Source organism: Pavona decussata, unplaced genomic scaffold, assembly GCF_977016875.1.
Source record: "Pavona decussata unplaced genomic scaffold, jaPavDecu1.1 SCAFFOLD_134, whole genome shotgun sequence".
In the NCBI taxonomy this organism is placed as follows: domain Eukaryota; kingdom Metazoa; phylum Cnidaria; class Anthozoa; order Scleractinia; family Agariciidae; genus Pavona; species Pavona decussata.
This window is the reverse complement of record NW_028145547.1, coordinates 2205664-2416624: the sequence shown is the minus strand read 5'-3', so window position 1 is coordinate 2416624 and position 210961 is coordinate 2205664. Positions and strand designations below refer to the sequence as shown.

General features: G+C 38.1%; 12 protein-coding genes, 4 long non-coding RNA genes and 2 other non-coding genes across 27 annotated transcripts; 7 read left to right on the top strand and 11 right to left on the bottom strand.

Annotated features, from left to right (window-relative positions):
- Positions 1–2061: 2061 nt before the first annotated feature.
- On the bottom strand, positions 2062–9602 carry LOC146467694 (growth arrest-specific protein 2-like). The gene is made up of 4 exons (XM_085125526.1): positions 8697–9602; positions 6304–6396; positions 4503–4605; positions 2062–3321 (listed from the first exon to the last, which is right to left on the bottom strand). The coding sequence occupies exons 1-4, from the start codon at positions 9279–9281 to the stop codon at positions 3251–3253; spliced, it is 852 nt and encodes a 283-aa protein (XP_084981652.1). The 5' UTR covers positions 9282–9602; the 3' UTR covers positions 2062–3250.
- A 4289-nt stretch (positions 9603–13891) lies between these two features.
- LOC146467693 (uncharacterized) lies at positions 13892–28394 on the top strand. 3 transcript variants are annotated; one of them, XM_085125580.1, is made up of 10 exons: positions 13892–13994; positions 15354–15409; positions 16193–16390; positions 17390–17440; positions 17553–17597; positions 18403–19533; positions 20775–20893; positions 21943–22001; positions 25571–25716; positions 26055–28394. In XM_085125580.1, exons 1-10 carry the CDS (start codon positions 13990–13992, stop codon positions 26495–26497), a joined length of 2253 nt encoding a protein of 750 aa, XP_084981706.1. In that variant the 5' UTR covers positions 13892–13989; the 3' UTR covers positions 26498–28394. The 3 variants fall into 3 exon arrangements, with proteins under 3 accessions (XP_084981706.1, XP_084981703.1, XP_084981705.1); XM_085125577.1 differs by having other exon boundaries at positions 16193–16396; XM_085125579.1 differs by having other exon boundaries at positions 15354–15413; positions 16197–16396.
- A 1124-nt stretch (positions 28395–29518) lies between these two features.
- On the top strand, positions 29519–47933 carry LOC146467692 (uncharacterized). Its single transcript, XR_014867683.1, has 3 exons — positions 29519–29584; positions 34731–34797; positions 47883–47933. It is a non-coding gene; the product is annotated as an uncharacterized LOC146467692 (long non-coding RNA).
- LOC146467691 (uncharacterized) lies at positions 29648–57117 on the bottom strand. 2 transcript variants are annotated; one of them, XM_085125581.1, is made up of 18 exons: positions 56658–57114; positions 54916–54973; positions 53846–53892; positions 53177–53327; positions 51140–51409; positions 49043–49239; positions 47885–48416; positions 46913–47074; positions 46346–46446; positions 44854–44908; positions 38552–38601; positions 37296–37342; positions 36810–36870; positions 35491–35545; positions 34644–34763; positions 33899–33927; positions 33616–33793; positions 29648–32375 (listed from the first exon to the last, which is right to left on the bottom strand). In XM_085125581.1, exons 2-18 carry the CDS (start codon positions 54968–54970, stop codon positions 32314–32316), a joined length of 2172 nt encoding a protein of 723 aa, XP_084981707.1. In that variant the 5' UTR covers positions 54971–54973; positions 56658–57114; the 3' UTR covers positions 29648–32313. The 2 variants fall into 2 exon arrangements, with proteins under 2 accessions (XP_084981707.1, XP_084981708.1); XM_085125582.1 differs by lacking the exon at positions 46913–47074 and having other exon boundaries at positions 56658–57117.
- A 178-nt stretch (positions 57118–57295) lies between these two features.
- On the bottom strand, positions 57296–60149 carry LOC146467690 (zinc finger CCCH domain-containing protein 10-like). Its single transcript, XM_085125585.1, has 2 exons — positions 59998–60149; positions 57296–59295 (listed from the first exon to the last, which is right to left on the bottom strand). Exon 2 carries the CDS (start codon positions 59090–59092, stop codon positions 58226–58228), a length of 867 nt encoding a protein of 288 aa, XP_084981711.1. The 5' UTR covers positions 59093–59295; positions 59998–60149; the 3' UTR covers positions 57296–58225.
- A 313-nt stretch (positions 60150–60462) lies between these two features.
- On the top strand, positions 60463–66322 carry LOC146467689 (zinc finger protein AEBP2-like). Its single transcript, XM_085125584.1, has 5 exons — positions 60463–60883; positions 61041–61486; positions 63017–63138; positions 63850–63920; positions 65287–66322. Exons 1-5 carry the CDS (start codon positions 60597–60599, stop codon positions 65432–65434), a joined length of 1074 nt encoding a protein of 357 aa, XP_084981710.1. The 5' UTR covers positions 60463–60596; the 3' UTR covers positions 65435–66322.
- Positions 66323–67930: 1608 nt separating this feature from the next.
- LOC146467688 (uncharacterized) lies at positions 67931–82454 on the bottom strand. Its single transcript, XM_085125539.1, has 14 exons — positions 81633–82454; positions 80505–80639; positions 77840–77941; positions 76960–77148; positions 76278–76391; positions 75085–75327; positions 73920–74177; positions 73304–73597; positions 72435–72695; positions 71913–72068; positions 71565–71773; positions 70421–70576; positions 69371–69768; positions 67931–68809 (listed from the first exon to the last, which is right to left on the bottom strand). Exons 3-14 carry the CDS (start codon positions 77904–77906, stop codon positions 68395–68397), a joined length of 2760 nt encoding a protein of 919 aa, XP_084981665.1. The 5' UTR covers positions 77907–77941; positions 80505–80639; positions 81633–82454; the 3' UTR covers positions 67931–68394.
- A 2245-nt stretch (positions 82455–84699) lies between these two features.
- On the top strand, positions 84700–96601 carry LOC146467687 (RYamide receptor-like). Of its 3 annotated transcripts, none has more exons than XM_085125205.1 (2): positions 84700–84893; positions 92755–96601. In XM_085125205.1, exon 2 carries the CDS (start codon positions 92762–92764, stop codon positions 93887–93889), a length of 1128 nt encoding a protein of 375 aa, XP_084981331.1. In that variant the 5' UTR covers positions 84700–84893; positions 92755–92761; the 3' UTR covers positions 93890–96601. The 3 variants fall into 3 exon arrangements, with proteins under 3 accessions (XP_084981331.1, XP_084981332.1, XP_084981333.1); XM_085125206.1 differs by lacking the exon at positions 84700–84893 and adding an exon at positions 90110–90380; XM_085125207.1 differs by lacking the exon at positions 84700–84893 and adding an exon at positions 90110–90380 and having other exon boundaries at positions 92732–96601.
- Positions 93726–109807, bottom strand: LOC146467684 (uncharacterized). Its single transcript, XR_014867620.1, has 3 exons — positions 108469–109807; positions 107719–107785; positions 93726–93860 (listed from the first exon to the last, which is right to left on the bottom strand). It is a non-coding gene; the product is annotated as an uncharacterized LOC146467684 (long non-coding RNA).
- LOC146467686 (uncharacterized) lies at positions 96732–105357 on the top strand. 4 transcript variants are annotated; one of them, XM_085125211.1, is made up of 6 exons: positions 96732–96828; positions 97260–97304; positions 99740–99847; positions 100074–100475; positions 101119–101364; positions 104484–105352. In XM_085125211.1, the coding sequence occupies exons 2-6, from the start codon at positions 97265–97267 to the stop codon at positions 104639–104641; spliced, it is 954 nt and encodes a 317-aa protein (XP_084981337.1). In that variant the 5' UTR covers positions 96732–96828; positions 97260–97264; the 3' UTR covers positions 104642–105352. The 4 variants fall into 4 exon arrangements, with proteins under 4 accessions (XP_084981337.1, XP_084981335.1, XP_084981338.1 ...); XM_085125209.1 differs by lacking the exon at positions 104484–105352 and adding an exon at positions 102336–103190 and having other exon boundaries at positions 96737–96828; XM_085125212.1 differs by lacking the exon at positions 96732–96828 and adding an exon at positions 97008–97121 and having other exon boundaries at positions 104484–105357.
- On the top strand, positions 109438–109509 carry Trnaq-cug (transfer RNA glutamine (anticodon CUG)). The gene has a single exon. It is a non-coding gene; the product is annotated as a tRNA-Gln (tRNA).
- Positions 109808–112927: 3120 nt separating the features above from the next.
- Trnaq-uug (transfer RNA glutamine (anticodon UUG)) lies at positions 112928–112999 on the top strand. The gene has a single exon. It is a non-coding gene; the product is annotated as a tRNA-Gln (tRNA).
- Positions 113000–117865: 4866 nt separating this feature from the next.
- On the bottom strand, positions 117866–120783 carry LOC146467682 (uncharacterized). The gene is made up of 3 exons (XR_014867705.1): positions 119993–120783; positions 119389–119545; positions 117866–118003 (listed from the first exon to the last, which is right to left on the bottom strand). It is a non-coding gene; the product is annotated as an uncharacterized LOC146467682 (long non-coding RNA).
- Positions 120784–121713: 930 nt separating this feature from the next.
- LOC146467681 (uncharacterized) lies at positions 121714–124493 on the bottom strand. The gene is made up of 3 exons (XR_014867685.1): positions 124379–124493; positions 123090–123231; positions 121714–122735 (listed from the first exon to the last, which is right to left on the bottom strand). It is a non-coding gene; the product is annotated as an uncharacterized LOC146467681 (long non-coding RNA).
- Positions 124494–127661: 3168 nt separating this feature from the next.
- Positions 127662–137726, bottom strand: LOC146467680 (uncharacterized). 2 transcript variants are annotated; one of them, XM_085125471.1, is made up of 14 exons: positions 137620–137726; positions 136643–136683; positions 135912–135993; positions 135241–135285; positions 134666–134854; positions 133469–133897; positions 133271–133294; positions 132459–132848; positions 131703–131815; positions 131395–131459; positions 130968–131150; positions 130320–130486; positions 129270–129883; positions 127662–128933 (listed from the first exon to the last, which is right to left on the bottom strand). In XM_085125471.1, the coding sequence occupies exons 3-14, from the start codon at positions 135967–135969 to the stop codon at positions 128268–128270; spliced, it is 2943 nt and encodes a 980-aa protein (XP_084981597.1). In that variant the 5' UTR covers positions 135970–135993; positions 136643–136683; positions 137620–137726; the 3' UTR covers positions 127662–128267. The 2 variants fall into 2 exon arrangements, with proteins under 2 accessions (XP_084981597.1, XP_084981596.1); XM_085125470.1 differs by having other exon boundaries at positions 128097–128933; positions 129255–129883.
- Positions 137727–141844: 4118 nt separating this feature from the next.
- On the bottom strand, positions 141845–158733 carry LOC146467678 (uncharacterized). The gene is made up of 15 exons (XM_085125289.1): positions 158663–158733; positions 157824–158399; positions 156094–156557; positions 154836–155013; positions 153198–153317; positions 152712–152807; positions 152435–152536; positions 151347–151781; positions 150971–150994; positions 149533–149919; positions 148895–149007; positions 146532–146590; positions 146150–146293; positions 145543–145706; positions 141845–144927 (listed from the first exon to the last, which is right to left on the bottom strand). The coding sequence occupies exons 1-15, from the start codon at positions 158730–158732 to the stop codon at positions 141845–141847; spliced, it is 6015 nt and encodes a 2004-aa protein (XP_084981415.1). The 5' UTR covers position 158733.
- LOC146467679 (uncharacterized) lies at positions 147344–148053 on the bottom strand. The gene has a single exon (XM_085125662.1). It carries the CDS (start codon positions 147878–147880, stop codon positions 147620–147622), a length of 261 nt encoding a protein of 86 aa, XP_084981788.1. The 5' UTR covers positions 147881–148053; the 3' UTR covers positions 147344–147619.
- Positions 158734–169046: 10313 nt separating the features above from the next.
- LOC146467677 (uncharacterized) lies at positions 169047–206214 on the bottom strand. Its single transcript, XM_085125645.1, has 18 exons — positions 206145–206214; positions 201824–202399; positions 200114–200577; positions 198860–199037; positions 198010–198129; positions 197621–197692; positions 196659–197234; positions 194973–195436; positions 194220–194397; positions 175710–175829; positions 175329–175355; positions 174231–174665; positions 173835–173858; positions 172365–172751; positions 171746–171858; positions 170877–170935; positions 170225–170388; positions 169047–169720 (listed from the first exon to the last, which is right to left on the bottom strand). The coding sequence occupies exons 1-18, from the start codon at positions 206212–206214 to the stop codon at positions 169593–169595; spliced, it is 4155 nt and encodes a 1384-aa protein (XP_084981771.1). The 3' UTR covers positions 169047–169592.
- Between the last annotated feature and the right edge of the window lie 4747 nt (positions 206215–210961).

Here is a 210961-nt window from a genome sequence, read left to right as displayed (position 1 = left end):
ATTGTTTTTGTATTTAAGAGAGTTGTGAGTTTAGTAGCAGTAAAAGTTATGCCTGAATCAGTTACATTGTGTAGCAAATTTTTGACCAACTTAAGGTATCTGTTTAGGGAGGTGTAATAAAAAGTGAGTCGAGTGTGTTGTATATTTATTACCAAGATGCAGCTGCAACTTATTCAGTGAGTAAGCTGTGACATTGTTAAAAACAGCATAATTAAATACAAAATAGACAAAACTAGTGTCACTTCAGTAATTATTTATTATATTCATCCTAGTTAGTGCCTCTTGAGAAGAAATTAAAGTGTTATTTCAGTGCCATCCATCTGAAAAAATTTTTGGATCAATATTTAAATGGTACTCAAAGATAATTTTATTTTACATGCAATTAGTAATTCAAACAAAAGAAAGCGTACAATGCGAGCAGGGACGCTACACAGGATAGAGATAGCCTTGATTATGCATTCCTTTTCCTCTTGTGTGCAAGGTTCAAACCTGGCCCCGTTGTTTCAAAGAGCAGATAACTTGCTAAATAGCGGATAAAATATACTGGTTGGAGTACATTTTATCTGCTGGATAATGATTTATCCGCCGGATAGAGTTATCCACTCTTTGAACAACCAGGGCCACAAGGGTATCCTTTTTGAAACAATTTGGTGAAATTTCCCGTAATCTTGAAAAAAAAATTACCAGACAAATGCAGCTGTAGTGATAGACCTTTGTCACTCGGCGGCCACGTTGAGTCTTGGGAGAATAAAAAGCTTTGTTTTTGAACGGGCAAGCCTTGTACTGAATTCGAGTCTGGGCGAGGCTTGCCATGCAAAAACAAAGCTTTTTATTCCTGTGAGACTCAACATGGTCCCGCATGACAAAGGTCTATGCCCACAGGTTTTCAACCCCTGCCTAGAAGCCTGCTTGTGTGACTTTCTTGAACTCATTTTCCTTGCCCCTGTATATAATTATTTCTTGGGAAAAGAGAATGTTATTATAGTGTTAGAGCAGATATAAAATATTAACAGCTGGGGAACACTGCTCATGGATAGCACAGCTGTGGTGTGAGTACTCCCACCAGTGTGTCCTTGGCTCAAATTCCAGACTCAAGTAGGTTGACAGGGTTCAAAATTTACTTATATGTATAGTTGCCCCTAGGGCAACCACAAGTCTTGGTTTGGTTGCCCACAGAATATTTTTGTTGTCCAACCTCTCACCCCCCAGTCTGAGGCAAGAAACTCATGGGTAGCTAAAATAGTGAGTTTTATTTTTAACAGAAAATGAAATAATACAGTAAAGAGTTTTGCTGTTGGTTCGCTACTCATGTCCATTGGACAGTTATTTGTCATTTTCATCTGGCTTGTATTTAACAGAGGTACTTGCGTTTATGGGAAGATTAGGGCTTCTAGACTCTTGGTGATGTCTGTCATTAAGAAGCGTGCATTCCATCCGTATCACTTGCTATCACTCTGCTCCAGGGCCCAGTTGTTCAAAACCCGGTTAAGGTAATCCTGGGTTAACGTGAACTTGGCTTTGAGTTTAATTACTAATCAATAAAGATTCTTCAAAACGATTTTTGTTCCTCGGTTTTGACTTGGAGATTTTTCTTCACCACTAGCTTAAAATACGTTTTTAAAACATTTTAATGAGCGAGGTGAAAACCTCTTTACATTTAATTGGGGATTAGCATTAATCAACTTTCAAAGAACCGGGCCCAGGGGTTTATTTTGGATTGTGTTGTTCCAGAAAATACCCATCCCCCACCCAAATGGAAGGTTTTCTGGTTTGACCCCCCCCCCCCCCCCTCCAGAAGTTCCAGTTTAGCTCTTTACTTAAAAGGTTTGGCTTTTGATACCTCCCACCCTTAGAATTTCCAATGATTTTCCATGGGGTGGATATGGATATTCTCCCTCCTCATAAACCATCACTTGACAATTTCACAATTTCAGTCAAAATTATACATAGGAGCTATGTGGTAACTGACGCACAGGTGCAAATATGGATTGAAATATATTGTGACCTGTTGTTCTATGCGACTGTATCAAAACAAAGGCTATCTAAGAAGCAAACTAAAGATAACTGCAAACTCATTTATTTCTCAATTTTCTTAAAATATTACAGGTCATTTAAGTAAATCCTCTTTTTTGCAAATGTTTTATAATTATTATAAAACATTTGCATCAAAATTGACCACCAGTCCAACACCTTTTCTGTAATGAAGACTTTAAAGGTGCCTCTCAATTATTTTACAGTAATGGTTTTTGGCAACCGTCTTACTGCAATTATACATCTGTGATGCATTTACAATAAACACTTAACTTAACCCAGTGTAAATTAATTATTTATAATATTTTTTCTTTTAATATGTGTTACTCTGCATAATTTGTACAAAGATTCCCTTGAAATACATTAACACTTCGGTTGTTAAATTATAAAATGTATTAAAATATGCAAAATACAACATTTTTTAGAAAGATGATGGCCTCTCTCTCTCAATCCAATTATGAATGTTTTTGATTAAGAATAAATTAATGTTTGAAACCTGATACACATTCAATCAGTTCAGGTCCACAACATGTTAGAAAGTTACACTTTGTTTCCACCTTTTAAAGTGTGCTATAAATTAGATTAGTGAACAAATAATAAATTTCTTTTTCAATTCACATCATGTACCCCAGTTTAAATATAAAACTCACTGAGTTTCAAAATATATTCATTATAAAGCTGTAAATTATACCCCAACAGCACTGGTAGAGCACTTTGACCAAACAAAAATTAAGAATGTTTCAGAGGTCTTTCATTGTCGTTATATATCTTTCAACCACCTGATCCACAACATTTCATTAAGGCCACAGATGCTCTTTGAGAATTGCAAACAGGTCTACACTTATTCTGAAGTAAATTTGGAAGCTAGCCCTCAAGTCAATTTTACTAAACCATGTCTGGAAGACAAAAACAGATGGTATTCAAGATGCAAATATCAACTCAAAGGCCTTGTCAACATTGACAAATTAAAATTAACAAATTGTATACTCTTCAAAGCCCAGCTACCAATGAACTATTCAATACAATAAATTGACTTTATGAGCCATGATTTTGAAAATACATTGTTTTGTGTATACTAGATAACAGTTCATATAAAAAATACTCTTAGTCTAGAAAACAATAAAATGGCAAACATTTTCACCAGAACCTGAAAATCGACACTTCATTACATTGCTGTAAGACTTATCTTGGAGTTCACAAGATAATTTTTTCAAAGCCTTTATGTTGACGCAGAGCACGCCATTCCTGCCTGTTGATGATGATGGTGGTGGGCACATGGCTGAGGTGTTGCTATGGAAATGAAATAACATTGTTAAAGGGGTGATTCCATGAGCTTGGCTGGCTATCATCATATCATCATGTCTTTATTTACCCTTGGATTTTAGAGTAGTGTATACAGCTAGTATTTTCATGATCTTGGTATGTTGGTTAACCCTATAAACATCATTGGTGACCAGTATCCAATTTCTCCTAACAACATAATTACTTGTTCAAACATACAGATCATAAGAATGAAAGGAATGATCAGCAAAAAGGGATGTAGCTAGGAAAAACATCAGCTAGGCTCTATTACCAGCCATTGTTTGGGAAATGAGCACGTGCTCAACCCCGAAGAGAGGAAAACATTCGTTCTTCTCAGGGAGTAAAACTGGCAGATATCAAGCCTAAATATCAGCAGGCTCATTTATAAACCCAGCCACCTCTTTTGGAATGTGCACCTATAAAATTAGCTTCAAGTATTAATTTTGCGCTCTGTTGAAATTTCAGTCGGTGATAAGATCTCTTTCGGACTGTGAAAATTCATCAGTAGCCAGCTCTGAGCAACATCCCTGACCAAAGATGAAATAAGTTCAAATTCTACCAACTAGTACGATACAAACTATGATTATGAAGAACAAACAGAAATAAGTAACAGAGTGATGGCAGACCATGAAGCTACTTGAATCTGATTACAGAAAACTAATGCATCAAAATGACAAATGAAAATAAAATGAAAAATTAATAAAATCATTGATGGAACCTTCTTGTTGGAGCAATTTTTCACATGATTTGTCATGGAAAACTGCACTGAAGATTGTTTCAGTGCAGTTCAAGTACATGTAACTGGCCCATAAGTAATTCCTTCATCTCGACTTTCACCACTAAAAAAAATTATCATAGCAAGTAATTTTTTACTGCAAATTAAATTAAACACACTTTTTGGGCACCTGGCTGAAGAACACAATGTACAGATCCAAAAAAAAAAACCATACCCACCCCATGGAAGGTCTTTGGAAATTCCAAGGGGGAGGGGGGTCCTTAAAAGCCTAAAGTTTAGAAGCAAAGTATGAAGCTAAACTAAAATCTCTTGGGGGAAGGGGGGTTACAAAACAAAAACCTTCTGTGGGGGGAGTACGGATATGGAAGTGCACAATACATGACAATTTATTCTTAAAATAGTTTGATAAAGAAATACACAGAGTTTCACTTACAAGTCATGATTCTTCCAATCTTGTTTGGGTCATGACGACTGATAAAGTGTTCCAAAGTATCCCATCCGCCACCAACTCTCACCATCACATGGTTCCTTAAAATCTACAAGAAGAAATTTATAATTATAATGGAAAACCAAAAATGCCTCCCTCACAACAGAGGGGTAGAAAGATTTAAAATCATGTTCATGGCAAAAACGGCAGAAATGACCGTGTGACCACGTTCATCCTTCATTGCCGCTTGCGGTTTTCAGTTTCTCAGTAAAATTGAGTAGTTTTGCATTAGGATAAAAGAACGGAATTGTTTTGCACTTTTCCCATCTATATGTACTATTTTTTCAAGAAAACATAGACTTGAATCTGATTCTAAATCTCTCTAATGTCATAAATGGGATACAGCATTTGCTCCAATATTGGGATCTTGTGTCTTATAGGGGCCTTGATCGATGGTAACGGTCGATATGTCGGTCGACTCACAGTCGACTGACGGTCAATATCTCGGTTGAGCCTCGGTCGCTACTCCGTCAATAATTGGGGATGACTCGGTCGATGTTGTACCGCTATGGCGGTCGTCGTTTCGACCGAGGTGGCTGTCGGCTGATATAGATAGCAATACACCGACACTTCACCGACACATCACCGATACTTCATCGAAATTTCACCGCTTACCGGCCGATACTATTGGCCGATATATCGGTCAATATTCTATCAATATGTTTTTCGACACTTCGTCCTTATCTCGATCGACATTTGTGTACATAGCGCACCGCTATATCGGCCGTCATATCAGTTGATGGCCAATATAATAACGACCGATAGTCCAGTCGATAGTCTGTCCTTATCTCATTTTATTCTTGCACTATTGCATCATTTTACCATATTAGGTCAAGAGAACGCGCAAAAATAAGCCAGCGTATTACACTGTAGTGTCCTGGTTTAGAACAAAGCAAAATCCTCGTTCCTTTTTCATGTCGACCGAGTATCGGCTGATGCATCGACCGATACTTTACCGATGGTTCACCGATACATTGCAGACACACTGCCGATGCTATCGCGACCGACTGTCAGTCGATCTCTCAACCGAAAAGTGATCCAATGATCGGTCGATACATCACCTATATAGCGGCCGATGCTCGATCGATACTCGCCCGCTACTCGACCGACAATCGACCGATACTCGGTGGATACATCAACCGAGATATGGACCGTCAGTCGACCGACATACCGACCATTACCATCGATCAAGGCCCCCTATAAGACACAAGATCCCAATATTGTATACTACATTAATATTTTATACTGCCAGGGTGTTGAGATGATGCTGTTATCGTTCTCTTTGATTTCATTCCAACTGTGAAGATCACTAATTTTTTTCTCATCTGGTAAAACACCCAAGCCAGTGAGTATGTAGGCTCAGTGACTTAAGCTTCCAGCTGTGGGTGTCTCAATGTGGCTAGCTTTCTTCCCACATGGGCACTCTGAGGTAGCCATGGAGACTGAGCTTACGCAGTATGACTGTTTCACATCAAAAATAGCTTTGCAGCTGCACACAAAGGGAACCTATCAGGATTGCCTGAAAAAAATAAAACTGACTCCTTGTCTTCCTACTCTAGGCCTGAGCTGCTTAATAAGCAAAATTCCTTGAATGCCTTCACCAGTGTTGCAAAAGTATCTGTGTACAATAATACAACTCTGTTGTCAGAGGTTTAGGGTTTTCTCTAAAACTGCTTTGTCTGCTAAAATTCAATCGTACAGAGCAGTGCCTTAATTTACCATTATTTGTCTTAATACAGTTGCTTACCCTCACAAAAATGTTGATTTTTCCATCCACAATGTACCTCCCCTCTTTGATTCTCTCAATTCTCACATTGTACTTGGCAGCAAGTTTTGCAACCTGTAAAAAATGTAGTTTGTCAACACACGCAAATTATATGGAATGCCCCAGGAGCAGGCTAGTTAGGAAGGAAAGAGAAAAGTGAAACTTCTGCTGATCATTTACGGCTTGTTTAATATTGTTTTCCTGCTCCATAAAATTTAATAGATCAAAGATTATGTGACAAATGCTGTGGTTGGATGAGGAGCTAGGTTTTGTTGTTAAGTCCATTCATCGGTCATCCAAATTCTTATGATCATCAGGTTCCTTCTTTTTAGTTCTTGGTCATCAGTATAATTTGCATTGTGCAGTTCCAGAAAATGTCCATACTCTCCCTGCCCCCATGGAAGTTTTTTTGTTTTACATCCCCCCCTTCCCCAGGAATTTCCAGTTTAGCTTCAAACTTTGCTTCTAAAATTTGGCTTCTAAGATCCCCCTCCCCTTAGGAATCTCCAATGACCTTCCATGGGGTTGATAGGGATCTTTTCTGTAACTGCACATTACTTTCAGTGGCAACAAATTTGCATATTTTCCAAGGACCTGATGTGCTTTTTTTTCAGTAGCCAGTTTGCCAGTCCTTTCTCTTGTTATCCCAAATTAAACTTCTACTTATAGATTATGTTACTATATCTTCATGAGAACACAGGAAGCATTTGGTGTTGTTAACTACTTCACTCAATCCATGCAATTCATTAGTCATTTACACAGCAACATAATACAGTTGAACCTCTCCACAACGGCCACCTTGGGGACAGAAGAAGGTGGCCATTGTGGAGAGGTGGCCGTTATGGGGAGGTAGGGGTGTAATATGACACCTTTTTTTTCGGGAAGTACAACATGTTTCTTGTGCCAATTAAGTTCATGCTTACTGTAGCCTATAACGGCAATCCAATCTTAAATAACATATACAGATAAAATACACAATAAAACGTAAATGAATCAAAATGTTAACAAGACGAAACGAGCAAGGTTCGCAACATTCGCTGACTGCCTGTATTATTGTAGACAATTTAGGCTTACTGCAGCATATAAATGGAACACAATCAAAATACGTATATCATTAAAATGGATACAGAAACGTAATGTTCCGAAGACAAATGTCGATTACTGCATCAACTTATAAAAAAAGGTTTTGTTTTTACAAAAAAGAGCTGTACAGTGGCCGTTGTTGAGAGGTTATTTATGCAGTTGGGGACGCACTTTAGTGGCCGTTGCCGTTGTAGAGAGGTTTAAACAAGAGGTAATGTATGGACTGTCCGCCGGGACAAAAAAAAGTGGCCGTTGTAGAGAGGTGGCCGTTGTGGAGAGGTGGCCGTTAGTGGAGGTTCGACTGTATTCAATAAAACATGCAAATACATCACATTTTAAGTAAATATTTATTTTCCCCTGCCTCATAAAATTTTTTAAAGCAAATTTTTTTCCCAATTTCCCAATATAGCAGTTGGTCTGATAGACATATGCATCAGTCATTTCCAGCGTGCCCCCAACTGGGAGCCTACCCTGGCGTTAGGTTTTCTAAAACAAACTGGCAATTATGCCCTATGGCTGGGGCAAATAAGGCTTTCAAATGTCCTTACTGACAGTAACCCTAGTCCAAAGATAAACATTGTACTGTTTTTGTCAAAAATTATGCAAAATAATGCAGAATTTGACAATTAATTCTATGATATGTTTACTAGCAACTCATTTACACTTCATCTTGGAACACATCATCACCATATTTGTTAACATTGTACTTGATGATCTTTATTGATCTTGAAAGGCTCAACACACAATAAACTAGCCTCCTACGCAGACGTTCTTAGGGGTTCGTCACGCGTTCCTGCCCCACGAACGTCTGCAGACGTTCGTGGGGCAGGAACGCGTGACGAACCCCTAAGAACGTCTGCGTGGGAGGCTAACATTAAACTAGCTTGTGACAGCTTTATCGCCTAAGAAATTAAATATACTGTAAATACACCACAAAAACGTTGTTAGAAACCCATATCCTGTTTATAATATTTTGACAGCTAATACTGGCACTGTGAACCCATTAAATTTTACGTGGTTTTAACATTCCTGCAATAATTTGAACAATGACACTCTTATCAGCAGTAATTTTCTCGCTTTACAATGACAAAGTGTCATTTAAAAACAGAGAAAACAACAAGAAGACAGCTATAACCCCGTATAACCACAGGACACCTTCAAATAAATTATTAATCTTTTCAAAACGTTTTCAACTGTCCAGTTACTGCGAGCAACAACCTTCGTACGCTACATAAGCTTAAGTAATATTGTGATATTAAAAATACTGAGCAGAATATTGACCTCTTTCTTACCTCAGCGTCAATACTCGTTGCTTTTGATACTTTCTTGTCTTTCTTGGCTGGCTTTAAATCTGGTTTCTTTTCCTCCTCAGCAGCAATTTCGTCATCAATTTCTTTTTCCAGTTTGATTAGTTTCGGAGGCTCGATGCCATAATCAGCTGCCACTCTTGCTACATCGAGTAAACAGAGAATCACTTCTCTGGGCTGCTTTTGTAGAACTAACCCGTCCGATTCGAACAGGACAGAGTCTTGAACTTCGATCTGCCGACACCATTGTAAAAAATGAGCCGCGTTGTCCCGAGCGAAAAACGTGCCAGCTTTAGCATTTTGGTGAAACTTAACAGCGAAAGGAGCCAAAGGCTTCACCGATTTTCCCGCTTTGAGGCAATCTGCTGCTGCTGTTTGCACAATTTGAGCAAGTTTACAAACCAGCACACCGTTTTCCAAACAGTCCATAAGGTTATGTGCCGTAATTTTTTCTTGTAGGACCCTCGAAAGCCATTCGGCTAAATCTTCCTTCAACGGGAGCAAGTCCTGCTCCGAACGCTCGGCAATTTTCATTGTGAAATCCATATTTTCTTCTCCTTCTTGTCCCATGTTTACTCCAAGCAATGAACTGTGTAAATACCTTTGTTGTGAAAGAGGTGAGCAAGTTAAACTTCTTAATTATTCGTAATTTACACGGCCAGGTAATCACAGCGAGTTACATTCCGTTCACGACGTAAACATCACTTGATCGAACTGTTTATGGCACGTCAAGACACGCTAAATATGCATCACGATTCCTTAATGGGCTCTCAAAACTGAAAACTGTACCAAGAACTGACCGGAAAAAAGATTTCATTTGCATTTCCAAAACAGGATTCTTACACGATGAACGAGCAAAAATGTTAATTTTCTCAAGGGGCAAATTTTTTTGTTTCTCTCTTTTGGCGGGAAATCGCAGGCTCTGGCATGAATTGACCAATCAAGAACTTGCTGTCATGTCGAGGTCAAGGAGTCGCCATCTTGGGAAAAAGAAAGACACCTGCCAAGAGCTTTGTTATTCACGAAGCGAAAAGCCCTTCCTGTAAAAAACAGACCTTGTCTGGTTAAATCTTGCTGTCAATAAAATAGCCTGCGTAGCAAGCGGTTTTCGTGGAGTTTTGTGCGTGTTTCGCTGTTTAGAGCGAAGACGTTCTCTTCCCAATTTCGAGCGCTCAAAAAGCGAAAAACGAAAAAATCCTACGCTGGCTAATAATATTATGACTTAGCAGATCCAATGTCCCCCTTCCCCCTCGAGCCTCCCCCCCCCCTCCCCTAAAAAAAAGCCTTACGGGTCCATAGGGGATCAGGGGCCCGTTTCTCGAAAGTCCCGGTAAATTACCGGGCCCGATAAGTATATTTTTAAATGTTTTTTCGCCGATTACACAGTGATTACAGACATTGTACTTGGCCAATGTTTTCACACAATTATAAAGTTTTAAAATTTAGTACTAGTATTCAAAGCTAACAAAAATTGACTTTCGAGAAACGGGCCCCGGGGCCCGGTTGTTCGAAAGCCGATTAATTCTAACCCAGGATTAAAAGTTAAACGAGGGTTTCATCTCGCTCGTTAAAAATGGTTTTAAAGGCTAATTTCAAGCTAAAGGTAAAGGAAGGTCTAAGTCAAAACTGAGGGCCAAAAGTCTTTTGGAAGAGTCTTTATTGATCAGTAAGTAAACTCGATTCAAAGTACACGTTAATCCAGGATTAGCTTAATCGGGCTTTGAACAAGTGGGCCCTGGTATATGGCAATACTGCGGATACCCAACCGGCAAAATAACAGCAAGAACATCATCTCTTAAGTAAAAAAAATCCGGGCAAAAATCCCGAAAAAGGTATAGTAAAAAAATGTTCAATATATATTTAGCAGTTCGAGTATCTCGCGTGATAGGTGACAAGGGCGGCATTATAACCCGGGCTATATAAATTCCAAATTAACTATCATGCACAGAAACCGAGAGCGAATATCGAATAGTACAGTTGTTTTAGTACAAATCAGTCGATTCGATTAATATTCAACTAAAGTGAAACCTTTACTTTATTGCCTTGAGGTTAAAACCTCGTGATTCCAGCACCTTTTCAATTCACCATCACAGTACGTGATGGTATTAAGACCTTCGCGCTATCGTCGTACCTGATTCAATTCATCCTAATTAGCATAAATTAAGTTTGACGTCTAAATCAACTATTGTGCCAAGTATAGCACGACAAGCTCTGTCGCGCGACGTTGCTTCAAACATCGTGCTTAACTCGTGCCCAACCTTGTGCATACATTGTAATAATGAATTCATTATCACATGTCGCAATGAAGTACTTTTGGCCTAGCACAACTGCCAGTACTGGGGCGGATCTCTTGTGGTTCGGGTGGTTCGGTCAAACCCCCTGAACTGAACGTAAAAACGTATAAAAAACGCGTGGTTAAAAAAAAAAGTGAACCAACTCAGCTAATAAATATATCTTTTGAAAATGACATTTCTTTGTGTCGTTGTACTCGACAACAGCGATAAAAACAGGACAAATTTGTGCCTAGTTGAAAATGGCCTCTAGTACGTCCGCTTGAGCTATAAAATGACTGCTTATTAACGCTTACACGTCCCGCCAAAACTGACGAATATTACCGTCGCAATCTTTTTGTTCCTTTTCTTGACCATATTACACAAGAGATGACTTCAAGGTAATATCAGATGTTTTAATCAGGTCCTCCTGTGATGCAGACATTTTCCCCTGCATCCACTATTTGCTGCGCATTGCATGCACTATTCCAGTGACTTCAGCTGACAACGAGCGGGCAAACAGTATCTTAAAGCTGGTTAAAGGCTACCTGCAGCAGAACAGCAACCCCGGAGAATGTTGCTGGCTGATTCCATTTTTGAGGAACCATGTATTTTTAATTTGAATGAATTTAAAATGTTTATCCGTCTCGATTATTGTCAGTGTGAGGAAAATCCATCCTTTAAACTACTGTAGTTAGCACACAAATGGAGGTGACTTTAGAGCAATTCACACCACTTCAAATTGCCCCTGAAAACGCTGGAAATCGCATTTCAGAGGCCCAAAAATTAAAAATTGTCCGGGGGGAGCATGCTCCCGGACCCCCCTAAGGGCTACCGCCTTCGGCGGGCGTTTATCCGCACCCCGCTTCGTCAAATCCTGGATCTGCCCCAGCAGTACATGTAATTGTAAGCTGGACGTTTGAATCAACGCTATGACGAAGGGCTAACACTCGAAACGTCAGCACTCGAATCTATACTTACGCTGGCCAATTTACTTTTAGTTATCAACTCTACTGAAAAACCAAACATTCGTTTCTACTCCCACCGACGCAGCACCGCAATTTCTTTAGAAACTAACCCCTTATCCATTTGAATCATTTGTAGAGCTACAGTATGAGTAACACGTCGCATTTTAACCGAGCCTAAGTAGCGTACAATCGGCCAGCCAGATTACAGCACTCGTGAAGAAAGGTCACTATAAGAAACGTTCCTCCACGAGTCTATGTTTATACTAGAGAGTTTCTTGGGAAACAATTTTAAAACTGTTTTGAAAACGCGTTCCACTGCTTATTCCACCAATAGTTTTTATTGGCAAGTCAAAGAAAATTTTACCGTGCCACCATCACAAGCACATTACTTAGGTGATGTGCCTCTGTACCATATATCAGTAATTTAGAAACAGGACCTTATTAACCAATCAGAGCTAATCTCTCGCGGGGAAGAGGTCCTGCTTATATAAATTATTTGCAGTTGGTGTGACATTTTTAACAGAGTTCACGAATAGACTTGCCATGAATTAATTTTATAGCAAAAATGTGAAGTTTCTTAGCGATCATCGCGTTATATCTGCTTCAAACTAGTGGGAATTTTATAATGTTTACAAAGGAATGAATAAACGGAAGGCTACAGCTGCCCGCCCACCAAATATTAAATATTTCTTTGTAAAAGTTAGACTACGAGCGGACACTTTTATTTCTTAGGGGCAAGCGAACCATTTTTCGCTTCCTTCCACGCGTCGCGCCTCCTTGCGGTATTTAATTCGCGCACGCACCCTCGTGGTTTGCTCGTTTAAAATAAGGGATTGCTCGTGGTCCGTGTAAAAAGTTGTAGTTTGTTAACTTGTCTTATATCTCCTCGAGCTCTCCACGAAACGTAACATTTTTGCTAAGTTCATTATCGCGAATTAACTGTTTCTGAATTCGTTTCATGACTTAGCTAAATGTCCCACCAAGCATGAATTACACTTTTCTTATGTATACGATCGCCAGATGAGGCATAAACGTTTTAGACTGAGAGTGACCCGACTACCTTGTATATCAAGAAATCTGTTTCTTAACGGACTTTCTACTGATTTGTAGTTCATGAGTCTGGCAAGATTGACGACTTTTGGTCTTATGCTAGAGAGGCAAATTTCGGTTACATTTTTCCGGGGGGAGGGGGGAGAGTGGGGATTACAAATACCCGTATTCGTACGACGAACGTGCATTAAAGGAACTGTATTGAATATAAGGAAAGATAAAAATTGTTGAACTCGGGTCTATACTAGGAATGGCATTATTTTTACTATTGTCTCGACATTTTCATTAACTGAGAGAATCGTCAGGGATAGACGAAAAAGATTTACAGGCTATTTTTATAAAGTCATGACTCGGAGTGGTCTCACCAGAAAGGACGTACGTCAACGAGTTCTTGCTTGTTTCCGTTTTTATTTTTCCTTATCAATTTTTCTGTTTCATTTAAGTATACTAACTATCCACTGCGAGTTTTACCGCGTCTAGAGTCTTGCATCAGACAAGCTACGCTTAAATATGTACATTCAAAACTCTAAATTTGGCAAGACCACAGCAAGAAGACGTTGAGAGATACCGGATCTTTTGCAACCGGACCACAGACGGCAAGACTGGCCCTTTACGGCAGTGAAAAAAGAAAACAAAAAGACGATAAGAGAAAGTTGCCATAGAAACCGAAAGACCCATAGGTATAAAAATTGCGGGTATTTTGCACTGGGAAAAAGGAACAGTGAAATGGGTAAATACGTTACATTGGACCGTTTTCAAATCTGCCGCTCATCTATAGCTAGACTGGTCTAAATTGCATATTGTTGTTTTTCTTGCCACAAGTAGTTGCTTTTGTTTAGGATTCTTTGGCCATTACTTCTCGTGAAAACAGGAAAATACCAAACAAGTTGCAGTTCCCGTTTGCCGCAGGCCATAAAGTTACGTGTGAATCCTTACCAAATTTGAACGATGTTCACTGGGGATATGTGACAGTTTTCACGAATCTGGAAAATGAGGTAAGAAGCGGCAGTTATTTAACCGGTGATGTACGAGATCATGTTAGACTTCTGCGCGTGTAATGAGTTCAAAAACACCACTAACCCTTAGCTGAAATAAACTTAGGAAGGAACTGGTCAGTGAGGGGTTATCAAAATATTTCTTCAACCTGCTAACAGTTTAGAGCGTGTATTTTAGTTAAGTTCGTTTCAAAACCTGATTTAAACGTATCAAAACCGCGTCAGAAACGCGTCTAAGACGTGGAAAAAAAACGCGTTTTGAGTAAGAATCTAGCAGGAAAGTAATCATTTGTTTTTTAAACGGAAGTGTGTTACTGAGCCATACCGTGAAATCCACCCTCTTCAACGTCCTTGTTTGTCTTGCCTGTGGTAACTGGTGTCTTCGACTTTTCCTTGCATAGTAAAACTCGTCTCTATTTTTTTTCCAACCAACTCATTCTGCGGTAAATTATAACTCTTTCCCTTATAATGAACAAAGTCTACGAGGTGGTGGCTCGAATAAGGTTAACGTTATCACGAACTCATCACTGGAATGTGAATAACCTGTCGTACAATCGACTGAGGAAGTCTCATTCAGTTTGCGATCACTGTTAAGCAGTATAAACTGGTGTAAACGATTGAGTGTTAAAACAAAAAAATCTACAAAGTCTTTGCTAATGGACTCCTTTCATAGCCTGCCACGGCTCTGTCGTGGTCCGAGGCAAACCTTTTTCGTTTTTAGCTTCTCATTTGTGGAGTTGCCAACATCGGAGAAACATGATAGAGGGTTTTTTTTCAGTCAGTGACAAAGGCATACTCGGAAAACGAAATCCGAGTTCCCCTAACAGGAGTCGGACCTATGACCTTCCGATTAGTAGTTCGAATGCACTACCACTGAGCTACAGGAGACTCGTGGGAGCTAGTCTACTTGGCTCACGTGACAAGCGTCCTGAATACGCCTAGGATTTGAATGTCGATGAGTGGTATATGTGAATAAATGTCATGTTATCTTAACATCTATCCTAAGCCCAAACTGTGAGGCTGTCCGATTACAGAGTGCTCGTTGAAGGAAACAGCAGCCAGACCACTGATTACTTTAGGGAACCTCACATTACGAGACACTGAGATATGTTCCAGACAATAAACGCATAACCTGTACATTTATGAAGGGAAATCTGAGTATAAGGGAGCCGAGGACATCACGCATCTCCCATTGGTGGAAGTGCATACAGTAAGTGTGCTCTGTAACATCGCACAGGAGAACTGAACTGAATGTGGACTATCCTTTCAATGAAAACCAGGGCTAAACTAAAATGAAAATAATGAAATCTTGTACGTATGCCGGAAGAAAATTATCCCGTAATCTTATTTTCTTTTCAGGTTGCTTTTCGTTTCAAGTCTGCTTACGATCATTCATCTCTCCTGGGGAGAGCAAGGTAGGTTTCTTCCAGCTTTTTCACCGGCTACTTTGAATCTTAAAGGCGTGTTCGAACGACTGTATTCCGGTATCAAAATAAATGGAATAGCCTCTTGATTTCTTGTTTTTAGGTAAATTTGGGAATACCCGCAAACATTTGCTTGCACATGATATCAGGACCCATTGTCAGCGTATAAAATAAAATAAAAAATCACTTTATTTAAGTGTCAATATCTTTAGCGCAGAGCACTAATTGGGACACTTTCCAAACCGAATTGGAATTTCAAGAGAAGTGTTGGTGTTGAGGAGAGGGGAAAACCGGAATACCCGGAGAAAAGCCTCTCGGAGCAAAGACTCAACCCACATAACGCCGAGTCCGGGGGAATCGAACCCGGGCCACAATGGTGGGAGGCGACTGCTCTCACCATGCACTGCGCCATCCCTGCTCCCCTAAGTAAACCATAATTCCGAAACGTCTAATGAGAGATTTAATTTTTAGTAACCATTGTATGTATTCTTATTCTGGAATGCGGCCACTGAAGTCACTTTTGTGAGTTTGGACAGTCACACTATATAATCTGAACCCTTCGAAGCAGGATAGTTTAATCCCAAGAACTACACGAACTTCTTGCCTTCATTGGGAGCACTGAATCAACGCCGTTCTTCGCTTGCAACTTGATCCCAGTCCCGGCTTTACTTGCTGCTCTCACCATTTAAAAATTAAGACAAGAAAGAGCCTGCTTTTACAATCTAACTGCGTTTGTTTATTAATCAGCATTTTCATTTGAAATTTTGAAAACAGAGAGGAACCATGTCAAGCGGCCAGTTCTCCAAAGACTGGAAAACGCAATAAAACTTCACAAGGATGACCAAGGAAGAGCTGTGATTAATCCAGCCTCGTTAGCTCTCTTAAGAGGAAGCAGTAACAAGAGAAGCAACGTGCTAAGTCCTGGAAAGATTCGAACAGTTCGCTACACCAGTTCACGCGTTAGTAAACATGGTAAAGGTAGGGCCTTTTTCAAGCATCAGTAGTGTTATTGCCGTGCCAAGCTGGCTCGACGTCAGCATGACTGAAGGCACGACTTTGTTAATTTAGAACAGTTGTTCTAAGTCATTGTTCCAAAACAACACACTTAGCGGCTATTGCAGGTCCCACCAAGGCAATCGGCAAGTGTACTGCTCCGTAAAGGATGGAATGTAAGCCCTCGACTTTACTGCCTTCCAAGGACTTTTTAGCGGCTTATTTTCGGAGAGGGATTATTGTTAGAGGGGATTTTGCATTTCAAAGTTGGTTTGGTTTGACATATAAAACAGTTGAAAACACTAAGCGCACAGCTTTAAACAGATAACCCTAACAATCCGAGCTTATATTCGGGAGGGCTTTTATCAGAAGGATTTATAATTATTTTTATAATAAGGATTTATTGCAGGTAACCACGCTTTTTTGCAGAAATAATTTAGCTTCAATCTGGAAAAAATTAACATTATAACATTATATATTCTAAAGCTTTTTTTTTTATCTCTGACCTCCAATTTTCTTTTTCGATCCCAGTAGCCCTCATATATGGGCCCATGACATAAGTTGATGATACCTTCAAAATCTTAACGGCGTTTTTCCTTCCAGAGGGCAACTTTCCTAATATCTTTTTGCTCTGATCCAGGAGCTGGATATTATTGCTCTTTTTTATGTCAGTTGTGAGATTTGACTGACTAGGCCCATGCAGCCAGACACAAAACAAGAAACTCTATTTTAGTATAACAGAAAGACAATTTATGCCGCATGTCAATTGTAAACACATCATGAGTGACGGAACTAGGGGAGAGGCCCAAGGGCACCCCCCTACCCCCATTATATTTTCGACCAAAACCATGCCGAGATATTTCGCTTCACTAAGAGAAACAAGTCTAACGTTCGAGAGCGCCCCCACCGGCTCTCCCCCACCCCCCAAATTACTTACTCGAAGGTCTGGATCATGTATACCTAATTTAATCTACACAGTACCATGTCCGCAGCGGAGAAGTACGATCCAGGAAAGAGGCGCAAGGCGAGGTAAACTATTTACTTTGATTTCTCAACCAACATATCAGTAAAAATGTCACGACACGGTATTGTCTCTAAGGAATATGCTGATTTATTGATGTTTTACTTTTCATTATTGCAGTTTTTAACGCTTCGTACGGTCTGGATGTTCCATTTACTTTTCCAAGTAAGTCGCACACTATTGTCTTGCACACCAACAGCAGCAACAGCAAAGAGACTTTATTAAGTAAATAACGAAATGGATTACACTAACCCGCTGGGAGCTGTTGTATTCGCATTCTCCGGTGAATACAACAGCTCCCAGTGAATATATTCCCTGCTTTTTTTCCCGTCCGTTTCGAGTTTTTCCCCGTCCCCGGCTATCTACTCCTGGATCTCCGAGCATATTGTATTCGCAACGAGTTAGTTAAATCATTTTGTTTCACACGTCAGATTGAAAGACGAGAAACATAAACAAGAAAAACAAATAAACAAAAAAAAAAAAAAAAAAAAAAAAACATAAGTGTTCACTAAGCCCATCTTTTGAGGAAATAGACAGAAATAACTGAAAAGGAGAGATGATAAAGAGACATAATAAGATAACCAAGGAAGAGGTTTAGAGTACTGGGATTCTGTGGATTATCGTGGTGAAGTCAGTGTAGTCATCCACATTTTTCAACATATTGTAGTCACGAATTTTGACTGGGGGAATCAGTCGAGAGAATAGTTACCTATGTACGTGGTGAGGCCATTTTGCCGACTTTCTTAACTCATCCTCTTTCATTCTTAGCTGCATACGCCAAAAACAAAACGAAAAAAAAAAACAAAACAAAACAAACAAACAAACAAACAAATCGAAACCAAAAATCATTCAGTATAATGATAATCCACTGGCATCAGTTGCCAATGGAGCTTATCACTAAACAGTACCCTCTCACCCTTGCAACTTACTTGAGTTGATATCCTGATACGTGCTTGATTCCAATCCACAGCCACATCAAGTCCACTCAACGACATCCTTTGTCCTAATGTAGTTGCGGTTCCGGCACCAGTTGCAATTGCAGTCACACCAGCGGTAACAAAGCCTACTGTAGCAACTCCAACACCAACCGCAGCAACCTCAAAACCAACTGCAGCAACTTCAAAGGCGACCTCAGCTACCGTGCAACCAGCAGTGGCCGCAGCTAACGCGGCAGCAGCGGCCAAAGCTGCGGCAAAATCCAAAGCGGTGCAAGCAGCTCAAAAAGCTGTCACCGCAGCAAAGACAGCGGCGGCAAACGCAGCAGCAAAGGCACAAGCAGCAGTGAATGCAAAGAAGGCGGCTGCAGCCAAGGCAGCTGCTGCTAAACAAGCAGCCGCAAAAGCTATGGCTGCAGCAGCCGCTCAAGCCCAAGCTGCTGCCAAAGCGGTAGCAGTGGCTAAAGCAGCGGCTGCAAAGAAGAAGGCTGCAGCAGCTCAAGCGCAGGCTACGAAGAAAGCAGCCGCTGCAGCTCAGGCAACGACAGCAGCAAATAAAGCCGCCGTGGCCAAGGCGGCGTCAACGGCTAAGGCTGCTGCAGCAGCAGCCAAAGCAAAGGCAGCGAAGCAAGCAGCACAAGCTGCAAAAGCAACGTCTGCAGCAAAGACGGCTGCCAAATTACAAGCACAAGCAGCTGCAGCTAAGGCAGTTAGTGCCGCCAACGCCGCTAAAACAAAAGCAGCCAACGTAGCTAAGGCTTCCGCAGCCGCCAAAGCCGCGGTAACAGCTAAAGCGACAGCGGCGGCAAAGGCAGGATCAGCAGCAAATGCAGCAAAAGCGGCCCAAGCTCAGGCAGCCGCCAAGGCAGCTGCAGCAAACGCCAAAGCAGCAGCAGCAAAGCAAGCTGCGTCCGCTGCCAAGGCTGCTGCTCAAGCTCAGGCAGCCAAAGCAGCACAAGCAGCGTCTGCCGCCAAAAACGCTGGCAAGCCCACACAGCCTCCAACAACGCCGCTAGTGGTGACATCATCAGCAACTTCATCTCCGACAACAAGTCTCTCTTCCAAGCCCACCATAAGCACACCTATAGCGACACCTGTTGCCACACCTCCAACGGTCGCTACCACCGCAAAACCAGCTACTACAGCTGCAGTCACCAACAAGCCAGGTAAGTGCTGAGAGTCCCACTATCGTCACTTTCAGAAAGTGTCAAGTATCTTAGTAATGACTTAAAAGGATGAAGGAAAACGGTCATTAAGAAGCTTGAATCACCAGGATGGCGGTAGGTGGTTACCACTGTGAAACAGTACCGATGAAAGACTACTATAGTGACAGAAGAGTAATTGGGAAAGACGTAAGACGTGCGTATAGTAAAACCCCTTCACATAAGATTTTCCTAAAAGGCAGGCTGAACTGGTTTTTTTTAACATTAAACTCTAGTGAGAGGACAGGCTGTTAAGGTCGTTATATAGGTTCTTATTTTCATGTATTCAGGGTTAAATACTGCTAAGTGGCTGCTAACCATAAAAATACTGTTGATTTAATGATTTAATGATTCTTTAACCATCAATACAATGAAAGAAACAATGAAACAAAAAAAGCTAAAAGATGGCGGGACAATAGCAGGGAGAAACTTAATTCCCATTCTAGGGCTACTCTCCAATCATGAATAGAAAACTTACGCACTAAAAAAATCTTAGAATGTATTGCCGTATAATAACCTGAGACTATTCATATGAAACTACTTAAAAAAGGGGATATTGATTCAATTAATGCTGGTTCGAGTGCAAATAACTTAAGAGGGTGATTTTGAAAGAATTAAAGCTGAATTTATCCCGTTATTTCTATTTTATAAAGTACATAATGTGTAAGTGTACATAATGTATTTAATCAGTAGAGAGGCATTCAGATTTATCCTGCACATTGTGGACACATTCGGGTCCAAGCCTGTGTTTTCTGAGTTCTACATATTTTTTTTAAAATAAGAACCTACTTCATTAATCAGATTGAAGTGGTCCTTATATATTGAGGGTTTAATTCCGCCAAACTTCAGCATGTAGGTTCTTAATCCATGCAGAGTTTCTTATACACGGATTTTTTCTGTGCTGTATCGTCGGGTTGCATGATGAACGATTTGTTATCGGTTAAATCATTCACCGACGAGACCATTCATTAACATTTATCCTTTCATTTCGTTAAGCTAATGGCAATGGTACTTAAAATTACAAACTCTATTTCAACATCGCTAATAATTTTAAAAAGCTATAAATAAATTACTGCTGCATCTCAGATTATAGTACAAGAACCTTTTCACGTTCTCATAGATAACGCTTTATGAAATTTCGTCCAATTGGTCACACAGTTTAGAAGCATTTCTGATTATTACTCTTGTCTCGTTATACTTTAAAGGTTCTCCTGTAAAATCGTTTAATACAGTGGTCAGATTGCCCAGCGCTGCACACAAGCCTGTGCTCAACAACAAGCAATCTCCTCAGTTCAAGTCCCTAGCTAATAAACTCTGCAACGCGGTAAGCATAATAATGACCGTTTATTTATCGCCATTTCAGTTACAAACTGAATTACGGGAATAAAATACAAGCTTCAAAAATTAACACTACCATAATGATACTATAGTTATATACACTGTTAGTATAAATCTACTAGTGTTCTATCACGAATGCCGTTCTCTGATTGGCTACGCTACTCGCTATCTATTCTGTGATAGATAGTGAGTAGCGATTTTCAACAAAATGGCGCTCGCTTCTTCGCGTTTTCGAAGTGTCTGTGATGAGGAAATAGATAATTTACTTGTTTAGTTTTGAACGACTAGTAGATTTATACTAAAACAATTAGATTATTCGCTCTCGATTTCTATGCGTGATAGTTGGTTCGGGCTTCGCCCTCATCAACTATCACGCGATAGAAATCTCGAGCTCATAATCTAATTGTTAATTATAATATGAAATAAGTACATTTACACACTGTGCCCTTGATAAAAAGGTAATAAATGAGCCGGAACGCATTTTGCGGCACATGTTCCAGTGTTGTTACATGCTTTGGTATTACAGGTCATCTCTGACCTAAGGTTGCAGCCGTGGGTGTGTCCTCTGCTATTGGGTAGTAAAAAGTGATTTGGGCGGTTACTATCAGTATGCAATGTTTGGATGTTTTTAGTGCATAACTGATTCCTCGTCGAGGCTTGTGAGCTGGGCAAAACTTACCATACTCGTGGGGCATGGTATAATGCTCATATACCATGGCCGCTAAACCAATCAAAACTCTGGAACTGCATTATCCGATAAGTCAGTTTTTTTTTAAATAACACCCATTAGTTCAGTCTGGTTCAGTGTATAAACAAAAGTATTGCTTAACGAACTTTTCAATAAACAACTGATTTTACCGAAAAATCGGTACACTTGGTACAATATTTTCTTTGTACACTGTTCTAATGAGTGGCTGTGCAATCATGTTTGTCGCTGAGTGGGGGAAGTTTAATTTCCGTAGTGCAGTTGGAACGGTATCTGTTATATCAGCAGTATGCATCATATTTTCACCGATACTTTAAATTTTACACCAGGTCAAGTCAGCTGTAAAAGCAGGAAAAGCAATAACACAATGCCGGGTCCAGAGTTTCCGGTAAGTGGAGGGAAAATTACTCTTATTATGACAGATAACACTTATTAATATCCCTTGCTTTGAAAACTGGAACGGTTTAGTGAGGGAACTACAAAGGATTGGCGGAAAGATTTTTAGATCGGGATACGGGATGAAAATGCCATGGTGGGTGTTGAGACCTCAAATGTAATAAATGTCCCTAAATGTAATAAAGGTCCTAAGTGTAATAACTTTCGGCCCTAAATGTAATAAAGGTCCTAAGTGTAATAACTTTCGGCCTTAAATGTAATAAAGGTCCTAAGTGTAATAACTTTCGCCCCTAAATGTAATAAAGGTCTCGAATTTAATATATGTTCTGCTCCACATGAAATCACAGTGATAAATATGTAAGATTTAACTGCATTTATTATACAAAAGTAAGAAGGCCAAAATGTGTCTAGGGGATCCCGATTACATTTAACCTTGAATACTCAGAACCCACTGAAATAAAAGCCTTACAATAAGTGTCACATATGCCATTTTAATCTGCACATTCTATTCTACAGGGGCCAACAGTCTGCAGGGCAAAAAACTTTCACTCGTCCGCTCGTCCGAGACGAGTAGTTTTTGATTCGGACAACTAAAACTCATGAAGCACTTGTCCGACAGGACGAGTAAAACAATTTTTTACCATGGTAATATTTTTTCATTCAGCTTTCTAATGAATAAAATGCTGAGAAGTGACATCTTGTTAAAGTGTTTGTTTCTCTGTGAAATACTTGCTGTGTACGTGCACGCTTGTTTCGGCTCAAAAGAGCGTGAAATCTGTGTCAGTCTTTAAGTAGATCACAATGACTCTGCTCGACCTTTGGAAAATTGAGCGCAAGGAAAACAATAAGAGACCATCTCCATCAAATGAGGAAAACATCTCCACAACAATGAAGAAAAAGAAGTACAAAGAATCTCATGTTCGTAAATTCAAGCAAGCCTGGAAGAAAGAATTTCCATGGGTTGAATTTGACGAAGCCAAAAATGAAATGTTTTGTAAAGTTTGCCGTAAATATTCCTCCGTTTGTTACAAAAGTAGCCGCCTTTTTCTGGGTATTGACGGTTCATCGTGGACTGGTTTTCGTCGTGAAAGCCAGATTAGACACAATATCCCGATACCACTACTTTTGTTTTGAAAGAGCGAAAAACGAGACTAGACCAGAGCAGGCACCATTGGTAAGAATGAACAGGAAGATCAACAAAGAATCTCAGGAGAGACTTGAAAAACTGTTTAACACAGTGCATTTCATAGCGAAGGAAAAACTCGCCATAACAAAATTTTCAAATTTGTGCATTCTTCAGGAGAAAAATGGCTTAAACATTGGCCAACACTACAGAAATCCTACGGCATGCAAGGCTTTCATTTCCGCGATTGCAGATCATGAGAGAAACAAATTTCTAAACGACTTGCGTGATTCCAGCTACTCTTTGTAAGAAGTAGGAAACTGATCACAAGTTGTTAGGTCTATTTCGTTGTTACGTTTATAGCTTTGATTAGTTTGATATTTCTTCTTGGTCCGTAAAACCACATACAAACGTTTACCGGTTAGGCAAGCTTAGTACATATCCTAAATTCCCAACCCATGATGTACGGAGTTATTTATCACGGTAAACTAAACACATGTCTAAGGGATAGCAATCTTAATCAGTAATCATAGTACTAACACTTTTATTGAACTTGTAAATAAAGTGACAGAATTCTAAGTACGTGTAACTATACTGGTTATTGTTTTGGTAGTAAATTTACTAATAAAACATTAGGATCATTTTTTGGACAAGTGGATTTTGTGTTTGGACAACCAAAATCTGGAAAGCAGTTGTCCGATGGACGAGTGAAATGAAAGAAAAGTTTTTTGCCCTGTCAACAGCAACACTAGTTAGGCAGTAACAACAGAAATAGTAAATTTTAACTAAAGCCTTTTTAATTTAGAGGTTTCAACTTGTGATCTCTTTGAGTACACAACGAATGGTTGCGACAAATGTCACACGGGAGCTCGAGTGTAAACTGTACCACGCTTCAATGGCCTGTTAGCTTGAGGTCAAGTCTGTTTTATGTCTTTAATCGTTTCTGTCGAGTCTTTCCGTTTGTGGCTAAAATTTTTACAGCAAAAAAGTGTCTTTGACTTCATTTCTCTAGTTTTTTTCAAAGCAGGGTTCGTAAGGTCATAGAAAAATCGCTTGTGGAACTTGAGAATGTAATTTTATAGGCCTGGAAAATCGTGGAATTGAGCGGATCATGAGAAGTCATTGAAAGTAATATCCCTGCTACAAAATCAATGTAAGAAAGTTAGTAAAACAGTTTATTAGTGATTTTCCATATAAGCTTCAGTCACTATTTTTGATAAATGAGTCACAGAATAGTCTGCAGAAATAAGCTTCCAAACTACAATCTCATCCAACTTAAAAGTCTGACTGTTTAAACACAAACACTATTTGCAAAAGGTATTAATTTGAAAAAGAAAAATGAAGTGATAAGAAGCGTTCGCGAATGGTCTGATAACCATTAACTTCTCGTGCTCTTGTCAGCATAGTGTAACAAGGTCGCTATTACTTTAGGGAAAAAAATACATAATAATAAAGGAAATTAACGTGAAAGAAGGACTTGAATTTCAAAATGAAGGAAATTAACACGAACGTACACAAAGAAACAGGTTTTATTAAGACAAAAGAAACAAATTTATTCTAAAATTAAGTGTAAAAATCCAGATATGTTTGTGGAATTGTCGCTAAACAAAGGAATCTGGCCACTTCGAGCATTCTTTGACAGAATCCATAATACCAGCAGATCTCAACCCTGCTAAATCAATGCTTTTTCCTTTCTGTAGTGTATCGAGAATTTGGGGCAAAAATAATGAATTCAAAATTAAGGTCGAGGAAATTAACACTGACACTACCTAATAAATGATGCGGAAATTAACGCAAATTTTTCGAAAATTGGCGTTAATTTCCCATTATTTGAGGAGTACGATGAAGCATGATCGTTTTAACAGTTTTATGCTGCTACCATAAGATATTGACAAAATAAATTCAAGCGAAAATTAGCAAAGGAAGGGGAATTTTGGCCATTTGCCTGACTGATGATGCCATCACTATTCAATCATTAAACACATGAGGTCAAACCGTGATGGGACTCAGTCAATGACCTTTACTACATTTAAGGCCAAAAGTTATTACACTTAGGACCTTGATTACATTTAGGGCCGAACGTTATTACACTTAGGACCTTTATTACATTTAGGGACATTTATTACATTTGAGGCCTCAACAGTGGGAAGCGGGAAGCAGTGTATTTTGAAAGACGGTATGCTGGATAATAATGCGCGAAGTACGGTACAAAAATACCACAGCGGAAAGCGCAGTTGCACTTGCTTTAGAAGGCAGCATGCGGAAGAGTATTGAATATCAGGAAACAGGATACTCAAGGAGCACACCTCACGAACACGATCCCGTGCCAATACGGGATCGTGACTGGCGCGGGATGACGGAATGAAAAACATTAACAGCAGGATGCGGTAATCAAAAGGTTTGTTTATATTGACAAATTCCTTTGATTTTTCTTGCAGTCCTGGTAGCCTTTTGGTAGATTTCTATCTGAAGTTCTTGAACACCATACCCAACCCCGTGCAACTACTTATGAATGTTTTGAAGACTGGGTTTATCGGAGGGATTCCAGTCGACAAGCTTCCAAAGAGACTATACAATGGAACAGGCAAGTAAAGAAAAATGCTGACTCTGTAAATGGCCTTGAGAATCAGAAATTTTAAAAGCGGGGTAATGTAACGAAATGTCTGAAACCTGATATCTGGGTTTCAGAATTAGGAAAGTGGGTTCCCGGTTTTCCGCCAAATTAAATCAGCGCCAGTTCCAGCTATATGCCCTCATGAATATTCCCACCCAGTGCTTATGATTCTATACTGAAGTTCTCGCGTTTATTCTTTTTGACCAGGTACTCTCTCACTAGAGAAGGACCTCTGTTTTCTCAAATGACTTTTGAGTCCACGTACATATTGTAGATCGCAGTCTAAAATTTCTTGTCTTCTTTTGTAGGAGTTACATTCCCACCTGGCTTCTCAGGCTGCAAGCCCGTGGGCTGTCCAAATCCCTGCCTTCCTCCGACATGCAGCCCAGCATGTACTGCTGGAGTCCAGTGTGGCACGCCTCTCACTAACAAACCTAACAAACCCGCTGTTCCAAACAAAGTCGTCTCTCCAACAATGATACCCTACACTTATCCTCCAATTTATATACCGGCGCCTCCTCCCGCTTTTTACCCAGTTGCTCAGCCGATGCCTGGTCCTGCTCCTTGCCCAGTGCAGTGCCTGCAGCACACGCCGCAGTATTGCCCCTCCTACTGTGCTAAGAGATGTTGTACAGGAGGCTTGCCGCCGTCAAACGCGGGCAAGAAAAGCAAAGTCAAGAGACCGGTCAGAGTTAACATATCATCTCACAGACTGGTTTTAAAGAATAAACGCTTTCATCATCGAGAGTAAACATAACAACGAGTCCAGAAAACTGCTAGTTAACAACTGAGTTGACTGTTAAGTGCCAGTAGGAATGAAACTTTTAAGACTCAGAGTTGACCTCTCGTCGGTCATCAATCAGGGGTATCCAATGCGAACATTTAAGCAAAATACTTGTTTTGTCCTGTGTTCCCAGATCGAGTTGTGATCTTTAAAAACATTTTTGTTTAAACTAATACAGTTTTTTCATCTGTTCGGATGCCTTAGCCGAAAATTTAAATTGCAGAAAGTTTTTGGAAATGGAATTTTACTCCCTGAATTCACTAGCTGATGTTGGTTCACTAGAAAAATTCTAGCTGACCTTTTTTCGTATTTTCAACTTCATATTTGCTCCTTCGAAAAAGACAGGAGTTAATTCTCCATGTTACGAAATTTTGAGCTGACATTTTGTACAAGAAAACTGTAGATATTCTTTACGACTTAATCCGAATTTGTTAGGCGATAACGGATTAAGGAGTGCATCCGACTGACAAATATTTACATAAATGAACCGTTGGATGCCCCTGATCAATGGACGATACTTCCGGCGTTGCAGTTAGTGGTTGGCTCAAGTGCGTGCGGTCAAGACAGAAAAGATCCTAGTCAATTTTAAAAACAGTGTGTATTGTAGAGACATATATAATTATCACTTGCAGTTTTCTTTCAGGCTCCAATCTCGTCACTTTGCGCTCTCGGTGTTGTTTTCTATTAAGAATTGTTATAAACAACAATACAATTATTGAGGCAAGTGGATCGCGGGAATCAGAGAGTACAAGGATGAATAAAAGGTGTCTTGTATTATAGCTTGAAATTCAGTTAACTATTCTCCTCTTGTACCGAGCGAGTAAAATTATCGTTCGCCGGCGAACGATAAATCGAATAAAAAATGTTAAAGGGTTAAAGATGAAGAAATTTGTATCGCTGGAAACTGGTATCCAAGGCACGTTGTCCGTACTAGTACAGGAAAAAGCCGGCACATATTTTCGTTTTGAAAACGCTAACCTCGTCTGACGGGAAGATTAGGTGAGGAGGCAACTGATGTAAGTGTAAAATGAAGAACTTAGGACAAGCAAGGATAAAGGTTGCTAGAGTCAATCATCAACCATGTCCTATTCCAATAAGATTTCCAAGTATTTCCAAGTTATTTACAGAACATTACAGTACCAGTCCTTCGCGGATAAGCTTTCCTCGTGCGTTAAGGAGCCTAACCGCTGGGGAGCTTCAAATTAGCCCAAATTTTCAGTGTGAAAATCCGTAAATTTTCCTCGTCAAATAAAATGTCTTTTTCCATCTTTGCAAGGACCTTCCTACTTGCAATCTTACGTAATAGCACAATAAAGAAGCTAGTCAACTGAAAATGGAAATGAAATTTTTTTGCAAATGGAGTACCTCTAAAGGTCCTTCGTTTGAATTTAAACCGGTTAAACCGGGAATTGTGGCTGAATGGAAAGCGTCCCTAATCTCCGGCTTCGAGGACTGAGTGGAAAAACGACATCACGTGACTAATATAACAGCTTATTACACCCATTTTGAAATCACTGGTGATCCGTTGCAATCTGATTGGCTCTCGACAGAGCGATTTATTCACGAATCGCACTACTTTTTTGCTCTAAATCGAATCAGGCTTTTTTTGAGCCATCACTTGAAAATAAATATGAAATAATAATAACCAATCAAATTTCATGGCTTGCCTACTCTAGCCAATCAGATTGCAGAAACATATAGCGCAAAAAAAGTCATTTTGAGGGGAATTTTGTAATTTCTGACATTGACATTTCTATTTTTCTGTTCTTTGTTGTATTTTTGGCGTGTTAGCCGCGTGGGCACTTTGCGAAGTGGATAAATAAATAGTAATATTGGCAACAAAACTGTGTGATTTCATAATGGGTGTCAATAAAGTGGTAATTGAACTTCGTGTCGTGCGATTTTGGTCTGAAATTATACTTTCAAATTTTGAAATCATGCGTATGACTGCAGACATTGCACTCCACCACTCAGTTCAATTACCATTATTTATAACGTGTGCATTTTGACTTGATTTTGACTATTCGAATAATATCACTTTCCTCCGGTTATCTATGACATGTAAAAGGGAGGAAGACAATTTAAATGTATACTTAAGCTGATCACACAAGGTCATTTGCCGTGTTCGGAATCGGTCAGCCGTCCCACTGGTCTTTTGCCGGGAAGGTCACTGTTTTTGGTTGCAAGACACCGCGGGCGTGAAAGGTGAAACGAGAAAACGTAGGGATTATCCATCCTCTACTCGGTTAATGCCAAAGAACCATTGCATAGCACATGAACAGTCATACGCGGGATGTATAAGAACTAACCACAATCCTTTAATTACACGTCTCAAGACACCAAAAGGGAAACGGAAAATTAGGCGTCAAGTGTCCAAGCGTGCGTCTAATCTCAAACGAAGAATAGTAATAAGACTAATAATAAATGTGGGATCGCAAAGTTAGATGGTGTTCACAATTTAGTATCCGTTAACTAAAAGAATATTGAAAATTCGAATCAAATTCTCCGGATACCGATACCAAATACTCGATATCATCGATACTTGTGAGAAATATCGGCTGTTTTGATCCCTTTCGATACTGATCACGTGACCGCTCACTTTAAGATTTTTAATTGCCGAAAACCAATACTTTTCCATTTGAGCATGTGCTGTTGCACTGAGCGTGAAGGGAGTATCACAAAATTGAAGTTGAAACACTGTTACTAGAGCTGTTTAATGTTAAAGAGTGTTTTTAGAGTGTAGGTGATAAGATCACAGTAAAGTCTTGGATAATGACGTGACAGTATCGGTATAGATATAAAAAAAAATGCCAAATATCGTACTCGTATCGGATTGATTTGAAAAAAAACTGGTATCGGTCCACCCTCGAGAGTTTTGGGAACGCCGTCACCTGGAAAGCGCGCGAAGAAAATGGCGGCAAAATAAAGAAGGGAAGCCCGCGCACCCTACCTGCGTAGACTACGTATGAAAGGGCGGGAAACATTTATAAAAAACATGGCCGTCAAGCACAGGGGTACAATACACTGGAAGAAAGGGGGATAAAACAAGCATAGGTAGGTCTCCTACGTGCTACAGTCTTTCATAAAGATTAGGTTTTCGAAGGCAAGAGGCTGCAATGAAGACAAATCGTTTATTGTGACACTTCTTCGTAAGCTTGCTTATATTTACAGTTCTTTACAGTACAAATTAAGAGCTATGCTTTCGTGATGTCAATCTCGTAAAAAAAAAAAAAAAAAACAAGTAAGCTTAAGTGAAGTCTTACTTTTTGGGTAAAACTTCCATATTTGAATAATGGTTTCTAACTGAACTTTTAAAGTCAATTAACTCGTGGTGTGAAACCATATTGTAACTCTATAAATCATCAATTAATAAACTTATACCCCTAGAAACGTAAGACATTAACGACAAGGGGATGCAGATAGAAAGAAACGATAAACTTTATCTACGTACGTCAATTAAAAATAAGCTTAAGCTTAACGTAATTAAACCAATCTAATACTATAAAACTATAAGCTAACATACTTGTAATAAATGCCAATATAAAAATTGTATAAACTCTAAGCTAAGCTTGCCACTGTGAAGACCTTCGATCATTTTTCTAGCTTGTGCATGAGTTTCGTATCTAATCAACGTAAAATACAAAAAATATATTATAGCAAAAATAGTCCAAGACATCTATATAAAATTAAAGTGTACACATGGAACACCGGTAATCTCTGTTAACAACTTTCAAGTAAACTGCTACTGTAATTTCTTTTCCGAATGATTAAGCTCAACTATTGAACCTTCATTGTGGAAGGTGCAAATGTATAAACGAAAAGGCAGAATTCGTATTCAAACAATTGATTTTTTCAGCCTCCTCACACAACGGTTTTTTGGTGACACCTTGCTGAATTTGCTGATCCTAGCATGATTAATTCTACGTATTTGGCTGCAAGGCTTGTTGTAAAACTAAAAAAAGTGTTTTCACCAATACAGATACTCACAACTTCTATAAATTTCATTTTAAAAGTGCTTAATTCATTCACCCGATGAATGGTATTTGGAAAAGCTCGCTTAACGTTGTATATATAAGATAAAAATATATTTATTTCGCTTCGCCAAACTAAATGTGAAACTATGTAGATGTATAAAGGAAAAATATTTATACTTAGAACAACAACAACAACAACAAAACAGAAACAAACAAACAAACAAACAAAAAAGACTGAAAACAAAAAAGAATAAAAAGAGGTGGGGAACCACAACAGTTACCTATGGGCCCATTAAACTAAAAAAATATCTTAAAAACTACTAATGAACAGGGGTCCATCAAATGACAACTTAAAAACATTTCATGGTTACCAAGGCGATGGAGTGGCTAACGTATAACAAAATATACTATACGTTGTTTCATGAGATGCTTTTGTAAACTTGGCTGCAAAGTTTATTGCAGAGGTAATACGTAAGTTATAAACAACTAGCTGCTTCTCTTAACTAGGTTTCATTTGGTTTGTATGTAACTCACATGCATTAAACTTTCTGCAAAATATAGGTATGAAGTAGCATAACTAATTAGCCTTCATGGCGGAGCATTATAGAGGCAAACAACAAAGCCTTGCCATGTGGCCATAATGAGAGGTGGGAATTTGTAGATTTTCCAGCTAACCAGGCTGATTAATAATAGTATTATCACACCATCATATGATTAGTATCATTCCATCTCAGGGAACATTCTGAAACCACCAGTTTAAAAAATCCTGATGGCCTTAATTAAACCAATTTATAACACATTAACTGATCTAAACCAGGCTCACTATGAAATATTTTTGTATATATATATACATATTTATAACTAAATCTTCTGTAATGAATACATTTAATCAAATCTATTTTTTTTTTTGTAATTAAAGCTACTTTGGCAGATGGCTTCTGACAGGGTCAGTCATGTTTTAATCAAATTGTCATTAAAAATATTTAATTTAACTTGTATAAATTTCCAAAGCATACCTCTATAGCGACAAATTACTTTTACCTACAGGATAACTACAATGATGACACAAACAATTAAGAACAATGTGAACTACAAGAAATAAAAAAAGCAACAAAAACCTGAAAATATTAAAAATTAATTTCAATTTTCTAAGTGAATCTGTCTTTCTTTTCTCAATAACAACCGAAAGATAAAGAACAATTTTGTATAAGACAAAAACTAATAAACTATTCCCACAAAAACCAGATCAAATGTCTTGTCCTTTTTCAACACCGAAACCCTATCTACTTTAATTTTAAGGCCTGCCTTAATCCCAATTTAGTTTGTAAGAACATACATCTTACTTGGTAAACCATTCTCGTGGGATATACAAAATATATAAAAGTACTGCTAAAGCAGAAGGGAGGTATAGAATGCCAATGAAAATATCCCTATGTGTAAAGCCCACGTTATATTATTTTCACCTAAAGATGTATGTCTTACAAATCCAAACTCAACAAAAGTTTTATGCTTGCACTTAGAGCTGCAAATTAGTGGTCAGAAATCAGGCAATGTTGGTAAAAAAAATTTTCCTCTGTCCAATGAAATCCTGTCCGTGGTTGCATGGACATAACATCTAGACAATTTTCCTTACACTTTTTAATCACTATAATTTTTACTCTGAAGATATACCCTTTCAAGGGAAAAACTATTTGCAGCCTGGGCTAGCACATGGATTATTAAGTCCTTGAACCTGCATTTTAAAGTATGTACCTAAAATATTACTAGTCTTCATCGTTTCTTGGTATGTAATTATGTCACCATGTGCTTTTATCTGGGGGTACGTGGTTGAGGCATGGGCATTCTTCTTGCTGGTTGAGGGGGTGCAGAATCTGTTAAGAAAATACAATAACCCAATTATAAAATTGAGAAAAATAACATTGGTTATAGATGGTATACAAAGGTGAGGCAACAATAACACAAGTTTGCAAAGACTAAACTGTGGGCAGCATTGAGGTGTCATGTTTTTATGGCTGTGCTTTAATTTACAGAAATTGATCAGCTTGTTCGCTGTATAGGCACAGCTAGAAATGTCTGTTGATTTTGTGTCCAAGAATGAAGTTTTGGACCAACTTTTTCCATGTGGCAGTCTCAATTAAAGTTATTTTTTGTTCTTCAATATTTTGAAAATTCAAACACAATAACTCTAAAATACAGTTATACTCATCACTGAAACCTCCCTTACTCACCAAGGAAACAAACACTCTATGAAGTATCTTCCCAACACCACTTTATATGCCTAGAAACTTTTACCCATGACCACCTTGCCTGCCTTGCTGGGTTCAACTAAGATTTCATCTGACTATACAGTCTATATATACTTGTACAAACATATAACATCAAACTCCTTGTTTAAGCGGAGGCTCCTAGGATGCCTCCTCAGGGTTTGGCCTCAAGCCAAACCTCTGGAAGGGCAAAAAGGTACCGGTGCTGTGAGATTGAAGTAAGACATTTGCCAAGCAAGTTTTGATTTTGAAAGCTAAGATTTTGAAGGTCAGTAGCAGTGAAATTGATGGTTAAGCCCTCAGTTTGGAGGTCAGCTTTTTCATAAGCCACACACTCTCTCTTCCTTCCCTTGTTAGAAGAGACAAAAGATATATTTCAAAACTCAGGTTCACTATAATGTTTAGAGCATCAGCCAGTTTGTCTACTGGAACATTTGGTCTTTAATATACAGCAAGAAGTATAACAATATTTATTGCACTATGGTAAAACTGACACAGTCCATAGAGCTGATGGTTTTCATTTAGTTATGCGGCTAAAGTTTTGAAAAGCCAATAACAGTTACATGTACTGTAGTAAAAGTTATGACTTGAAATAAGCCCCACTCTCTATTAACACCCCCCGCCCCCCTTCTTGAGGCCTGAAAAGAAAAAAAAAGCCCCATTAAGAGCTTTAAATTTATGGTTAATTACCAGAGCAGAGGGAAGACATTTGCCTCAAAATTAACATACAAGTATGTTAACTGTACATTAATGCACATAAACATGAAAACATTTCATGGAATATGGCTAAGAGCAAGTAATTTTATTCAGACCAGCTTACAAGAATAATGAGAGGTCTCAAGCAAACCTTTAACTGGAGGAGGTGGGAGGACTTGAATACCAGACTGTCGTATTGCTGCTGATACCCTTTCCAAAGGAGGAGCAGGGGGAGTAGGTCTTGAGCTGTCAGAGGGAGGTGCTGGGATGGGCCTTCTTGCAGCAGGGCGAGGTGCTCTTCTTGTAGTTTGTCCCATTTCTGAAGATTCCTAATGGTTGAATGAAAGAAACATGTCCATTTGTTTACCAAGTTTGTACAAGAAGGAGATGAAAAAAATGTGAAGTATGATATATATAATTTATAGGAACTTTACCTTAGATTGGGAAGCTGAAGATGCGCCCACTGAAAGACAATAGGGAATCACATTATTTTGAAAGTATTTAGTTGATGCAATTTAAACATACATTGAGGACTGCAGAGCATTTTACTGTACCGAAACAATGATCATTACTATGAAACAGTTTGACACCAGATCGTCCAAAATGAGATAAGGCATTGCAAATGTGAGTCTTACCATCACCCATGCAGAAGAAAGTAAAATCCAGGATATATGCCCTGGTTGGTAGTGTTCAATAGCTAGGTTTTTGGGCGGGAGTGTACATGTGTCACTGGGATTCTGAAGCCACCCAACAGGTGGTTTGCATTGCCGCCATGTTGGTGTACAAAACAAAACAAAAAATTGTTTACATAGTTTGCATAAAAATGGAAGTTAAGTCCCAGAGGAGATGAATCATTATGATATTGTTCCTCTACACAAACATGGCCACCACGACGTCAAATGCAAACCAGCAATACCAGACCACATTTAGCTACAATATTTTGCTGCCCTCTCTATTCTAGACTATACACCAAAAATCCCTATCCTACCCCAGACTTAGCTCTTAATTTTTATTCCTTGGGACCTGTTCCAGACCATAAAAACATGACTGAACTTTTGTCTGCGCCATTAACAAGTGGTTGTACGGTATTTAACAAGGTGGCTGTATTAATAGGTTGGTTGTTGGATGGGGTTTTTCGAATCAAAAGCACATGATGACGAAATGTTTATCTGATCATACTTAAAGGTGAGCTCTGTCTGCGTTGAACACGTGGAGCAGGTCCTGTATTAAGCAACCCTAAGGCTTGTATATCTTTGCAATCCACAGGTGTTGTTTTAGGTCTTTGACGATGTGGTCTTCCTATAAATGACAAGCAAGAAAGGTGAGAAAACAAGTAAGTTACCAAGGACTTCTCATATAGCCTACATACACAATGTTAGAAGCATCTTTATTCATTGTGGTATGGCGTGCTCAAAATATTCATCTTTCTCTATAGCCTTTCAGGGGTTCCCTACAAATTATTCCAAATCAAAGACTCCAGCATCTCCTTTCAGAATTTGCTGGCGTAAACCAAGAACCATTTACAAAATAATGTTAAGCAAAATTCAGTTCAAAAATTAAATTCGCAAATTTATCAGCTTTGTAGGAACAGTAAACTAACAAGTATTTATGTTGAGATAGTTAAGCACTTAATAGCAAAACTAACAATAGACTTGTTCTCCTACAGGAAAATTCACAAAATATTAATACAAACAAAAAAAATTATACAAATTATAATATTTTCTGACAAATGACACATGATACAAAAATGAGTCAATCCTCCTGCTGCCTAAACAACGACTGAGGTCTCAAAGATTTACTTTGCTTGCCTTCAATGATTTATACTAATAAAAACCATTTAAAGTCTCAGATACTTTAACCATCTCTCCTTCTAACAGACTGAAGGTTAAAACTGGTTTTCAGTAGGAACTTTTCTGCTGAATCCAAAAGTCAAACATCTTTAATTTGGAATGCAATGTTGAATTTAAATTGCCCTTAGAAATAAATTATTATAATCTTTCAAAATATTATGCACTACCGTACAAACCTGTCGCTGTCCTCTCTGACTCATAGTCTGGTGCAGGGAGAGGAGGAGGGGCATCCTGAAATGTTGAATCACATTGGCAAATACTGTTAGTACTTTGAGATCCTGGAATGCTGAACCATTAATAATTAAAATCATTAACTATAAACCCAAGCAAACTGGACATTTGGATATTCTAGATGAGCTATACTCTGTTTTCCATTTCCAAGTATGTGCTAGTTGATAAACATAATTTAAAATATTGTGAATATAATTTACTAGCTGAGTTCATTGTATTTGTTGTATATATAGCATTAGTCAGGCACATTAAGATAACCATGCTTTCTGTACCTTTATCCAGTTCCCACCTATTAGATTTTAATTTTCATAACCCTATAGCCCACCTCAAAATTTTACACCTTTCCTCGGCTCTCTTTTTTATTTGCTGTAATAGGTGCTGCTAATCTTTTGTATTATTTACTTCAACAATGAGAAGCGCTTCATTTTTAATAAATCATTTATCATAATTTTGTAACTTGTGCGTGGCAAATAAACTAAATAAAAAATTCAATGCTGCTGTACCATGCAGCAGTGTTTAACTCAGTGCTATCTGCATGCAGTACTAGTTGCACAAATCAATAATAATTACATGTAAAATAAATGATCTGTTTGCACTTATCTAAGACCTGCTAATTAACTTGTACGTTAATAAGTAAATGATATGGCCCAGCTTGTCACAAATCTCAGTAGTGAGAGCATCCAACTGGTGAGCTGTCAGAAGGTCATGGATTTGATCCACATCAGGGACTAAGGTTTCTCCAATAAGAGTGTCCCAGACTTGTGATGTGCTGAACATAAATGGATCTTTCTTTATCTTAATATTATGCTACAGTATGTTGCAAAATTTGCCAAGCTCGATCAGACAGTTGAGATGTTTCCACCAACAGACCATACTGGTCACTTGAGAGATGTTCAATCATATTACACGTATTTAGTGATAAACAAAGATGTACTGTTAGTAGGAAAATGACCTTTAAAATATATTAGACAATTTAAAGCTACTAAAAATAGTGTCTTGAAAACTTTCAAGCCTTTATTAAAGGTTAACAAGAGTTTGTTGTTAGTAGGTCTGTATATTGTTAAGTCATACTTAAATCCTAGTAATCTAATGATGGTGATCCATTAGTTGTTCTCTCAGACATTTTATTACATACTTGGGTGGTGTATGTTAATGTACATAAGATTGTAAATTAGGAAATATGGATTCATGATCAGTTTTAAAATTGTTTCTAAAGTCTGTCTTGTCTATATGTCCATTCAACAAAACAATTCATTGATCTTACTTCCTCAATGTTTCTTGAATTCCTCAGCTGACTGAAGATAACATTTCGGCTAACATGAATACTAAAGAGAGGATAGAAAAATGGAACATAAAGAGCCACATTTTTGTGACAGAGGGCTTTATAAAGTTAAAACAACATTTAAGCTGGCTGGTTGTTGGGGTTTTTTTTGGGAGGGGGAGGGGGGTGAATGGTTGAAATTAGGACATATTATATTACAATGAGGAAAGGAAGAAAATAACATCTAAAAACCAAAATTTCCGGGGATGAGCAGCTGTCTTCTTTACTTAATATATTTCTTGATATTCATAAATAAATGAATAATTAATAAACAAATAAATAAATATTTACAATAATATGCATCTAAATGGAGCTGGCATGAATAATTGCTCAAAGCATATCAACTTCAAAGGGATGATCACTCTTGTTACGTAGGGAAATATGAGGCAAAATTTAATATGCATATTTTACAAGCTAATGAGTACTAACTCGTCATCATCGCCTGCAACATTAGTGGATTCTTGATATGACATCACCTAAATGGAAAACAAAATGATGCAGTTTCAACCCCTATTTAGCAATCACCTTCCCTATTAAGATGACTTGTTATCAGTCCCGAAACTGTAGTCAGTACACAACACTGGAACTAGGACTCCTTTTAAGTGGCCACCTCTATGAAACACCTGCTGCTACCCTTTGCTGTCCACTTAATGGCGATTCTTTTATTTTGTTTACTTTTTTAAGCAGCCAACAAAAATATGGCACACATTTAATAAGAGCTCTTTGTTTTGAAAAAAGGTATGTTAGGTGTTAAGAATCCAAAAAATAGAACAAAAAACAAACAAACATGCATTTACAACATTCTATCATTGTCTACAAATGACTGAGTCATCTTCCAGCTAAATGACTATGCTATTATTTCTCTCACTAATCCTAACTAGTAACAATTTATTATTCAATTATTAATATAATATGTCAATATAATTCTATTAATCAATTTTCCAACAACTGGAATAGAAATTCTACTAAGTGTCTCTGATGAAGAGCAATTATTAGAGCTAGGTGTTAATGGCTCTAACTAATAATAATTATTAGTTAGAGCCATGAACATTATTAAAGTAATCAGGGGAATAGAAAAAACAGCAAGTCATAATAAGTAGAAACTCCTTGCTAATGGCTATAAAAGTAGCCATGGCACAGATTGGTGATTTTCCACCCCCACTTCACTCACGGTAACTGTGAGAGGTTTAGCTAGCTGTATGTATATGTAGCTTAAAGAATTATTATAGAATTTTTTTCTTATTTGCTGGATCAAATCTTCATGTTGTTCTTACTCGGGTTTGAGCCATATTAAATGTAAAATTTCTCTTTCATTTGGGATACAATACTGCGCAACACAGGAGGCTGGGGATAGTAGGACTATGATGTCAATACAGGATCTGTGGAGGAAATTATGACTGGGGATAATGTTGAATGTTCACAACAAAACAACAGAGAAATAAAGAAACTGTGAAACTAGTGATCCTGTATTGACGTCATAGCTATTCAATCCACGGTCTCCCATCTTGTGCAGTACTGTAATCCACTGAAAATGAAATCCCAAATTTTCATGTGCTCCAAATCAGGGAAGAAAACTTGATAGGGAATTTTTCTTTAATTTTTATATGAGAGCAACATGAAGATTTTATATAATTATCAAGCAAAATTTTATAAAAAATAACCTGCCATATATACTTAATTAATACCTCAGATTCTGAGCTCAGTGATATTCCACTGCTACCAGAACTGCTTGTAGCTACATGTAGAAGGACAAAACTTTTATCAGATACACTGTATTGAATATATAAAAGGCATGGCTTCTCAGTGATAATAATAATAATAATAATAATAATAATAATAATAATAATAATAATAATAATAATAATAATAATATTAATAATAATAATAATAATAATAATTATAATAATAATACTTTTAAAACAAATTTACCACTTAACTTAACAAATTCACAACTTTACTTAACAAATTCACCACTAAAATAACCTTTAAAAAGGAAACTTTCACAGACGGCAGGGTTTAGAATGATTTTTTAATACATCCGTGGCAAAAATTGGAACGTACTGTAAGTGACTACTAGATTTGAACTTCCACTGGAATGATTTGGGTTTCCGCTGTATTTAACTCCAAACCTCAGCCACATAACTGCTATTATTATGTTTTGTTATCCTTACAACATAATTACCATTTGATAATGAAACAGTTCTAAGCACTAATTCTATTTTGAAAGGTCAGCTGAAGAAAGCACTATATCAGAAACCATGTGCTTATTAGGGATAGAACAATAACTAATGTTCAGTTGGTAATTACTTTCTACTTTCTGGTTGCATAGACTTTTTTCCTCTCTCCTCTCTCTTTTTCTCTTTTCTCCTTCAAAAACTCATTAATAATTCCTAAGCCCATTGACCTAAATCAAATGGTAGATAAAACATCACAAGGAGTGGTTTTAAAACCCGATAAAACCTCCATTTTATTAGTATGTGGTGTTTAATGTTTTTCTCGTAAGCTAATTTCCAACGTTTACAAAAGCATCATATGAACTCTCTTGACACACGCTTTTCCAGGAATGTTTTTGAAGCCGTTCAAAAAACTTGCAGCATGAGTCTTATTGGGTCTAAAACCTCCCTTAAGAAATAGACTTCTATTTAAAGTATATTTAAATTCTATTTATTAATTTCTATTTGAATTCTATTTGAAATAAAAGCAATTTTTCTATTTAAAGAATAATTAAATGCTATTTAAACTCTATTTAATCTCTACTTAAACTCTATTTAATATCTATTTAAACTCTATTTAATCTCTACTTAAACTCTATTTAATTTCTATTTAAACCCTATTTATTCTCTATTTAATCTCTATTTAAAGACTATTTATTTACTATTTTTAAATTTTGAATACTACTGTTGCTTGATATTTAAAATCTATTTACAATCTATTTAATTTCTACTTAAACTCTATTTAATCTCTATTTAATTTCTATTTAAACTCTATTTAATCTCTATTTAAATTCTATTTAATCTCTATTTAAACTCTATTTAATCTCTACTTAAACTCTATTTAATTTCTATTTAAACTCTATTTATTCTCTATTTAATCTCTATTTTAATGACTATTTATTTTCTATTTTTAAATTTTGAATACTACTTTTGGTTGATATTTAAAATCTATTTACAATCTATTTATTTCCTACTTAAACTCTATTTAATTTCTACTTAAACTCTATTTAATCTCTATTTAATTTCTATTTAAACTCTATTTAATCTCTATTTAAATTCTATTTAATCTCTATTTAAACTCTATTTAATCTCTACTTAAACTCTATTTAATTTCTATTTAAACTCTATTTATTCTCTATTTAATCTCTATTTTAATGACTATTTATTTTCTATTTTTAAATTTTGAATACTAGTTTTGCTTGATATTTAAATTCTATTTAATCTCTACTTAAACTCTATTTAGTCTCCACTTAAACTATAATTATGTATTTTCTATTTAACTTTTTTTTTCTATTTTTAATAGTTTTACTGCCCTGCAGCTAGCTTGCTTGAAATTTAAAATCTATTTAAAACCTGTTAATTTTTTTTCTCGATTAGCTTGGGGAAGGGGGAGTACAAACTCCTTCTCGTATGTTTATCTGTCTCAGTCTTTTGACCAATTTAATTAAGCTTATTCCTCGCGAAGCGAGGTTAATAAATTTGTCGGGCCGAGCCGGCCCGAGCGGAGCTAAGCCGCGCGAATTCGAGCGAAAAATATATTTATATATATATATATGTTTTTTTGAAGGTGTCCGCACTTGAATGACGTCAGACTGTCTGGCGTCGTCTGAAAAAAATTTGCATACATCGGAAAAAATATGCGTGCATGATCAAATTTCAACTGCAATGTTCATCAATATTCACTGGATACAGAACTATCTCTCCAGAATCTTTTCCCTTTCTTTTAGAAATCTTTTTTTGTGAAAGATTGCATTGAAGAAATTACACGTTTTGTGGCCGCGGTAAAATAATTTTCCGTGGGAAATAAATTCATCGAACACGACAGCGCTGCACGCCCGTTGTACATTTCATCGCGTCAGAAATAGATTTTTATCCGCAAACTAGCCTGTGGAACTACGAAAAGACCATGCTCATCAAAATAGTTGCTATGTTCAGAAACCTTTTAATCTCCTCATTTGATGCTACAACACGAAAGAGGGCTTTCCACCCAGCCCCAGCTTCGCGAGGTTTTGCGAGTCACGTATTTCTAGTAGATTTAGCTTGTTTCAGTGCGTCCGGTGACAGTATAGCCTCCTGAATACAGCTAAAGATAGGATTTAAACCGCGCGCGGTGCAACAATCTTTATCTTCTTTATCTTTCAGTTTTTGTATTGCCCGGCCCGGCTATTTGTTTTTGCATGTTGCAAGATGTTGAGTTTCTTATTAAGATTATTTGCCTTTTGATCCTTTCTTTAGCATTGTAGCGAGTACCCTGCCAGCAGCCTGGTTTTTCTAGTGAGAGATATCAGGAGATATGCAATGCGTGAAATTGACTACGGCTGTGTTTTTGTCATCGCTTCGCTCCGCTCACTGTGAGGTTTGAAATTTGTCTCCGGACGCACTGAAACGAGCCAAACCAAACTAAAACAAATGCCTCGAAGGGCAAAACTAGAATGTACAGTCGCTAAACAGAAATCACAACAAAAGGTTATAAACACACGCAATAAACGCACAACGCATTAAACCCAAAAACGACCTTTGAGATCAATAAAACATGCGACCGACATGCACGTGTGTTGCGCTTTGTTCAGTGACTATCACGCAAATCCTCGAAATCATCGTATTAACCCGCTGCAAAAATACAAGAAGGTAAATGGTCAAAAGACCAAGATAGAAGCGGCAGACGTGCAAGTAGGCCAAGTTGTGTAGACCTAAAAAAAGATGTTCCACCCCAATTTTACGTGAATGGCCGTGATCATTCCCTAAATCACAGTGGCGTGATCCGTTCTTTTTTAATACAATGCTGCCTCGAGAATAAGCTCTATTAAAGTCGACAAGCCTAACAATTTAAATATTAGTGTGCGATAGCGGTTCAGTTCTAGTAGTAAAACGATTAACACATTTTCAAAACATAAGCGTTGCAGTAAGCTTTAAGTTTATTTTCCTACGTAAACAACACACAGCGCAGTCTTTCAGTATGCAGTGGAATAAAAGTATACATTTTAGTCAAGTTGAGAGCTACAACATTTAATCTACGTCAAGTTTAACGTGAACTAATATTTTTATGGTACAGAAGATAACGATGATCACTTTCGAAGAGTAAATCGTCGTGATTACGCTTAAATATAGGGAATATTTGATGGCGCTGCTCACCTCAATAATTGGGACGTTCTTCGATGTTCTTCCCCCTGTGCAAAAATGGTCTAAAATACAACTTGCAAGTCGAGTTATTTCATTTTCCGGTATTTTACAGCAAACCTAAGAAGTCGTCAGACTCTCAGAGTATTGTAGTGATGAAATGAAGGAACAGTCTGCTGGTGTTGTTTCCAAAACGTACGGGTGCGGATCTTCGCTCCAGAAAAGCAAAACATTGAACTCATGCCGGCGAACTGTTTCCCAAACTGATGAGAGAAGATACTTCGCATTGAAAATGTTCCCGCTTTTCTAAGTCAAATAACCAACGGTCAAGTTTATTTTCAGGTCAATTTGTGTAACTCGATCGGGTTGAAATATTTTGAAACAGTTCCATGACAGCTGGCCAATTAGATTAAACCCTCGGTGTCTCAAGAGACCTTTCAGATAAAATTCCGGCACGCACATGTCACGGAATTTGGAGAAATGGCGCTTAATTTCCCGAAGCTGTGCATGTTCTGGTTGGAAATGTTTTTTTCAGCGCATCGTTGTATACACGCAAAAAAAGATCCTGGGTTTTTCGCTTTGGATCGAGTTAAATAACTGAATCGAGCATTAAGCGACATATGCTACAACTTACAATCCTGCACGTATGACTGATACGGTATCACTCGTTTTAGTCGTTTAGAAGGCTGCTGTAAATTAGTTTTCTGGAAGATGAGCGAAGAAAAAGACGCGTATACCGGTATATTACACGATATGGAGACCTTTCAGATAAAATTCCGACACGCACATGTCACGGAATGGAGAAATGGCGCTTAATTTCCCGAGGTTGTGCATTTTCTGGTTGGAAATGTTTTTTCAAAGCATCCTTGTGTACACGCAAAAAAGGAGCCTGGGTTTTTCGCTTTGGATCGAGTTAAAGAACTGAATCGAACATTAGGCGACATATGCTACAACCTACAATCCTGCATGTATGACTGATACGGTATCACTCGTATATTTAGTCGTTAAGAAGGCTGCTGTAAATTAGTTTGCTGGAAAGATGAGCGAAGAAAAAGACGCGTATACCGGTATATTACACAATATGGAGACCTTTCAGATAAAATTCCGACACGCACATGTCACGGAATGGAGAAATGGCGCTTAATTTCCCGAGGTTGTGCATTTTCTGGTTGGAAATGTTTTTTCAAAGCATCCTTGTGTACACGCAAAAAAGGAGCCTGGGTTTTTCGCTTTGGATCGAGTTAAAGAACTGAATCGAACATTAGGCGACATATGCTACAACCTACAATCCTGCATGTATGACTGATACGGTATCACTCGTATATTTAGTCGTTAAGAAGGCTGCTGTAAATTAGTTTGCTGGAAAGATGAGCGAAGAAAAAGACTCGTATACCGGTCTATTACACAATGTGTAGCATTCCTGAATGGTTCTAATTTGTACGTATTTATGTATTTGATCGGCACCATCGACAACTCGCAACTTTCAGAGGGTAACTGTTGTTAAACACAATGAGAGGGTGAATAAATTAGAGCCAACAGGTATGTGATGAAAATTAAATAGAGTTTTATTTAAATAGGGCTATTTCAATTGTATTTCCATGTTTTTTAAAACTGCATGATTTTAAATGGTTCTATTTTTTATGTAGATATTTTTTAAATAGAATACAAATAGTTAAGGTTGAAAACAGACTTTAAATAGAGCTATTTAAATTCTATTTTCATGTTTGTTAAATTTGTATAATTTTAAATAGTTCTAGTTTTGATGTAGGTGTTTTTAAATAGAATACAAATAGTTTTTAATATTGAAAATAGACTTTAAATAGAGCTATTTAAAATCTATTTCCATGTTTTCTTAAAACTGTATGATTTTAAATAGTTCTATTTTGATGTAGATATTTTTAAATAGAATACAAATAGTTGTTAAGGTTCAAAATAGACTTTAAATAGAGCTATTTAAATTCTATTTACATTAACATTTGGTTCCTTACCATTCAAATAGATTTTAATTAGGTCTATTTGAGATTTAAAATAGAGGTCAAATAGATATAGTTTTTCAATTAGATTTTAATTAGCCTTTAAATAAATTTTAAATAGAACTTAAATTTTAAAAATAATCAGTAAATAGTGTTTAAATAGAAAATACTTATTTTAAATAGGTTAAATAGAATTTAAATAGTTAATAAATAGATTATAAATAGACTTGGTTTCCTAAGGGCTGATAAAACACTGCTGCTCTGTTTTAAACATGACATAAAACTTGTGATTTGATATCAGTTCACGAAATCACTCACAAGCAAGTTTTTGTCGGTCACCGTTTCAAAATATTTGGGTAGATATAAACTATATTATATTAAAATATATCTCCTGATTATTTAAATAACCCAGGCAGGCATTCTATGAGTGTATTTTAAATTCCCTGGAGGAACTTATAGAATGTCTAAACTTGTCTAAAAATGTAATAGCAAGTGGTTTGATCATGGTAACATAAAAATAAAATAAATTCTAGCTATTGATGGCAAGTTTACAACAGAAATCAAACTGTGCAGCATTTTCTAATTATTTTTCGGATGATCAAATCACTGCACTGTTTTCATATTATTGTCCCCTGCAATCAAACACTCATTAAATAATCTCTATAAATCAGGGCTGTAGCTTACTTGAAGTGGAAGATTTTGAAGTGGTTGATCCTCTTCTTGGGAAACTTTTTGCTTCCTAATAAATATGTAAAGATGTTGCTATTAATTATTATTTTAAAATACGAATTCATGAACCTGAAACAACCATGAGAACAAAGATTTCTACTACAGTAACTACAAGTTCATGAAAACAGAGGAATTAGCTTGAGTTGATAAGTAAATAGCCACTTCTTGGAAAATTGCCAAAGAGACAAAACTGACATTTTCTTGCAACACCTCAATAGTCAGCAGCCAACAATCCACTTCACTATGGAAACTGAGACTAACAACACATTTATCCCCTTTCTTGACTAGAAATAGGTAACTAGAAATTCAGACGGCTACCTCTCTACCAGTGTTAACAGAAAGCCTACACACACTGACCAGTACCTAGTGTAATCTGTAAAACGCGGTATTGTCAAGTGCCTGTACGATAGATCGAAACACCTCATAACTATAAACCATCAGTTATCTCTCAAGAAAAGAAATACCTCTCATCAGTTCTTGTTTCTAACGGTTTTCCATTTTTGTTTGTGAAAAACATTACGGAAACAAAGCCATACATCAAAGGGTTATCAGAGGCTCTTCGCCATTGCCTACAACAGCAGGACATACGGACAGTTTTCAGATCTGACACAATACTTAGATCACACCTAGTGTGACCTAAGGACACTGTCGATCCGGCAAAACAAGACAGAGTAGGCTACAAGATTCCCTGCGAGTGTGGCAAGGTCTAATTGGAGAGACGGGAGGATCTATGCATAAGTGGATTAAAGAACACGATAGAGACATGGCTTGCTCAAACCCAATCCTCCGCCATTTCAGAACACAGTGACGGGCCACTATACACTCTGGGACATCTGAGGTTAAGTTTATTGACTGAGACCCACATTGATACATTGGGTCAAAGAAGCTATTCACATAAGACTTCACCCTGACAACATCAACAGGGATAATGGAATTGAAATTCCAGATTCAATTCCAGAAGCGTGGATGCCCACGATCAAACAACACAGCAGCCAATCTGTACCAAGGCGGACCACCAAGGGAACAATTTCTAGTCTGAATGACTAGGATTGAAATCCTCCAATCAACAACAGCCTAAGAGGATCGAAATGCACCAATCAACACAAACCAAGGTGCTACTTATACTATTATGCAATCAGTTGACACCATCGCCTGATGAAGACCAGCAGTAATATGTATAGCGGTTGAAATGTTGCGATCCACATCTTTGTGACTCAATCATGAGACGAACGATTAAACTCAGCTATCATTTCAAACCACAATGATGAACACCTTTCACAATATATCGATATTATTATTATTATTATTTATTTATAGTTATTATCATTACATTTATTATTATTATTATTATTATTATTGTTATTATCATTATCATTATTATTATTATTATTATTATTATTTACAATAATTCTTATTTTATAGATGTAGTTTAAGTTGCAAACCGTACCTTATGTGGCGAGAGCCCCAATTTCTCCATCATTTCGTATGCCTCCCTTTCTGTAATACCCCCAGATATCAATCTTTGCTCAATGATGCTTTTTGTGGCATCTAGTCAAAACAAAAGTTACATTCATTTGTAAATTTATCACTATGCCTAGCTGAGAATGGATTTTGATCTGCTGAGTGAATGAATGCTTCCATTGTGAGTACGTTAACTATGATACTGTAAAATGACCAAAACAAAAAACCGTGTCACCAAAAAATAATTATAAAGCCCTATGTAATCAAACTCTTTGATCTGCTCAGTGAATGAAAGCTTCCATTGTCAGTAAGTTAACTATGATACTGAAAGACGGCTAAAACAAAAAACCCTGCACAACCAAATAATTATAAACTTAAGCCATATCTAATCAAACTCTGAAGGTTACTTGTTATGCAATTTCACAGAATTAGAATAAGAATTAGCTTTATGTGCCATTTCAAGATTGCAAAATTAATAATTATTATTAGATCAAAAATGAGCAAAATAAAGATTATTAATATATTATTAGATATCATTATTATTATTACAAACCTGCTGCAGCAGGTAAGGACTTGGTTTTTCTTTCATAATCTTTCATCTGTTTGGCTCTTATCGCAGCAGCATTGCTGGCTGAGCGGTTAAATAGGATTGTATCACGGTTAACTGGTTGATTTGATGTTGGTCGTACATAACCAAAACTGTCGGGTGTTTGCTCTGTTCACAAATAAAGAGACTTGAGTGAATCTCGTGCATGGATTAACTCAGGATGATAAAAAATGAACATAATGCATGAATGCAATAAAAATAATTAATTAATAATAATTATAATTAATAAATGAATGAATGAATGAACAACCAACAGAATAGATTAAAATTTCATTGATTGAATAAATGAGTGAGTTACAGCCGTAGTAACAGTAACTAACTTAACAGTTTATGCTAGACAAACTGTGGGACACAAACCGCAGTTCCAGAAAAAAAATCCATATCCACCTCATGGAAGGTCATCAGAAATTCCTAGTGGGAGGGGTGTCTTAAAAGTCAAAATTTTAGAATCAAAGTATGAAGGTAAACTGTCATTTCCTGGGGGAGAGGGGGTGCAAAACAAAAAACCTTCTGTGGGGGGAGTATGGATATTTTTTAAACTGTACTGCACAATCCATAACCAGATCAGACATGCCAGATGTTTTCCCAAGTTCATATTCTACATGGATTGGCATCAGAATGCCAGCATATTTTCTAATAATTTCGGAATTTCCACTTTGATGAAACAAAAACAAAAAAATAAATAAATAATATTCCATAAGGGAGTACTGTAAAAGTAAACTGAATTTTGTTTGAACAGTTACACAACAGAATCAATTACTAAGTGACTGAGATGAGGATAATTTTTAAGAACAATGTATATTTTACATAAATGGAACAGACTCTGTTTGGGGGCTGTAAGTTAGAAAACTGTAGCAGGTTATTACGCCTCCCTCTTTAAATAAGTTATTGTATTACTACTTTTCTTTTTCAACAGACCTCCCGCCATCTGTATATAGAGCTCTGGAGCATCTTCAGTATCTTCAGGTAGCATTTCCATATAGAGTTCCTCAGAAGCTGGCTGATCTTTATCTTCTGGATTCATATCCTCATAAAACGGTTCATGATGACTGGTCTCGTCATGTGCCATGTCTACATACAATTCTTGTCCATCTTGATCAATATTACCAGAAGACACATCATCTTGACCTAAGTTTGCATAAACATTCTCCTCATCATGAGAATCGCTTTGTTCTGCAATGTTAACATATCCTTGCTTTGTTGTACCTGTAAATTTTGGCTTACAAACTCCTTCCTTCATTGGCAGATAGTAGTCGCCACCACCTTCCTTTCGCATTTTCACATAATATTCCCCATCTTCATTGTCATTGTTTCCATCAACATCTGTATATATTTCTTGTTCTTCCTTTAACACATAACAGTACGAACCATCATCCCTCTGCACTTTCACATAAACACCCTCCTCATTTCTTCTCTCCATCGCAATGTAACCAGATGAATCCCCTTGGTCCTTAAATGGCATATAACCAAATTAAAACAAGTAGGTATATTTAACACAAACAGTATGTACTAACCATTTGAAAAGTATTGTATTTTTTCCTGTCACGTAAAAAGCAAAAAAAAAAAAAAACTTTTAAAATTAACTTAATCTATATTAATATATAATTTGAAGGGATTGATAGACAGGGTGAAATGGGTCCCTCCCAGAAAGGTTGGAGACTGCAAGTATTGCTTTAATTTTGTGTAATTGTAGCTTTTATAATGAAATGGGTTCTTGGTACACCAATGTGAAACACTGTACTGTTTACATACATCTAGATGGCGAGATTCTTTGAAATCTGAGGAAAGCATGAAAGAGATCTTATGTATAAGCTTCATATTTATATTTATTTTCACATATAATTTTTTTCAGTGTGGTCATTTGCTTTTGTCATAAATTTTTCTTAATTCTTATGTGTAATACATATAGATCATTTAACCTTTGATTGTATTTACATGTAATTAGTACATATTCTTATCTAATTATCTTATCTTATTATTAGTAATTGTTAATTATTATCAATTGAAAGCATTGTGTTACTCAAAACTTTATGGCAAATACTGTACACACAATTCATTTACTTAGCTATTACTTACATGAAAAGCACGTAGTTCATTTGCTAATTCATGAAATCCACGATTCTCTGCAATGTTGTATGGCCAGCGGTTGTCGCAGTTCTTCAATGAGCAGGCTTCATAAGCCCCAGGATAACGCAGTAGGACTCTAATTAGCTCGGTCAATCCATACTCACATGCAAAGTGAAGCAAAGTTGGATGCTCTGCTTCAGATATTCCTGGTAGTGAAAAAGCAGTAAATTAAACAACCTTGTTAAACCACATAGTTTTAGTCCCAAGATAAGAACATCATAGCTTGAAAATGGAATTAGACAGTATTATATTTCCTAATTGCCAAGGATCTACATGTAGCAAAATATGTACCTGCTAATAAACAGTTACCAAACAAAACTTCTCATTTCATTTAAAATTCAAGCTTAAGTGCTTTTAATATTTTGATTCCTTATTTTTTGCCAAAAAGTGAAAATTAAAATGTGTTTATTGTTTCCCCCAAGGACTTCAATTTCTCCCCTTCCTCATCCCCTCTGTAAATTAGTTTCAATACTTCCCTCTATGATCTTCTGTGGGGTGGCTATGATTTGGTATTCTCTGGAACCACAACAAGTGAAGTTCTTATCATTAACCACCTAACAATACATCATAACTTGTTGTAAAATATTAAATCAAATTTTAGCTAGTATTTGTGACCAACAATAATTAAGGTGGCCGAATACAGTTTTTTAGTGTACAGGTGTTAGAAGACGTTATTTGGAAACTATGTACTTCTGGGCGCCCAAAATTGGTATGGTGTAAGACTAACGAAGAAAGAATGGATTTTTGTACGTCTTGTCGAGCTAAGTACCGTTTCCATGGCAACGCAGCGAACTATTAAACGTCCATATATTGTAGGTTTCCTTTATTTTTAGAAAATGTACTCATTAGATTTTTTCCATTTTTTGTATCCAGATAAACTCACAACACACTGACACAGTTGCATTATTTTCATGTAATTTTAACAGACAGATCGCCTGTAAACATTGATTTTGCATTTTAATGTTTTGTGAAGATACCCTCTGTTAGATTTAAGTTTCTCTTTGTAGGCGAGTTACGCTTTTAGGGAACTATTTTCATGCCAAATTTTACGAAATTCTAATGAGCGGTTCCTTAGAAAACAGTTCATTTCCACGAAAACAACCAGTCGCAATTTTTTGGTCAAATGCGCATGCGTGGCTTTAATTGGGTTTCATGGCAAAGTTGAAAAGCATGCAAAAGGTCTCGGTGAATGACTTTTTTGCTCGGAAAGAAAAGAAAAAGAGTCCAGAAACAAGAAACTTAGTTATTTAGGATCAAAACTTACCTTTATTATCCATTTCATCTGAAATTGAGGGATCACTTTTATCGACCGCCGTATTTACGTACCACAACCCTAGCGCGCGCTTAATAGCATCACTAACAGAATCTGTAAGGCGCGCGCAAACTGTGTTCGGCCACCTTAAAGGGTTTTGTGCATGACTTAATTATATAATTGTATGTGATACTATTATTTTGCCTTGAAAGAGAAATTACTTCAAATTAGTTCCATTTTAGTAAAGAGACTGGATATCACGAAGGAAACTTAGTTCTGTTTAATAATTTTTTAGCAAAATGCTTTTAATGCAAAGTCAATAATTATTGGCCTATTACTAAAACTGAATCAACTTAAGCAACGCATTGCTGGAGGTAAACAAAAGATATCCCAGCCGAACATCAATTTCGCATTAAATTTTGTGCAGGTCAGTAATATTGCATTCCAAATAAAAGTGAGAAGCTAATTCCTTGTGTTTTTTTTTTTTTTTTTTTTTTGTCTTTGGCTCAAAACCTGAATACAGATTGAACCGTGTATCTTCCATGATTATTAACCAGTCTCCAGCTCTGTGCCAAAATTAAAAGAGGTTATTTGGAGCAATTTCTATTTCTAGGCATTGTCTTGCATAAACGCCTTCAATAATTATTGTAGTTATAAAATTATGCAGGTCATGGATAATCAAACTTTGCAACTGCATATGGTTACTTATTGTTGCAGTGCACTGCTACCACTGCAAATATTATATATTAAATCCTTTAATTGGTATGCTGTGCCAAAACAGAAACTTTTTTAACCTGCTCCTTCTTTTTGTTGAGTACTCAGGAACTCAAATCCTTCAGGAGCCTTTGTCTCAAAGGTTTCTGCCAGAACAGCATCAAGGTCATGCACATCTGCTGGTGAGATCCCCAGAGCTTCACACATGAAAAGAATAGGGTCAAGTGCTTTATAAAGCAGTCTGTAAAATGTGTCATTCCTTGAGAGAAACTCAAATTTGTGTTGGCCCAACAAACGACGTTGAATTCCATGATACACTTTAGCTGTCACAACACTTGGTTCTCTATATTCTAAAGAAACAAACAGCATATTGAATCAGTCATTAATTGAAAGTTTGACAATAATCAGAGTAGACCACTCTGGAAAGTTTGTCTAAATTAATTTTTTATTTGATTAAATAGGAAAATAACAAACAAGATTATACAATGCAAGTTGGATTATCGGTCAGTATAAAATGCAGACTGCAGACTGCAGATTGCAGACTGCAGACTGGGTATAAAATGCAGACTGCAGACTGCAGACTGGGTATAAAATGCAGACTGATATGAAAACCGTCTCTTCGTCAAATACAGGATACATTTTCAATTTTCAACTTACCCTAGTGCTAGTGTCACAATTACATTTCCAAGATCATCTCCCACGAAATTGACCTTATTTTTGACCCATTTCTCAACAGTTTGTTTTCTTTATCTCGATTTGGTAGCTTTCATTTCCTGAGGCCCTTTCTTGACAAAGAAGACTCGAGCTTAATCGCTTTGCATTAGTTCATGACGGTTTTCATAATTGTTATGTTGATTTCCGAGGGGGCAAACGATTTGACATCGACAGATTTTAACTAGTTTCTTTGAATATTAACGAAGTTTGTCAAAGGCACATTGTGTACCTTCAGTATTCTAGCAATACATGAATGCATATTTTATTCAAAATACATTATTTTACTGCCACTTACGGATGTCGCCGATGTCATGTTGATGCAAAGCGGCGAAAAGGTCAATCACGTGCGAAGTAAAGGTCATGTGTCCGCGTTATTGCTTACGTCATGCTTTGGGTTGTTTATTTCAAGGTTGACGCTTTTCGAAAAGAATATTATAATGTCAATTTCAATGGAAATGATCTTGAAAGACGATTGTATCACACTAGCATAAGTTAAGTTGAAAAATTCAAAAATGTATCCTGTATTTGACAAAGAGGCGGTTTTGGTCTCAGTCTGCATTTTATACCCAGTCTGCAGTCTGCAGTCTGCATTTTATACCTAGTCTGCATTTTATACCCAGTCTGCAGTTTGCAATCTGCAGTCTGCAGTCTGCATTTTATACTGACCGGTTGGATTATATACACCTGTATAATGCTCATTATTTAGTGCATGACTTGTTACAACCAGTAGGAAAGAATGTAGCCAGCTAACGGTTAGGGTAATTTGCACTTATTGTAATCCAATTGAAGGACCTGGGTTTCATTTTACCTACAACCAGCTGCTACAGCTATAAAATTAGGAATAAAGTCTTTCAATTCATTTGGAAATACTAAGCTTAGTTCCTCTGTACTCCTATTCCACTGGCCACTGTCCTGTCAGTTGGAATTATATAATTATTTTATGGCATATCTATGTAAAACTCACACTGGTTCGACACAAGCAAGTCCTAGCCATTTTTTTAAAGTTCTGCTTGCTAATTAATGCATGTGAAGGCTGAACAAGTTTTCCATGATGATTCTAATCCTTGACAAGTTTAGCCACTCAACAAGCATTTTCCTTGACAAGTTTCCTTGACAAACTTAACTGTTTTGCCATTTATTGAACAAGGATCAAGACTTGCCAAGGAATTTGAAATTTTGACAAGTTTTGTCATGGTGTCCCAAAATAATAACATTAATAACAATTAGCTTTTGAAATGCAAAATTAATTGCCAACAAAGCTTTGATTGTGTGCAACCAACCATTCTAAGCTCCTACAGATACTAGCTAGCTGATTAACTGTAAATAAAGTATCTTTATCTTTTTGTTGATTGTAATTTAATGCATCTACATTAATCCTCAGGATTTACTCTCCCAACGCTTACCTGGTGTCTCCAAAATTAAAGTTGAACTGTTTGCTAGTGTGGCAGGAACTTGCACTGAACCAGCTGTGCCCACAAACTCGACAAAAAATGGTTCTTTTGACTTCTGTACATTCAATCGATGGTTAAAAACAATAGCTATTTTTTCCCTTCCCTAAGAAAATACAAAGAGATTTTGACATTCTTTTAGATTACTGAGGGTTTAGAAAGCAGAAAAATATTTAAAACAGCTACTTTACAAACAACTAACTAACCAGATACTTATTTTATTTATAAACAAATGGATAAAGAGGTTAGTTTCTAAAGAAACTGTGGTGCTGCATTGGTGGGGAATAGAAACAAATGTTTGGTTTATCAATGGAGGCAACTTGATAACTAAAGGATATTGACCATTGTAAAGAGGTTAAATTGTTTGAGTGCTGACGTTTCGAGCATTTGCCCTTTGTCAGAGGAAAACAAGTCTGAAGCTATAAGTTACAGTTATCACTGTGAACCTGCAAGATTGTCATTATGCCATTCAAATGTATCAGCGGTTTACCTTCAAGCCTGGTATGGTGTGCAGTGCTGCACACAAAGGCTGTGTACATGTCATTATTGATAGTAATTGGCAGTCAGTGATTTAAATGGCCATCTAGACCTGTCAGTTTTACTGGTAAAATGGTTTATACTTACATCATGCTGAACTTTTTCTGGTACTATTGCTTTGACAGCCAAAGCATCTAGAAATATAGACAAATGACTATATTAATTTTAAAATACATATTTACTTCATAACTTGAGCTTAGCCAATGCCAGTAATTTAAATCTTACAGATAACCTTGCAATCTCATTGTAATTAATTAGCTGTGACAAAGACCCCCGAGTAATGTGTGACAAGTACATGCTTCCAACTTTTGAACCTGTGGCTGAAATCATGTGGTATGTGCAACCATTAAAATGACAGTTGAGCTGTCACTAACTTTTGAAGTAAGTATAGAGAATTTAAAATGAACAACAAAATAAAGTAGCCAGGAATCTTCTTCACATTGCTGCAAATACAAAGCTTTGCATTTCGGTCGAAATAGACAAGAATCAGTCAAACTCATTACCTGGGTGAAAAAATCCCTGGACCCTGCCCTCCTAGCTATTGACAATCCTCAAAGTTAAGTGCATACTTTCTCGAATGTTTACTATACTCTGTAAGGTTGTTCTAACTTCTGAGCAAATGTGGACGAAGTCCTGTGGCGTGATTATTCAAATGAAAGCTATTGAGCTGTCCCATACTACTCTTTATTATGATGAACAATGCAAGGTGGTTCTGATTCTCTGACTTCTCAAGCTCTGTAGATGAAATCCTGTGATGCGACCATTCAGATGAGTAGTCAGTATTTTCCTATTTAAATCGTGCTGTACAAAGTGTTTCAAATTTTTGAGTCCGCTGTTGAAGTATAACTATTGATGTGACCAATCAAATAAAAGCTCTTCATTAGTACTTTGATTCTGTTGCTGAGTGTTTTCCAAAATATTTTATAATTGACTTTGGTGTATTAACATTACAATAATTTGAAAATTGGGAGTGAAAGGGCTATTAAGAGACTGAGTTTTTGTTAGCGTCAGTCCCAATGGTCTTTGTGTCTAAAGTAAAATATAATAAAATTATTATAACATGAAACTCAGTCTAACTATAACTACTAATTTTAATGGAAAGGACCCGGCCTAAGCAACATTTCCGTTGTTTCAGTTACTTCTTCTGTTAGACTTACCACTATATTGGACTTCACCACTTGCACCTTTTTTCCCAGTTTCCTGATAATGCATTGCCTATTACGGAGAAAAGGTATGGCCAAAATGGAAAGAAAAAGAACAATACTTAATTATATATACGTATAACAAGATTTCAAGAAATTTTTATAATTCTACTTTGTTTGGCTTGGATTCTCAGGGGCAAGTATGTTTCATTTCTGCGAAATGGCAATTGTAGTGAAGCCATCTCATGAAATTCCTCCCTTTCCTCTCTATAATACAGCACTTTCATTGAACTTTCATGCTCAAATAGTCTGCCATCACGGCTCATTAACATGCATCCCATTCTGCCCAATGCTGGCATATCAATGAACATGGTGATAAACTGTTGTTGAAAAGTTATATAGCTCAAACGTATTCATTTAACTCACGATTGTGTTACATAGGCTAGGTGTGGAATGTGACATTTTGACCACTATACTGCTGGTCTTCAGACAGAGATGGTGTCGACATTGAAGGCGAAAATGTCGACGCAGATTCCCTGCTAGCAGAGGCCTCTTTTCCGTTGTATTCGCTGAACTGACGGTCGCGACGAAAAGAGACCTCTGCCCTGGGTCGAAACAGACTTTGATTCAACAACTGTCCGTAGTCGTGGACAACACTCACAAAACGCATGCTCTCTGTATTGTTTGCTGACCGTGATTTGAGCCCACTGCCTCTCGTTTACAATTGCTCCGCCGTCATTTAGTGAGCACGCATAGTAACATGGCATCACATGACGGTTAGGTCGCTAGGTAACCATGGCCCATGTTCAGTACAGTCCGTTTCAACCCAGGGCAGAGGTCTCTTTTCCTCGCACCCGTCAGTTCAGCAAATACAACAGAAAAGAGGCCTCCGCCAGCAGGGAATGACGCAGGCTGCGTGGACACCACTACCTAATTACCAGCAGTATATAGCATTTGAAACATTGCAATCCACACCTATGTGGCATAATCATGAGCATTTGGAGGATGGTGATGAGTTCAAGGCTTTCAATTGCATTTATGATGTCGTTACACATGTTCCAACTAAAAGTAAACTTTATCTTATCCATAATTCAATATTCCTATCTCCCACTACTCGTCTTTGGCCCTTAAAAAAACTGGCATAAGTGCGTTTTCGATCTAAAATCGCTTCACACAGTCACTACTAGCCATTTTTACATAAAGGTGCCATTTTCCTTGCTGTGAAATGGCACGCAGAAAACAATTTCATTGCTTACTTCCGGGTGACAAGTTGAACCAGGCACGCCATAATTCGCAACGCCTTCGGAGGTAAACACTCCAACGATGTCTAAAACGCGAACAAACCTGGCAGACAGTCGAGGTTTAGAAACATTTTCTACTGAACAATTGTTTTGAACTCCAGGCCAACAAAATTTGCTAATGTGAAAGACGTAGAATTGCCATTAGGTCATGCAATTAATTAGAAGCTATTAGTGTTAGAGTGTTCTACCTACGAAGATACTGCCTTGCTCGATTGAGTCCAAACCCAGTGTTACCGTACCTTCACCAAGAGCTAGGTGACATTCGAATTTATGATCTACAAGGTTATTATTATTGACAGGCTTCTTAGAAAGAACGGTGAGGAAGAAAATACAAAACAAGCTGAAAATGATCAATCAAACTGCTGAATAGTGCTTGGCATGACATCGACTCCGACGTTTGAATGGTTCGGTTCCCGCGCTCATTAAGCGGTTAAGATGTACGTATAGTACACTGACCTGTTGATCCAAAGTATTTCCTTTCCAGTTGGTCAAATTTCCTCGTACTTCCTGGGAAAATAAAAGCCTTTTTGCATTTGAACCAAAGTAAACCAAACTTTCGATACGCCTTGCAAATCTGAATTCCAAGACGTTCGACTTCACTCCCCCAAATCCTTATATGGAGTTTATCAGCTTAAACGGAAGTCGTAGTTGATCGGTCAAGCGCAGCATTTATCGTTTGTTGCTTCTGAAATGAACCTATTGGGAATTGCAAATAAACAGTACGGAAAGATGCTTCAGAAATATGGGGAACGTTTGAATACGTGCATTGCATGACACCCGAGCATGATTCACGCTACATCGGTGCTGAATCTACACTGAACCTTGGATCAAATTTCACGTTGGAAAACATTCCAGACATTTTCTGTTCCAAAGTGTAAATGGCGAATTGTTTCTTTTGTTTATACTTTCTCCCTGGACAGCTTATACCCTGGCTCCAGAGGCTCGTTGCCCGGTGGTTATAAAGAGGCGAGAGACATGAAAAAATATCCTCTGACACCCAGGGTTGACAGATTATTGACATTCAAAATAAAAGTTGTTTTTCAAAATACACAAAATACAGGTCTGATATTAAAAAAAAAAATGACAGTTTGAAATACACGACTAAGTTTGTTTTATTTCGAGGCAATTGGCATTAAATTGCATCGGGAAAAGTATTTCCCTTTCACCGAGGCTCCTTTGACCAAGGAGATAGAAACAACACAAATGCAAATTAGGCAAAAATTTAAAGAGGCTATAGCCATTAACAAAACGTGTTGGTAAGGGCCCATCCGCGGGATCTAGAGTAGAGCACTCTAATTATTGAGAAAAGTATATTCTTTGTCATCCAAAAACTTTCTAGGACCCACTGTCTTTGGTGTCAAATATACTTTTGCACCTGAAATTCGTTAGTGTAGTCTTTCTAGTCACGTGTTTGTTAGTTCAGAGTGAACATTACAAGTTACATTTCCATTGATTTCTATTGACAACTGGGATGTTAATTTGAAAATGTTTTAAATGTGCCTGATTTTTTAAATGAGGGGTTTTACCAACATACATTCTTTATTGGTCAGTAAAAGCAGAAAACAAGGCAATAACTACACAGCTTTCAAATAATATACACCAGCAAGTCGACATAAAACCAAAATCAAATAAAGATTTCAACCAAAAAAGTCTAAATCTAAAAAAGAAAAAAAAAAGTTAGTGATGACCCTCCTGGAAAAGTGCAGAGTCTGGTGCTTTTACAGCTTTTCTCCCCCCCCCCCCCCCCCCCCCGCTTCCCAACCCCAAACCAACAATCAACAATACACATCTCTGGGCATTGATCATGCTGCAGCATTACTAGAAACCTGTATAATTATGGTGAGCTAACTTAGAGGCTTAAAACATACACCACATTTCTTTCCTAAAGTTTGTTATGAACAATGTTAAGACTTGTCTCTGGCCTCTGTTCCACAGAACCATTTCATCTCATGTCAGAGGAGACAAGATCTACCTGGCACATCTGTTTTGCCTCATGTCACAACAAAATGTGCTGCAAAATTTGACTAATCAAACTTGGTATAGCCTGCACCATAAGCAGAGTTGGAGGTGTAAGTTCCTGAGGCAGTATATGAACTGCCAACAGTGGGTGATGAGTAGCTCCCATAGGAATCCTTTGCAGCATAGCTCTCTCGTGGCGGATAGGAAGTGCTGTAAGACTGACTGGAGCTTGCACCATAGCTGGAGGAATACCCACTGCTATTGGCACTACCACTTCCACTACCATTGTAGCTACCCCGTTCACCTACTTGATTACGGTACTTTGCATTTTGCTCGAGAAGAACTTCATTTGTGGCTTTTAAGTCAGCAACTTGTTTCTGGAGTTCAGTCACCTTGCGTCGTAGAGCATCATTCTCATCCATGAGGTAGTAGTAGCCTTGGCCTTCATAAGACTCACGGCGACGTTTGCTAGGATGACCATCAAAACTATAGCCTCCATAATCTCCTCCTTCTTCCTCGAAGACATGGCGATAACGGCAGCCTTGTCCTCGAGTGCACTTTCTGTTAAGAAAATCTTTGCAAACTGGATCGTTTGGTCCTCCACGGGTTGGCTCTCCACTGAAAGGTGAATAAGAATCACGCTTTGGTGGCATTTGACCAGTACGCAGAAATATCTTCTCTTCATTGTTAGACAAGTGCAGGTACTTGCAAGTTGAACGCTGGCATTTTCCATTCTGGTAGTCTCGGCATATCATTGGGCTGTTTGTGAGCTCAGTTCCCATGCCATCAGGATGCTTGAATTTGCACTTTGAACCACGAGTACACACACCACGTTGATAATCACGGCAAATCAAATCTTTAACACCTTCTGGGTTTTTATCAGTGGTGTTATTGTTGGTGTCATTGTCTTCCGAGTTCTGGGACATATCCATAGAAATAAAGTACTTTTAATATATTTGAGCTCTCAACAGAATAGGCGCTTTGCAAATCTTACAGTCAAGAGCGCTCACCAGATATAAAGAATCACAGGCTATTGCTGCTAAAGCTGCCAAGATGCCGTCTGCTAACCTGCCGCGAGGTTTCTGCGTACAACTCACTGCTGCGTTGCGCCACGCAAGTCAGGCGGACTGGAATGCTGCATAACGGAAGCGCAAATGCAAATAGTTAGGTAAACTCAATGTTTGCAGTGGTGAAAGCCAGCTAGGCACAAAATTATAGGTTCTCAAACTAAAACTGCTAAAAATACCCCTTTGAACTGTTTGAAGTGAACCAAGTGAGTTAAAGAAAAAACTTCACCATCACCTAGCAGTATCTACTAAGAAACCAATCAAACATTTTGGTGATCAAAAATGAAAACCAAAATCATGTTTATTCAACTTGAAATCTCAACTTCTACTAAACAACGTTATGTAATAAATTTGCCGTCTCGACCATCTAATGGTCTTGCAAACAAGGCCACGATAAAAATGTCACTAACTTTTCTGCTTTCTTGTAATGAAGTCTTCCTTAAACGCTGGACAATAGTCCACATGACAGGTAAAAAATTGAGTAAACCAAGCGGTCGCAGGAAATATTTTAAAACGTGCCTTAATTAACTTAACCAGCTCAGGCAGACCCAGCAAATCGTTTATAAGCAATCTGCTCTGAAATTCAACACGCCTAAACTGATATATGATGGGAATCTTCCAGAAACGTGAAGTGCAAAATGCGAAGTACGCGATACAAAAGAAGACCGCGTGCTCGCCAAAGTGCAAAATTTCGAAACGACGCTTCGGCATTCCTTATACCCTCGCCGGAAAATATGTAAAATGTAACCTGACAATGAAATAGCGCATACTTTGCCTGGTATCCTACGGCGCCTTTCGCTTAGTAATCCTTTCTTTGATTATCAAGACTTGATGTATTCGCTCAAAAGAATCTTCCGCGCTTCGCCCTGTCAAATCCAAAATGGCGGACAAGTCGAAATGACGACACGTGTTGAAGCGACGCGGGTTTGCCCTTATTTGGAAGAGGGCACTTCTGTGCATGTGGGGGTGAGGGTGGGGGAAGAATTTTTTTTTTTTTGTAGGAAGTTTATTTCGTTCTTCTACCCTTCTGACTTTTGTAGAAAAACCTAAAGCAATTGGCGATTTCAAATTTTCAAGCTTTAAATTTAAGAGGGCTTTTTTTAATGATTAAAATTTAAGGGTAAGGCACATTTATTTTTCCTACCCGAATTTGCATCAAATTTTTCTAACTTTAGATTTTAATTTTTGGGTTCAATCAGTACTAAACTAGATAAATTAATAAAACGCTAAGCTTTGAAAAATATTGTGAAAATCTGTCATTTTCCTTTCATTTTCCTCTCAAAGAGGTTTATTTGCTATAACGGCCTCTGATTGGTTGACTCAAAACAAACGCGTTTTAATTCCACGTGATTGTGGAGGCAAGCAAAACATGGCGGACGCCGAAGAGTTTGAGTCGTCCAGTTGTCACACCATGATCGACCTTGAATCAGTCGGAACTGGAACGCCAAATAGCTTATGTAGTACTCCAGAACTCGAAATAAGGGGAAGTGAGAACTGTTTGGGAAGGGATTCAAAATCACCTAAACGCGACGGATCCTTTGCGGTCAACTGCGAGTCTCGCAGCTTTACTAATGAGACTAGCGCTGCTATCCTAAATTCCAAAAAGACAGAATTAGAATATAACGAATCATCTTGTTCAGAAGCACATTGTAAAGAGTAAGTACAATATACTGAAGGTTTGCTTTGTGTTTAATCCTATTCAGCTTGCCTTAACAAATTAAGTTCGCACCGAACTGCAATGTATCCAACACTTTAGCTACTTGATTCCCTCGCATTTCCAACTACAACAGTTTAATTGTTTTATCTTCCACAGGAAAACAAGACACTCAAAAGATGTCACTAGTAAGGATGAACGAACCGTGGAATGCAAGTGGATCTCGTGTCATGTTGTAACTAAAAACGCCGCAGAATTATCCGAACATGTTAGGACTGCTCACGTTGAGCCGATGTCCAATCAAGACGTTTTTGTGTGCTTGTGGGAAGGATGCAAGGTGTTTGACAAACCGAGTCTTTCACACTCGTGGCTTTCAAAACACGTGAACGCTCACACAGGTGCTAAACCTTTTAAGTGTATGATAAGTGGATGTCCCATGACTTTTTCGTCCAGAGAGGGTTTAGCTAGGCATGTACCGTCACATTTTAACGACTCCAAGCCGACGAAAAGACAGAAATCGGAAAACGATTCCTCGCCCAAGAAAGTAATGAAAAAGAAGAAGAAGAAAATTAGGATTCTACGCCAGGCAAGACCTCCGGCACAAGGTTGGTAGGCTCTAAAACGTTGAGAAAGGGAAACACCTTTAATAAAGATTTATACCTTGTTAGCATCAATGTCACCTTACAGTCATGCAGACGCATTCAAAATCAATGGTCGGATGTTTAAGCCTTTTAGTTAATGACCCAAATAGCGAAAAGTCTCTTATAACTGACTGGTTAGAGCATCCAACTAATATCTCACAGAAGGTTGTAGGTTTAATTTCCTTTGGTGAGTTGTGCTTGGGAGGTGGTAGAGTTTTGCATTTGAACGTCAATTATCGAATTTACTTTTAAGCCATTTTTATGCATTTGGATGCCTTTTGCTACATAAAAAAAAAATTCTGGTCATGAAGTGCAGTGTCATTAATACCTTTTCTGCAAAATATTATAGTCTCTTGGTGCTGTACACTCTTAAATTAAAGAAATCCACCAATCTAATGAAAGAGTTTTCCAGTGCAAGTATTAAGAAAAAAAACAGAAACAATAACAATGACCGGCAAAGACAACAACAATGACGACAACATAAACAAGACAAAAAAAAAAAACAAACAAACAAAAAACAGCCCTTTCTGTGAAGGGATCAGAAATTTTATCGCCATGCATGAAGGGATAGGAAACTGGAGTTAGGTTCTCTATTGTGTGGTTCAAAATATAAGGGTTCAGTTTATAGATTGATTCTGTTTCAAGACAGTCTGTGATCGCTCAAAAAGTAAAAGCTTGTGTCATGTCCTTAACCAGGTAAAACTAAAATCAACACTCTTCATGTCTTTGTCAAACACATTTTGCATGCTTGATGGTTGGTTCATTTACATACATTGAATGCAGATAAGTTAATTACATTGCTTGCTTTTGTTGTGATTGGCCATATTGATTACTTGTAATTAGGTTTTATAACACTCAATTGAAAACCTTTCAGTACATTTTCATTAGTCAGTTTGATTGGTGGAAACTGGTTTTAGTTTGTGGTGTATTGTAAGGCCAAATTTTAGCAGAGAATCTTTTCAGACTTGTCGTAATCGTTCTTGCACCTATGTGATACATAAGGCTGAGATCTTTCTAGAGGCATGCCTCAAAATATCTTAGAAACTTAACAACATTTTTGTTCAATTTCTTTAAAAAGTGGCACTGCATAGACACCCATATAATGCTCTGGTTGTAGGCCGTGTTTGCAGTCTCCACAGCATCATAGTATTAATACATATATCACTGTGAAACAGGCACAGTTATTGGCGCAGTAAATACCGGCCAAATTTTATGAGCTTAATTAGGCAAACCAATTACATGTGATGAGTAAAAACTTGTCATGTGAAAATCAAATCACCTATACTGTGTTGAAAACAAACAGTGAAAGATTCCTTGAACCACACTACATTTACACTCAGACTTGAAAAACGCTGTGTTTTGGTTTTTTAGTGGCTTTTTATGGTTGGATGATTTTTTACATCCAAAAGATTTAATTAACCAATCATTAAATGTACAGGTTGGTATGTACAACAGTGTAGTGAAATAGCTTTATTTTGTTGTTGATTTACACAGTGAAGGAGGACTTCCTCGACCAAAATGCCGTGACTAAAATAAAAGAGAAGCTTCCTCATGTTATGCCTGTTTCATGCTATAGATTGGGTGTAGATGGGGCAAACATTGTCTTTCAGAGCAAGGTAAGTTTTATGACTCACTCTGTTCATTTCATGTGAAGATGTGGTGAACAAGTCCGGTTAGTAGGTCAAAATTTTGACATCTAGACCTGTGACTCAAAGCCTCGTATGTCTTTTTTGTTGTTTTTTGTGTCCTCAATCAATCAATCAATCAATCAATCAATCAATCAATCAATCAATCAATCAATCAATCAATCAATCAGTCTGTCAGTCAGTGAGTCAGTCAATCAATTTTATTACTTTTAGCATCTAAACTTCTACCTCGTAGAAGACCTCATAGTGTCCTAACACAACACATTACTTGGGTGTGTGAATGAGTATTGTTCAACATTTGTAACTTCACTTTATTTAGCTGAAAATAATTGCTATTGAAATGGATTTCTTGGTTTTCTTTCGGAATGTTGGAACCTATTTAAGAACCTTATAACAATCAGCAAGTTGGTGATTTGCAGAACAACAGATCTTTCAAACTGAATTGTTTTGAGTGTTAACGGGTTTGTCAGATTAATTGAGGAACCCCTTAATTATAAGCCTAACTCCCTCTTTCATATTTCCTCAGCAAATCAGAAAACCACTTTGTTTTTTTTTTTTTATTGTCAAATCAAATTACTTAGTATTATGTGTGGTTTAACTATACAGTGTTTGCCCAAGTAACATACAGAACATGCTAGGGATACTTTTGCAGGTTTTATCGTCTTTTGGTTTCTACTACAGGTTCTTGGACGAAGAACAGAAGAGAAGTCTGGAGATATAGATGTGCTTCTGAGATGGTTGCCTGAAGACATGTTAGTATGAAGTCAAATCTAAAATCTATTTTCCTCACATTCAAATCTTACAAACTCAGCTTATTAATGAACTCAGTGCACGTCTACATTCCCAAGTGCCTTCTCTCAGTTCAAACCATAATCCCTGTTAGATTTATCCGTGCGCACTGTTTTCTCATGATAACTGTCAAGCTCGCACATCAAGACAAACGTATTCTGGAGATGCAGTACTCCAGACTGCTGCAATTCAAAATGTGACAACGAGAGTAATAGTTTCAACTTTGCTTTTGTTCAAATTTCGTCAGAGCATTACTGATTTTAGTCGTTTGAAGGACGTACCTTATCGGCGGCACCTAACGAGAATATTTTGGAAAAACACTTCAAATGTCGTTTTTTGTTTCTCAAGGTCGTTTTCACGTCGTTGAAAGAGTCATTTGTTTGCGCTAACACAAGTTTATGCCATAGCTCAAAATCAATCGTTTGCCAGACAGTTGGGTAGCACAGGTGTTGATCGCCACGTTTCAACCGTCGTCATACAGCTAATTTTGAGCTATCATTTCAAACAACGTTGACTAACACCCTTTTTTTGACACAATTTGATTTTTTTTTCTTCTTCTTTAGCTGAAGCTGGTTTTAAGTCGCAAAAAATTGCAAGGAACAGATCCCTGTCCCCCGAATTTTCCAGCTTTTGCCAGCTTTGCGAAAAATCCTAGCTGGCCTTGTTTGGCTCTCGCAACGACATTCTTCTTCCCTTCCAAAACAAACAGAATGAAGTTTTCCATGTTTGCAAAATGATAAATAACCCGAGAAAACGCTAGTTTTTCTTTACGATTTAATCTGACTTTGTGGGGGATTTAGGCCTTCCGAACAGATAATCACCGAAATGAACTGTTAGGTAGGTGCCCTGGCTGAATTATGGACGGTTCGCCCCCACATTTCGAGTTCGTAGGGGTGGAACTTGAATTTTTTTTTGTTGGGGGGGGGGGGGGGGAAATGGAGCAGGTCAAACTTGACATGGGGCGAAACTTCCACTGCCCTCTGGCCTTATGCCTGGTGCCTGTTCAACCCATAGGTTTGAGCATCAAAACGGTTTGCAGAAGCTTCTGGTCTCAAAACTCCCGGTAATTTTGAAACTCAGATTTTCTTTGCAGTTCCTTTCTTATTGGAAGTATGATACATTGTGCTTATTATGACGTTTAATATAAACGGATTAAGACTATTTCACTCCGGGTTCTCAAGATCTCCTATTCTTATTCCCTGAGGAATGGTCTCAATGTGTGGGCACTTCATGGTGCCTTCCCTGTACCGAGTTGGTTATACTTGTATAGTGACATTAATTCTTTCGTAATGTTTCTGAAACATTTACTTTGTAACCCTTTCTTAACAGATTGCCAGATGAGTGGGTTCCTTTAAATGACGTACAGAAGCACAGGACAAGAACGGTACACATCTCTCAGCTCCCAAACGACGTGGCCGCCGATTTGGATCCTTCCTTTTACAGACGGCTCTCCCACAGAAAGCATCGTCGAAAATGACATAAGGAATTCTTTGTTCAGCAATGAACGAATGAACCTGTTTTTTAGCGTGCATTTTGTAAATTGAATAGATGATTGCATTTAACGTGGACGGGTTTTTAAGAGGAGAGCAAATTTTTAACATTTCCAGTTTTTCGTCTCATTGTTTAGTGCTTTGTCTTTGTGCGCGTAAAAACCGCAGCAGTCGGTTCACTTTCAGTTTCAGATTTTATTTACTTCAAGGAGGCTTCAACCTTTCTCATGGCCCTTTATCCAAACTAGTGTTTTGTTTTCTTTGTATTTGTTTTCTCTTAAAACTCACCAAGTCGACTGGATGATTAGAAAATGCAAAACTGACGACTGGCTTTAAGAGAACCGTCGTGTAAACCTAAATTTCTTTTTGCCTTAGCATCAAACATAAGTCGTTCCTTGCCGGTAATTTGGGTTTAGGGACGAGACAAAAAGATGGGAGTTATCTCCTCAGAGTTGATTGGGGTGCTGTCAATCCTTTTTTGGGCTTGCTTTTATTTTAGACAAAGCAATTCTTTCACTTGTAAGACTACATAATGCATAGTACAAACGAGTGTATAAAGGCTTAGAAACTGATGACAAGAAACGGTGGACTGGCGCCATTTTCTTTTCTTCATTTGTATATACGTTTGGCGTACGGCCACTGTACAGTTCGCATCTGTGAAAGCCGTTGTAACTTAACAGGCTTAGGTATTGTATCCGAAGCAAGTGACCTATTGTACAGACACTTCCTTTGTGGCTTTAACAGCTAGAGGAGTGTTTCTATTTATTTTTGCATTGTATTTTGCTTGAAAGAATGCTGAAACGCTGTACAAAGTGACCCTTAACTTGCTATGTAATAAAATAACGCCTGCTCAATCACAGGCTACTACCTCATGACCTGGTGTGCTTCTGTTGGTTCAAAGGGTCTATCGTATGAATAGATTACTATTACTTGGACAAAACTTGATCCGTTCAAAGACCTGTTTTCTCATCAGACCCGACTTCGAGCGCGCTGGTGACAACAGCTGACCCCCCTATGGCCCCCTCCCCCACTCTCCTTCCTCCACGCCGCTGGGGGCATTCGTTCTTTCCTCAGAGAGGTGGATGGGAGTCTTATAAATGAGCTCGAATGACAGGGAAAGAAAAAGCGCGTCGCCCTCAATTTGCTATTAAAAATTTAACGTTGAGCACTTTTGCCCATAGTTAAAATGCATCTAAAATACTAAAAGGAGTTATCAAATGAATCTTCGAAGGAAGGTAGCCTGTTCCAGGCACCTAGCGAAAGCGGAAACGAGGGAGGATTGGGTTCCTCTCGCCTCGCTCCTCCGCGCCTCCCGCGGTTCACTGAGAGCCTGGAACAGGCTAGAAGGAAACACAAACTATTATCAGTTTATCCTCATAGTTTGTGTATCTGCCGGGATTGTTGACACGAAGGCAAAGTCTTGGTGGAGTCGGAGAAAAATTTCTCATTCCCTTCCCGCCTCCGCGGCTCGTTCAGCCCGCCTCAACCACCAAACCTTTCAGTGCTTTCGCGCGAAAAATGCCACCAAGCGGCAGTTTAACTGCCTTCATTTTTTGGCATTACTCCCACTCTCTAAGGTCGTGTTTTTTTTATGGTTGTTTCCTTGTTTGTTATTTGCTCGCTCAAACTCTCCGTTCGGGAGTCATGGGTACTCATCACGCACGCGTGGAATTTTGAGATGTCCGAAGGGAAAATAAGGAGGGTACCCTGCGAGACTTCAGATGTCCCACAACCGCACTGCGACCGGCTAATTCACTAGTCCACTACGAATAAAAGTAGCGACACACCTAACTCGTCCCCAGTCATCTTCATCTTTATACAGGGGGCACGAAGCGGGGAGAGATGGGTACCCAACAAAGGGAGCGCAAGGTGCGATGGGAAGGGAGAACCCCTGCTGCCTCACGCTTCCCTTTGCCGCGCGCTGTATGAAGACGACTGGGGACGAGTCAGGTGACACACCATGTCGCCTACATTTTCTGCTAAATTTATTTCGGAAGTCGTTGTTTTAAAGATATTTAAAGTACATTATGTGTAGGGCAACAAATGAAAAAATAAATAAATAAAATAAACTAAGTTAAAACGTCTGAGAAGAGCGCTGATTCTTTCACCGCGGTAAGATATAATTTAAGGTTTCACTTCCGTACGCTCGACTAATACTGATAAGCAGCTTCCAAGAAATTCGGCGTGGACATGGAGCTTGATGCACTGAACGACACTGAACTGCTGCTGTTCTTCCGGCGTCTCTCCCCAGTCCCACTCTCTATATATTTACACTCGTTCCAGTCTTTTTCCTTGCGTATTAAATGAACAAGACTTTGTTGAAAGGCACTTCTGTTATTAGGACCATTACAAGCAGATATACCTAACCACGAGGAAGGAGTTCTGCATTACCAATAAATACGATGACGCGTTAGTGGATTGCGTGCGGAAAGAGCACGCTTTTTAGCTTTTCGTTATTCTGTTCAGAGGTATATTGCCTGCACAAATCCTCCAACCATACAACATGTAAAATATAGGCTAAATAAACCGACGCGTTTCATTCGATAACTGCAAATAAATGTAATAGTCGATATTTCGAGAGCGGATGTATTGAACAATGTCTGTCAGCATAGACTATAAAAAACCTGTTTGTTCTGCTGCGTTATTTTTGCTTTCTTTACATCCATTTGCTGTATACTATAATTTACACTATTTGCTCTCTTATAACATCTATGTTACGATTTCCTTTTGATCACTGTTTACAGGGAACGTACTGCATACATGAAAAGCGAGTACCCCAAACCTAATCGCCAAGTGGGTAAGACGTTTAAAGATTCGATGAAAATTAACTTTTAAGTTGTTATTGAAAATTATGAATATACAAAAAGCGAAAAATAGTTTCTTTTTCTCAGAAACTATCTTTTCTCAGTCTTTTCTTTAAATAAAAAATGTTGCCGTCGGTCTCCTTTCATTTTTTAGAGCATCTTCCTTGCGCTAAATACTTAATCTCCATTTCACTAAGAGCGTAGTTATAAATAATAAATTCATCGAGAAGTCCTGACAAGTAAGTGCCTTCATAAAAGTGTCTTCCAATGCCAGCAAAATGTCCCCAGTCCTGGGAAAGGTCCCCGCTTGCAGACTTCTGCTTGACAAGTCTTCCATTGACATAGACTTTAGCCAACATGGCGGCCGAGTCATACGTCACAGCCACATGAGTCCAATTGCGCGCGGGAATGACGGGAAGGGTAACGACATTGAAAACTTCTTTGTCGTTTTCTTGGTGGTGATACCAGATGACCTTCCCATCCTCCACAGCGAAGTCGTATTGGTCGTGCTTATGATCAGAATGGCTGCCGATTGTGTTGAACAGCTCGTGACGACCCCTGGAATAAAACACATTATCAAAAACTGGATCATTGTATAATCACTGTATAATGCAACTCCTGGGATTTGAATGGCTTAGCGGCCATGGTATAAGAGCCATTTCATTTAACATGACCGAGAAATAGCGACCATTAAATTGTCTTGATTGTTTTTAATGAAACAATTATTCCTTGGAAAAAAGAAACTTGGAAAAAGAAAATCCGGCTTCACCCAATAGAAGTCGAATAAATAAGTTTTTATAATAACATCACATTTCTTTTACATATGCCTTTCATCGACATTGAAATCTTATCATGCAGTATGCAGATCTATGCAGGATGCTTGTCACATGAACCTAGTCTATGGCCTTGCTCCCACAACTGTCATATGCCTGTATACCTCAATGATAGCGAGGCAGCCGAACTGGTAATCGGAAGGTCATATAGGTTCGATTCGCATTGGGAGAACTTGGATTTCCTATTGCTGAGTATGCCTGTGCTACTAAGTGAAAAATACATTTATCATTTATTCATAACATCGCATTTCTTTCACAACAGAAATAACGTTATGACACAGTAAACCTGTTTGTCTGGAGATTGATCCACACTGATATGGTAATTGCCTTTTGGGGTTTTTCTCTGAAAGTATCTCCCGGGATTTTAAGTTGTCCCATGGTCATATTCACCCCTTTGCCACAGGTTCCATCACTGGACGCAGTCGTTCCATTAATAGCCAAACCATTGTTGGCAAGACCCGATTGGTCATACACCGTTAGACCAGTGAACAGATCAAAGCCAAAATGAAGCACTGTTCTGTGGTAATTGCACGTCTGGGCCAGCAGGGTGATTTCGTTTTGTTTTAAGGCGCGTTCGAATAAGTAGAACTCATCGATGACGCCGTAAAGTTGATTCTCTTCAACCCATTGTCCATCACTCCCTCTGTCGTATGATTTTCCGATGCTTATCTTTCCAGCCCAGTCCTGAGAAAAACAAAACATGGCACTGCCGATGCACAGAGAAAAAGTCGAAGGATTGCTTTGAAAACGGAAGAAAAAAAGAAAAAAAGAAAAACTTTTGTCCTTTCCAAAGATTCTATCGTAACCACTAGAATTGAAGCGATTGGACAAAACATGTCATGTGACGCGACATGTCCAATTAACTCTCTATTTCAGGGAGGTGCTAGATGTTGTCCCTCAAATGACATCACCCAAGTTGTCAAAATTTTAAGTCTTTTCACAATCAATGTCATAAAACTTTGCTCTCAGAAAACTGTCCGCATATCGAAACTGAGTAATGTCCACGGACAAATTATGGTCAATCGTTAATCCATCCGCGATAATGGCTCCCCACAGCATCTAGATATATGTACGTCGTGTTTACTTCCAGTTTCTTCCAGGTTCAGCCGCTCATTTTCTCTGTTTTTGCCTTATTTAGACGCAATACATAAATAAATATTAAAAAAATTAAAAAAAAAAAAACTAGCTCAAAACTGGTGATGGGGTACCTCATAGTAAAAAGTCTTTCAGAAGTTACTTTTTTGAATTAAATAATTTAACAATTTTCGCTATTATATGGTATTGACGAAGACGTACTGTATTTATCCAGCGATGGATAATGTGAGATGTCAGTTACCTGTGAGAGGGTTCCTGAGCCAGTAAACTCCTCTTTCTTTAACACACCGTTTACATAGATCTCTGATTTCCCACCGGACGATGTGTAAGTGCAGCTGATGTGAGTCCAAGTTCCCGCGGGTACCACTGCTGTGCTTGTCTCCGCACTGAATACAGTCTAGAGATAAGAAAAATATCGATCTTGGCAAGGGAGCTCTAACAGTAGCGTATCTTTCTAGCTGTGTGATTATCCTTGTGGTTTCTTTACTGCTAAGGGTTTATAGGCGTTAATTTTCTTTCAGAATTTTACAGCATCATCTGAAGGGTATCTCAGTTACTTCCAGTGCTTCACTGAGATCTGTGCGGTAGAACGCTTTTTAATTTTAGGTTATTTTTCTTAGAGATTTCCTGATAAGCTTACATTACAGGAGCTATAAAACTGACTGAGTACAACAACAACAACAACAATGTTTAGTCGGTCAAAACGTTCGTTTTTAGTTATACACTCTTTTCTTTTATAAGAATTTACTTTTTAAGAATACCGAGGCTAAAGAATATTTTAAGAATAAACCCAAGGATGAGATTTTAAAACGAATTAATTTTGTGTGCTGAAAATTTGTAAATACAATACAATTAAATGTTTTTAATGAAGATATAAAATGCCTCCTTTCTATAAACGGCAAAACTAGCTGAATAAAACGATAAAAATCTCCACTAGCCAAACGTTCAATGCTAATGACAGTTCGATACAGATCTGGACACCAAAGACTTGTAATTGATACCCCAATACATTCTAAAACAAAAACGTCATACGCTATAATCTAAGAATATTTACAAAAATAATTTCAGCCTTACATCGGCAGAAAAATAAGAATATTAGCCTGGGCCGGAAAGGCAATCTTCTTATAAGAAAAAAGAGTGTAACTGCGCTACGATACCAGGTCAGACCTAATAAAAAAGTGAACACTTTCAAATGGTTGATAGGAAATTAGCTATGCGGTTTATCAAACATTTCTTTCAAAATGACTTGCTTTTATTTAAAGCATAGTTAGTAGAGGGGACTGGTTGTGAAAGTCGGCGAGCTTCAAAGTAAGGGGAGTAACATCAATATGCAAAGTTTAATGTATCTATGCATCGCGAGCCTAATGTTCTTTGTGATATCTTACCTGCGATTTTTCGTTGCGATGAAACCATTTCACTCGCCCGTCTATGATTTCAAACAAGTATTGCACGTGACTATTCCACGGGTTGTCTGGGTTACACGTGCTAAATATAGTCTGCTGACCGCGGTTGGTATCCAACTTGAGCCACAGCCCCATGGTTATACTGAACAGCGGTTTTCTTTTTAACAACTGACCGTCAATGAGAATATTACCTAGGAAATTAATTTCGTTAGAAGTATACCTGAGAAAAATAGAACGTTGCATTCATCAGTCGCGTTACTGCACGATATTCAGTCCGTAATGGCGCTCATCTGCTGAGTGCGTTTCTTGTTTTCTTTGCTTTTGACTCACCTCCGTGCAGCTGAAGACCATTCCCACAAGTCCCACTGGTCTTAGTCACGGTAGCGAGGCTAGTGAGCTCGCCGTTGTTTCCGCTTCCAGAGTCGTCGTACACTGCACTCCCTGACACACGGTCAAACCCAAAGTAGAACACTTGTCCTGTGCTTGCTGCAAACAAGAAACGTAAACTGAAAAGGAATTTTCAGTCAGCTCTATTTGGTGAGTCAAATTATGCTGTGCAACGACTGCGGACTCCTCCCATCACGTGATCTTTGCTTAATGAAACACCGATATTGCCGAAGTCACCTAGAATCTCTGACAGAATTAAACTGGCTACCCTGTAAATTTTCGCCTTGATCTTAATAATGTTGAATTTGTTCTAAAGTTAAGAAAAGTTGTAATTAGAACTATGCTGTCAAAAAATGCGGCCAATGAAAGAATTGATTACGTAGCGAAAAACAAACAAGCAAACGAACAAAACAAAAAAACTAAATGCAATTTTCGACTGAATGGCACTGGCTGGCTACCACTCACGTTTTGTGGCCGAGCCGAAGTTACAATTGTCGTAGAGTGTTTTTATTTCAAATGGCGACAGCTCTCTGCTGTACATGTACACCTCATCCAGTGTGTCGATATCAGCCACGGACCCAGCGTGTTTACCAAACGCCGCATAGCTGTCCCAGTCCTCTGAGAGCCGGCCCGCTCCAGGCCCCTGCTTGTTTACGTTACCGTTGATAAAGATCTTGGCCAGGCCACTTTGAACGCTGTAAGTTACCGCGATATGAATCCACTGATCTGAAAAGTACGATATGAACGTTATGTATACATTGTGGTCCCTTCTCTCTTTTTTATTGGCTGAAAGAGTTACAGCTGATGCTTAAAAATCAGCCGGCTATAAGATGGCAACAGGGGTCGATCCCTGATTATGGCTCCTGTTTTCTACATAAGTGCTGTCACAATTGAAGTCCTGCGCCATGCATTATATCCCAGCGAGGATAGTCATGCGAAAATTGCGGGCGCTGAACGACTTTTCCATCTTTTGAATTATAACTGGATTTCTAGCTTTGACTGGAGAAGATAATTAAAAATATATTAGAGTGCAAAAATCCCGAAGACGACGCAAATTTAAGACTTACAATCAGTAAAGTCCTGAAAGTAGTTTTCGATTAACAGCAACAGCAGAACAACTTTCTTCGGTAAAACTGTGTTCTCAGAACATCACTTTTCGTGATCAGCCTTCTTGAATCTAACAATATCGTTTATAGTCTCAAACATGATTTGGCAACAGTACCGTAATAGCGATGCCAGTGACGACCAAAAGTCTTCTACTCAGTCTACTCGCGATTCCAGGCGGCACTGATATATCATGCATAAACTACGCAAAGAATAACATGTGCACTTACTCTCAGTTACTATAGGATCAGTTGTCACTTTGAACAGCTGCTTGTCATTCTGATCATTATGACTCCAGCCGATGGCTCCGTTATTCATGGTCAGCAGGTACTGGTCATGTTTATGTGTCGAGTGCCCACCAATCGTGTCAAACAAGTAATGCACTCCCTTGACTGACGTGACATTTATCCACAGTGCTATTGTAACTCCGTCAATTGGTTTGTTTCGGAAGGTTTTGCCGTCAAGTTTAATGTCTGCCTGTCCGGCACTTAGCTGCACACCATTTCCACAGCTTCCCTTGACAGCTAAGAAGTTTAAAGACGTTGAAAAATGTTGAGAAACTATTCTGAAACCAGCAACGACAAGGCATTTTTTAGCTGCTTAACTCTATGTGCGCGTTCTTCAAGACCTTCTGAATTAACCTAACAATTCTTAACGATCTCTTGCGATGACACAAATTCAAAAGCGTCTCTCTCTCCCTTTCTAGGGAACATTGTCTGCTATCTCAGGCTGAAGTGTCTACACCCTTTCTTTTCATACGGACCTTTTCTAAAGTAACTTTAAAGCTTTGTTTGGCCAAATTTTTAAGAACAGGCCAAGAACATGGCCAGTAATGACAACACTTACGAGGTGGAGGAGCTGGGGTCGGCAGGCCTGGCTGCAACGGCGGTCCTCCCATGGTGGCGTGGTTCATAAGCCCCGAGTCATCCAAAAACTTTGTGCCACTTTTCTTGTCAAAGCTCAAGTGCAGTACCATGGTGCTCTGCGGACCCTGACACTTCTGAATGAGAGCATTCAGTTCCGGTTCAGTAAGAGTCTTGTTGTAAATGTACAGCTCGTCTATGTAGCCTTCTAAGCGACCTCTATCGCCAAACTCACCTATACCTGAACATGTGGACAAATAGAAATGGTTAAGGGCCTAGTTGTCCCAAGAGAGGATAATTTTTGGTGGTATTTCATCCACTACATTATATTAACTGAAGTTAGTCAGTCTGTGAACAACGGCGGCCACAAGGGTTCCATTTTGAACACGGGGTACTCACACGAACAGGTCTAGAGGTTAACACGATTTCGCAGTATGAAGCAGTTGGAGGTTTACTGCCTTTGGATCGATAGGATCCTAGTTCTTGACTTCATCTCAAAGTTTCATTTTTAAAGAAAAAACACAATGGCACAGCCCGAATTGCAGATCAAATAGGCCACGCGCAATCTTCTAATCACCTCCACGATTGCCTCGTTTGCAGAGATCCTATACAATAGGACACCAACTTGGGCCCCACACAGATCGTTACCTCGAACCTTTTACCTTGTTACCAAAAGGTGCAAAATAACGGGAATCAATCAATCAATCAATCAATCAATCAATCAATCAATCAATCAATCAATCAATCAATCAATCAATCAATCAATCAATCAATCAATCAATCAATCAATCAATTAATCAATCAAATTTCTTTTAGACACGTAACATTAGTGAACCTGAAGAGACTTGTTACAAAAATGTAAGTGTATCTTGTACCTTCTGTATCTTGCCTTTAAATGTGCCTTACTTAATCCCGGCACAAGCATGTCCACAGTATTTTTTATTTGTGGAAATGGCATTGTCTCAACGGAATGCATTAAAGCCGCTATCTTGCGAACGTGCATCAAATTAATACATTTAATATATAATTTTAATGTTTCTTACTGACAGGAGAGCAATTCACCAAAAGGGGTTCTGTCACCGACGTTCATTTTGGCACCAAATAGTATGTTCGGTATCCTGTTTGACTTGAGCTTTACATTCACCTACCAGTATATTTAGACCAATCTCGGGACAGGAATACACCAGGGTCAGCGGTCTCCTGTTTACTCAGTCTTCCGTTGATATAAATCCTAGCACTTCCTCGCAGTCCATCATACATCGCAGCCACGTGATACCATTTGCCACTCGCAAGCACGGGTACGTCTGTTATGATACTGAACACTGTAGAAGCGTTTTCATTCCGGTGAAACCAGCGAAGCCGAGCGTTTTCTACTTGCAGTTGGTATTGAGCTGAAATATGAAAGCAAATAAACAAAACATTGCCCTTGAGATCAAAACACTGCTTAAGCTTAAGCGCTGACAAGGAGGTTTACATGAGGACAAGCACAGGAAAACATACTCAGAACAGTGCTTTAAATGATCATTATGGTTACGGCATAATCCGGCAGACGCTGTTTAATGTGCGCGTAATTTCGTTTATATCTTGTATTGCCTCAGTTTACACGGACGTTAGCAGTAACGCAAGCATAAAAACAAAGGGAAGATTTCCTTTCGCGTCGCACCGGTTTATACGTAGGTTTCTTGTGCTTTTCTTGTCCATAGGTTTAGTCTTTCTGGTCATACCCGAAGCTGGAATTTATTGTTATCATATTTCTATTGGAGGTTTGGTGGATTAGGGGCAGATAGCATAATCATAATTATATATAACAAAATTCTTGGATCTGATTGGCTAGCAGCAGCCATGTTTGCGTATTAATGGGACATTGTAAGCGTCATGCCAAAGTAAGCGGACAGTGCGCATCACTACTCGCGCTGCAATAGGACAGTCAAATGGGTTCATTTTTTACGTAGGTCATGGATAAAACGGTTGTCTTCTCACTCTCCAAGTGTTTTCCATCTATTTGTACTCAACAAATCATACGACAGCTGTTGAGCAGTGCTTTGTATCAGGCTGTTTCTTTCTCTAAACTTGCAAATTCTTACTCTTCGCAAAGAGTATAGAGGGGCGTAGTCCCCGGTGTTTGGCCTTGTTTCAGTAAAGGTGGCATCTGTGACCTGTATCTTCATTGATTGTGAACAGCAGGGTAGCTATTTGTCTGGTAAAGTCCTCCATACATGTACAATGTCAGTTGTAAAACGTATTTGCTTATTCTGTCCTAGAAATGCGCTATATCAATACGCAATCACCAACAATAATTTTTACTGATTTTATATTGAGCTTTATAGAGAAAAGTACTCACGTTGCTCATGATTTGACATTGGTGGTCCACCGATAGTCTCAAACAGAACTATTGTCCCGGATACATCCTTCAGTTGTACCATCATCGCGATCATAATTTCTATGTAAGGGATGCCTACATAAATGTGTACAAGAGCAGTAATTTGGTCAGAATAGTATGGTATAACTGTTCAACGCACAAAGTGTAGCACTGCATGCAATATTCTAGGATAAAGAATAAAACAATTTCATCACATCAGTTTTGTAGAGTTTAAAACAAAACTGTTTAGTTATAGTAGGCTATCAGTCATTAAGACGACACTGGTTAGTCATTTATTCAGTCAAACCCTTCCAACCGTCAGTCAGTCAGTCAGTCAGTCAGTCAGTCAGTCAGTCAGTCAGTCAGTCAGTCAGTCAGTCAGTCAGTCAATCAGTCAGTCAGTCAGGGTCATTAAAACAATGGGTCGGTCGTTCAGTCAGGAAGTCAGTCGGTCGGTCAGTCAGTCAGGGTCAATTCAGCCAGCCAGCTAGTCATTGTGATGAGCCAGCCAGTAATCCAGCTAACTAGCCGGCCAACAGAAGTCTAACAGGCCAACCATTCCTTTCATCTGGTTCGTCCGGAAGTTAAGTCCTTTCATCTTTCGCAAACGAGATCTGTTCTGCGAAATCCCCTGAGTATTCTATGCACAGTCCAAACAACTCACCGACGAACTTAGCTCCATCTATGATGACACCTCCACCACAGCACACCTTAAGACACATGCCACAGCTCCCAGGTACCTTATCCAGCTGGGCGGACTTGTAGGTGGCGTTGTTATTGTGCTGGGAATCATCGTAAAGCCGCTCACCATTGTAGCGATCAAAACCAAGGTAGAACACTTGATTATAATCCTCTGCAATGTACAAGTATCTTAGTTAGCTTGTTAGCTTTCTTTATCCGTAAAATCCCAGTTATAAACCCTGGGCTTATACAATTTAGTAAAGGGTTTTTGGTGGACTTATATCAGGTGGGGCTTCTTAGCGGAATAATACCAAAAATGTTTCTAAACAAGTTGATAACAAAATGTACTTTATTTTACTATAAGACCAAATTCGAAACTCTAACTTTAACTGTAACCGGAGCATTTTCTTGTCTCCGAGAGGAAAAACTGGCTTCATTAACTCTTGATCTTTTGGCCGTCGTTGAAAGGGGAAATATTATCTTTCGCGACATTACTTCCAACTTTGACCGTACTCTTAAATTCTAAACTGTATCTTTAAGCTTCTGAAAATGAACTCGATGCTATTCTGCTATTCATTAGGATTGAAGAAGGAAGAAAATTCACCGTGCAGAAAAAGATTTGCGGATGTACATTTTACCACAATACCTTGCGAATCTAACACAGCCAATAGACACATAGAAAGCCAAACGTTTTGCAAAATTCGTCCCAGTACTGACACGACAAAATTGTATATGCTAGGTTTGAAGATTTTCCAGCTGTTCTGTACGTTTTCATAAGATAAGCGATTTTAGGGTTATCGTACGCTTAAGAATTATGGGCAAATGTACCAGTCGCCATATACGGTAGATTGAAGTGTACTCACGTGTTAGTCCAGCCCAGGTGACAATGACACCCACTAATAACAATAGACATACACATCGCAGGCGCATGGCTGGACACTCCCTTCGTCTTTAATGTCGTCCGTCTGGAAGGAAGCAAAACCTTTCGAAAGTTGACAATGGATGGATAATAACCTGTCTGGTCAGGAGTTTATGATGTAGGGGCAAGCGAAACCACGACTGAGAACGCAACGGCCGTAAGTATAATTTATTGCAACCTTCAAAACTGGGCCCGGTTTTTCGAAAGCCGATTAGCGCTAATCCACGATTAAAAGCTGGTTAATCAATGTTTTCATTTCACTCGTTAAAAATGGTTTAAAGGCTAATGTCAAGCTAAAGGTAAAGAAAAGGTCTAAGTCAATACTGAAGGACAAAAATCTTTGGAAGAATCTTTATAGATTAGCAATTAAACTCGGATCAAAGTTCACGTTAATCCAGGATTAGCTTAATCGGACTTTGAACAACTGGGCCCAGAGTATCTCACTATTTTAAGAAAATGACTTGACCCAGCTTAAAGTGGCTAAACTCACTGCAAGTGTTATCTGCATTACTTCCCTTTAATTAGCTTTACTCCTGAGGCCATCCAAAATCGAAACCAGAAAAAGTTTTGTAGTACTACAAAACACAGCGCGCACTCTGGGAAAGCACTCAGTTTAGTTTACTTCTGCGTAATTATCCGGTCGTTTTCATTGTTCTCAGCCACTGATAATAAACAGTTAGATTCAGACTAGATTCAGTGGTGGTGACACTTTATTACATCAACAACAGACTCAAAGATTAGGAACATCTTAAATAGCACAATAACAGCACCCCGGGATAGTACTCAGCCAATAGCGATCATTTGAATGTGCAATCAAGGCCGCATGAATACTTAGAACCATCTTAATTTGAACAGTTCAGCATGAAGCCTTCCTTGAGTACTCGCATAGGTTTAGAAACACCTTGAAAGATTACACTACTGATCAACAGCACAGGTAAGCATGTTCAAGGTCTTTTCAGACCGAAAAGGCTTATCTTGGTTTTCACGTGACGTCATAAAAAACTGAAATTCATAACTAAACACAATTTTCGGTTTTTATCTTCATCACATAAAAGAAAATATAAATTTCAATCGGCTTGCTTGTTTTCAGCAGGATAGCATTCTTTGTTTTGAAAATAGAGCAGTTTGAATTTTAAATTTTTGCGTAGTGTGTGACAGAAGCGATTGCTGCTCTTAATATGTCACGTACATGAAAACATCGATTTGCCTCGTGTTTTTTTTAGGTCTGATCAGCTAACATGTAATAGAAGCGTCTATGTCAATGTGTGAAAGTTCAGCAGAAAGAAGAAAGGCTTTGGAATAGCCAAGGTACTAGGTAGACTCCAGATGCTTTTGCTGGTTTCCGGCCGCCATGTTGGTGTCTATGTTGGTGACCACCAACATTGCGTCCCATACTAAACTCTGTAATTTTCTGTGGTACATTTTTTCGAATAACTCGATTATGAGATATCGCACAGCCCCGTGGCTTTCACACGTTGTTTATTTATCACTCTTCTACAACATATCAATTTCTTGACTTTATCTGTTGAATGTTTGAGGATTTCATTGTTTTACTTGCGTGACGAAGTGTGGGGTGAAAACCACCAATACTTTTAACAAAACAAAAGTACAGACTGGAACCTCGATTTAACGAAGTGCTAAAGGACTATAGGGAAATTGGTTTGTTATATTGAAGTTCTGTTTAGTACATTTTAAAAGGCTGGGCTGGAGAATATCGTTCGTTACACCGAGGACTTTGTTATATAGAGGTCCGTTAAATCGAGGTTAATTCCACTGTACTGTAACAGAAGACTGATACAGCTCAGGCAAAACTTCATACACATTCATTGGGATCTACCAATTTAAATCGTAGTAGCGAACATTGTAGGCTGCCAGTTCCTTCCGACAGTGCAAACTGTATCGAAGTCATATCTTTCGTGTAGTTACTTGGCTTTGGCGGTTGCGCCAAGGGTCGTTTTCACGTCAAGAGTTTCTTGGATCTTCATTTTAGTCCCAGCATCAGATTTTATTCGCAAAGAGTCAAAATGTTTCAGTTACATGAATGTTGCTGGCTAGGACACAACATAGCGCATACTGTATTTATGAGCAATATTATTTCATCTCTCCTGACTTGCAATATCAGATTTCAAACGCTAATTGAAAGTCTTCAAGTGGTAGCATAAACTCATCATATTTTGAAACGAAAGATTTGATATTTTCCTAAGTCCCAAAACAAGGCAGCAGCGTTTTAATCCTGAGTGACTGCTGAACATAGGAAATACAGGTTGAATACTAATGAAACAATGCAACCACAGGAAATCAATCTTAAAACACGTTTGGTACCTCAAGTTAATTAAGACAACTTAACTTAAATAAAAATCAAGGACAAAGAATACACATATAATATGTGCGATATAGTTGCCCTAAAAAAAGGGACACGCAGAGCGATTTTGAATCCGAAATGACAAATTATGGGAAAAGTGAAATGAAGTCGTGAATGAACCGGTGGTAACAAATTAATTTAACCTGTACGGGTTTGGCCCTCGCAGCGACGATAGATTCTGATACTTGAAACTATAAAGAAATGTTTGCCATATCGGTGAAAACAAGAAATATGAAGTCGATCTCACCTTTCAAGAATCCTTTAACATATTCATGATTTTTTAACCCGGTCATGTTGGCTCCAGTGTAAACGCCATCTTTGATCTTGAAACAGAAAAGCGGCGAGGTTGGTCAAAGCATGACGTCATAGTTTTGGAGCGCGCCTGTTGGTAGCACAAAGAGAAAGACTGGTGTTGCTGTTCAATAGTCAGCAACAAAACAATAAACCTAAACAGGTCCAGTGTATAAAACACATGCACCGTGGAAAAACGGGAGATTGAAACTGTATGTAGTCTACCGCGATTCGCAGTTATTAACAAGGAATCATTGATTGTGTTCGAGTTCTGAGCCCGGCAAGTGTGAGACATCAGTGACGCGCGCTGGATAGGCCACACAGGCATCAACATAGATTTAAAAATGTAGATTATTTTAAGGTGAAGACCGTTTATATTTTACCTTTGTTTTAATAATCAATCTATAATTTTACTCACTGATTTTACTTAAGCAGTTTATCTCGTGATTTTGTAGCTAGCAAATTTATGTGTTCTTTCACGTGTTAATTTCTTCTTGTTGTGAAATGCTCTTGAATGTTTTTTTAGAATTTATAGCACTTAATAATTTAACGCATATCATTGTTACTTAGACTGTATGAATTCGTGTTAATTTGTCGTTGAATTACGGTTTATATTAAGGTCGACTGAGGAACATTTTGGGTGTTAGGGGACGTCAGTTGAGTGAGAAGAAAACATTTGTTACGGCAGTGCGGAATTTAGCAGATTTAAATAAGCACGGAGAATTGACAATTTTCACAGAAACTGGAAAATTATATTGGTGTTTAGAGTAGTCTGTTCCTAACTAATGATGCTCGCCCGTCGGTGCAAGCATATTTTACGACATCGGGACAGCGAGTCCTTAACCTGCGGTCAAAATCAGAAATAACTGAAACGTCCGTTAAATATATGGCTTTTACTTTAAGAGCTAAAAACTGATAAGTTTTCCTGTGAGTCCGACAGCTTGTATACCAATACTAAAAAGTTCCAAGTAACTTTAAAAACTTGAAACGTTTTTCGCAAATCATAAATAGGCAAGTTTGCCAATTTAAGATAGCCGCCAATGCAAATACAAGCACGATAATCAAGCCCGAGTGTAAAACCTACTGTGTTGCAGACTATATCAGTAACCTGTGGACACAAAAATGAGTGCGCATGCTCCGGAGATTTGTGATTCAAGCGTGAATCGATTACGAATGCTCCACTTCAATCGCCAAATTCACACCTGTTACCACAATATTTTTTTTTGTTGAATAAGATATGTGATGGAGGAAGTTCGAAGGAACCTTTCCTGAAAGTGACAACCTTATCTATATTGATTTGGTCTTATCCACGCGAAATGAGGACAAGCAACGGGAATTTTAAAAATGCCGCCATTTTGCCGAGTAAGATTGCTCACGCGTGACGAGCATGCGCACTCATTTTGCCGCCGTGTCTAACCTGTGTAGTTGCCAGTAGCGCCTGCGCAACGAGAAAGCCGTTGAGCAAAGGAGATTCTTGTCTTCGCTGCTCCTTTTCGCCGCTACGTCCCTTGTCTTCACAGGTCTTCTTCGTACAACTAGGAGCATCTTTATGTCAGTATTTCCTTTGATTATTTCCAGTGAATATAATCTCACCGGAATATTACTAAGGTTAAAATAATACATTGAACCAGACGTTTTTCAATCGGTCTATATAACTGAGTTGGCGGAAGTGTAATTATGATTCGCTTATACAGTCCAGTCTTAATTGTATTTCACAAAGTGGTGCTAAGAACTCAAATTTCCTATTGAGTGTCGAAAGTAATTTCGCAAATACTTTATGGCGCTCTATGATTGGTTAGTAAAGTTTACGCCATTTTCTCAACCAAACCAAAACAAATCATGTCTTGGTCGCACGCGTTTTCCCGCGCTTGGCGCTGGTTACATGTATTCGCTTCGAATTCTGATTGGTTCATTGCACTGTTTACGTCTGTTGTGATTGGTCAGAGTAATTACTTTGATTTTGGCTTTGGTTTTACAACACTCAATTAAAAACCGCTGTAATGAGGTGGCCAGTTATTAAAACCAGAAATAAAAGGCTCATTTTCAAAAAGAAAATGAACCAAAAAGTAAAAAAGTAATCACTTCAGAAACGAAGGATAAAAAATGGGCGGGATTTTTTTTTTTTTATGCCAGTGTATGATGAACGCTTTCATTTTGAGACTTTTGTTCTTTGCTCAAGGCATGGCGGTTTTCAATTCATAATCAACACCATAGGGGAACAATTTGTTCTCAAGATGGTCGGTATGACTGTAAGGCGTTAGTCTCTTAGCAAACATTTGACAATGACCGCCCTTAAACATGGCTTAGTAAGTCGTTTATTCATCAGCTAAAATGACATGAATTTAAATAAAAAGAAAGCTCCTCGCGGGATAAATAAACATTTTCGCCGATTTCAGTGCACGAATTTCTTAGTTGCTGGAGGTAGGTACTCTTAATTTATGTCACTTTGTTTTAACATAACTGTGGGGTTTTGTACGTCTAGTGCAACATCACATAATTTTAGCCAACATCACTAAACTTGTGTAGGTTAAATTCGAATGTTCAGGTTCTTCGCTATTTGAGGCCTTAGCCGCCAGCTATCGATCATAACACATCGAGTTCGTTTGACTCAGAATATTTATCAGAGCTGACTACATCGATCGATGGGTATCAGAACTGAGACGGTATATTAGTGGGATCGGGATAGATTAAAGTCCGCGAGACTGTTCCTTTAACTTTGTTTGCGTCGTAAAACATCAGTCCCTTCTTAGTTAATTTATCGCAGGCCTGATTTCACCCCAAAAGGAAATAAATTCAGCTCATATTAAAATAGCCTGTTCTAGACGTTTGGGTGAACACCTGAAACAAGCTAAGCTTAGAATAGTGGCCAACTTTCCAGTGGAGATTTTGCTTGAAATTTGTGTTACATAGTATACTTGTCAAATTGTATAATGCATCACCATTAATGAATTCTACCTCCAAACAAACCAAGCCGGTTTTCGGTACAGTTGTTATTTTGCCGTATAAACATTTCTGACTTCTTAGTTACTTACAATTCCTCGATAGTTTGCATTCAAATGGAAAAGGCTTTTTTTTTTCCTTTATAGAGCCGCTGTGAGTTTTGTTGTAGCGGATTTGTTATGGTAATTTACTTGTCCGTATAACTGATTTCATCTCAATATCCAACAAATTACCTGTTTTTGTCTTTTGCGGCAACTCTGCCGGAATCAGTTATTGACACCAGCATGAACCGAGCCATAACCCTCGGCGAGCATTCTTACCCCCTCCCCCCTCCCTGCATCCCAGAAGCTTGAGTAAGGAGATATGACAATTGGGTCCTGTAAAATCCTGATCGACGGATTTTGATCTTGCCATCCATTTAAAACCAAAATGCCTCATAAGGGAGGCAGCATGACCGTAGGCCACTGAATTTGTGATCCCTTCTGGGTTTAAGTCCCGTTCTGTCCCTCTCCTTGGCTACGCTTGTAAACAGCCATCTGCTCTGTCTCCTTCCAGTTGGGATTTCCAAACTGTTTGTCTTTAATTTTTGCCACAAATTATTCAATACTGCGCGGTGAGCGTGAAATCATCGTAAAGTGAAGAAATTTGCGCCACGACCTTTAAAGCCGGGATTTTTTTTTTGCTGATTGGTTAAATTTTTTTGTCACGGAAATGCGTTAGCATTGAAACTTAGGGTGCTAATTTTCTTAAAAAATCACAAAGTTAGATTGGATTCGTTTCAAAATATTTGCCATGCTGTTTCCGCTTGATCTATAAAATAACGACTTTTCAACTTTCAAGGCCTTGTGAGGAGAAGCCCTGATTGCAAATCCAGAGTGAGGCAGTGTGGAAAAAACCTCGTTACATCCATGCAAAAACTAAATAAATAAAAACGAAAAATAAAATCCCTCTTTGAAGGTCTCAGTAAGGTAAGCTGGCCACGTGTCTAGTTTTGCGCAACTGTAAGCCTAAGAGAACATCACTCAAGAGGAACGTAGTGGAATGCATCCCGGCTTTTGGCCTGAGCAGGACTATCCAGTTGAATTGAGGGAATGGATAAGAACAAAAACCGAAAAGCGAACACATGGCAAACAAAGCAAACATTATTTGTGGAGTTGTTATCCGTCAAAAGTTGTCAAAGGCAGATTCTCGTTAATGTTAATCACCATCTTGATTCGCTCCGAGTTTTAATCAGTGGTTTATCGAAACAACCGCTGACACAGAATTTTTCTGGCGCTGCCAGAGGTTTGGTTTCACCAAAAGAGGGTTTTAGCAATAAAGTCAGTCAGACGATTGAGTGAGGATAATGAACATATCTACTAGGATGGACACTGGCTAAAACTATCTATATTTGTACTTGATTCAGGTAGGTTATTCCACTAATTTATCATGGATGGCGAACATTTAAGCGATGATTTTTTCCGTCCGTTTACTCACATGGAAATTGGATGTACGCAGATTTCCAGTTTGAACATAACAGGAAACAGATGCAAATGAATTATATATCTTCTTTTCATTTCTTGGATTGATCCTTGCAACAAGCCATTTTTTTTATAAAATTAAATGGGTAATTTTTTAAAGTTAAATGTTTCATTCTTAGTTCTTTGGATTAGCTTTTATTAGGGGAAGCCGACTGAGGAGAGTTTAATTCGTAAATCCGCAGATGTTACCGAGTTACGAATCCGAGTTCCTTCTCTCGACCTTTATTTTACCAAATATTTTAGAGGTCGTAACTAATTTGTGACACCATTCTGCACGCTGTTGTTAATGCAAGGGGATCAAAAACTCATTTCTTGGGACAATTTTAGTTTTTGAGGGCAGGCTAAACAACGGCCATCTTGTGTATACATGAAAACCACACTGAAAATTAAAACGTCTTCTCACATTCATTGAGGGAGGGATGTGGGATTGTTATCGTGTTGTAATTTAACATTTTTTAAAACTGCCCTTGTCTGTTTTGTTATCATCAATATGCTTTTAAATATACCAAAAAGTCTAAATAAACAAAACCGGACAAGCAAAAATTAAAGTTTTCTTGTATTAAAATTTCCATTAGTAGATAAAACAGGCTTATATAGAAGATTAGCGTCTCAAAGTTTTTTCATTAAGGCGTAAATCCTTGGCAAATACACCAAATAAAAGATATTACGCAGATCTTAGTGGAGTTATATTCTCCTCCATTGTCGGAAACTTTTTGATGTACATCGCTGCACGCAAATGCAGATGTTTCGCCAATTGCTCAAATCAACGATAAAAGCTCGTAAACAGTTGAGGCAAGGCTCTTTCATTTATTTAATGTTATTGTAATGAACTGAGAATGATGTGAATTTTAATTGTGGCGTAAAATTTTACAGTTTTTATTACGTTTTATCTTCAAGCGAGATCATTTTAAATTTTTGTTGGGCGTCCAAATGAAATTCGCTCGAAAGCATTCAATTGGTGCGCTGTAGAAATAACTACACGACTACAATAACAATATACAACAACAATTAAATTATCGAGAATAGGAAAGATAATAAGAATTGTTTTCCTTTTTAATGCCGAAATTCATGCATACACAACGATTCACGAAACGCTCACATTACCGATTTTCCGTATCATTTTAGAAACTTATCTCCATGCTATGGAACGGAAAGGATATATTCAATTCACTGGACTCAGACACTGAGTTTTTTATGCGGATCCGATTTCAATTATGAGTAGGTCGCATTCGAAGATGCGGCTTCATTGATCTATAAAATAATGGAGAGGAAAGAACGAAACTGGCGCGTTTTGAAAAGGTGCGCTTAATTTGGTTCAAAATTGTATATTTTTAAAACCACCCCAATGTTTCGCTTTTTTCATTAAGTAAAGTAAAGCGTCATCTCGCACGAAACGATATTTGTTCTCTATTTTTTTGTCTTCAGCTCTGGGTATTTTAATCTTTCTACCATAGATTCTGTAATATCTTTATCTGAAAATGTTTTTAAATTAAGAATACCGCCACCATTCGCTTTTTTCCGTCATCGAAAACAATTACTCCTTGTTGTGTGACTTGAAAAAGGCTTATTTGTTTTCGATATCAATGTGTTATATGTGTGGTTGGTAGTTTATGTTGCAGCGATCAGTATTATTTGTAGTACTAGTTATACAAGTGTTATTATTTCAAGCTTGTTCCGGATTTGCCACATTTTGAATAATTTTTAGATGTTCCCTATTTGGAGTTCTGACTCAGGGCGAACCCAAACGACTCGATCTGTCGTGAAGGTTGAATGCAAATACTAGTCATTTTCATTTTGGTGAATAAAATGTTTTTTTCTTTCCATACTTATGAGATCTTCCATGTTTATGACAAGGTGGAGGCCATTTAGAAAGGAGAGTATTTTCGATCGAAATCATCAATCATCACCAGACGACCATCATAATTAAACGCTTTGAAAGTTTGAAAATTCGTGATCTAACCGACTTCCAAGACCTTTCAAACTAGTTTCCTGGAGGTTTTTACCATTTGGTTGAGATAAAACCGTTGAACGTAAGGTTTTTCACAAAAGAGGTTTCCATTTGCAGTGACGCATGACTCTCCTGCAGTACTTGTGAACTGACAGCCGCCTCTCATCACTCTGGCGAAAGTCCCAAGCCGCGAGGTGAAGAAGGCTGCTGTATTTGCATGCTACTTTTAAATACCAAACTGGAAACGGAATTAAAGATAAACGGTAAAATTTTCTGACCTTCGTTGCGAACGGGACAAAAGCAGTCGCTCTGGAGCTACAATAGATGCCCCGAAAATTGCCAATAGAATTTCCGAAAACTTTTTGCTCCATCTAGTTTCCAACCGAAATTTCTGTGTTTCGACAAATGGGCCGCGGCTCCTAGTCTCCTGGAGAGTCTTGACTCTCGAAGCTCGCTCATGCAGCAAGTGGATTCATGACGAGATTCACTGGCATTAACAAAATTTGAAAGTTTTGTACCTCACTTTTTTTATCACTTGATTTGCGAGCTGATCTTCAATTCCACGGCTGCATATACATACGTATGAGCAAAACAAAAAAAAAAAAAAGAAAAAAAGGGAAACCTTACAATAGGATGGGAGGTCATAATGTTATAGTTGTTGGTTTATTATAATTAAAAAGAAAAAAACGTCCTTTTTATGAAAGAAAGTAGTAACCTTTTCGAAACAGCGTTGGAACTCAAAACACAAAGAAAATTCTGTGACAGGAGTCTAAAACCCAAGAATCTCCGGACAGTATCTTTCAAACTGTACTAGGTCGATAATATCTAAAGCGTTTGTACGCCTCTTCAGTTATTTTTAAAGCAATGCATTTTGTGGAAATGTATATGACTCAATTGTGTTCAGTTTTTACATATATCTGTAAGTGAGTTTTTGTGTTTCAATGTTTAGTAATTTACCACAACCGGTCATAAAAATTCAACTCTCAAATTTAATGGAATCTTGACATCTTTCTTTCGGCATCAAGTTCATTGAAAAAAAAAATTAATAAATAAAAGCACCAATTACGTCCCAGTCTCGTCCGTAGATTTTTTTGATATAAGTGCCATTTTGTCCCCAAATAAATTTTTACAGATTTACATGTAAACTTCGAAAAGGTCAAACTTTATAATTTACTGATTTTAAAATGGCCATATTCTTTTTACCTTGATCCTTTGATAAAAACAAATACCATGTAAATATAAAAAAGTAAGTGAGAAAAAAGATGCAAATTAGAAGAAAGTGCTTTGGTCCTTCATTGAAACTTTAGTATTTGCCGAGAAACAGATAAAGAAACCCTTAAACAGAATGCTTGTCAAGTCATTCTTTGGCAGTGCAACACGGCATTTTCCGACTTCTCAACAGACACTCACGCAAACGGACGACATATATAAACACGAAACAAGTATGTTATGCCATCATTTATTCAAACATAGTCGTAGATTGCGGAAAAAATCAAATAGAAACACATAAAATTAAAACTCTTAAGAAAAGGAGTTGTTTTCATTTCTCTATGTAGTAAATACAGACTATTATCTTTTTGACAAAGTAATAATATGGGTTATTGATGTTTGTCAAAGGAGGAGGAAATAAGGGAAAAAGTTGAAAATCGTAACTAACGAGGAATAGCATTAGCTTATGGAAAAATTGACATGGTCTGCTTTGAATAATTTTTGAAAGGAGGAACGAAAGCTTAGAAAATTTAGACTTAAATACTATGAAGAAAATCAAGTCGAGAAGACATTTTACGGTTACAGTGTAACATTGACAGAAGAATTGTTAAGTGTCCTAGTAACAGCTTAATGGTGGTGTCCGTGCTGTTTTGTAGCTCATAAAACTATGAAATGCTGCGTTTTCTCTGGTTTGTTTGTAAAATATATGTGAAAAATAAAAGAAGTATTTGTACAGTATGTTTTCAACATTTTGTCTTCAGATAAGATTGAAATAAAAACAAATTTTGTTGATTAACCGCGATCAATAATGGAGACAAGGCTTATTATTAAAAGTGATTGTTCTTCCAAATATGGATATAGAAGAGCAAAGGTACAATAAAATAGCTTTTTGTGTTTCGTAGCGCAGCTTGTTGTCCTAACTTTCCGGCAAACAAAACGGAAACCTTGAATACAGTAGAAACGAGACGACATGGAAATTTTAAACTGGAAGCGAATCTTGCAATAAAAAAAGGATTTGACGGAGTTTGTTCTTGAAAAACATCATTAATACAACAAATGAAGGCTACTTTAACCAATCACTTTTTCACAAAGAGGAGTGGGAGTAGGAATTCCACTGCTTTTTGGAGCATCGTTCTTGTTTAATTCCTAACCAAATATATCTGATAACAATAAGCCTTAAATAATACTTTTTCTTTAAGCTACCAGTATTTTTGATTGTGCATGTCCGGTCGCTTCTTTAGCGGAAATACGAGAGCAAATATTAATCATTTACGAAGATGAGGTTTCAATCTAGGAGTCTTTTTATTTGTTTTGTTTTGTTCCTTTTACATTAACATTCAATAAAGAATGGTGATTTTTCGTACTTCGTTTGGAAATTTGCATGATAAGTTGACATTGTGTTATTTCGCCCAAAATTGTTTTTATTGCTTTTATTGTTGTATTCACCACACATTTGAAAATTTGCTTGCCGAACACGATTGGAAAAATCCAAGCTGAAATAATAATAATGATGATGATAAAGAGCTCTGAGAAGTGTACTAAAACGTTTGAAATCTTTTCATTGCTATGTTGGCCAAGCTGTGATTTTAAAATCTCACATTTTATAGAGGAGAAACAGATGAATGAACTTGAAATTATAATTATCTCTGGAAGATGCCGCTCTGTGCTTGAATCTGAATATCAATCGCTCTTTAGATTCAAACGCAAGGACAATGTCATCAGTCTGGGGACAGATATCGACATTAAAAATCGGCAATTCGACAAATATTCTTTTCACATTAAAAAGCTGTGCAATAAAATGTCCGGCATGTATGATCGATTTGGTCGTCTCATTTCCGATGTCTTCTAAAACACGGAATTGGTTTGCAGCGTTTGTCATATTAGCAAGGTTATTCATTACAAATGGTTTTATACTGAGAAGAAAACACTTTTGATGACCTTAAATTTGACAGCGTAATAAATTAGCAACATATGTCAGAACACTTTTTCCGGTGGATTCCACAATATAAACATTACTCAAACCGAACCTGATTACTGCCATTACCTCTGAGAAAGGACATTCTTTGACCCTATTGGGGCAACGTTATTGACCTCTTCCTCCCCGACAGAAACAAACAAATTGCAACGCTAGCCGAAGAATCCATGAAATTTCGACAGCCGTGTTTGTAGATGCTTGTTCCAAATTCTGCCGCGTTGCTTTAGTTTGGTATACAAGGTGGGTTTGGCTTTGTGTTTTGAAATTCTCGTTTAATTTTCGTATGTTAGCAGAGAGGGTAAAAGAACCGTATCGGGTTTGATAGGCGTTAAGTCGGCCCGCTGTTCGCCCTTTAAGCTGGAAACCAAACACTGACAAACCGATAACACTGGTTTTTAGTTAAACAATGTTCTTCCCGTGTTAATAGAGAAACCTTATCACTTTCTGTGTGCTTTTCTTTGTTTGCCGTTGAGCCTAAACGAGTTATGTTTCAACTAAGGAGTTCAAAACATAGCATTTGTTAAGAGCCTTGCAAACATTTTGGATGAGGCAAAGACCTTTTTGACCAGGGCTCACAAAAGCGCGCTTATAACTGAGAGCACAGGCTCACATACAAGTGCAAAAGCAGACTAATGATCTGTAGCTGGCAAAGGAGTTGAAACTCAAGTATTAACAGTTAGAAACGTGTATCTTGTGTAAATCCCGCTGACCATTTTTAACAGTTAGAAACGTGTATCTTGTGTAAATCCCGCTGACCATTTTTTAGATTTTAAAATTTTGAGGCAGAATCAGCGCGAATGGGAAATATACGTTCAAATGCAAATTGCGCATTTTTCATCGTACTCATCACGCTCGCCCCCATTTTGGACAAAGAATCTAATATCTCTGACGTCGGATGAGGGAAATATCATTGTTTCATACCATTACGCAGTAATTGGTAAATCTGTCAAGTGCGTTTTGATGATTAGAAAAAGCAAAGACGCCTGCAGATATCGCTGTCAAGTTTTAGACATAATGAGTTATACCTACGGTTGCTACTAAGTGCTGCTGGCAAATATGATCAATGCAATTAAGGTGCAAAAATGGTTTCCGAAATTACCACAATAAAAGTTAAGTGTTATTAATTCTGACAAATGACAGCCTTAAATATGTATGGCAGATTTAGATTTTTTTGTAAAATGAACTTTCATTTAACGAAATCTGTTTTCCCTCTGAAGATTCCCACGTAAATGTTGTGCATTTGGTTGGCTATTATCTTTCGACAGAAACATTGTGCTTGTCAGAAGTTAGTTCAGTTCGCTATTTATGACAAACACACACTGCAAAAAATATGCCAAGAAAGTATAAAGAACCTTAGCCTTGGTAAAATAGGTGTGTATTGATCGTATTATTATTATTATTATTACGTATGTATCACCATATTATTATTAAAGGGGTAGTGTTACCTATTTTTAGTATCACTTTGAACAGCCGAAAAACATATTTGTATCGATGGAAACGCAAAAATAAAGGTTCAGTCTTGCTAACAATAACCCTACTAGTGCACAGAAACTAGTATCCTTCATCTTTGGCCGCGGATGGCTTGAATAGAAATTGTTGCACCTTGATAAAATTTCAAATTCTCCCTTTGTATCTTGAAAAAATTGCTAAAAATCGATTATAGTTTGTTCTTCCTCGGAGAAACCATTTGATATTTTCTTCCCGGTGCTGTAATAGCCATTTCATGTTCGATAAAAGGTTCTTTGTCAAATGTTTGGACAGTTTTGACCAAAATACAGCAGAATCTTATTGAGAGTGCCCCTTCAAGAGGGTTAGTTTATAACGAAACTGTGGTGTTGCGTCCGAAACGTCAGCACTCGAATCTCTTTACAGTGATCAAATTATGATCTTAGTAAGAGATAAATACCGAGAACGGAGGTATTAATCCATATACTAATATACTAATATTAATCCATATACATCCCGAGGGCCTACGGCCCTCGGGATGTATATGGATTAATACCGACGTTCGAGGTATTTATCTGACTTATTTCATGAAATTATTCCTTTGTTCAAGGGGACAAACGCCGGCTAATAAGTACCGTCACACTTAGGTGAGAAACGGAGAACAATAGAAGCAACCTGATGTGTGCGTTTCTCGCAGTACTGCTAATGTAAATGAGGGATTTTTCTGTATAAATCCCTCGTTTCAGTTAGTTTAATATTCATGAAGGATGTAAGTTAAATAAAGGATGTTGAATAACAAAAGAAAATGTGTCATTCATGAAATAATCACGGTTCCGTTGATAAAAAAAATTATGAAACATTAATTGGTGGCGAACCGACGATCAGCCACTGTATGCTTAGAATATTAATGCGAAAATCCTTTTATAAGCTTTAAGACCACAAGCATTTTAGAAATTTACTCGCATTACCTCTGTATTATCACTGAAATTTATATTTATATACTTGTGGGTCTGTTGAAAGAAAATTTCCGGGTGATATCATGGAAAACATTTCAAATTAAACAATGCTTCTCATTTCTAAAGAAGGACTGAAAGAAGGTATAATTTAATCATTCAAATATAATCGACTTTTTCTTACAAATAAAGGTTGTACCACTTTTATTTCATAGGAGACGGATGAATACCTCCACTTCACAGAGCATGCCCAACAGCACCTCGGAAATGATTCTACCAGCCACTTCGATTCTAGTCTGCAAGACGCTCGCGACTGCACTGCTAATGGTAGCGTCCTTAGTTGGCAACGCGCTGGTGATATGTGTCGTCCTGCAAAGTTTACGCATGCGCACTGTCACTAATTACCTGATCGTGAACATGGCATGCGCAGACATGCTCTATACCCTCATTGCCATGCCTCCCTTGTTTGTCATGATTTTTGAAGGATACAACTGGGCGATGGGCAATCGCGGGCGTGGAATCTTCTTCTGCCGGGTCGTCAATTTCGCTCAGTACATGCTCGTCCCCGTTTCGGTTCTAACCTTAGCGGCCATCGCATTTGATCGTTTCTTCGCTATTTTGATGCCTCTTAAACGCATCATCAACAAACGTGTCTTCTACTGGATCTTATTGGTCATTTGGCTGATATCCATTGCTGTGGCAACGCCAATGCTGTACGCTTTACGCGTGATCGAAGGCGACGCCGGGAGCTTGAGCTGCGACGAAAACTGGGCGCCAGCATTTGATAACGAGACGGCTCCAAAGATCTACACGCTGATGTTCTTCTCAGTAGTGTTTTGCCTGCCGTTGTGTGTGATAACCGTGTTGTACACAATTATTTGTCGACATCTTTGGTTCACGAAGATGCCCGGTGAAACAGAACGAGAAGAGTCTAAAAATCTAATCAGGCGCCGTAATTCACGTAAGAAAGTCGTAAAAATGCTCATCGCAGTAGTCGTAGTGTTTCTCATATCTTGGTTGCCATTACAGGTCGCTAGTTTCTTGTATTCCTATCAGAACATGATTATTTCTGAGCCGCTTTACTTCGCATGCGAGTTCCTCATGCGTTCCAGCTGTGCTCTCAACCCAGCGGTTTACGCTATCTTCAGCGAGAACTACCGGCAGGGTTTTAAGTGTGCGCTGGTTAGATGTTGCTGCTTGAAGTTCTCGGGTGTTCAGAGGGGGAGCTCTTTGTCCTTGCGTCAACCGACTGTTCCCACTGTTCTAAGGAGTGAGCATGGTTTCTCGAGACGGTACGGCAGCGGCAAAAGTTGGAGGGAGACTGGAGATGAAGAAGAGCATAAGTTTTAAGGCACAATCAGGCAGCAAGACCTGGAAACCTGGGTCTGTAACACCAGCGCCTCTATAACAAATCTCGATCAATCAATGTACGTTCGGTCAATAAATTTCGGACAAAAAAAGTTTCGGACTATCATTTTATCGGGACGTTTCAGACGATAATTTTTCTCAACAATTTTCTGACAGGTTAGGGCGCTTAAATTTATTGAATACAGCTTCGCGTAAACTGTCCAGTTTGAACACAACAATTTACCCGACCTATTTTGAACACAGCCCTAAACGCATTGAAGAGTGCATGAAAATTAACTCTAAGCGCCATTTAACCATCGATGTCGCTCCAGCAAATTTCAAAACAAAATAAATTTGTTCTCATAGCCTGGAGTTAAGCACTGTGGTAAGTCTTGTTTGATGTAAAATATTTTTAAATTGCAGTAATTTGAACATTTTCCTTAATATACAAAATCGAAAAAGTTTAGACGGACTGATACGATATTATACGATATCAGTTTTTTTCGTCCGAAATGTTGTGTCCGAAAATTTTTGACACTAAAGCACGTACGAGCATTATTCAGAATTTCTGTATGTATAACAAAGCATACCACCTGTATACAGCTGTACATGAAAACCAAAGATTAAGTAGCTAGGAATAACATTATGCCAACACTTTACAAAATAACATTATTAAACAGGTCTGAAGGTGGGATGTCGTATTCTAGAATTGCTCAATACTATAAGTGAAATAAAAAGTGAACTTCACACAAAAAAGAGAAAATGAATTTCAGTTTATCAACAATACCCCCACAAGGGAGGAGTCGTTAAATAAAACCGATCTGTCTACCGATTTGAAAAGTAGGGATACCGTACGGTTGCTGAGAAAGTATATGTATTACTATGCAACTTATAGGAAAATTTGGAGGTATGAACCACGCTTACCAGAGAGGAAAGGTGAACCCAACTGTGCTTGGTCATAACTTTAATGAAGCTGAAGTAAAAGTACGCTTTTCAGACGTTCCTAGTTGCAAAGTTTTCTCAGTTTGCATTGTTATAAATATGGCATATATATAATTTCAAAAAATTCCAGTACCTAAAATGTTGCTAAGTTACGTAACACACCGAACAATCCTTGTAAACCATATATAAGTGGCCTAAAACCTAATTGTTATCCACATGCTGTAAACTGATGAAGGTCTAAGACCAAAACGTTTTTAAATACATTTTTATTTTTTAGCTTCCAAAAGTTGTCCGTCCTTTGACTCTTTTAACTGTATATAATTTTTTTTATTTTATATGTTTGCATTATTCTGAATTTAGTTTGAACAAATGTTAGCCATTTGTCCGAATAAACGTTCCACGAGAGACGACTTTGGTAATAAATCTTACGGGGCGTAACGAACATGCGCAGTGCGTTTCATTCAACTCTATCGATGGGAAATGGCCTGGATACCAGGCGGCGGGTTTAACGGGCTACGCTCTCCTTTTCCCATCACACTCCACGCTTCCACCCCCAAGCAGTCTCTCCTGAAGACTGGTACGAGTATTACCCCCTCCATTTTGAAAAATAAAATTGATAGGAAGCAAAGATTTGATGATTTGAAATTTTGAACAACAAATTATTACACAACTTGTTGCATGTTGGTTTCTACGCATGCGCTTACCCCATTACTGGCCGCCACATGCATTGCAAAGGATTTACGTCTTAGGCTACTGACCTAAGGGGCGTGTAATCGTATTTTTTAAGGTTTCCACACAATTCATCTGTCAAGTCTTTCCTGAACTGCGCATGAACGGTTTTATTTACATCGGTATGAATCTACGGCTGAAAACGCGACGCCGAAAGAGAAAATCCACCAAGTTACAAAAATATCAATATTTTCTTGGTGTCTGAAGTTCACAATCTCTGTAAACTGTAAATAAATTTTTACAGAGGCAGTATTCTCGATCAAACTTCCTGAATAAAGACGATCTATTTTGCACCATGATGGCAAAGATGTAAAAATTCAGAACTGACACGGTAAAATAAATCCCCACAAGTTGGTCAATGGTAACGTGCACATAGAAGTGGAAACACTGTTTACTTTCCACTAAAACATATGAACCGTAAAAAAGCAATATGAATCTAAAACGCTTTGTAGTTGTTAACAGGGTGATGACCCACCTGCCCGCACTGTAAACTACCTGCTATGATCAACAAAAGACCACGGAATCTTATTTATTTCAAGCCGATGAGGGCAATCTAATTTTCCACTAGGCTAACAATGGAATTCCGAGTCCAAAACAGTTCATGTTCGGGGCTGACGTCTTTTACAGACAATCACATAGAACGTTCCGCAACGTTTGAAAAACTTCATAAGCGGAACTTGTTTTTCAGACGTAGTTAATAACAACGCAATATTCTCGAGACGTAAAAGGATGAATGCTGTTGCTAGACCACCTTTTCTTAACGGTCTTTTAAGTTGTTTGAACCGGCTTTTTTATCTTAAGTTTATTGTTATGGTGTGCGGTTTCTTATTTGTTTGAAAAGATTAAAAGGCGTTTTTGTCTAACTGGTAAAATGTCAAAAAATTTGTCACCCAGAGAGGATTTTAAACCTTCAGCTTGTTCTTCGAGAAAAAGGCATTACTTGGAAGGTCAATGAAAGACAACGAACAAAATGTGAGTCTATCGATTCCATCACTAAACAACAGTTGCAATAGATATCTCCTCCTATTTTTCGAGATATTTTTAGAGGCGATCTGTTCCTCGCAAACGACACCTTCCCTGACACTCTCTGTGAAATATTCATGCGAACCAAGTGAGCGAATGCACAGGGTCATGGCTTTGGAATGTGAAGTTGATTAAATAAGACTCCCAGATAAGACACGTCAAATAAAGATACCAGAAAATTGTCAACCATTTTGGTGAGCTCGACAAACCTCAACGGGGACTTCTTTGGGGTTTTGAAGTTTCACAAGGTAAGAATAACTTGAAATATCATCCTTGGTTTATCAATGTATATATTGCTATTAGCCATAATAACTAAAACGTTTTGATTCAACCTGCCTTCCACCTGTTTTGGGCAGTCATGTTGTTCTTTGTGCAAACCGCTGGAGTTTAAGAAATGAGTGTTTTCCATTGACGTAACGGCAAATCGTTCTTAACCTCTGCCACTCACAGCATCGTAAGAACACAGGTATCACTCCCTGCATTCGATATCTCTGAACAACGTGTTTAGTGACACTTTGGAGGACAGGGCAGTCGAACAATTGTTAGTCAATATTTATCGCAATATTCATAACATTTTGATTTTTGATCACGATTTTACCCAGTTGATAATTAGTTTTTGTTTAGCCTCAACAAGAAAGAACAGCTCGCTATAATTACAAATTTCCCTCTTGGTTTTTAGGAAGGATGGAAAGACTTGTCTTCGTTTTGGCTTTGACTATAAGTGGTAAGTACCCATGATATTTTCAGGAACGTACCGGCTTTTAGTGTAATAAATCTCGTTTTGCTCAATAGTAATTATGCTGTTTTCAATAACAACATAATCAGTTATATGTCTGTTGAGACGAAGTTGTAGACGATACAAATTTTACGCTGGGCACTCGTTCTCTGGGAGTTGGCCCGTCTCCGAGGTTAGCAAATCGAAACATTGACAAGAATGAGTAATCTGTTTGTGACATCTTTTCTAACGTCTTCGACTAACGGTATTATTTTCTATTTTAAATCCTGAACGATTAGCTTTTTATAAAGAAGCTCTGATATTTTACTGTCTTCTACACATCGGATGGAAATTACTTTTCTGCCAGTCTTAAAATAGACACAGTTAAATTTCTCAGGGTCATAATTACATGGAGCATGGCATTTTAAATGGTGTTGCTTGATTGTAATAACATTAATTTATGAAACCTTTCTCTTGCTAACGTGATTTTCGTCTTCGCAAACTCTTGATACCTGAAAGCGTCAAACGCCTTGACACTGAGATCTTAGTTTGACTGTTTTCTCGAAACGACACAACCGAACCTATTTATTTTTATCACAAAATGGCGTTGCAGTTCTTCAAGCTACCTAGCCTTACCGACTGGACTAGACGGACACAAAGTCTAAACGGATATGAAACTACCAGTGATAATAAAAAAAGTACCACAACTGAGGTAAAAGATAGGATTACTGAATTCTGGGCCACAAAGATCCAAGTAATCATACGGCTATGGTGGTAAATTTTTTTTTCAACATCTCTGTACATTGTTTGTCGTGATTTTGAGCGTGCGACGCAACGCCCCTCCCTCAAAATCATTGTTCTGTTGCAATTTTACAATGCTGTGTACGAGATTTAAACTTCTCCGTCTTAAGGACATCGTAAGACAACCTGACAACTGATATTTCACTCATGACCGTAGGGTCCAGTAGTTCAGTTTGTAGTTGATTCATTGTTTACTTTAATGCTGAGTTAAATAAAAACCTAAAATAAAACTTCCCTCTAAATAGGTTGTTTTTGTTAGAACAGTCTTTATTTTCCTGACAAGTTAAATATTAGTCAATAGAGACATGATATTTTTGCTTTACAACCAGAAGCATTGGCGAGTGATTTCATGTTTACTAAACAATATCTTACCCGCGCCCTCACATCACACCCAGTGACGTGATAACTAAGGCTGTTGACCTAAGCAGGTGAAAGTCGAAATTCTGGTGAACATGTTCTCACACGGCATAAGCTGTTGCTTTGCTGCCTCGTTTTCACTACTGAAACCATTTTCAAGATCACAGATTAAACAACGAGTTATCATTAATGATCTAAATAGGAGTTAACGTTTATGACATGAATAACAGTGCGTTTCATCAGTTCAGTGGGGCATGCTCTATATCCGGACCACCTCGAAATCTTGCACTTTCCCCCGCATCTAAAATGCTGAAAGAACTCGATACTTTATGTTGGCCGTTTGGATATTTTCCACACTTGGCAATGCAAACTTCTTGGAAAGTTTCCTCAATATTTCGCAAGTAATAGGTTCAAAAAGAAAAAAAATACATGTCTCCTTTAGATATACCGTAATTTCAGTGACTGATTTAATAACCTTATTTGGTATGGTCACATTTTTAAACAAGGATAGCGAATTAATACCAAAAAATTGAAATGTCTTTTCTATTTTTTGACACAATTTCCGGCTAATTGTGTAACTAAAAAGGTCTGAACAAGTGACCATCAAGAGATGGTTTGAAGTGTTCCGATTCTTAAGCTTTCCAAAACTTTTTGATTTCACTGAGTCGCAGGAAAATCTCTGGAAAGAGGATCTTAGTTCCTGAAGTTACAAGTCTCTATTGCCTTTCGGAAAATACTAGAGGATTGCTGTCCAAGATGAATGAATTTTTTAACGTTACAAATGTTTACTGTGGCATTTTAGTGAAGAACTCGAATATTTCCGTGAGGTGAAACAATCCACTGAGTGGCCTCTATTTCAAATACAAACACACACACAAAAAAAATGCCGAAACAGCAAAGAATTGGGAAACGAGACATAGTTTGCCTTGATCTTTTCCCTTTTCTCTCGTCACTTTGGTCCCATTCAGCCTCTTGAAGAAGAAGGGAGAGAGAGATGTCTTTATTTGGCATAGCACGCACAGGACAAAATTTCAAATTTCATAGAGCCAAAAAAGATGATATATTAAGTTTACCATTCAGAGCACAAACGCCTAGGCATGTCCCACTCAGTTTTTTTCCGCTGGACTTTGTTCATCTTGTTCTCTAAATGCACTTTTGGGTTTCGCCTAACTTGTCAATGGTAGGCAATACTTTTTGAAGGGCCATTGTTCTGTTGCGGAAATGCCTCAAAGCTCCTTCAAGCATGGTCTCGAAAGTTATTCTATTTTTTTTTACTCTCTTCCCAGGGGCACTTGCGTCATGCCGACACCCTAAACCTGGTCAGTTTTTAACCAAGAAACAGCAAATTCCCAGCGTTGTGAGCGGCGCCTCCTCACCTAACATGGGAATAGACAGTGAGTACATTTACCAATCAACCACGACTCTTCCACTTGCAGAGTAGAATTCTTTAAATCCGCGTTGCAGGTTTCACAGGAACAAGTTTGTACCATATTTTGGAAGCTTTGGTTCAGTTGACAAAGCATATTGGAATTAAGTTACCACGAATAGCACGACCACAGAGATAAATGTTCTTGAAAAAGTTATTGATATGATTCAAACAATTTTGTTTTCCAACAACAGAACGCCTTGTTGCCCACATACAATTCAATGGTACCAAAGGAGCCGTCGTGGAAGATTCCTCTGGCTATGCTAACAATGGCATCATGCAGGATGGTGCTATCGTTGTGAAATTTCCTGATCCTGCTTACAAATGTGAAAATGCTGCTTACACCTACTGTGGTGATATCCTCTTTCACGGTGACACCTTCCAGGCCAAACCCAGGGAAGGCGTGACTGTAGCTGCTTACATCAACTTGAAGGATATCGAAGGTAGCCGATCCGTGTTCGACACCATTGGCATCAGTCACCAGTGCGGACAATTCCACTTGGAGGTTAACTACGGCTCTGTACGTTGGTTCCACAGAAACGAGACTCAGCACATCATCTTCAGCTGTACGGCTGAGGGAAAACAGGTCCAAAAGGGTAAGATATTTGAGGGACGCACGATCAAATGGTTTTATCAAGTTAGCCTTTTGAAATTCGAAATGAGAAAACAAGCAAAAGCAAGTGAACAACAGACATAAATAATGTAAAACACACTTCGCACAATTGTAAAAGTCAAACAGAACCTTAGGAACAAGATATTGCCAAAGACCAAGAACTTTCGTTTGAATGATCCGATGCAAAGGTTTTTATCTATTGACAAGAAAGCAGAACCAGATAAAAAGACTCAAGGTGTTTGTGTTGGAATGAAACGATCTATATTTGAAAGCACTATCCACGCACTCTTTAGCCTATTCTTAACAAGCAATATAAACACACGAACTCCTACTATATAGTCCGTAAAAAAAGTATTAAGCATTGGTAAAGCAAAACAAAACCAGTCTTGATCTTCTCATGGAAACAGGTTTCTGCCTTATTCTAGTTAAATTTGCGACAAGAACCACACAAACAATGTTTTGAAATGTTTTGGTCGTTCATTTATGGACAAAGTTTACCTGCTGGAAAAATTAAAGTAATCGAAAGTAAGATAACAGATTCAGCTGTAACACGCCAATCGTGGGCTTTCAGGAGTCCCCAGGTTTGAGATATGCCCTTATCTTACCCATTCTCTTTGTTTTCGCAGATAAATGGACTCACATTGCAGGCACCTATGACTCAGCCACTGGCAAGGCCAAGATCTATGTCAACGGTGAGCTCCGTAACATGACTATTGGAGGAGGTCTTCTGTCCAGGGACTGGCTGTCACGTGCTGGAATCGGTGACCACAAGGCTGGACGTCCTCTTATGGGATTCATCGATGAGTTCAGAATCTACAACTATGAACTGCCCAGGGCTGAGATCGAGACTCTCGCCAAAGAGTGTGTCGCAGGTATTTTGTCTTTCATTTAGCTCGTTAAATGCGTAGTTTATTGGTTTACTTTAAACGTGAACTAAATACTAACAGCTGCCCAACAACAACAAATGAGACGTCACGCAATGAGTTATCGCTACTAACACTGTGCGACGGTCCGGTATTAGAAAGCCAGCAGTTTCGTTCATTCTGGTGGAGCAGGGTTCGGAAATTTTTTTCAACCAATCACAGAGACCGAAAACACCAAACCAAGTACAAATCAAGGAGAGAGTATGAATGGTTTCAAGTTGTCGTTGCAAGAAATACGGATTCGCCATTTAAATTGCAATACTGTCGTCTCCACTTTACATTGTGGAAAATAAACATTCAGCCACATCCATAAACATACCCACTTCATTCATCCACCTCTACTACTACTATAAAATAATAATGTTGATCATAACAACGACAGTGATAACGATAATAATGATAAATATAATACTAACACAATTGAGGAATAAAAATCTTTATTGGGAATTCTCAAATTCATTAATAATTCATCAAAAGAAAACAAAGAAAATCACTACCGTGACCGTGGTTTGGATATGTGATCCTAATTACCATAAAATTTTGCCAACTTTAACCTTGAATTTCTCCAAGAATTATTGATCATTTGAGAAGCCATATCAAACACTCGAAAGTGTGTTTCATCAGATATCCAAACACCTCGAAGTCGTTTAAAGAAACTCGGCTGCGCCTCGTTTTTTCAACCTACTTCTCAGTGTTTGGATATCTGATGAAACACTCTTCCTCATGTTTGATATATTACTTACCAACTTCACCCTAAGGACTACCAAAAATAAAATAACTTATAAATGACAGTAATGCTAAGTCTAATGAAAAACACCGTGTAACAGAAAATAAAACACTATATCCAGAAACAAATGCTCAGTCCATTAATATATTCACTAATTTACTTACGCTGACATTCATTCACCATTCATTCATAGGTGGTGCTGCCTCAACACCAGCGCCCACCTTAAATCCACAACCTGCCACGCAGACCCCTCCAGTCCAACCTGACATCGCTAGTGATGCCGAATTTGGTCCTAAAAACAAGAAACATCCTATTGGCTTCAGAAAGAGTCCTCAAGAAGCATCGGTTGAAGAAGCTGTATTAAAGAGATCGTCCGTCCAAGGATCACGCACTGTTAACGTGCTGTAAACTGAACAACCATGTGATTGTTTGACGTCACTCATGGTTATACCACGTGATACTAGGGTTACTATCTGAGAGCTGATAAAACTGACAACTCGAAAAACGTTTCCTGCAAACCGTTCAAAGTGTAAAATAGAAGTGCTTTATTCGCTGTAGTCTACGCTGCTGATTGTGTCGATTGCCGGCGAGTGGTTTTAAGACTAGTAATGTAGCATGGCAAATCCAGTATTTTCATACTGTCAGTCAAAAGAGGTTACATCGTTGGCCTTAAAGCAACTCGTTTGCCATGATGTTTTGAGTGGCATTTAAATTTGCAAGCGGGAAAGAATACTCTTCCTCTCGCAAATAGCCGTATTCGGCAGTACCTGTATCGGCGGACAGTTTTATTTCATACCTGTTTCTCACGATAGCTTTCTATAAAGCAAATCAGAATTTGTGATAATTACAATTCATGTACAGATCCCGTGTAAAGCAAGCTGTGATGTTTAATTTTCCTGCGATCTTTACTACTTGATTATAATGTTAATATTATTTTATTTTGGATATTCCAGGCTTTATGTAAGTATAAGAACGAACAAGTGAAAGCTTTGAAAGAAATGTTTGGATTAAAAGAGCTAGGAATAAACATGGGCAGTGATTATGTTAACATGTCTGCAATTCTGTTTTATACCTTTAATCTTCATTAACGGCTATCGATCGAGTGCAGTAACTGCGACGTATGGTTGTGTGCGCGAAATGAATTATGAGACATCTGGGGCATCCAATGAGAACATGGAACCTACCTTTGTAATGACATCTGCAAACGGCCAGACTTTCTACTCTTTTCGGATAAGGACGATAAACCGTAGATCACAACACTTGTTCCTAATAATCTGTGGGACGTTAAAGAACCCACACACCTGTTAAAAAAGAGTAGGGGAGATAGTCCCCGTTGTCGGGGTCTATCCCTATCTCTGATTTCATTTGTCTTTGACATTCATGCGTGAATAAAAAAATTGGACTGATAGCGGCTACCAGTGGCGCCATAACATGCAGACGACCGATCTCACCTAGGCTGTGAACAGGCTCCCAAGTGGGGTATAGAGCGAAGACAAAAATCGCACTTTCCGCTCGCCCGGCTCGCAGATTTTTCTTTTCTCCCGATACCCACTTGGGAGCCTGTTCACAGGCTAGATCTCACCCCACAGAAGAATTGTAAACTGCCATTAGACTATGTGATATTTGCGGGCGTATAAAGACATTACAAAAAAGGAACCAAAATCGTCAAAATTATGTTTTCTGTATTCCCACATCATTCGAACGCCTATTCAAATACGCGCTACATAAATAGGTAAATTATTATTATTAATTTATGTACGCTAACACAGTTTAATCTGTTCGGATTCTTCAGCTGAAATTTAAATTGTGAAAAAATTGGATGGAACGGAATCTCATTCCCCAAATTTACGAGCTGATGTCGACTTCGATCCGAAAATGTTCATTTACCCCTCAGAAAACAAAAGGGATTAGTTTTGCAGCGTCGCGAAAGTTTGAGCCGACCTTTCGCTGAAGAAATATAGCGTTTTCATTCACGTGACTACCGGCCATATTGGTTTACTGAAACAAAAGAAAGTATTTGCTTAACAAATAGATTCCAAGTTGCCGTGCGTCTGTTCAGTAATAGATCACAGATGTAATCAGTAATCGATCTACTCTATCAGAGATTTGTCCAAAAAAGTTGAGTTCTAGCCGTTTGCTATGCGACTGAGTTCGGCAGTTTCCTTACACGCCCTCCTTGCACGACCATGGCAGACTAAAATAGACAATACACGCTCACCAGGTTATATAAACACTAGTTAGCCTTATCTGGCAAACCAAATAATTGGTAAGTAACATTAAAAAGTAATGTAGGGCAAAAAAAAAAAAAAAATGCTTGTTCTAACAGAATTACATTTGACAGGTGGTGCCCCTCTCCTTCCGCTTTCGCCAACCAAACCGCAACAAATCGGTCTTGCTGACATCCCTAGCAACATGGGCCCGGCTGGAATGAAGAAACGACCAACCAAGAACAGGTTCGCTAGTCCTCAGGAAGAATCGGTTGAGGAAGCTGTGCTTTAAATGTAATCCGTGGAAGGATCACGTGCTGTAGAATAACTTAATGACGTCGCATATGGTCACATCACGTTATTCTTGGATTATTGGCTGAAAGCTAGTGAATTTGAAATCTGAAAACCCTTTTCTGACAAGTCATTCAAAGAGTATTTTGTTTTACCACTTTTCGTACGACCGTCGGAGTGGTTTTTAAAACAAACTGTGTTTTACGGCGATAGTATAGTAAGTCCAGCTTTCATTTGCTGCTGCCAGTGAAATACACTGAAAAATGTTTTCTTTTTTTGGTACTGTACATCTCTAGTCCTTCGATAACTCCTTTGGTACAACTGGTGGATAAACTGACGGGCGTCAAAAATAGTCGTATAATTGAATAGCGGAATTTCTCTCCAACGAAGAAAAGAGGTAAAGAATTTATTCATGTAACTGTATCAGACAGTTTTTATTCGCATTATTTTCTCGCGAAAGCAATGCATACAGTGAAAACAAGACTTGTGCTAATTTGAAAATCGATTTACAAATGTCCTGTAAATTAATGCACGATTTTCTACTTATGGTAAGTTTAACTGGATTAATACGAGATTGTTGGTACGATTTAAGCTTTATAGATCAGGCTTTGTTGAAGCCAACAAGAAGGAATACAAGTGAAAACTATGATTTCAACTTCCAAAGTACTGTCGAATTAAAATTAACTGGAAGCTAATAAAGATGGGTAGTATTATGTTATGTCTGTGGTCTTGTTGTATTTATTATCTTCGTTTACAACAATCAATCAATCAACAACTTTATCAATCAATCAATCAATCAATCAATCAATCAATCAATCAATCAATCAATCAATCAATCAATCAATCAATCAATCAATCAATCAATCAATCAACAACTTTAACAATCAATCAACAACTTTATCAATCAATCAACAACTTTATTTAAGTCTCAAATCTTAATAGCCGAGCGCAAGTGCCCTACTAATTGGGGAGACTAAAAAAATATAAAGTAAAATCTATTCAACTGAGATTAACTAAAGTTAAGAAAACCTAATAATTAATTATCATTAATTAACACCTAAAAAATTATTTAATTGACAATCAACTAGATAGTTGAGCAGCAAGAACAACGCATGCATCCGTCGTCCAACAGAGAGTTGACGTCAAACTTTCTTATAGCGATTTTAAAGCAGTAACAAGTAGCAAGAACAAAAGCAATTACTTTATTAGTTGATTTTAAATTAAGAAAATATTCAACCCTGCAAGTAGGAGAAACGTGCTTTTTGTTTCGGGTGGAAGAACCTAACGATAACAACAAGACGAGAAATCTAGGCTATCGGGCGGAGAGACGTTGCCACGCAATTTAAATTATTCCTACAGTTACAGGAGAAATGTATCCCATCATATCCAAAAAACTGACCAAACATTTATTTTCCTAAAAGAAAAGATAGACCCTTCAATATTTGAGGGGCCGCTTTACCTAGTCCCACCGGCTTTCTCCGGTTTTTTGTCGCATCATCCGTCGTTAGGAGTATTTTCGCAGAGAGTTGATGAACCTCCTTGATGTAAGCGTGATCAGATGATTTGGGCTGCTGGCCACTGTCACCCAAAACCCTAATAAAAGTGCAGTTAACGCGGATGATATTTGTTGGATTTCAGCAGCGACTTTAAACACGAAATTCATTTCGAATATCGCCTGTGCGCAGCTACCGACGATCTCACGGGGATATGATTTGATTAAGTTATGTAGCAGCAGGAACAGAGCGCATGCGGTGTAAAGGGTTTGGAAATGCGGTTGAAACTGTTGTGGATGCCTTACAACATGTAGCTCTTGCAGTGTGTGTGTTTGCTTGAAACCGCCAGAATCTTAATGTTACCGTATACCTTCAGAGTTGTCTCGTGTCCAAGCGATGTAGTACGTCCAGTTTAAACTGTAGATACCTAAACCCATATGTCAAATTAAAGCTTATAGAGCTGGCTATCAAACTATACCAAGAATTTTGAATTCTATCTACCAAGAATTTTATTTTTCGCTAATTTAATTTGCTCCTCAGTTTCCGGACCCAAAGCGCTAATAAACGTGTCTGTGTTTTGCCATTTTCAATCGCAGTGGAAAATTACAGAACATTTTCGAAATAAGATAAAAAAATGTGGAGCGATTGTACAAAAATCGCTCTCGGAGAAAAAATATTTCGAAAGAAAAAATTAAACTAGCTACTGTCCAAATTTGAAGGTAAACGAACAAATTCCCTTTGAGTTTTAGCTCTTTAAAGTGTCTCCTCCAAGTGAGAAAATTGTCATAGAGTTACACTAATATTATTATTTAATATTAAATCTAATAATAATAATAATAGTAATAATAATAATAATAACAATAATAATAATAATAATAATAATAATAATAATAATAATAATAATAATAATAATAACAATAATAATAATAATGATAATAATAATAAAAAGCAACTTTAGGAGTGGAATATTTCATTTGAGTAAGAGAACTGTCTGGTCCCACTAGATTGGCCAAAAGGGAAGGGTATAGAAGTAGGGCCTGAGACCTGCCATTGAACATCATTTGCTCTTTGCAAAGCGATCCGCTCACCTTGGCGTTATCACAAATGAATCTGAAATCTCTCACATGAGAAAAGTTTAAACATTTCAAAATATTTCCTGATAAATTTTCTGTTCAATTTTGTAGAGTTTGCACACGTGCACGAGATGAAGTAGGGTCTCACTAATGACTCTACAAGACTAGAGAATATTTGGGAGTTGCTTGCCTTGGCCTGCTCCCAAACTAGGTATACTGCTTTATGAGCTAAGTAGCCTTGCATGGTGTTTCAGTTGTGACGGAAGGCTTCTCCCACGGCTGTGGTAATTGGCAAAATCATTTCTGACATTTTAGTAATCACAATCACAGGCTTCCACTAGAATCAGGAGACCCAGTGCTTCTACATTTGTCATAAGTTGAGCATTGCAGTCAATCCTTTCTGGAGTAGATTTATTAAATTTTAGATGGGACTCAGGGGACCTTTGGAATGCACACAGTTCAAATACTCAATCAAAGAAGAGTAATTACCAATAAATCAATATATTTCATACCTCTTCAAGGGAAATTCTAAGACCTGACATTTTCAGGAAAGGGTTCTCAACACGACTTCCTTCCCATCTGAAATTAAAAAAAAAAAAATTGAAACAGCTTGAATGACTGAAAAGTGTCTCCGTCTTGGAAATGACTGCTAGTTGTAAAGATGCATAAAGGCAAATAATACTGGAGTTGGTATGGCTTAATGCATCAGTCAATTCCAGTAGTACAGATAGCCCTGGGCATTAGTTAAGCATTTGATCATGTTGTAATAGCAGCCGGGGGTGAAGCATTTGAATCTTTAATGCCGCCTCTGCGGCCTTAGGCCGGGCATTTGCCTACCCCAGGGTGACCCCAGGCAATTGACGACCCTTGTAGGTTTGGTCTCGCATGTGGCAAAGGATACAAACATGGCGAGCCCATTGAAGATTTCGTTTGGAAAAAAGAAGACTAAATGAAGAAAATATTGAACATAATAATAAACCAAGCCAACTCTCAAGCAGTGTTGTGTGGGCAGTTAAATTGCATGTTATAATAGGAAAAGTGACATTACATTGAAGCGAAAGGACGACACCTTTTTTTTAACAAGGATTATAAAATCTTGCAACGGAGCAGTGTCGATTTGTGGATGGGCCTTGGGGTGGGACATTCGCCTTTTTCTTTGGCAATTTTGGATTCGGCGTTCGTCGTTCTGCATTCTGTGCCGTATTTGAAAAAAAAGTGACTAAGATGGGATCTATTAAATTAAAATTATATCTGTAACTTACGCAAGGTCCTGATAAGGTAATCAGGTGACATGCTACAGTTTCTATGATTCCACAGTTCAACAATTCTCCTTTTCCGAATTTGAAAACCCGGCCCAGTAAACTTGGCGCAGCTAGGCATGAAGGCACGCAGTCAGCGATCTCGTCAGCTACGGAAGGGGTTCATGAGATGGTATCCCAGAAAAAACTATGACGGCCATATTTAAATACCTCAATTATTTGCAAAAAGGTTCCAGCCTCTGGGGATCCAGTTTTGAAGAAAAACTTCCAGATTTCTTCAACTATTCAATCCGCCATTTTGAATTGTTATTCATCCAGTCTCGCTCGGTTATTCAGACACGACAGATGGTGGGGTCTGGCGCCGGGTCGGTGTTAAAATACCTCGATTGCTTGTTGTTAACATTTTCTTTTGCTGGTAAACGTTGCAAGCGGTACAGCAGAACCAATAGAGTTCGAGTGGTGTCCTGCCGATCAACTGTTAAACTAAGTTGAAGAAGAAGACCGAAGAAGGATCATTGTAATATAATCATATGGGTGAACGGATCGCTAACTTTGATTTTCGAGCGCCGAGCGGTAAGGTCGGAAAATATATCTCAAGAACTTTATAGGCTCTATAGACTCAAAATCACAGTCTTAGCGATCTCTATACAGTAATCTGTGATTTCACTCATCGAAACTGATGAGCTGGCTTCAGGCATTGATTAACGACGACACATCGATGGTCCCGGAGCAAAGTGATCGAGTTTGTACAAATTCTGGGCTTGCGATCGAGTAGGCGTCCGATCGAACACCACAATCCAAACACTGTCAGTCGGGCGCTGTTGATGCAAAGAAAACGGCGATAGAATTATAAAATCAAATGGTTACTTTTCTGCGTCTATGCATAGCAAATGTCGTGTTGGCGACTTGGCCGGAAGGGTTAGGAAATCAAAATATTTATATATTTAAATTTAAACTCCTTGCATTAATACGGGTCCCATGGTGTAATGGTTAGCACTCTGGACTCTGAATCCAGCGATCCGAGTTCAAATCTCGGTGGGACCTGATTTTTTTTTTCTTTTCTTTCTTGCTTTTTCTGTTTTTGTTTTTGTGCATTTGTCTTTTTTGTCATTTTTTTTCTATTTTCCACTCATTAAGTACATAAATTCGTTATATTCCCGACTGCAATCAGTATGAATAAATAACTGAATAAATAAACAAATAAATATACGAATCAGTCAATATTCCTTTTTTTTTGTTAACACTTTTTTTTTATTTCAGAAGAAGAATTGCCTTTATTTATCATTTTGTTTTAAAATAAGCTGTTACATCAAAAGGTAGGAGATCCAGCAAGCTCTGTTGAGCTTTTTAAAAGATCCCCGCTTAAGTTTATTTAAATATAGATATGTAAATCAGTTAATAACAGAGGGCGGACTTCTTGTTTTTCATTACTAATGGAAAAAAGCTATTTCTTGACTAACATATTTAATACTTATTGTAAACAAAACGATTATGAAAGATGATCTTGAACATACTCTATAAGTTTGGTTTTGAATGTATTAAACGAACTTATGTTTCTAATTTCAATGGGAACGAGCTGTTCCATGTAATTGCTCCCCTAAACCTTATAGCAAATGTGCCATAATTTGCTCTATGTCACGTTCCTGACAAGAACAAGCACTTAAGAAACACTCAGGGACTATTTGTTCTTTTATGTTTGTAGCTTTGTTTTATTGATTGCATGATTACCGAATATCCGTTTTTTGGCTAGCCGCGCAAAGCTTTTTACATGATTATTTCCTTTACGTCAAAGACATGTATTAAGATCCTTTTTCTGTAAGCACGTTTCTCAGTTGCGAGGAGTTTTCAAACTGTAAGGAGTTCACGGAGCTATTTCTAACGGAGTCTCTAAGAGAACGTGGAGTAACTTGTTCTCAACCCCGGAGTCAAGATCAGACGTAAGTTTTCCATGTATTCTTTCCTTTCGTTTTTTACGGCGTTGAATTCGTAGTTTTTCCGTTTCTTTAGACTTAGACAATTGTATTCTTTTTAGTTTTCACCGCAAGTGTTGTAAATAGACGGCTCAGCCTGATCCTAATAAACGCATTAGTCTTGCTGCCCTTGCCGTATACTTCACTGTGGTTGACCTGGCGAACTCCAGTACACAACACCCCGTGTCTGCGGTACTGGGAAAGCGACACTCTTCTAAATTCGATATGTACCTTTAATGCTGATCGCGTATTATAGGAATGTATACTTTCATTAGCTTTAAAAATGTTATCAAAGAATGCCGGCAATTTGTCATGGTTATATGAATACATGAAAACTGCCGTCAGGTACGTATTTAATTTAAAGATATTCAGTATTTTAAATGACTTGAACAGTGATCCAGATATTTCTGTATAATTGGCGAAGGTTATAATCCTGATAAGTTTTTTCTGTGTCCTGAGGATAGGCTTTAGTCTAGTGGGATACGTGCTTGCCCAAATAATGTTGCAATATGTTAAATATGGGTAGATCATGGTGTTGTACAATGTGAGTAGTGTTTCAAGAGGTAAGAAATGTTTGCTTTGGCCGTTATGCCGATCCATCGCCCACAATGCCGCGACTTATCCAGGACCTTTGTTGCGCTCGCTGGCGCTAAATTTGAAATCTCATCACACAAATTAAAGCACACAAAACAATAAAGAAAGTTGGCAGAAAATACGAAGTAGCGCTTGTAAATTCTTCTTTTACGAGCGTTCTGTTCAGTTTACCAGTTACTATTCATATGGCTTTTGTAGAAGAGATGTTAATAAAGGAAATGTGACCTTCGATATATTTGTAGCTTTTTATAGAAGTATTATCATTTCGTGCCTCAAAAGTGACTATTTCGGCACTCCGTTTGTATGGGACTAACACTTTTGGACGAAATTTTTGAAGAAATAAGGGGTAAGCACGAAACTATTCATATGGTTACTTTTGTTTGACGTGTGAAGATTCCACAGCTGAGTTTTCTCAGGAATCCGACGGTTAGAAGTATTATCTTTTCCTGTTTTTCCGAGACCTACCCCCACAATTTTTGCCACTTTCATTGTGACATGGTTTTAAAATACGGTATTTCCAAGTGAGTTCTTCATCAATGTATAATCCTAGAAATTTTGTGTAGTTCACTTGATTAATTGTTTTTTCATTAATATTCACGTTTGCTTTATAACTCAACTTCCTCTTTTTAGTTTTGAAAACCATGAATTGTGTTTTATTGACATTAAGAGATAGCTTATTTGCATTTAACGATAATTTTAAGTTCTTGATTCATCGTTTTATAAAATGTTTCTAGATCGTTATGACTAAAGAATAAGTTCGTGTCGTCTGCAAATAATATAAAAGACTGAATTTAGTTATATCATTAAGAAACATAGATAAAAAACAAAAGAGGCCCTGAAACAGAGCCTTGTGGTACTCCACTTTTCATCGTCAAGCCGTTTGAGACGGTCAATTTATATTTAACAATTTGCTGTCGATTCGCCAAATAATTCTTGAACCATTCTAATACAACTCCTCTTATACCAAAGTGTTCAAGTTTATATAATAGGATATTGTGATTTACTGTGTCGAATGCTTTTGAGCGATCTAAAAACACACCCATATTATAGTATAAATTATTCCTCATCGTCAATGGCTTTTGATATCTTGTTACAAGCTCCACTAGCTTATCCAAAAAAAAGACAACTCTCTTATACATTAGTTTCTTTAAATTCTTTGAGAAGCATGGTAGAACTGAAATTGGTCAATAGTTAGAAAATGATTCTTTGTCGTTTGATTTAAATATTGGTGTAACAACTGCTTTTTTGAGTTCAGAAGGGACAATGCCCGTGACAAAAGACTGACTATATATGTGCGTCAAAGGTTTTACTATGTGTTTTGAAACTGCTCTCACAACTTTTGGAGATAGCTCATCATAACCACCTGATTTGTTCACTGACGTCTAATTGACTATTTCTGTCGCTAATTTCTTCACTCCCAGATTCAAATAATCCGTAAATAAATGTGTTTCTCGTGGTCTTCTGCACTGGAACCACTTCAAACCAAAGTTATGCCAAGGTTTTTGTGAGTCTGCCGATAAAATCCTAATTGCAATAATCTAGCGCAGCAATTGTTTATAATCCAGGGTCATCCAGCACAGCAGCCGGCTCTAAAGTTGGTGCTTTGTTATGTCACTGTTCAAGGCAGGGGTAATTTTGTGAAATCCGAAAATGTAAGGATCCTTAAAAATGGAAGCTACAGTACTTTTCTCTGCCAGGTGCTGAACAAGGTGTTTTTGAGTCTGTGATTCAGCTGTAATTGAATCCTTAAGTGTAAACAGATATGCACAGGACTCAAACCCATGATTTCGACGAGGGTGAAAAAAATTATGGAGGATACATTAATATTAATACTTCAAACACTTTCATAACTGGTAGTTTGTTATATGATTGGTTTGGAAGTCCAAGAAAACATCTGTGGTCCCATGGTGTAATGGTTAGCACTCTGGACTTTGAATCCAGCGATCCGAGTTCAAATCTCGGTGGGACCTAACGTAAGGTTTTTCTTTTCCTTGTTAGAACGTGCACCTATTGACTGCAAAGATTTGATGAAGCGAAGGCTTCTTTTTACTTCATTCGAACAGTGTCAGTCTAAAACAGAAAACGTTTTACGCTAGCTTGAAAGAAAAAAGTTGTGGAAGCCGTAGTAAAAGAAAAAAAAAATAAATAAAAAATATAAAGCGAAAACATTTTCGCGTATCTTTTTTTTAAAAGCCAGTGCCTTGTTGTTTTATATTGGAAACGTTGCCTATCCGCAGAAAATACTGAAAATAGAAAAGATAAACTCACCTAAAGGAAAATTGAAAGAAAATAAAAGACCTGGAGATTAAAAAAATTAAACTACAATTGTACATAAGCAGGTGTTTTAATTTGAACTTCTTTCAACGGCTAGTAATTTAATGAACTATTTGAATGAGACGCTAATCATATGTTTCTCTTCACCATTGAAAACAATGCAGCAAAATTTAATGAGTTGTGTCACTGTTGGATCTGATCGCAGGGAAATCAATATGAAGTTAGTAAAACGTTCTTTACGTTCTCGTTCGTGTATTCCTCTCCACTTTTTTGTTAAGGAATTAAGAGCCTAACTTCAATTGTCAGAATTGTAAGAGGATGAACTGGTTGAAAGGCGCCTTTAGTGTCTTGAATGTTCGGTAATAGAAATAAGATTCTTCACCCTTTGAGTCAACTATAGCTAATAATTAATGATTAATGACTAATTAATGACAAATCTCTATAGAGTGTTTCTACATAACGTCACAATGGCCATGTTGGTGTCCCAAACTAAATCTCTGGGAATTGAACTCTACTTTTATGCAAATACTTTGTTTTGTTTCAGTAAACCAATATGGCCAGTAGTCACGTGAATGAAAACGCTCTATTGAGCCAAGAACGGTGAGTGAAACGTTTGATTAATTTTGTGAAAGTGAGGGAGGAAGGGGGAGGGGGGGGGAGGGGTGACCATTTAAATGCGGAGAAGTTTCATGTGGTGCTCGGCAATTCTATTAAATTGAAATTTTTCACATTTTTGCGTCTTGAAAGTGAAAGAGTTAATAAGACTTTAGTCCTTTTGCTGTTCATTTACGTAAAATATACATTTATTTACGTCAACAGTTGAAACTATACGGAAAATATACGTTCATTAGCACTTCCATGAACTTCATTAACGCGAACGAACTTTCAACAACGCTTTTTGCATACAGCTGTTTCGACAAACGTTGTCCACAAAAGCATAAAAGATTAAAAGCGTACGCGACAATGCCGGAAGGTAGTCTGGGAACTACCCAATGAATAGGCCATTTCCGAGTTGCATTGAACCTCGTTATGAAAGCGAGGCTAAGTGCAAAGTTTTTATTATGATAATTAGTTTTCATTCACATGTAAACAAAACTAATTTTCATATGAAAAGCTTTGCACTTAGCCTCGCTTTCATAATGAGGCACACAGCAACTCGGAAATGGCCTATTTCACCAAAAGCTCAGAATCCATAATGCCTCGACCGTACACCGTAGACTTGAGATGGCGGGCAATATGGATTCTGAGCTTTTTAATAGTGAAATTTATTGGGTAATTCCCAGACTACCTTTCGGCATTGTCGCGTACGCTTTTACACTTTTTTTGGACAACCTTTGTCGAAACAGCTGTATGTATTAACATTCAATAGCATCAACGGATGAACAATTGCACCTTTGGACAATCAAAGATAACAAATACACTTTCAATCTCGCGCACTCTCTCCTCCGCAGAGGCTCCGCTGAGAAAAGGGAGTGCAGGCGTAAAATTCCGTGGAAGGCGACGGCGGGAGCCATCCCTATCAGCTTTTGCGCCTGCACTCACTTCGTTCAGCGGATACAAATAACGCCCCATCGAAACTCTGCGGAGGAGAGAGTCTCGCGCAATGGTTAATCATTAACACCAATAGAAAATCAATTGCATAGTTTGACAATCAGTGACATATTAGAGACATGCAATAATGCAATTTGCATAGAGGCGCACAATCAATTGCACCTTCATACAATGGGGTTGAGTATACCAGGTGTGTGGACTAAGGGGTTGAGTGTACCAAGCGCAGTTGCTATAGAAAGGCAAGTTTTCATGAGAAATCTGGCAATTAAATTCACGTTTTGTTTCTTCTATTTTGGAAGCCATTTTAAATCCTGATTTTTATAAAGTCCGCAAAAATCTTTTAGTGCCAGTCTCCCGCGCGACGTGAAACTGGGCAAATGATTTTTTAAAATATTTCCCGCTCTTTCCCGCTTTAAATTTAGCGCGCAACCGTTGTCTGATTGAAAAGACTGGTCACTAACACGAAAGGTTACCCAGTTTGGAAACAAACATGACCGATCCAATGAAGCCGTTCTTTTCAGAAAGCATAACAATTAAGGAGAGGCAAATCTTAAAAGCGCACTGCATTCAAATTCCCGAGAAATGGCATCAATTGAGTCTTAAAGTTTGGCTTTCACGGAAGGACACCCGCGATGAACGAGGTCCAGTGGGTTCAGCCCGGTGACAAAAAAAAAGTTCTTTGGTTTTCAGTGTACTACCCGGCAGGTTTTTTTTACAGGTCTGACAGGTCACAGGTCACAACTACAGGTTACCGTGATAATTGTCTATAAACAAGCTAAGCAGGGTCTCCTAGCCCTATACTCCATGTTACAAAGCTAATTCAGGCCTAATTTATATTGGCACGCTGACCCTTTGGTTATTTACCAGTACAACAGTGATCTGTATTTGTGACCAGTGGAATGTAACCTGTGAAAAAGACCTGTGGTGACCTACATGCCATGCTGCAGTAGCCTGTGAGCAGACCCTTGGTAGTGTGTGGCATTTGCAGACTGCAGACGGCAGACTACAGACCACACTGACCACATACTGCAGACAACAGACTGCAGACGGCAGACTACAAACCACACTGACCACATACTGCAGAAAACAGATTGCAGATGGCAGACTACAGACTGCAAACGACAGACTGCAGAATCTAAGAAATAAAAATTAATCAAACAGGGTTACCTGTTTATTCCAGTACTCTTCAACATCCAATAATTATTTTTAGTCTAACAATTTCTAAGACCCTGAGTGTTGGTCCAGCTAGGGGGTTTGAACCAGCGACCTCTCACTCAGAAGTCATCTACTCTACCTATTAAGCTAACTGGGCAGCAGTCAACCATTATTTTTTTATTTGACATTAGAAATTCTAACAATTCTACACCAAGTGAATGTTGTTTTCTCTAGTGAAATAAGTCATCTTTTGGTACTGCACATGGGGTTGTTTAATTTAATTTGTCAATAATTGACAAATTAAATTAAACAACCCCATGTGAACAACTTAAGAAATTATGCAGCGATTAATGGGTCAAAAGCAGCAACAGTGAGTGTTTGGAAATGTAACTTTAGTCTTGAAATTGACCAGCCTATAATGCAACTTACTTTCTGCATCAGGTTCCAGTCCACCATGTGATAAAGTACTCCTGTGATTTTTTTAAGACTTTCCTTTTAGATTTATAACTTACAATCAGTCCACAGTCTGTGTCCACAGTCTGTGGCCTGCAAATGTCCTACACCAGGCTCTTAGTGGTGAATAGGGGCAAAAGAAATTACCCTTGTCTGCTTGCCCCACGTCTTGCCAATTTTCTTTCCACCCTATTCTGCACGAAGGGCTTGTTTGTAGGCTATATTGTGGCTTTTAAATCACAATCCCACTTTTATCATTTAGCATTATACTTGAAAAACGTAGCCATTACAACTTGGAAATGTTACCCATTTTCGGTGGGTCTTCTTCATTGTAGGTTTCGTTGAATGCTAACAAATGTGTTGGATGTCACCTTGGACTAAGAGCAAGGTATGTTTGATTTTGAATGTTTCTCTTACATGTAAGTCTCTAAAATTTATTATTTTAGCTGTATTATTGCATTACTCTTGTTAGTAATTAAGCACAATATTGGCTCAATTAATGGCCGTGTCTGACAGCGCTTGAATGTCTGAGATTCTCTAGACTGCAAGCAGTTCCCTTCTTATTGGTTAAGGGCAAGCCAGTCTCTTTTGTTTGTTTTAATTTGCTCATTTCAGTATTGAAGACTAGTCAATCTTTTATCTCTCTCACTCAACTATGATCCAGAAAGAGACTGCTAGCAGAGAATTTAGACATGCCATTATAACCTGTAGTATACTGGAGTCTCGCTATTGTTCCATCAGAATATTCTGTACTGACTAATCAACTTCTACATCATTTAAGATGTCAAAAAAAAAAAAAAAAAAGACAGCAGAATAAGGAGGCTTGGTTTAAATAATTTGTTGCTCTGTTTGGAGTTCATTTGCCATTAGCATGTTCCAGCTTGGTTGGCAAATAGCTTAAAACAGAAGCAATGGAAAATTAAAATGCATGGGAACTTAAGGGAGTATCCTACATGTAGTTCTCTCTAGTTCCTGTGTGCCACTTTTTAATGTTTGCACTGGCCCCTGTCAGACCCTTGAACGCTGACAAAGTTGCCACCTGAACTCAATCGATCAAGCTTAATAGAGGGCAAGAGATGAAAATGAGTCAGGGTGAATCAAATGTGACAAGCACTACAGATTGACTCACATTAGAGGGGTTAGCATGTAGTTATGTTTGCAGTAAAGAGAACTGGTAATGAGATAGACGGATTGAAACTGACTTTTTTAAATGAGAGTGAGGCATGCAATTCAGTGAGTGAAAAACAAATTAAAGGCAAAACTAGTATTTGATTCTTGCAAAATATGGTGAAGGCAATACAAGTAAACTTGATTGACACCCTGTTACAGTTGTTATTGATAACACATGATGCCGTCAGTAATCTTCAATGATTAGTCAATACACGAATGTTTAGAGCCACCATTTTATTTGTTTTTTAAATATTATATCTAGCATTTTATTCTGATCAGGCTGTTGCCTAGTAAATGCCAGCTCGAATACACACACAGCCGCTTGTTGCTAACGACATTTGGAGCACTGCTTTGCATGTAGCCTGTAGTACCTACATAAGAAAAGAAAAGAAAAATAATTAAGGAAATCTAAATTCATTTGGAGTGTTTTTCGCTATTTCAATGTACTATGTAGAATGTTATTTATGTCGAAATTTAAAGGTATCGGACAATCTGGCTGAAAGCAGACACCTGTCCCCAAAGTGTCGAAATGAGGTTCCTATTCAGGGTTTTTAACCCCTTCTATCCGTTGTTTTGTGGCTATCCCTCCATCCCACTCAAGTAAGAAACTTCATCCTCATTCTTCTTTGGCTTTGTGCAAAGTGACCGAGGTCGTGTTCCTGCATTGTCTACAAAAGAACGTGTTCCGCTACCCACCATGGAATTCGCATGCCCAATTTCTTTTTTTTTTAAATGCTTACAACTGTAGTTCTAAAATATCGCAGGCTGATGTAGCCTGATTTCTCAATCAATTCCAGATGGCTCTCTTGCTTTTTTATTTTTTATTTATATTGATTTTTACTATTTACGTATTATCATAACAGTCCGACTATGAACATTACAATATATTACAAGCTAAAAAAAGATACGCAAATGATGAAAAGGTAAGATGTGCACAGTGACCAAAGTAGCTTACGCTTTAGAGTTGATCACTGTCACGTGCAATTAACTGGCGTAGACATTATACATAACTATTCGAAACTATACAAGAAACGGAAAATAATTGGTAAAGTGCAAAATTAATTTATAGATATTACTTATATAGTGGAGTGTGATCATGCAGGCTATCCCATGCCTTGCTTCAAAATGAAGCCTCAGTCCGTTTCCCACCTTAGGTTGGCCTCTGCATAGTCATGTTGAAAAGGGGATATGTTCTGGCTGTTCATGTATGGACCACTTAGGCTTCACATGTTAGTGCCACTTTACCTTTAAAGCGTCCCGCCCAACCTGTGTTATTGGTAACGTTTGTTATAACTGTTGACAGAAATAAGGACGGTGCCTACTATTGTTACTGCGCATACGTTCTGCGCATCTCGATATACTCGAGTTTGCCTACTAATACAGGAATATATTTGCGCGGTTTAAAACTATACGGAGAAAGCAGAACTTAGCAAGTGCTCTTGGTATCCCAAAGAATCCCAAAAGAAAATTGGAGGTAACCATGCATTTTTTCAGAGATAATTAAGCTTCAATTTAGGAAAAACTGCCATACATTGCTTTATATTTTGGCGCTTTTTAGATATATTGCTGCTTAATTATCACTGAAAAATGCGCGGTTACCCCCGGGTCCAATTTTCTTTTTGGATTCCAATAGCCCTTGATAAGATCTGCTTTTCCCGGATGATCAGAAACCGCATAAAAATACTTCGGTATTAGAAGGCACCGTCCTTAATTAATGAAATTTAATGCCTTCTTTGTATTTTCTTGTTGATCTTACATGCGAGACTTGTAGCATCCTCGGCAACTGAATTCAGTTTCCCTTCGGGTCTCAGTACCCTCGTGAAATCGTGACTCTTTGAAGCTGCTTCTGGAACCCCTGAAATCTCGACTCCCCAGAGAATTGCTTTCACCAATACGAAAATCGTCATAAAACCCTAAATAGCCGGTGATAAAATTTAAAAAATATAGAATGAACAAATAAATAAATAAATAAATGAATGAATGAATAAGTTCAACAAACAAACAATAAATAAATAAACAAACAATAAACAAAACTACAAATCTAGGTCGTCTGAGACCTCGTCACTTGGTCGCCATAAAAACAAATTTTTAAGGAGGCTGTGATTTTCTATATGTTTGGAACAAGACGCTGACACCCTTCGTTTTGGAAATAGTCATGACTGTGTATCTACTCGTTTCAAACGAACTATTGAAAGCATCAATAGTCCAAGTAAGCACTCTAAAATCGTTTCTCCTTTTTTTTTTCCTCAAAGCTCTTTCTACAACCAAGCAGTTCCGGTGCTACACACGCCTAAATCCTTCAAATACCTAATTGAAAACTGTTTTAACGTGAAACATTTATCGTAAATTGTAAAATTTACCGTTTTCGTCGGAATGAGGTAAGGAAGCACCAACATTGAGTACAATGGCTGCTACGCACAGCATAGCAACGAGCTTCACGCCTTTCATCGTTACGGATCCAAATTTTCTTAGAAGCTCAGAAGAGGCTGCTCTGACACAGTGCAGGGGGATTAAAGAGAGATTTAGAATCGCTTTTACGGTAAACGGCAAACGTGAGATTCGCGTTTATGTTTTCTTGAAAAAAATTAGCACACTGATGAGAATAGTGCAAAATAATTATGACCTTTGATGCTAACACAAAACTACTCAATTTTACTGAGAAACTGAAAACAGCGAGCGGCAAATTTAGGGTAAACATGGTCACGTGTTCATTTCTGCCGTTTGCCGTTTGCCGTTAACCTTATTCTAAATCTCTCTGATCTCTGCGGATTGGTGTGCAGATTCATCTTTCACTGGCCTTGAATCTTTTATGAGAACATGCTGACATCTTATCACCACGTGTACACGGACTGGCGAATGTTTTTAAATTCGCGTTGGTGCTGATGTTGAAACATGAACTGACACTGAAAATTGAAGTACATGAGTTGTAAGTCGTACTTCTATGCATTTTCCCAAAATATATTGGTAAGATCTACAGTTCTATGGCTTTGTTCACGAAGTATACCTTGGCTTTATTGATTATCTGGGGATTAACAGCTCAGCTAGGAAGGAGTAATAGGTCTCAGTATGTATTCATTATGGTTCCAGCAGCTGAATTGCGTGGACATTCTAATCAATTTTATGAATTTATTTACGTCTTCCGCCCAAACGAAAGTCATGATTTTGTAGTGGTAATTCTCAATTTTTCTTGGTCCCCTAGATATTTGCACGATTCACCTACACTCGGCTAGACACGAATCGCGCATGCATTTTCGCTATGTTTCCGAGTGTGTATACGCCAAGTTTGACATTCATATCAAAGATTTAGCGCATCTTCCCATGGCGCATTCTAATTTGAACTATGGGAAACAGAACGGAGAAAATAACTAAAACACAAGTATTTTTTGTCAGAAGCAAGGACGGTATTTATTAATAGGCATCATAAATGAGGTTCCACCTTTGGGGAACTTTCCAGCTATGTGTAAAAAAAAAAAACAACAAAAAAAAAATCTTGGATATCAACCGCAGGGTTCTGATGACACACTGTATAGAAGTAACGTAATTAGTGTAGCTTGAAGTCAACAAGTATTTTTAGGAGAAATATATGAAAAATCATACTAAATTAACATTGAACAAACAAACAAAACAAACGCATTCTTTGTCAAAATGAAGGCATTTCTAGGCCATTTGAGTTATTTATTTAGATGCAACTTAAATCCATCTTTGGTGAACTTTTAGGACAAGCGTAAGAATAAACAATTTTTATTGACATTTCAAATGGATAAGGGGGTTAGTTTCTAAAGAAGCTGTGGTGCTGCGTCGTGGGGAGTGGGATAAGAGTTGATAAGGTCATTTCGCCACCGTAAAGAGATTCGAGTGCTGACGTTTAGAGCGTTAGTCCTTCTCCCGAGCTCCTTCGCTCAGACGAAGCGCTAACGCTCGAAACCTCAAGTCTTCTTCTTAAGGCCTGTTTAAAAGGTTTCAACATTTGACCAACGTTCGTTCAACAAAAGTTGAACGGATGTTGGGCAAATGCTGGACACATGTTGAACGGAGTGTTCAAACGGCTTCAACGCCATTCAACTTTTCAAGAGCAAAGGGAATGTTGAATCGATTCATATTTGATTCAAACAGCTTTCAACATTTTTTACACTTTCCACAATGTTGAACGACCTGTTCAAACGCCCCCGACATTTGGTTCAACAAAGTGTTGAACGCATGTTGAAGCAAATGTTGAAACCGTTTAAACGGGCCTTTGTGAGCCGAAATAGTGACCGACGAGCTGCGTATACATAAATGCAATAATCTGCAGTTCAAAATGTACGACATCTCATATGTTCATTCAGATGTCTTTCAATATGAAAGAGCAAGCTTGGCCATTCTTAAGAAAACAAGATAAATTAGCTCTGGACATTCTGTCTTTATTAGTTTAGCGGAATTATAACCTTTGGTTTCAGTACAATACATTGTTAACACAGAATGTGATCCCGATATGAAAAACTCCGATAAAGTACCAATTAAGAATGCGGATACACTAAACAAATCACGAGATTTGCACGTACGATTCTTTTTTTTTTTCTCTTTCTTGTTTTGGCACAAAGCGTAATATCAAGATGAATCACACTCTAAGGAGCAGTGAATAATAAGCAGCTACTAATCACCCTGGATAACAATGACAAACACAGGCAATCTGCAAAGACACCAAAATAGCTATTATTACAGTTGCGCCTGCGCGCGGTTGAAGGTTCTTTTGTTTGAAAAGGTGTGCTATGAATCGAGGCAAATGCCGAATAACCAAGCTATGAAACCACTGGTAACTGCAGTAACATCGAGTGGCAGTTTTACTCACAATTGATTGGTCGAGTAGTGCGAATCTTTACATAGCCGATCATAAAGGCGAGTAACATTAAACTGAAGTAAATGTGAATCGCTTTTGACAATCCTATTGAAAACCGCTCCTTTGCAAATAAAAGATATAGAACAGTGGTAATAATTCCATTGACATGTAGATAGAAAAAAGCAGACGCAGATGTCACAATGAGTCTTAAAATCAAAGTTGCCAAGAATTATGGGCCGATGTTCCACGGAGGAGAGCAGCGGCATCGAGTATTGATGTATGTGCACCTGCGAAGAAACAACATTCAACAATTAGGCTCCGCACACAACAGCCTCTTTATTAGCCGTGTTATCGCTTATAGAATATAAAGGGGAGTGTTCTAATTTGATGATAAGGCAACGTTTTGATCAGTATATAGCCCCAAGGCTACACCCCTTAAGGGAGGGAGCATTTATTGTTCAAAATGATTTCCCGTTTGCGTGCGCACACTTTTGTCGAAACGTTACCAAAAGCAAACAAACTGACAAAAAAGCAAACAAAACAAAACAAAGAAAGGCAACACATTCTGGGAAAGGAAGGAAATTCATAAATGTTTCTACAGCAAGGTATTCTCTTAAGAAGCCAGGATAACCAAGACTCACCACATGTTTTGGCAGCAGATTGTACAATCTTCAGGCGGAGCTGGATTTCGCTTGAGGACCTGCGAGTGTAACGGTTCGTCAAGGCCTTTTGTTTCACCGATCTCCACTGGAAGAGGACTTTCGTAAAATGGATGTGGATTCCCTGGTAGAATAAAATACACCAAACCAAAGAATAAATATATAGTTTCGGAGTTTTTTTATCCGAGCAGTTTGAACACTTAATCTCGTTGCTGAGAGCAATAAATTTGTTTATTACACAAGAATGCTCGTTTTATGACGATATTATTTTATGAATATTCGACCGCGCCTCAAAGGTTTTCCAGGTGTTCTCAAGGTAATACGAACGCCGGTTTTCGATCAGTTTGCTAAAAGCTGTGGAGCTTTTTCTATCATTTCCGAAGTTTTCGTCGTTTCTGGGGACAAAATCGCTAACTTGAACGTCTCAGATTTATTGAAATACCTTCCTCTACAGGTTTTGTGTTTTTAACGTGGAATCGGAAGTTCAAATCGGAAGTTCAAATCGTGGTTGAAACTACAAATGAATGCTTTTCCAAATATTTCCGAGTGACGTTATATTGTGTGCTCGTCATCTCTGATCGATCACGGCTTTATCTCTCTAAAGTAAGAATCTGCCGGTGGACACTAATCGATTGTTGACGTTTCGATATGCAGGGCGCCTTGCTAATATAATGATAAAACAAGTAAAGTTGACTATCAATAATCTGAACGTCCGTATATGTAATTCTCAGTTGGCTTGGTGCTGGCTTTCGCCCAGGTGAGAAACCGGCGTAGCCTATTCGCTCAAAAGTACTCTTAGTAATGGCCAATAATGTTGATTCAGTTTGGATAGCACACGGATAGCCGCTACTCGAGAACAATTCCATTCATTGTGAAACGAAGAAAAGCTTATGTATCCATTCATTCGATTATTTTAGCATGAACTAGAAAACTTACAATAAAAAGTACCATTTTCGTTTAACATCGGTCTCGAAATTTATTTAATTGTACAAAAGAACTTTTGCTCAAAGAATCGATTTTAGAGTTAGTGACTATTTTTTAGAAGAAACGTTAAAAAGTCGACTTTTTTTTGCTCAAATTTCAAGTTTCTTTTCTTCCCTTTAGTGCCATGGCGAAAACTTGAAATAATGTCTCGTAGCCGTAAACTGTTCAAACACCTTGAATGATTCCGTTGAAAGCTGTCAGCTCTCCTGTGGCACAAAATAGATTTGAGAAATTTTCCTTATTTGTTGCGAGCTATGTCCTGTCGGACAGAGAAGTCGTAACTATACCTTCAGTTTGAGGAGGTGGTGCTGAATAAGCAAAGGTGATGATCGCACTGAGGATAAAACACAGGCACCAAAAACTCGTGGCCTTCATCTTCCGTTTCGTACGATTCCGACAGCGTTTCAGTAACATTAACTGGAACGATAATGTTCTTCGTTCTTATATAGCTAATTGACCAATGAACTCATAATACTTTCTCGTGAAAAAAACAATTTAGCGTGGTAATGACAAAAGAGACTACAATTGAATGAAGAAAACTGCGGAAACTGAGCGGAAATTGAAAGCTTTCATGGACCACGAGACATCAAGCGACAAACGTAGGTTTCGATAATCTTCCATTGTCAATTAACATGATTGCTTCCTAAGTGTGTAAAATAAAACTGTTCTCCACAAACAAGCGGAACAGTTACAATGGTGCCAGTTGCTTGAATGTTTGGATATTTATTAATTGGACGAGTCAGGGAAGGGGTGTTTCTGTGAGCGTTTTTGAATTCAAAATAGTAATAATAATAATAATAATAATAAAAACTCAACGGCTTTTCGGTACGACGCGAGCAACTGAAAAATATTTCAACAAGCTTTATTAATTCGCTGACACTTATTCCTGTATAAAGCACAATCATGTAGGGTTAGGGAAATGAAAAAAATAGAAAAGATTTAGCCGCCATGATAATCCAGCAACAGGTGGGTTGCATATTTAGTGTGTTCAGCACGGTGGACAATAAACGTTTATTCATTGAATCCAGAAAGCAATGCTTTTAAACTGAAGCTGGCATAAAAACATGTGTTGGTGATAACTAAAGCAGATTCGTCGAATTTGTTTTGGCAAAATAAAAGTTACTTGACGTGCTTATCTCTTGAAAAGCATGTAATATTCATGAACGCAACACATTTAATTAACCGCATGGAAAACAAGAGAAATTAAGTAATTATCACATCCCACATGGAACGCACTTTTTTTTCTATTTTCCACGATATGGTAATTCAGACGTAAAAACAGAGTTACTTAAGCAAATCAGACTTGTCTGTAGAGTAGTCCATTAGAAAAACCACAAGCGTTTAAATTTCCGTTTAGATAAATGGATTATTAGTCGAGAGCTGTGTAATAATCGAGGAGAGAAGTAAAATTTCCATATGAAAAGACCGACTTGTTGTGAACCACTTCCGAGGGAGAACAAAAGATAATTTAGTTGTAGTAAATCGCCTACCTGTCAACTTTATTGAACAATGAACAAACCGACGCCTACTTCTTTTCTAGCTTGATTGTAATGCAGGTGTTGCAGTTTCCACTCAGCCCATGAATCAAATCCGCAGTTTTGAAATGGGGTGACGCGACCCGAATCAAAGTGTTTGTGTGGGAAAAACCGAGTTCGGTGCGCAACGAGTTTCCTGAAAAAAATGTGAATTGGAATCATGGAAAGAGATTATACTGTTGAAATCTGATGAAATTGAGTTATAAAGCGTGTTATCACGTTTTTAATTATATTTTCCATACATTTGTGTCATGAAAATCCCTGTCAAAGTCGGCAGCAGAAATTTACAAAGTATGGAATATTCAAAAACGTGATGTGCTCAAGTTTTAGCCCACGCCGAACTACCTTCAGCAACGTTTGACAGATTAATTTTTCGTGAATAATTTTTTAAGTCACATTTTTACGGAAATTATTTGACGTCGTTGTTGTTTTCGTCTCTTACAAACTTTGCATCTGGTGCTAGATACATTGTCATAATCCCAAATGGCAGATTTTAAGCGAAACTAGAAAAACACCTAAACTTCGGAAACTGTTTTGAAAGGAAATCTGATTCATCGAAAAAGAAACAGCGTACACAATCGACCGGAAGTAGATGGAGACACTTGGGGATTTCATCCGCTCACTCAAAGTTAAAACAAGGTAAATATGCCCACCAAGTTGAAAAAAACAAAAAAAAAAAAAACGACAAAACAGAAACAACAACAACAACAGAACAAACAAAAAAGCATTTGTGATGGGGTTAGTTTGTAAAGAAACTCTGGTGCTACGTCGATGGGAGTGGAAACGAAGGTTTCATTTTATTAACAGAGTTGATAAGGTGATTTCTGCACTTTGGCCACCGTAAAGAGATTTTTTGACCCAAAAAAAAAAGTTTGTCACTCATGTGGAAGAGTATCTCGAACCCATGAACCTAACTTGGAAGGAGTAGCTGTAGCTGTGGCTCACTGCTTAGAATATGAAAACTGAGACCATAGGCTCGATTTTTCTTCGGGGACTCAAAATAATGCTTTCATTGCCATCTCCACGCTCGTAAAAAATGAATATAATTTACTTCCAACATATACCAAACAGGTTTCAATCCTTGGGTCAGAGGCAGACCTGACCAACCTTCGGTTTTATGAAATGAAGCGGATTGCTTGATCATGAACCAAATTTGCAGGCCAATCGTTTCTTCTTCTTCTTTTTTTTTTTCATTCCTGTTCAAAAATTTACTGCAACAGGGTAGGAAATTAAACGGGAGATCAACAGGGTACTATCTTTATTAAGTGAAAATTGATTTCCTTTTTAATTTTTGTGATAATGATCACTGAGGTGACGATGCGAAAAGCAACTACAGTCGACTCCCGATAACTCGAACCTTTAAGGGAAATTGAAAAAGGTTCGAGTTATCGAGGGTAAAATTATATAGAAAATGACCTGAAAGGAAAGGAAAATTGGTTCGAGTTAGCGCGAGGTTCGAGTTAGCCAGGGTTCGAGTTATCGGGAGTCGACTGTACCATGAAAGGGAGTTCTTGTTATTAGAACGTCTTGCATTGTGACAATACCACTTACGATCACTTACGAACAAGAGTTTGCTTGCATTTGAAAAGACACTTTTCATTGTTAAAAGTACAGTTGACAGATACCTTGCACATGATCAGTTTTGATTGGTGATAAGCGCAAGCGGATTGAACAATAACTAAACAAGGAAGAGATTAATATAAATGGGAGAGAAGTAGTTATACAGTCGACTCCCGATAACTCGAACCTTTAAGGGAAATTGAAAAAGGTTCGAGTTATCGGGAGTTCGAGTTATCGAGGGTTAAATTATATAGAAAATGACCTGAAAGGAAAGGAAAATTGGTTCGAGTTAGCGCGAGGTTCGAGTTAGCCAGGATTCGAGTTATCGGGAGTCGACTGTAGTTCAAAAATACAAAATGGTATAGAAAGAGGATCAAATAATTGCCTCCAATTTTCTCCGTAAATCCTTGAGTTAATCTCGGATAATAATTATTAATGTAATTAATAACTTAGAGGAGTCACAAAGTCAAACAACTTGTACTGGTTATTCCGTAGCTTTATTGCATATCTTATGTACTTTAAGGTCACGCAAAACGACCTCTTTGTCCTACGATCTAGAACCCTTGTAAATAAATTCTCAATGCAATCACTTAAGAACCAAGTATTTAATTTACAATATATTACGAGTCAAAATAAAATATACACTTACAGCAATCAGCCTAATTCTGTAGTAAATACGCTAAGTTATCGTCTTTCTAAGAAAGAAATGTGTTAAGGGAGTCCTATCACACGGCTGCCGGCAGGTGAAAAAAAAAATAAACGAATTACACCCAAGGCATGGACAACCTTGGACTGCCAGTTTTCACTAAGACGAGTATATAACCGCACAATGATAAATGAGCTCTAGTTTGGCAAAGAAATGATTTATCGTGGATCAATTTTACGATTTCAGCTCACCTAGTGCGACGTATTGTTTGACTTTGCGTTTAAACACGCAAACTCGAATTTTACGACCACTTTTTGGTTAAAAAGACAAATTGTTGCACTCCAAGCTATCTATCCACAGATTTTTAGTTGCCAACAGTCTATAATTCGCAGAGCATGTTAGCATTTAACTCGAAACAGGTCGTAAGAAAAGTACTTATTCCTTGTCGGAAGATTTCACGGATCGTCGTCCGACTCTGCAGCATGGCTTGGGACAGGTGGTGGGACATGCTGGAAGGTTTCCACACGCGGGTGGACATGGTGCGGGTGGAACTGGCGGCATCATTGGAGGCATCATTGGAGGCTGTTGAGGAACTTGGATTTGTATAGCTGGTAGCTTGATTGTCATTGGCTTGGGTGGTTGTGGCTTGAGTGGTGGTTTGGCACATGGATTGGCTGGCCCACATGACATCGGCATCGGCATCGGCATTGGCATCGGCATTGGCATTGGCATCGGCGGCATTGGCATTGGCATGGGCATGGGCATCGGCATTGGTGGTGCACACGGGTTTAAAGGAGTGGGACCGCATGGTTTAGGAGCTGTGCTCTTAGAGTTGGTTTTACCTGATTTTGGCGGGGATGGGGGTGGGCAGGGCGGCCTAAGTGGTCCACCACAGAATGGTGGAAATGGCATTGGAGGGGGTGGCATTGGAACAGGTGGCGGTGCTGGGAGCGTCATTATGCTGCATGGTGGATAGGTACAACCCTGGAGAGTAACCGTCTTAGGTTTTGCTACTTTGCCTGCAGCTTTCTTGGGTGGAGGTGAAGCTGGAGGCTTGGGGGCACATGGGTTGAAAGGAGAAGGAACACAGGGTGGCGGCATCTGTCAAAAAGATTCAGACAAAAACATGAAAAGAAATGTAGCAGAACAACTCCCAATGACAAAAACTAGATAATAGCTATTATTATAATCAACTGGCCTCCAAACATTCCAGCTAACTTGAAATAACTGACAGATAGATGCACACAGATAATCAATTTTGTTAATACATCTTAGGTTTTCACGTGCGCTTTAGTCCTAACTGTATGAAATAGAGATAGTCTTGTTATAAGTAGTAGGCTCTATCTGTTTTCCTTATATCCTTCGTCCTTCGCTCCTTTTTGTGTTTGAGGTGTGTAGTGGTAGAACCATAGTAGTGTAAACGGAGTGACTGCTTACCATAGGCATCATGGGCTGAGGCATCATAGGCTGAGGCATCATGGGCTGAGGCATCATGGGCTGAGGCATCATCGGTTGAGGGGGAGGAGGCATCATCATAGGGGGAGGGCATGGTGGCTGGGCACAAGGGTTAAATCCTCCGGCCTGTGGGGAAGGTAGCACGGCACGTGACACTGGCCTTGACGATACCAGCCTAGGCATGATGCGTCTGTATGGCTGAAGAGGATACCTGTAAGTAACTGGCCTTCGGATAAACCTGTTGACTGCAAGAGGCTTAGCGAGCACATTGGACCGACACCAATTGTTAGCCAAAGTGGGAACACATGGTGAAGGAGGTGGATATGCAGGATATGCTGGAGGAAGAGGATAAGGTGCTGCTGGAGCACATGTGCCACCTGGAGTTGGGGAACATTTTGGTGCTGGTCGTTTGGCTTGGACCTTTGTCTGTCGAGGAGCTTGGGTTGGTGCGGCTTGAGGAAGTGGACAGGGACTCATTGCTGTTGGCACACATGGTGCTGGTGCTGGGGGAGGTGAGTAACAGCAGCTGGGTGCACAACTAGACACGCATGAGGTGGAGCAGATGGGAGGGCAAGGCATGGTAGTGGTGAAAGTGCCTAAAACACGTTACAAACACTACTAGTTAGAAACATAATGTGATATTAGACAGTTTCATATTTCTAATGATTTCTTTTGTTTGCCATGAGAGTTTTAGTATCCTTTTTGTTTGATGTTAAAATTTTTCAAAAGTCAACGTGTTGGTTCCTGTATGCCTAATATTATTTAATTACCTCACGTGCGAAAGAAATGACAAAGCCTAAACGTTAGTTAGAATTTGCAATATTTCTCTGCGTTTGCCATGTGGCTGTTTCCTGAATTTACATGAATATTTACGTGAACATGTCTTCCGTACTGTTTTTACTCCATTCCATTTTGAGCATCGCCTTTATGTACAGTGCGCTGTTCTAGTTTTTCCTTAAAACGTTAACTAGTTATATGTTAATGTACCGTCTTTACACGTGAACTGACACGTTTATGTCAGTATTTTAATACCTGGTGGTGCAATGCTCATTGCTTTGAGTTTAACCACTTCGTTCATGGGCACTGGCAGCTTGTTGCCGTTGGCTCGGAGATAATTCTGAAGTGCTGCAGTTGGGTCAAGTGGGATGCCACTTGGTCCAAAGGTCAAAGCAAGTTTTACAGTAACCTTTGCCTTTGGCCTGGAAATGGAATAGTACAATCACGTGTGTTAGATTTTATAACAAAAAGGCACACGACCTTTTACTTTTTGCAAAGAACGAAAATGAAAATACTAAAGAAACTAAATCATTAATTAGGATAACTCACTTTCTGGTAGAATCGTTGTTAACGAAAAAAGGCCAAGTTAACATCATAAAATGTAGCTCAGTGATTAAAATTGTATTGTAAGCAGTTGACCTTATGTAAGTAGCGTTGTTGAGGGATAAATGAGCGATTACTATACGCAGAGGTGCAACAGAAGAGGGAAAAACGTGCCAGGATTATCAAAAAACGGGACCAGTGAAGAGAAGAGGTCACCCGTCCAGATCAATTACAAGTAGAGAACAGACGTCATTTTCAGGATGTTGTTTGTGGGAAGTGTAACAAGACCTCGAGTATACTTCGCAGTGGATGCGTACAGCGTAAATCATAATCGACGCCATAACCGGCATCAAATCTTACTTTGTCGTTGGAACTTTAGGAGGAGTGGGTTTGCCAGGAGTAGGTTTCGCAGTCGCGCCACCGGACGGTTTTGGTTTCGGGGGAGTTGTAGGCGCAGGAGTAACTCTGATGGCTGTAATTTGCCGCTTGCCAAGGTAGCTATAGACGGGTGCTGGTGCCACAGGCTGGGGTGGTAAGCCATTGCTGAAGAAAATAAAGATGTCCTGTAAGTGCAATAACAGCTGCTTTTCTTCGAAAAACAAATAAACAAACAAATCTATGTCGAAAAAATTAAGAATGCCCATTCAGCAGATGGAAGCTTCTGAGCAGTACGTTCCCGTGGTTCTGGTGGTTTTGTAAATATTTTGAAATAGCACGAGGTAAGCTGCATTAAAGATTATGTGTTTTAAATCACTTCCTGGCTCCTCATTGACTGTTTCTGACCAACCTGACGGACTGAAGGCTAACGCTTTTAAGAACTTTTACTCCTGCCTTCTTATAGACTTCTAGAATCTAAATAGCAAAAAAGAAAACAAAATCATGATGAGTCCCTTTGCAACTGTCTCTGAAATCCTTTGAAATGATTAGTGACGAAAAAAACCAGAAAGAATAGACAGTAGAGTATTCCGTCTTAGACATCTAAATTTCTTCTATCGAATATTCTAAACATCATTCGTAATACAAGTTGAGTCAACAGATAAAAGCTCGATATTCAATTAATAACAGAAGCGACACAAAAAGTATCAATCTACCTACCGCCTTTTGGAGCTTTGAGGATAGTTGTTGATAGGCCAGAGAGCCACTGTTGCTGAAGTCATTCAACCACACCATGGATTCTACTACTAGTTCGATGAGATAGGTGATGTCGCCTGGAGAGAATAGTTATTTACTCATTAGTTTATTTTAATCAATCGTAATTTAACCAGCTAAAACAGCAGCTATTTTTTGTGCTGACCAAGATGGTTGGTGCTCAGTAGGTCTCCCCGGCTCGCCAAAGCCACCATCTCGAAGTAGAAAACGATAAGAGGGTTGGAGTGGTGAAGGGATGGGATATCAGGATAAAAGAGCGCGATGCTTACTAAACACACCAACGAATAAGACAGCAGAGCTTGCTCGCCAGTAAAACGCCTTCGCTAGCGACTAGGTCTGCATTTAGTGATAACTGTGTTAAACGATGTGACTTTATGACTAACTTGAAGGCAGTCGTAACAGACATGCTAAGAGAAGTTGGAAAGAGTAGAGAAAGACTAAGAATAACACCTAAACCTGACTGGCGCGCAAAAGAATGTCCTTTACCTTGTGTGAACTAAAAATCAAAATAACGTATGATCAGTGAGCCAATTGTTGAATATGATGAGGACTAGTAAACTAGTATGATGAGGACTAGTAGTGACTTCGCATGATTGTATTGTTAGCATAAATGAATATCTTATAAGAATTCAGACCATTATGAACACTTTGGTTGCGAGATTTTTTCCAGCATTTAATACGCCATGATTAACTTAATCTTACCTTCTAAGGGCTTTTTGCACACGTATGTGCTAGCTGTTGTACAAGCATAGTCGGCCATGGTTCCGTATTTGGCCGTGTTATCGAAACCGACGCAATTCTGGTTTTTGCCTGTAGGCTGCCCGTTTACCCAGTCCATGAATCTAATTTGCGATCCGTCAACCGCCATGTACATACTCTCAGTCAGACGATCATTGAAGCCTAACCAAGTGAATCCCTTCTGGTCTTTCAAAAGTCCTTGTTTGAAAAAATCGTTTTCTCCTCTGCTCCCAATTGCAGGCAGAACTGCAAATTCCTTTACACATTGGGCGTTTGCAATTGACCACGTTTGTGCATCCTTGTGAAACTTGTAGCAGGTACCGCCATAATCAGTGAAGCCACTTTCGCATTTAGCTGCAGAAGTGGACAATCAATCAATCAATCAATCAATCAATCAATCAATCAATCAATCAATCAATCAATCAATCAATCAATCAATCAATCAATCAATCAATCAATCAATCAATCAATCAATCAATCAAACAATCAATCAATCAATCAATAGAACGATCGATCGATCGATCAATGAAACCCTATTGAGGGATGTTATTTGTTTCAGGCTATTGTTCAAATCATTTTCAATTGTACCTCACTGTACCATTTTCTAATAAGGATAATTTTATCCTGCAACTTCAAAATGTGTCTTTTTTGTGATCTCTCGATTATTTTATATCATTAATGGACAGGTCTGATGGGTGTCTGGTGGGAAGTGAATGTAAGCATCCCCAACGGCGGCAAAAATAAAAAAATAGATCGCAGCCTATAAAAAATATTACCTCCAGCCACGGATGTGAACAAATCTGAAAAAAAAAAAAGATTAAGATGAACAAATAAATAAAATGGTAAGACGAGGATTTAAGGCAATGAACAGATTTTAACAGGAAATCAAACTCATGCCGATATGCAGGGTAAAAACCGAAAACGCACCCTTCTTAGGTTGCCCTGGTATAGAAAGCAGCCTAGAATTTTCTTACCAGAATATCCTTTAACTTGCTTCTTCAATTTCGCCGCATCAGGGGCCGGATCTAACAATACAAATACAAAGTATCTTCCAGAAGGTCCCTTCTTGACTGCTACTCCGGCATGGGTAGATGCCTTGTAAACGGCAGTGACAAAGAATCTGTTGGTATCCTTTATGACAGGTTTTGACCAATCATAATCCTGCATTTGACTTAACCAGAAAGATACGCATTCGGTAGGTACTTGGCCTGAGCTTGTCAGCTTTATGCACTGCAGCTGTCCATGTTTCATGCTGGCATCCTTCTTGGTAACACCAGCTTTCTGCATTTTATCACAAGCGGCTTTAGCTCCAATATCGAGGGTTGCCAAACGGATAAGAGGCCCAGCCCCAAACAAACGACGTATTCCATTTAAGGCCTCCAACATTTTGCTCTCCAATTGTGCTACAGAAAAATATGGCAAATAATTAAACAGTTGGACCAGGCTAACTCGAACTCCCAAGGGAAACAAAAATAGTTTTAGTTAGCGAAGTTAGTGTTACTGTTAACAAATATTTTAGCTTTATCACTCTTTTACAATCACTTGGGTGTAATACGTCTGATGTTCTGACATTTTGAAGTTTACTGACCGACGTTTATGCAATAGAGTTCGAGTTATCGGGGTGAATTTGAGCCAAGGGAAAGTAAAACTAGTTCGAGTGAGCGGGGTTAATAATAATAAATATTTTGGTCGTTGGGCGATAGCTATTAACATCATTGTCCCTAAATAACACTGTAAAACGGAGACTTGAGTTGGCCATCATGTCATTTTAACACTTTTTTAAACATTGTTCCAGTTACTCTTATTCCTTTGTTGTTAGTTCGTTTTGCGTGGGTCTTCAGGTTGTTACTAATTCAAACAGTTTTTCAGACTTCGTTGTAAATAATGATGATGGTAGCTTCCTTGGAAACGTGTTTCCAAATTAAAACTGTCTTCGTTTTTTTCGAACAAATGGTCCATTTTAAAAGCATTTGTATGTTGGTATAGTACATGCACATATGTTTTCGTGCCCTTCGTTATGGAGATACTCCAAACTCCATAAATCTGACTGACTATAAACTCAACCAACGGCGTGTCATTCATAATGTTTCCTATTAAACAGGTATTCAGCCAATAGATGTCTGAAGTTCATTGAAGCTAATCTCTATTAGGCGTGTCTTTCACGAACTTACTCGTGGTTAGTGGAGCTGACGTTGGCTTTGGTGCTGATTTAGCTTTTGCCTGCACATTCAGAGGACCCATGTCCATGTTTTCATCGTCATCATCGTCATCATCATCAGTAAGCCAGTCGTTGTTATTCCGTGACGCGGAATCGGAAAACGATGATGGAGAAGCTGTTTCGTCACTGCTGTCAGTGAATGCTGCAATTAAATTTGAATACCATTAGAGCGGTTTTCAATTGAGTGTCGATACTATCTCCTTGCGTTTGCTCTGGTTTGATTAACTAACGTACGCTACTTTCCGTCAACCAATGACAAGAAAAACCAAACCCAAACGTGACTTGTTCGCACGCCTTTTCCTGCACTTTAGGCCGTTTACATGTGCTTGGTTAGGCATTAATCACTCAAGACATAAAGTAATAATAAAACGAATGAAGACATGGAGGTCAGCGAGATTTTTATGGTTTCTTAGAGTTGACAAAAGATGTAATGGTCAACTGGTCCAGGACCACAGCAATTCTGAGTTGCCCTCACGTATTGAATATAAACTTGTGTCTGAAGCCATAGCTAATAGTGTAAGTACAAACCGTCTGTAAGAGAGGATGATGCCGTCGGCGAGAGATGGTCGTAATCTGTTAACAAGTAAAGAGAGAATTACAGTTTATTATCCAGAATGGCGTGGAAAGGACATTGTCGTTGCGTCGAAGAATATTTGTAAATTCAATGACGTTCACAATCACCGTGTCTTTAGTGATCGAATCGGAGACGGCTAGGAAAGCAATGAATGTGATAGATGACGGAAAGCAATTTTATTGCTTGTCGCCCTGATGGTGTCACTGTAAAAAGGTAATTTGGCATTGCTAACAAGAACTTGCTTGGAATTGTTTTGGTCCTCTTGTCCGTTTTGAGGTCAATCACTCATATCGATATCCGTCTAACGGGATGTTTAAAACATGGAAACTTAAACTTTTTTTCCCATCCCATATGAACGGACTTTTAATTATTCAGCCATCAAAAGGCCACCAGTTTGTAAAACAAAACATTTTTGGTCGATACTCCGAGCATGTCACGAGTATTACTGAAGAGAAGCGAAAATTAGTTTGGTGTCAGTGTAGGATAGGTGCTGTAGAATACTTTTCGTAAGGTAGTTAAAGATTAGTTTTTTTAAAAAAAATTCAAAAGGAGAGTGATACGATAATAGACAATAGTAGCAGTAGAGCAAGTAGTTTGTACTAAATCGCAAAGTTGAATAACTTACCCCTAGCTTTTACAAGGAGACAAAATGCTAGAAGAGAAATTCCTAAGAGTCCCCTCATATCACTCAGCTAGGCTTTCCAAACCTGCAAGGGTTAAGCAAGCAAAAGCGAAACTGAGTTAAGGAGTGTTCTGTTATACTATATTATACTTTTTGATGAGTTATTTAAAAAGTGGTGTGATGATTGAATGCACTTACTTTATATACATGTTTACATAAAATGAGTAATAAATCTAATTCATGTAAGGAGAACTCACGGAACCCCCATCAGTCTTTGGAAGGTTGATTAAAATGTCTCAATTTGATCAAACTTTGTAGGGAATTAACTAGCACGTGTTTGTGTAATAAAAAAGTTTGAAGCTAAGTGTATGACAACCGCAATACACATTAACCAATAAGTAAAATTGACCGGACCCAGTCAGCGAAGGGCGGGTGTGAAAAGAAAGGCAGTCTGTCGATTGGTGTATTTAAGACGCCGTTTTTTTACCGCCCTCTACAGTTAACGACAACAACATAAACATTCTTTCGAGTAAGCATAAAATCTTGTAAGTTGCATTTTTTGGAATAGATGGCAAGACCGCCTAAGACGTGGCCTAAAAGGCCTTTGACATTTAGGCTGTCTTTGTTAAAGCTATCTACAGGTTATGGATCTGTGTAATTGATGAACCAAACCTTTCAGCAAAGAATTCGCCCTAAAACCAATATGTTGAAATCATTATAATATTATACTACACCTTAGTCTTGAGAATCCCTTGTTAATCAAAGAGCTCGGTCCCTACGTTGAAGAACACAGGTTAATTGGTATTACATATTGCACGGATCATTTCAGATATAATCATGAGATTTATAAACATGGCAGGTGGGACAAACATCAGGTATTTTCCTAGGTCATTAATCATACCAATTTATTACTGCTGCGTTAGTGAAAATCCTTTTTTCTTTTTTTTCCGAAACTGGCGGATTTGTAAAAGCTAAGGGCTGCAGTTATAAACTAAAAAACGCTGAGTTGAAACTACAATGGTTTTAATAACATAGCGAAGATCTATTATGTCATGTAGTTAAATGACCATATCATGACGGAATGCTTAATTCATAACAATATCGAGGGTGTTGTAACAGACGTTAAGACTTCCTGAAATAATTATTGATTCCTGTCGAAGATAAGACAGCTTTTCGGATAAGGTATACATGTAACCTTTATCGTATCGGTCATCTTTAACGAGCAAATGGAAAAAAAAGAGGAACCATCTTTTTGGAAAACTTTGCAATTAATATCAAAGCTATTTATCCAGCTGAAGGATGATCGTTTACAAATGAAACATTTTAGAAAGGTTAATTTACATTAATTGTAGTAAAGGGTTACTGAATATTGGTCAAAATACTTGCGTAATTATAAGCTGATAAAAAGCTTATGAAACCATTTAACTCATATCGATTGCAATGATAAAATACAGGTTAAAATCATTACTGGAAAGAAGACGATGAAAGAGAGACTCACTTAAACCCTTTCGTTGCAGTAATGTTCAAGTTTACAACTTTTCTTTGGAAAAATATTGCAAATCAAGGAGTGACATTGGAGGGCACAGCTGCAAGCCGGCCTTTCGAATTGTCAGTTTAGGATCATAACCACACAGGCAGAAATTAGGTGCAAAACAAAACATAAGACTTTGACTCTGCAGTGAAAGGGTTAAAGCGAATAATTTCCTCTTACCTGTATTTATAAGATGGTTTACGGAGCCAATCCTCACAACTCTTGGTCGTACCTAGAAACCTTCAGACATGGCTCCAAAACAAAACTACTTCTTTGTCTGGTTATGGTGATTCAATCCTTAACCCTTGAATATTTTTGATCATAAGTAACGTCATGTTTTCGTTTTGGTTATCCAACAGAAATGGTGGATTATCTGTTGTTTTGTTTTGCTTTTGTTAAAACAAGTTAAAATAAAACTGATTAGAGCAGGTCATTTGTAGAAGTTAATCAAACAAGATGCTTGCAGATGTTGAGAAGTTACAGCGTTCCAGGAAAGAAAGCTATCTTAAAAGAAGAAGACGCTCTTTCAGACAAGATTTAAATTTCTTTTTTGTCATTTGCTACAGGAAAACCTTTAAAGATTATTTCTGTTTCCTTTTAAATATCAAAACACTAACGTCACGATTTTATTTTTGGACACACAAGTGGACACACAAGTTTCTGAAATCTGGGCAAAATGTTCCTTGGAGTTCATTAAAATTCATGCTATTTTGTAGCGGTTTTTAGATTTTAAAGACAACTTTTCTTCCTTTCGGATATGTATCAGAATGCTTTACGCTGTGTTTTATATGGAGAGCAAAGAAATCTTTGAATTGATAATGAAAGTAGCGCAAGCTTTGGAATCATGGAATTGTTTTTCGTAACAAATTGTGACGACAAACGATCTACAGGTAGTTATAAATTGTGTTCATAACAATCTTGTGCTACGTTTTGTGCTCCAATTGTCACTTTTTTCGTTCTCTAGTTGCTTTAGGCAAATCGAGTGTCATTTTGATTTGCAGAAAAGCTGCCTCAAATTCGTGAGCACAGAGTCAGTACAAGATACTAGCATGGCATGGGTCTTGAGTTAAATACACGTTTCTATGAGATCACCGTCGCGAATTAAAAACATTTTTTAATTGGTATACGTTAACTAACATTGCGGGTGGTGCTTCAGCAATGCTCTGTTTCAATTTGAGGCTTGGCTTTGTTCAGTTTTCTATCCTGTAACCGCCTACATCGTTTGTAAAATTTAGGAAACTGGGAGAAAGTACAGCGCCCGCGCCCGGGAACCAGACCTGGGCACCTAGTCTGAACGGGGCCCTGTTCAGACTAGACCCGATTCTCTGGAACAGGCACTAGTCTGAACATAGTTTCATGTCGATGGCCGAGCAAAAGTTCTGGGCATCGTACCCAGACACGGGCAGTGCTTCAAATGCTACTTGTTACTCGGGCACCGTTCCTAGGCTCGAGCAATGGTCTGAAGAAGATTTTGTCAGTTCCCATACGTTTTTCTCATGCTTCGTGCAGTAAACGAAATGGCGCGCGCTAAATTGACGAACGAGAAAACGATAACTCCTTGGGTATTAAGGAGTCTGAACAACGTAGTTTTACAGTGCCCGGGAACAGGGCCCAAGCCTAATCGATCGTTAGGAAACCTCAACATAGTAGCTGTTGGAGGGGAATGGTTACACTCCTTCTCAGTGGTTTAAATGATACAGAAACAGGAGTTAACTTACTCTTGACGACATACACCTGCCAATGTGAAACACGACTATTAAATCAAAGAACTTTACTTCAACAGTTCATTTTTGCAGACACTCGCAAGCAAAATGTCTAAATTTTATTACAAGAAAAGTGCAAGCCTAAATTATGTTATACGTGTTTTCTCTTGCTCTCTATATACTACATATTAATTGCAGTTTTTATTAGTGAGCACATGACCCCACAAGCATTGTAATGCTTTAGTACTCAACGTGTTTAAATAAAGATTTCGGAGTCATAGAGGATACATAAGATTGCTGTAACTATGAGTTTCACGCCCTGAGGCAATCATCAGACATGCTTTAATGCGATAAATACACGTTTTGTTTTGATATGTACAAGATGTTTATGGTAATCATAGTAGAAGTCTGTAGGCTTATTGTCTTCATAATTAGCGTTCATGGCATTAAAGCCTGTGTAATGATCGCCTGAGGGCGCGAAACTCACAGTTAAAGCGAACTTATGTATCTCTTTGATTTCTCCGTATACAATATCAAGTACTGCTTTAAAGCATCGAGCACTTTTTGCCTGTAAGACTTTATCTTCATTTATTTATAAATAAAGATTTATCTATCATCTACTAGCCTAAACGCAATATGGGTAAGAGAACTTAGGTTGTCCCCTCTTTACTATAAAAACATGAAAATTGAGTATCGTTCATAACTTTTACCTTCATTAGTTATTTTTGTACTTTTTGATTTTTTTTTTTTTGTGGCAGATGTTTTATCTATCTTTGTGTTTCTGCATTTCTAATTGTATACGCCCACTAGTCCAGGGTACCTATTAAGTCCAGTCTTGTAGCTTAATGGGCTACCCTGGTAATACTGACTAACTTATCAGATTGGACAGCGACTCTTCCTTTGATGGTTTTTTTAATCCACGAAACCTACAGTAAACACGTTATCACCGAGAGAGCAGATCAAATAAAATTGCATGGTCTGTTCCAGGCGTTCAGCGGGAAAGAAAGAACGATGACACACGATGAGAAAAATATTTTGCGAGAAAAAGGAAAAGGAGGGAGCTATTAGTCCCCTCTCGTTTGCCCCGGCGATGGTATCTTTTTCTCATGACGAAGATTCTCTCCCAACCATCTGAAAGCCTGGAACGGCCTGAAGATCACGTCCTTGTACTTGAAAATATTTCTGCAGTTTATGCAATTTTGGAAATAACCTAAATCCCAAGAATGCATAATTAAATATTCTAGAGGATCTGGTAGGCTAACAAGGAACAGGCCCGGAAGAGTTGAAAAATGTTGATGAGAAGCAATAAGCATCAAGGTCATTTAATAAGTAATTGAATAGTAGGTCGTCATGTAGCACGATTCAGGGAGTAAATCTTCACGTTTAATTATAGACGCCTTTCACCTCTCACGAAACATGATCACGTTCTTAAATAGAGGAATTTCAAGCAAAAAGGCTGAAAAGGGTCTTAAAATATAATACAAAACAAACTTTAATGACACTACCTGAAAAGGGCTTTTGAGTGTAAAATATCATTTATCACGAAAAAGTCCAAAATATATTTGCTATAGGTAACGACGATAACGTTTCAAAATCATAAAAGGAAATAAGTTTAAATAATATATGACACGTGAAAATCGAAGTAACTATCCTTCGTTAAATCATATTATAATGTCAAACATATGTATTATCTATTCACATGATAAAAACTTACACAGGAGCTATCCTTTTTTAGGCTTCTTTACTTTGAGAATTGTCTTTTGCTTTTTAGTTTTTTCGTTTTTTTTCTCTGCTTTCTTCTTTGAAAGGGTCACGGTCACATTTTTCTTTTTGCAACAAAACGCTGCACAATACGGTGGGCAGAATGGACCTGGGTAGTGAATACAGGAAATTGGGCAGTTGTTGGCTTTGGGTGAAACGACAGGTAATGATGGTGGCGGTGCTGGTGCTGGAACAAGGGAAATCTCAGGAAGCTGAACAACTAATGAATGTGGAGCAGCTGGAACCTGCTGTGGTACATTTGGATTATTGGCGACTGGCGCAACATTCCTAATAGGTTGCTGAGGCACATATTTCGAGAAAGGATTTACGATGTTTGGTGCAACATAGCTTGGTGGAGTAAGAACTTGACGAGGAGGTATTAATGGGTTGCATGGTCTTCTTGTAGTTGGAATACATGGAGCATTGCCAAGATACGTAGTTCTTGGAGGGGCTGGACGAGAATTGATGTAAACGCTCCCTTGCAGCTGCAACGGTCTAGTTAACAATATGGGTTTCGATTGAACCGGCGTAGTAATCTTGGTTGTGGGTTTCGTTACTGGCTTCCCTGGGAATGGAAGACAGGGATTCGCTAGAGAAGGGATGCAGGGATAAACTGATGGATAGGGATTCGACACCGCTGGATAAGGTCGAAACGGCAAACAAGGATTTTTTGGATTTGAAATACACGGAGCGGGAACCTGAGGGGAAGGAGGAAGGGGTACAGCTGGAACTGGCCTGGGATAAAGCAATATAGAGCCTTGTATAGAAACCGGTCCTTTCGCAGGGATTGGCCTGGGTTGAGCCTGCTTTGGCTTGTCTTTTACGGGTGTGTTCTTGACGGGACCGTTAGTACGTTGAGCCATCGCAGGCCAAGGAACCATTCCAAAGGGTCTTTGCATATACTTTGGCCATACAAAAGGACGATAGCTATGAAATTGTGGTTAAAAGTTATAAGGCTGAGGTACGAATTGTGCTGGTTGTTGTACTGGTAAGGGGAGCATCGGACGTGGGGCAAAAGGTGCATAAGGTACAAATGGAGGTCGCATATATGGTTGTACGCCATAGGGAAATTGGTAGGAGCCTGGCGCCGGTTTTGGCATAAAAGCTCGAGACTTTCCCTTCTTGTGCGAGGGCTTAGAAAGCTTTCTAGTTCCCGGTGGACAAGGATAATAAGGTCGAGGAATACACATTACAGGCATAAATTGTGGCCTTGGAAAGAAAAGTGGTGGGGGTTGTGGTGGAGCCGGTGGTGCCGGAGGAAGGTGTATTACATGGACTGGTGAATCTACGACTGATGCTGGCTTAACTGTAGGTATTTTTGGTGGTGGACAAGGGTTGAATGCACTTGGGATACATGGTGACTGCATTAAACTTGAAGGCGGTGGTACTGGTGGAAGATGTATCACGTGAAGCGGCGAGTCTACTATTGACGTAGGTTTTAATGTAGGCATTTTTGGTGGTGGACAAGAGTTGGATGAACTAGGAATACATGGAGGCTGCATTATACCTGAAGGCTGTGGAGTTGGTGGGAGATGTATTACGTGAAGTGGTGAGTTAATTACTGACAAGGGTTTCGTTGGTGGCGTTTTGGGTGGTGGACATGAGTTGTACAAACTAGGAATACACGGTGGCCACATCATATTAGACGGCGGCTGTCCGGGTGGAAGACGAAATGGAACGCAGGGATTACGAAGAGATGGTATACACGGAGCTGGGACTTGAGGAGTATAAGGAGGAAGGAGTACAGGTGGGACTGGCTTGGGATAAAGCAATGTATGGCCTTTTAACGAAACTGGTCCTTTCAAATGGATGAGTTTAACTCGAGTCTGCTTTAGCTGCTTTAGCTTGTCATTTGCAGGTGCATCCGTGGTAGGAAGATTGGTACGTTGAGCCATCGCAGCCCAAGGAACCATTCCAAAGGGTCTTTGCATAAACTGTGGCCATACAGGAGGACGATAACTCTGAAACTGTGGTCGAAAGCTGTAAGGCTGAGGTAAGACTTGTGCTGGTTGTTGCACTGGTAAGGGGAGCATCGGACGTGGGGCAAAAGGTGCATAAGGTACAAATGAAGGTCGCATGTATGGTTGTACGCCATAGGGGAATTGATAGGAGCCTGGCGCCGGTTTTGGCATAAAAGCTCGAGACTTTCCCTTCTTGTGCGAGGGCTTAGAAAGCTTTCTAGTTCCCGGTGGACAAGGATAATAAGGTCGAGGAATACACATAACAGGCATAAATTGTGGCCGTGGAAAGAAAAGTGGTGGGGGTTGTGGTGGTGCCGGAGGAAGGTGTATTACATGGACTGGTGAATCTACGACTGATGCTGGCTTAACTGTAGGTATTTTTGGTGGTGGACAAGGGTTGAATGCACTTGGGATACATGGTGACTGCATTAAACTAGAAGGCGGTGGTGCTGGTGGAAGATGTATGACGTGAAGCGGCGAGTCTACTATTGACGTAGGTTTTAATGTAGGCATTTTTGATGGTGGACAAGAGTTGGATGAACTAGGAATACATGGAGGCAGCATTATACCTGAAGGCTGTGGAGCTGGTGGGAGATGTATTACGTGAAGTGGTGAGTTAATTACTGACAAGGGTTTCATTGGTGGCGTTTTGGGTGGTGGACATGAGTTGTACAAACTAGGAATGCACGGTAGCCGGATCATATTAGACGGCGGCTGTCCGGGTGGAAGACGAAATGGAACGCAGGGATTACGAAGAGATGGAATACACGGAGCTGGGACTTGGGGAGTATAAGGGGAAAGGAGTACAGGTGGAGCTGGCTTGGGATAAAGCAATGTAGAGCCTTGTAAAGAAACTGGTCCTTTCGCAGGGATGAGTTTAAGTTGGGTCTGCTTCGGCTGCTTTAGCTTGTCATTTCTAGGTGCATTCTTAATATTAAGATTGGTACGTTGAGCCATCGCAGGCAACGGAACCATTCCAAAGGGTCTTTGCATATACTGTCGCCATACAGGAGGACGGTAACTCTGAAACTGTGGTCGAAAGCTGTAAGGCTGAGGTACGAATTGTGCTGGTTGTTGCACTGGTAAAGGGAGCATCGGACGTGGGGCAAAAGGTGCATAAGGTACAAATGAAGGTCGCATATATGGTTGTACGCCATAGGGGAATTGATAGAAGCCTGGCGCCGGTTTTGGCATGAAAGCTCGAGACTTTCCCTTCTTGTGCGAGGGCTTAGAAAGCTTTCTAGTTCCCGGTGGACAAGGATAATAAGGTCGAGGAATACACATTACAGGCATAAATTGCGGCCGTGGAAAGTAAAGTGGTGGGGGTGGTGGTGGTGCCGGAGGAAGGTGTATTACATGGACTGGTGAATCTACGACTGATGCTGGCTTAACTGTAGGTATTTTTGGTGGTGGACAAGGGTTGAATGCACTTGGGATACATGGTGACTGCATTAAACTAGAAGGCGGTGGTGCTGGTGGGAGATGTATCACGTGTAGCGGTGAATCTACTACAGATTTAGGCTTTGAAGAAACTTTCTTCGCCGGTGGACAAGAATTATACTGACTGGGAATACACGGTAACTGGATCGGTCTGGCAAACGTCCTTGGAAGAAATACTTGCTGCTTTGGATAGTTCCAGCTAAAAGCAGGAGCTCTTGGCAACGTCAGTTGTGAAAGAGAGACGATTGGACGTGGTTGTGGCTGGAACTTTCCTCTTGGATTGCCAAGTCGAGGCATGTTGTAAGACCCCTGTGCCATTTGTGTAACTTGCATTCCGGGTGGACAGGGCCTTAAAAAGTTTGGACCACATCTCACGGACAGAGACACTGGGGATGGCATCTGAGGTGTTACCATTGGAACAGGAAACATGCTAACTTGTGAACGTAAATTGGGCATGATAAGTCCTTTAGGAGCTGCCTGTGCTATAACTCCTTGTTGCAAGCCTGAATACTGGACGCTACTGGTGGCCGGTATCTTGGAGTTACAGCAAAATGGATTGCAAGTAACTAAGCAGGTTGTGAGGCAGCTGGAGGTGCAGGTTCCTAAAACGGCCGGTGCAACCCCTGGAAAGAATTTAAGAGTTTTCTTTTATTATCCAACTTTACTTTGTGCTCTTCGGATTACGCGCGAAACGGGTACGAATATGCTACGAAATTTCCACCCCATAGGTTCAATTCCGGTTCATAAGATTTTTTAGTGTATAGGATCGCAGTGTATTTTGACTCGCCCCACGGTCTCGTCAAAATACAACTTAACTCGTAAAAAGATACAGCGATACGGCATATCAAAACACCTAATGAGTTATTTATACCCTGGCACGTTCATAGTTTAACCTAACTCTACTTGAATGGTTATTTTAAATCTAAAAATAATGAAGTCAGGATGGCGTCGAAACGTCTGCTTTCGCTAATGGTTATTGATAATTTGCAGGTCGTCTGAATTGCGTTCATTGCCCAGATAAATAGCTGGGTAAATGGATAGTTTAAAGAGCCTCTATGCAGACAGCTGTGAAAGACTGAAACCGAGTCAAACTTATCATTGAAAAACACTCTCGAGAATTAGAGGAAGGCGTCAATAGAATACAGTGGTAATGGGGATTGCTAATCAGTTGGTGAGTATATCTATTTCAATTACTATTGGTTAGCAGTAGCATGTATACAAAAGAGGAGAACACCTACCCGGAGGAACAATTCTGACAGATTGTATCAGGGACTTCTGGCTAACTGGTGCTGGGAGGCGTCCAAGGTTTTTCCTCAAATGGTCTTGAATTGGTTTTGTTGGATCCGGAGCAAGATTAGGACCGAACTTTAAAATCAGTGACACTGTTACCGACGGCTTTTCCCTAAAGGTGCAAAATAGACTTGTAAATTATGCAAGGGTGCGCCTTTGGGTATAGCTGGAGCAAACAGGCAACTTAATTTAATTTAAACTTCCAACCCTTAAGATCACGACATTGCGTTTTCGCCAAATTTTCTCAGATCAGATCGAAAAATATTATAGTCAGGGAATAGTGAAAGAAAGGGCGTGTTTATTTTTCTAAGTTTGATGCATGTGTGAAAAATTTGGAGAAACTAAAAGTTTATGTTCTCCCAAACTACACTGAAATGAGAGGAAACTCCCGCGTCCACGGGACGCGAACGAGTCTTATTCCAAACATACAAAATGTAAATAAAAGTCACAAGAATGTTCGTTTCTATAGCCGTATGTAAAACTTAGAATTTTATAATTTTAAATGTACAAAGCATAACGCCGAAATAATTTACTTACGATGTTTTAGTCACCCACCTTGAAGTTGGGGCTGTAGCAGGAGTCGCTTGCGTAGACGGTGTTGGTCTGCCTGATGGTCGTACAGTAGTCTGAGAACTAGGTGTCGGTATTCTGGGCTTTGGTGGTGCGGTTGTAGTCTGAGGTTGCGTTCTAGTATTTTTCCTGTAAGAAAATAATTCCGTGAAAATCGAAGAAATGGCTCTTTTTTGGAAGGGTTTGGCAACTTAGTGCAAGAGGCCAGGACTTGCAATCCCATACAATTCCCCTGGAAGTGAGGTTCAATATGTCAATCACTTTGGACGAAAGCTAAAATTCTTAGACTTCTTACAAATACGATACTTTTCGTTTACAACTAGTAGGGTTGTGTAAAAGTATGAGGGAAATAGTTTTGAAATATCACCTGAATTCTTCAACATATCCAGACACAAATGTCTTGTCATTTTTAAAAATATCCAGTAGCTTAAAAAAGAAAACAAAAAAATATAAGTCAAAGCATAATCACAGCACAATTGCAAAAAAAAATTAACAATTATTCATCGAATTGGAGGTGGATATTGGTGGATAATTGTTTTAGAATCTACCAACCAGTGGATACCCAACCCCCGTGTGGTGAATAGCAAATATTATCCGGAGTTTGATTTGCCAAATCAGAGTGTGCGAAACTATTCAAACTCGGTCAACTCGAGCTCCACACTGACTCGAACAATTTCCCTTGGATTTGACACCATTTTTTTCAGTCCTTTACTATCAGCTAACTCGAACTCCCCGCTGACTTTCATTAATTTTACTTTCCCTTTGCCTTTGGTCAGTAAACCTCCAAATGCCAGAACATAGCTCATTGACATGTCAAAATCGTTAATCTTTATTGATAACTGGTGTAATATATGGGAACGGCAATATCAACCTTTGTTTTATCCTTAATATGTTCTTTAAATTTTGGCTAAGATTCCCATACTAAATATTCTTATCAAACAGCTCTTATAAAACAAACTTATTGCACCGAAGTGACTCGTGCTTGTGAAAGAATGATAAAACCATGATGCGTTTATTAATTGAGAGTGATGTATTATTCAGTTAGTGACACAGTCATACTCGAAAAAAAAAATCCGATTGCTCCTATCAGGAGTCGAACCTAAGACCTTCCAATTACTAGTTCGGATGCTCTACCACTGAATTTCAGGAGATTCGTAGGAGCTAAGGCCATTAAACTACCGTGGTTATTCGGTTATAAGGCGCACGGTTTTTTCAAGAAAAATCTGTCTTTGGGTGGCAAGTTAGTGCTAGAATTGGGGTGCGTCTTATAGCCAAGTATTTTCACGTAACAAAATCTTAAGATCACAATTTGAGAAGAACTTACAGTTTAAAAAACACAAGAAAAAGACACTTGTTGTTGGTCATTGACTTTTATAGATTTGGTGGTTCTGAAAAGAACCGGGGTGGCTCTGAAAAGAGCCGTTGTGGTGGTAGTTGTTCTTCGTCTAGTCTCGGCTAGTCTTCCTGCTCGCTGTCCGTGTCGAACTCGTTCTCTAACTGGTCGTCTGCTTCATCAGCTCCAGCTCCTTCTTCTTCCCACACAGCTTCATCCTCGGTGCCGTCCATAGCGTTTGAAATTCCACAGGACTTGAAGGAGTTGGCGACTAAATCGGCCGGTATCTCTTGCCAAGCTTTGTGTATCCACTGTAAAACAAGTTCTTTACTCGGCGCTCGCTTTTTCCCCGACGGAGTGTAAGTAAACGGACCGTTCACCATCCCAGCCTGATATTGAGAGCGTACCTTGTTCTTAAACGGCTTGTTAATACATTTGTCAAGGGGCTGCAATACCGGTGTAAGTCCGCCAGGGATGACGGCGACGTCGACATTTCGCCTGGCCAGAAGATCTTTTACGGCCTCCGTCAAGTGACCACGAAACGAATCCCAGACGAGTAGAGTAGGTTAATTAACAGGCTACTTGAAATTTATTAACAGGCTACTTTAAATTCGACACCAACCATGCTAACTCGAATTTTTATTTGGTTTCCGTTCGGAGCTTGAGTTAGCGGGGCGCTACCGTATATCTACTTGTTGGTTGTATACCAACGCCAGCTATTTTCCTTGATCTTGTAAGTCCTAATTTATACGTCACATTGCATGACCAGTTGCGTCACATACAAGCCAGTAAATGAAAATGTAACCTTACCTTTAAACCATTCGCCTCGTAAAGTCCAAGTGTATTTGTACTTGTTTTTTGTGTAGTTAGTAGGTGTAATTCGTGTCAGATTTATTGGGGTTTAAGGGATGGTTCACACGAGCAACGTAAACGCAAGCAAACACACGTGTGAACTACCACAACGCAAATGCAAACGCAAGCGAAAGAGCCAACGTAAGAAAACGCAAGAAATGGAAAATTTCCTTGCGCTTGCGTTTGCATTTCACACGTGTGAACCGGGGCAACGTAAAGGCAAACTTAAACGCAAGATGAAAAATACTCGTTCCATGCCTCTACGGTTTACGTTCAAACCAAGATGGGGTCCTCCTCCGCCATCTTTAATCTCGTTCCCAGAGGCCTTGTTTCCTGACTGCTGGTCTATGGTAACGCGGACTATCGGAGCAAGATTGCCGCCATCTTGGGATACTGAAATGCGCTTGCGTATCTCATTCTGCTTGCGTTTGCGTTCGACGTGTGAACGTCGCTTGCGCTTGCTCTTGCGTTTACGCTGACGTTTGCGTCATAGTGTGAATCAGCCTTAAGATATTATTGAGTGTAAGAGACAACTTTATTCGTACCAGTGTTTCTATCTTTTGTTTGAGTTGCATGAACAACGGTGACGTTGACTGGCCATACTCGTCTATCCACGGTAGGGAAGGAAGTTGGAGCTTTGTGCGATATGTTATCAGACCTAAAAGGTTCAAGTCAAACAATATTTAGAAGACCTTCAGAGGCACTGCTGTTACTTAAATTAATGTCACCAGGGTTGATTTTCTGCTGTGCTTACGGTCTTTGCTAAGTGAAAAGCCGCGAGTAGACGAGATTGGGTGAACCAGCTAAACTTTCAAACATGAACAGCCATTATCACTGATCATCCAAAATGGTGAGCGATGGTGTATTAGACCCATTAAAGCGTTTGATCTTTCAGGACTAGAATAAAAGTACATAGACGTTGAACACCCAGCAAATCCTCTCTCTTGCCACTCCAGTTACGAAAGGGGCATTTACTTTTATTCACCTTGATTTATATCAGAACTCAAGCTTTTACCTGGCAGCTATTGTTTAAAAAATTATCTGCGCGGGTTCCTACCCAGACTGATATGCTTATATGTAACTATGTATTTGCACAGTAGCTTTCCCCTTCATTAAATCACTTAGCCTTACGGTGACGTTGGTAACCTAGAGAAAGATGGTAATAGTTCACTTAACCTCTCACCTTCAAGAGGTTGCCTAGAGACATAGTAATGAGGCTCAGTACATGGGACGTCGGACATAGTGCCATAGCTGATCACTTCCACTCCGACACAATCTTCCTTCTCTCCTGTTGGTTCGTTTGCTTTCCATGTTGAGTACTCAACGTTAGTGCCATCTGACCATGTATAGGTTCCCTCCGTGATCTGGTCGTTCAGACCTGTCCAGATTAAACCTGTATATCCTGGTGGCATCAGTGTCTGGACAAATGCTTCCTCCTGTGATTTGTGAAAGGAGACCAATGTGGCGTTTTCCTTCGCACTCAAAAACAATGCTGCTTCCCAGGTTTGCTTGTCGACGTGATATTTGTAACAGGTGCCTTCGAACTTCTTATAGCCCGGAATGCACGACACTGTTAGGTAAAAACCAAGGGATCGTGAGAAATAATTGAGTCAAGTCCTTTACAGATGAAAGCCAAATATTTCACCAATTCTTGATGAAGGCAAACGTGACAAATTTAGTAACGGTGATAAGTCGAGATCGGAAGTATTTCTTGATGGTGCCATCAAATGGTGAATACCTACGGTTTATAGTTCCCCAAAGCGCGGGATTTCTTATAGAACGAATCTCACCGCAGTAGCCAGTAGTAGTTTTAGATTGATAGGTAGTTTACCCACCGCCCAACCCCAAACCTGGAGGACTAGGTGGCTATCCTTTCCATGTTGCCAGCTTCCTACTAGATGAAGCCTGCGTAGTTGAGCATCAGTAGAAAAAAATCCCTCGCCCGTATAGGCCCCGGTGAACTCAGACACAAGGTCCACGACAAGATCATATGCTCACAGGATCAGCAAATGTTCCATACTCTTGTTATAAAACGTGCCATTATGTGCAGCAAGAGCGGTGAAATCAAAGTGAGAATAAAGTGAATGAATTCAATGACGGAGATCACTGTCTTCCCTCACGGTTTCTTTCCAGACTACAATAGTGGACGTTTTCATACTTTTCATACTACAGAAGTGTAATCATTCGAACTTGGTAAAACATCTGTAGGGCATCTGGTTACGCGTCTCGTAGTTCGTCTAGCATAAAGACTGAGATAAGCCTAATCTTCTTCAACAAAGCACTGTTCGAAATAGTTTGTCTAGACACAATCCGCCATTTTTCCTTCTTTATGCTAGATGAAGTACGATAAGCATAACCAGAAGCACCACAAATGTTTGCCTAATTACAAGTTCTTCATAGAAGGATCTTTAGTATAAAAACGGCTATTTACTCCCTCGTCTTATCCAGACAAGAGCCACTAGCTTAATATGTTTTAAGTCTTTCTTGGGAGGTAGGGTTAGGGGGGAGGGGGGGGAGTCATTTTTTACCGAGGACTGCAACTTTGAGAACTTAATGTTGCCACTGCTGTAGGGGGTGTTTGACGTAGGATTATTATTTAAAATGGTGAGACATGTACTTACCACCTTGCATTAAGATAAATACGTCTGAAAACAAAATTAAAGTATGACTCAGTAACAAGGTTTGTTCGTGCCACAGGCAGAAAGAATAAAATAATGCCAGTAAAATAAGAAAAAAAAAAAAAAAAAAACAAACGCGAGAAAGGTAAATCTGTAATATCAAATTCAAATTGAAACTAATTTTAGAGCAAAAATATTAAATGACAAATTAAATGTTCATAAGAACTTTTGAAAGCATGAGCGATGCACATAAAATTGCCTTATCCATTAGCGATATGTTTCATTATGTTGCGCCAGTGAGTATAAGGTAAAAACAGTTAACAGCTGTGATTATTTTAAATGTGTTAAAGATAATTTTGTAAATATCTCGGCTAAATACCTGTGTATGGTAGAACGTTGTCCTTAAGTAACGGTTCTTTATTTCCCGGCATGGGATCAAAGTACACCACAACATAAAACTTCGCAGTCGGTGACCTGGCCAGACCAACGCCTACAAAGTTACTTGAAAGCCAAATAAGGTGAACGAAAGGCAACGCAAGGACTTTTGGCTTGCGTTTTGCCCAATCATAATGCTTCACAGATGTATACCACGTCACCACAGCCGCTTGAGCCAATCCTGTTTGAAGACCAACTCTGGTGAAAACATTCGTCCCGTAGCTTGTGTTTGGATCAATGGAGGCCGTTCCTCGCGAGACCAGCGTGTGTGCCCAGTTCTGGGCGGCCAAAGAAATGCGACTGGACAAGATGAGAGGGCCTGCGCCATGAAGTCTTCGAAATCTGTTGATGTACTCCACAATCTCTACTCTGAATCCAGCTACATGCAACAGAAAAGCAGCGTTTTCTTTATGACCAAATGATCTGTGTTGCTCAATGAGCAGACTTAGGTGGCATTAAAGCTGGCTTTAAAACACGCATATTTATTTTTTCTTGCTCTAAGGTAGGTTTCAAAGCGTGAAACGACGAAACATAGAGAGGGCGATTGAAGCATACAGAACGGAAAACAAAGGGCTGAGTTGATTATCTCGTAACACTTGCAGTTGCAATTCATCAATTTTTTGAAATACTCTTGTATCCCTGAAAATAATCTAACATTCTTGGAAGTATATTAAGACTACCTTTTTTGGAAATAGCAAGCACTAGTATGTACAATTTGAAGTGATCAGACATTTTTGTAACATGTAAATACAGAAGAGAGACTGCTGTATTCGTAGGGTAGATATAGGGTATTATTTTTGGAGATGCCATTTCATCACAGCTGTAATTCCAGGGGATCGAAATGATCCGTCATTTCTACAAAAGGGAAAGCCAAGAATTTTCCGTAAGGAGGAGGCCATTCCTAAGGATTCGCGTGGCTGGGCATCTTCGTTCGGAGATAAGTCAGTACACAAATGCATTTATATTTGTCGTCACTGTGATCAGCTAACATAAGCCATATCATAGCTTGGTTAACTTGGTTAACACACTCACGTATGTTTGAAATAACTCCAGGTGTAGTGACTCCTGATGTTCCGGATGGAGTAGTAGTTTGCCCTGCACTTGGTGTTGAGCTAATTCTTCGGCCAGGTGTACCTGAAAAGGAGAATAGCAAATCAACTTTATTGTCAACAAGTAACCATCTCAAAGAGGACACCCACTTCAGGAATAACTAAATCAAATATTTAATTACCTGTCTACTATTCTTCGTTATCGCAAATGTCACCTTTTGTTTTAACGTGAGACAATCGAACTTGAAAAATAATTTTACCTGATGTTCCTCGAGTTGTGGGTTTTCCAGTTGGTCGTCCAGTTGGTCTACCTGTGGGCCTTCCTGTAGGTCTTGCTGTCGGCCGCGGAGGTTTGACTGTCAACACAACCAAACGGGAATTTTATAACAGTTTTAACTATCTTTAAGAAAGGATATGGATTAAAGGTGAGTTTTATACAGTCATTGACACGAGAGCGTTTTTCTCCCTGATAAAAGTTGGGTCTTATTATTTCTTTAAAGGCGACGCCTGTAAAGGTCGTTTAATGTTAAGCGTTTTAAAATTGGTAATCATAAAATGATTCAACTGTAGAATTAATGGAAATTAGTAGACAAGAATACTGTTAACATGCCTCCCTTGAACTATTGAATCTCAAGCAACCCACATAGATGATTTTTCTTTGTCAATATCTTTGGCCTGCAACGTTTTGAACAAAGGAATGAACATTCATTTTAAAAACAACAATTTATGATGGGGACATGCTTTACCTTCACATTTGTGCCCACTGTATCCTGGTCTACAGCGACAGCGGTAACCGGTTTGTTGGCGTTGATCGATAATGCAGCTTCCGCCATTTTGACATGGACTGGAAAGGCAAGGATCTTTCTCTGGATAAAGAAAAAGAAATGTACCAAGTACATATTAGTGGCAATTGTTGTGGTATTTTTGTTCTTGTTTTTGTTCTTTTCTGAGACATCAGGACGTTATTGTGTAACAGTAGTCTGAATTGAAATAAAGTGTGTGTATCTCTGGGAGGCAACCCGCTCCGACTGAAGAGTTAGGGTTCCTCTATTAAAATCCGGAGGTTAAAGGATCAGTTCCCGCTCAGATTAGTTTCTGGAGATTGTTTCAGGGTATGAAGACTACCGTGTAGCAAGAAACTTTTGCGGGAGTTTTATTTTGCGGATTGGTGAGTTTTTGTGGTGTGCGGGAACAAATATTTGCGGTTCGAGATAACTAAAATTTTTGCTGGGAACTAATTTTTGCGATGCTCTGTTCAAGAAGCAGAGCATTTAAGTGGAAGAAACGTTAATATTTTTAACTTTTATTGTACGGTATGTTAAGTCACAGTTCACTCTACTTACATATTGGAGACATACCACTGTAATACCTTACTGCGTAAAGAGACTGAACAACAACAAAACAAAACAAAAAGCCTAGCTGGCCTACTATGCACAACCAAACACTATATTATTTTACAAGAAAGCAGTATGAATGTTTGAATTACCGTAGCTGAAACCTTTCTAGGCATACAGAGGGGCTTTCGAATGAAAGATGTAGCAAGTATACAACTTTAAGACCTAACTGGGAGCGGCCTGCTAAAATGCAAAACTTTGCCCTACTGTAACGCAATGAGGCAGACTCAGCCGATGATAATAACACTCTTTTCAGTTGAAGTTTCAAGAGTTGAAATAACTTCTGTGCAGGCCGCCGCAGAAACGCCACTAGAGCATGGTTGGTCTGTTTAAGTCCAATGTATATCGCCCCAGTGGCGCAGATCTATTAAAGTGAAGTTTTTAATTTGATTTAGGGGAGTTAATATTTGCGGCGTTTTATTTTGCCGGTGTTTATTTTTACGGGAACTAATTTTTGCGGATCGGGGTCAATCCGCAAAATCCACAAAAATTAGAACCCGCAAAATTTTCATGCTACACGGTAAGTTCAACTCTCCAGCGACACTTATAAACAGCACACTTCCTACGTTAATTCGATTTCTGCCAGTTGTGATTTCTAAGCTACACTCACTATTTGGAATTTTCTTTCGCTCTTATTTAAATGGAGTGCCTAGAAACTAGCTTAGTACATATTCGCTATGAACAAAGTAATTGCAATTTATTTTTTTTACATTTATGGTTAATTTTTATAATACACCACAGACCCGGTTAGGTTCAAGGATTGGTGTAAACCTTTTTTGTAACTAGCAATGAGAGACTATCGTGAATGACAGCAACAAAACCTTCGTCGCCCAATTAACTGCATGGTAAATCGGTATGTTACAATGCGGTAGTACGTAGTTAACTTACACCGTCAAAGCAACTAGTCTACATGAAAAGGTTATTTAAATTTCAGGGGCGGAATGGATCACACAAACTATTCCATTCCGTGTATTCACTCTTGCTACTTACGATCCTTTGCAGCACATTTCTTCTTTATGCTGGCTATTTGATTGGCATTCAACACTATCCCATACAGTTGCAGACATGTGACACGGCCTCTAAAATACTGTCGCACGTTGTTTACGGCTCCCATTCGAATTGGATGCTGAGTGGCCAGGTAAATGCGGCTCATCCTTGTTCGAGAGACCTAAAATCACAGGTAATCAACAAGTTATACAACTGAAGCTATAGTGACTCAGCTCTGAAATGGTTTCGCAACTATTTGATACGTTTGTATCACGATTACATTTAAAATTTGTCTCGTTCCTTGCAATATTAAGCGATTCTCCACCCTTTGAATTCGATTGTTCTAATGTCGACGCTAACTGAACTTTGCCTCGTATCTTTGGCAAATCTTCTCGCTCGTCTTTGGAGGAGTAACGCATTGAACACGATTGAAGAAATACTGTGTTCTAAATAAAGCTGATGATATTGCTGCTGCTGGTGATAATGATGATGGTGATGTAAAGATCGGAGAAGACGTCTAATCACCACCCATTCAAGGGTTGTGCACCGCGGCTGAGATCATGAAATGAATGAACTGTTCAAGGTTTCCACAGACGTCTTTTCAAGCTGACTTCATATCTCACGAACCGTCACTGATGTAGAGCGCATCAGATCACTGTTACTCGAAATGACACTTGGAAATTGAGATGGTGAAATCCTGTGTCTGGCGCTGCATCGAAAAGTTCAATTGGACGGAGAAAATTCGCAATTCGGCTATAGAGCTTTGCTCCAAGAAACAGTTCAAACCCTTATAATGTTCTTGGTGTGCATTCGCATTCTTTAGTACTGTAGGTTACGTTGTTGTATCAGATAATCGCGTAAAATATAAATAATATAAATAATCTGGTGGAATATCTACGAAGCAGGTATATAGCACTATTAATAGTACAGGCAGTTCCTTTGGATCCAACAGATGAACACTTCCAAATACCAACAGACTTTATAAATAAATATATAAATTAAGTAAATAAATAAATAAATAAATAAATAAATAAATAAATAAATAAATAAATAAATAAATAAATAAATAAATAACAGCAGTGACTGAGAAGGGGAGGATAATAAATGATAAGCTCGGGTTATGTAAATAAGTAGCCCTTACTCATTTTGCACAAGAATGGTGGTTAAAGTAGAGATTCCAGGTCCTCGACTCGAGTCGAACCCACCGGCAAAGCTTTATGCCCAATAGTTTTATATTTAAAATAGAAATCTTGCTTCTTACCACTCGACCATTGACCCACAAGACAGCAGTGCCTCTGGTGTTATCGTACATTAGTCCCACAAAGTACCATTTCCTCGGGCGAAAGCGATAAAAATACATGGTTCTCCTGTAAAAGTAACGACGGCTGTAAATGTGTCCCTGAAGCAGGCGTGTTCCTGACAACCAAAGTCCAACACCGTGTCCCCTCCGTCGATAGTTAATTATCGGACCCGGTCTCCCTTCGGGGTAGACCCACAGAAAAATGGAAATGGAACTCCAGGTGTCAAGTCTGCCACCAACTCTGTTTGGGAAGTCGATGAAACTGTTGGATGTTCCTTGTAGATAAAACGATCCGCCGAGTCTACCGTAAGGTCCCGGTAAAGTAGTCACAGAGCTTAAAGTAGCCGTGGGAGCTCGACGTGCGCCAATGTCTTTTCCTTGGGTTTGTTTGTTCAGAGGAAAGATGGCAAAGGCCACAGGGAGAGCTGTCAGTGAAGTCAAGATAAGAGAAAATACAAAATAAAATAAAATATATGAATGTGCATGACCCGTCAAAGAAAAATACTTGCAGTAATTGGAATATAGTAGGGTAAGGGCTTGGTCACCAAAATGACTAAGATGAAGATAGATACTTTCAACGCAATTAAGAAAAATAGCGAACTTGCCCTTATTTTGTATTTTCCCTGCATTAATAAATTTAGAAAAAGATTAAAACACCAGAATACTAATAAAACCATGCTTTTTCCAAAGCGGTTTGGCATGCGTTATTGGGCATCCCCGTTTATCAAATTTAATTCACCTGGGGAGTGAGAGAAAGACTTTTTGTCCCTTAATGAGCAATTTTAATTTAGCATGTAATCGAACAGGTTTTGTTTGGAAGATCATTCGGTTAGTTGCTGGGCTGTTAATTTTGTGATCATCTGGAGATCATAGAATTACAGGCTTTACCGACTCGACATCGAGCCGAACCTGTGCCAAATCAGTTATGCCTTCTTGGATTGATATGTACGTTCACGAGCGGTCAATCGAAAGGAGAATTTCTTGGGATTACTCGACAGCTATAACAGTAGATATCCAAGATTTTAAGGCGAAAAACAGAAGAACGGATTTTAGTTTTGTTACAGCAAAGAGGAATCATCAGCGGAGTCGCGGACTTTCTCGAAATTGTTGAGCACCTCTGGGAATCCACCTTACCGAAGCCTACAGGTTTTTTTTGAATTTGTACTGATCTACTGTCTTAACTGACCGATTCTTCGTATTCCTAACACTTTAAAAAAATGTTTGAAAAACGTGCCCCGTTTCGGTGAATAAATTCGGCCAATTTTTCGCATCGCTTGGCGTGTTGCTGTCTGTACGCTTTCGATTTTGAAACGTAAGCAAAGACTTTAATATCTCAATAAAATTTTCATTAGGAAAGCTTTTTGTCTCTTTTTGCGTTTATTTTCATTCATGAAAAGGCGAATTTAATTTGATTTCTGGTTTTTGGAGAAATGGAGAATAGTAATTACCACGTCATTTGTCATTATCATCCCATTTATCAGCCTCGAAGGAAAACGTATTGTGAGTACTATATACCTTCAAAGTTTCATTGCATCGTCATAGCTAAGATGCGCGATGCTACATTGGAAGAGGGGGGGGGGGGGGGTAAAATCTGCATCCTTCTAGGCCTATTAACTGAGGTGCTTTGGGGTTAAATGATTATGATTAGAGTGCACGTTTTGTCTTGCTCGGTTTGCTCAGTACTTACTCACCTTCTGCACATGCCTTTGTTGTCAGTCGTCTTACTATGTTTATAATACCAGGGAAAGTGTTGACTCGAAAAATATTCTTTTTCTTCTCTACAATCAACCTCAATTCATAGTCTTTGATGTAGCGCCCTATTGCCAGGGCATACACTTGCACGCCTATAGCTCTCAAAGGAAGTATTGCCTTATCAAGCGCTACCGAATCTGCTGTGCGAGTTTGATATCCATCCGTCATCAATATCAGGATCTTTGGAACATTGCTCCTGGAGCCTCCATCCTCAACAAACACCTCTTCCGCTGCCGTCTTCAGTGCCAAATCTATCCTTGTTACTCCCCTGGTATAGGGAAGGCGTCCCACAGCATAGAAGAAACTTGGATAACTGAAGTGACGAGTTAATGGTATTTGAACACTCGCTTTTGTGCTGTATACAATGACTGCTACATGTGTCCCTGACCGCGAGATTCCGAACTGGCGTACGACATTGCGAACGAAATCCTTTTCTTTGGAGTACCCCCACTCACCAACACTACTTGACGCGTCTACTGCGAAGGTTATATCCACGGGGCGTCTGCACAAGGTACCTATAGTTTAAGATTGAGGATGAAATAAGTTTGCCAATCGTTAGTTTGGAACTTTTGTCTTGTTTCGGAATAAAATGTTAACTTAACAAGAAAGGTGAAATGTTTTTTTTTCCATGAGCATATGACAAAAAGCGGCAAAGACTCACAGGAATGGAATCGTACTCGTGATCTTTGGTATACTAGTCGGAGAGACTCGTGGCGAGCGGGGCCACTTACTTGCTTCACGTATTAATTTGAATAACCTTAGTGAATAAAAACCTTACCGTCGCTCCCTTGAAAATAAATAAACGTAATGAATAGCTGTATGATAAGCAGCCAGTGTAGTGACTTCATTGCATTCTGAAAGAAAATAAAAAAATATTTTTCTAACTTCCACCTCAACAGCATGCGCACTGTTGCATAGATTTTGCAAAATTTTTCAGTTAACCACAACCGCTATTTCAAATATACAAAGGCTTTTATATTTATAGAATCAGGTGGTCGAATAGTTGGTTGTACTGCCCTATCTTATGCGCAGCATCCGCAATTGTGCTAAGGGATAAGGTGACTACGGTGACGCAAGACCAACTTGGCTGGAGCTTAAAGTGCTTCTACTCCTCCCTGGGTGGGATGACTGTCAAAGGTTCTTCGCGGGCGGCACCCATTTATAAACCTTGGTAGCGAGAGGGAATGTGGAGTAAACCATGAGTAAAGGTCCGTGATGCGAGAGTGCAGATCTACTTGTGCTACTTATCTTCTTGTTTGCTGTGCTTCAAAAGGTCGATATTACTCTTTAAATGTTCTTGTCTTTTGTTTTGTGGTACTTAGTTAGTTGCACGTTATACGCCAGTTAGCTGGACGTGGCAGTGACCAACTCGAAAGACTAAGCTCCTTTGGTCACTGGGCACATTTTACCTTTGATGATTTATGTAATTTAATGTTGTCTTTATGTTACTTTTGTGATGTATCATAATTTCCTTTTGTAGTAAACTATTGAAACAGTGCATAAATGAAAGAATCTGAATCTAACCTGGTTTCTAACCGCTGACCTGCTGATCTTGCGATCGAAAGTGCGATCGATAATCCAACGCATACACCACTACGCATCGATAGTCCTTCACGTAGACCACTACGCGTTCTGGACTCATAGTACTTAACCCTTGTCGATTTGACTACGTTTAAGGACGGTGCCTACTAATACCAAAGTATTTTTGTGCGGTTTATGACTATGCGGGAAAAGCAGATCTTAGCAAGGCCTATTGGAATCCAAAAAGAAAATTGGGGGTAACCACGCATTTTTCAGAGATAATTAAGCAACAATATCTCTAAAAAGCGCCAAAATATAAAGCAATGTATGGGATTTTTTCCTAAATCGAAGCTTAATTTTCTCTGAAAAATGCATGGTTACCCCAGATTTTCTTTTGAGATACCAAAGGTATTTGGCAAGTTCTGCTCTCTCCGTATAGTTTTAAACCGCGCAAAAATATTCCTGTATTAGTAGGCACCACCCATAGGAAACCCGAGTATCTCGCGATGCGCAGAACGTATGCGCAGTAACAATAGTAGGCACCGTCCTTAAGCCAAGTGAAACCACCCAATAAGGTCTTTTCACTCTTGACTGTAAAAACAGTTCATGTAAAGTACGCCTAATTTGATCATATTTGAATTTTTGAAAAAAAGCGCGCCAAGACGACCGAAGAAAAGTTGCGAAGAAAAAGAATAAGGCTGTGGTAGCCTGTTGCGGATAACTTTTTCGCTCCTTCCCTAATATGGTTTGTGCAAATAAGCCAGTCTACATGTAGCGCAAGGTCAGAAAAATATAAGAATTTTATCTCTCTGTACAAATGGGAAAACAAATGAAAACATATTCTTGTTTTTATTTAAACTGAAGACCCGTATCAAATCCTCTTATTGCTGGTGTCATTGTCAAAAATTCTGTGTAAAATAACAAATCTGATCGAATAAAATTAAGTTGACCTAATAGTTTAGTGGATTTAGTAAATGATACCATTAAACGCCTAAGTTTTTAGTCATAGGCCCTTAAATTTAGTTATTGCAGTTTCTAAAGCGAGAGCGCTGTTCAATAATATGTTGAATGTTTTGAGATCGATGGCGGGAATAGCGAAATCTCAAAGGATTTCTGTATACGTAGGAAAATTCTAAAGTGGAAAAAGTATTCTTCTCACCCTAAGAACAGAGATTTGCTTGAGATAAAAATACATATATTCCAAATAAATGATTATAGCTGCCTTTCAACTGTAATGATTCGTACATAAATGGTACCTGAAAACTTTAAATATATATTTTTAAAACCCCTTTTATCATTTCTTTTCTATTATTTTCAACATTTTTGGATACGTCTAGATTCGACGTCCAGAAGATTATTTAAACTGTACTAAGCGTAACAGGGTTTCGTAATGGTGATATCATTTCTAAGTTATGAAGTAATTGAACAGAGATTTAAACAAAGCTTGTCAATACGCGGTAATAACGTTGAAACACACACACACTACTACATCCTGGCGAGTGATCACAATACCAATAGTACATCATTACAAAATACCGTGATTAAAAGTAGTCTGCCGGTGAAATTAGTACTCACCACTTTAAAATGTCAGTGTGCTACTACCATTTATCCACTCTTTTCTTTTAACTACTTTAATATATTTATGACGTCAAAAGATGTTTAGGTCTGGACACTTTGTTTTGCTGTATATAATCAGGTTTAATTTTAGAGACCTGTTGTCCCACAAGTTTATTTTTCATCTTAGATTTCAAAACGTTTCTACATTTCATATGAAGTTCATTTTTAACAATGACTCTTAAGTTTGTCTATCACCTACATTAAAAAAATAAAAATAAGCAACGCTGCTAAAAGTAAATTCTTTTTAATCAGCTATGAGTCTCTTTAAATTCATTGCAATTCTATTTGACAATACAATGAATCTTTAACTGATCTCCAGGAGTTCTGCTAAACAAACCTCGTGCTCTATATTGGTTTTTTAATTAACACTAAAAGTACCAGATAGACGTTTGTTTTCACCAGGCATAAAAATGTCTCTTTTTATACGCTATACACTGATATCATAAAAAAAAAGCTTATCGTTCGGCCCACACTAGATTCAAGTGCACTGTACAAGATCGAACTTGATGAAGATGTGGTCTAAAGCATGATTTAACCCCAGAGCTATGATTTTTTGTTGTTTTTTATTCTGTTCTTTCAGCGGGTGGTTCTAAAATTGTTATTTTCCCTTCTAAACCAATCGTATTCAGTCGAACCTCCCTTAGCGATCAGCTCTTGTAAGAAATTAAATCCTTAACCAACTTTTTAAAGGAGCTTAATTCTGCTTCACCTCCAGGAATGTATCAATATTTATCCTGCCTGCGAACGCGTTCTCTGTGTTCAACGAAGGAGAATGCACGTTTGCTCTCAACACGGAATAAATTAACCTTCCCCTCTCCCGTAGATCTTTTTCAGGGGCATTTTCGTGCGGGAACTGGTATCTACGTTCGCTCCGCCTGCATGAAGCTTGACTGCCTCACTTTCATGTAAGGTTTAAATTCCGACTCTAGCACTGCAAAACCTGACACACGTATACGTCAAAAGGAAGACGGCCTATGGAATGAGAGATCCGCGGTACTGAGTTGTAGAAACGATGAACCTTATCATTAAGTGCTAGATTGCCTAAGGCAACTGGTTGTTGCTTGGCACCCCATCAAAAACCAACTTTAACATCATTTGCTTTGAACATCCTAAATAATAACAATCACAATGAAATAACCAAACTGAAACGGACAGGAAGGGTGGAGGCAGTGTTCCCCATAGCTAAATTTGCACAAGCCATGACCCAGAGCTGCTATCTCTCAGTGAGCCTTGGGGTCAACCCTGTCCCGAGTAGATTTATTTTTAGAACGGGTCTCAGGGGACCTTTGGAATGCCCACATTCAAAATAGCCAATCAAAGAAAAACAATGGCAATTAAATTGTCATACATCATACCTTTTTGCAAGAAAAACAGTTCTAAAAATAAATCTTCTCAGGGAATGGCTGAGTCGTGGAATTAAAACAGATGGAGACACCTGGTCATGGGATCTGATACTAGTCAAGGCCTCAAATGCACATGCTCCAATAATCTTTGATTACTGCTAGTATTCAAGGATATTTTCAACACAAACTTTCAGAAACCTTTGATGACCCAAAATCGTTCAAGGGTTAGCCAAATACTTCTCAAATGCTAATTTTGTTCCTACAGTCGTAACAGTTGATAGTATATCCGCTTCACTTTTGACGACTTGCCACTGTGCCACTTGATCACTGTGCATTAGATGCGAATAACACCGACTATATAAGTTGATTTCGAAAAACGTGAACGTCTAAGTTGAGGACTCGAAGACTTGATTCAATCTCAAAATTAGACTAGAAGCTAAATTCGTGTACATACCCAACAAACTCCCTTTCGGAACTGGGAAACCACTTAACCACTTAATATTGATCGCTCACTATCACCTTCTCAAATTCAAGCGATCGCAATCTCCTCTCTCAAAACGTCGAAGCTAAGCTGATCTCGCAAAGCGAGAACATAAAAGCTGAGGACTTGAGGACTTGATTACATGTTTCTTCCCGAAACAATCCATGTTATTAATAGATGAGATCACGAAAGCGCAAGTGTTAATATGAACGGCATTTCTAAACGAGTGCAAGACGTGGAAGATTCCGGCCGAAATCTCGATTTGACTGCCTACGCCAAATTGCTTTGAATAGTGACTCTAGCGCCTGTGTATAATTTCAGTTGTCTGTGATGCTCCTAGAGTTTCCCTTATAGATCAGACAGTTCGTGAAACATGCATTCAAATCTAAAAGGAGTTTCTACAAAAGTCAGACATATTGGCCGTGGTCACACCACACACTTTTACCTCTCAAATTCAAGCGATCGCAATCTACTCCCTCAAATCGTTTAGACTAGGCTGATCTTGCAAAGCGAGAAGTAGAAGCTGAGGACTTGAGGACTTGATTACATGTTCCTTCCCGAAATTAGTTTCGCAACCTGATTATAATTCGGCTTCTGTCTTCAACGCATTTGTCGACGAGTACATATTGGTTTACTACCTTGGGATTTGTACTTTCCCTTTCTCTCATTTGGGGTAACTGTCAAGGGAAACTATTGTTATCCAAGCAGACGATAAAATTTCCCAGAATTAAAGTACCTAGGGCAAAATAGGTTACACTTACAAGTGTAACAAGTCAACAAGTCAAGTTCCCCAAATGTGACCACGGCTAATAATCCCTTGATGTCTTGCTTTGTACTTGACCAAGAAATTTCTCTCAAGGTGATATCGGTGATCGATTAGCAACTTTACCAAACTCAGCTGTGGATCACTGTAACAGAAAATAATCATAGAGGCAAATGTTTACGGTGTTTTCTCCCATCCTGTAGCCTTGACAACCTCTACATTACAGCCGAATTCCAAAAGATTTACACCTACCCATACTACCTTTCGGTTTTGTCACTCGAGGCTTTAAAATCTGTCAATGTTAACTGAAATAGCAGTATGCTTTAAAGTTCCACATTTTCACAAGTGACAATAAGCATTGAAAAAAATCCCTTGTCATCCCGGGTTTGTTTTTTCCTTGGTGTAGCGATTTTAAACTTTTCATATCTTTTTCAAAACACCTGCATTTCTGCTCATGTCAACGTTTCTGCTTATGTCAACTTATATTTGGTATAAAAAGGTTAAATGGTAATTACATTCAAATCTACAATTAAGACTAAGCCAGGAGTTCGTGCTGAAAATCTGTTCAAGAAGTCACTCAACAGTAACTATTTTTTTAGCAGATAAGGACCAGATGTCTACATTGTAGGTGTTTACAGCTTTTCCAGTTCTTGAATTTTTTTCTTTTGTTTATACTTTGTGTACATAATCTTTCCAAATGTCTCGTAACTACAATATTTTTAAGACGAGTTCTTTCTAAGAACCATGTTCCTTTTTTTCCCGTATTTACCAACGTCGACAATTCCTCTTTCATCCAATAGCTCGTCGGAGGGATCTTTTGTAGAATCTTCCAAATTGAAATCATCCTCAAGTGGTTCATTTTCGTCGTCCTTCTCGTCTTCATAGCCAGTTTCAGAAATGTCATCTTCAGGTTCAGAACTGGTATCTCCAGGCTCAGTTTTGCTATCTGCTGGTTCTTTAATGGAATGGCTTGCGTCACCCACAGGTTTGTCGCCCTTCTCGTCTTCATTGTCAGTTTCAGAAATGTCATTTTCAGGTTCCGAGCTGGTATCTCCAGGTTCAGTATTGCTATCCGTTGGTTCGTTAGTGGAATGACTAGCGTCACCCACAGCTTCTTCGTCGTCCTCCTGCATACTAATCTCTTGACTATGTGGAATATCGTCCTCGTCATTTCCTAAACTGTCATTCTCAAGTTGGCCCACTGAGTCTGTCCTATTGACTCGACTTTTTTTCCCGTGTTCTTCTAGATGATCTTCGCTGATAATCTCTGTAATGCTAGAATGGTTTTTCGGATTAATGGCGGACTCATCTAAGTTGCTGGGTTCTTGGTCACCGTCAATCATTTCATGAGTATATATTTTTTTTCTGGTCATATACACCGCCTTCCCTCTTTTTAAAAGGCGATAGTTTTGAGTTTTCAGCCTGATTTATGGTGACGCTGAAATGTTCATTTGTATTTTCAGTTGCTTCGTGCAACTTGTTGAAATGGTTGTGGCTTTTGGGCTGATTCTTTTTCTTGAAACCAACTCCAAGCTTGTTCAGATTTGTCTCGATGTTTTCGATAACGTTTTTGTTGTGAAATACTAGTTCCCATTCGTTATAAAGAGTACGTGTTTGCGCGGTTATGTATTGCCTCGCTTTAGCGAATTAACGTGAGTTGTAGTTTGTACAGCCATCTTGAATGTGTTTATTACAAAGAGCATAACATGGTGTTAGAAACCGGATAATAATGAATCAACTGCCACCACCGAAGCCGTTATCATTGGTAGGAAATGTTGCAGAGAATTGAAGACGTTGGATCCAGCAATTTAGGCTTTATCTCAACGCGACGGGCTTCGACAAGAAGCCAGCGCAAGTGCAATGTTCGACTTTGCTAACAGTTGCAGGAGAGGAGGCTTTGGAAATCTTTAATACATTCGGTCTCAGCGACGAAGACAAGGTGAAGATAGCTGTCGTGATCAAGAAGTTCGAAGAATATTGTACGCCGAAGAAGAATGTAACTTACGAGCGGCATGTGTTCAACACGAGGGCACAAGGAGCGACAGAAGGAATCAATGCTTACGTTACGGAAATGCGCAAGCTTGCAAGAAACTGTGAGTTTAAAGAGTTGTGTGATTCTATAATTCGTGATCGTATTGTGTGTGGTATCAGAAATAACGAAGTCAGGAAGCGTCTTCTTCGAGAAAAAGATTTAAATTTGGAGCGAGCAGTGTGCAAGTCATCTGAGAGAACTGAAAATCAGGCGAAGAATATTGTTGTGAATCAGGATGACCGAGAAGTGCACGATGTGAAAGACGTCTCAAAGAAGTCACCTGGAAAACCGAGAGGCAAACAAACAAACAAACAAACAAACAAAACAGTTCAATTGTAGAAGATGTGGACAAGTGCACCAGCCTCAGAAATGTCGAGCCTTTGGTCAGGTTTGCAACAAATGCAAACAAAGTAATCGTTACTCGAAAATGCGCCAGTCCAAACCAAGGGACAGCTCTAAACAAGTAAGTGAGTTCAGATGTGATTATTCAGATACAGATGAGTTCTTTATTGGGGTCTTGGGAACCAAACCACTCACTCAGAAAGATTGGATACAAAGTGTAGTGGTCAATAAACTCCAGGTCAATGTGAAACTAGACACTGGTGCTCAATGCAACATTTGGCCTTATACCTTGTACTGTAAATTGACACATGAATAAAATGAGGAAGTCAAAAACCCGATTTGTGTCTTTTACTGGCCACAAGATACCTGCGATGGGTAAAGCTACACTCCAGGTGAAACTTAGTGGAAACTCCCACCCTGTTGAATTTCAAATAATTGAGCATCCAGCCACTCCAGTTATTGGTCTTCAAACCTGTCATGATTTAAATCTGGTCCAGAGAGTCAGTTCAGTTCATACTCAAGAGGATGAAAACCTGTCTAGTGGTACTAAATGTAATCAAGAAGTCAATGAAATCCTTATGAAGTATGAAGATGTGTTTGATGGTATTGGATGTTTGGAGGGTACCTATCAGATTCAGATTGATCCTACCGTGAGTCCCGTTGTACACCCACCTCGCAAAATACCTTTCACGCAGAGAGAGAAAGTCAAGGAAGAACTTGAACGTATGGAAAAACTTTGTGTTATTCGTAAAGCCGAGGAGCCAACTGAATGGGTTAGTTCTTTAGTGGTTGTGGAGAAAGCAAATGGTAAAGTGTGACTGTGTTCAGGTCCTAGGGATTTAAATAAAGCTTTCCAGAGAGAACACTATCCTATGAAAAATGTGGACGAAGTTGCAGCTGAATAAAGTGATGCCAAAGTATTTAGTGTTTCAGATGCCACATCTTGGTTTTGGCACAGTAAGCTCGATGAGAAAAGTTCTGAGCTGTTAACATTTGAAACACCATTTAAAACGTAGCCCCTGAGATCTTTCCAAAGAGAATGACTCAAGCCTTTGAGGACCTGAGTGGAGTGAAGACAATCGCTGATGATATTCATGTCTGGGGCAGAAGCGAAGCAGAGCACAACCATCGCTTAGAGCATGTGTTAAAACAGTCAAGGATTAAAACCAGATCCTAGAAAGGTGCATGCAGTGGAAGGAATGCCATCACCAGCAGATAAGCCTGCACTCTTAAGATTCCTTAGAATGGTGAACTACATGAGTATATTCACACCTAACCTAGCAGACCTAACTCAGCCACCGTAAGGAAGCTACTGCACAAAGAAGTGGAAAAGCATTGGTCCGAAAGACAAGAGAAAGGATTCCAAGCCATTAAAGAAAAGCTGACAAGTGGTGCAACACTCTAGTATTATGATGTCGAAAAGCCCATTATCCTATGAACTTGGGCCGTGTCTATTACTGGGCCGACCAGTGTGTTCACAGCAGCCATTTGGGCATCGAAAAGTGCAAACGTAGAGCCAGAGATCTCTTGTATTGGCCAGGAATGAACCAACAGATAGCAGACATGGCATGCAAGTGCGATACCTGTAACATGTACAGAAATTCCCAAGCAAAAGAACCACTTAAGAGCCATGAATTACCTGAAAGGCCATGGCAAACAATTGCAGAGGATTTGCTTGAAGTTGACAAACAAGAATATGTGGTTATGGTTGACTACTACTCAAAGTTCTTTGAGGTGTCCAACTTGGCCAATAGTAAAAGCAAGACCACATTAAACCTCAGTTCGCAAGATATGGAATCCCTGAGATGATAGACAGTGACAATGGGCCCGAGTTCAGTAGCCATGAGTTTGCCGAGTTCGCAAAGCAATATGGGTTCAAGCATATTACATCATCGCCCAGATACCCGCATAGTAATGGTCTTGCAGAACGAGCAGTTCAAACAGCGAACATTCTGAAGAAAGCAAAAGTTGAAGGAAAGGTTTTTCAGCTTGGTTTGTTAGCCTACCGAAACACTCCCATCGAGGAAATTGGCCTATCGCCAGCACAGATGGTTATGGGGCGTCGAACCAGAACCCAACTACCTCCACGCCTGCATTACTAGAGCCACAGTATCCAACCGGAAATATTAAGAACGGTCTCAGTCGTCGTGCAGAAATACAGCAGCAGCACTACAACCGGAATGCAAAAGTTCTGAAACCCTGAACACAGGACACACTGTGCGAGTCAGAAAGCCAGGACAGAAGACATGGACACCTGCTGTGGTTACCAGGGTAACCGATGCGCCAAGATCGTATGTTGGTAACTCAGAAGGAACCAGTTACAGAAGAAACAGACGTGATCTGATTAAGACAACTGAAGCAACCAATCAGCAGCAGCGACTAGAAGATTCAGAACTGAACCAACACCACAAGTCCAGTCCATGATCCAGTAAGCTATGAGAGAGTCAGTTCTCAAGCCTGGTTTACACGTACGACGCAAGCATAAGAAGAAGCACAAGCACAAGCACAAGGATGTTTACAAGTGCGATAAGCATAAGCATAACGTGACATACGCAAGCGCAGAAGCAAACAAATTTGGCGCAATCACGCAGCCGGGCTGCCTTTTGGGGCGAGATTTGATTCCAACATGGCGGAAAATGGCAACGCATGAGCAACAAAATTGTACGCTGACAACTTGTCACTGTTTTTCAGTTTCCTTTCCTTGCGCTTGTGCTTATGCTTGCGTCGTCCCGGTTTACACGTTCGACGCAACGACGTAAGCATAAGCACAAGCCCAAGAGAATGGAAATCGTTCCATTCTCTTGTGCTTGTGCTTATGCTTGGGTCGTTGCGTCGTACGTGTAAACCGGGACGACGCAAGCATAAGCACAAGCGCAAGCACAAGGCGCCTATGCTTGCGTCGCACCGGTTTACACGTAGGTTTCTTGTGCTTATGCTTATGCTTGCGTCTTACGTGTAAACCAGGCTTAAGGGTCGAATTATCCGACCTCCTGTTTGGTTTAAAGACTATGTTACCGATTAGAGAGAACATTTCACAAGTTGTTACCATACTTTGTGTCTATATTAAGTGAACAGTGTTTTAATGCAAGTCATGAACATTAAGTTTAAGATTGATTTTGATGCTCATATTGTTTAGACTCGTCTATATATATTTGGACGCATGTTTATTAAAAAAAAGAGAGATGTTGTGAAATACTAGTTCCCAGTCTTTATAAAGAGCACGTGCTCGCGCTTTTATGTATTGCCTCACTTTAGTGAATAAACCTGAGTTGTAGTTTGTACAGCCATCTTGAATGTGTTTATTTGTATTCGGGAATACAAAAGCATAATAGTTTTCTACTTTTTCTCCTGCTCCATTTGTCTTACTGTCATTCTGTGAATCACTAGCGTTATTCTTTGACTGTTTTTCAATTTGTCAATAAGACGGTGAAGCTTTACAAAGTTTTCTGTCACGTCTTTCACAGCACTAATACGGTTAGGCCTCCTCTTCCTCTTACCATGTCGGTTTCATACACAGCATTCATCATCTGGAACAGGAAACATGCTAACTTGAGAACGTAAATTGGGCATGACAAGTCCTTTAGGAGCTGCCTGGGCTATAACTCCATGTTACATGCCTGAATACTGAACGCTACTGGTGGCCGGTATCTTGGAGTTACAGCAAAATGGATTGCAAGTAACTAAGCAGGTTGTGGGGCAGCTGGAGGTGCAGGTTCCTAAAACAGCCGGTGCAATCCCTGGAAAGAATTTAAGAATTTTCTTTATTATCCAACTTTACTTTGTGCTCTTCGAATTACGCGCGAAACGAGTATGAATATGCTACGACATTCATGAAGTTAGCTTGCACGGTAGAGCACCAGTTTGGCGGATATTTAACCCCTGGGGCGTTCATAGTTTAAATAATTCCACTTGAATGGTTAATTTTATATAAAAATAATGAAGTCAGGATGGCATCGAAACGTCTGCTTTCCCTAATGTTTATTAACAATTTTCAGGTCGTCTGAATTGCGTTCATTGCCAAGATAAAAAGCTGGGTAAATGGATAGTTAAAAGCGCCGCTATGCAGACAGCTGTGAAAGCCTGAAACCGAGTCAAAGTTATCATTGAAAAACACTTGAGAATTAGAGGAAGGCGTCGATAGAATACAGTGGTAATGGGGATTGCTAATAAGTTGGTGAGTAAATCTATTTCAATTACAATTAATAAGTAGTAGCATGTAGACAAAAGAGGAGAACACCTACCCGGAGGAACAATTCTGACAGATTGTATCAGGGTCTTTTGGTTAACTGGTGCTGGGAGGCGTCCAAGGTTTTTCCTCAAATGGTCTTGAATTGGTTTTGTGGGATCCGGAGCAAGATTAGGACCGAACTTTAAAATCAGTGAAACTGTTACCGACGGCTTTTCCCTAAAGGTGCAAAATAGACTTGTAAAAGATGCAAGGGTGCACCTTTGGGTATAGCTGGAGCAAACAGGCAATTCCATTTGATTTAAAGTTCCAACCCCTAAGTTCACGACATTGCGTTTTCGCCAAATTTTCTCAGATCAGATCGAAAAATATTATAGTCAGAGAATAGTGAAAGAAAGAGCGTGTTTATTTTTCTACGTTTGATGCATGTGTGAAAAATTGTTGAGGAAAAGTGAAAAGTTGCGTTCTAGTACTTTTCCTGTTAGAAAATAATCCCGTGAAAATCGAAGAAATGGCCCTTTTTTTTCAAGGGTTCGGCAACTTAGTGAAAGAGGCCAGGACTTGCAATCCAATACAGTTCCCCTGGAAGTGAGGTTCAATATGTCAATTACTTTGAAATTTCTTAAGCTTCCTACAAATACGATACTTTTCGTTTACAACTAGTAGGGTTGTGTAAAAGTATAAGGGAAAAAGTTTTGAAATATCACCTGAATTCTTCAACATATCCAGACACAAATGTCTTGTCATTTTCAAAAATATCCAGTAGCTTTAAAAAGAAAGCAAAAAAATATGTCAAAGAATAATTACAGCACAATTGTAATAAAAATTAACAATCATCAAATTGGAGGTGGATATTAATGGGTAATTATTTTAGTATCTACCAACCAGTGGATACCCAGCCCCCGTGTGGTGAATAGCAAATATTATCCGGAGTTTGATTTGTCAAATCAGAGTGTGCGAAACTATTCGAACTCGGTTAATTCGAACTCCCCACTGACTCGAACAATTTCCCTTGGATTTGACACCATTTTTTTCAGTCCTTTACTATCAGCTAACTCGAACTCCCCGCTAACTTTCAGTGATTTTACTTTCCCTTTGCTTTTGGTCAGTAAACCTCCAAATCCCAGAACATAGCTCATTGACATGTCAAAATCGTTAATCTTTATTGATAACTTGTGTAATGTATTGGAAAGACGATATCAACCTTTGTTTTGTCCATAATATGTTCTTAAAATTTTGGCTAAGATTATCAAAAGGCTCGTATTGGACCAAAGTGACTCGTTCTCGTTAGGTCTCCTCAGTTATTGTTTTACAAGATGAAATCAAAAAACAAGATAAGAACATGACGACGGATGCTTTTGTAAACGTTGAAAATTAGCATACGAGAAAAACACCGCATACTTATGGGAGTGTTTTATCAGCTGATAAAACACCGCATGCTAATAACGAGGAGGTTTATCGATATAAAGTCACTGCACGTGATGTATTATCAACCATTTGATAGGTCAATGGGCATATGAATTATTAATGAGTTTTTGAAGGTATTATTGAGTGTAAGAGACAACTTCATTCGTACCAGTGTTTCTATCTTTTTTTTTAGTTGCAAGAACAACAGTGACGTTGACTGGCCATACTCGTCTGTCCACGGTAGGGAAGGAAGTTGGAGCTTTGTGCGATATGTTATCAGACCTAAAATGTTCAAGTAAAACAAAATTTAGTAGACCTTCAGAGGCACTGCTGTTACTTAAATTTCACCAGAGTTGGTTTTCTGCTGTGCTTACGGTCTTTGCTAAGTGCAAAGCCGTGAGTAGAGGAGATGGGATGAACCAGCTAAACTTTCAAACATTACCACTGATCATCCAAGATGGTGAGCGATGGTGTATTAGACCCATTAACGCGTTTGATCTTTCAGGACTGGAATAAAAGTACATAAACGTTGAACACCCAGCAAATCCTCTCTCTTGCCACTCCATTTACGAAAGGGGCATTTACTTTTATGTACCTTGATTTTTATAAGAACTTAAGTTTTCACTTGGTAGCTTAATTGTTTAAAAAATTATCTGCGCAAGTTCCGACCGAGACTGATATGCCGTATATATAACTATTTGCACAGTAGCTTTCCCCTCCATTAAATCACGTAACCTTACGGTGACGTTGGTAACCTAGTGAAAGATGGTAATCACTTAACCTCTCACCTTCAAGAGGTTGCCTGGACACATAGTAATGAGGCTCAGCACATGGGACATCCGACATAGTGCCATAACTGATCACTTCTACACCGACACAATCTTCCTTCTCTCCTGTTGGTTCGTTTGCCTTCCAGCTCGAGTATTCAACGGTAGTGCCGTCTGACCATGTATAGGTTCCCTCCGTGATCCGGTCGTTAAGACCTGTCCAGATCAAACCTGTATATCCTGGTGGCATCAGTGTCTGGACAAATGCTTCCTCCTGTGATTTGTGAAAGGAGACCAATGTTGCGTTTTCCTTCGCACTCAGAAACAATGCTGCTTCCCAGGTTTGCTTGTCGACGTGATATTTGTAACAGGTGCCTTCAAACTTCTTATAGCCCGGGTTGCACGACACTGTTAGGTAAAAACCAAGGGATCGTGAGAAATAAATTGAGTCAAGACCTTTACAGATGAAAGCCAAATATTCCCCAATTCTTGATGAAGGCAAAAGTGACAAATTTAGCAACGGTGATAAGTCGAGATCGGAAGTATTTCTTAATGTGCCATCAAATGGTGGATACGTACGGTTTATAGTTCCCCAAGCGCGGGATTTCTTATAGAGCGAATCTCGTCGCAGTAGCTAATTAGTTTTAGATTGATAGGTAGTTTACCCACCGCCCAACCCCAAACCTGGAGGACTAGGTGGCTATTGTTTCCATGTTGCCACCTTCCCACTAGATCAAGTCTGCGTAGTTGAGCATCGAGAGAAAAAATTCCCCTGCCCGTATGGCCCCGGTGAACTCAGAGAGCAAATGAAGCTACTCCACCACGACAAGGTCATAGGCTTGCAGGATCAGCAAATTGGCAATACTCGTGTATAAAACGTGCACATTATGTGCAGCAAGAGCGGTGAAATCAAAGTGACAACAAAGGGAATGTTTTAAAACAAACGCACAGTTTATATCATTGAAAATTCGATGACGGAGATCACTGTCTTCTCTTTTTTTTCCAGACTACGATTGAGGCCGTTTTCATACTAGAGAAGTGTAATCATTCGAACTTGGTGAAACATCTGTAGTGCGTCTGGTTATGTGTCTCGTAGTTCATCTAGTATAAAGACTGGGATAAGCCGGATCTTCTTGAACAATGCACTACCCGAAATAGTTCGTCTATACACAATCCGCCATTTTCCCTTCTTTATGCTAGATGGAGTACGAGAAGCATAACCAGACATACCACAAATGTTTGCCCAATTACAAGTTCTTCATAGAACGGTCTTTAGTATAAAAACGGCTATTTACTCCTTCGTCTCATCCAGACAAGAGCCACTAGCTTAATTTCTTTTAAGTCTATCTTGGGAGGTAGGGTGGGGGGGGGGGGGGGGGTTTACCGAGGATGGCAACCTTTAGAATTTACTATAAACCGAAAAATGTTATCACTGCTGTAGGGGGCGTTTGACGTAGGATTATTATTTAGGGTGATGAGACATGTACTTACCACCTTGCATTAGAATAAATACGTCTGAAAACAAAATTAAAGTATGAGTCAGTAACAAGGTTTGTTCCTGCCACAGGCAGAAAGATATAATAATGTCAGTAAAATAAGAAAACAAAACAGAAACGCGTAGAAAAATAAATCTGTAGTACCAAATTCAAATTGAAACTAATTTAAGAGCAAAAAAATTAAATGACAAATCAATATATCATAAGAACTTTTAAAATCACGAACGATGCACATAACAATTGTATTATTCATTAGCCGTATGTTTCATAATGTTGCGCCAGTGAGTGTAAGGTTTTTGTTATGTAATTATTCTCAATGTTTAAAACAGTTAACAGCTGTGATTATTTTAAATGTGTTAAAGATAATTTTGTAAATATCTCGGCTAAACACCTGTGTATGGTAGGACGTTGTCCTTAAGAAACGGTTCTTTATTTCCCGGCATGGGATCAAAGTACACCACAACATAAAACTTCGCAGTCCGTGACCTGGCCAGACCAACGCCTACAAAGTTACTTGAAAGCCAAATAAGGTGAACAAATGGCGACGCAAGGACTTTTGACTCGTGTTTTGCCCAATCATAATGTTTCACAGATGTATACCACGTCACTACAGCTGCTTGAGCCAATCCTGTTTGAAGACCAACTCTGGTGAAGACATTCGTCCCGTAGCTTGTGTTTGGATCAATGGAGGCCGTTCCTCGCGAGACCAGCGTGTTTGCCCAGTTCTGGGCGGCCAAAGAAATGCCAGTGGATAAGATGAGAGGGCCTGCGCCATGGAGTCTTCGAAATATGTTGATGTACTCCACAATCTCTACTCTGAATCCAGCTACACACAATAGAAAAGCAACGTTTTCTTTATGGACAAATGATCTGCGTTGCTCAATGGGCAGACTTGGGTGACATTAAAGCTGGCTTTAAAACACGCCCATTTTGCTCTATGGTAGGTTTCAAATTATGAAACAACGAAACATAGAGAGGACGATTGAGCCATACAGAAAGGAAAAACAGAGGGCTGAGTTGATTATCTCGTAACACTTGCAGTTGCAATTCATCAACTTTTCGAATGCTCTTCTATTCCTGAAAATAATCTAACATTCTTGGAAGTATATTAAGACTACCATTTTGGGAAATAGCAAGCACTAGTACGTACAATTCGAAGTGATCAGACATTTTTGTAACATGTAAATACAGAAGAGAGACTGTTGTATTCGTAGCTATAGGGTACTATTTTTGGAGATGCCATTTTATCACAGCTGTAATTCCAGGGGATCGAAATGATCCGTCATTTCTACAAAAGGGCAAGCCAAGAATTTTCCGTAAGGATGAGGCCATTCCTAAGGATTCGCGTGGCTGGGTATATTCGGAGATGAGTCAGTATACACTACTATTCGATACTACTATTCTTCTATTCTATACTACTATTCTTGGGTTTCGCAAATTTCACTTTTTGTGTTAAATTGAGACAATCAAACTTGAAAAGTAACATTACCTGATGTTCCCCGCGTGTTGGGTCTTCCTGTACGAAATACAAGCAAATGTGAATTTTATAACAGCTTTAACTATGGTTAAGAAAGGATATGGATGGAGTGTGAATTTTATGCAGTCACTGACGCGAGAGCGTTTTTCTCCCTGATAAAAGTTGGGTCTTATTATTTCTTGAAAGGCGACGTATGTCCAGGCCGCTTAATGTTAATCTTTAATTGGTAAAAATCATTCAACTGCAGAATTAATGGAAACTAATGGACAAGAATACTGCTAACATGCCTCCCTCAAACCATTAAATTTTGAAAGAACTCAGAAAGCTGATTTCCAAGCTCTGCAACTTTTCGAGCAAAGGAATCAACAATTTAGTAATGATGATATTCTTTACCTTCACATTTGTGCCCACTGTATCCTGGTCTACAGCGACAGCGGTAACCGGTTTCTTGTTTTTCATCGTCAATGCAGCTTCCGCCATTTTGACATGGACTGGAAAGGCAAGGATCTCTCTCTAAAAAAAAACATGGACTAAGTACAGCTTAGTTGCAATTGTGGTGATGTTTTTGTTGTTGCGTTTTTTTTTATTTTTTATTTATTTTTATTTTTTACGAAGACATCGGGATGTTATTGTGCAACAGTAGTCTGAATTGAAATAAAGTGTGTGTATTTTATGTGTGGATGGTTAAATCGCCTCCAAATCCGGAGATTCAAGGCTCAGAGTCCGCTCTGGCCAGTATCTGGAGTTTGTTTCAGGGTATGAAGACTAAGTTGAATTCTCCTGCGACACTTGTAAATAGCACACTGGTTTGGTTACTTCGATTTCTGCCACTTGGGATTTCTAACCTTAACTCGCTATTTTGAATTTGGAACTTTCTTATTTCTTTTGCAATTATTTGAGTAGAGTACCTAGAAACTAAAAGTACATTTTCGCTATGATTAAAGTAACTGCAATTAAAGTTTTTTTTACATTTATGTTTAACTATTCTAATACACCACAGACCCGGTTAGGTTCAAGGATAAGTTTCAAACGTTCTTGTGACTAGCAGTGAAAGACTATCGTGAATGACAGCAACAAAACCTTTCTCGCTTAAGTAACTGGTAAATGGGTATGTTACAATGTGGTAATTTGTACTTAACTTACACCGACAAAGCAACTAGTCTACATAAATAAGATATTTAAATTTCAGTAGTATAGGATATGATGGTATAGGCGCATTTTCCGAAATTGAGCTAAAAAATTGCGCCAAGAAATTGCGACAAAAAATTGCGACAAAAAAAATTGCACTCAGAAATTGCGCTGAAATTTAGACTTATTTATAAGCGAAAACATGGACACCACAAACCTGCAAATAGCAAAAGTATTGCATTTTAAAGCAAATAATTTCCCAAGGTCAAATCCAAAAAGGCTTAAAGAGAAACCGCTTATATATAATATATTGAATGAGTGAATATAATATATTTATTTTAAAAAACCATTTGACTAATCGTTTGAATTCTTTTATTAGATGTAAAAATGATGTTAAAAAAAATTTTATTGAAGATGTGAAAGAGATATCAGGGGAAGATATTACTGAAAGCATGGAATCTTATAAAAAGTTTTTAAAAATTAAAAAATATGTGCATCATAAAGAAATGATGATTGATTATTACTTTATTTTGAAATGTTTATATAATCGGGAATTGATTGAAAAAATGTTTGAATGTGTGAATTGTAAAAAAATACAATTAGTTGAATGTAAAAAAGATAAATATATTGAAAATAGAGATAATGGAATATATAGGATATTTAAAAATTACAAAAATGATTATTTTCCAGTTTGCCATCATTGTGTTAATGATGGTAAAAGTTTTGTCACAAAATTAAACAAATATTTTTTCCCAGTAAATACAATATCGTATGATAAATTTAAAAAAATACATTTTAATAGAAAAGAGGCAAAGCATTTTAGAAGAAACTATTATGTTCCAATTAGTGATGAAGAAGATAGTCGTTATGATGTTTTATCAAATTTAGGTATTTGAAATAATGTTTTATGGAAAAATCCTTAAGATTAATTAAGGATTTTTAAATGAAAAATTTATTCTTTACTGTCAATAGCTTGTCTCTTCGACGTTACTTTTTTTCTTACGCGTAAGAAACGCATTCACGCCATTATCCAAATACTGTTTCACTTTCTCGGAAATGATGTAATGCAGTGGGACTTTCCCGCTTGCGTCTAAATTCAGTCTATTGTGTTCAAGGTCATGAGACAGTCGTATGAGTTTCTAGCGAATGAAATGATTACACAGAATTTTCCACAGCTTGTATAAAATTCTGTGTAACTTTTACAGCTTGTATAAAATTCTGTGTAACTTTCACATCATGTATAAAATTCTGTGTAACTTCCACAGTTTGTGTAAAAATCTGTGAAATATGTCAGCCATGAAAATGTTATCGTGGTTATTTTTTCTGATAAAATATGAGTTTGAGTTTGAGTTTGAAAATGTTTAATATTTAAACGGTTTTGCATTTTGCATAACAAAGGCTTCTTTTTTCATTTATTTTTTTTCTTACATGTATTAAACAATATTGTGTACAATAATATATTGTATAGTAGAATGAATTGTGATTCAGAAATACATGAAGGTTTCAGGGATTTTGGAGAGTCTTGTCCTTTCTGTCGTGAGCAGTTTGAAAATCGTAAGTCGAACGAACGCGAACAATGTTGTATTAATGCCCATATAATTCTTGATAGAGGTTATTCAGTTTGTAAAAATTGCGGGCAAGTTGCTGGCTATAAAGTAGTAAACGAATATGTTAATTTCCGAGAGAATCTTTATCGCTTTCGTAAAAAGAGCGTTTACAATCGAAAATATCATCTTGAAAATATCATCGATGATTTATTGGCAGCATCGATAATATGTGTTAATTATCAACAGAGGGTAAAAATACATCGTATTTTCGTCGAAATAAATAAAATTCTTCCCCATATTAATGGGAAAAGGAAACGTATTATCAGTATAAAATTTTTATTAGAACAAATTTTAAGCGCCATGGGATTAGAACACAGTCCGCTTGTTTGTATTAAGAGTGACCGAACATTGGCTAGTTATAAAAAATATTGGGATAGTGTATTGGATTTGATTGGTGGTGAAATAGGTCAGTGAAATAACTTATCATACATCCTTGCTTGTTTATCAACAATCGGTGTGTTGTCTAAAATATAATTATCAGCATGTTGTAGTTTTATCAGGAGATCATCATCAGATTCGCCACTTCTAAGGATTTCTTTTATGGATATTAACAAGTGCCCATATCTTAGAAAGGCGTAATGACATTGGTATGTTTTAATATCGAGATTCTTATGCTTCAAATATATTTGAATGAAAAGTGAAACAGCAGTAGCCGCAACAAGAGATATGCCTGAAGTGGGTATACTACTGGATATACCACCAGCAGCAATAATTGCAGAACTGATGTTACCGATTAATTTCCATTTTCTATAGGATTTATAAGCTTTTTTGTAAATCCACATTTTTTTGTGATAGGTTTTGTAATAAGATTTCAATTCATCGATTTGGTCAGATGATAATGTGTTGCTGACATGGTTGAACTCTGTTACATCAATCATAGTCTTTTATAATTATTGTTACACAAAATTTTATGATTTTTTAAGAGCTTCATTAATCGTGCTGATTATTAACGGTTTTACTTTAGTACGCATCATATTCTCCAATAGTCCTTTGATGTCAGAATCCAATTGCACCAAAGATTGTCTTATACTATTGTCAATCAGTGGTTTGATAGTATCCTCTGTGTGGCTCTGGAGTTGACTCAGAGATATTGCATGATTTGGTTGTGTTCCATCTTTGATAATCAGATGACGGTCTTCTGTGTCAAGGTGACCGTCATCATTGACGTGAATTGGTTCTTTCCATATGATATCTTGCTGCATTTCATGTATGACTGTATATTCAATCTTATCTCCATTTTCATCCAATATATGGTTTCCGTTTTCATCTTCAAAGTATGGCATTATTATAATATTAATGTATATTAAGACTGGAATATTTTATTGTGAATTTTACATCACCAATACCAAGTCCACTTGAAAGACGGAGCTGAATACTATTTATTGAATCAAATTTTCGGTTAATATTAACAGTGGTAATAAATCTGAAATTAAATCGTGAAACGAAATTTGTTGCTCCTGCTAAATTGAAAGTAATGGATGAATTAGTATTTATTGTTGGTGAATAAAGATGGATTTTTTCTATTGTGACTTCATTTGTGAAATTTAAATTATCACCAGTAACATTTTGAAAAAATCCATTTCGTACACTTATTTTACCACTTACATAAATTTCACTTGATAGTTGTTTTATCCATTTTTTTGTAACGGCGTCGTTATCATCTGTAGGATCAGCCAAATTTACGATCCTATTATTATTCATATTAATATCAGCGTACATCTCATTTTTCAACCCATCATAAACCCTTGGATCAACACTGTCACTCCATCCTTTGATTCCATAAATAACCAAGTATCCTTCTGGGTTCTGGACTACAGCTCTGCCATGGATGACTAATGTTATACGATCAGGTGTGGTTTTACTGTTGTTATTAATCTGAACGAGAAGTTTGCCATACGTGTCGAATGCTCGATAGACTTGTTTGTGAATATAGACAGTTGTTCCCTGAGTTGACAATGATACATTGGTGGATTCAGGCCAATAGTATTCGAATATCATTGTGAACGTACCAATGGGTAATGGATAAATGTTGAATGAGATACCACTTCGATAATCATTAGATCCATCAGTGTCCTTAATCATTGTGATTGAATAAGCTTTTTTATTTTGATGAGCAGATTCTCTGAAGTTCTCTTCGAACCCATCTACCCTTATATTATACTCCGAAGCTGATTCATCTGTGTCATACAGGTATTTGAATTCGTTTGTTTTGTGACTGCTAATCAAATGTGATTCAGCAAGTTTATCTTCAAAATACTTTTTATTTACACCGTCTTTATCATCGGTTGGCTCTTTAACATTTATCAACTTATGATCATCCAAATTTAAATCAGCAGTCATTGAATTGGTCCCATCTCTTCTCAGGGTGGTGTTAAAAGCTGTATTAACTGAAGTTGAAATAGCATTGATAACATAGGTATCTCGATTGTCAACATAGTTTTTATCAGCTTTGAGATTCAGCTCAGCCACCCGAGCAGCAGCTGATGGCTCGCTCGATAATTTCAGAAATTTAACTGTATGACCACGCATGTCTAGATCACCATCCAATGCATCAGGTTTTAGACGGTTAAGAAAATTCTGATCAACGTAGTATTTAGTAACAGCATCATTATCATCAGTTGGGTGTTTCATATCTTTTATCCGATGTTGATCCATATCAAGATCGCTATTTGAAACTTTTTGTTGGTATTTAGTATCACAAAAACCCAAATTGACAACATCATAGGTATTTTGTATATTAGCACCAAGATTGGTGATTTGTTTATTACCCATATCAAGGTTACCAGTCATTGGTGATGATCCGTCCTTTTCCAAATAACCTGATAAATCAGGCGATGGTATTTTTTTAACAGAATCATCAACGTACTTTTTATTCGCTGCTTGATCGTCATTATCAGGTTTTAAAACATTAATATCAAAAAATGTTTTCCGTCCGGTGATATGTTGTTCTGTTGATGTGACCATTATTTCGCTTTTAGCTCGTCCACCATAACCATCAAAGTTTTTCAAATCTGGTATATGAAGATGAATGTTTTCATAAGACTGATGCTCAGTCATTAATCGAACATCATTAGAGCTACCAGCACCGTCTGGTATATCTTGTAAATATATGCTGTTGGTATGAACACTGCCAGTATTGCTGTAAATTACTGCTTTATTAGCTCGCACATCACCAGGAGCATTATCCAACAATTGTATTTGGCTCTTTGTGACAACATCATTGGGATCAGCTCCTTGTTTAACATTAACAAGTTTTTTGTTTTGTAAGTCATAATCACCATTATCTGTTAGTATAAAACCAACGCCTGGAGGTCCTTGAGGACCTTGTTGTCCTATTGATCCAGAACCTGTTGTAGAAGTTGCTTCATCATTGAAAATTCCCATTATACTAATTGATTAGACTGTTCCGTAAAAGTTTCTTTTTACAACTTTCATAGGTCTATCCACATAGAGAAAAGAATATGGTTTTTTGGTGGCTTTAATATATGTTCCCTTATCAACTCCCAATTCACGGGATATCAGACTCTGTTCATTATTGCTTGGGAAGTCGTAGACACAGAAATGTGAACAGTTCAACCTGATGTCCTTTGGCGTCTTGTAAAATGATTGACTAAGGTAAATAACAGAGCAGTTTTTATGCCGACCTCTTATAAAATAATCGATTAATGGTTTTTGGTTTTTATCGCAAATAAAGTCATCGAATATGACAATCTTTTGTGATTCATCATCCATTAAACTCTCAACTGGAACTATCTGATCATTGCTATAAACTATCACATCATAACCAACACTATTTGATATATCATTTAGCTTTTGAATCATATCTTTATACTTTGCTTGTTCTAGATTTTTTGCATAAAGATGTATTTGATCATAGTATAATAATGGCTGCATAAGCATGTGATAAAGAAGGTTAGTTTTACCCGAACCAGAATTACCGCATATAAGCATTCTAAATGTATCATTAGGCATGAATCCATAAAGCCGTTTGAAATTATTGTTTTCATTTTCATTGTCATAGTTTGGAATATCCATTATACTATTTTATTAGACAATAAAAATGATGGATTTGTATGTGATTTCTGAAAGATAAGTTGAGATAAGTTGAGATAAGTTGAGATAAGTTTATGTAAGCAAATAGTATAATGGATATCCAACGATTGAAACAAATATCTGAAGCCAAGATTAAGGCTGGAATCCTTACTAAAGAGGTAAGAGACACGTTGAAGGAATACAAGCATAATAAACAAGATTTACAACAGGGTTTATCAGAAACGTTCAAACCAATAATTAAAGCTCAGGAAGAGACAAAACAAACAATTGATGCCAAACAGGATAAATTGATTAAGCAATTGCAGAAAAACCAAAAAGCAATCACATCAGGTTTGGAGAACATTGAGATGTTAGCAATTCAGCCTGGGCAACCACAACTACAACCACAACCACAACAAGAAACAAAACTGCCAATTGGTTACAAACCAGCTATGATGAAATCATCATATGAATCAAATCTGGACAAAGGATTCAATGATGATGAAATTGAGATAATGATGGAATATGAATTAATTCCACCTAGTTCACTATTAGAACGTATTAAGGATGGTTCGCTTGTTTTTAAGGATTATGATAATAAGGTTGGGAAAATAATGAAGGAAATTGGTAGACAAAAAGGTGTTTTATCAAGAGGTAAAGGTAAAATCACAAATGAAGCTGAAATCGATATGTTAAACATGAAAATGGAGGCTGTTAAAAAATACAGAAAAAGAATTCAACTCATCCCAGAAGGTCTCAAAACCCTCAGTGGTGAAGGCTTGCATACACAACCAAAGCGGAATGCGTATAAGATAAATCAATATGGTCAGTATGGTGGTCTCATGATTGATATCCCCAAATTGATGGGACAATTACGTCTTATTGCATCAAAAGATGGACAAAAAGTGCTTGATAAGAAGGTTGATTTTGACACCATTGATCTCCTCACAAAGAGATTCAATTCAAAAAAGAAATACAGTGATATAGCCAAAATGGTTTTCAATGAATTAAACCAACTGAGTGAAATTCCAATCCATAAAACCAGTAATAAGTTCAAAAAAATAGGGTCAGGAGTTGTCTATTTCAATAATATAAATGACCTACTTGACAGAATGGAACTTCTCGGCGGATCCATTTTAGCTGGGAATAACTCCGTTAAAAATGAATTTTCACAGATTGCCCATAAATTGAATCAACTAGGTACGATTTCCAATAAACAACTCATTGAGCTGTTGAATAATTATGTATTCTAATGATATATATGCAAGAACGAGAAATAAAGATATCATCCGTTAATCGTCAAAAAATAGGTAGGAGTCAGCCTGAAGACTTTTCAATCAAGTTTAATCCACCAATTTATCTTGACAGCAATATGAAACATGAACTAGCAGTCAATCGTGTGTCAATGACTTATTCATGGCATAATATCAATAATAAAAACAACAATAATAAAATCAAATACTCCAAAGATAGTGGAGCCAATTGGGAAACAATCACATTTGTTGATGGTATGTACAGTTATGATGATCTCAATAATTATATTACACAAGCCATTAAACAAAACGATGATCAACCAGCTAATGGTGTAGCTGTCAAACTGTATTTTGTTTTATCAAGTTATCGTGTCGTTGTCGAACTTGGAAATAAATGGAGATTAGATATATCCAATTCAAAATTCGGTGATCTGATCGGTTTTGAGCCCAAAATAATAACACAGACTGAATATAGCAGCAAACTTCCAAATATAACCAATAGTATTGATGTCATAAACATAAATTGTGATCTTATAACCGACAGTATTAGCGATGGAGTATTAACAAATACATTAATAATGATTCCAACAGATAATTTAAGAAGATCATTTCCATTTACTTTTGAGCCGAAAAGAGCTTTATTCAGTCCAGTATCAAAGAATATTATATCCGAAATCAGAATAACGGTAACGGATGCATTAAACAGACCCATTGATTTAAATAATATAGATTGGTTTATGAGTTTAATTCTACGTTCAAGTTTTGTGTAATGAAATTGTATAATGAGACAAAGTGAATTCAAAAGAAGATTTGACCCAGAAATGGGTCGTTATGTTAGAAAGAATATTTACGATGAATCAATTGTTGGTGGGAATATATTTACATCAATTGCATCAAAATTATTCGGAAAAACAACCAAAGAATTAGCTAAAAAAGGAGTTAAAACAGCAGCTACAAAGGCTGTTACAAAAACTGGAGAGCATATTGGGAATAAAGCCGGAGATAAGATAGTTCAGTTATTGAGTAAAAAACAACCCTCAATTTTGTCACCTACTAGCATGTCCACTCAGCCAAAGGTGACAAAACAACTTTCTGATATGGAAATAGCAGATCGAGTGAATCAGATAATATCTGGTGGGAAAATCAGAAGGAGGAAAATTGTGTAATATAATAGTATAATGAAATCATTCAGGAATCCAAAATATTTAGAACGTTATGAAGATGTCTTTTTCGATCTTGAAACACCACTGAATACTGGTGATCCAGGAAACGACAATTCTCAGAAGAAAACCGGATACAGGTTTGTGGTTGACAACACAGGTGAGGTAACACCTTTCGACTGGTATAATGCCAGAATCTCAATGACCTTCAAAGTACAAACAATGGCTAACGCTAATATTGCGGCTGAGGATCATAATGGGATTGTTAATGGATCCCATTCATTCATCAACAACTTCGATGTTAAACTAAATGGTCGGAAAGTTTATGACTGTAACGATGCAAATCAAGCAGTTAATATCAAAAATTTGTTAGAATACAGTCAAGAATACGCCCAATCAACAGCAACAAATGAATTATTTTATTTGGATACAAAACGACATGCTGAAGAAAGACCTGCTCAGGCAAATTACAATAAAGGGTTTGCTGCAAGAAAAGCACTTTTGGGTTTATCATCAGATGTTACAACAGAAATTACTCTTAACCGTTATTCATTTTTTGAGGCACTACGAGATGAACTTCTTCCTTCAACAAGAATGGAAATAAATCTACAAATTGAATCAGATAATAAACTTATTTGGCAAGCTGGGGCTGCGTGCCGTGTTATGATAATGAGGATGCAACTAGTTGTGCCAAGAATAACTTTCAATTCAGAAGGACAATCATTATACATTGATCAGTTTATGAAACCACATAAATGGACATATCTGCGTGAAAACATTGAGCGATCATTGAGTACTAGACTACGATCTGGTACATTTACAATATCAACTGGCATCGAACGACCAAGACATGTGTTTGTGTTCATCATCAATGATGCCAATATTGGTGCACAAACGACTAATCCTTTCTTGTACAACACATTCAATGTTGCTAATGATCGAGCACTATCATCTGCTCATCTGGTTGTGGCAAATGGTAATGAATATCCTGATGTGCACTACAACCCATCAACTGATATGACACGTGTTTACCGAGATGTACTGAAGTATGTTCATGCAAACAATGAATATGGACAAGGTACACTTTTGAATTCTTCTAATTTCAAATCATTATTCGGGTTTTTATACTTTGATCTAACAAAACAAAAGACGGATATTAGAGATGGAACAACGAAACTGGTATTTCATTATGAACTATCAGGTGCCACAAATGCAAACTATTCAATTTATGCCCTTACTTTATACGAACAAGATGCTGAACTTGTGCAGAAAGACGGCAAGCTTTTATTCAGATAAATATAATTTTATCTACACATATCATATATAAGATATGACTAGCTATCATTCACATGGTGTAAAATTGTCTCAAGGACAAAAACAAAAATTAGCAAAAGCATTGAGAAATAATTCAGCAATAACAATCAGATTATCACATGATGAACTAAATGGACCTGACCAACTTATGTTAACAAAGTCCCAAATAAATAGATTACGAAAATCAATGGCAAATGGCACTGGTTCTGACATTAAAATATCAAAAACACAGATACGAAAAGCAGTCAAAATGGGAGGGAGCCTTTGGTCATCATTATTCAGTCTTGGTGCGAGGGCACTTCCAGCTGTAACAAGTCTAGCTTCAAAAGCTGCTGGTCCACTGGCTACTGGAGCATTATCTGGTCTTGCCAGTCTTGGTGTTGATAAGATATTCGGAAAAGGACAGGTTGGTGGGTTCTTAATTCCACAAAACAAAGTTGATCAATTGATAAAGTATAAAGATTGGTTGACAAATGAACAAAAGAAACAAATCGTTAATGCAATTCATACTGGTGGACAGATTGTTATCAAACCGACAAAGAGTCAATCAGGTGGTGTCTTGGGTACATTATTGGCTTCAATTGGCGTTCCTTTATTGTTGAATGCATTGACAGGAAAAGGTTTACAAGTGGATAGAGAGAGATTGAGACGGTCTGTACCAGTTTATGTTCCAAAAAATACCAATGGTGGTTTGGTTCTTCCGGCTGATTATAGACCACCTCCATTTTATGGTACTTGGAAACAACCCATAGGCATGGGAGTAAAAAAAAAAACCTCCAAAAAAGGAAAAGGTTTACTACTGGGAAAAAACAGTCCTTTCAAAAACATTCCACTAATCGGGGATATCTTGTAGAATTTATTAATACTCCGCTTAGCAATTTTGATCTTAATAATTGGGTTAAACAGCTTGGTATCAAATATTTCAGAGGAGTTTTCAGCAAAGATAAATTACCCATGTTCATCAGAAACAATGAAGTGGGGATCATAAATCTTGATGATTATATCGGATCAGGCACACATTGGGTTGCATATCGAAATGGAAACAAATATGCTGAATATTTTGACAGCTTCGGATTACCTATGCCAAAAGAAGTGGAAAAATATCTTGCAACAAGTGGTAAACCTTTGATATATTCATCAGATGAAATTCAAGATCGAGATTCTGTATTATGTGGATATTGGTGTCTCTATTATCTGCTTGAAAGACAAAAAGGAAAATCGATTCTAGAAACAATTCATAATTCCAATTTACATTTGAATACTACTGATAGTGATAATCATGAATTCATTATAAATTATTTCAAAAATATTGTGTAATATATATGTATAAATGGTAAAATCGTATTGTGTTAAACAGAAAAAACAAACTGAATGTGTTGAACCTTCTGGTTATTTCCAAACAAAAAATAATAGATTAATGTTTTTTTGTACTTGTGCAGAATGCGGGATAAAAAAAACCAAATTCGTTAAACAAAATCAGGGAAACGGAGCAGCCCGCACAAAGGGGCGGGCATAATGGATACTTTAGCATCAACTGGTACTGATATGTTAATTCAACATGGTATCCCATGGTTGGGTAAAAAGGCTGTAGAAATGGGTAGATATTACGGATCTGAAGCATTGAGAAATCCCAAGCTACAAAAGAAGGCTCTTGATTATGCTTTAGAAAAAGCTACTCCTTTTATAAAGAAGACAGGTTCTGAAATGCTTGATCAATTATCTACCAAAGTACGTCCTAATAAAAAATATGTTACTGACAGAAAGGATCTCGATGGGAGTGGTTTCGATCTTCAAAAACAACTATCCAAACTTGGAGAATTACATATGAGAACTCCCAAGGGGAAAAAATACAATTATTGTGGACCTGGCACAAAATTAGAAGAAAGATTAGCATCAAATGATCCCAATTATCGAGAACCAATAAATAAACTAGATGCTATTTGCCAACAACATGATATAGATTATGGTAATGCTAGATCATTATCCGATAAACACGCAGCTGATGATATTATGCTACAAAGAATATCTGAAATACCTTATCGTGAAAGACCTTGGGGTACAAGCTTAGCTCAAGCTGCAATAGCCACAAAGAAAAAGCTTGGACTTGGAGCTTCAAAAAACGCCAAAAGCCGTCGAGTAAAAACTGGCAAGAAACATTAGCTGATGAACTGCATAAACCCATAAAGCGTAACTTTACTCGACGGCGTGTTATTGTTAATCATGTTGATGAAATATGGGCTGCTGATCTTGTTGAAATGCAACAGTTGAGTAAATGGAACAAAGGTTATAAGTATCTTCTCATGGTTATAGATATCTTCAGTAAATACGGCTGGATTGTTCCGTTAAAAGATAAGAAAGGTGAAACTGTAACCAAAGCATTCCAACAGATTTTCAAAGAAGGGGATAAACCAGAGTATCTATGGACTGACAAAGGCTCAGAGTTCTACAACAAACATATGAAAGACTTACTCCATAAACACAACATAAAACTCTATTCAACAGAAAATGAAGAAAAATCATCAGTGGTGGAAAGATGGAATAGAACAATCAAAACCAAGATGTGGAAGCAGTTCACTGCCCAAGGCAATACAATGTACCTGGATATATTACCCATGTTGTTGAAACAGTATAATATGTCTAAACACAGTTCAATCAAAATGACACCAACAGAAGCCAGAAAAAAGAAAAATAAAGGAACTGTTTTCTTTAACCTATATGGTGATATGAGGCAACCAAAATTGCCTAAGTTTAAAGTAGGTGACAAGGTCAGGATATCAAAGTATAAAAGAAAAGTATTTGATAAAGGTTATACACCAAATTGGACTGAAGAAGTGTTCATTATCGATAAAATCCAATACACCAATCCAATCACTTACAAACTGAAAGATCTCAATAATGAAGAGATACAAGGCAGCTTTTATGAAGCTGAATTGTTGAAAGCAAAACAAGAGGTATTTAGAATAGACAAAGTCATCCGGAAAGATCACAAGAAAAAACAAGCTTTAGTGAAATGGAAAGGATACAGTGATGACTTTAATTCTTGGATACCGTTGAAGAATTTAATGGTTTAAACAGAAATTAATATATCATATATCATATATGGATAATATAGATTGGAAAAAAAAACTTTTCAATGAACTGGCATATTCACATGATGACGCATACTACTGGAAGGGTATCATTGAAGATTTTGATGAATTAAATGATCTTGCTAACATGCCATCAAATAAAAAACCATTTTATGATCCTTATTGGAAAAATAAATTATTATACATGATTAAATATAGTCAAGATCTCGACTATAAGAAAATTTATGATAAAGTAACTGAAACAAAAAGTTCAATTTACGATACTGAAATTAATGATTATTTTGATTCTAATATGTTCTCTAAAAAATACATTTTTTTTAATGAGTATTCTGATTCTTCCATTGATTCTTCTGATGATTCATCTGATGATGAAACTAATGAAGATGAGGGATAAAATGAATTATCACCATCTTTTGAAATTTAAGAACTGTAATAAAATGTGTCTTCGAATAAGCTTTAAAAAATAGCTAATTTCTTTCTCCACATTTTTTTCTATGATAATTTTTATATTGATTTTTCATTGTTTGACCACATTCACAGGTATATGTTCTTTTAGCCCATTTTTCTTCATCGCTTAATAATCTCATTCTTTTTTCTCCTGTTCTTGATGATTTGATATAATCATCCGGCATATCTTCTTTTTTAACATATTCAAATTTGTAAGAAATACCATTCTTTTTGGAAATTCCAGTTTTGCAGTGGTTAATACCTTCGCAAACCATTTTTACTATCCCTGCATTAATACCAAGATATTGTTGAATAGCATACATACTATTAAAGTATGTCACCTCATTATTACTACAATTGATGGCTTTTACAAATTTTTTATTGGTATGATTATTTGCCACAAACGAATAATCACGTTTTTTATCAGAAATTTCTATCATATTTTATAATAGTGACAATTCTTTAAACCGTATAAAAAATGAAATCTACATTATTATTATATGAGAGACCTTTACATCGAATTATTATACAAATGTTATAAATATAATCGCCAATGTAATTCAGAAATATTTGATAGTATGTTGAGATATTATAATTATCAAAATGATGGAACTATTATCGGATATATCACTGAACATCGTTTAAAATATTTGAAAGAAAAATTCATAAGTGGAGAAAATGGCTTTTTCTCAACATTGATTAAAATATGTGAATGTTTACAACCTTTGAAAAATCGAAAAATTGAATTATTAATTGAACACGTTATTGATTCTTTGAAAAATTAATCCGGCATATACTGGTGATTCAATCTCCTGCTTCTTTTATTCGGTAGTGACCATATGCATAACTATTTATGCCATCATCAAGTATATACCTTTTATCATCAAAACATGACAATGAAACTTTGTTTAGTGAAAAACTCTTGAGGATATGCAAATCGCTTCTGATCGTTTTCATGTTATGATACATTTGCTCGTTGTTGAATAATATATTTTTGTAATCCTCATGTTTGATGACTTTTTTAATCACATTTTTCGCAATACCTTTTGCAGTTTTATTGTTGGTGCCATCATCTTTGGTGTATGAATACATTTTACTACGCAAACCAATGAATTCTGTTATCGGTTTGCCAGCCGCTTCATCTTTAAACTTACCTATTACCTTTTTATTACTAGCATCATAAAATGGACTATCTTCTGGATAATCACTGTTATCAAATTTATCTTTGTCGTTCCAAAAATCTTTGTAGGAATCTTCTGTGTGAATTTCATACGTTAGAGAATCAGTGTCTGTAAATAATAATTTTGCTCTGTTTCCGTATTTGGATTTGATGTAGTTATAATGAAAATCATATATTAGTGTTTTACTTATATCTAGAATACACATCCCAACATATGCTGGTCTATTTAAGGTTAATGTCTCTTTGATCTTATGAACAGCCACAAGATTCTCGTTGAAAATTTTACTTGAAACATAGGTTGGTTTTGATGTTAATTGAACAAGTTTCTTTTCATCAGTGACTAACCTTACATCAACTCTTTTTCTGAGGTTTTCCATTGTTTTTCCAAATACACTATTATTCATAAGTTTAAAGAAATCTTTTTCAAAACTATTTTTGGCATTAGTTCTTTTAAGAGTGTTGAAATCTATGTATTGTTTTAGCCATGGAGATTGATCAAATTCAAGTACTCTATGAACCTTGGTTATTTTCAAACCTAGATCAAGATATAAATGCAAATTTCTGTAATGTAATACATAGTTCCGTTTTTCAGACAAAGTTGGAATTAATTTATGAACCTGACCAATGGAAATATTATACTTTTCTTTTATCGTACTACAATAATTCGACAACATATTCTCTTTTACACAAACTTGTTCTGGTGCTAATGGGAAATCATTATGAAGATCATGTAGTGAGGTAGGATAATCCAAATCAACTTCCAATATTAATCCCTTTTTTGATGAGGAATCATACTTAGCTAAGTCAAGTTCATCGATTTTATTTTGAGACATCCATTTAAAACCACCTGTTGGAAGATATTGTGACATAGCCCAACCATATAAATTATTTGCATCAAGATACATGATATAAGAAGATGGTTCTTTTTCATCATACTCTTTCATGTAGGGATTATTTGCTTTTCCATATCGATTAGCAATGTAACTGGTACCACCTCTTAGACCTTTTTCAATAAATTGGAACATATCAATATCAGTCATAAGTTCTAATTTGATACCAGTCATTTTCAACATAGCATCCCAACTCAAACCCGGACTTGTGAAATAATGACATGGATCTAACTTATAATATTCCAAACACGTTTTCCTGAAATTTTCAAAAACATCTGCTAATAAAAGTATGTCACTGTTTAAGTAAAGATCATGATATACTCCCATATTTTCTATTTTAAAGGTTTTCCAAACTTTTTTTGCATGGTCATAATCTTCATCTGAAATATGCTCATTATTCAATTGACTATAAAACTCTTCTTTTGATGGTAATTCAGTCATTTCAAACTTATCAAAGCTATCCATGTAATCATATGGGTATACACCTTTCTTCGTCATCAAATTGAAATATTTATCCTTTTTGAAAAATTCTCTCGTGTATTTCAAAGCATCTTTTGGAAGATTGTTAACAAGATTAGCAAGTGATTGGCTCATAAACTGAAAACTGTCAATAAATACCAAACTATTTCCCAACATAACAGCCATATATTTTTCCATGTTATTTGGAATTGCATTGACATTCATTTGACACTCCTCGCCTTTTCCATTCACATATGTATGTTTTTTAACAATTTCACCAATCTGCTGCATTATGAAATGACTATCGTATCCTCTCAGATTATGAAAAACCACAGGTATCTTACCAGTGAGTTTAAACGACAAATTGCAATCTTGATGTGCTGAACCTCTAAACAAACCTGTAATATGACAATGGTCCCTGACTCTTATATCTTTGTCATTATACAATATACCACAAATATGACACTTATCAGCTTTTTTAAATTGTTCTTCATCAACATTAGTCATTTTCAATGGCTTGTTGAATTTGTATTTGACAATGTTTTTGCAGTAACGTACTTCTTCTAACATTTGTTCTAAAAATTTGTAAACAGCATTTTCACCTCTATAATATTGAACATCCTTGGTATACTTATCATCGTAACAACAAACAACTTTATACCCATATCCACAATCTGTATGCTTTTGATAGGCATCTGTAAAAGATTTATCATTATTCCGCTGGCAACCATGTATCTTCTCTGTTAAAGCTTCAAAGTCGGCATATATTACAAATGGAGCAGGTAATTGCTTGTGGTAATGGTTATATTGTAAAATGTTGTTATCTTTACTTGGCATTTTAATAGCTTGTTCTCCATTTATTGCAATACAGTTTTTTCTATGGACATCAAGCACATCTTTCGTGCTAAAACATTGCAAACAATGCATGCAAAAATGTTTCTTATTTTCATGCTTGGTTTTGTTAAACATAAATCTATTAAAATCTTTGATGTACACAAAATGTTTATTCTCATTTTCAGATATAAGCAATAATTCCATATGATCTTCAAACTTTTCTTTTGAGACAAATAATGGATATGGTTGCTTATTCTCATAACCAAAAACATTGATATTGATTTTATTTTGTAATTCAATTTTATTTATCACCTTGATGGATACAGGAAATTCAATTCCATCATAATTAAGATTTTCGAGGAATTTTCTATCTGATTTTTTAATACGCTGTGGGTCTTTATCCATTGGACATAGATGCCTCACATGACACCATCTAAAACATTCATTGTCTTTATTCTGCAGATTAATTAATCCTTTACGAGGGTGTTGTAATTCAATTGGTAGTTTCAGATATGATGAACCCTTTGTTGGTTGATAATGCACAATATTTATATAATGATTGTTGATTGATTTAATAACCCATCCTGAACCCTCTGATATCCATTTAGCTATCTTATTCAAGATTTCTTCTGCAGCCAATTTTAGTGCTTCAGCAATTTCTGTTTGGTTGATAATTGTTTGAGCCTTACTGTTAAAATAGGCTTCCTTGGATATAAATACATCACCTGTTGTTTTCTCAAATTCTACTTTTAGAGTTTCAATAAACTTTAAACCCTTCATTGTCTCTAATATGTTTTTGATATAAAATCCTAGTTTTTTTATAGTTTTCTGTAATTGAACTAAAGGGTCTGTTTCATCTATTATATTAACCTCATATGATTCAGTAAAACCTTTCAAAGCTTTATTCACTTGCTTTATTTTAGTTCGGGGAGGTGGAACTGGCTTAATATTTTCCTCATATTCTTTAATCATTTGCTTGACATTTTTACGTGGTGCTGGAATAGGTCGCTCCATAATTTTTGAAGCAACTTTAGTGCGAGGAGCTGGAACTGGTTTGTTTAGTTCGATTAATTGTTGCACTTGTTTCGTTAATGCAGCAACATTCTCATTCTGCTTAAAAATAATTTGTAATAATTCAGATTTTGATAATTTTTCCAATGAATCCATATATATATGATTAGATTTTTTTTCTGGAATTTTCTCCATATTATATATAAGCGGTTTCTCTTTAAGCCTTTTTGGATTTGACCTTGGGAAATTATTTGCTTTAAAATGCAATACTTTTGCTATTTGCAGGTTTGCGGTGTCCATGTTTTCGCTTGTAAATGAGTCTAAAATGCAATACTTTTGCTATTTTTTGTCGCAATTTTTTGGCTCAATTTCTTGGCGCAATTTTTTTGTCGCAATTTCGGAAAATGCGCCTATACCATCATATCCTATACTACTAATTTCGGGGGCGGAATGGATCAAACAAACTATTCCATTCTGTGTATTTACTCTTGCTACTTACGATTCTTTGAAGCACATTTCTTCTTTATGCTGGCTATTTGATTGGCATTCAACACTATCCCATACAGTTGCAGACATGTGACACGACCTCTAAAATACTGTCGCACGTTGTTTACGGCTCCGATTCGAATTGGATGCTGAGTTGCCAGGTAAATGCGGCTCATACTTGTTCGAGAGACCTAAAGTCACAGGTAATCATTAGGTTATACAACCAAAGCTATAGTCACTCAGCTCTTGTTTGTGGCGCCGTATGCAAAAGTTCACTTGGACGGAGAAAGTAAGCCATTCGGCTACCGAGCAATGATTGCTTCGAGAAACAGACCCTTTTAGTGTTCTTGGTGTGCATTCGCATTCTTTAGTACCGTACGTTATTGTATCAGATAATAATCTGGTAATATTATACTGAAAATGGGGATATCTATGAAGTTGGTATATAGCACTATTAATTGCACAGGCAGTTCTTTTGGGTCCAACAGATGAACACTTCCAAATACCAACAGACTTTGCAAATACTGTAAATAAATAAATTAAAAAAATAAATAAATAAATAAATAAATAAATAAATAACAGCAGTGACTGAAAAGGGTAAGATAATAAATGGTAAGCTTGGGTTATGTAAATAAGTAGTCTTTGTTCATTTTGCACAAGAATGGTAGTATAAAGTAAAGATTCCAGGTCCTCGACTCGAGTCGAAACCACCGGCAAAGCTTTATGCCCAATAGTTTTATATTAAAATAAAAATCTTGCATCTTACCACTCGACCATTGACCCACAAGACAGCAATGCCTCTGGTGTTATCGTACATTAGTCCCACAAAGTACCATTTTCTCGGCAGAAAGCGATCAAAATACATGATTTTCCTGTAAGAGAAACGACGGTTGTAAATGTGTCCCTCAAGCAGGCTTGTTTCTGACAACCAAAGTCCAACACCGTGTCCCTTCCTTCGATAGTTGATTATCGGACCCGGTTTCCCTTCGGGGTAGACCCACAGAAAAATGGAAATCGAACTCCGTGTGTCAAGTCTGCCACCATCTCTATTTGGGAAGTCGATGAAACTGTTTTGTGTTCCTTGTAGATAAAACGATCCGCCGGGTCTACCGTAAGGTCCCGGTGAAGTATTCACAAAGTATAAAGAAGCCGTGGGAGCTCGGCGTGCGCCAATGTCTTTTCCTTGGGTGTGTTTGTTCAGAGGATATATGGCAAAGGCCACAGGAAGAGCTGTCATTTTAAAATGCAAAATGAAATAAAATATATGAATGTACACAGCCTGTCAAAGAAAAAAGATTGCTGTAATTTTTATCTTGTATGGTAATGGCTAGGTCACCAGAATAACTAAGGTGAAGATAAACTTTTTCAACACAATTAAGAAAAACAGCGAAGTTGCCCTTCTTTGGTATTTTCCCTGCATTAATAAATTTAGAAAAAGATTAAAACACCAGAATACTTATAAAACCATGCTTTTCCAAAGCGATTTGGCATGCGTTATTGGGCATCCCCGTTAACTGATCAAATTTAATTGACCGGGGGGGGGGGGGGGGAGTGAGAGAAAGACTTTTTGTCCCTTAATAAGCGATTTTAATTTAGCCTGTTTTTACCTCATGGGTGACGTAATCGAATAGGTTTTGTTTGGAAATTCATTTGGTTGGTTACTGAGCTGTTAACCTTGCGATCATCTGGAGATCATAGAATTACAGGCTGCACCGACTCGACATCGACCCGAACCTGTGCCAAATCAGTTATGCCTTCTTGGATTGATATATACGTTACGAGCGGTCAATCGAAAGAAGAATTTCTTAGGAATACTCGACAGCTATAACAGTAGCAAGGCGAAGAAGCAGAAGAACGGATGTTGGTTTTGTTACAGCAGAGGAACTTTCTAGAAATTGTTTTAGCGCTTCTGGGAATTCACCTCATAAAAGCCTACAGGTTTGTTTGTGAATTTGTACTGATGTACTATTTTAATTGACCGATTCTTCGTATTCCTAACATTTCCTAACAATTTCTAAATGTTTTCGGTGAATAAATTCGGCCAATTTTTCATATCGCTTGGTGTGCTGCTCACCGGTGAAAATTGTACGCTTTCGGTTTTAAAACGTAAGAAAAGACCTTAATATCTCACTAAAATTTTCATTTAGGAAAGCCTTTAGTCTGATTTTGTGTTTATTTTCATTCATGAAAAGGAGCATTTGATTTGATTTCTGGTTTTGGAAAAATGGAGAAAAATAATTACCACCTCATTTTTCAGTCTCTAAGGAAAAAGTATTGTGGGTAATATATACCTTCAAAGGTTTGTTGCATCGTCATATGCTCGATGCTACATTGGAAGAAGGGGGTAAAATCTGTCTCCTTCTAGGCCTAGTAACTGAGGTGCTTTGGGGTTAACTGATTATGATTAGAGTGCACGTTTTGTCTTGCCCCCGGTTGCTCAGTACTTACTCACCTTCTGCACATGCCTTTGTTGACAGGCGTCTTACTATGTTTATAATACCAGGGAAAGTGTTGGCTCGAAAAATATTCTTTTTCTTCTCTACAATCAATCTCAATTCATAGTCTTTGGTGTAGCGCCCTATTGCCAGGGCATACACTTTGACGCCTATAGCTCTCAAAGGAAGTATTGCCTTATCAAGCGCTACCGAATCTTCTGTGCGAGTTTGATATCCATCCGTCATCAATATCAGGATCTTTGGAACATTGCTCCGGCAACCTCTATCCTCAAGAAACACCTCTTCCGCTGCCGTTTTCAGTGCCAAATCTATCCTTGTTACTCCTCTGGTATAGGGAAGGCGTCCCACAGCATAAAGGAAACTTGGGTAACTGAAGTGACGAGTTAATGGTATTTGAACACTTGCTTTTGTGCTGAATACAATGACTGCTACATGTGTCCCTGACCGCGAGATTCCGAACTGGCGTACGACATTGCTAACGAAATCCTTTTCTTTGGAGTATCCCCATTCACCAACACTGCCTGACGCGTCTACCGCGAAGGTTATATCCACGGGGCGTCTGCACAAGGCACCTGTGGTTTAAGATTGTGGATAAAATAAGATTTGACAGTCGTTTGCTTGGAACTTTTGTAATGTTTCGGAATAAAATGTTAACTTAGCAAGAAAGGTGAAATGTTTTTCTTGCCACGAGCATGTGACGAAATAGTAGAGATGGATAAATGAGATGGGAATGGAATCGTATTCGTGATCTTTGGTATACTGGTCGGAGAAACTTGTGGCGAGCGAGGCTACTAACTTGGTTCACGTATTGATTTGAATAACCTTAGTGAGTAAAAACCTTACGTCGCTCTCTTGAAAATAAATAAATGTAATGAATGCAAGATAAGCAGCCAGTGTAGTGACTTCATTGCATTTCTGAAAGAAAGTAAAAACAAATTATGGAAGTTATTGAAGTTACCTGATGTTCCCCGCGGGGTGGATGTTCCAGTTGGTCTGCTTGTGGGTCTTGTAGCCGGCCACAATGGCTTGACTGTAAACATGAGCAAACGTGAATTTTATGACAGCTTCAACTATGTTTAAGGAAGGATATGGATGGAATGTGAATATTATGCTGTCACTGACGCGAGAGCGTTTTTCTCCCTGATGAAGATTGGGTCATATTATTTCTTTAAAGGCGACGCATGTCCAGGCCGCTTAATGTTAATCGTTAATTGGTAAAATGATTCCACTGTAGAATTAATGGAAACTAATGGACAAGAATACTGCTAACATGCCTCTCTCGAACCATTAAATTTTGAAACAACCCAGCAAAGAAATAAACAATTTAGTGATGATGATATTCTTTACCTTCACATTTGTGCCCACTGTATCCTGGTCTACAGCGACAGCGATAACCGGTTTCTTGTTTTTCATCGTCAATGCAGCTTCCGCCATTTTGACATGGACTGGAAAGACAAGGATCTTTCTCTAAAAAAAGAAAACATGGACCAAGTACAGATTAGTTGCAATTGTGGTGATGTTTTTGTTGTTGCGTTTGTTTGTTGTTGTTTTTTCGGAGACATCGGGATGTTATTGTGCAACAGTAGTCTGAATTGAAATAAAGTGTGTGTATGTTAGGTGTGAATAGTTAAAACGCCTCCAAATCCGGAGGTTCAAGGCTCAGTTCCCGCTCTGACCAGTATCTGGAGTTTGTTTCAGGGTATGAAGACTAAGTTGAACTCTCCGACGACACTTGTAAATAGCACACTGGTTTGGTTACTTCGATTTCTGCCACTTGGGATTTCTAACCTTAACTCGCTATTTTGAATTTGGAACTTTCTAATTTATTTTGCAATTATTTGAGTGGAGTACCTAGAAACTAAAGGTACATATTCGCTATGATTAAAGTAATTGCAATTAAGTCTTTTTTACATTTATGTTTAATTGTTCTAATACACCACAGACCCGGTTAGGTTCAAGGATAAGTGTCAAACGTTCTTGTAACTAGCAGTGAAAGACTATCGTGAATGACAGCAACAAAACCTTTCTCGCCTTAGTAACTGGTAAATGGGTATGTTACAATGTGGTAATTTGTACTTAACTTACACCGACAAAGCAACTAGTCTACACAAATAAGTTATTTAAATTTCTGGGGCGGAATGGATCAAACAAACTAAAACAAACTATTCCATTCCGTGTATTTACTCTTGCTACTTACGATCCTTTGCAGCACATTTCTTCTGTATGCTGGCTATTTGATTGGCATTCAACACTATCCCATACAGTTGCAGACATGTGACACGACCTCTAAAATACTGTCGCACGTTGTTTACGGCTCCGATTCGAATTGGATGCTGAGTGGCCAGGTAAATGCGGCTCATACTTGTTCGAGAGACCTAAAATCACAGGTAATCAACAGGTTATACAACCGAAGCGATAGTCACTCAGCTCTGAAATTTTTTTCACAACGATTCAATACTTTCGTATAACGATTACATTTAAAATTTATCACGCTCCTTGCAATATTAAGCATTTCTCAACCCCTTTAAATTCGATTGTTCTAAATGTCGACGCTAACTGAACTTGTTCATATTTTGTCTCGTGTCTTTGGCAAATCTTCTCACTCGTCTTAATTCAGAAGGAGTAATGCATTGAACATGATTGAAGAAATGCCATGTTTTAGATGATGATGATGATGATGATGGTGATGATGGTGATAATGATGATAGTGATGATCATGATGTTGATGATGTAAAGGGCGGAGAAAACGTCGGATCACCACCCATTCAAGGGTTGTGGACCACGACTGAGATCATGAACTGAATGAACAGTTTAAAGCTTCCACAGATGTCTTTTTTTGTTGACCTCAAATCTCACGAACCATTACTGATCTGGAGCGCAGCACTGTCACTCGAAATGACACTTGGAAATTGATATAGTGAAATGTTATCTTGTTTGTGGCGCCGTATGCAAAAGTTCACTAGGACGAAGAAAGTAAGCAATTCGGCTACCGAGCAATGATTGCTTCGAGAAACAGTTCAAACACTTATAATGTTCTTGGTGTGCATTTGCATTCTTTAGTACCGTACGTTGTTGTATCAGATAATAATCTGGTAATATTATACTGAAAATGGGGATATCTATGAAGCTGGTATATAGCACTATTAATTGCACAGGCAGTTCTTTTGGGTCCAACAGATGAACACTTCCAAATACCAACAGACTTTGCAAATACTGTAAATATATAAATTAAATAAATAAATAAATAAATAAATAAATAAATAACAGCAGTGACTGAAAAGGGTAAGATAATAAATGGTAAGTTTGGGTTATGTAAATAAGTAGTCTTTGTTCATTTTGCACAAGAATGGTAGTATAAAGTAGAGATTCCAGGTCCTCGACTCGAGTCGAAACCAACGGCAAAGCTTTATGCCCAATAGTTTATATTGAAAATAAATATCTTGCATCTTACCACTCGACCATTGACCCACAAGACAGCAATGCCTCTGGTGTTATCGTACATTAGTCCCACAAAGTACCATTTTCTCGGCAGAAAGCGATCAAAATACATGATTTTCCTGTAAGAGAAACGACGGTTGTAAATGTGTCCCTCAAGCAGGCTTGTTTCTGACAACCAAAGTCCAACACCGTGTCCCTTCCTTCGATAGTTGATTATCGGACCCGGTTTCCCTTCGGGGTAGACCCACAGAAAAATGGAAATCGAACTCCGTGTGTCAAGTCTGCCACCATCTCTATTTGGGAAGTCGATGAAACTGTTGGGTGTTCCTTGTAGATAAAACGATCCGCCGGGTCTACCGTAAAGTCCCGGTGAAGTATTCACAAAGTATAAAGAAGCCGTGGGAGCTCGGCGTGCGCCAATGTCTTTTCCTTGGGTTTGTTTGTTCAGAGGATAGATGGCAAAGGCCACAGGAATAGCTGTCATTTTAAAATGCAAAATGAAAAAAATATATATGGATGTACACAGCCTGTCAAAGAAAAAAACTTACTGTAATTTGTATGGTAAGGGCTAGGTCACCAGAATAACTAAGGTGAAGATAAATTTTTTCAACACAATTAAGAAAAACAGCGAAGATGCCCTTCTTTGGTATTTTCCCTGCATTAATAAATTTAGAAAAAGATTAAAACACCAGAATATTAATAAAACCATGCTTTTTCCAAAGCGGTTAGGCATGCGTTATTGGGCATCACCATTTATCAAATTTATTTCACCTGAGGGGTGGGGGGGGGGGGGGAGTGAGAGAAAGACTTTTTGTCCCTTATTGAGCAATTTTAATTTAGCCTGTTTTTAACTCATGGGTGACGTAATCGAATAGGTTTTGTTTGGTAATTCATTCGGTTTGTTAGTGGGCTGTTAACTTTGCGATCATCTGGAGATCATAGAATTACAGGCTGCACCGACTCGACATCGAGCCGAACCTGTGCCAAATCAGTTATGCCTTCTTGGATTGATATATACCTTCACGAGCGGTCAATCGAAAGAAGAATTTCTTAGGAATACTCGACAGCTATAACAGTAGAAATCCAAGATTTCAAGGCGAAGAAACAGAAGAACGGATTTTGGTTTTGTTACAGCAAAGAGGAATCATTAGCGGACTTGCTCAAAATTGCCTGAGCGCTTCTGGGAATTCACCTCATAAAAGCCTACAGGTTTGTTTGTGAATTTGTACTGATGTACTATTTTATTTTTATTTTTATTTTTATTTTTATGTTATTTTTAATTTCCTAACTATTCCTAAGTGTTTTCGGTGAATGAATTCGGCCAAATTTTCGCATCGCTTGGCGTGTTGCTCACCGTGAAAATTGTACGCTTTCGGTTTTGAAACGAAAGTCTCAATAAAATTTTCATTGAGGAAAGCGTTTTGTCTGTTTTTGTGTTTATTTTCATTCATGAAAAGGAGCATTTGATTTGATTTCCGGTTTTGAAAAAATGGAGAAAAGTAATTACCACTTCATTTTTCAGTCTCGGAGGATAAAGCATTGTGGGTGCTATATACCTTCAAAGTTTCGTTGCATCGTCATAGCTAAGATGCTCGATGCTACATTGGAAGAAAGGGGTAAAATCTGTCTCCTTTTAGGCCTAGTAACTGAGGTGCTTTGGGGTTAACTGATTATGATTAGAGTGCACGTTTTGTCTTGCTCGGGTTGCTCAGTACTTACTTACCTTCTGCACATGCCTTTGATGTGAGGCGTCTTACTATGTTTATAATACCAGGGAAAGTGCTGACTCGAAAAATATTCTCTTTCTTCTCTACAATCAATCTCAATTCATAGTCTTTGATGTAGCGCCCTATTGCCAGGGCATACACTTTGACGCCTATAGCCCTCAAAGGAAGTATTGCCTTATCAAGCGCTACCGAATCTTCTGTGCGAGTTTGATATCCATCCGTCATCAATATCAGGATCTTTGGAACATTGCTCCGGCAACCTCCATCCTCTAGAAACACCTCTTCCGCTGCCGTTTTTAGTGCCAAATCTATCCTTGTTACTCCTCTTGTATAGGGAAGGCGTCCAACAGCATAAAGGAAACTTGGATAACTGAAGTGACGAGTTAATGGTATTTGAACACTTGCTTTTGTGCTGAATACAATGACTGCTACATGTGTCCCTGACCGCGAGATTCCGAACTGGCGTACGACATTGCTAACGAAATCCTTTTCTTTGGAGTATGCCCATTCACCAACACTGCCTGACGCGTCTACTGCGAATGTTATATCCACGGGGCGTCTGCACAAGGCACCTGTGGTTTAAGATTGAGCATAAAATAAGATTTGACAGTGGTTTGTTTGGAACTTTTGTAATGTTTCGGAATAAAATGTTAACTTAGCAAGAAAGGTGAAATGTTTTTCTTGCCACGAGCATGTGACGAAATAGAAGAGATGGATGAATGAGATGGGAATGGAATCGTATTCGTGATCTTTGGTATACTGGTCGGAGAAACTCGTGGCGAGCGAGGCTACTTACTTGGTTCACGTATTAATTTGAATAACCTTAGTGAATAAAAACCTTACCGTCGCTCCCTTGAAAATAAATAAATGTAATGAATAGCTGCAAGATAAGCAGCCAGTGTAGTGACCTCATTGCATTTCTGAAAGAAAGTAAAAAAACATTATTGAAGTTGAAAAAGTATTCTTCTCACTCTAAAAAAAGATATTTGCTTGAGATAAAAGTACGTATATTCCAAATACATGATCATAGCTGCCTTTCAACTGTAATGATTCGTACATAAATGGTACCTGAAATCTCTATATACAATTTTTTAGAACCCCTTTTATAATGTCTTTTCTGTTATTTTCAACCTTTTTGAATACGTCCAGGTTCGACGTCCAGAAGATTATTTAAACTGTACTAAGCGTAACAAGGTTTCGTAATGGTAATATCATCTCTAAGTTATGAAGTAATTGAACAGAGATTTAAACAAAGCTTGTCAATACGCGGTAATAAGTTTCGAACAGACACTACTACATCCTAGCGAGTGATCCAAAACCAATAGTGCATCATTACAAAATATCGTGATTTAAAGTAGCCTGCCGGTGAAATAATTACTCACCACGTTAAAATGACAGTGTGTTTCTGCCATTTACCAACTGTTTTCTTTTAACTACTTTAATATATTTATGATGTCAAAAGATGTTTAGGTCTGGACACTTTTTTTTTTTGCTGTATATAATCAGGTTTAATTTTAGAGACCTGTTATCCCACAAGTTTATTTTTCATCGTAGGTTTCAAAAGGTCTCTACATTTCAAATAAAGTTCATTTTTAACAATGACCCCTAAGTTTGTCTATCACATACATTAAAAAAATAAAATAAAATAACCAACACTGCTAAAACTGAATTCTTGTTAATCAGCTATGAGTCTCTTTAAATTCATTGCAATTCTATTTGACAATACAATGAATCTTTAACTGATCTCCAGGAGTTCTGTTAAACAAACATCGCGCTCTCTATTGGTTTGTGTTGCTCTCTATTGGTTAGTGATTCTCTCAGCTCAACCGCGTAGCATGGGTACTTCCAAAATACGCGGTAATAAGTTTGAAACACACACTACTACATCCTAGCGAGTGATCACAATACCAATGGTACACCATTACAAAATATCGTGATTTAAAGTAGCCTGCCGGTGAAATAAGTACTCACCACGTTAAAATGTCAATGTGTTACTGCCATTTATCCACTCTTTTCTTTTAACTCCTGTAATATATTTATGATGTCAAAAGATGTTTAGTCTGTACACTTTGTTTTGCTGTTTATAATCACGTTTAATTTTAGAGACCTGTTGTCCCACAAGTTTATTTTTCACCTTAGGTTTCAAAACGTTTCTACATTTCAAATAAAGTTCATTTTTAACAATGACTCTTAAGTTTGTCTATCACATACATTAAAAAAATAAAAATAAGCAACACTGCTAAAAGTAAATTCTTATTAATCAGCTATGAGTCTCTTTAAATTCATTGCAATTCTGTTTGACAATACAATGAATCTTTAACTGATCTCCAGGAGTTCTGCTAAATTAATTAACACTAAAAGTACCAGATAGACGTTTGTGTTCACCAGGCATAAAAATGTTTCTTTTTATACGCTATACACTGATATCATAAAAAAAAAAAACATCCTTCGGCCCACACTATAGATTCAAGTGCACTGTACAAGATCGAACTTGATAAAGATGTGGTCTAAAGCATGGTTTTAACCCCAGAGCTATGATGTTTTGTGTTTTTTATTTTGTTCTTTCAGCGGGTGGTTCTAAAATTGTTATTTTCCCTTCTAAAACAATCGTATCCAGTCTAACCTCCCTTAGCGATCAGCTCTTGTGAGAAATTTAAACCCTTAACCAACTTTTCAAAGCAGCTTGATTCCCTTTCGCCTCCAGGAATGTATCAATATATATCTGGCCCCGCGAAAGCGTTCTCTGTGTTCAACGAAGGAGAATGCACGTCTTATTTTAACACGGAATAAGATCAGCCCTTCCCTCTCTCGTAGTTCTTTTTCAGGCGCATTTATCGTGCGGGAACTGGTATCTACGTTCGCCCCGCCTGCATGAAGCCTGACTGCCTCACTTTTATGTAGGGTTTAAATTCCGACTTAGGCGTCGTCCACACGTATCCGGAAATTTGTGAAAACGCAAATTTTTTTTTACGAATACGGCTTGCGTCCACACGTATCCAGCGTATTTTCCGGCCGTATCCGGAAATTTTTGGAAACGCTCTCCAGAGTGGAAATTTTTTTATCCGATACGAATACGTATACGTGTGGACGGTCGTATCCGGAAATTTTTGAATACGCTTTCGTCATTCTCTTGGATCCAGTCTTCACGGCGAGCATTATAAACAAACATGGCGTACAGCAAGCCGGGTTGCAGCTTCTCTGTTAGTTGCTCTGATTTCTAGTTTGATATCATGCGTTCAGATAAATGCAGCTATGATAAATTTACAGAACCAATACATTAGAGATCGACAGGATTTTTTGATATTGTTATTCTGGATTCGACCAAGAAGGACAAGCGCATAGTGGGGCAATTTTATCAATGGCACAACGCTCGAAGAAGAATGGAGAGAGAATTTTAGAGCTGCAAACTAGAGCAAATCAGAAAATTTCCGGATACAATCGGATACGTGTGGACGGCTAAAAACGATTCGAATACGCTGCGTGTGGACGCGAAAATTTTCGCATCCGCAAAAAAATATTTGCGGAAAAAAAAATTTCCGGATACGTGTGGACATGGCCTTAAGTACCGCCAAAATTGACACACGTATGCGTCAAAAGGAAGACGGCCTATGGAATGGGAGATCAGCGGCACTGAGTTATAGAAACGATGAACCTTATCATTACATAATATACTGTTATGATGTCAAAAGATGTTTAGTCTGGACACTTTGTTTTGCTGTATATAATCAGGTTTAATTTTAGAGACCTGTTGTCCCACAAGTTTATTTTTCATCTTATGTTTCAAAACGTTACTACATTTCAAATAAAGTTCATTTTTAACAATGACTCTTAAGTTTGTCTATCACATACATTAAAAAAATAAAAATAAGCAACACTGCTAAAAGTAAATTCTTATTAATCAGCTAATAGTCTCCTAAATTCATTGCAACTCTATATGACAATACAATGAATGTTTGACTCCAGGGGTTCTGCTAAACAAACCTCGTGCTCTATATTGGTTTTTTAATTAACATTAAAAGTACCAGATAGACGTTTGTGTTCACCAGGCATAAAAATGTCTCTTTTTATACGCTACACTGATAGCATGAAAAACTTATCGTTCGGCTCTATATTTAAGTGCACTATACAAGATCAAACTTCAGGAAGATGTGGTCTAAAGCATGATTGTACACCAGAGCCATGATTTTTTTATTTTTTTTTATTTTGTTCGTTAAGCGGGTTGTTCTAAAATTGTTATTTTCCCTTCTATACCAATTATATTCAGTCGAACCTCCCTTAGCGATCAGCTCTTGTAAGAAATTTAAACCCTACACCAACTTTTCAAAGCAGCTTGATTCCCTTTTTCCTCTAGGAATGTATCAATATATATCTGGCCCTGCGAAGGCATTCTCTGTGTTCAACGAAGGAGAATGCACGTCTTATTTTAACACGGAATAAGATCAACCCCCCTCCTCTCCCGTAGATCTTTTTCAGAGGCATTTATTGTGCGGGAACTGGTATCTAATTCGCCCCGCCTGCATGAGGCCTGACTGCCTCACTTTCATGTAGGGTTTAAATTCCGACTTAAGCACCGCCAAAATTGACACACGTATACGTCAAAAGGAAGACGGCCTATGGAATGGGAGATCAGCGGTACTGAGTTGTAGAAACGATGAACTTATCATTAAGTCAATACTATGACTCAGTCATAGATTGCCTAAGGCAACTGGTTGTTGTTTGGCACCCTATTAAAAACCAACTTTAACATCATTTGCTTTGAACATCCTAAATAATAATAATCACAATGAAATAACTAAACTGAAACGGACAGGAAGGGTGGAGGCTGAATTTGCACAAGCTATGACCCAGAGCTGCTATCTCTCAGTGAGCCTTGGAGTCAACCCTGTCCCGAGTAGATTTATTTTTGGAATGGGTCTCGGGGGACGCTTTGGAATGCCCACAGTTGAAATGTCCCATCAAAGAAAAACAATGGCAGTTACATTGTCATACATCATGCCATTTTGCAAGAAAAACAGTTCTAAAAAAAAATCTTGTCATAAAATGGCTGACTCATGGAATTAATAAAGAAAGAGACACCTGGCCATGGGCTCTGGTGCTACTCAAGGCCTGAAGCGCACATTCTCCTATAATCTTTGATTACTGCTAGTATTCAAAGACACAAACATTTAGAAACCTTTGATGACCCAAAATCGTCCAAGGGTTAGCCAAACTAAAGTAGATATCTCTCAAATGCTAATTTTGTTACAGCCGTAACAGTTGATAGTATATCCGCTTCACTTTTGAAGACTTGCCGTTTGTTCTCTGATCATGATCACTATGCACTAGATGAGAATAACACCGACTATATAAGTTGATATCGAGAAACTTGAACGTCTAAGTTAAGGACTCGAAGACTTTATTGAATCTCAAAATTAGACTAGAAGCAAAATTCGTGTAAATACCCAACAAACTCCCTTTCGGAACTGGGTAACCACTTAACCACTTAATATTGATCGCTCACTATCTCCTTCTCAAATTCAAGCGAAGGCGCAATCTACTCTCTCAAAACGTTGAAGCTAAGCTGATCTCGCTGAGGACTTGAGGACTCGATTACATGTTCCTTCCCGAAACAATCCATGCAATTAATAGATGCGATCACGAAAGCGCCAGTGTTAAATATCAGCGGCATTTCTAAACAAGTACAAGACGAGAAGGATTCCGGGCCGAAATCTCGATTTGACCGGCTACGGTGAGACTAGGAATCGTGCTCCTTCGTCGCCCTCAATTAAATTAGTAATCCGGAGCACTGCTATTGTCACATTTCCGCAACCCTTAAATAGGCTGACTTTCGCCAAATTGCTTTGAATAGGAACTCTAGCGTGTATGTATTTTTTTTGTTACCGATGCTCCAAGAGTTTCTCTGATAGATCAGACAGTTCCTGGAATATGCGTTCAAATCTAAAAAGAGTTTCTACAAAAGTCAGACATATTAGCTGTGGTCACACCACACACTTTTACTCCGGCAAAAATGATTTACCTCGGGCAAGCCCACTCGAAATCACCCGCAAACATGAAACCCGAGGTACCTTTTATCTCTTTTTGAAAAGTGTAAGAAAGGTGACACCGATAGAGTCAATGTGTGGGGTTTTGATGCAATAAGTTTTGTGACAAAAATAGAAGGCTGCAGTAAACTCAAAAGACAAGCCGATAACAGAGAAGTTTTCTTCTTTTCTACTGCTTCTAGAACTGACTTTTTCGGCCGGCAACCAGTATTCCTTTAAATGTTGTCTCGTTTGTCTTGAAAGCAATTCTCTCGGCTCAACCGCATAGCATGGGTACTTCCAAAATACGCGGTAATAAGTTTGAAACACACACTACTACATCCTATGGCAAGCGAGTGATCACAATACCAATAGTACATCATTACAAAATATCGTGATTTAAATTACTCTGCCGGTGAAATAAGTACTCACCACGTTAAAATGTCAGTGTGTTTCTGCCATTTATCCACTCTTTTCTTTTAACTACTTCAATATATTTATGATGTCAAAAGATGTTTAGTCTGGACACTTTGTTTTGCTGTATATAATCAGGTTTAATTTTAGAGACCTGTTGTCCCACAAGTTTATTTTTCACCTTAGGTTTCAAAACGTTTCTACATTTCAAATAAAGGTTATTTTTAACAATGACTTTTAAGTTTTGTCTTTCTCATACATTAAAAACAATAAAAATAAGCAACACTGCTAAAAGTAAATTCAATGAGTCTCTTTAAATTCATTGCAATTCTGTTTGACAATACAATGAATCTTTAACTGATCTCCAGGAGTTCTGCTAAACAAACTTCGTGCTCTATATTGGCTTTTTAATTAACACTAAAAGTACCAGATAGACGTTTGTGTTCACCAGGCATAAAAATGTCTCTTTTTATACGCTACACTGATAGCATGAAAAACTTATCGTTCGGCTCTATATTTAAGTGCACTATACAAGATCAAACTTCAGGAAGATGTGGTCTAAAGCATGATTTAAACCCAGAGCTATGATTTTTGCTGTCTTTTATTCTGTTCTTTCAGCGGGTTGTTTTAAAATTGTTATTTTCCCTTCTAAACCAATTGTATTCAGTCGAACCTCCCTTAGCGATCAGCTCTTGTAAGAAATTTAAACCCTTAACCAACTTTTCAAAGCAGCTTGATTCCCTTTCGCCTCCAGGAATGTATCAATATATATCTGGCCCTGCGAAGGCATTCTCTGTGTTCAACGAAGGAGAATGCACGTCTTATTTTAACACGGAATAAGATAAACCCCCCTCCTCTCCAGTAGATCTTTTTCAGAGGCATTTATTATGCGGGAACTGGTATCTACGTTCGCCCCGCCTGCATGAAGCCTGACTGCCTCACTTTCATGTAGGGTTTAAATTCCGACTTTCAGACCGCCAAAATTGACACACGTATACGTCAAAGGGAAGACGGCCTATGGAATGGGAGATCAGCGGTACTGAGTTGTAGAAACGATGAACTTATCATTAAGTCATAGACTGCCTAAGGCAGCTGGTTGTTGTTTGGCACCCTATTAAACACCAACTTTAACATAATTTGCTTTGAACATCCTAAATAATAATAATCACAATGAAATAACCAAACTGAAATGGACAGGAAGGGTGGAGGCTGAATTTGCACAAGCCATAACCCAGAGCTGCTATCTCTCAATGAGCCTTGGAGTCAACCCTGTCCTGAGTAGATTTATTTTTAGAATGGGTCTCGGGGGACGCTTTGGAATGCCCACAGTTGAAATGTCCAGTCAAAGAAAAACAATGGCAGTTACATTGTCATACATAATGCCATTTTGCAAGAAAAACGGTTCTAAAAATAAATCTTCTCATAAAATGGCTGACTCGTGGAATTAATAAAGAAAGAGACACCTGGCCATGGGCTCTGGTGCTACTCAAGGCCTGAAGCGCACATTCTCCGTCAATCTTTGATTACTGCTAGTATTCAAAGACACAAACATTTAGAAACCTTTAATGACCCAAAATCGTCCAAGGGCTAGCCAAATTAAAGTAGATATTTCTCAAATGCTAATTTTGTTCCTACAGCCGTAACAGTTGATAGTATATCTGCTTCACTTTTGATGACTTGCCGTTTGTTCTCTGATCATGATCACTGTGCACTAGATGAGAATAACACCGACTATATAAGTTGATCTCGAAAAACTTGAACGTCTAAGTTAAGGACTCGAAGACTTTATTGAATCGCAAAATTAGACTAGAAGCAAAATTCGTGTAAATACCCAACAAACTCCCTTTCGGAACTGGGAAACCACTTAACCACTTAATATTGATCGCTCACTATCTCCTTCTCAAATTCAAGCGAAGGCGCAATCTACTCTCTCAAAACGTTGAAACTAAGCTGATCTCGCTGAGGACTTGAGGACTCGATTACATGTTCCTTTCCGAAACAATCCATGCAATTAATAGATGCGATCACGAAAGCGCCAGTGTTAAATATCAGCGGCATTTCTAAACAAGTGCAAGACGAGAAGGATTCCGGGCCGAAATCTCGATTTGACCGGCTACGATGAGACTAGGAATCGTGCTCCTTCGTCGCCCTCAACTAAATTAGTAATCCGGTGCACTGCTATTGTCACATTTCCACAACCCTTAAATAGGCTGACTTTCGCCAAATTGCTTTGAATAGGAACTCTAGCGTGTATGTATTTTTTTTGTTAGCGATGCTCCAAGAGTTTCTCTGATAGATCAGACAGTTCCTGGAATATGCGTTCAAATCTAAAAAGAGTTTCTACAAAAGTCAGACATATTAGCTGTGGTCACACCACACACTTTTACTCCGGCAAAAATGATTTACCTCGGGCAAGCCCACTCCGAATCATCCGCAAAAATGAAACCCGTGGTACCTTTTATCTCTCTTTGAAAAGTGTAAGAAAGGTGACACCGATAGAGTCAATGTGTGGGGTTTTGATGCAATAAGTTTCGTCACGAAAATAGAAGGCGGCAGTAAGCTCAAAAGACAAGCCGATAAAAAAGAGGTTTTCTTCTTTTCTACTGCTTCTAGAACTGACTTTTTCGGCCGGCAATCAGTATTCCTTTAAATGTCGTCTCGTTTGTCTTGAAAGTGATTCTCTCGGCTCAACCGCGTAGC

Excerpts from the sequence above, each read along its gene's own strand:
- LOC146467694 (XM_085125526.1), bottom strand. The coding sequence starts at position 9,281 with ATGGGACAAGAAGGAGAAGAAAATATGGATTTCACAATGAAAATTGCC. Across the intron at positions 4,606-6,303 it reads AAATCAACATTTTTGTGAGG|ATTTTAAGGAACCATGTGAT; the intron begins GTAAGCAACTGT and ends TTCTTCTTGTAG. Across the intron at positions 3,322-4,502 it reads GATTGGAAGAATCATGACTT|CAACACCTCAGCCATGTGCC; the intron begins GTAAGTGAAACT and ends TCATTTCCATAG.
- LOC146467693 (XM_085125577.1), top strand. Across the intron at positions 17,441-17,552 it reads GGAAAGAGGCGCAAGGCGAG|TTTTTAACGCTTCGTACGGT; the intron begins GTAAACTATTTA and ends TCATTATTGCAG. Across the intron at positions 19,534-20,774 it reads TGCAGTCACCAACAAGCCAG|GTTCTCCTGTAAAATCGTTT; the intron begins GTAAGTGCTGAG and ends TATACTTTAAAG.
- LOC146467691 (XM_085125581.1), bottom strand. The coding sequence starts at position 54,970 with ATGCATTATCAGGAAACTGGGAAAAAAGGTGCAAGTGGTGAAGTCCAA. Across the intron at positions 53,328-53,845 it reads CAGAAAAAGTTCAGCATGAT|GGAAGGGAAAAAATAGCTAT; the intron begins GTAAGTATAAAC and ends GTATTTTCTTAG. Across the intron at positions 51,410-53,176 it reads TTTAATTTTGGAGACACCAG|AATATAGAGAACCAAGTGTT; the intron begins GTAAGCGTTGGG and ends TTGTTTCTTTAG.
- LOC146467690 (XM_085125585.1), bottom strand. The coding sequence starts at position 59,092 with ATGGATATGTCCCAGAACTCGGAAGACAATGACACCAACAATAACACC.
- LOC146467689 (XM_085125584.1), top strand. The coding sequence starts at position 60,597 with ATGGCGGACGCCGAAGAGTTTGAGTCGTCCAGTTGTCACACCATGATC. Across the intron at positions 63,139-63,849 it reads ACATTGTCTTTCAGAGCAAG|GTTCTTGGACGAAGAACAGA; the intron begins GTAAGTTTTATG and ends TTTCTACTACAG. Across the intron at positions 63,921-65,286 it reads AGATGGTTGCCTGAAGACAT|ATTGCCAGATGAGTGGGTTC; the intron begins GTTAGTATGAAG and ends CTTTCTTAACAG.
- LOC146467688 (XM_085125539.1), bottom strand. The coding sequence starts at position 77,906 with ATGCGCCTGCGATGTGTATGTCTATTGTTATTAGTGGGTGTCATTGTC. Across the intron at positions 70,577-71,564 it reads ATCGCAACGAAAAATCGCAG|ACTGTATTCAGTGCGGAGAC; the intron begins GTAAGATATCAC and ends TCTTATCTCTAG. Across the intron at positions 68,810-69,370 it reads ATCAATCTCCAGACAAACAG|GGGTCGTCACGAGCTGTTCA; the intron begins GTTTACTGTGTC and ends GTTTTATTCCAG.
- LOC146467687 (XM_085125205.1), top strand. The coding sequence starts at position 92,762 with ATGAATACCTCCACTTCACAGAGCATGCCCAACAGCACCTCGGAAATG.
- LOC146467686 (XM_085125209.1), top strand. The coding sequence starts at position 97,265 with ATGGAAAGACTTGTCTTCGTTTTGGCTTTGACTATAAGTG. Across the intron at positions 99,848-100,073 it reads ACCTAACATGGGAATAGACA|AACGCCTTGTTGCCCACATA; the intron begins GTGAGTACATTT and ends TTCCAACAACAG. Across the intron at positions 100,476-101,118 it reads GGGAAAACAGGTCCAAAAGG|ATAAATGGACTCACATTGCA; the intron begins GTAAGATATTTG and ends TTGTTTTCGCAG.
- LOC146467680 (XM_085125470.1), bottom strand. The coding sequence starts at position 135,969 with ATGAGGGGACTCTTAGGAATTTCTCTTCTAGCATTTTGTCTCCTTGTA. Across the intron at positions 135,286-135,911 it reads TCTCCTTGTAAAAGCTAGGG|ATTACGACCATCTCTCGCCG; the intron begins GTAAGTTATTCA and ends ACTTGTTAACAG. Across the intron at positions 132,849-133,270 it reads GTTCACATCCGTGGCTGGAG|CTAAATGCGAAAGTGGCTTC; the intron begins GTAATATTTTTT and ends CCACTTCTGCAG.
- LOC146467679 (XM_085125662.1), bottom strand. The coding sequence starts at position 147,880 with ATGGTGAACGGTCCGTTTACTTACACTCCGTCGGGGAAAAAGCGAGCG.
- LOC146467678 (XM_085125289.1), bottom strand. The coding sequence starts at position 158,732 with ATGAAGTCACTACACTGGCTGCTTATCATACAGCTATTCATTACGTTT. Across the intron at positions 146,591-148,894 it reads AACAAAAGATAGAAACACTG|CTACTGGATATTTTTAAAAA; the intron begins GTACGAATAAAG and ends TTCTTTTTTAAG. Across the intron at positions 144,928-145,542 it reads TGTCAGAATTGTTCCTCCGG|GGGTTGCACCGGCCGTTTTA; the intron begins GTAGGTGTTCTC and ends AATTCTTTCCAG.
- LOC146467677 (XM_085125645.1), bottom strand. The coding sequence starts at position 206,214 with ATGCCTTCGCAGGGCCAGATATATATTGATACATTCCTAGAGGAAAAA. Across the intron at positions 197,693-198,009 it reads CAGTGGGCACAAATGTGAAG|TCAAGCCATTGTGGCCGGCT; the intron begins GTAAAGAATATC and ends TCATGTTTACAG. Across the intron at positions 195,437-196,658 it reads AACAAAGGCATGTGCAGAAG|CTCTTCCTGTGGCCTTTGCC; the intron begins GTGAGTAAGTAC and ends TTAAAATGACAG.